At 37.1% G+C, this 262,492-nt stretch overlaps 1 protein-coding gene, 1 long non-coding RNA gene and 1 other non-coding gene across 5 annotated transcripts; 1 reads left to right on the top strand and 2 right to left on the bottom strand.

Annotated features, from left to right (window-relative positions):
- Positions 1-69,615: 69,615 nt before the first annotated feature.
- On the bottom strand, positions 69,616-240,774 carry Bank1 (B cell scaffold protein with ankyrin repeats 1). Of its 3 annotated transcripts, none has more exons than XM_070022344.1 (17): positions 240,610-240,774; positions 222,504-222,902; positions 203,728-203,879; positions 195,319-195,457; positions 188,332-188,471; positions 182,157-182,262; positions 177,195-177,391; positions 106,956-107,034; positions 102,723-103,031; positions 98,612-98,920; positions 86,941-87,009; positions 79,929-80,107; positions 76,608-76,671; positions 74,113-74,142; positions 72,929-72,981; positions 71,156-71,220; positions 69,616-70,911 (listed from the first exon to the last, which is right to left on the bottom strand). In XM_070022344.1, the coding sequence occupies exons 1-16, from the start codon at positions 240,662-240,664 to the stop codon at positions 71,161-71,163; spliced, it is 2,340 nt and encodes a 779-aa protein (XP_069878445.1). In that variant the 5' UTR covers positions 240,665-240,774; the 3' UTR covers positions 69,616-70,911; positions 71,156-71,160. The 3 variants fall into 3 exon arrangements, with proteins under 3 accessions (XP_069878445.1, XP_069878446.1, XP_069878447.1); XM_070022345.1 differs by having other exon boundaries at positions 98,612-98,917; XM_070022346.1 differs by having other exon boundaries at positions 222,820-222,902.
- LOC138826946 (uncharacterized) lies at positions 87,921-103,043 on the top strand. Its single transcript, XR_011371912.1, has 3 exons — positions 87,921-88,136; positions 101,202-101,280; positions 102,960-103,043. It is a non-coding gene; the product is annotated as an uncharacterized lncRNA (long non-coding RNA).
- On the bottom strand, positions 143,237-143,308 carry Trnaa-ugc (transfer RNA alanine (anticodon UGC)). Its single transcript has one exon. It is a non-coding gene; the product is annotated as a tRNA-Ala (tRNA).
- Positions 240,775-262,492: the final 21,718 nt, after the last annotated feature.

Below are 262,492 nucleotides of genomic sequence, written 5' to 3'. Positions count from 1 at the left end.
CTCATGGAGTTTCCTGCCCAGGCTGGCTTGGAACTGCATTCCTTAGTTCTCAGTTTCCTGAGTAGCTAGAATTATAGGCATGAGCCACCAGCTCCTGCTTAGTATGAGTAATTCTTGCTACTTTCTCTCCACGTGCTTGCTTCTTGTTATTCTGACCGTGTGCTTTGCTGTTGGTCATTTTCCTTAGAACAGACAACAGAGGTAATGAAGACTAAAAAGAAAATGGTCACTTAGTAGAGGCCATGGTTGAAGATAAAAGGTAGCAAATAGAAAGTTATGATTACATTTAAATGACTCGAGGTAATGTTTCAAATAGCTAACCCTTTTAGTCAAGGTATCTTTTTCCAATGCTTTCATTATACCAGCTAAATACAATATTTAGACTATAAATGGGCTACTGGGACAAACTAGAAATGATTTAACCAGATTCTATATTTGTATATATATATATATATATATATATATATATATATATATATGCCTTTTAAACTGTATTTATTTTTGGTGCAGATACTGGGGCTTGAACTCAGGGCCTTGTGTACTCTCAGCAGTTTCTGCCCAAGACTGGCACTCTACTAGTAGAGCCACTACTTCACTTCTGGCTTTTTAATAGCTAGTTGGACATAATAATTTCTTGGCTTTATGTACCTGGGATGACTTCAAACTAGGATTCTCAGATCTCAGCTTCCTGAGTAGCTAGGATTGCAGGCATGAACCACTGGTGCCAGACATATAGGTTATATATGTTAATTTTTCATCATTGAATTTTAAAGAATGCCTTTAAAGAAAGTTGCCATTTGTGGAGTACTCTAGAAGATCGCTATGATAGCACAGGCTGTAACATGTGGTCACCAAGGAATGGATGAGGAGGTATGAAGATGTGTGATTAAGATGGACATTTGTGGGTAAAGAGGAAAATAGAAACGATGCCGTTTACAAGAGAATCTCATAAGATGGATTGAAACTGGTAATGCTTTCTGCTCTCAAAAAGCAGAGGAAATTTATGAAATATGGCCCATGCTCAGCCAGCCCCCCAGACATGTGGTCATTGTAGACATTGTTAGGATAGAAAGGGTAGATTAGTGTCTGACTTCCAGAAAATACAGAGGCTCAAAGGGGCTGGCAAATGGCTTTAGAGGCAAAGTGAATAGAGTTTAGTGGGAGAATCTTAGTGTAGTAAGCAAAGTTGGGGAGAAGGGACCTGTCTTGAAGACCAAGTCAGTTCTCAGTGGATTTTCAGGGAAAAAGAAGGGCGATGTCACCTGGACCAATTGGAGAGCTGGGATGCATCAAGAAGGAGGAGGCCTGAAGAATACAATAGGAGTGAGGTTGGCTTTAAGGGCCTCTGCAAAGAACCTTGCTATCTCCTAGAGTCTTTCCCCATCGAAGCACGTAACCAGGGAGGGGCTAGAAACTACAAATAGGCAAACAGGGTGAGCAGAAGTCTAACCATTAACTAAGGATTGTAGTACTGTTTGATGTGGAATGAACGCTTTCTAAAACTGACTTGGCATTCTGCATTTAAAGTGACTGTAGGATTTCACGGTCTGGGAGTCCTGGGTCAGAACCATTCCTATGCCACTCCAAGCTTCTTCCAGGTATAGGGGAAAGGCAGCTGATCCCTATCCCCCAACACAAGCTTAAAGGTTAGTAAGGAATAAAATCAAAGGTGCTTTTATTCGCCCTCCGAGAGCTTCTTGTTTGTTTGTTTTTTTGCTTATTAATATTTATTTATTTGATTGATTCATGTTTGCAGTTCTGGAGATCAAATACAAGGACCTATAAATGTTAACCAAACACCAGTGGATCACACTGTGATCTCATATTAAAAAACAAACAAACATATAACTAACTGCCTTCTAATTGCAAAGTTTCAGGAAATTATTGTCAGTTCCTTTGGTCGTTGGGAGTGTAATTACTGTTTCAGAGGGTGGAAGGGACAAGTTGTAGGTGTAAGTCCTTAATAATGTAGCTCTATATTTATCATACTTTATACGAATAACAAGACTATTCATTTGACAACCGAGTGGTCTTACATGGAACGTTGGTCCCAGTGGTCACATGCTTCCATTCTCGAGAAGGTACAGCTGCGTACCTCTGAGTGTGCCTCCAGGGATGCTCCTCCCGCAAACCGCTTTCACGTTATCTCACATCTTTTAGGCTTTGCTTACATGGGAATCCCTACATGTTATTCCAGTTGAGAAGGGAAATCTGTCTAAGGAAGTGTATGTCCATCTATGCCAGAAATGCAGTTGCTCTCACAAACTAAGCATTTTTAATTTACACTCAAGGAAATGTTTTCATTTCACTAAGAACTGAAAATACAAACCAGGCCTGCTGGTGCCATCTGCAATCCCAGCTTCTTCACAGTCAAAGGCATGAGGACCATGAGTTCGAGGTCAGCCTGAGCAAAGTGAGTGAGAAGCTTATCTGAAAAAAAGAAGTAAAAACAAAAATGCTAGACCCGTAGCTCCAGTGGCTTCTATTCTCATGAGAATGTTACTGTGTCAATATGCCAATTACGCATGCACTTTAAAAAATTAGTATTCTCTCTGACCTTAAAGAATTGGTCTTGTTTTCAGAAGCAGGGCAAGCTGGAGCCATGAGGTCATGGGGATACAGGTGATCTGAGAGTGTGGATGCCCAGAGCCCCACGCAGGTGCAGCTGTGCACAGCTGGAGAGCTCTTTCTCCCATAGCACCCTGCAGTACCCTCTGCTGAGAAAACTCAACAGGGTGCTGCTAGTGGAGCGGCTGGGTGCTGGGAGGCATTTCAGTTCCTTCTGTCGAAGCTCCATCCAAAGGGTCAAGCTGAGTCTGGGAGAAGGTAAATTGATACAGAGTGCAGGGAGTTGAGAGATCCAAACTGCTTCCCACTGCATGTGTGTAGTTAGTTGTTTGGTGAATAGATGAACATACATCACCATATCTTAATAGGAACCGACCATTTGTTTCCTACTGTAACTGATCTGCAGTGCACGTCTTTTCTTGGAACAGGAGGTAATGATGTACGAATTGGGTGGGGAAAAGTAAGACAGGAAAGTGGGGAAGGTGGGTGGAGTTGGTACTATGTCAGAACACAGTGAAAGTTTATAGGGGATGGGAGGAAGACCTGGACTGTTTTGAGAGACTAGCTCAAAGGCAGACTTAAAATACCAGCAGGTAACAATAGTCTGGGTAGATACAATAGTCCAGTTATCTGTCTAGCAGCACTGCTTGAAGGCTTGACCATCACTTACCTTAAAATCCACTGGTTCTAGGTGGCAGAGGAGAGAGTGTTCCTCTGAGTGTTTACTGAATAAGCAGTTGGTGCCTTGTGAGAATTTCCTGTGGGTCACATTCCTTCACTCAAACTGTCCCTTACCTCAGTATAAGGTACGAAAGACGGCATGGATAGCGATGACCACAGAGCTGAGAGGCTCCTATTACTCCCCGCCCACACTTGTAAATAGATGTTTTCCCTCCGGGAGTCATTATATTTGTTAATTTTAAAGCTGTTACTCTTATAATTAGGTATGAGCTTGTTAATGAATTGGAAACATTGATTTTAGAAATCCAAGGAACCGTGGAGGAAGGTAGTTCATAGCAGCTCTCTCCTTTCTCTGTGTTTTCGCTTTGTTTCAATCAAAGTGTCTCAATTTCTGAAAAGCTAACCCTCAGAATTTCTTTGTGTGTGCACTTTTACAGACGACAGCACAACAGAACAATCACCAGCACCATGCTGGCAATCCCTTTGCGATTTAAGGCTAAAGAACATGCACAGTATGTTAGATTACTACTAGAGATGACATTGTATAAGGTGGGATTTGGTCTGCCCTGTAAATGTAGGGCCCAAGCTGGCAAAAGCCATTGCCCAACATGGCTGGAATAATGCACGTCAGGTAGCTTTTCCAGTTTCTCGTGACTTCTGTCTCCATTGTTACTAGCTTCAGTCTTCCTCTGTAAACTGATTGCTGCACACCACAAGGTTCAGGAAGGCTTTTTATTGTTAATATAGAGGGATTACAGTTACATAAGTCAGGTAATGAGTACATTTCTTTTGGGACAATGTCACCCCTTCCCTTGCTCTCTCCCAGTTTTTCCCTCCCATTCCCACCCACAAAGTTGTATAGTTCATTTTCAACATAGTGTCTAGTGCATACCGCTGCTTTATTTGTTCATCCTTTGTCCCTTTAGGAGGGCTTTTACATGAAGGCCAAAAGAGGGACAGCCAACAGTGTGGGCCACAATTTGTTCACAGAGCTTTCCAAAGAGCTGAAGCTCTTGTATATCTGTGTATATCACTACAGAGCTACTGGTGGTAGCACGCCCCCAAATAAGGACCATCTTTACTTATTCATCCTTATTCTCCATAAATGTCAGAGCAAGGAGAAGACACTGGAGTGGGAAGAGCTGCTGAACTGCCCCTGGGTTACGTCCCTGATATCCTTGGTCCTTCCTATTTATTTATTTTTTGTTAACTAGCTTTTTCCATTGTGGGAGTTATTCAGGTTATTTTGATGTTTCAGTTAATACTGTTTGGGGGATTTAGAGCATTTGCTTTGGGTTTCTGTTACTCGTAATTAATTTTGTTCTACACATCAGTTTAAAAATATTTATTTCAAGCATAATTTGTGGCTCTTGAATTCTATAGGGTGCCTCAGAGTATTTTGAGCTACATTTGTCAATGTCTAGAGGTAAATGGCTCTTTCTGAGGGACAATAGCAAAGCCATTCCTGTGGCGGTAAACAAAAGTCTTTCAGAATTTCTAGTTTCTTTTTTTTTTTTTTTAATTTAGTTCGGAGTATACAGGAACATTGTTCTTGTTTTAGTCTTTGCATTTAGTCTCTGAGTTTAGCAGAGTTAGCTCACTAGCGTTGGCTATAGGAAGGCTAACATTTGATGCTACTGAAATCCTTCAGAACGGAAGAGAGCATCAGTTTGTCATATATTTGTCATATAACCCACCTAGGTCTTAGAATAGTTAACGGCATTGGAATAATATTCTAAGTATAGAACCATATATTTTTTAATAGCAACAGTAGGATAACTGAGAGATAACTTATATACCTTGACAAGCCAAGTAAAATCAGACTTTTTAGATAATTCCAAGGAAGGTGTTTAAGGTAGGGTATAAATCTAGGCCATACTTGATATGCCATGTGTTCACAGAAAACTGCAGTTTATTGCCAACTCTCATTTGCTTGTCAAGTTATTACTTATTATTTTTATAGACACCTGGCTTTTAAAAAAAAAGCCCCATTTCCTGATATTTATACTTATCATCTAGGTTAGTATTGGAATAATTTCCATTTTCTTCTAAATGATGTTTTAACATGAATTGACCAACCTTCACATCTTTTTAAAATGAAGATAAGCAATTGCAAGAAGCCACTGTAGATGAGGAGGAAAAGAATTCTGGGCTTTTCTCCTGTGAATGGATGAATGAGTAAATGAATGAATGAATTGGGTCTATACAAATGTATATTTATTGTCTATAGATGCCGAGCCTGGAGCATGATAGGGTGGAACTGAATTCATCTCAGTAGTCTACTTAGTTCACTCAGCAGAATGCATGTTATAATCTCTATTACTGCTATACTTATCCATGTAGAAAAATACATAGATGAGGAAGATGTTTTCTGATACATTGGTAAGTGATAACTCTATGAGGCTATGAATCATTTTTAACTGTTTATTTTTTAAAATGTTGGCTTTTTTCTCAATTTCCTCTAATAAACATGCCTGTCAATGCATGGAGTAAGGAAATCTCTGGTTAGTGGGATTCTGAATCAATCATCCTTCAAAATTTGTTCTTTTTAATATCTTCCAGTTTTCCAATGGCATATATTATATAAAAAGCATATATCTAATAGATGTTTTTTAGGGGAAAGGAATAAAGTAAATAATTTAGAAGACTTAGGGTTTTAGGGGAAGCCAAGCGCTGGTGGCTCATGCCTATAATCCTAGTTACTCAGGAGGCCGAGATCTGAGGATCATGGTTCAAAAGCCCAGGCAGGAAAGTTCATGAGACTCTTCTCTTCGATAAAACTCTAGAAAATGGGAAGTGGCGCTGTGGCTCAAGTGGCAGAGCACTAGCCTTAAGCTGAAGAGCACAGGGCCAGCTCTCAGTCCCAGAGTTCAAGCCCCATGACTGACAAAAAAATGAAAAAGAAAGTTTTAGGGGAGCATTGTAACTGACCTGCTTAGTGTCTACTAGTTTTGCTATCTTCTTCTGAATTATCTGTTCATCAAGTTAGTAGTTTCTTTCTCTGGAACATTCTACCTTCAAATCCCCGCAATCCCAGTATTTTCACTAGTGATATGTTAGAAGTAAGCAAGTGATTGGTCCTGACCACTGAGAAAGATGGGCTGTGTGCTAGGGAATGACTTGAAAGTTGAGTAAGAAGAATGCATCATTTTCTTCCTTGTAACGCTCCATTTCCCTGTTGTTTTGAGATGCTGTTGCTACTGTTTTGGGTTGAGTTGAAAGACTAGCTTCAGTGGATGTTCCTTTTTATAATCTAAACAAATGGCTCAAAAAGCCAAGGAAATTTAGATCCACATTTTTCTGTTCTATGTTTATTTCTTTTCATTTCTATTCTTTTTTTTTTTGTCAGTTGTGAGGCCTGGGTGTTGCCCCTTAGCTCTGTCAGCTCAAGGCTAGTGCTCTACCACTTGAGCATCAGCCCCACTTCTGGCCTTTTCTACTTATGTGGTGCCTCATGCATGCAAGGCAAGCGCTCTACCACTGAGCCACCTTCCCAGCCCCTCATTTCTATTCTTTCTTCCTTTTTTGGGGGGACAATTTGCTCACTAGTTCTCCATGTTTAGCAACTAGTATAAATCAAGTTAGTTTCCCCCTAAAAGGAGAAAACTATTACTGATACCAATGTAGATTTATTTGCTTTGATCAATTCCCATGATTCATCAATTAGACACTTTTAGAAAATATAGTGATTTCATTTGTCAGGTTGAGGCTTTATTGTGAACTGTACCAGCCTCTGGATGAAGACACCTAAAACAAACCTTGGTCTGAAGGGAATAAGAGGCAATTATCAGTACCTTTTAAAAAAACAATAAATGAAAAGAAAGACTACTTATGTACCTGAAAACTTGTTTGCAATCCAACTTTGAAAGAAGAGACATGAAATGGCTTTGTTTTTGTCCTCTTTTTTCTTCCCAAGATTGTATTTAGAGGAACTGAAAACTAGATATGCAGAACGCAGGATTGTTTTCATTGAATTAATAACTTTAGTATAGTAAGTGAAATGTTCAAATTTTTATATTTTTAATAGATATTCCTGAGGATGGATTGTCAAAATTCCCTGTAGTCGGATAGTTTAGGTTTAGGTTTGGGGTCTCATGTTAGTTCAAGCATATGGAGTCTGCCTTGCATGCAGTAGGTACTTAATATTGGCAGTTGAATATCTGAATGCACAAAAAGCTTTGGACTGAATCTAAACACAACTTGCACAATTTTCCAGTGATCTTTAGCACTCAGTTTATTTAATGTAAGAATTAAATTTTGTAAAATGGTAAGTTAGTACTCCTACTAGTAGTTAGAAATTAGATGGTTATTATTTTTCCCAAATATGTAGTTTTGTTTCCTTGCCCTTGAGTAACTTTTAAATGCTTCTCTCTATTTTTGACCTCAAAATGGATTATCTCTGTGGGTCATCTGTAGAAAGTAGAATCTGTCACATTTATAAACGATCTTTTGAATGCCAACACAAATAGAAAGGAGAAAGTTAATCTAAAGTTAGGTGTTTTGAACTGTAGGGTGTACACCCCTGGAGCTGCTTGGTAAACACAGCTTCCCTGGCTCCATTCCAGGTTTTCTCTGCTGGAATATCTGAAGATTAATCCTGGGAATGTATGCTTTAACAATGCTCTCAGGGATTGCAAAGCAGGAGGTCTGAGAGTCTTGCTTTGATCTTTCCGATGATGCTCAGGATCTTTTCCTAGAAATCAATCTAGTCAGGAGAAAAATGTCATGGATTTCATTCCTGTGGAAGCCAATGATCTTACCCTCAATGTGGCTTGGCTGTACACTGTCCACCCTCCCCAGGGTGCCATTTTGCTTCTGTACTTTGGTGAAAGGAGAAAAGAGTAATTTCAACTAAGCTCTGCTTGACCAATATTAACCTACCACTCTTCCTGAAAAAAAAAACAGTTCTAAAACTTTATCACATAATCTTAGGTAGTTAGAAACCCTTCTGGGTCACACTGGCTGACTGGTCACCATCGTCTCCACAAATGGGTACACACACACACACACACACACACACGCACACACACACACACACACACACACACACAATGTGTGTGTCTTAAGGTATTTGCTCCTTACTTTATCCTAAGAGAATCAGGTGATTAAAGGGGTCAGAATGTGGTACCTGTTACCATGGAGACCAGAAGCTATTCAGCTCCTGGGCAGGTTGTTTTTGTTTTTTCTCCCTCCCTAACCAGTTGGCTTTCCCCCCCCTTTTGCTCCCCCCTTTCTTTTCCCTTTTTTTTTAAACAGCAAATAATTTTTATCAAGTGGAAATAAAACTCTTAAAGTCTTTCCCTTCAGTTCTAGTTTGTGTGAGAGAGAAAAGAGACTAAATCGCATTATTCTGAGTTGTAGAATTGAGAAAGTGCTGGGATTATCACGATGTTTGTTTTCTGGACATGCAGGCATTTTGCTTTAAGAATCTGTTAGTTCCTCTACAGTTATGAGGATGAAGACATAGAGTGTGTTCAGTGCACTTACCTGTTGGTATGGGAGAAAGAAATTGATATGTTGGTGATTTCAAAGTATTTGATACAGTTCTACTGACCCCTTTAAATACTGAATGATACCCAGTCTCTTTGGCTTTCCCAAGAATTATCTCACTTAACTCTACATCAAATAATGAGGTGGATTCAATGATGCCCAGTTTTATAGACAAGGGAACTGAAAGATACCATGTTTAAGTGGTTGCTCAGTGATGGAACTAGGAGTAGAACTAGGCAAGCTAATGTGGCACCTGCACTTGTGCTGTAACCACTGCTCCACAGATGCTGTTGCTTCTTCAACTGTGCACTGATCATAGTTAAATTCACATTCAACTCTGGTGGGCTATAAAGTCCCAAGGCAGAACCAATCATTATTTCATCAAGTTGTGAAGTATCATAAGACAGCTCACATCAGTGTGTCTATTCTGCCCAAATGCCTATAACACAGCCTCTAAACCAGCCTTGAATTCCAGAAGTGCCTGCGCTGTAGACTCTTTAAGAGTTCAGTCTCAACAGCTAACCTCCACTTGGAACACAATTACAGGCCTTGCTGTGCTTTGCTGTATAGTCTTTGCTTTTACTACATAATAACTGAGAACAAAAAGAGACAGGCAGAGGCCTGGGTCCCAATATCCCCTTCAAGAAACTACTTCCAATGACTTAACTTCCTCTCTCCAGGTCCTCCATCCTCCAGTACCATCTTCCAGTACTGACAAGGTTTGACACATGGGCATTTGGGGGACCTTCCAGAGCTAAACCATAGCAGAGAATGAGGGTTATGGTAGGCTCTGTGAAAGTGGAGTCACTCAAGCCTGGTTCTGATTGGGAGTTGTGTGAAGCATCCTTTAGGAAATGCCTTTGGGTTTCAAAGAAACCCAACATGATTTCACTATTTATGTGGTATACAGGGTAAGAGGTGGTTTAGTTTCACATCCATCAGAAAAGTGAACTCCCTATAAAAGCAACTCTAGATTTTTTTAAATATTTATCTTGACCTTTCTCCCAGGAATGCCTACTCTACCTTTATGCAGTGACATGCCTATACTATCCTTATGTTAGAGAAGCAGAAAATGGAAAACAGAGAATATTTGTGGATTATTCACACAAATAGAAGTGATGATAAAAATGGTAATAAAAGCACTTTTAGAGAAAATTCTTTTTTTTTTTTGTCGGTTATAGGGGCTGAACTCTGGGCCTGGGCGCTGTCCCTCAGCTCTTCAGCTCAAGGATAGCACTCTACCACTTGAGCCACAGCGCCACTCCCGGCTTTTTTCTTTTTGCTTATGCGGTGCTGAGGAATCGAACCCAGAGCCTCATGCATGTGAGGCAAGAACTTTACCACTGAGCCAACTTCCCAGACCCAAGAAAAACTCTTAATCTTGAAATAGGAGCGAGAACATTTCCTATGTTGTATCTTTCACATTCATAAACATCTCTATAAGAAATGTATTAGTAGAGAGAAAAATTGAGACATTGTTTAGTCATCTTTGCAATATCAAATAACTAGTGTTGTAGAAAGGCTTGGAAATCAGCTTCAGTTCCAAACCCTGTGGATTCAATCATTATGCCAGGTTACTTTATCTTAAAATTACCTTTATAATACTTTCCATTTGCTTTCAGCTAGTACTTGAAATTATAAAATCGGAAGAGGGGTTGTTTGATCACAATAACCATCATCTATTAACTTGTTATGTTCTTACTTGTGCCTTGTGTTGGAGATGGGGTCAGGAGAAATTTCTACTCTAGAAGTTGATGCTTGAGCACAGAAACATGCTCCAGGATTTCTGGCAAGGTCTGTGAGCTACATGTTTTATTTATATGTCAGGGATGTTATTTTATTGCTGAAACCTGATTTGTCTTGTAAGATTTACTCCAAATGCCACCACTTCTAAGAGGTTTTTTTCCTAGATAACTTCAAAAGAAAATTTCTTTCCTATGCTCATATTTACTCAATGTTTTATGTATTCAGTGAACTTTTTATACATGCTCTTGTTTCTTATAAGAGATTCTAGAAGGCAGGGTTTGTGTTGAATGTTTTTTTGCACTTGATAAAGAATGCCTTGCCTAAAGTTTTACATGTAGTAAGTGTTCCATAGATACTGGCTGAAAGTAGAGCAAATACATTCCTTGAACTTGATTATGATCCTTTTAACTTTTTGGCTTTGAATGGAGGAAATTCTCTTCTGAAATATTTATTCAAGGTACTATAGAAAACAAACACTTGAAAATGAAACATGGTAAGATGTAGCTCAGTGGCAGAGCACTTGCCTAACATACACAAGGCTGGGTTTGATCCCCAGCACAGCAAGGAAACAAACAGAAAGAAAAAAGTAGTAAAAAATGAACTGAGTAGATTAGGTTATTTTTATATTCTTCAATTTAAAAATGAGATTGTGCTAAAACTTGTATCAGTAACTTTTTTGATTTTTGATTATTGTTTTAATTTCAAACTAATGTATATTAGCAATATAAGGCAATTCAATTATGATATTTAATAGTAGATAAGTGCAAGTATTTGTTTAAAGTATAATGCCTAGTGCTGGTATTTTACTCATGTTGGAGTTACAGGCATGAGATACAGACTGTGCATCCAGAGATACTGTAAAGCATAGTATTGTATCACATTTTAAGAACTGAATTGTGGAGGGTGAAAAATAAACCCACAACCCAAAGAAAATTGTAATGATATAATGGAATTATTTAAATCATTTTTAGAAAAACAATAATCCAGCTCCATTTTATAGACCTCGAGACAAGAAGATTGTACGCATTGCCAGCCATCATAGAAGATGGACCTTCACAATGCCAGTGTGTTAGAATTGACAAAACAGAACAAAGCCAACTTCTGTCCCTTGGGCTATACTCAGAATGAATGTCTATTTGTTCATTCATGAATGTTTTTTCTTTACACACTGTCTTTCCTTTTTTTCTTTAAGGGAATTTGATTATTTCTATGGTGGCTGCATCTTTTCAGAATTGGCTAGTCAGTTCAATGTGCAAAAACATAATTGATTTCTGTTATTCAGATCTTTGAGCCATCGATCATTTCCTCTGTTAGTTGATCATTCCCTTGAAGTCTTCCTTTTGAAATGGAACTTAACATTCTTTTAAAAAATTATTAATACTTTTCTATTGTGAAAATACCATACAGAGGGGTTACATGAGCAAGGTAATGAGTACATTTCTTATCAAGCATTGTTGCCTCCTCCTTTGTTTCCCCTTACCATCCCTTCCCAACCTCCCCTCCCTCCCTGCCAAAGTTGTAAAGTTCGTTTTTTGACATAACATCTTGTACATCTCATTGTTGCAATGGGTCCACCTGTATCCCTATTTAAACATCTTGTCTTTTCCCTTTTCCTCCCCAACTTATACCAACATCAAATACAATGAAAACAGGGGTTATACCATGGGGGAGGGACATACAAAGAAACAAAGAAATCATCTTATAAATATGTTAGGAACAATAGCAAGAAAGAAAAACCATTTGAGTCCTTATTTCAGGTTCATTTTGCCTAACATCAACTTGTCTGACCATTTCTGCTGGTCTTAGACATATACTAGTTATTACAAATAAGGGAAACCATGAGACCTATGTTTCTCTGGGCCTGGCTTACTTCACTTAATATAGAAAGTGCATGCATTGGGAGAAGATCTTCACTAGCCATACAACGGACAAGGGTCTCATATCTAAAATATACCTGGAACTCAAAAAATTAAATCCCCCAACAACAAATCCTCAAAGAAACAACTGCCCAATAAATAAGTGGGCTAAAGACTTCAAGAGAAACTTCTCTGAAGAGGAAAGAAGGATGGCCAATAGACACATGCAGAAATGCTCAACCTCTCTAGCCATAAAAGAAATGCAAATCAAAACAACATTGAGATACCACCTCACCCCAGTTAGAATGGCTAGAATTAAGAACTCTAATAACATCAAATGCTGGAGAGGAGGTGGCTAAAAAGGAACCCTACTGCATTGTTGGTGGGAGTGTAAACTTGTTCAACCACTTTGGAAAGCAGTATGGAGGTTCCTCAAAAGACTACACATAGAGCTCCCCTATGACCCAGCAATCCCACTTTTGGGCATTTACCCAAATGATCACAAACAAGACCATACTAAAGCTACCAGCACAACTACGTTTATTGCAGCATTATTTACCATAGCTAAGATACGGAACCAACCTAGATGCCCCTCAGTAGATGAAATGGATCAAGAAAATGTGGTATATATACACAATGGAATTCTATGCCTCCCTCAGAAAGAATGACATTGCCCCATTTGTTAGGAAATGGAAAGACTTAACCTTCTTTGCACTACAAAATATAACACACTCTGGCTTATGGCTACTTACAACAACTACAGGTTGTCTGTAGAGCTAGAATGACATGGTCAGCTCAAGTTATCTTATATTGTAAGTCAAATGATTAGAGAGTTTCACATAATGCTATCATGTACTATTCTGTGGTTAAAATAGATACTAAGCAAAAGTACTTGTACTCAACATAGAAGACTGGTGGTTCCTCCAAGTTCCCACTGCTCTAAGATATCTTTTACATTTCAAATGCAAGGCTTCACTTTGTTGACCTATGCATTGATCATTCTCACTACTGAGCAGGCAGACACAGCCACAAAGGTGAACTACAACAGCCCAGTGTGCTGGGTCCTGAACTCTGAAGCACCAAGGAGGAGAGAAGAAGAAACATAGATCAAAATAACTGACAGAGCCTGCAGCAGAGCTGGGGAGGGAGACACAGTTTTATCAGCTTTCTGAGTAAGTATGTACAGCTTCAAGTGGTTTATTCAACATTACATGTTTTATACTTAAATTCTTGGGAAAGACTGTGGAAACAGATTAAAAAAATAGTTCAAAGAGACAAAGAGAAAGATTTTATGGGTCCAGTGTAAGCAAAAAAAGAATATGAAAGCAGTTGATTAGCATTTAATCCGCATTTACTTCCAAATCTGAAGTGTTCTTTGTTACAATAATAGCATGTGTTCTTATTTATCTTCCAGAACATTAAGAAGGCAAGTCATTCAAATTTTTGGAGAAGGTATTGATTTATTCCTTGTTGATTTTCTCCCTCTGCTCCTCCCTGCCTCTCTCTCTCTATTCTGTGGTAGATGACAGGGCTGGAAAGAGAAAGCAAGTCCAGTGATGAGCTTCTAGATTGTTCTGAATCTCTACTCAAAGTAAGAGGGTAGATAGCATCTGTTTCCCCTCAGTCTTGGTTTGCTGGGCATCTGAGAATTCCTTCATGTGGTCTGGGTTAGATCATATACGACACTGAGGATGAATAATGTGATTTTTTTTCAGCTCCACTGATTCTGATACTAGTCAGCAGAAGAAAGCAAACAGAGCCAGTGGGTGAGTTGTCTGTCAAGGTGACCAGCTCAAGTTACTCCATGTAAGGAGAGTGACTATATATTTGGCTAGTATGATTTACTGTCTGAACAAAACTGCCACTGCATCAAAATCAACCTGTTTTAAAATTCTGAAAATGAACTAAAGGCTCATACCAACTTGAGGAGTATTTATTCAACTAAAATTGTGTCAGAACAGTAACGTGGCTTATCCATACATGTTTCTCTGATTTCCCTATCCCAAGTTTGGCAATAATTCTAGAGAATTGTCACTACTTGGCATGTGTACTGGCTTGCTAAAAGGTTTCAGGTCCACCACACACAGAAGCAAGAAATATCACACCTTGAAGAATTTATTATTCTTTGTGGAGGCAAAGTCTATACTTCTGTGATGTGCTTTAATATACCTTTTGAAATTCCTTGATACATGCAGTATAAAGTACACACCTTCTTCATTTCAAATTTCTGAGATGTTGTATTCCTTAAGAAGAAAGAAGATTCACTTGCCCATGACTGAACAAGTCTAGAAATGTTCTGGATGCTTCTAGATGAGGAAATGACATTTGTGGATTTAAATTATACTTATTTCTAACTTTACCTAACCCTATCAATACTTACCTTAAAATAGTTTGAATAAGAGACTTAGAGTAATCAAGGCAGACAAGCATAAATCTACAATAATTTTTTGTGGACTTCTGCATGTACCAGATTATTATTATTATCCAGATGACTGGATAATTCCTCAACAGAGAAATAACATTTGGTTAAATGTGAGATACCAAAAAAGTTTTAATCACAGAGAAGACAGTCCTTTATTTACTTTTCAATTTGGTCTGCTATGAAAGTAGGTTGTGTAGGCTAGGAAGAGATTATTTCAGGGAAAACTTCCTGCTTAATTGACGCAATAGTTTTACACTGACCTGTTCAAGGTGTTCTTTGCTACTAGCATGTTTGTGTTCCTAGTTAGTGGTTCTTATCAAATGATTTTCCCCAACGCTATGCTACTGGGGATGTTTGTTTGAAATAAATATTGCAGAATCACTTTTCTTTGGTAGTCTTCAAATGTTTCGTACAAAGCTTTTCCTTATAATTTTTAAGTATATATACTTAAAGATAATTGCTAGAGGAGCTTGGCACATGAGAACCTCCCCTAGCAATCCTAATTTCCTTTTCAGAATATCGATGAGAAAACAATTTGTCCCCGATGATGAAATCTCACTATGTTTTGTCTCTTTTCCAAAGAGATCCATTAAAGGAGAGAAAGAAGATGCCTTCTGAAATAAAACACCACTTAAAAAACTTTTAGGAACAGGAATAGCAATAAATAAATAAAAGCAAAGTAGAGAATATTGTAATATTTAGGAAGGTGAATTTACAAGAACACTTAAAAGGAGAGAAATGACTTCTCTGGCACATCCATTAGGATTTCTTCTTTTTAGATACCTCGTGTATTAAGTAATATAGATCTAATGGGCTTTCAGAAAAAGCAGGAAGTATTATCTCTGCTCTTGGTTTATGCATCCCAGGAGCTGTCCTGCTCACTCAGCCTGGCCTGAAATATCCATATGTTCCTTGGGCTCTGACTTTTCATTTCAAGAGTATCTTTGGAAGGCCTGTTGGGACAAGCAGTTTTGTTATCATCAGAAAAACATATGACAACAATTTCCTAGATAGTTAAGTAAGAAAAAGTGAGGTAGGATTTCTGAAACAAGCTTTGTGTGTCTTCTCTCTGCCATCTTTTAAACCATCAGATGGTCATGGATGCCTAAGAATTTTGTTTTATAAGTCACATGGGGCTGATTTTCACTGGATTGGTAAATTCAGAACTGTTGATTTTGATGGCAAAATTAGCCGTGGGCAAAAGTTGATGTAAAACTGATGTTTCTTGATCACATGCTTTATCTGTTTCCCAGTGGCAGTGATGAAATTCTCCGAGCACAGAAAGAAGAGATATCTGTATTTTATGTTTTCTTTCTTTTCTTTCTTTTTTTTTTGTGTGTGGGGGGGTTCTGGTCGTGGGGCCTGAACTCTGGGCCTGGGGGCTATCCTTCAGCTCTTCAGCTCAAGGCTAGCGCTCTACCACTTGAGCCACAGCGCCACTTCTGGCCTTTTCTGCTTATGTGGTGCTGAGGAATTGAACCCAGGGTCTCATGCATGCAAGGCAAGCGCTCTACCACTGAGCCACCTTCCCAGCCCTGTATTTTATGTTTTCTTTGTCAGATGTAGAGCTGGCAGAGATTTTTCTCCTGTCGTGTAGGCTGCCTCTTCAGTCTAGTGACGATTTCCTTTGTTGTGAAGAAACCATTTTGTGACGTCATCCTATGTGTTGATCATTGCCCTTATTTGGTGAGCTATTTTGTTCAGGAAATTACTTCTTACATGTTCTAATATTTTCCTTATTCTTTCCAGTGGGAAATTTCAAAGTTCCAGGTCTTATGATCCTAGATCTGCTTTGAGCATCAGTATGTTGAAGTCTATTACTTCATTCTTAGTTTCTTCAGAGCTTTTTATCATGAAAGGATGCTGCCTTTTGTCAAAGAGTTTTTCTACCTCAATTGGGACGATCATAAGATTCTTGTGTTTGAGTCTGTTTATGTGCTCTTATGTTCATTGATTTATTTACATTGATCGGACATTGCATCTGTTCTATGTATTAAAAACAGAATCAGATGCCAAAAATTAAGAAGAAAGAATAGGAACAGACAAATACAATGGCCAGCACAGTCATGAAAAGTATTGGTTCAGATCTGACAATATGTAAAAAAAAAGATGAATTCCTATCATTTATTGAAAAGTTGGAGGAATAGCTTATCTCTGCTCTCTCCATGGCTGTACATCATTGCTGTTTTATACACATAAAGGATGTCTTTATTAAAGTTCACTTTTTGGACATGCTTATACAACTGTGGTGACAGAGATTAATTCATTTGAGGATGCTGAGAAGATAATAGTGCTATTTTACCTTCTGAACTCAGGGAATTTAGGTACTGGCCAAGTGGTTGTGTTCTACACTTCTAGCTAAGTACAATGATGGGAGGAGCTCTAGGCCAGTAATTTAGGGACTCTGCTTTGTCCCATTGCCTGAGAGCTACATCTGGAGGTTTAATAACTTTGATTTTGAATGTGTTTTTCTTCCTTAAGTGCTCCCACTTCCAATGGGAGTGACACCAGGAGCCTGTATCATCAGGCTGTGGAATACTGAGTACTCCATTTCGCTGCACACAGAGACATACAGAAAAAATATATGGCCTTTTTCTGGTAGGAGGTCAGAATGAATGGAGATAGCATGGGGGAAGGCAGCAATCAAGTAGCAGCACAAAAGAATGGTATCAAACCTAGAATTATATTAGAGTTTTGCCTTTTGTTGTAGTTTTGCATAAGCAGTATGAAGAAAAAAAAAGAGGACTCCGGCAATCCCACTTATTTATTACTTTCTTTTTGTATGTGTTCAGGTGTGGGTGGAGGTATGGGGCCATGAGTTCATATAATAAACAAATTTCTGTAAAGGAATACTTGATATGAGGAGCTCAGTGAATCATCAGGAAGTAAAATTGGTTTCTTTTTAATAAAATGTCAAATGTAGATGAAATTACCAAAGATGGAGTGTTATAAGAATTTAAAACCCTTTTCAAAATCAATCTTTAATAAAATACAGTCTAGATAATGAGTAATGACTTCACATTAAAAGCTATTTAACAAAGAGTCATCATGAAAAGTTGATAATAAGTTATTCCTTGATCGTCACACTCTTGGAATTCTACTTTACATAATTAAAATTTAGTGAGAACAAAGCAAAATAAAGAAGTATAAGATGGTATCTTTTGGCCTCAGTTTATACTTAATTGATTTATACTGGCAGAAATACATCCATGCCTATAATATTGAAATGGAACCACTGCTTATCCATTATGTATATTTGAAATTCTGGTTATAGTTTATTTTTTCAAAGGAAGGGTTTAACTATGCAATATAGCATAGTATCAAATTTAATAAAAAGCAAGGATCTCATTTTATACCTAAGCATATCTATGAATATATAGATTATATGTATACACATTATTATACACATAATTTTATACCTATACACATATTCATACATATATCCACATGCACATATAATAGTTGAGTTTAAAGCTTAAGGGGAGATTACACATATGATACATAGCAATCAAGGAAGTCAAGCAAGTGTGAAGCTCTGGGTTTAAATCAACAAGAAAACCTGAACCAAAAAAACAACCAACCAACCAAATATGAATTACTTATTTACTAACAAGGACAGCTTCTGTTACAAAATTGCATTTGTGTTTAATGCTTTTTACTTTCTGCCATTATCAAATATAGGATGACATTTCTAATTTGAGAGTAAGTTAGGTGAAAAATTATATTCTACTTGCTTTCTTTTCTTAGCATATGACTCAAATGAAGAAGGGACCCTTATAGAGGAGCAAGAGTTCTAAGAGAATACTATACATGGTATTTTCATGCTCATTTTATCTAATAGACATTATTAAAAAAGTCTTTCATCTGACAGATTAGGTCACAGCAAGCCAGAAAGTCTTTTTACAACATTTTTTTTCAGCTTGCTTTAACTATGCCATTTCCTTTCTTTCCTATAAATGGCATTGGTTCATAGACCTCCCATTACTTTCAAAGCTTTCCAGTGTCTAAATATACATCAAGACCTGAAAATGTGTCCTAGTAAGGAAAAATTTCTATAGTCTCATGCAAGAGAACTTCGGGGAAATCCTTCCAAAAGATTAACTATTAATTCTACTCCTGCCGCCACCACTGATTAGACAGGGAAATAATATGACTTAAAATGAACAAACTGCACAGAGCTCCACTAAGTGGCCAATTGTAGGATATAATAAAAGTTTCTCATCTTAAACCTTGGAATAAAGAATTAGTGAAAGAGGAGGTATTGTAGATACTCCAAGGCATAGTTGAGTCAGTCTTTAAATAATAAAAACATAAGATCATCTGCACAAAACCCATGAATTCTTACATTAATTCATTCAACTGGTAATCTTTTTTGTATATATTTTTTATTGTAAAGTTATGGTTCAGAGAGGTTACAATTATATGAATAAGGTAATGAGTATATTTCCTATTGTGCATTGTTACCTCCTCCTTTGTTTTCCCCTTACCATCCCTTCCCTCCCTACCTCTGATTCCTCCCTCCCCTACCTGAAGTTGTAAAGTTAATTTTCAACCTAGTGTTTTGTACATCTTATTGTTATAATGGGTCAATATGTACCCTTACTTAAGCATTTTGTTATTTTCCTTCCCCTCCCCAAGTTAGAAAAATGTATATACAAGATGCAGAACACCGAAATCAAAAACAGTGAAAACGGGGGTTATACCATGGGGGAAGAACATACAAAAGAAACAAAAAAAATCACACAGTACATTATAAATACATTAAAAACAACAGCAAAAAAGATAAAACTACTTGTGTTCCTATCTTGGGGTTCATTTCACTTAGCATCATCTTATATGATCATATGTACATAGCTTTTGACCTTTTCTGCTTGTCCCAGACATATAGTAGTTATTGCAAATAAGGGAAACATGGGATCTATGTTTCTTTGGACCTGGCTTACTTCACTTAATATAATATTTCCAAGTCTTTCCATTTCCTAACAAATGGGGCAATGTCATTCTTTCTGATGGAGGCATAGAATTCCATTATATATATGCCACATTTTCTTTTTTATTATTATTAATAAGTTTTTTATTGTGAAAATACCATACAGAGGGTTACATGAGCAAGGTAATGAGTACATTTATTATCAAGCATTGTTGCCTCCTCCTTTGTTTCCCCTTACCATCCGCCCCCTTACCAAAGTTGTATATGCCACGTTTTCTTGATCCATTAATCTACTGAGGGGCATCTGGGTTGGTTCCATATCTTAGCTATGGTAAATAATGCTGCAATACACATAGTTGTGCTGGTAGCTTTAGTATGGTATTGTTTGTGATTATTTGGGTAAATGCCCAAAAGTGGAATTGCTGGGACATAGGGGAGCTCTATGTGGTGTCTTTTGAGGAACCTCCATACTGCTTTCCAAAGTGGTTGAACAAGTTTACACTTCCACCAACAATGCAGTAAGGTTCCCTTATGTCCATATTCCCTCCAGCATCTGTTGTTTTTAGAGTTCTTGATTATAGCCATTCTAACTGGGGTGAGGTGGAATCTCCATGTTGTTTTGATTTGCATTTCTTTTATGGCTAGAGAAGTTGAGCATTTCTTCATGTGTCTATTGGCCATCCTTCTTTCCTCTTCAGAGAAGTTTCTCTTGAAGTCTTTAGCTCACTTATTTATTGGGCAGTTGTTTCTTTGAGGATTTGTTGTTGGGGGATTTAATTTTTTGAGTTCCAGGTATGTTTTAAATATGACACCATTGCATGGCTAGTGAAGATCTTCTCCCAATCCGTGGGCTCTCTATTGATTTTGCTAGCTATGTCCTTTGCCATGAAGAAGCTCTGCAGTTTCATGCAATCCCATTTGTCCAACGTTTCTTTGATTTGTTGTGTTTCTGGGTCTTTATTAAGAAAATTTAGGCCTGCCTGTGCCAAGGAGACCTAGGATTTCTTGTATTCCTTCCTGTAATGTTTTCAGAGTGTCTGCTTTGACTTGGAGGTCTTTGATCCACTTGGAGTTGATTCTGGTACAGGGTGATATAGAAGGCTCTAGCTTTAGTTTTCTACAGGTATTTCACCAATTTTGCCAGCACCATTTACTGAAGAGGCTGTCTTTCTTCCATTCTATTTTTTAGCTCTCTCATCAAAGATTAGGTGGCTATAGGTCTGTGGGTTCATTTCTGGTTCTTCAGTTCTATTCGATTGGTCCTCAGATCTATTCTTGTGCCAATACCAAGCTGTTTTGATTACTGTGGCTTCGTAGTAGAATTTGAAACTTGGTATTGATATTCCTCCAACACTTTTCTTTCTGCTAAGGATCGTCCTTGCTATTCAGGGTCTTTTATTGTTCCATATGAATTTTTGGGTTGCTTCTTCTATTTCATTGAAGAATGGGGTGGGGATATTGATAGGTATCACATTGAATTTGTAGATAGCCTTTGGCAGTATTGCCATTTTCACGATGTTAATCCTCCCAATCCAGGAGCATGGGAGGTTTTTCTACTTCCTTACTTCTGCTTTAATTTCCTTTTTTCAGGTTTTTAACGTTTTCATCATAGAGGTCCTTCATTTCTTAAGTTAACGCCTAGGTATTTTATTTTTTGTGGGGCTATTACAAAAGGAGTTGCTTTCTTGATTTCAGTCACGCTCTTCTCATTGTTGGCATACAGAAAAGCCATTGATTTTCATTTACTTATTTATTTTTGTCGTTCATGGGGCCTGAACTCTGGGCCTGGGCGCTGTCCCTCAGCTCTTCAGCTCAAGGCTAGCGCTCTGCCACTTGTGCACAGCACCACTTCCTGCTTTTTCTGCTTATGTGGTGCTGAGGAATCTAACCCAGGCCCTCACACATGCAAGGCAAGCACTCTACCACTGAGCCACTTTTCCAGTCCCGAAAAAGAAAATTGGAAAGAATAAAGAAAAAATTGGAAGACATAAAGTTAAGTTTTATGATTAAAAAAAGCCATTTGAAAATGAACTTTACGACTTGTGGAGGGGAGGGAGGGAGGAGTTGGGAAAGTGGGGAGGGAAGGAATGGTAGGGGAAAAACAAAAGAGGAGTTAATGATGCTCGATAGGAAATGTACTCATTACCTTACTCACATAACTGTAACTCCTCTGCACACTATTTTTACAATAAAAACCGTATTTAAAAATTTTTAAAAAGCCATTGATTTTTGAGGGTTAATTTTCTACCCTGCTACTTTGCCAAAGTTTCTGATCAGCTCGAGTAATGGAGTCCATGGGGTTCTTTAAATACAAGATCATGTCATCTGCAAAGAGGAACAGTTTTACTTCATTTTTCCCTATTTGGATCCCCTTTATGTTTGCGTCTTGTCTTATTTCTGTAGCTAGGCATTTTAATACTAAATTGAAGAGAATTGGAGAGAGTGGGTATCCTTGTCTCATTCCTGAGTTTAGAGGACATGACTTTAGCTTTTCACCATTAAATATAATACTGGCTGTAGGTTAGTCATATCTATCTTATTATCAACTGGTAATCTTGAGGCCCAAACTATTTGCCAGGAATTGCTTCTGAATAACTCTTTTACTACAGTGAAATATCTAATTTTCAAATGTTTAAAAACATTTGTATTCCTGGGTAAAATGCCAAATTAATGATTTTGCATCTTCCTTTATATAAAAATTGATTTTTTTTTGCCTTTTTTGCTTAACATTTTGCTTATGTATGTACATGAGTGAGACTGATTTATAATTTTCTTTCTCATATGTCACTTTATTTGGTATCAAGGATTTATGTTGGCTGTCAACTAAATTTGCAAATATCCTCTGTATTAGTCACCTACTACTGTGTAACAAATTACACAGAGATTTTTGTTTAAAACACAGTAACTTTCATGTTTTGAAACAAGATAATACATTAGTTGTTTTTTTAAGGGAGAGATTTCACTGTTCCATTTCCACAGGTGTTTACAATATACGTATATAGACAATATAAAATATCATTTCTTGTATCATTCTTCATTCCTCTCTTCTTCCTTTCCCAAAACAATTTCAACGCGTTTCATTGTTCCATTTACATAGCTGCAAACAATCTTCTTTGACTATATTCATTCTCTTTCATCTTCCTGGAAGGTCAATCCCTCCCTTCAGCACTCATCATCTGGTAGACCTTGTTTCTCTTCCTCCCATGTCCATATTGATTAACAGCTTTCATTGAGGCTCTTTATGTTGTTTTCCTATATAGTTGCAATGCACTTGAACCTAAAAAGTGATATATTCATTTACAGATTCTGTGGACCAAGATAGGTTTTCTAGATACTAGACTCTTAGAAGGTTGTAGTCTCCCCAAGTGTCTACTGGGCCCATTTCTTGGCTTACTACAAGATAATGGTGATAATGATAATAATGATACTCCTGCAAGATTCATATTCTTGATGAATGCTGGATCAAGGCTTCAGTTTCTCAAGAGCTCTGGGCACAAGGTCCTTCCCTGTCCTTACCATGTGATATTTTCCATAGGGCATCACATAAGACAGCTGCCTTCATCAAAATGAGTCAGGAGAGAGATAAGTAAGAGATTGTCAGCAAGAGGAAGCTGGCTGCCAAGTCAAAAGTCATAGTCTTGTAACTGTGTCTTGGAAGTGATAGCCAATCAGTTTTCTCTGTTGATGACTAGAAGTGAGTTCATTGGTCTAATCCAGACTCAAGGGGAAGTGATTGTCCATGGCCATGAATACCAGGAAGCAGGGATATTTGTCAAATTCCAGCTTTCTAACACACCCTCAATTTCCATTCTCTGGAAAAACGTATGCATGATTTGCATTATTTATTTCTCTTGCATTTCGGTACAAGAAAATTTTATTTTATTTTTTTAAATTGTGGCAAAAAATTGAATCTTATTTCTTTGTTAGTTGGATGGATTATATATATATATATATATATATATATATATATATATATTTCCTTTTGTCAGTGCTGACAAATGCTGCTTTTTGAGGATTTTATATATATATATATTTTTTTCCTTTTGTCAGTGCTGACAAATGCTGCTTTTTGAGGATTTTGACCATTCTATCCACTTTTGAGTTTATTAGCCTAAAGCTCCTTATGACAGTTACTTTGGCTATTGATTACAGAATCTGCAGGGATGATTATATCCATCTTCATTTCTGATTTTGGTTATTTGTGCTAGATAGACTGTACCTAAGTAGGCCAATTTTATTAAAATACTTCACATTCTGTAATAATTTAGCATTTAGAATTCATATATGGGTGTTCAACCTTTAGTATTATAAACAAACATGGTTCAATTTAGATGGCTAATATGTAGGGATGATCACTGGCCATTTTGTGTGTGTGTGTGTGTGTGTGTGTGTGTGTGTGAGAGAGAGAGAGAGAGAGAGAGAGAGAGAGAGAGAGAGAGAGAGAGGGAAAGAGAGAGAGAGAGAGAGGGAAAGAGATTGAGGGGCTTTAATTTAGGGCCTGGTGCTTTGACTTGGCTTTTTCACTCAAGGCTAGCACTCTACCACATAAGCCACACCTCTCCTTCAGCTTTTTGCTGGTTAGTTGGAGATAAGAGTCTCATGGATTTCCCTGCCCCCTCTGACTTTGAACCTTGATCCTCATATATCAGCCTCCCAAATAACAAGGTTTATAAGAGTCCAGTTATGATTTACTCCCGAGTTTCAAGTTACTTTACTGATATGAGAGATTTTTGTGCTGTTTCTTTTCTATGTAATATTACAACAAATTAGCGTTACTGATTTTAGCATAGTATTTATGCTAAATAGTCACATTATACAATATCTGATGAGATCTTTTGCTACTCTTTGATGATTGTTCAGAATAGGACACTCTAAATGAAACTTATTTAATTACAAGGAAAAAATCTTTTGGGGAAGGGGGAAAAGGTAATTTCTAATATATGCACATTTTGATATGTGTTATTGACAATAGGTAAAATTTCACTTTATTCAATTTAAAACCAGAAGGCATGCTATGCAAATGCTTAAGTTGGGTGGAACAGAGGCGTCTGAACATAATTCTGATTATCTGGAAAGCTCTTTAAGGATAGAGAGCTGAGCTGAGAATAAAAATGAAAGGGAGTAACACTGAAATTTCCTGGGTACAGCTCAGGGGTAGAGTGCATGCCTAGCATGTACAAAGTTCTCTCCCCAGCTATAAACAAAACAACATAAAAAATTCATTCACACAAAAGAAATTTTTAAAAATTCGAATGTGCTATTGTTTTTGACTCTCCCAAGACCTCTGACCAATTTACGTTAGTGATCTAATTTCCTGGAGCTTGACGGTGGCTGAAGGAAGAAGACATTTTAATGTGAGGGAAAGAAATAGCAAGAATAGATCAAGAAAAATATTTAGCTTTGCATCATGCCATCGTAAGATCTTACAGCAGGATCAGAGAGCTGCAACTTGGCCTTGAGACAGACTTTTCTCATTTCCTTGATGTCCTTCTCCAATATTCCCATACACATAGGTCAAGGATTCGGTTTATAGAGGACTCTGCCACATAGAGGAGATCGAGCGGCCTGTCATGAAGTCCTGGCTAGAAGCCAGAGGGTATTAGTATCCGCTCTTCCAATTCAAATGAGTTATTTCATCCCATTTTACAGTTGAGAAACCTGGGACCCAGAACCAGTTACTAATGCACCTGAGGTCACACAGCTAGTGAGCTACAGTGTGCTGTTGGGATATAATGGCTCCAGAGCAGGTGAGTTAGTGACAATGACAAAGAAGCTAAGGGAGGAAGGTAGCTTTGCATCCTGCGATCTATACAGAATGAGGAAATCATTCACCTCAGGCCCAGCCACAGCAGTGTCATCAGAAGAAAGTATGTCTAGGGTGGCCAGAAGACAGCTTACAGTAACTTCCTTGAGCTGCCTTCAGAGTTAAGGTGAGAAGCTAAACTGAGGGTACTAAGGCCACCAGAGCTCAGGGAATGCAAAGACGTTGTAGTGGTTCTGCAGAGATCCACGTCGGCAGCATACACGGTGACAAGGATCAGCTAATTAGGACTTAGTGTTGTCAAAGCCAGAGGAGACTAAAACCAAAGTCCCACATTCACACTAGCTGTGCAGCCTGCAGCAGGGCAGACAGCACCCAGGAGCCTGGGGTTGCCATGGAAACGTGGGAAAACAGCATGCATTACACAAAGACACTAGCTCTTTCCTTCTCTAGCGGAATCGGAAGACTTGTTCTCTCTCCCCATTCTCCCACACAATTCACCATGTGCCGTTGCAGGGCAGCAAGCAGAGCAGAGAAGCAGAATGGCCCAGGCACCAAGTAATACTGCATTTCCTCAGATGAAATCAGCACCATGGGGGTAGAGGAAGTTTCCCCTTAATTTTGGTTGGTTTTCTTGCTCACCAGTGTGGAGGGGACCAACAAAGATTAAGTCTGACACTGTAAAGAGCTTTCATTTTTCTCTTCAATCTGAGTTACAGTAGGGAGTTAAAGTTTATAAGGCTGCAGCAAAGAATGGCTAAGCAGCAGAAGAATAATGAACAGGGGAGAAAAAAAAAACACCCAAAAGATAGGTGGTTGTCAACTGTGTGGGTAATGGAAATGTAGATGCAAAAAAAAAAACAACCCTCAAAAAATTAAAGAGAGGAGATGGTAGGACTGAAGGAAGGCAGCAAGATAATCATAATCTTATTGGTGTTATCCTATTATACTAAAGCCTCATTTAACAAAGAGGAGTTTGCAAGGCATTTAATGTCAGTGAACCCTCACTGTTAGAGAAATGTATGTGGTTGTAGAAAACAAAAAGAACAACGAAACTGGGAGTAGAATGGAACAAAAAAGAAAATTATAGGGAGAGAATCACAATTTCTCTTAGTAGGCTGTTCCAGGGCCACCCACACCCTTATTTGTCAGACTGAGCTGTTTCTTTCCTCCTTATTGCCCTTCTGGGACTGGGCTGGAGCGGGTGGGTGGAGGCAGAGCACTTGATGGCTGCACCTGACTCCATGGCTCTCCCACTACCTGAGCCATTTTACCCTTCCCCGTCTCTGTTCACCATCTCACTCTGTCACTTGCTCTTGTTTGGGCAAACATTTCCTGATTGATTTTTGCCTCTTACTGTTTCCTTCTCCTCTGAAGCATCTTGGACATTTCCGCCATCTTCCACAAGCCTGGTTTTCATTGTGTTGACCTCCTGCACACAATGTAGAGCAAGTTTTTTCTAACGGGGCTTTGCCTATGACAGAATTGGGGAAAAAAATCTCCTCTCTGTCGTATTCAATATGCTTCATAATGAAATCACAGCCAACTCTTTTACCTAGGGTCCCAGTACTATTTTGGAGAAACTTTGTAATGAATCTAGGCTGGTTTTGCTCCTAGAATATGTATAGCTTTGATTATTCAACCATCACAGGCATTTGGATAATCAAGTGAATAGATGGAAGGAGAAAAGTCTCCATGTTTATAGCCATATAATAAGACTATTAAGTGGGATCGAGGAAGTTGTCAGAGGAGTTACTGAAGAGGCATCTAGAGCACCTACCTGAGCACAGTGTAGATCTGAAGCTCATCTGGAAGGCGGTGATCACAAGGGGCTGGATGATATCCTCATAGCCATAGAATCTAATTAATACAAACAGCACCGTTGGGTTGTGGGTAAAGAGCTGTACTCACCCTATCCATACTCTGATATTCTTAGCCACCATTTTCTTTCTTTACCAGCCCCTTTTCTCTGCCTCATTCGCTCTGTGTCTTTGTCTCTGACCTCTCGTTAGTGGTTTTGAAATGTAATTTATATATAACAAAATCTATTAACTTTAGGTTCATGGTTCGATGAGTTTAGTAAGTGACCTCACTCATGTTACTATCAGTACAATCACTACCCTCAAATTTCCCTCTTGCCTTTCTGAAGCAAATCTCTTGTTTGATTCCTTCCCTGCATGCATTACTTTGCCTTCCATACTTTCCCATAGATTTTCCTGTTCTGATATATATATATATATATATATATATATATATATATACACACACACACACACACACACACACACACACACACACACACACACACACACACAGAGCCACACCCTACTCCGTTATATTAGGTTTCTGTAACTTAGCATGGATCTGAGCTCAGAGAACATGCTCTGATGTGAGTCAACAGTGGCTAGGTCTGGGGCTGTGAAGCAGCAAGGCTTTGGTTTCATGCAAAAACATTGAATTTGATTATTTGGCACTGTTTGTGTGGCCACAAGCAATTTGAACAACTCTTTTGAGTATTTTAGAGATGAAAAGAGGCAAAAAATTAACTTTAGACATTTGTAATAAGGATTAGTAAATTATAAATATGTGATAGAGATTTTAGTAATTATTATATTATTACACAATATAATTATATAATATACAATAATAATAATTGTTATTATAATTATTATTAGGGCCAATAGTGGGGCTTGAACTCAGGGTGTCATGCCCTGCTCAGGTTGCTCTCTCAGGCTGGTGCTCTACCACTTGAGCCATACCATTACTACTCTGGCATTTTGCTAGTTAACTAGAATGAAGTCTCATGGACTTTTCTGCCCAAGCTTTGAACTGTAACTCTCCAGATTTCAGTCTCCTAAGTAGCTAATACTAGAGGTCTGAGCTACCAGTGCCTGCCAGAGATTGCTTGCACTACCCAATATCGGAGTTCTCTACAGCAACCTTATATTCCAATTTGACATGTGTTGTCCTGGTCTGATGATCAGTGGCATTATCTTGTGGTGTTTCAACAGTGCCTCAGTTAGGAAGATACATTTCATACTCCATTTCTTCCGTTTTTCCTCAGTCATGGAATCTCTGAATGCCAATTTTAACATGCAGTCCAAGAGAATAAAGACTGGTTTTATGTTGTAACTCCCTTGTGGCTAAGTGATCATTTAACTAAATTTCTGCTAATGAGTTGGAAAAGGAACTGAGGAAAATCTCAGGGGGCATCCTTATGGATAGGAGTAGACTTTTCTCCTTGTTTTCTTACTTTTGCTAGTTAGATTGGGGCCACAGTGACCAGAGCTGGTCATCTAAAATCAATGCAGATCTGACAATGGAATACATGCCCAGTGATCCAGAGAATCCTACTGAATTTTACTTGAGAGAAAAGAAGCTTGTTTTTATGATTATTTTTAAAACATTTAAAAAAATCATCCATAGTCATGCCTACTATAGTTAATATATTAATCCTTTCTTACTTTCTAGCTTTGAGCCTTGAAGTTCTAAACATGTCCCAGGCAATGTACCGCAAAAGAAAGCTCTGGCAGAAGATAATTTCCCCCTGTGCTCTCTGTGAAATATAAGCAAACTAATTAGCTTTTATCGTATTGCTGTACTTCAAGTAAAAGACATGTTTATGTTCTGTCTGCAAGGTAGAAGATTGGATTTTATGAACAGCCGAGGATCTGTCTGGCCTAATGAGTTTGTAAGTTGAAGACTTGGGAAACTTGGTTATAAAATAAGTTCTTCTCCTAGCTGCAGTGTCTCATTACCCAGCTCTTCACTTAGGTCTGTAGAGCAAAGATTGTTCAGGTATTCTAAGACATGGTCTGAGATCCTGTGATGTAGTAAAGGACCCGAACAAAGACATCTTTCTTAACCCTTAGAAGAAGCTTAGAAGGAATAGTGTTTCAATGGTTTTCATCTATTCCTTCACTGAAATAGGGAATGTTTATTTTATTCTATTTGGTTTTAAACTTTTCTTTTGTTGGTATTTGAATCCTCTCTCCGGCTCCTGGAATTTCTCAAGGTCAAAGAAATAACATAGGGGTTTAAACCATTAAAGGTTTAGATCAGTTTTCCGACTGTTGATTTGGAATAGTCCTGGCTTTGGTTGTGCTGTGTTCGATAATTTACTCAATTATGTGCTTACGCTGACCCTTGCACCAGGTCACCCTTCTGAGCAGTACTTCCTTTTCTCTCAGTCCACTCACTATAGGAATCCTCTTACATCCATCCACGATAGCTATATTCACAGGACTATGGTGCAAATCACTTAGGAATCCCCAAATCCCAAACCTTTGAGTGTTTGACAATGTCACTTGACCCTTAATCCAGGCCTTAGCCTATCTGATCTTTGTGTATTTGTTGCTTATTTTATTTTGTTGAAGACAGGATCTCCGTATGTAGTTCAGGCCTGGAACTCCCTAGGTACCCCAGTTTGTCCTTGAACTTGAGATCTTCCAGTCTCTGCCACGTGAGCCTGGAATTATGTCTTTCCTAATACTTAAATCATAACTTATTTACTGTCTTTTTAAATGGCTCTCACCTTTACTCAATGCTTCATGTGAGAGCTCTGTGTATAGGCATGCTCTGTGGAATAAAACCCTGCTCCCAGTAGACATGTAGCTGTGGGTGTTTGAGATTATCTGCACCCAAATGAATGAATGAACCATGTAAAACTTGTAGGATTCTGGAAGCATTTCTTTGAGATGTCTAATCCCTTTTCTTATCCTTACAATATATAGATTTTCTCTGTCCTACCCCCATAATCACAGTATTAATTTAATCAAATCCTAAAAAATTAAGCTTGCCATGGGTCAATGTGTGTCAGTAGAGACTCCAGGAGATGCCTGGAATGTCATTTTTTAATGTCTCTTTAAATGTTATTTCAGTGACCCTTTTCTGAATGTGTAGACTATTATTTGTGTATTATGTTTGACTTTTCCTCTTTTTTTAAAATTTTGAAATGTCTTCCTTGAGAAATCTCCTTTTACTTGGGACATGTTTGTCTTCTGTGTGCTTAATCTGAATCATCTGGATTCCTATCTTTCTTTTGTTCCTTTAATGTTTTCAAGCATCCAGTGGATTTTCTGCCCAATTTTGCCCGTTAATGGCTTTTGATTTCCTTATCTCAAAAGAATGTGGACTATTTTTGTGAGTACCTTATCTATTTTACTTTTTACTGCCAAATAACTAATGTTTTGGTTTGGGACAAGCTTCTTCATGTCTGTCTGATGCACCTGGTTAAGCTTAATGGCTCATAGACTTGAAACACCCATTTGTTGTCATTATCAGGATTTGGAGCAAAGCTCAAAGAATTAATATAAGGAAAAGATTAGGCCTTTGTAGCGGGGATCTTTCACAAAGGACACCCCAAAGCATCTTGTCTGCCATCTTTTACACATGTATTTTCTGTTTTATTTTCAATCTTTGGGGTTGACCAGACACTCACTTTTGTGGCCCATTTATTATCTTTCAGACATAGGACTATTTTCCTTCCTTCCTTGATATTTATCAAGGATATCAAAGGTTTCATGCTAAAGATCAATATGTTTATTTAGGTGTCATTGGTCCTTAGACTTTTGAAACTGGAAGGTATGTTAGAAATCATCTGTTTAAAGACTTGTTTCATTCCCGTTTGTTTTTTATTTCTTTTACTCTTTGCTACAAATGGAAGTTTCTTCTCCCCTGCAGTAGCCCAGTAATAACCGATCCCTGTTAGTTTGGCACAAGGTAAACTGTTTTGTAATTTATCAAAGTGTAATTCACAAGAGATAATACTAAGCAGAAAGAAAATCCCTAAGAGGATCATGGAAGTGATACATTAATTCAGAGATATTTTGCCAACAGGCTCATCTAAAGTTAGTGATAAGTCAAGTGTGGTTCGGTAATTTTGTAGGCACAGTGATTGAATCTCTAATTTGTACTTAATTACACAGGGAAAATTAATTGCTGTAAGTATTTAAGCATAGTAAAAATGCAATGAAAGAAACTTTCTCAATGGCCCATGTCTGGTACCTTAAAAATGGGTGCTTGTACTATCGTATACAGACAGGTTGTCACTCTTTATATAAAACATCAGCAGTATAAGAGGAAAACCAGAATTGTATAACAGAGATACAATGACCTCTTCTGCATTATAAGCATTCATTCATTTGTTCACTGATTCCTACATTCACTCAAATAATGTTCATGAGGATATCGAATTTATTGCCATTTCCCAGTCTAAAATAAGGATAAATTGATCAAGATGTGCTGTATTCATAAATTGCTTTGTTGAACGGCAACTACTTTGTACAACTACTTAAAGATAATAAATTGTTTTAAATGATCCAATTTCAAAGATGACAGAGACTAAATTGTCCATTTTCAAAGATGACAGAAGAAATCATGACCGAAGTGTTAAGCCAGCTGGCCATTTAGCCAGTAAACAGGAGTAGCCAGGGTTTACAGGTGTGAGCCTCTAGCATCTAGCCAATGGTAAGTCTTAGGAGCTTAAACTTTACTTCAGGATATAGGTATTCCAACTCCAGAATTTGAGATTAGTTTGCTTTCAGCTTCACCTTGCTCTTTCCTGAGCCATCTGTAGAGCCCATGATTGAGATAGGTCATGGAGCATTGAAAGACTTTTTCCAGGAGGTCTGTTTATGCTTTCTTTCCTACCTCCATCTCTTGCCTCCTGCCTTTGGATCTCACTTTATTGTCTGCTATGTTTGGTGTCAAATTAGTCTTGAAAATATTCCTGAGTGAAGGGTTATTAAGGTCTTCAGTATTATTAACTTTTAATCTCTTTTAACCTTGACCTATAACTTCAGGCCTAACAGTAATTTCCAAGCTTATTAAACTATTAAACCCTTCCCTAGAAAATAAATCTTGTTGGGCTAGTTGTTATAGCAACCAGAGTTTTGGAACACATCTTTCCTTCTACAAAGCCATTGTCTTTGGTCCAACCTCCTTCTGAAAGATTCTTATCCGATTCTTATCTGATTTATTAGTTATAATCCCATCTTTCTGCCAAGAATTTCCTTATTCCCTGCTCTTATTTGGATAGAGTTTTAATGTGAATGTAGGGAAAGTCTATAGTGTTAGATATAGGAAAACTATAGCTACCTAGATGCTCTGCAGAGAAATATGGGACAGCTTTTAATTCAGGAGAAAAATGAGAGTGTTGCCAACCAGGAAACAGAGTGAAGGTTCTATTAGGAGAGTTGTTGATGCCCTCCTCCTCCCTTTTAAATCTCAGTTGCAGCAGTAATTACAGCTAGGCAGCTTTTGATTTAAAGCAAAGCCCTAATTCAAACATTTCTTTTCTTTTGCCTTGAGAATCTGCAGGAGTTTATTTATTTATGTTGATACCTACTGCCGAAGATTTGGGTTTCTACAGAGCTTAATGAAATCTGCTTTTAAAACCTTAGAAAAACAAGGTAAAAGCAACCAGATGATTTTGTGTGTGAGAAGGCAGAAGAACGGCTCCACACTGGGATTTTTTAAATTCCACTAATCAGTACAATTAATGGGAGCATGATAAGTAGCTTTCAAATCTCTCCACTCCCTGTACCCACTTTGCATCCTCAGAAAGGCCCAGTTAGCTCATAACTTGGTTTTGTAGCAGTCCAAAATTAGTAATAATTTGAATCTTTTGGAGAAACATCTTTTATCTCAAAATATAAGATCATTGAATGATCTTATATGGTGGCTGTCTACAAGACATCTATAACTTAATGTTGATTAAAGGCGACAAGGGGATAATACGGACTTCACACTTCATTAGGTATTAGGAATTTCAAACATCATTTAAAACCATTTAGTTTACATGAAAACTGGCAATTCATCTCTTTTAAGAAAGCAGTAGTAATTTTCAAGCATAACTAAGTTTACAGTGACTTCCAGGGAGTTTTTTGTAGCCTGCTGCCCAGAATGTGATCTTGGGCAAATCATTTCCATCTATGTGTGCTAGAGTTGGACTGATGAGTGTAAGTTCTAGACTTTGTAGACACAGCATTGTAGGAGGAAGATGTCCAATGCAGTTGCCCTCTTGAAAATGGGAGCAGGATTAAAGACAACATTTGAGGAAGTTCAGTGAAACCAATCAGTTCCTATTCAGCTAGAGAGATAATGCCATATGTGGCTGGAAAATTAATGTGAGCAATCAGCTGATTTGATATTAGAAGATGGCCATTATGATTTGATGGTTTCTCAGAAAGGATGACATTCTCCAGGTACGAATATACAAACTTTGAAAAGAATGCTTTATGAAATCGATGCCCTATCTGCTACATTAAGAAGATGCCCAACAAGAAGACAGCTTTAAATAATAATTGGGTGAATTCAAAAGAAGCCTGTGACTTTTCAATCTGCATTTAAAACTTAAGTTGTCAGGCACTGGTGGTCATGTCTCTATTCCCAGCTCTTCAGGAGGCGTAGGTCTGGGAATCACTGTTGGAAGCCAGACAGGCAGATACATTTGAAACTCTTAATTCTTATTAACCAGCAAAAAACCTGGAAATGGAGGTATAGCTCAAGTGGTAGAACACCAACTGTGAGTGAATAAAAGCAAGAGTGTGTAGCCCTGATGTCAAGCTCCAATAGTGGTGCATGCACATACGCACACATGTACACACACATACACACGTGTACACACACACACACTTATTGGAACTGTGGACAGAGGATCAAATTATAGAGATGGCACAATTCGGATGGACTATTGAACATTTAATTCAACTACAGTTTTGATATTAATTAATTAATTACCAAGTTTATTATCAATGTATCCATGGACAGATTCAAATGCCAGCACTATTGAGCACTGTTCCGAGTGAAGAACTTTTGCTGTTTTGGGTTTCTAATATAAAGGAATGCTTCCATTCCACATTTACTTCCAAATCATTCTATGCATCATATTGTTACTGGCAAATATGATTTTCAGGACTCATGCTGGGTCTGTGATTGTAAAGTGTTGAATCTTTTTCTCACTGAGTGGTGGGGTCTTTATAAGTGCCTATGGTTGCAAGTTTTCAAGTGTCTCAAGTGGTTTTGATTCTTAAATTCAGTCTAGTCCCATAACACATATCTTCATTCAAACATCGATATTTCCACGTCCTTGGTTTCCTTTATGGTGCTGGGTTGGGAAGAAGGCTGAGGGAGTAGGGAAAGTCCCCTCCACTTGGTAGAACTTGCTGGTTAATCTGTGATGAACTCTGGTTAAGTTTTAGTGTTCTTGGGGTGGGGCGGGGGTGATGAATGACAGGAGCTCCCTCATGGGGGACAGATGTAAGCTTGGAGAGGATCCCATAGCATCTTCCTGTGCATCCTGTTTTGGGCACGGGGCATTTAATCCTGGCCAACCCGTCCACTTCCTTTCAGCTCTTGCCATTGCTCCTTTTCACTGTACCAGTTGGCCTCTGGGGTAAAGTATCACCATGACTTCTTTTTCAGAAATGAGGTGATGAAGCTGGCTGTTTCTCTCTCCGACTCCCCTTTCCTTTGCTTGATTTGGGGGGTAAACCAGAGAGTCCTACTGATTTTACAGGAGAGGAAGAAGTGTCTAGTTGTTCTGGGATGGCTCACACATGGTCTTTGCCACTTTAGCATGCATGAAGAAGAAGCTCATGGAAGAATGGTCACTCCCTGGATAACAGAACTCACAGGCCCCTGTGGCCTTTGTCTCTCAACCTTCTTGTCCTCTGTACCCAAATAATACTATTACTCGCATAGGAATAGATTAATGCACCCAAGCAATCCTTCCTTCTCCAAATTCTTTAAAGTTTGTTCTGTTTGTTTGCTTTCACAGACTTTCAAATTTTACGTGGCCTAACACATACTTGTGTTGGAAAGGCTGAGTTGAAAACTTCATTAATCATTTTCCATTTCCTAGAGAAAAGTGAAAGAAGAGAGTCACCAAGGTCTACCCTGTGCTGTTTTTCTTCCTCCCTACTGGCTTCTCAGCTTGCCCTCTGACTCTTGCCATGAAGAAATGGTTCCCAGCCAGTAACACCTTCCTGTCTCCTCAAGTAGAAAAGAGTTTCCTCTACTTGCTTTATACTGGATTCTGTTCTTGATTAGTACGAAACCAATAAGAGAAAGTATACAAGGATCCTTTTTTATGCATAATATAATGTAATAGAAATTATATACTTTATGTGTTTGACAGTGTGATATATAGTATGTTAACTTTGGATGTTGGATTTAGGTAGAACTGAGTCTTAAAAATTAATGATTATGTTAAGTCCTCTAGGTTTACCCATTTTGTTGCAAATGGTAAAATATTCTTATTTTTATAGAATACCATTCATACAGACTATCATTCTTTCCAATTTTAGTATATGTGTTGCCGAAGCGAACACCAGACTATCATTCTTTAATATTCTACTGTGTCTATGTCTATATTTTCTTTACTCATCTATTGATGAACATATCAGTTGATTTCCATACCTTAGCTATTCTGAAAGGCCAACAGTAAATAAGGATCTGCAGATATGTCCTTGATATGCTGATTTCATTTACTCTGAATACATAGTGGGTCAAGCCAGGCGCTGGTGGTTCATACCTGTAACTCTAGCTACTAAGGAGGCTGAGATATGAGGATCACAGTTCGAAGCCAGTCCAGGCAGGAAAGTCTGTGAGACTCTTATCTCCAATAAACTACACAAGGTGACCATCAACTGATTAATGAATGAAGATATATGTATATTATATTCATGTATATCCATATATAAGGTACATATCCACCATGGAATAATACACAGCCATAAAGAGATAAAATTGTATAATTTTCAATGGAAAGTGAATAAAGATGAAGACTTACAGAACCTAGACTTTAAAGAAATATATATATATACATATTTGTATACATATATATACACCAACAATTTTATATTTATACATAAATATATGATATAGATCTACACACAGATTTACATACAAATATTATATGTAATATAACATATGATATAACATATAACATTTCTATATAGAAAACATGATTATAATAAAAAGTTTACAAACTATCCTCTTTTAAATTTAGAAATAAATTTTTACTGATTTTAGGTAATTTTGTGTTTTAGAAGCAGAGGGGATAGTCTAATGGCATTCGTGAAAAATTAATTTCTGCTTTGTAACTTATCTGACTATTTTTGTTCAGTCATTTGTCATGACAAAACAGTGAATAAAGAAATTGAACTAATCGTTATTCAAATTCTTTTCCTAAGAAATATTTTCAGCTTTGGTGTCATTGTTGTAGCAGTGTTCCATGGACAATGTGAAGAGAGAGAGAGAGAGAGAGAGAGAGAGAGAGAGAGAGAGAGAGAGAGAGAGAGAGAGAGAGAGAGAGAGAGAGAGAGAAGAGAGGGAGGAGCTTAAAACCAAGTACACAAAGCTCATGCATATTTCTAGTGACCCCTTGACTTGAGACTACCTAGGCCTGTGGTGTTTTGCACACAGCTTTTCCTTAAGAAACGTCAAGTGGAGATTGCGTGCTTGCTCTTGGCTCTGTGGATCTGTAAGTGTTTTCCTGGAGACATGAGTGAGGCAGGGTTGGAGGTGAACAATTGTAGAGAGTTGTCTTGGAAAAACAGCCTCTCTTCTTCCTTCTAGGAGTATCTTCTCTGTAACGTGTCCTCCACTTCCTAGCATAGTACTTCTGGTAACAGCTGTGCAGGCGGCTGCGGGCAGGTGTGGTTGGTAATGGATGGAATTGGTTTGGAGCTATCTCAAAGATTTACTTTGGACTCTCTGATGTTTCAGGCTTTTGGTTTTGGCAAGCCGGTCCTTGGCCAGTTGTTGAATCATTAGTCTGCACTGTCCCCTGAGAGCCTTGAAGTGATTGATATGTCTCTGCTGCACTTCCCAGTGGGATAATTAAAGTCTCCACTCAGCTCTAGGTACCTGTTTTGGGGAAAAAGTAAAATAAAATGAAAACAACTGTGTCATTCCTGTTTCTGTCTATGAAAGAAAGGAACTGAAAAAAAATGTAACTGAAATAAGCTATTTCCTCTCTCATTTTCAGTCCCCAAAGTACAAAATTCTTTGTTGGCCAAACCAAATACTTAATTCTTATCAGGCTCACAAAGTAATCTCCTACGCTTTGTTTTTCCTTTTACAAGTGATTTTGTATACATGTTCACATTCTTTTCACAGTGTAGTAGCAAGGACAGGCATTATTATCCTCAGTTTACAGATAAATACCCTGAAACTCAGAAATATTTGGAGGTCACTGTGATAGTAATCTCCTGCCATATCAGGTCATCAGATCTCCTAACTGTACAAAAGAAATGTCTGAATATTGCACATCCCTCAGTATTATTCTTCCATGCAATTTCTATTTCTGCAGGTGAACTTGTAAGGAAGAAGAGTCGGTGAGATGGGTCATAACATCCCAGAATAGAAAGTTTATCTCCCAAGGTGGCACAGTCCACAACTATCAGTCTAACTTGCAAGGTTGGATGGAAAGTGGTAAACGCGATCTCAGAATCGATGAGAAATCTGTGAGCCTTTCTCCACTTGCCGACACAAATGGTTCCTTTTCAAAGGCAAAGTGCTTATTGTCTCCAATATAATGTGGCTCTTGGATGCCAGCCCATCCGCAAAGTAGAAACTCATCCTTGGCAAGCTGAACCCAGCGTGTCTCCCAGATGTGCTCAGTCAATGGGAAATGGTTTTGGAAAAACACAGCCCGGAGAACAATGCGTGGTTTAGAGCTTCTTTGACCAAAGTGAACTGTCAAGAGTTTCTCATAGGATATCTCTTTTCAGATAATCTATGATTTTGAACTTTTGTGCCTTAGAAATCTTTTGGCTTCATTCTTTGTTGTTGTTGTTGGTGGTGGTCATGGGGCTCAAACTCTGGGTGGGCCTGGGCGCTGTCCCTCAACTCTTCAGCTCAAGGCTAGCGCTCTACCACTTGAGCCACAGCGCCACTTCTGGCTTTTTCTGCTTCTGTGGGTGTTGAGGAATTGAACCCAGGGCCTCATGCATGCAAGGCAAGCGCTCTACCACTGAGCCACCTTTGCAGCCCCGGCCTTCATTCTTTAGTGTTGATCAAACCGAAAATTGAAAGTGTCTCCCTGTAAAGGTTTTTTGGTCGTCTTAATTTGTGGGAGCCATGTTTCATATCCCTCTGGTAGTGCTGGCTTCTTGGTTCTCATTCCATTTTAATTTTTTTCCTTTCTGATTTGAATATGATGACAAATCTCCAAAACTCATTAGTGTATTATTCTTCACTCATATGGGCAGCCAGGCTGTCAGGAGGAGGAGTGGGCGGGGATGGCAGGAGGCTGAATGATTGATCAATCACACACCAGAGTGGCAGAGTTTGGGTCTGTGGGGTGGGAGGTGGGGTGGGGGGGAGTTAGAGAGGAGGAGCTGTAGGCTGTGGAGCATTATCCTGCAGAAATGGATGGTAGGAGGTAGAAGGGATGGATTATTGTTGTTTTGTTCTTCCATTTGTTAGGCTGTTTCAGTTTGGAAAGTTTGATTTCGTGACTCTTTTATCATTGGAAAAACTTTTGAGCTTGGAAAAAAACCCAGAAAATTCTTAGCAGTCTGAGGGGATTGGCTCTCATGTAGATGCAGCCTGATTTTGTCTAAATTCAGGCTTTCTTCTTGATTAATGTTGCTTGGATATGTCAGCAGCATTAGAAAAGACAGGGAAAGTTCTGATAGACACTAGGATTTGTAGAGTGAATGTTATAGAGTTTAAATAGCTATTCCTACTAGTAGGTAATTGAGGTAGGACATGGAACACTGCGGAACGTTCTGAAAAGCTCTGTTTAGAGGGTGAACAAAGGCAAGGAAAGGCCCAAAGAATTGATGTTTAAGTTCAGACCAAAACAATGAGTAGGAATTGGGAATACTATGGAAGCATTTGGAAACAGAAGAGCAGTTCCAAGCAGAAATAAGAGCAAGCATAGAGACATAGACACAAAAGGTACAAGTAGTTCTATATGCTGGAGGCTGGGGCTGGAGAGAACAATGGAGTTCCATCAGGAAGGCCTTTCTCTCTCTCTCTCTCTCTCTCTCTCTCTCTCTCTCTCTCTCTCTCTCTCTCTCTCTGTTCTTTCTTCCTTCTTCTCTCCCTCCCTACCTCAATTCTTTCCTTCCTTCCTCCCTTCCTTTTCTTTCCTTCCTTCTTTTCTTTCTTTTTTCTTCTTTGTTTCGTTGTTTCTTTGTTTCTTTCTTTCTTTGTTTCTTTCTTTCTTTCTCTTTCTTTCTCTCTCCTTTCTCTCTCCTTTCTCTCTTTCTTTCTTTCTGTCTTTCTTTCTCTCTGTCTTTCTTTCTTTCTTTCTTTCTTTCTTTCTTTCTTTCTTTCTTTCTTTCTTTCTTTCTTTCTTTCTTTCTTTCTTTCTTTCTTTCTTTCTTTCTTTTTCCTTCCTTCCCTCCCTCCTTCCTTCCCTCCCTCTCTCCTTCCCTCCCTCTCTCCCTCCCTTTTCCCTCCCTCCCTCCCTCCCTTCCTCCCTCCCTTCCTTCCTTCCTTCCTTCCTTCCTTCCTTCCTTCCTTCCTTCCTTCCTTCCTTCCTTCCTTCCTTCCTTCCTTCCTTTACCAAGGCTTGAACTCAGGGCCTAGATACTGTTCTGCTCAAGACTAGCACTCTACCACTTGAGTAACAGCTCCACTTTTGGCTTTTTGGTGGTTAATTTGGAGATAAGACTGTCATGGACTTTCCTGCCTGGGCTGTCTTTGAGCTGTGATCCTCAGATCTGAGTCTACTGAATAGCTAGGATTACAGGTGTGAGTGACCGGCCCCTGGGCTAGGCAGGCCTTACTTTACTATCTCTGCCAAAGAGGATTTAGAGCAACCTTGACTTCAAGGAAGTTTTCTCTTTGTGTCTGCAATTTACAGTTTTCTGGCCCCTCACATTGGCACTTACTCAAATTGCCCAGGCAGAGGGCAACACTCCATCCTCCTTTTCTTTTGTTACCTTCGATCTATGGCTCTGACTTGTTCTACTCTTTGAAGTCACACTCTTTTCTGGGCTATTACCTTATTCATACAAGCACAATTGAAAGAGTGGTCCCTGAGAACCCTGATTTTCTAAGATTAGTGTTTCTTCAATCATGTCAGTGGTGATCTGGAATCTTCGCACTGCCTTCTTGGTCCCATCTTCTGTGCCTTTTTCTAACCCTGCGTTGTCGAATTGTGTATTTTATAGAAACTCAAGAAACATCAAGAAATAGAACCATGATGGATATCACTGAGCCAGATCAAGCTGTATTATATGGCTTAATTTGCATGAGGCCTGGTGGTTATTTAAATGAGTACAATTTTCTCCACAATGTTTATTTTTTAGCAGATGGGATCCACTTGTTTCATTATAATTTGTTTTCAAGGGGGGCAAGCTCAATTTTCTCTTGGGAAAAAATTCTGCAAGAAGGGAGAAGTTACAACTTTAAGCATGAACAGCATGTAGCTATAGGTAGGAATGATCAAGTTTACCCATGAGTGGAGAAAAAAGAAAACATTTTTTCCATGTTGACTGCTTGTGATGGTATTCTTTGCAAGACAGAGGATAGATTTTTCATAGATAATCCATTTATCCCCAGACAGTCCTAGGACTTCTGCCAGAGTTTTGTTCTACCACCAATTATTTATCTGCGTTTTTAAAAAAAAATCAGTTTTTACATTCTGCCAGGAAGGTGAAGTTGTTATTCCCATTTTCTGGATAGGGAAAAGGAAAGGAGAGAAATAACTTGGTTTAAATACCTTAGCAAGTTATTTAGCCCTTAAGGTTTCCAGCTTGTTGCTGGGCTTATTGAATTTTCTTATTGACTGAGTTGCACTGTCACTTTCTAAATTAGTACATGAAATTCCAAGAGGAGTGGCTTCAAGAGTATTAGTTCAATTATTTCTGACATCTATCACCCAATCTCAGGAAAGCCCTGTATTTGCATGTTCTGTTTTCTTTGGTCTTGTGGAGATTATCTTCTAAGGCTGGATGAGCACAGTATGCTTCTGACTAGACTTTCCTTATACTTACTGAAGAGAAACAAGTCCTGCTTTTCCTTTACTCCTATGCATTACAAAAACAAACTTGAAGCAGCCCTCAAAATCATATAGTTTGGTTCCCAATCTCTAAGTCCACTTCCTTGGTTTATTTTTTCAATAGGAAAAGTATACTATGGATCTTTTCATTTCCCATAATATGTAGAATCAACTTGTTTTCATGTTGTTATTTTATTTTTGTCCCTATGTATCCCAAGCTGATTTGAATCATACGATTCTCCTGATTCAACCTCCAGAGCGTTGAGATTATAAGATGTACCAATGTGTCTGTCCTGCTATTCAACTTGTCATTAAAAACAATAAAATATCCTCCTAGAATTTTGAATTGAACTGCAATGTCTTTAAAGATTAATTCAATTAATACAGCATTGTAGAAAAGAATAGTAAGTTATTTCATCTATACAGGAATAATTCCCATTTATTCAAGTGTTTTTTTAAATATATTTGATAAAAGCATTTACTTATAAAAGCATTTACTTTTTTCTTCATAAGGCTATACTTGTCTGGTTAATTTATCATTCTTGTATTTGAAAGTTACTTTGTTCTGATTTTGTTTCCTGTTTTATTATTGGTGATATAAAGAATTATTAACTTTTCTAATTTTAAAAGCTGATCTTGTACCTAATAACTTCGTTGATCAATCTTAATTACCTCTAGTAATTTTGGACTATTTGCTTGACTTTATAGGTGATCATGCCTGCAAAAAATGATAGCTTTGTCTCTGTCTGTCCAATGGTAATATTGTTACTGAAGGAAATCTAATAAGCCCAGTATCTTTTCTTAGGTTGATTAAAAAGAAAATCCACTGATTTTGGAAGCCACACTGCTGAATGCTATATCACTTATGGTAGCTGCCTCCCCAGAACTCAGTACCTAAGCTTGGAGTTTGTAACCAACCCCTGAACAAGATGATCTTTGCTGGTGATAGCTTCTGTCTTCCCTAGTTTGCTAACTTTCAAAGAAATCTTTTCCTTCACTTCAACAACCTGTCCTCAAATCACTGGCCTCTTTGAATAGTGAACAATGAACTTGGTTTCACAGTCATAATACTTTTCTTTTTCTTCAAGGCCAGTTTTCACCTGTCACAGTGATAGGAAACATTAATAATTTCTAATTTCAAAAAAACTTCTTGAAGGATTTTATGAGAGGTTTTTTTTTTGCAAGACTAATAAGGTTGAGAATATACTTCTAGTTTTTTTTGTGTTGTTTTCTCTTTTGCTTTGAGGTGTGGAGGACTGAATCCAGAACCTCTACCACTTTTTTCTTTGTTTTCCTTTGAAATCATGATAGCATTTAGATGAATTAAGCACATTGCACAGTTTTTCTTGCTTTGGAAATGGGATGATGCTACTGGTAGACTTTTTGTTGCTAAATTGTATTTCCAGATCATTTAAGAAATAGGCAATTGAAGGGGTTTCAGATGAACTATATTTGATACAACATTTTCCTTTTCTTAAATATAGATATGCCTAGGGAATACTTTATCTAAAAATGTTATAGCAATGTTGAAAAGTTCTTTGAATTTGTAGTTATCTTCTTCTTTTTTATTTTTTTATTTTTTGTGAACATTCTGTACAGAGGGGTTACAATTACATGGGCAAGATAATGAGTACATTTCTTATCAAGCATTGCAGCCTCCTCCTTTCTTCTTTTTCTTTCTTTTTTCTCCTGTCAGCCATGGCCGGGGCGTGGGTGCTCTTCCTGAGCTGTTTTGCCCGAGGCAAGCACTTTACCACTTTAAGCCACAGCACCACTTCCAGTTTTCTGGTGGTTAACTGGAGATAAGAGTTTCACAGTGACTTTTTTGCCTGGGCTGATCCTCATCTCAGCTTCCTGAATAGTGAGGATTATAGGCGTGAGCCACGAGCGCCTGGCTTTATATTTCTATTCCTATATAGACTCTCATTTGGTTGTAAAACTCAGTTGAAGTCTTACATTTTCCCTCTTTTCTTGCTTGTTGGAACAAGCTGGGGGCTGGGATAAAGACTTTCTACTCCTTTGTTTAACTTTCCCAAATGTCACCAGACAACTTGTTAATAAAGAAAAATTTAATGACAAGGCTGACATTGATAATGATGCACTGTATTCATAAATTAATATGTTGAATTGAAATGCCTTTGTTTTTTTATTTTCTCTTTGCCTTTATTATTTTTTTAATTATGAAAATACTGTACAGAGGGGTTACAATTACACAGGCAAGATAGTGAGTACATTTCTTATCAAGCATTGTTGCCTCCTCCTTTGTTTCCCCTCTCCATCCCCCCCATCCCCACACCCCCCTAACTCCCCCCACTCCCTACCCCTCACCCGCCAAAGTTGTAAAGCTCATTTTCGACATAACGTCTTATACATCTAATTGTTGTAATGGGTCCACCTGTAATCCTATTTAAACAGTTTTCTTATCAAGCACTGTTGCCTCCTCTTTTGTTTCCCCTTCCCATCCCTTCCCATCTCTCCCCTGCCCCTCCTCCTCCTCCCTCCCCACGCCAAAGTTGTAAAGTTCATTTTCGACATAACATCTTGTACATCTCATTGTTGTAATGGGTCCAACTGTATCCCTATTTAAGCAATTTGTTTTTTCCCTTCCTCTCCACAAATTATACCACCATCAAATACAGTGAAAACAGGGGTTATACCATGGGGGAGGGACATACAAAGCAACAAAAATATCTTATAAATATGCTAGAAACAACAGCAAGAAAGTAAAAACATTTGAGTCCTTATTTGGGGTTAATTTTGCTTAACATCAACTTATCTGACCATTTCTGCTTGTCTCAGACATATACTAGTTATTGCAAATAAGGAAAACCATGGGACCTATGTTTCTTTGGGCCTGGCTTACTTCACTTAATATAATTTTTTCCAAGTCTTTCCATTTCCTGACAAGTGGTGTGATGTCATTCTTTCTGATGGAGGCATAGGATTCCATTATATATATATATATATATATATATATATATATATATATATATATATATATATATATATATACCATTATATATAAGCATATATACACACACACATATGTATATATATATATATATATATATATATATATATATACCACATTTTCTTTTTTAAATTAAGATTTTTATTGTGAAAATAACTGTACAAAGGGGTTACAGTTACCTGCACATTTTCTTGATCCATTCATCTACTGAGGGGCATGTGGGTTGGTTCCATATCTTAGCTTTGCTAACTAATGCTGCGATAAACATAGTTTATAAACATGAAACTGCAGAGCTTCTGCATGGCAAAGGACATAACTAGCAAGATCAATAGAAAGCCTATGGATTGGGAGAAGATATTCACTAGCCATACAATGGACAAGGGTCTCATATCTAAAATATACCTGGAACTCAAAAATTTAAATCCCCCAACAACAAATCCTCAAACAACTGCCTGATAAATAAGTGGAATAAAGACTTCAAGAGAAACTTCTCTGAAGAGGAAAGAAGGATGGCCAATAGACACATGAAAAAATTCTCAACCTCTCTAGCCATAAAAGAAATGCAAATCAAAACAACATTGAGATACCACCTCACCCCAGTTAGAATGGCTGGAATCAAGAACTCTAATAACAACAGATGCTGGAGGGGATGTGGACAGAAGGGAACCTTACTGCATTGTTGGTGGGAGTGTAAACTTGTTCAACCACTTTGAAAAGCTGTATGGAGGTTCCTCAAAAGACTCCACATAGATCTCCCCTATGACCCAGCAGTCCCACTTTTGGGCATTTACCCGAATGATCACAAACAAGAGCATACTAAAGCTACCAGCACAACTATGTTTATTGCAGCATTATTTACCATAGCTAAGATATGGAACCAACCCAGATGCCCTTCAGTAGATGAATGGATCAAGAAAATGTGGTATATATACACAATGGAATTCTATGCCTCCATCAGAAAGAATGACATTGCCCCATTTGTTAGGAAATGAAACTCCTTTGTATCACTACTTAAAGGTAATAACTTTTAAACCAGGCTATGGTGACTTAATCCTAGCTACTCAGGAGGCTGAGATCTGAGGATCATGGTTCGAGGCCAGCTCAGGCAGAAAAGTCCCTGTGAGACTCTTATCTCCAATTAGCCATTCAAAAACTGGAATTAGTGCTGTGGCTCAAGTGGTGGAGCACTAGCCTTGCCCATAATGAGGCTCAGGGACAGTACTCAAGCCCTGAGTTTAGGCCTTACATCCAACAAACAAAGAAAAAAAAAAGAAAGTAACTTTTTTAAATTAAAAAAGAAAGAAAGAAAGAAAAATTAAGGTGATGAAAGGCTGAATCATGGTAAAGGAGAGGGTCACTCTGGTAAAGCCTGAGCGTTTGCAGAAGGAAAGGTCAGATGTGTGATATTTGCAGGACTCCGGGTGTGGGGAGCAGCGGGTTAAGGTAGGTCTCCCGAGGATTGACCTTGGGCAAATTTGTGATGTGGCTTAGGCTTGGCAGCTACGGCAAGGCCAGCGTTCTAATATGCCTGGTGGTAAGTTAACTACTGTTTGATGAGCAAGCTGTTTACTCAGGTGAGTGCACTGTGTTCTCCAATAAACCGATCTGCAGGAACTTCGTGAAGCCAACTGTGCCCTGTGAAAAGATGGTGTTTGAACCAAGAACAGAAGAAAACAAAGCTATATACACATCAAGTAAAAAAAAATCATGACAGGAAGAGGGAACAGCAGGTGAAAAGGTCTCAAGACAGAAGGAAAGAAATAGCAGAGTTCCAGGGTGGGAAAAGTCCATAGCAAAGCCAGAAATGAAAGACTTGAATCAGAGGAAGTCGGGAGGACTTTGGAGCGGACTGTTAGCACTCAGAAGCCTATTGGGAAATTCTCAGGAAAAGAGTTTTATGCTCTAAGCTGGATGTTAAAAAGATTGCAGTGAGAGTCTCACTGACTGCTATCCTAGCTACTCAGGAGGCTGAGGTCTGAGGATTGCAGTTCAAAGCTAGTCCAGTCGGGAAAGTCTGCAAGACGCTGATCTCTAACTGGCTATCAAAAATAAAGCCACAAGTGGAGCTGTGGTTCATGTGGTAGAGCACTAGCTTTGAGCTAAAAAGCTGAGGGACAGCAACCAAGCCGAGTTCAAGTCCCAGGGCCAACACACACACACACACACACACACACACACACACACACACACACACACACACACACACACACACACACACACACACACACACACACACACACACACACACACACACACACACACACACACACACACACACACAGAACTGATTTGGAGGAGTTTTCTTGTAAGTGGGAACCCAGAAGGGAAGAATCTAAAGGAAGCATCTAGAATATTCCTAGCTAATTCAGTTTGATAGAAGGTCTATTGAGTGATGGCAATTAACCTCTCCCATCACATAATTCTACCTGTTATTTCTTTACTGATTTTATCCACAATAGACTTGTACTTATATGTTTAATTACCCACCAAAAAGTCAGAATAGGTTGGGGTTCAAGTGGTAGAGCACCAGTCTTGAGTAAAAAAGCAAAAGGAAAGAGCAAGGTCCCCAGTTCAAGCTTCCATACCAGCATATACACAAAGAATGTTTGAAAAATGAGTCATTGTAGAGTGAAGTTCCCAGGCCTTAGGTGTCTGGGCATATCTTTATTTATATTTTATTTTAAAATTCATGTTTTAGTAGGAAATGCTCAAATAGCTCATCGTTTTTCAGTTTGGAAAAATATTACTTCATTGTCTTCTTGTTTTCAAAGTCTTGTTCCAAAATGCCATATCAATTTAATTATTGTTCTTTTTGAGGTGTTTGCTCTAGGAGATAGCCTAGGGAATTTTTGCTTGTTTGATGCTCTTGAAATTAATGTTTGTTATTGATTGATTGATGGATTGATTGATTGCAATCCAGGGGCTTGAACTCAATGCCTGAGCACTGTTCCTGAGCCTTTTTGTGTTCAAGGCTAGTGCTCTACTACTTGAGCCACAACACCATTTCAAGCTTTTTCTGAGTGGTTTATAGGAAGTAAGTCTCCGGGACTTTCCTGCCCAGGTTGGCTTTGAGTCTCAGTCCTCAAATCTCAGCCTCCTGAGTAGCTAGGATTACAGGCATGAGCTTATATATTTAGATGTGGATATTTTCTTATTGATTTTGTTGGAATCTCTATTTTAGATAGGGAAAAAAATACAAGATGTGGATTGGCTACATAATCATAATGGCAAATTCACTAACCTGCTCAAGTGACTTTTTGTTTGTCCGTCATGGGGTTGAACTCTGGGCCTGGGCGCTATGTCTCAGCTCTTCAGCTCAAGGCTGGCACTCTACCACTTGAGCCACAGTGACACTTGCAGTTTTCGGAGTGGTTTGGAGATAAGAGTCTCACAGATTTTCCTTCCTGGACTGGCCTTGAACTGTGATCCTCAGGTCTCAGCCTCCTGAGCAGCTAGGATGACAGGCATGAGCCACTGGCACCTGGCTTCAAGAGATTTTTTTTTTTAAAAAACTACCTATTTATCATGATGGAAATAATATTTTATATATTAGTAATATGCTTATAATTTGTTATTTCTGTATGTATTGCTTATTATTATTAATACTATTATTATCATTATTTCTGCAGTCCTGGAAGTTGGAACTCAGAGCCTCACACTTTTTAGGAAAATGCCTTCCTTGAGTGAGTCATCTCAATCCCTTGCTGTTTTTTAGTTATTTTCCAGATGAGGCCTCATGTGATCGCCCAGGCCTGATCAGAGACTAAAGCTGTTCTATCAATTGTTCTTATCCAGCTGGCAACACACGAAAATACCATCATGTCTGCCTTATTTTTGGGGGTAGAGTCTTGCTAATTTTTGTCTATGCTGGCTTAAAACTGTGAACATCCATCTCTGCCTCCTGCATAGCTGACATTCTGTAATATCAACCCTGTATCACCACATTGTTTCTTTAACCATTTTAACAACGTTATGAATAAATTTGATTGTTCCTTTATGTTTTAGGATATGAGTGAAGTGAAATTTAAAACAAGTGAAGCACTTTTCCAGATTATTTAGCTAATAAATGGTAGAGCTGAGACTTGATCTAAATCCAGGTTGTTTTAATGAAGCTCTTTCTCAAAAACTACTCTTCTGTCCTGCATGTCTAGTCAAATACATATTATGACACATTTGTTCACCTAATGAGTTCTTTGAGCATACATGCCTTAGTCTGATAATGAGTGGTTTAGAAACGAATTTTATTTCAATTAAAAATTGCATAATTATTTGCATTTCATTCAAATTACTTGAAGAATATTCTGACAATTTGGTGTAATTATGGTGATAACAATGTCTATTAGAGACTTAATAGCTGTCAAAGGAAATTGTTTAGAGGCACTATTTACTCATTCTTCTTTCCTGCAAACTATCATGCTATGGTTTCTGCTGAAACAGTTGTGTGATTAGTAAGATAAATGTAAGACCCACATTCAGAAGAAAGAATGCTAGCTAGGAGCCACAGAATTTCTAGTTTTTGTCCCTGTCAATAGAAGTGTGCATTTGTCATCCATACATCCAGTTAGTGATTTTTCCAATGTTGTTCCACAAAACCTGCTTCTGAAACCGAGTTAGGAAAGCAGACTGTCTTAGCAGAATCAAATAGATAAAATTATGTAAAATTGCTCAGGCAGTAGTGGGAAGAAGTTCAATCTATTTGAGATTCTGTGTCTTCCTAGATGCTTTCTCTGAGGTCAAATTCCACTCTGCATAAAATACATGTGATTTGGATTTCCAGCATGAGTGCTGGATAACATTAGTTATTTAATAGTCAGTAGCATTCTTTATTTCTTCTTAATGGATTCTTGATTCTCTCTCTCTCTCTCTCTCTCTCTCTCTCTCTCTCTCTCTCTCTCTCTATATATATATATATATATATATTACATATTATAGGATGATTAATGCAGACAACAAGAATTTTGGCCATTAGATGTTAAACTTGTGGATAAGGGAGCCATTTTTTTTCTGTACTCCATGTGATTCTTTCATTTGTGAAACTTCTTAGAATCTGAGACAGAATTTTAATGTATTAATAGCTGTTTCCTTATGAAAAGGGCTTCTTCTTGCTGGCATTTCCATAATATTGGCTTTTGTGAGTGAAGCTGTTGCATTTATACTTATTACACTGATATTAACTACTGATTATTGAGATGTGGTAGGAATCTAGAGCACATTTATTGCTCTTACAACAACGTGAATGGTTAGATATTGTCATTCTTGTGTTGCAGATGAGGAAACAAAAGCAAAATTTGCAGATTCCCTGAGCAATGCATATCAGAGCCAGGAGTTATGAAGGCTTTCCCTTCCATGACCACAGCCTTTCACCTTACTGCTCCATATGATCCAATATTACTTTTTGTTTCTAGTGCTGATGTGTTGCATCAATCGAATTTCCTTTGGTTTCTTTGATATCACGTTACTAGTGCTCTGGTTATGAGTAACTGAAGTGTTGAAATACCCCAACCTGTGTTTCTCGTTGCAAAACATCTTTAACATTCAGCATTTTCCTGTTCAATAACTTTGAATAAATTCAGACTAGTATGAATTTATTATTTGATTGGAGGTGTGAGTTGGAAGAAATTAGTTACAACCATAAAGATTATTTATTACTTTTGAATACCTTGTGTTCTTTTTCCTTGACATAGCTGAATCCAGCAAAGAAAGTTAAGCCTTTGATACTGTAGATCTCACTGATGGATTGGTAGAAGGTGGTGTATAGATTTGATGAATAGATTCAGGTAGGAGGCTGCCTTTCATCCAATGAGTCATCTGTGCATTTTCTCCCCTGGCATTACCTGGTGTCTATCCTAATTAGTTGTATAGACCAAAAGTTAATTCATAGCTGAATCAGCTAGTAACTGCCTAGCAGGAAGGTATTTACATTTAAATTAATTAAAGTGAAATAAAATTGCAAAAGTCATTTGCTTATCACACTTTCCTCATTCTCAGTGCTTAATAGCCACATGTGCCAAAGGATTGCTACACTAGACAGTACATTCAAGAAGTAAGTCCAAGAAGTATTTTTCTCATTGCATAAATTTCTGCCGGACATAAAGAAGACAGTTTGAATGGTTGTTGCACAGAGCATGCTAGGCAACATAGCCTGAGTTATAAAATAGTGGAGATCATGTGACTCTGTAATTCCCTCTCCTCTATTTGACAGGAAGGTACTCTGGCCTGCACATTAGAGTATCATAGGATGGCGATCATCTCTTGGAAGCTTAAGGAATATTTATTCAAGATCACAACCCTATATTGAAGAAAATTAGATGAGTTTGTAAGTTCTTGAACAGGGTAGGTATCTGAGCAGTGTAAGTGGAATAGCTATTTTCTTAGGAACCAGTTTGTTGCACTGTTTCAGTTCAGAAGACATGACAATTGTCTGGACTCCAAGGCCGGAAGCCACCTGTCAGCAGGAAAGAATAAGATGCCTGAGTTTAATAGCATTGTCAAGTTCCACTGACTGATTTGGAATGGGTGACTGGGAAGTCAGAGTGGATCACTGTGCTGTTTCTTGTGGAATGAGAATTTGAATTTTTCCCCCCACAGCAGTTAAACTTATTTTCTTTTCTATAGCTTGTTAGGAATAAAATTAGAGACAATGGGGAAATTGTTTAAGCAAGCTTCCATCTTTAGAATGAGAGAGATTCAGGAGGAGAATCATTTTACACCTATAAAAAATAAACCAATGTTTTGAGTGACAACAAAATTGGGTGCTGCTATGCCTTTTCATAATCTCATATATTTCTTAAGCATGTTGAATGGGTTACAGTAGAGGTTCAAATAGCAAGGTGAGTGATTACCCCCTCCCCTTTTTTGTGGTGGACAAACTTTGTGAGATCTGGATATAGAGTCACCAGCTGAGGCTGGAGAAGACAGTTGAACATTTAGTTTGCATTTCTCTTCGCTATGTTTAACTGCATTTATAGTAGCTGCATATAAATAGTAGCTGCATTAATAGTAGCTAACCTTTCACATTATTTTTTCGAAAAAAGCTAATGACCTGTGTTATGTAGATAACCTCAAATTAGAATGATTTTTTTTTGTTGTTGCTCTATGCATATTTGTATTAGCTAAATCACAGAATGGTTGTCTCAACCCACCTACCTCCTTGACCACCGCTGTGTCTGCTCACCTGTATCTCTAGACACAGCCTGGAGTTGGGTTTCCATATACAGTGGAGAGTGTCTTTTGTACCCAATCACCCTCCAGCATCTGGTCCTCATTTATCCTAGGCATGATTTTTTGATTATTATTTTAAAAAATCTATTTAACAAAATTTTATATGAACATGTACATGCCCTGATTTTTATGAGATAATAAAACAGGCCCTGCAGAGAGAGGACACATTTTTCTGATAAACAGGAATTATTTATACTCACTTCCAGTCCTCTAACATGATGATTCTATTTCTTCTTCTCATCATTAGCCCAATGTTGTTCTGTTGCCTGCCGGTTGTAGTCTTTGTACATTCACCTATCAGAAGATTGGTAGAAGGGGTAAAATTCTTAGAATAGTCCTTATACATGTCTGCCACCACTGAATTTAAATTTTAGCTTCTGTTGTTGTTGTTTGAGAGGGTGAGCTATTCTGTCTGTGCCACAGACTCAGAGCTACTTTGATCTGGACAAGCAGTTTTGATTTAGCTGGGACCTGTAGTTCCAGACTAGAACAAAATCGTCTGATCAATGTGAATTAGACAGGACTTCTAATCTCCATTGCTCAAACACAACAAACAGATGTGAGAGGAATAAGTGGTTGCAGATATGTTCTTAGAGTTGGACAATATAAGTTTTGCCAAGAAGTGTGGCCTGAGGCAGCCTGAGATAAGAAAAAAAAAGTTGCATTGTTCTGATATAATCTCCAGTAATCCTGAATTAACCGTCAAGACTGGGAAAACACTGGCTTTCCTTACTGTTGTAGTTTGCATCGTAAATGCTTCCCCTAAAAGCTAATGTGTTGAAGGCTTGGTGCCTAATGTAGAAATGTTCCCAGCGGAGGCATTTTGGAACTGATGGAATCAAAAGAATTCTGACCTCATGAATGGATGGATCTAGGGCTTCAGAGCTGAATAGGCTTCAGGGGAGGGTATTTTTTTTTTTTTTTTGTAAAAGCAAGCTCTCATTTTGCTTTCTGTCCACTATGAGGACAGCAACTCTTATTCTAGCACATGCTTCCGGCCGTGGTGTTTCCTTGTCCAAGGACCAGAATGATGGGGGTCAAGCTATCACGGACTAGGTCTCCTGAAACTGTGAGCCAATATAACATTTCCCTCCTTTCAAGTTTTTTAACCCCAATATTTTATCACACTTAGGTTATAGGCTGTTCCTACAAATGGCACTATAGAAGAAAAGTGTAACTCCAAGGTAACTAATCTGCCCAACTGTTCTTTTAAAGATCATTTGTGATGGCAGTTGTTTTTTAGGGAAGTATCTAATTTGCTTACTCTATATAGCTTTACACTCTAGGGAAAAGAAATAGTTTTGTACTATAGAATGATGGTTTAATCTTGAACTTATAGGAAGGAAATGCTCAGGTACTCATGATTAGATATATTAGAATAGTAGTCAGGTGTTTTATTGTATACTTTATCCTCCCACATTCCTTCCTGTATATGTCCTTGGTCTTTACTAACACAAAGATTTTTGTTGGAATTTTTCTTCCACTGGCTCATTGGATGAAAAAGAGAATCCAAACAAAAATCGGTACCATAACATTTTAGGGAAAGAACATGACTGCCCGGGCATTCTACTGTTGGTAGCAAATGTCTTGAGTTAGCATTGTTAGGACCCCAGACAAAAATCTGGAGATGTTTCCCTTTTTTTTAGAAGAAAATCGGAGCCTGTGAGATGGAAGGAGTTTGTCAGGCTTCAGATCTGTAAGAAAAAAAAATCTAAAGAAGAGCTCTAGATTTCAGAAGTCAATTTAAGAAAGCTTTGACTGCTTGCCTGGTTAAGTAGGTATCACAGCATGGAAAGGTGAGGCCTTTCTCCCCAGAATTCTGGCAGACCACAGTGCGTTCACCTCCATGGAGGCTACATTATTAAGATATCTGCATGCATCCTGAGTGTGTCAGCTGGGTCTGACTGGCAGGCGGCCCCAGAAAGCTTGGTTGGAAAGCTCGCCTTTGGAAGGAAACTGAAAGTGATTTTGACATGGCTGGAATATGTTGAACTCCACCAGGAACTTGGAGACCTGGGTTGGTGACTGCATTACCCTTTCATTTCTTCTGACAGGTATGCAGGATGCTGGCTACTTTCAGGATGACATTAACAACCTATTTTAGATCGAGGAGTTCTTTGGAACTCTTTTTTTAGAAAAATAAATTCAGCTGGATTAAAAATACATTTAAATCCATACATTCTGTCAGTGACAGAGTTCAAGGTTTATATGAACAGAGGCCTGGGTTAATGATACCAGCTCTGAAGTACAACATCAGCTGCTACAGAGAGTACAGATCTATAAACCATCTCACCCTCCTGCCAATAATTGGCAAAGCATATCACTCCTTCAAGCAACAAGAGGATTTTTAAGTGTTTTGGTATTTTTGGTGTTTTCTATAACACAGTAAAACTAATTTGTAAAAAAATTAAATAGAAAAAAATTGTTTCCTTATTGAAATATCCTTAGAGCTATGGTGACAGCTAAGGGGATTCTTTAGCGTCATTCTGAGCACGTCCCACTGGGTGGGAATCCATTCATGTTAAGTCCCTCCTTTTACTCTTGAGAGTGGCCTGCATATGTTTGTCTTAACTCATAGTAGTTAGTTTCTGTGTAGGCTGTCTATCTTTCCAACCTTGGGGCAGTGGTTTGTTCTGTGTACTGTGTTATTGATTTTCCAGTATGTTTGATTTTTTACATGTTTTGTCATCTTCCATGAAGGACTGAAAATAGAAGTCTCTGGTCTGGCTTTTGTCTGCACTCTCAGTTCATGGAACTGTACTTACTTCAGAACAGTAAGTGACCATGTTAGGTCAATATTTCTGTAGTTTTTACACAAAGGAGGACACACTAAAGCTACCAGCACAACCATCTTCATTGCAGCATTGTATACCATAGGTAAGATATGGAATCACCCAGATGCTTCTCAGAAAGTGTGGTATATATACACAATGGAATTCTATAGTTCCATCAGAAATAATGACATTGCCCCATTCATAAAGAAATGGAAAGATGTGGAAAAAATTATTTTAAGTGAAGTAAGTCAGACCCAAAGAAACATAGGTTGCATGGTTTCCCCCATTTGCAATAGTTAGAATGTGCCTATAAATCTACAAGTAAATCCAATGGATAATGAAAGACAAAACTTACTGGTAGACATAATAAATTCAACAGGACTCTCAACATCCTCACAGTGAGACCAAAGGAGGATATTCTTAGGAGAGGATCATAGGGGCTCAATAGCTATGTACATATGATCATATAAAATGATGTTTTTCAACAGACACCCTGAAAACATTGCAGGACAGAATAGAAGAAACCCTAGATCTCCTTAGCACAGGCCAAAATTTTCTTAATAGAGACCCAGAAACACAATAAATCAAAGAAAGGTTGGACAAATGGGATTGCATGAAATTGCAGAGCTTATGCATGGCAAAGGACATAGCTAGCAAGATCAATAGAAAGCCCATGGATTGGGAGAAGATCTTCACTAGCAATACAACAGACAAGGGTCTCATATCTAAAATATACCTGGAACTCAAAAAATTAAATCCTCCAACAGCAAATCCTCAAAGAAACAACTGCCCAATAAATAAGTGGGCTAAAGACTTAAAGAGAAACTTCTCTGAAGAGGAAAGAAGGATGGCCAATAGACACATGAAGAAATGCTCAACTTCTCTAGACATAAAAGAAATGCAAATCAAAACAACATAGAGATTCCACCTCACCCCAGTTAGAATGGCTAGAATCAAAAACTCTAATAGCAACAGATGCTGGAGGGGGTGTGGACAGAAGGGAACCATACTGCATTGTTGGTGGGAGTGTAAACTTGCTCAATCACTTTGGAAAGCAGTATGGAGGTTCCTCAAAAGACTCCACACAAAGCTCCCCTATGACCCAGCAATTCCACTTTTGGGTATTTACCCAAATGATCACAAATGAGACCATACTAAAGCTACCAGCACAACTATGTTTATTGAAGCATTATTTACCATAGCTAAGATATGGAACCAACCCAGTTGCCCCTCAGTAAATGAATGGATCAAGAAAATGTAGTAACCCCCCCCCCCAGACACACAGACACATAGACACACAGACACACACAGAGGGATTCTATGCCTCCATCAGAAAGAATGACATTGCCCCATTTGTTAAGAAATGGAAAGACTTGGAAAAAAATTATATTAAGTGAAGTAAGTAAGCCAGGCCAAAAGAAACATAGGTCCCATGGTTTCCCTTATTTACAATAACTAGTACATGTCTGGGACAAGCAGAAAAGGCCAAAAACTATGTACATATGACCAGATAAGATGATGTTAAGCAAAATGAACCACAAGATAGGGACACAAGTAGTTTTTTCTTTCTTGCTATTGTTTCTAATGTATTTATAAGGTACCATGTGATTTTTTTTTTATTGCTTTGAATGTTCCTCCTCCATGGTATAATCCCTGTTTTTCACTATATTTGATGTCGGTATAATTTGAGGAGGGGAAGGGAAAAAACAAAATGTTTAACTAGGGATACAAATTGACCATTGCAACAATGAGATGTACAAGACACTGTTGAACAACGAACTTTACAATTTAGGTGGAAGGCGGGGGGTGTAATTGTGGAAGTGGGAGGGAAGGGATGGTAGGGGAAAAACAAAGGAAGAGGCAACAATGCTTGATAAGAGATGTACTCATTACCTGCAACCCCTCTGTATAGTATTTTCACAATAAAAAACTTACAAAAAATAAAATGATGCTTTTTGAAATGAATCCCAAGAAATGAAAACAAGAGGCTTTTTAATTGTAGTCTTTGTGGTTTTTTTTCTGTTTTTTTTTTTTTGTCTTTGTTTTTATTTCTGTACCTTTTGTCCTGTATGTAAGTTTAGGTTTGGAGAAGAAAAGGGGAAGCTGGGAAATGGTAGGGCAAAGGGTGAACTTAGTAAGCAGTCATACTCACTAGACACTATGCTGAAAGTCAGCTACACACCTTAGGAGTTGGGAGGGAAAAACTGGAGAAAGTGAGGGAAGAGGTGACACTGTCCAAAAAGAAATGTACTTAATATTTGACTTATGTAACCCCTCTGTCTATCACCTTGACAACAAAAATGTAAAAAAATTCTGTAGTTTTTAACTTGGTGATATTATCTGTCACAATTTTGTTCCCTTGAATTGCAGCAAATCTTTCCAAAATAATCTAGATAAACACAAATTAAATGAGGAAGACTCTTTTATGGAATATAAGGAAATAGGAGCTATAAAGCCACAGGAAGAACTATAGGGGGTTCAAGGAGGCTCTTGAGCTTTCTTTCCCCTGCTCAAGGGACTAAGCAGATTTTGCATGTGTTCTGACAATACACTAAACTGTCTGTTTGGAGTCAAGTGATAGCTTGGTCCAGCAAAATATGACCAAGGATGAGGCAAAGTCAATATTATTAATACTGGGTACCTTAATCACTGAATGTCTGTGAAAAAGTAAGATTCAGAGAAAAAAGATGGGGGCTAGAAGAACCTTACACTGTGAGGGTAACTCCGCCTCACTCCATCTGACATTCATACTTCTCAACACATTCACAATAGAGTCACTGCGTTCATTAGCATTTGCTCTCGTTTCTTCTCTAAGAACTTAGCTTGGGCAGATTTTTGTCCAAACCAAAAAACCCATAGTATGAAAGCAGTTAAATAGTCATACTGAATAATTGGCAGACACTCTTTTTTGGCAGATCCAAGTTGTTTTTTTAGCTGATTCATTTGCTTTCAGAAACAGATGAAAAAATTAGTGGCCTCAGGTTTCTCCTTCAGTTTCAAAATGATATACAGAACAATTCCTAATTTTTCCATAGAGCCTATATGTTAGTAATTTGCAAATAAGACTCCTCAGTCACTGGTGATGTGTGCATTTAGTGTTGTGGAAACTGTTCACAACAGATATGTAAAGGCGTAGATGGATGTGTTAATAATACTAGGTTTAGAAATTACATCCAGCTCTTTTCCACTTGCTCCATAGTTTGTAGAATGTGAATCAGTGGAAAGCATTCACTAGAAGATTTGAAGCATGCTATACCAAAGACACCTGAAATAGTCCCTAAAGAATTTTATAATAGCTGTTTTAAAATAATTATATTTAATATTACAATGCTTGACATTATCTTTTCACCCATAATTTGTATATGAATGCATCAGTTGGAGACGAATTTGTTTACTAAACTTTCTGTTATAGTAACATAGTTTCTGGTGCTTAACTACTACTAACGATATGCCAATGGATATGTTTCTTAATTGATTGTTAATTAAAAAATTAATGGTTATGTTTTAAGTATTGATTTTAGTGCAATTAAAATATCATTAGTGCATTATTGTTATGATACAATTTGTAAGAATAAACTCTAACTTTGGTATTTGAACATCACAGATATTTGTTGAATGTTAGTATTAAAGTCTATTTCTTGTTCTGCTCTTTGGATAATTAGAAATGCATACACACAAAATCAGCAATGCTAAATGATTATTCCAATGTATAACTCTGATTAATATCTTTACATATGTTTTCTGTGTATTAATGTATTTTTCCATTAATAAGCCTAGCACCCAGGGCCTCATACTTGCAGCCCTATATGTATTTTTATGTAAAACTTTTTGAAGCACTTAACTTGGTTCGATATTTTCCTTTGTCTTAACTTTTTATTACATTTGAATTTCTTTTTTTTATTAGGTGTGATATCTATGAAATTGCATTTCATATCAAATTTCTGTCAATGTATTAATATATTTTATTGGCATTTTCCCTATTTCCTTTATATTTTAAAGATGTTAACTCTGCCACTTTTTAAGTAGTTTTGTTATCAAGAGTTTAAATTTTTATAGTAGATTCTACTTTTAATTTTTATATGCTCAATTAATGATGTTTCATCTTTTTTCTTTTTATTTTTTTGGTCGGTTGTGGGGCTTGAACTCTGAGCCTGGGTGCTGTCCCTGAGCTCTTCAGCTCAAGGCAAGCACAGAACCACTTCCAGGTTTCTGGTGACTAATTGGAGATAAGAGTCTCACAGACTTTCCTGCCCAGGCTGGCTTTGAGCCATGATCCTCAGATCTCAGCTTCCTGAATAGCTAGGATTACAGTTGTGAGCCACTGGTATCTGGTTCATCTTATTTCTCTTTTATAAATGAAAAGTTTTGCAGTATGGCTTTTAAAAGCCTTTTCCTTTTTGAGAATTCAAACTTTCAATTTGCATATTGTATCAGGTTCACTGTATTTGGAAGATTCTGAAAGTAGTTATGTACATAGTCGTTTGTACATAGTGTGAGGTGAGAATGGACTATTCTCTTAGGCTACTTTAAGAAAATTCTTGGACTGAGGTAGTTTATGAACAACACAGTTATTTCTTATACTTTTGGAGGTTGAGAAGTCCAAGGTTAAGACAGATTCAGTGTCTGATAAAGTCTTATTTTTGGCTCTTAGATATGTCCTCACTATATATCTATATCTATATCTATATCTATATCTATATATAGTCTCTTAGACTTAAGAGACCCCCCCATCTGATGTCTGATTTTTTTGTTGATCCTAGGGCTTGACCTCAAGGCGTAGGCACTGTCCCTTTGATTCTTTTGCTCAATGCTAACATTTCACCACTTGAGTCACACTTCTACTTCTAGTTTTGTGATGCTTAATTAGAGATAAGAGACTCATGGACTTTCCTGCCTGGCTACCTTTACTTTGAATTGTGATCCTCAGGTCTGAGCCTCCTGAGTAGTAGAAGTAGTAGTAGGATTACAGGTGTGTGCCACCAGTGCTTGACTTTCTTAGGCTTCTTTTCTAAGCACATCGATTCCATTCAAGATAGTTCTTATGACCTAATTGCCAATGGAGACCCTGCCCTCATTCTTAATATGATCACCTTGGTGAAGAGGCCTCAACACATATTTGACCAAGGATGGAGTAGGGTGGCACAAACATTTAGACTACAGCAACTGCTATTTGGATTGCAGCAATTTTCTCCTGTCTCATTCATTTTTGCACAAGTCAGATTTTTTTCTTTCTAGTGCTGGGGATTGAAATCAGGGTCTTGTGCATGCTAGGCAAACTCTTTACCAATGAGCTCCATCCCTAACTCTGTTAGATTTTGTGTTCCTACATTTGAGCCCTGAGACTATTAGCAACTACTTCATTAAGCCTCATCTTTTTATTTCTCTGTGCATGGCATGCATTCCCACATTCCTCAGTTTATTTAGGCTGTCTGTTTCTGTGCAGTACACGAGTTAAAGAAATTTGTCTGAGAATCGTGACTGGTAATTGCCCACAGCTCAGATTTTGCAAAGCATGTGCTAGTTCTGATATTTCCCCTCTAGTTACTTTGAAAAAACATTTCCCTCAAAATGTGTTGTACAGTGTGAAGTCTTATGTGCAGTGCTCCCTAACTGCCTATTTGGAAAGACATGAGCTAGGCAAGAGAGGAATATTAGGTGTCAGTGGGAAGAAGGTTGGTGGTTTTTTTAACCCACAGGCCCAGTTTTCTTCTCAAGAGGCGAACAGAATGTTTCAACTCTAATATAATCCCATCTGGAGGGAACAACTGAAGTATCACAGACTGGCTTGAGATCTGAGCACACCCCCAGGCCCACTTGCTGAAAAGGATGTTCAGCCTGCAGACACCTACAGAGTTTCATCTGCTGCTGAAAAATGGTGGATCACTAAACCTGAACAGCAAGGCAGAAATAAGTTACCCTGAAGTCACTCCTGGATGGTGAGTGCTTACTTTTGCATCAGGACTGAGTGCTTTACTCTAGAAGTGAAGAACTATGAAGAAGAATATGGAAGGTAATTTTTAACACTGGCATGACACCTTGCAATGGACTAAAATGCATATTATGAACAGTTTGGCATAAAGACATCCAGGAAATTATTATTATTTTTGTTAGTCGTGGGGCCTGAACTCTGGGCCTAGACGCTGTCCCTCAGCTCTTCAGCTCAAGGCTAGCACTCTACCACTTGAGCTACAGCACCACTTCTGGCTTTTTCTGCTTATATGATGCTGAGGAATCGAACCCAAGGCATCATACATGCAAAGCAAGCGCTCTACCACTGAGCCACCTTCCCAGCCTCAGGAAATTAATTTGAAGATGATATTTTGAACCCTTCTAAACATTTAAGTGCTTAGGATTTAATCTCATGTCCACTTGAACCAGGCCTTCCATACTTAGTTCCCAAATCAAATACAGAAACATTTATGTATGTAGATCCTTTGCTAAGGGTTGCCTACAGAGGTCAGGGTGCTTCCACAAAATGAAAATGCTGGAGTTTAAATAAATCGCTCCTAGCTGCAGGATGATTAGTGTCCTTAAAGTTGGCATTGGAAATTTTGAGCAGTGCTTGTGAAAAAGACAGATGGTAATTCTGTTTTGCAATGCGAAAATCATAAACTTAGTTACTGCTACTACCAGTGTTTATCTACATCGTTCCTCCCGTCGGCAAGCATTAAGTTTATGAAGCAGGAATCATACCTTTGGATTTCTCCACAACCTGAGGAAAACTGCTCGTCAAATAACTGTGTCATTTTAGTGCCTAGGGCCAATGTTTTCTGATGTAACAATTCTGTCAAGAGCAAGCTTGGAACTTGACGGCACAGGCATTGGAAAATTGCTAGTGGACATCTGCTCGATAGTGGGCTGCAAATGTGGGTTTGCTCCAACACTGGAATATTAAGAAAAATCTGGATTTATGGCTATTTCCATAAGAAGCAGCACTTGAGGAGTCCCTGTTCTGATTATGACCTCAGGCAGACACTGCCCTGGCTTCTTATTTGCTCACCTGGCATTAAAAATATACCATGTCTATTATTTAATACATGAGATTCTGCAGTGGAAAAGTTTGAGCATTTCTAGAACTCAGTAGCATTCACATAGCACTGCCATTGTGTTGATTGATGGATCAATTTAGGCAAACTTAGCTATTTATTTGAAATTCTTTCCCTGATGATATTAATGAAATGATAAAGCTGGAGAAATTGAATTGTTCTTTATTACATTACATGTAAAAGTAGGTCTTCATTTCACTTTCTTACCAAATCTCTAAATTGAGGCCATGTTTTCTCCGTTGAGTTTGCTAGTCTCCTTTTGGCACTCGGGTGGAATGGTACATATTTAAAGACTGGTATTTTGGAACTGTGCAAACCACATAAGTGTTTTCCTACTAGAAGTTATTTCTGTAGAGTTGCTTTCTTTACTTGCAAGTGGACTATAAATGTCATGAAGTTTATGCCCTATATAAATTGCTTTAATTATGTTGGGTTTATGTAACTTCTTTGTGGTTGTATGGGCATTTAGCATGCATATATTTTCGTCTTTAAACTCTAGAACTTGTTGAATGTCACAGAAAAGAAACACAGCCTCATGTAAATGAAAGTGTTTATTCCTACTGGTTTTGCTTATGTCTAGATCACCAAGATTGTTGTCTTTGCATGAGAATATTTCATTTTGGTAATTAACTGAGAAGGACAGACCAGTCTTCCCATCAAAGCAATCCCATATGGCAAGTGTAATTCTTAGACTTCCAGTTTACCAACACAGGAATTCTTCCTCTCCCTTCTTCTGTCCTACAGGGACAAACATTGCCCAGACACTGTGATAAATGTGCAGGATTCAGCCTAAATTCTTGAAGGAACATTTGTCATGGCCAATTCTAATTTAAGACCAAGAAATACTTTCAGCTGTTTTTATCCAGTTGCTAAATCGAATGACAATACCAGAAAGAAATTTTAAGAATTTTGAAATGACTGAGGAGCAAACGTGTAATGTCCCAGTAGAAAACTAAAATGCCAACATAATATCTGCTACCTTTTTTTCCTTTAAAATTCTGCAGTCCAAATTCACCTTTGTTGAATAAAATGTAACAAAAGCTGAAATCAGATGAAAAAAAATTACTATTGCTTTCTTTATTTGAGCTGATTGATAATCTGGTAAACTACAAGATGGGCAAATGTTATGGTAATCAGGTTTGTTATCACTGGGGCAGAATACAGAGAGAATAAATTAGGAAAGGAACTTTTCCAAGTTTCAGGGATTTCAGTCAATAGTCCTTGGCTCTGGTGATTTTTGATCCTTGGTGAAACAGAATGCCATGTTGGTGAGGTAGTATGGAGGAGGTAAGGTAGAATATCACAGCAGAATGATTATTTACCTTATGGCATTAAGGAAGCAGAGAATAACAGGAAGGGGTCAAGCCCAGGATACAGCCTTCAAAAGCACACCTTAAATGTCTCACTGCCTTCAACCATATCTCATCTTCCACAGTTACACCATGCCCCATTGATTCTTAAATCTATATGAGAGCAGATATTGTCACTTGAACATAAAGAAGAATATAGAGACAGGTGATTTAGCTCAGTGGTAGAGAACTTGCTTAGGATGTATGAGGCCCTAGAATTGATCCTATTGGTGTAATCCTAGATACTCAACAGGTCAAGATCTGAGGATTGTGGTTTGAAGCCAGCACAGGCAAGAAAGTCTGTGAGATTCTCTAATATCAACCACCAAAAAAGCCGGAAGTGGAACTGTAGCTCAAGTGATAGAGTGCTAGCCTTGAGCAAAGAAAGCTCAAAAATAGCACCTAGGCCCTGCATTCAAGTCCCAGGCTGGCACAAAACAAAACAAACAAAAAACAACAACAAATAAAAGAAGAATATAGACACTTTAAAGGCAAATGTTCAATTTATAGTCTGATATTGTGCCCTTTCTGTAACCACAAGAAGTAGAGGACGAAGATGTAAAAATTGTGTCGATTTCTTTTTTCTTTTTCTTTCTTTTCTTTTCTTTTTTTTTTGTAACACTAAGGTCATGGCCTGCTTGCTCTCTGGAGACATCACCCAGTGGTACTCACTGATTCTCAAGTAACTAGTTTTATTCCAGAAACAGTTTATTGCCACTGGTCAATTGTTTCTTCATCAAACCTGTAATGGCTCCTGCCCTTAAGAAAAATGTGATATCTAGTTTAAGGTGAATAATATAGATTAGAAGACCATATTGAGTTTCTTGTCCAGATTGGCACAGTCCAGAAGATGAGATTCTGCTTGAAGTGCTAACTGCAGGCATGCTTTTCTGTTCAGTCTTACAATCTAGGAAAGAAAATAGAGCTGAGTAAATGACATTGTGACTCAAGAGACTAATGGTGGCCATTTATTAGTATTCTACTCATTCATTTTCCCCTCTATATTCACTCTGTTTCAAAACCCAGAAAATTCAGTCACAGTTCTCATAAATAGTTCTCTATATAGTACCCGGTTTACTAAAGGTTATTCTTCTGCTACATGGGCTTCCGAAGTATAGCTTAAGTCATATTATTAGGTTACTAATAGTGAATGTCTAAACTTTTGAATAAGGAAATAGTTGTTCTGAACACAATCTAAAGAGAATAGTTTAGTGACAGTTTCTCTTAACTAATAAGAGAATAGTTTAATAAGTTAGTGAATAATGTTGATGCCTTAGCTACAGTAGAATTCTTCCTGAATTTATAAAGTTTCTATTTTTAGATTTTGGTGACAAAATTAGTTTAATGAAGCTTGTTTGACTTAATTAAATATCACTGGAAAACAATGTAGAATCTGGATGCCACAGGTAGAAAGTCAACAAGTAACATTTTGATATCTCTGTGGTAATACTAACATCAAAGTTCCCACTTAAAAAGTTCCCATTACTAAGCTATTATATACTTCATAGGTTAAAAAATCACTTCAAATTGACTGCAAACATTGGATTACTCTAATGAACATGGTACGCAATTGATCTGAAAGTTGGTCTGATGTCAGGATGAATGATTTATGGAGTTATTATTTTATGAAGCAGCCTAACTCAGAAGATAGCTGATAATATTTATTCATTTAATGAGCATTATCATCTTCTTTCATGAGAATGCTTGAAATAAGAACTGAGTAGCAGATAACTAGATTAGAAATTTTAGTTACCCAAAATGTCAATCAGACAAAGTTCTAACTAATTAAAACCTGAGTTAAATTTAAAATCTTGAGCTGACAATGTGTTGTCATAATTGTACTTAGGGAAACTGAAAGCACTCTAGCCATTGAATATACTATGGATTTAATATAGGGAATAAAGAGCTTATAAAAACCTTTTAGAGATCTAGAAATGGTTTAAGTTAATACTACAGTTGGTGGAACACAGAAATCAGGAGGCATCAGTATGAAATGCCACCACTGATACTATGACACTTGCCTCAAACCTAGGATGCTGGTGAGCAGACACTTGAATCTGAACCCCAACAGCCACAGACACCTAGGACTCTGCTTTGGTAAGCGCTCTCTGCTTCCTCCAGTCCATACCTGCCTGAGTCTATCTCACTACTGGGATGAACACAACCTCAGGAGGAACACAACCTCAATCTATTGCTGGGAGCCTAAAACTGTTGCCTTTACCGCCCAGCCCCTTGATTTCAAGAGGCTTCATAAAAGGTGATTAAAACACGTACTAAGTCCACGTACCAAAGACATATTCTTTTTTTGGACACCTATAATAACTTCCTTTCCTTTTTTTTTGGTGGTGGGGTGTGAAGATAAAATGATAGGAATCTTCTCTCAAACTACTTTATATTCACAGTCAACTTCATAAACTGCACGTTTAACTGTCAGAAACAAAGACAGTTTCTGATGGATGAAAAGACTTTGGACCCATCTCTAAAATTGATTTGTAAATACATTTCTAGTTTCTGTATTTAGCTCAAAGGGAAATATTATCAACAGGATTCTAAGTCCTCAGCGATGCTGACACCAGCTTCACCTAATTATCTATTGTATTTGAAGATGATAACTGATTGATGGTAGTGATGATGATGGGGTTAACTTAGGAATCATCAAGCTTTAACTGAGACTCAAGTGCATCATAAACATCACTTAGGCTTCATCATCACAGCTAGCCAATGAAGTTTTGCCTTTATTAGCTCTAATTTTACTCAGGAGGAAACAGATAGTTTAGGTCAATTGACTGGGTCCTTGTCACATAGATCAGCAAAACTTCTCTTCCACATTTTCCTTGTTAGTCAATGGTACATCATCACAAAACCAATAAAGTTGAGAAGTTAGGGCATTATCTACATTATTTTTTTCCTATGCCCACATCAAAACCATTAGGAACTCCTAGTGATTTTATTACCATGGTATAAAAATCTACCTTCTTTCCATCACTTCTATTATCACTCTTTTCAAAGCTGTCATTTCCTTTTTAATACTTCTTGGGGGGGAGGGATGTCAATAGAAATGCAATTCAAAGAAAGAATGGGAAGAATGAGTGAAAATTAGGTAAAAGGGGGATAAGAAAAATGTTTTAGGGCAGAAAAGAGAGCAAGCACAAAGGCTTTCATAGAAAGATACCAAGAAGACTTGAAAGCTTTGGCAGTGCCAGTGTAGAAGAAACCAAGTGACCAAAGAAAGGTAGAGAGGATAAGGGCAGACCATGGAGACCAATACTGAGGATTCCCTTGTTTCCAGAAATCGGTGGAAAACATAAACACATTATGGAACATATAGATTTGGATCACATGCTTACATATATGCCTTGAGCTTTGACTTGATTCAACCAGAAAGTGAGACCAGCTAAAGAATCACAGAGCATTTGCATCTCAAAGAGGCAACAATGCTCAATAGGAAATGTACTCATTACCTTGCTCATGTAACTAACCCCTCTGTACAGTAGTTTTACAATAAAAACATACAAAAAAGATTCTTTTTCTTGCAAACTATCCTCACTGACATTTATTTTAAGTGAAAATGTTTCAAAATATGTCTTATGTCACTACGATGACCATATACAGTATCTCAGTTTATCTTTAAGATAGTTCAAATTTATGCATGATTTCCATGTTCATCAACAGGTTCTACTTAATTAATCAAATGTCCTTTTGGATGATGTCCTTTTGGATTTACATTTAACACACGATTATTATCTTTGCATTAGCAGTAGGAATTGGGAGATGGAAAAATCTGACTTTGCTCACATGGACAGGACATAGTTGAGTTAAGGTTCAAATTAGGTTGGTCTTACTTCATAGCTGAAGCTCTGGAATATGGTATGCACTGTCCATTTGAGTACATGACATCATTTATTTATTCTCCTCTGTTTTTCAATGATGAGAACACTGAGAAAGTGATACACTAACAATTATAAAGTTCAGCTCTAGAGTGTTGAGAGTCTTTACCTTTTGCTATCTTTTATATGGTACCTCACTCGTAAAGATATACACCATAAAATGTCAGGTCAACTGCACCTGGCAGGTACAGCTAAAGAAAAAGCTACAGTAGGATGTCATAGTAGTTTGACTCTTACTTGGTGTGTACTAGATCAAGCTCACCATGCAGACCAGTCTACTAAAAATGTTCTCATTATGAAAGCAATTGGAAATGAAACTTCAGGCAGGCACAAGTTATTGAAATAAGGCCCTGAGAATTATAGCATGCAGAAATAACTCAGTGCACAAGTAAGATGTCAATGTGACTCACTAGGAGTAATTCTCACTAGGAAGTATTGAGAATGGTCTACATTTCCTTAAAATTATGGATTTTGTGGATAGAATGATATTGACTTGTAAAAATATGTGATACTTTTATTCACTTGAGGAGTTAATGATCCATTCAGTCATATGAACTCCAAAATAAGGACATTCACATAGACTCACAGGGGTTTCCACTTCTAAACTCTTATTTTAACAACACTGTTTTAATTGTTAATGTGTTTTCTTCACAGTCTAGAGCAGGATTTCTCAGCGCCAGCACTATGGGCATTTTGGAACAGATCCTCTCTTGTCTTGTGTATTGCAGGTGTATATTAGCATCCTGGCCTCTAGAAGTCAGGAGCAAATCCCTCACAGGACAATCAAAAATGTCTCTAGATATCTCAAAATCTCTAGCATAGAGAACCAGAAAATTATCCAAGTTATGAACTCATGAATCTGGACGCATCCTCTTTGTTAACTGGGTAGAAAATAAAATTCTTAAGAGTATTGGAGTAAATTTCAGAGCTGAGGATGAGGGTGATTCTGGAGTGCATGGTTGAGAACAGAGCTGACCTGATGGGAAGCGCTAGCACCTGGCTACATGCTTAGTAAGAAGGCTTTAGACCCCTCACCTAGTATTTCCTTCTCTGTCAGGGATCTTTCAGAAATTTCAAGTGTCCAATGTTTGTCCTTGGTTCTTTTCTTCTTTTGCTGCCCTTTGTCATGAAGAAGAACACCTCTTATGTGATTCAATTTAATGTATCTAATGTCAGCATTCTAATAAGCTCTTTATCATTCCAGAACTGAAAACACTACTTCTTCCTGGAGCATTCTTTCATTTGGATTATTTTTCCTTCTTTTACTCATTTCTTTATTTTTTCATCATATGACAGGTAGGAGGAGACTCCTTCTGACTTCATATTTCTAGCCTCCTCTATCCAACATTATAGGTCTGGCAAAACATAATGAGTCATAGCAGAGGAAGTTTATTAGAGAGGATCTTAGTTATTTCTAGGTTGCTTTTTAAATGTTTCTTCATGTTGACAAAGTAGGTAGTAGTAGCAGCAGCAGCAGCAGCAGCAGTAGTTCAAGGGCAGAGTGTCTAGGGAAAGATGTCACGGAATGAGTATGAGTATTTGGGTTTCAAAATCTTGATTTTTTGGGTTTGTACAGTAAAGATCTGAATAACATCCAGGTCTTATCTCTCACTTCCATCCTTAATTGAACCTCAAGGAAGAAGTGAAATAGTTGTGTTCTAATAGGCAAAGGTAATATTTCACTTATAATTAAACCTTACATTTTTATTAAGAGTAAAACTAAAATGAACCATGCAACTTGTGGGCTGGGACAGAAGGAGAAAACCAGGGAAAAGCAAAGGAAGAAGCAACACTGTCCAAGAAGAACTGTACTCATTACTGACTTAAGGAATTGCAACCCTTCTGTACAATTCCTTAATAATAATAAAAATACTATTTTTGTGTTAAAGTAGAACTAATGCTTTAATTGTCAGCTCTGGTCACAGGTCAATATGGAAGTTCTTGCTTTGGAAAGAATACATTCCTTTGGATTTTATAAATTTGGGAAACCATAGAAAAGTTTTTATGATTGCTTTTCCCAACTCTTGGTGAGACAGCCCACAGAAATGCGGGCTCCATGCATGGGAGGGCATACCATTTCTTGAAATGTGGTATTTAAAATTATGGATTGAATTGGCAAATACCATTATACAAAGCATTTTCTTTTACAATTTAATTTTATTGTCAGAGTGATGCACAAAGTATTTTCTTTTAGGACTTGATAATATTATTTTTGCAATATTATTTTTTACTGAATTTCTTTTAAACTTGAACTTATTTGAAATTGTTAATACATACATGAAACAGTAACCTACAGCAAACGTTTTGCATAATAAGTTCAATTAGATATTTGTCACTGATTAGAAACTAGAAAAAGTCACTTGTGTTTATTCTATCATGTAGTCCTGATTTAGTGAGATTAATCCATTTTTTATTCACCAAGATACGGAACCAACCCAGATGTCCCTCAGTAGATGAATGGATCAAGAAAATATGATGTATACACACACACACACACACACACACACACACATACACACACACACACACACACACACACACACACACACACACACACACACACACACACACACACACACCAGAATTCTATGCTTCCATCAGAAGCATGATACCACCCCATTTGTTTGGAAGTGGAAAGACTTGGAAAAAGTCATATTAAGTGAAGTAAGCCACACCCAAAGAGATATAGGTCCCATGGTTTCCCTCATTTGCAATAATTATTATACATCTATGATAATTTTATCAGATGAGCAGAAAAGCTCAAAAGCAATGTCCATATGATCATATAAGATGATGCTAAGTGAAATGAACACCAAGATATGGACACAGAGGTTTTTCTCTGTTGTTTTTAATGTACTATGTGATTTTTTGTTTCCTTTGTATGTTCTCCCCCCTATGGTATATTCCCTGTTATCATGGTACTTAATTTTGGCACCCTGCATCGTGTATATATATATATATATTTATCTAATTTGGGGAGGGGAAGGGGAATAACAAAACGCTGAAACAAGGACATAGGATGACCCATTGTAACGATGATTCTCACAAGACACTATGTTGGACATGAACTTTACAACTTTGCGGGGGGGGAGGAGTGAGGGAGGTGGGAGAGGGAAGGGACAGTAGGAGAAAAACAAAGCCTGACAAGAAGTGTACTCATTACCTTACTCATGTAACTGTAACCCCTCTATACAGCATCTTTATAATAAAATAAAAATTTAAAAGATGGTAATTAGAACATTCAGTGATTAATTCTCATTTATTTATTTTGAAAAGTCATAGAGAGTTTTAAAATTCTTTATTTGTATCATTCGTACATGGAAATCATAATATGACAAAACTGCATTGCATTCTAAGTTGGTAAATGGTTTCTAAGAAGCAGATTGTTGAAATTGCAATGCTTTTAATGAGCAAGTAAGGTTGTGCAAATGTATCATCATTCTAGTGAAAGAAATGAAGAGAGACTTTTAGGGATGGAGAAGGTCCCTGGGTGGGCTATAGGAGGGGTCATCTTCAATAGAAGGTAGAACAGGTATGATCAGTGATTTATGCAAGCCTGAAAATCTTATGGAGAAGCTCTTAACATGTATAATGAATATGTATAAGAAGAAGTATTGAGTACAGGGATGTGGCTTAGTGGTTGGATGGTTGACTATCATGTGTGAGGCCACGTGGTTGATTCCCCAGCATTAAAAATACCAACAAAAGAGAAAAAAAAGTTTTCTCAAAAGTACAATGTTCTCAGGGTTACAGGCGAAGAGACACTAAATAAAGGAAGGTTTCTGCAAGCATGATACAACAAGAATATATAAACCTCAGAATGTGAGAAAAGTTGACAGCAAACCTCTCATTTAAACGGCAAATAGATTCTAAGTAAGTTTATATTTTTATAGCTATTCTGAGAGGAGAAATGATCCAAAAAAGTTAATCCTTTAAGCAGGCTCTGTATCTGTAAGACACCACATTTCACTTCTTTGCCCTTGTTTTTGTTTAATATTCAAAATGAGTGGTTTCAGTGGCAAAGTGTGCTGTAAAATGCAAGGATTTTCAGTGACTGTTACTGGTCTTTGACTTAACATTGATAGACATTCTCAGTTGAAGCAGGTGTAATAAATCCATGTGCTAGTTTCTGCTTTCTTTCATTGTATAACTCTGTCTCTCAGAGAGCAAGCCATCCAAACACAAGCTTGCTTCTCCCGGAAAGCAAAATGTCTGCAGATCCTTGAGTTCCGTTATAATAATCTGCAAATGAGATCACAGGAAATGTTTTAGTGAATAATGGCTCATCCATTGAAATGTATTAGCTATGATAAAATCGCCCCTGTGCATTAATCTTTCCAAGAAACAATCACTGTTAGCTTGAAAAATACACATGTTTATTCTTTCAGAAGCCAATGAAATATTTAAGACTTTTGTGTCTTAGACAAATAATTCAAGTCTGTTGTAAGTCTGCTTTAGATTTTTTTAAAAAAGCCTAACATTTTACCTTATTTAATGATCTTTACTGCTGAGGAATCCAACTTCCTTTTCAACTTGGAGTCGAGCAGGAAGCTAAAAAATAAAAAAAATATTTCAGAGGTAGGATTTCTCTGTTTGAAAGCTGAACAAAGAAACATGACAAAGGCATAGGCGCTTTTCAGTTATGAAAAATCAGCTCTGTAAGGCAAATGGAAAGACACTCCTCCATCTTAAAAGGAAACAAAATTATTACAAAGTTCATGTAAATCCTCGTGTTCAAATTTTAATTCATTCATTCACTTTTCAAATTTGTCTGTTGGGTTTCTGAAATAGGATCTCACTTTGTAGGCCCGGCTGGCCTTCCTTCAGGGTCCCGTCTCCTTGGCTTCCCAATGGTATAGACATAAACTACTAAGTCAAGATCTAATTCTATGTTGATTTGGATGGAAAACAGCCTAAGCTGTGGAAATTGGTACTTTGTTCCTCTTATTCACAGTCCTGTCCCTAAAAAATTGCTATCATTCTGTAGTCCTACTGATTCTGCGGAAGATTCTTTGTTTGACAAAGACATTCATAAATACATGGATTTTGGTGAAACCCTCAAAGGTGTCCTCGGTCGGTAGCTCTGTAGTCCATGGGGGGTGGAGGCTATGGAATAATCTAGCAAGGGAAGTATTTCAACCGATTCTTTTTTTATATTTAATATATTTATTTAACAGCATTTAATGGGTATTCAATATACCCATTTAAAAGTAAGGCAAAGCAAAGCCTAGACTCCAAATTTTAAAGTCATTTTTTGAAATTACTTTATTGGGTGAGATAAATTGAAGTTAAATGTCTTCATGGCAGCAACTCTAAAATGTCTTCTTTTTTATATTTTTTTATTGTGAAAATACTGTACAGAGGGGTTACGGTTACATGAGCAAGGTAATGAGTACATTTCCTATGGAGCATTGTTGCCTCCTCCTTTGTTTTTCCCCTAATATCCCTTCCCTCCCACCTCCATAACTACCCTTTCTCCCTACCCCCCCCCCCCATCTCATTCCTCCCCACACTGCCTAAATTGGAAAGTTCAACTGATTCTTAAGGGTGAATAACCCTTATGATAAATTATGATTTACTTGAAACAAGATGGCTTGAAAAAGTGAGTAAAATTTTATAAAATGAAATTCATTTCATTTTGAAGCTTGCCAGGGACTTTGAATTCTGGATTTTAGCAATAAATCCAAGAGCTCCCATGACATTTGGTAGCTATGCAAATTTCTATGTGCATCACACATGCAGATAGTTGAGACAACATGTTTTTCACAAAGACGATTTTGTCATCAGGACATTAGGAGCATTTTCTTGAATCTGTCTTGGTTTTCAATTGTTGCTCACCTAGCTTACTGTTATTTTTAATCTTCTTGTAAGCATTTCTTTTCTGTTAAGTCTACAATATGGAGTAATGACCATTTGAATCAACAATACTTTGAGTCTTTATTTTTCCAAGTAGACTTTTAAGGACTATTCATTCTTATTCAAATAGGCTCACCAAATTCTTATTATTAAAACACGCAGTCATAAGTTTTCCAAGACTTACTTTATACACATTATCTACTCACACTTTTTCCCCTTTTATGTTCCTTCTTGATTTTTTTCTAAATAGTTAATTTCCTTAAATTATTGCTCATGGATTTTGCAAACAAACGCTCATCTAATCTATTTGGTTCACATTTGTTTTAAAGCACAGACAAGATAGGTTGTTCTTTTTCAACAGAAAAAATTCTTTCTTTGGAAAATTAAAAGAAACACAACTTACCTCATTGCTGAAGGGAATTCTGTATAACATATTTTCATTGTGGGCAGTGTTACCTAGAATAAGAATGGATTTTATTACTATCTCCTTTGTCATTCACACATAGAATGATTCATTTATTCAGCACTTTAAAATACAAATAATAAGGGTTAAAAAGAATTACTAAACAGATAAAAAAGTACTATTGGTACATATGCTATTCAAATGAATGGACAAAGGTAGGATGCTGAGAAGTCCCTTTAGTTTTGAAACTTTCTTTACTGCCCCTTTAAGTAAGAGCCAACACTTGACTAAATCTTCATCTTTTCAGCACTCACCTGGACTGGTTAGTTATGAAGCACATTCTCCTATACTCCTCTACTAACTGTTGGCCTATTCCTTTTCTGTCTTTTTTATTTTTTGTTTGTTTTTGTGGATGGTGGGTCTTGAACTCTGGGCCTGGGTGCTGCCCCTCAGCTCTTCAGTTCAAGGCTAGCACTCTACCACAGTGCCACTTCCAGTTTTCTGGTGGTTTCTTGGAGATAAGAGTCTCACAGACTTTCTTGCTCAGGCTGGCTTTGAACCACGATCCTCAGATCTCAGCCTTCTGAATAGCTAGGATTACAGGTGTGAGCCACCGGCACCTGGCTCCATTTTCTGTCTTAACAACAAGCTCCCTTCCCAGCCCCAGGGCTCATTTCTATTATGTGTCCATCTTATTGTACTCTGGTCTAAGTTGTAGTCAATTTCTTCTGGGTTATTCAACAGCTCTCTAGTGGGCCCGTAGACCTACTTTTCCCCAACACCTGGTTCATATTCCTTTCCAATCACATTCAAGTGAATCACTCAAGTGTTTTTCAAATTTCAATTGCTCTTTCATTATCAATTTTCATTATCAATTTTTATAGTAAGTCCCAGGGTACAGTTCTTATATTTTACATACATGAAAATAGGTATAGAGAGCGTCAGTCACAAACCAATGGTCACAGGTAAGTTATAAGGGTCAATAGGAGCTTTGGCCCTAATGCCTTAGGCATTGCTGCTCTCTGGCCACCTAATGCTGGTTTTACATCTCAAGTGGCCTTGCACATGAATACAAAATCTACATGAATTTTTACAAAAACCTATTGAGTTGATAATAATGTTGATACTGGCTTCTATAAATTTTGTGTTTATCTTAAGCCCTCCATTTAATACTGAACACTTACCACTTGGACGATGCACAATGCAGAGTTTATCTGGAAGATTAAAGCAAATCACATTTTTACTGAGCTTTGTTCAGTACTTATCCTAAATCCTTCCCTTTTTTTTTTTTTTTATCATTTATGTACTTTGTATCTTTGAGGGGACTTCAACATTTCACAGTCTTATCTAAAAATACGAACTCTAAATTTACTCATCCGCTATTACTTTTGTCTCTTCCAACAATGGCCAATAGGTATGATTTCAGAGATGTTTGACTGTTGTTAAAGCTTTCTATACCATATAGGTATTTATTTTGTTTGGAGTTATTCCTTTCTCTTTTGAAAGAAACTATTCAGCCTAAAATGTTAGTGGGAATACAAACTTGCATAACTACTATGGAAAGCAGTTTGGAAATTCCTAAAAAGAAAAATAAACATGGAACTACCCTATGATCCAGTAAAATCACTATTGAATAATTTCCAAAAGATTACAAACCAAAATACAAACCAAAATATGGTGTGGCCATATTAGAGCACTAACCACAGTAGCCAAATTATGGAACCAGCCTAGATACCCTATAATTGATGAATATCAGGAAAATGTGATATATAGATAGATATAGATATAGACATATAATCAATCAAAATTCATAATTAAACAGGAAGATTAATATTATGTGATTTGCAGGCAAATGAATGGATTTGGAGAAATAGGGTTGAGTGAAGTAAGCAAGTCACTGAAAGGCAAAGGGTACAGGTTCCCTCTCAAATGTAGATCTTAGACCTAAAATATAACATATATGTAAATACACACAAGGTTTTATGTGTTTATAAAGTATGACTAAAGTATGGTATTCACAGAAGTGAAATTTTACAAAATGAATGTAAGAAGTCTGAGGAGAGGGATGGGTCTGAACTGGATACATGTGAAGAGGAATGATGGCAAATACAGTCTCATACTCACTATGGGTGGGTGGATAGAGAACTAGGACACAAGAGTATTAGGAAAAGGGACAGGTAGGAGTCAGAAAAAACGGAAGGAGTCACTCTCTGCTCAAGATACATTTTAAACCTGAGTGGATATGTTAAATTATAACCCAGATACACTATTTAAAAATAATAATACAATTTTAAAAAGAATATTGATTTCAAATTCAAACAGAAATGGGTGATAGTTTCTCTGTGTTCTTATTTTTTCAGTTCCTCAAAATATACTTTATTATATGCACATCAGAAATAAGGTCCAACTGTGTTGAAAATGAGCTATATAACTTGCTGGGGATGGAGGTTGAGGGGAAAAAAACAGAGAAAACGAGAGAAGTGATACGGTCAGCAAGCAATGTACCCATTACCGACTTACATAACTGTAACTCCTTTGTATCCCAGCTTTACAATAAAAATAAATGGATAAAAAGAGCATAAGAGGCAAATAAACCACCCCAAAACAGTAGTGTAAAGATGGAAACAGTTAAAAAAAAGAAATAAGGTCTACTAGTAGAATTATTATATGAAATAATAGTATATAGTACAAGGTTTATAAATATAAGTTGCTACTACACATTTTTCATAGTACGATTAAATTTGTGCTTTTATCAATTATTGAGTTTTATACCCTTATTTGTTTCAGAAAGTGTATTTCTGCTGTTGGAAAACATTTCTAAGAGACTTTAAATAATTCTTTATGGGAAAGGAAATAACAGTTCAATAATATGAAGAGAAATAAATTTGTACATGGTAAACTTCCACATGCTTGATAAGAAATGGACTCACTACCTTGCGTATGTAACTAACTCCTCTGTACAGTATTTCAAAATAAAAAATTTATTAAAAGTAAAATACAAAATGTTTTCTTAATGGTGGCTGTTTTTTTTTTTTTAAATTTATCTGTGCAGGAATTGAGACTTGGGGAAAGAGTGGTCAGACAGCAGCAACATAATCTACTATCAATTTCAGAATGTGTGGATTGACCCCTTAATAATGTTGGGTTTGGGTTAACAACCACTATCTTCTCCACCACGGGAGTAACTGTTAATTATTGGTATGAGGAACCTGCTTGACCAGGAAGTATGTAAAGTCAAGCAAGCTGACCTGAGATCTGTAATTTAAAAGGATCCGCCTGTAAACAAGTTGGGAATTGGCTACCTGGAGAAAAGTCTCCTTTCTTAGAAAGGTATGACTCCTTAATTCTTCAATTCTCTAAATAATGCCTAATGAAACCCGGAGAATCATTTCACTTATCTTACACAAAAGTCAAAAGTAAGTAGTGAGCGTGGATAATGGGGCCATTATGGATTAGAGAATTCAGGTATTTCTTATGTTAATTCACAGCTCTCCAGATCTATGTAGTCTGTTCTGTTTTGCAGACAAGGAACCTGGGAACCAGCCTGTGGCTCTCTCCAAGGTCAGATGGTTTGCAAGATGAACTGTAGATTCAAATCCACTCCTGCTGGACTCCCCAGCCCCTGTATTTTGCACTTAATTACATTTCATTTCTGAGTGGTAGGCACATTTTTACTTACTGTACACATTTTCTTCTTCTGGTCTTTTCCCAATAATGCTATCTCGTAGTTGGCGTAGTTTTTCCTTAATTGGGATACAGAACACAGAACATAGGACCAGGACTCAGAAATCAATACTTAAACCTTTTTTTTTTTTGCATGCATCAACAGCAGTACTTCATACTATTTTGACATTTGTGAGATCTCAGTCATTCTTGGTGCTTTATATCTATTATCTTAGTCCTTTCAACTTTGCCTAGTAGATGTAAAATATCACTATCCTATTTTACATATACAGGAAATGAGCTTCATGGAGGAACTGCCAAAAATCAGATGGTTATGAGTAATAGAATCAGAATTGGAACCAGAATCTAATTCCTTTTGGGAGTTGTTTTGCCATCCTCACGTTTGTGTGTTTTCCCTTGATTCTTTGGTATCCTGATGGTTTGCTACTGCCTGATCCCATCTCTGACCTCTGAAGGACATATTCTTTCCTAAATTCAATTCTAACACTTAAGAGACTTGGGAACAAATGGTGTAGACGCAGAGTCCCCTTCTCAGAACACTAATGATCTTATAGTTTTCCAAATGGTGTAAATGTGGACATCTACAATGTTTTCAATCAAAAAATTAAAAAAAAAAAAAAAACCAACAACTAGCATCCAAGAAAACTCTTCGTACCAAGCAATCTAAGTTAACAGTGAATTGGGGACATCAGGTCAGTCCAGCGCCATCTTGGCCACATGGTGGATGGTAGAGTCTGGCATCTTGTCTTCATGGAGGCCCCCACCTCCCAGGTGATGGGTGTGACTGAACCCCTGCACGCAGGGGTAGGGACTTGGATGGTAGGTTACTAAACTTATCCGTCTAGTGCCTGGGACTCTAGTTCCCTGTGACCTTGCCCTCTGGCTTGACCCTATTTAGGCCTGGACCAGCTCAGGCACCAGTATGCCATGCCACGTGTCTCTGCGTTCGGGTCCTATGTCCTGGCTCTTCTACAGTCACTGTGGTGTCCCATTTCAGCTGTCCAGTGGAGCTGAACTGGTTTGTTGGTATTGTTTTTGTTTTCCTCTCAGGCCTTCATGGCTCAGTTTCCCAACAGTGTATTTGCTGTCTGCAGGTCTTTCTGACAATAGGCCCCCTGAGGCCGCTAGTACACTAATGAAGATTCCAAGATTGGGCCGCTCCAAATGTGGTTTCTCTATTTTCTTGTGACTGGATTTATATCTGATTTTTTAGGAGTAGTAGGTTTTCCTCCTGGTTTCCCTGGAAATGTACACATGGCTTTTATGTGGAGTCATTTCCCTTGCTTTGCAGGTCATCTTCTCTAAGTAAGGCCCTGTCCTTCAAGTATACCACGGAGTGAGTAGGAATGAGAGCAGGGAAGGGCCATTCTGCCTTCTTTAGTGCCAAAGGTTCTACATGGATCTGCATTAGTCTAGAAATGCTTTATTAGCTTTACATTTGTGCCACTTTCCCTAGGATACTTTCTCTGTCAATGATACTATAACTTCACAGATATCTTTGATAATTTCAGCCTCAGCATAAAGATGAACACTTCTACAACTATAGAGAAATATTAAAAAGCATACAAACTCGCGTTTGTGTGTGTGTGTGTGTGTGTGTGTGTGTGTGTTGAACAAACTGGGAAAATTATTATTTTTCCCTGTTTGGGCTTTTGTTCAGGTTTCTATATTAAGGACTACTGAATGATTCTTCTAATACTATCCAAACAGAATTTATTAAACTTTTGTCTCATACGAAAATTTGTCTTAAGTATCTATCAGTGAGCATTTTTAGGTTAGCATTCACCATATTCTTTATCTATGGACTTTAGCCAAGTCAGATAAGTCTTTTTTTGTAATGACTGTCACTTTGAATTCTTTCTAAACAACATTAAATGTAAATATGCAAACAAAATAAAAACAACCTAGGGTTTAATGGAACAACTAATGAAATTCTTTCTAGAAGCTGGATTTACTCAAAAAATCAAGTTGAAAACCTTATTATTTCTTATTATTTAAGGGTTTGTGGAGGATAAACTTTTGCTTTGACAAAAGCTATGAAATGTAACAGTGTGAAGATGATTTTCAGGTTTGCATCTAAGCACATTTTTTTCCATTCCAGAATAAGAGAAATGAAAAATGATGATTCTGGCAAAAGTAGAGAAACAGTGTTGTAATTCTAATCATGAGCAATGGACAGTTGCAAAATTCTACAATCAGCTTTTCTTTCTGGATTTTTTTTTTTGGCAAAGCACCTCCCTATACTTTGTATTGTAAAATCTGGACTAGGTCCAGGCACCAACCCACAACTAGAACTGCCCTTAGAGATGGTGGCTTCTGACTAAAGCATGATTTCAGATGTATTTGGAAAGTACCCTTGCCTACGCTATCTCTGGCCTGTGTGCTGTTGTTTGACATTTTATCATCGTGACTCATTTTTCTATTGTTTAAAAAGTGGTTTTTCTCAGCATTACCCTTCCAATAAAAATGATCTCTTGGGAAGGCAGCATATGAAGCTAATATTAATTATTTATATTTTGGCTCAAAAATGAGCTTATTACACAGTTTCAATCAAACAAATATCAAAAAGCTCTGTTCTGAGGTAATGAGACTTTCTGTAATATGAAGAAAAAAGTGGTTAAAATATTTCAGGAGTGGGAAGTCCTGTGAAGAAGACCGATGGTCCAGATATCCCTCATTGAAAAATGTCAATGGGTATATGAAATATAACGGTTGCATCCAACTCTTTCTCTGAATATAAATTATATTTATAAGATACAAGGTTATCTGAAACTTATATTCTTGACATTTCTTTATAAGCCTTGCCTATATATGTCTGTCTGTCTATCATCTATCTATCTGTCTGTCTGTCTGTCTGTCTGTCTGTCTACCAATCATCTATCTACCAGTGAATAAAGAGAAAGAAGAAAAAAAGAGAAAGAAGATAAAATTGATTAGGAGTATTGCTTGATTCAATGTTAATTATTTTTTTTGTTTCCATATATCTACTTTATATTATAAACTTCCGAATGCTGAACATATGTTAGTTTAAAGATGCTTCATCTTAATTTCAGCAATTGGACTGAAAAATCTTTACTGTATGAAGGACAGGTCTTATAAGCTAAGGAGGTATAAGCATTAATACACTGGACTTCAGGATTAAGTTCACATGAATAAAATGTTAGGTATAAAGTATGGGTATTACTTTCAAGTTTGTTGGTCACTTTCAGTATCTTTTTATGTAGTTACTTGAAAACAAGAGAACAGTTGACTATATTTTTTGTTTACAGTTCCACAAATGAGGAAATGTTCCAGAAGACACTGGAGTCAGTATTACCTGCTGAATCATTTCCAGTCCACTTTTATTCATCTGCCAGTGTTTAAATTTCTCCAGGGCTTCATCCACAGACATTTTGCCATTCTTGACTTTCTCCTGAAGGGAGATGAGTTCTTCCTGTCTAACAGTCAGACAGTCCCTTGAAATAGGAAAGGCTGGGCTCTCCATTTGAACTCTGTCTATAATATGAAGGGAGATGCTTTAAAAGGAAGTTAACATACAGAAATCTGAGATAGAGGATTAAAAAAGGTAAAAGATCAATGAAATAGTTTTCTTTTTTAATAAGTAGAACAAAAAAAGCCTTTCGATAAACTGTGAATAAAAAGAAAAAGATTAAGATTGAAAAGGAGACACTACAACTGATACCACAGAAATATAATATTAAAGAACACTAACAACCAATATAAACAACTTGGTGCCAGAAAACTGAGAAATACAGAAGAATCAGATAAATACTGGATACACATAAAACACCAAAATTGAGCCATAAACACATTGATATAGACCGAGTTGTCTTGATAAACACAAGAAACTAAAGCAAGAATAAGCAAGTGGGACTACATCAAATCAAGGGGTTTTTGCACCGCAAATAAACAGAATCAGAGACAACCTAAAGATTGAGAAAAAACTTGCAAACCATTCATGAAAAGTTAATATCTATCATATACACACAAGGAACCTTAAGAATGCAATAAAATAACCAGATAATCAAATTAAAAATAGTCAAAGGATATGAATGTAATTCCTTAGAATAAGGATTGCAAACCATGGCTAATGGATTACTTCAAATATGAAATAGAAGTAGTAGATTGGCTGACCGTGGACAAACTCGGTGTTACATTTATTAACGTGGTATTTAAAGACTTACTGGGCCCAAATACCTTTGGGGATGGCGAAATCTGGCACTAAATGGTAACTCAGTTGTCTGACAACAGGACTCATATGGGTCCACACTTTCTCATTTATATATTTCCTTTAACTCCAGCATACTTTCAAGAGAGTTAGGTAATAGAGCCATAGAACATACCTTAATGCACTGTCCAATCTAAATAGGCCCAGAGTGTGTATGCAATAATATGGTCCCACCCAAATGTATTTCAGTAAACCTTCCCTGGAGAAACTTATTCATTACTGAAAATTTTTCTTCAAGAGAGAACTGGGCTGTATGTGTCTAGATGCTATTAGCAAGGATTTGGGAAGTAGGGAGGGCATTGAAGTATACAGCCTTATGGATTCATTAGTAGACTTGGTATGGGTTACTCTGGACATAGGAGGTTTTTTCAAGTATTTGATAGCTGGCCTTATGTATTTGAAGGAGTCTTGAGTCTTGGGACTGTCCTGCAATGCCCAAATTTCAACTTCAGTTTTTTTTTTAAATTTTATTTTATTGTCAAGGTGATGTACAGAGGGGTTACAGTTACATACATAAGCTAATGAGTATATTTCTTGTCTAACATTGTTACTCACTCCCTCGTTTTTCTTCCACTTTCCTTCCCTTCCAACCTCATCCCCCAGTTGCTAAGTTCATTCCCTGCATATTGTCTTGTGAGTATCTCTGTTGCATTGGTTTTTCCTTTGTCCTTTGTCTCGTCATTTTGTTTCCCCCTTCCATTCCCTTCCCCAATTCAGATAAACATATATACAAGACAGAGGGTATCAAAATCAAATACAGTGGCAACAGGGAATAAACCAAAGGAAAAAAAATGAAAGAATAAAGAGATACTTTCACACAGTACATTAAAAACAGCAAGGAAGAAAATAAGCCAGACCCAAAGACACATGGATTCCATGGTTTCCTTCTTTTGTAATCATTAGTCTATGTCTAGGATAGTCACAGCAGAGGATCACAATAGCTCAATAGCTATGAACAGATGATCATATAAAATGATGCTAAGAGAAATGAGCTCTAAGATAAGTTCAGTTTTAAGAACTTGAACAACGCATCATGGAACCAGGATGCAGGAAGGTTATCTTTCCTGCAAGATTTACTACATGTACATACGAGTGCTCTAAGGCCCATCGTTCTGATTCCCATGGGGTCTTTCTTGACTGACTTCTTTTCTCTTCTGAATCTGTTCTTTAGCACTAACAAGGCATCAACAGAGTCTATTGTTCAAATCTTCCTTCAGTGATGACAGAGCAGGACAGCCCCAGGGAGAGCTGGAGAAGCCTATGTCAACCAGAGAGCTAATAGGTTCAATAGCAAAAAGTACAGATCACAATTGAGATCCTGCTTCCCGTGCCATGTGCTTTTTATTAAAAAATAGTTTTCAACTCTCAAGTTCAACTTACGAGATGCACCTTACAGATGCAGCCTATGTACTAGGGCTGCCAGAGTGGGGATGATTAGCACCACCATTCCACAGCCCCGCCATTGTGCTCTTACCTCATTCCCCTCATCCTACACTCTTGTACTCTTAGCTAGGACTCTAACTTGAACCACATCTCCACTTCTGGCTTTTGGTTGATTGATTGGAGATGAGAATTTCACTGGTTTGGTCTGCTCGGGCTCACATCTTAGCCTTCTGAGTAACTAAAATGACAGGTGGGAGCCACCAGAACCCACCTGGCTAAATGTACTTGCAGTGGGTGAGGTTTACACAGCTTTCTACCTTCTCTTACAGGGAGAGGACTACTTTGCTTCATGATTATTATTTTTTTTTAATCTCAATCACCTTTTAAATTGTTCAGATTAGGGCATATTCCTTCTATTACTTACTCTTTCTCATCCCCATCTACTTTCAGGAGTAGAAAGGTATTAACTCAGAGCCTCACATTTGCTGGGCAGATACACTACTGCAAAGCCATGCACACAGTTCTTTTATGCACCGATTATTTTTGAAATAGGACCTTTCTTTCTGTCCAGAGCATGCCGGAACCACCATCCTCCTACTTATTGCTTTATCTAGTAGATTGGATGTTATGGATATAGCACCATGTCCAGCTTCTTCATTTTCTTGTCTTAAATCATGCTTATGTTTATTCTATTTTTATACATGCATATAAAGTACTTTGATTTTATTTACTCACCATAGACTTAGAATCAAATTCAGTTTGCTCCATACTTTAGCAAACGAAATCTCCCATTTGTGTTTTCAGTATTAAGAATTTTGTGTTTCTCAAACTTTGCCTTCCTTTCTGCGAGTGGCCCCCTTGTGCGGTCTTCATACAGCACCATTTCAGGCAAGAACTCAGCTATTACTGATTTTTTTCCAGTATGACTTTTAACAAAATTTTTTTAAAACCCAAAAACTTTTGTGAAGCAATATGACAAATGGAAATATGTTATGCTGGGAAAAGGAGTGAACACTATTATTCTTTTATGGAGTATAAATGACCGCATTTTGACCATTTTCCTTCTTTTCTATTTAATATAGCCACTATTGGCAAAAACAGCCCGATGAAAATACCTCACACATGACTACTTTTTTTCCCCCATGTAAAACCAATACTACCCACATTTCCCTAGGTCTCTTGCTTAGAGATAATTTTATTATTTAACATTTATCAAACTGGACAGAACGAGACATGTAGAGAACACATAAAAACATGTTCCCTGACTGTATTTCCCCATGGGTATACACAATTCCCTCCACCACCATCCCCAAAGAATAGCCAAATAATGGCTTTTGTAGTCTGGTGGGAAGAATTGATGGACAGGGACTATTAAAGGATACAAACTAATAAGCCTACAAGGGTAACCTGATAGATTCACCAAGGAAAGGTACTTATTATATTCATTTAACGAATCTTTATTGTTACAAATAAATGTTCTTTCCTTTTCTTCTTGATGATATGACCCTCTTGATATATCTTTTATTTTCACACTTTAGATTGAATGACAGTTTGGAGAAATGTATGTCAAATACTAGAAACCGACAAGAAAAGAATGAAAATATCAAAAGCTACCTCTGGCCAATGACACATTTATATGCTTAAGCACAATTAGGCTTTTGAGCTTTTATATGAATCATGGTCTTAAATGCTGGCACAAAAATTCAAGCATAAATAATAAAAAAATTCAAGTATATTGTGTAAGTTATTTTTGAAATGTAATAGAGTTGGAGGTCAAATTTGACTAAAATATGGCTTCTTCTGGTTGGATTTTGTTCATTGTGTGTATTTTGAGATTATTGCTAATTAACAGTCTATTGGTTCTACTTTCACTTCATGTCTATGGCAGGGTTTAGACAATCAAGTTTAGGAATTTTACAATCTTTTTTTTTGTTGGTGTTCTAGTACTGGGATTTGAATTCAGGGCTTGGATGCTGTTTCTTAGCTTTTTCACCCAAGCATATTGCTTTATCACTTGAGCCACAGCTCCATTACTCTACTGTCTTTATGCTTGTTAATTGGAGAGAAGAGTCTCATATACTTTCTTTTCTGAATTGGCTTTAAACTTTGATCCTCAGATCTCAGCCTCCTGAGTAGCTAGGATTACAGGTGTGAGCTACTGGCACCCGGTTCATGCCTTACGATAAGTCTTATGTTCCTTCAGAGTTAGGAGCACTTAATATCAGCAGCTGGTTAGGATAAATGTAGTTCCCTTCCCCCATAGATATGACTTAGCCCTAATAGTGATAAGAACAACACATCCTTAATGAGGGTCATGATTTAACTGCATGTTAGGGAGGAGATTTGTAGATCTGACCTATGATCACAGGGAGGAAGTTATAAATGCTTGAACCAATCTGTATCTTATGCCATCTCTGAATAAGAGAAAATTTAGAAAAAACACGTCTGCTTCTGGTATGGATAGAAAAAGCCTCTCTGCACACACCGAAGAAATCATTTACTAGGTCTGACAAATTTGAGCAATCTGTACCCTAAAAGATTCTACGCTTTCTTGAGGTAGGAGAAGTTAGCTAGCTATTTCCAAGTCCTTGAAGGTACTCCTTCCTTCCTCTAGTGTTCTTTAACACGAACTTGTCACCTTCACTTAGTAACTTTTAACCATAACTTGTTTTCTTTTTTCAAAACTTTTGATAGATATTTTGTCATTTGGCAAGGATCAAATGAATGCAGGTATTCTGGTCTCTGGAAAAGACTCTTCCCCTATTATAGGCTTCATAGATTGGGCTATCAATCAGCTTCCCATGAGCATGGCTAACATAACCCAGGTTTCAAAACTGTGATCAACTCCAAATGCAGTGATGAAATCTGGTTTTTTGCCTTATCACCCTGAAGAAGCCATTCCTGGCTGTTCTTTGAGGCTCAGTGGTAGCAAGCAGTGTGGTAGGCACATTACTATCGCTGGCAGCGCTCTTTAGCATTACCTAATTTGGAAATCAACCTGGGAAAATTGATCTTAACACTGTATTTTGATGGAAAAAAATTTAATATCTGATCTGAGTACTTTTCCCTATGTATTTTTTTTCAGGATGTAAAAATTGAATTGAAGAATTCTGTTGAGTTTCCATGGAAATGGGGCCAATTAATTTTTCCTCCCCTTCTGTTCCTTAGGAAAATTCCTTGGCTTAGCCATAGTGTAGCTTCCTGGCAATCCCTAGACAATTTTGAATTTGAGGGCATCTGAAATGCTTATACTGTCAGTGGAAAAGTAGCTGGCTCGTACAATCTCTTTCCTTCCAGCATGAAGTAGAATTAAATAATTCAACATTTTTTAAGGGAACCTGTGTAGGTTCCTTGAGAAATTCTTGACAGACCAGAGGATTTCCCCAGGTGAAGACAGAGATTTCCCCGGAGGATGACCCATAGTAGTGTAGTCTGGTGGGTGTTAGAAGTTGGTGCATTCTTTATGTAGCCGATCCACAATGCCAAGAGCAAGGACCCTGGGCATGCACAGTGGCTGCTAGGAAATGATTTCCTGGCTTTATTCTAATGTCGCTTTCAACCATTTCCTGCTGCCAAAGTCCAGATATATATATTTTTGTGACTAGCACTATTTCTAAGGTAGATGTTACACGCTTGCTGATCATCAGAGCCAGCTTAACATTTCTTTCTATAGTTCCCACCTTTTATATCTTTTCATACTTGAGCAATAATTCAGTCCTGATTGTCAGAAATAAATAATAATAATAAACAGCCTGTTAGAGTTCTTCTTTAGAAAAGCAGACCCATGTTTCAGGGAGGCAGGATGGATTCCAACTCTGTGAGATGTCCCTGTGGCTTTACTTTCCAGCTCTGCCTGTGTGTGACACATAATTGCTCACAATATGTTGCTGCAAGTGCCAAAGGCAAGAGAATAGTAGAAAGAGGGTACAATCATTTGGTTGACATCATTGTAGAATATAGGAAAAAATATCCCCATGTTAAATCTCATCTACTAGAGAATTAGTCATCCACCTCTCCTACCAACGGATGCTTCTAGAAAGAGGCTTTCATCTGCAGATGTATCAAACTGTGCTCTCAGATTCATGTTACACAATTCATCTTGTTTGACCTTCCTGAAGCCCTGAAAACAACATTCACCCATCACCACAGCCACTGTGACAAGGCCACTTCCTGCCTTTGTGAATTGAAATACATTTTTATAATTGGTGTTGTGACAAATTATATGTGGGTAAGATACTAACTTCATTCTTAAATTGATCAAACTCTCAATTATTAACTTGTGACCTAGTCGTTTTTATCTAGTATTCCTAAGATTTCTCCCCACCTCTCTTTGGTCAATAGCACATGTAAATTTACTAGCCCAAGTCCTGGCATAGTAAACACTCAATAAATCATGTACGAAACAAAGGGATAAATTGCAGTTAGAGAACAAAATATCCCTTTTTTGTTTGGAAATTTTCTTTTTGGCCTTGGGTACACTTAAATTTTGGACTACTTCATATGTTTATTAGATTCATCTGTTTTTTTTCTCTCTTAAGGAAACATTCTTTTTCTTTTTTCTTTTTTTTAAATTGTTATTATAAGGTGATGTACAGAGAATTTACAGTTACATGAGGCACATAATGAACATAATTCTTTTTCATGTCTACCCTTCCCTCGCCTAATATTTCCTTAAATCTGACTTAAAAAGATTCAGAAGACTAGTTAATGTCAATACCTGGTTTCTTAGGAAGACCATGGAACTTGTCACTGTCATACTGTCTTCTGGCTGCCTTTTGTTGGAATACTGCAAGGAAAAAAATGGCATGTAATCTTTGTTAGATATAAATATCAAACAAACAAACATTGTGGAAGTTTCCATGAAGTTAACGTGTAGCATATGATTTTTCCTTAGCAACAATTTCTGAATTGGATGATTTTGGAGTAGGAGGATTGATAAATGTTCCATTTTCTCATGTGAGCAGCTTACCAGTCCTTTCAGAAAGCATTTTCTTTAGGCAGAGTAGTACAATGGTGATAGAATGGCTCATTAAGCAAGTTGAGTAGAGATAGAATTCCATTTTGATATCAGGTAATGATGAAAGCTGCATTTTGTTAAAAGTGATAAATGGAAAAAATTACAGGAAAAAGTTCCATTTGCACAGAAATTACTCAAGCTGACTTTCTGGGGCTAAGCAAGGATAATAACTGTTTCATCTTAAATAGATGAAAAGATGGTTGTATTTCACAGATATAATAATACAAAAAGCTACTTTATTCTTGCATCATGTCTCCAGACCTCAGACCTATTAAAGCTGCTTATTCAAATTACTTCACTATCCGAAGAGTGTTCTCATTTATTATCTTTCTCACAAAGTTCTGGGAGAGAAGTCAGCATTACTCACCCCATTTTGCAGATGAAAAATAAAATTGATTGTTTAATATTTATTGAGTACCCACAAAGTTCCCTATAGCTTCTGGCATTTGTTAATGAAAAAGCCCCAGAGTCTTTACTACTTTACTTTGGAAAATGAACATCCCAGAGTTACATTGATTTTTTTTTTATGGGCAGTCTGAATTATGGGGTTTGGGAATTGGAAGAGGTCTGGGAGATTTAGGCCAACCTCATCTGTTTATAGATGAGGAAGGTGGAAGTAACTAGCTTGTAAAATGGCTAAGTAATTTTGCAATGATCCCAGAGCTGTTGTTAGCAGAGAAGTGATTTAACCCTCCAGCCCTGAGCTTCAGTTGGTCCCTTCCTTCCTTACAACACTGTTGCATCTTGCTTTAGGTATGAGTTTTTCTTCAAGCAGAAGGAAGGAGACAAGCACCTGGAATCCTCCTTACTCAAGAAGGATCATGTTCAAAGACAGCCACATGTGCAGCAGGGAAAGAGGATTTCTCCTCCTGCAACTTTCTTTTCTTGCCAATAAGGTAAAAGTTTAGATGGAGTGATTCAAATGTCTCACTCAATTTATATTCTAAGATCTCTTATTTTCTCTAGTCATTCCAGGTCCCCTGGTGGAATAGATTTCTGAGTGACAACTAGGATGTTGTCTTTTGAAAGATTATTTGAAATGTGAAGTTTTAGACTAATAGGAGAACTAGAAAACATTAGAGCACAGATAATGCATTGAGATGATTCTGTCTTTGTATCTTTGAATAGTTGGAGGGTATAATTTATACACACTTAACCTCATCAGTGTTCAGAACATGATTCCAAGGAAATTATGACAAATGTCAATGTTGATGACCTTCTGCTTTGTGAAATCTTATTTTTCTCTTGCTTCTTGAAATTAGAATTTGAGACAAAAGGAACATGCATACATTATTTGTTCTTGTCACTGCCTTTAAACATAAAAAAATCCATAGAGAAAGGAAAACAAATGTTGAGGTTGCAAATAAATCCTATAAGATACAATTGTCCCAAATAATACCCTCATTTATTTTAAATATTGGTAAGATGACTTCTGTAAAAAGTTTCTCCAGAATAGAAATGACATTGAATGAGGGAAATTAGCATAGTATTAAATATTCAAAATGTTAAGCGACACAGAACTAGCAGAAGAGCAGAGGAGGGGAAGGTGAAACAGAACAAATTCCTTGCACAATTTGTCTTTGCAAGCTGCTTCTGCAAGAACATTCTTCATGTCAGTCTTACTTGTGATCTACTGCAAGAAGAAATGGCCTTCTTTAAGAGATCTGAGAAAGCTTTTTCTGGATTATTTTATAAGCTGCAAAGATGAATGCCAGTGTAATAGTGTTCTAGAAGATGTAGATAAGTCACCATCCCCTTGATAGTCCATGCCCAGGAGAGATGAAGAATGAAATGTTTGGAACTGTGTACCTCTAACTGGTGATTCTTTTTGGAACTAGAGATCTGAGATAAAGCAAAACATGCGTCTATCAAGATTGCATTCTGAGCCTTTGGGAAATGGTAGCCATATAGACAGATCTAGTGATAGCAGTGTGCCTTATTATATACTTGGCAACCTTTCATGAGATTGTGAACTACCTAAGCAAGTGCTGTACTAGGTTCTGAGGTAAAGTAACCAATGATGTAGTCACAGCTTCCACATCATCGTCCTGCTTGGTATATTGACTTAAATAAGAGTCGAATATCCCACTAGTGCCTATGGATGAAAGCAGATAGAGATGAGAGTTAATCTGAAAGAGGATTGGTCCAGGTTGATTCACTGTGGCTCTGTTCTTCCTGCTTGTACCCCCCAATCTATGTCTTATACCTACATTGCAAAAGATAGCTAGAAAAAGAGAAAATGAGGTTAGAAAATAAAAGCAGGACAAGTGAGCCCTTTGTCTAATCACAGATGCAGGGGACACAATGTTCCTATCCTGAAAGTCATCCTATTAGTGAATTGGAAACTCAGAGGGAAGGGGTAGCCTCTAAAAATTGCTCAAGAGAGATGGACACTCAGCTCACCTTTAAAATCACCATTCCACTGTGCCAGCATTAGTTAAAGGTTACATTTAAACACATTTATTAAATATAGGTCACCATATGTGAACAGGAACACTGAAGGTGTGGTATGGACTAGACAGACACAGAAGCTACCTCATACACAGTCACTTACTGCGTGTGTGTGGTCATGTACTGTGACATGTAAACAAGAGTAGTGGCATTTTATTGTCTGGAAATGAACAGCAATCAGTTCCCCTGGGGGCCAAGAAGTGGCCCTGAGATTGTCAGAGGCAGAAGAAGAAAGCACATATCTTCCTGGAGGAAATTTCCATCAATGACGGTATCCCCCAAATGCTTGTTTCCTGAGGAAAAAAGCATTAATTTTCTTTCCCATTCTTATCAGAGACATTGATTTAATAGACATGTGGCAAACAGAATTACTCTGCCCAAACAGGAAATCACACTATTTATTATTTTCTCTATGTTTAAGCAACTTTTTCTTTGTTGTTGAAATAGGAAACAACCGTTTTAATTTATATATATGCCATTTTTCATGCACATAAGAATATTTCTATTCTAGATCTATTTCTTATCCAGGAAGTTGCTACATTCCGAAGGAAAGCAGTTAATATGTAATTCTGTCTATTGATAGCTTGAGGCTATTGAGTTTATTAGCCAAACCTCTACTCAACTTTGGCCAGGTGGGTTTTCCTCTTGTTACCAGACAAGTAACATATATTAAGTACCAACTGTTTATATGGTAGTAATTTTCATTTTTGTTTTCATCCATTTGTATTCAATTTGTATAGACACTAGTAACATCTTCAGGAAAGGAGAAGAAAGAGTCACCAGGAAGGCAGGAACTTAAGGCTTACAAACAAAATACATATGTCACTCTGTTCTGAAACAACCACAATATACATATTATATCCTGTGGCTAAATGTCTTGAATAAGGTCACGAGGCACAAGGTGGACCCATGGCACCTGATCGAAGACTTCCTTTAATCCTTTTGTTTTTCAAAGACAAATGGTTTGGAAGGTTAGGGCATTGTAATACTGGGAACTATGATGAATTCACCTTTTGGTCTCATATTTCATGTTTGCCAAAAGGAACTTTCCTACTGTTTTTTCCCTTTGCAATCAGGAAATGGTCTTCTAAAAAGACCATGAGTCCATGATTTGTATTCTGACGTGTTTCATCAAAATATCTGCTTTCTGATTATGCTCACTTTGGACCACCATTACAAATGAAGTCTTAGCTGGGTAACAGTGGTTCACATCTGTAATCCTAGTTACTCAGGAAATTGAGACTGGAGGATTATGGCTTGCAGCCAGCTTGGGCAAAAAAGTCTATCAGACTTCATCCATCTCCAAAGAACCAGCAAAACTTTGGACTGGAGGTGTGACTCAAGTCAAGTGGGAGAGCACCAGTCATGTGCCAGCAAGCCAAATGAGAAAACAAGGCCTTGAGTTCGATACTTGATATTAGTTCACTTTCCCACCCCTCCCAAATCTAACTAATTAATTTTGGCAGACTCAACCCATAGGGAGCAGATTAAAACCTCCAAAAGAACAGAAGGATGCCATTTTTTTCTAGATTGTTGTCAGTACTAGTAGTTAGGAACTATTTTGAGAAAGTCGTGCAGTATGCATATAAACCCCAGGGTTTACCCATGGCAAGAAGAAGGCTATCTAGGGAGATGAGACAGGTATATCTCACCTCTTAGCCTATGGGTATGTTCTGTCACACGGTCTACCATCTCCTGAATATTCTGTTATGCTGGCTAATGGACATTTGTAATTTTATGAAAACCCGGTGAAGCAGGTGTTGACAACTTTTAAACAATAAATGAAAACTGACTGAACCAAGATCATATAGCTTTCCCAAAGCTGCACCACCTTCAGTGACACAGGCTTTAGTCAAATTCAGTTCCATCTGTCTTCACCATCCTTAGGAATGTCACTACATCCTGTGGTTCTCCTTGGCAGGAGATGCCTCTCAATGTACCAACTCCACAGAGCATCTTAGTTTTCTTAGAACTTAAACATACACACATTAAAAGACCGGGTAGAAAATACTGTGAATTCAAGAAATCTAAAATGAGAGAAAAAATAAAGAGAGCCTATGTTGGCTGCTTGATAAATACCTTCTCTAAAGAAGTCAAACACTGGCTTGGAAATAATCTAGGTAAGAGAATAAAAGAGGTACTAGTGGTATTTGAGTATGGGTAGGTTTCTTGTGTTTTTTTTTTTTTTTTTCTTTTTCAGGGAGAGGAGTTGATGGTACTGAGATATGAAACCAGGGCCTTTTGCATTTACTAGGCAAGTACTTTAACACTTGAGCAATGCCCCCTCCAATTTAGCTTTAGATATATTTTTGGAAGGGGTCTTGGACCCAATCCTCCTCCTACCACTTTCCAGTAGTGGTATGATGACACCTGTGCATAACTACACCCTTTTGTTGCTATTGTTGTTGAGATGAGATCTTGCTAACATTTTGCCCTGCCTGGTCTTGAAATGCTGTCTTCCTAATCTATGTCTCTGAAGTAGCTGAGATTACAGGTATGAGTCATAATGTCTGATGCAAAGCAGACAATTTTCAGAGTAGATAATTTTGAAATCCTGGCTTGTAGGTTCTAGGATGTCTAGTTGTATTCTTGACTTCTAACTTATAGATGTCACTAATATTTCCCTAATTGTGACAATCAAATTATCTCTAGATAGTACCATGTCTTTTCACAGTTATATCCCTACTACCTTGAGCTGCTGCTTTAGGACAATAAAATCACTCACTAAAGGAGTATTTTACAAGCCAGGTTCTGGTGGCTCATGCCTGTAATCCTAGCTACTCTGGAGGCTGAGATCTGAGGATTGTGATTTGAAGCCAGCTGGGCAGGAAAGTTGGTGAGACTCTTACCTCCAATTAACCACCAGAAAACCAGAAGTGGTGCTGTGGCTCAAGTGGTAGAGTGCTAGCCTTGAGCAAAAGGGACAGTGCTCAGACCCAGAGTTTAAGCCCCAGGACCAGAAAAAATAAGGTATTTTACAGAGTGTTTAGCAATACAAAACATTGAAGGAGAGGGACCAAATACACTATACAAATGAATGAAAAATCGAAGTGCCTGATAATATTTGTAATAATTTTTCTCACATAAGTCCTTTAACATTGATTTCTACCACAGTAGATCACTGCTTCTGCCCTACTTCAATATCCAGCCATTGAATCTTTAGAAGATGAAGCTGAATAAGTTTGTCATTATTTTGTCACCATTTCAATAGATGCTCTGACAGTCTTTCTGGGGCTGTATTCAGAGTGTCTGTGAAAGACCAGGGAATCACCATGTTCTGTGAGAAGGGCAGAAAGAAAATCAGCACGTGTGAGTTACACTAACAGTGTTCCCTTACAATGAAGAGTAAACTTGACACACAGAGTTTATGACGGCTTCTTTGCAGAATTGTGCCAGCATTGTATCTGGGAAAGGAGAGGCGAAGAGTCACCAGAGAAAGCAGGAACTTTAGGTTTACAAACACAAAATACATATGTCACTCTGTTCTGAAAGCATCTACGATATACATATTATGGCCTCTGGCTAAATGGCTTGAATAAGATCACCGAGGCAGAAGTTGGACCCATGGCACTTGATGTAAGAGCTCCTTTAATCCACTTGACTATGTTTCTTTACTAATGAGAGCAGAGCCTAGTCTATGCTGTCACATTTACAATGAAATGGATTAATTTTCTCAAGAGTGTCCACAAGGTCTTCCCTATTTTTTTTCTTCTTCTCCGTTTGTATTTCAATTGCATTGTGTGTGATCCATTTCAAGTCCAGGTGTATTGAGGGTGAAATTTATTTTTTCTGAGAGCAACTGAGTTGTACTTGACATTTTGGGGTCCCATACATGGAGTAGCTCGTCCAAAGGTCATGTACAACTTAGTTGCTTCGCAAAATGTCAAGGGCAACTCAGTAGCAATTGTAAATTAAAAGAGAAATTATATTTTACCCCCATCAGCCGCATGGACTCTGAGGAAGTATCTTTGTTCAATTAATTGTACGAGGGTGAAGTGGAAAATTGTTCACTGATGTTGAAAGATTTTCCCCAACAGGCATTCAGCTCTTTGCATGATTTATGGATATAATTTTACTATTCATCTATCTACACGATGACAAGTGCTTATTTTCTTTTCTTGAGTTGTCTTAAATCAAGAACTCTGTCACTAAAGAAGACTGTAAATCCATGTTAATTTAACTATAGTTGTGGTGCTTAATGAACTTGATCTTTTCCAGTACAACAGGGAGAGAGAATTGGAGAGAAAAGTGGAGCTGTGGCTCAAGTGGTAGAGCGCTAGCCTTGAGCTGAAGAGCTGAGGGGACAGTGCCCAGGGCCAGAGTTCAAGCCCCATGACTAACAGAAAACAAAAACAAAAAAACAAAAAAACCCCTCTTTAAACAAAAATGAATTCTTCTTATGACTGTCACTGTAAGATTATGTTTAATGCCACAGAACTGGGATAAAGAATCAGCTACCTATCTTTTTAATATAGTAGACCAACATGTGTTGGCTTTGCATTAATAAGTTCCATTTCTGTGGGGACTGGACCTTCTCTCTCATATATCATACTTCTCAAGAGCAGTTAGAAAAGTTAGTTATGGGCTGGGAAGTTTGCTCAGTGGTAGAGTACTTGCCTTGCATGCCTGAGGCCCTGGGTTCGATTCCTCAGCACCACATAAGCAGAAAAAAGCCAGAAGTGGTACTGTGGCTCTAATGGTAGGGCACTAGCCTTGAGCTGAAGAGCTGAGGGACAGCGCCCAGGCCCAGATTCAGTCCCCACAACCGGCAAAAAAAAAAAAAAAAAAAAAAAAGAAAAGAAAAAGAAAAAGAAAAGAAAAGAAAGAAAAAAATGAGCTATTAGGGTTTTGTTTTCTTCTGTGTGGGCTCTGTCCTTCAAATTAATGTGTGAAATGTTAAATGTTTGAAACTGGAGAAATGTAAATTATAGGTTGATGTATTCTTCTGCTCATCCTCCAGGGTGATACTGAAGTCTTGTTTTTAGCCCCATTGTGGTGGAATTTCTATTATTTGCTCCTCAGGAAATATTCATTATTTCCACTATGAATTCAGGACACTTAGCTTGGCACCTAAGAATACCAATGGGCAAAACCACATGAGGTTGGTCTCTTTCTTTACTGTTTATTTTTTTTTTGGGGGGGGGAGTTATTCCTGGAGTACTCTACTGTGTGATCTCATGCCTTCAGCTCATGCTGCTCTCCATTATTTTTTATGTAAGATCTTACTTTGTACCTGTGCTGGCTTGGGCCATAATCTGCTATTTATACTTCCTATCATAGCTGGAATGACAGGCATGCATCACCGTTCTCAGCTTTTTCTGTTGAAATGGTGACTTGAGAACTTTTACTTTTCCCCTAGAACTGAAATTCTCCCCATGTCGGCCTCCTCAGTAACTAGGATGACAGGTGTGAGCCACCACACCCAGCTCTCCACCAATGGTTTGTATGGGTTTGAGGAAGGAAATAACTACCAATGAATACTGATTAAACAAACCTATCCATGAGGGAAGCATTTGGTGTCATAGGCACAGGTCTGGAGGACAGACTGATACTGGATTCAAATCCCCCTTCTTCCTCTCACTGAAACTCACTGATCATCAGTTCTCTAACTCTAAAATGACACCATCAGTGCCAACCATCCAGGATTAGGAATGATGGCAAGAGCTGCCTGATAATAATAATGGTGAAGAGTGGTTTTAGTGAACTTGTCCTATTAGGGGACCCGTCTTCTATCTCCACTTCACCCTAGTTCTATTACCTATTTTCCTTAACTTCTTACCAAGCCAGAATTCAAGAAACACTCCCCCCCAGATACTTTTTCTATGTTAAAGTTAGTTTGTAGAGGTCATACTTTCTCTATATACTGAGAAGGGACAAATTAGAATTGTCACAAATTTAATGTAATGAGCAGATACTACACACTAGACACTGCAATGAGCATTTGCTATTGTGACCTCTTTTGAAAGCTATAAATCTATGAAGTAGATACTGTAACTCTTATCCACAGTTTCCTATTAGGAAATAACATCTCAGCTATATGAAGTTACTTTGCTTAGGTGATATCGGCTAGAATTTAATACAAATTTTTCTGAAAGCTGATATAGTTATGCTCTATTTCTGGCTCTCCTTTGCCCTGTTTCTTGCCAGTACTTTTTTTTTTTGAGTCTCTGAAATGGTAAACTAAGATTCTACACCCTATATTCTTCTTTCACCCTAATGAGGAATCCTTCTCTTTTGGCTATGTTATACCATGTATATGCCAACATCTTGCTACCATTCTGTGTTCTGGCAAGAATCTGGGCAAACTGGTCTTCTTCTAATTGAATGGATGGTTTTCTGGGAAATGGTGGCAATTCTATTTAATAGATCCTCCTGAGCTGTGGGATCAGTATGGAAAGATATGGCAAAAGACTTTAGTGTTGTGAAAAGCAAAGAACATCAGTAAAGAATTAGCCAATGTGGCTATTTCCCTCTAATGCCAAACAATAATCAATGGTGTAAAAGACAAAGGCCAGACCTTAGATCTCAGTGACAGAGAAAAGGAAGAGGCTTTTGGCTACTTCCTATAGTCTAAGTCTCGCTACCAATTGAGGGTGAGGAACAAATAACATACTTATTTTGTTTATTTAATTTCAAAAATAAAGTATTTTATCATTAGTTGCATTTCCAGTAAAACAAATAACATGAACAAATTAGATTGTCTAATTAAAAGAACAATATGTCTCATATGTGTTAATGCTAGGCTTAGGATGTATAGGTAAGATAAATAACTTAAAATGTTTTAGTACAAAGTCGAGAGTTTAAAGTTTACATATAATCACAGTATGTTATTTGGAGGGACAGTTGCAATACTAGAGTTAGAACCTGAGACCTTGTGGTTTCTAGGCAAGTGATCTATCACTTGAGTTACAACCTGGGTATCTGTTGCTTTAGTTTAGTTTTCAGATAAGGTCTTGAACTTTTTGCAGTGGTAGGAGAATAGGGAGGCTGGCCTTGAAGCACAATACATTCCTACCTCATGCATAGCTAGGATTGCAAGTATGCGGTAGCATGCCTAGAGAAGATAAATTGAACCATTGCCATGTAGAGATCCAAGTAATTAATGCACAGAAGGACTCTGTCATTGGTACTTAATACGTTTTTTATATAATTAAGAAATCAATGAGCACAGAGGAAAACTATTCCAATCCACTTAGATAACTTGGGGATTGGTTGAAAGTCTAACGTAGTCATTGTCTTAAATTCCTCTGAAGTTCTATGAAATGAGACAATCAAATATAGTAAGAGGTCATTCATCTCAGCAAAGGACAGAAGCGGTAAGACATGGGACCCAAGGCACTATAGATTACAGGAATGACACACTGGGCAGGAAACAGGAGGAATAAGATGAATCTGTTCCTTCTGAATGATGAAGTTTCCAGTCTTCTTACTCTTCATCTCAGAGTGCTGGAAACTAGATGTATAAGTATAGAATTACATGTGGATCAAATTCTAGAAAAATTGAGAAGAACGGGAGGCTAGGGCTACACACAGCTAGCATTTTGGAGGCTCGGGTTGACAAAGCTGGTTAGCTCCAGGCAGACTACCAGACAGCATACAACTAGCAAGCAGGCATTCCCTCGGGAATTTTGGAGCTTCATCCTCCACATGAAAGCCAAGAAAAGCCTAGGTGATGGGAGTGTCAAGCCTTACAGTCAGAACGAATGAATAACAACGAAGACAAACAACATAGGCAAGAGTGTAGAAGGAAAGCAAGGTCTAGACAAAACAAACTAAAAACAGAAACAAAAACGAAGGGAAACAGAAACAGTAATAAAGATTTTGAATTTTCCTTCTCTCCATCCTCCCCAAAGGGAAAATATGTTATAAAAACAAGCAAACACAAAGAAAAGAAAGAAATCTTGGAGGAATAAAACCCCAAAGATGAGACCTTCAGTAAGAAGATGGGAAGATAAAGCCCTAAGCAAAAATAACACAAGATGGGAATTGTGGCATCAAGAATCTCCTTGGGGAGGAGTACAGATGGTGGTGCATCGATTAAAAATAACTAGACCTAACAGAGTTTGCACATTGAATTATGCCTACTTTCTTTCTACAAGTATTTTGAATTTAGCAGCTTCATTTGAAGAGACTGAAGTCATGTGGTAATCTAGCAAGGGCCTAGGGATCCTGATGATAGATATCCTAGCATTTCTCATTAAAGATTGCTGCTTGGCTTTACAATCTACAGAAGAGTTGGCATTCACATTCTAGTTTTACAGAAATATTTACTTGTTTGCTATAATTTACCATCATCATAGTAGAATACTGTTGAGTAAATATGTTGTTCATTGATAAACAGAAAATATATGTACTATACTTTTATATATAAGTCTCTGAACACTTTCTGTTTTGAGAATATGATGGCTTCTCTTGAGCATTGTAAGCACAGAAGAGTGCTGTTTCGTTTAGGTTGATTCATGGTTCATATTTAAATAATCATGCTCAGCTTCCTTCTTGTAAAAGTATGGAATTCTTTCAAATAGATTTTAGATATGTATGCTATGGTTCATGTACCCCAGATAATTTTAAGAATTATTCTTCTTAATAAAAAACTTAAAACATATAACCCAATCCTTAATTTTTATTTCTTTATTCATCATGTTCTTAAAGTAAAAGTTCCAATGTCATTTGAAAAGATACTTTCAGTTTCTAGAGTTTTAGAGCCTCACCACATCATCTTGTTTCTCCCTCCACAAAAGAGCCAAAAAATAAGTATAATCTACAAAGAACAATAACATATTACCTTGAAGTAAGAGAGAGTGAACTAGGGGGTGGCATTTTCTAAAAAGAATGTGCTCATTATCTGACTTATGAAATGGTGACCCCTCTATACAGGACCTTTACAATAACAATAAAAATATTGACTTAAGAATGTTACCTTGAGCGATGTAAGGTGTTTTCTCTTCGCTAGGAAGGATATTTACAGGTCGGGGTGTGGGTGCAGGAGGTCTGTTCATAATGAAAGACCGACTCCCAGTTTTCTTTTTTATACTCATATGGGCCAATATCATGTCATATTCATTGTCATCAATCTCAGCAAATGTGTATGGATCTTCATCCTCTTCCTGCTCTTTTTCATCCTCTTCCTCTTCTTCTCCTTTGGGCTCATCCCTTGTGTCCTGTTTTACGTTCAATGGATCACTCCAAATTTCCCTTCTTTCCATTTGGTCTTCTACAATTTTCCCTGCTTATGAAATATTTAGATAGCACTTTTCATTTAACATGCAATATTCTTGGTGTCCATCTGTCACTTTTGTGAGTTCCCCAAAGTAACTTAATCAAACCTCCTAGGAAATAATATGAAGTCTTATTCTTGCCTACAGAAGACTAATTATAAACTACCCACAAAATTCCAAACAGAAAAATGAGCTGTATAATGTACTAACTTAATTTTCTATAGTTTACAATGGTCAATTTTGCTCAAAAAGACACTTTCAGGCATGGATTTCTTTGACAACATTAGTATTTTCCACATTATGCACATATTTAATATCAGGAAATTGAGCTATAAATCTAATCTAAACTTGAAGTGCATTGAAAATGTTGTTTTCAAGCATAATACTCTTAGACACTTTATTTATTCAAAATCATTTTAACTTTCATATTTCTTATGGTGTTGTTGCCCTAAGATTCAATTTCTTTTCAGATGACAGGTTGAATAGCCAAAGGTACCATTATTTGCTTTCCTAGCAGCTATTTTCTGGCTATGACAAACTGACCTTCAAAAAATGCCAATGAGGACTTCCAAGGACACTGAAAGTGAGGTTCATGATGTAAAAGACAGCATAAACATGGGCTTCAGGATTAATTCATTTGAAAAGGATAAAATTTCAGGCTTCACTATCTCTTGTGGCTTCACATGTAGTAAAATGTCTACATATTTTTATTATATATTTAGAATATATATAATAAAATATTTTAGTAGTTGTTTAGAAGACAAAATGTATGAAATGCTTTGAACAATGAGTGAGTTAGAAAGGTGGCTGATTGTCCATGAGAGAGATGTTTGTTTGTTTCTCATTTATATCCAACTTGACTTTATTTGACTAGTTAGATTCTAAACAAAGTACTCACTCTGTTTGCGGATGGGGATTTCAGTGGAAAACCTTATAAGCTAAGAGAAATACAAATAATAAGGCAGAAAAAAGAATATTCTTATAAGACAATTGAACAATTGGTTAACCTATGAGGAAAGGTACTCTTCCAATACTCTTTCAGTCACTTGAATCCAAGAAGCATTAGTTACGTTTGTACCTAGCATGAACTTCCAGATCAACATGACTTGCCTTCCCCCGATCCCCCATAGATCATGTGGCTTTGAGACTTTGACTTCGTGACTTCTGTTTCTCTGACAGCCTCCTGGGTGAAACTCGATTAAGTGTGTGGGAAATGCTTTTACAGTGCTTCATTTTTAGCAAAATGTGTCAACCACCTCACTTTTACGAGCCCATTTCCTGAGCTGCTAGCTCTCTCTCTGTTCCCACCCACCATTCTTCCCAACTCTTTCCAAAGTCGATGCTTGCACTAGAAATCACACATTTTACTTTTTATGTTCCAAAGTATCAGATTATACTTTTCATTGAACAGTAAAAATGAGCTATCTCATTTAAATTAAACGATTCAATTCTGTTAATTCCAGCTTTTGAAACAACAGAGGAAAGAATTAAGTAGAAAAGAGATGGATAGTAGAATTGCAGAGTAGTTCTTCCTAGAAGTGTTTTTTACCTTCTAATTACAAACCATATGGTCAGGTGTCTGAACCAAAGACTTAGTCTCAGTGAACTAAATTCTTTGTGTTATGATCACAAAGATCGTGTGAAAATGGAGAGATAATGTGTTCTTTTTATAAAGTTTTGAATATTCCATTGGGATCCATATTTGTTTCTCCAATAATTATGTCTATGTGTTGATCCTTGGGAATGCTACACCCAAGGAATTGGGTAGATGGCCTTTCTGTTTTCAGTAGTTGGGGACAGATAGGATTTACTCTGAAGGAGTAATTCCTGAAGCCACAACAAGTCCAAGTAAAAACCCATACAAAGTCCCTGGCAAAATGATTAGTGGCAGCTGCCAGTTTAAAGATGGACACGTTATTTTCCATTAGCAGCCCTATGTGTTGAAAACACCATATATAAAATGTAAAACTACTGTCCTTAAATACAAGCCACCAATCCTTCATTTTATCTCGTCTACTTGGTAGTTTTCAAGAGTCACATTTCTGGTCACAGGCACCTGGTGAGCACTAGGGAGAGATTAGTTCTCGACTACCTAAGCAACAAATGAAGTACAGAAATTTACACTAGGGAAATACAATTTGATTTAGCTACTATAAGAGAGTTTAACTTATAAATAGACTTCATTGCCTATTTTGATAATTGTGTAAAATTATTTCCACATGTAAAATTAGAAAAATGTATCCGCATTTTATTGTCTGTTTACTGCTAACCTATATTTCCTTTCCCACACAGATTTTTCTGTGCTCTCTTCATGGCTATCACTCAAGAGTCCACTAGAGCTCGACACATGACAATGAATGCCTGCTGATGAGTGAGTGAATCAGAACAGAATCCACTTGGTATTTCCCAATAAATAGTGTGCTTCAGCTCGAAATGAAGTGCAGAACTTCCGAACTCGTATATACAGAGGTTACTCTGATACACTTGAGCCTTCCCCATGATAAAGCCTTCAAGGACATCAATGTTAAATGACATGGCTTCAGAATTTCCCTCAGGAACAGTGTTTATGCACCTTATAGCTTTCTGGGACCCTGAAACTAAAATAGAGCAATAAGCTGTGCACTGATGATGGGTGTTTACATCTCTTATCATTTTTTTTGTAAGAACATTTGATGAATTTGTAAAGTAAGTGTGAAATAATGTTGAACAAAGTAGGAGGTAATTGGTGACATAAGACTGCAGCTGGAGCTGGGGGTTTCCAGGCTGCTGAATACTCCAAGCAGAGAAGTCCTACAAGGAAGCTGCTCTTCATGGTCCCCAAAAGGACTAAATAGCATGCTCCCAACTCCCTCTCTCCCTCACCCAATTGTGCATCTGGGAACATATGCTATGACAGCGAAGTTAACTGGTCTACCACTTTGGCAGGGATATCATGTTCCTAGACTTTGATCTCAGTGTACTCCATGATAAGCCCATTACCATTTTCCTATGGTTACTAAGTAAAAAGAATGCCTAAGATCCTTTGCAAATCATCTGTTAATCACTGTAAACCATTAGCTTTTTCTTTTTGCCAGCAGACTAAGAGGATCTCTGAAATATGATGCTGTTTACTACAGGATGCCTGACGTTTGTAGTGAGATTTTTGCTCCAGAAGGAAGGAAAAAACAAGGAGGGAGAAAGAGAGGGGGAAATGGAATGAGGAGGAAGTGGAGGAAAGAAACAAGGGAGAAATCAATGAAGGGTGAAAAGAAGGGAGAAATGAGTGAAGGGTGAAAAGAAGGCAAGAAGACAGGAAGGGTGAAAAATGGAAGGAAGGAAGGAAGGAAAGAAGGAAGGAAGGAAGGAAAGAAGGGAGGGAGAGATAGAAAGAAGAAAGAAGGATGGAAGGAAAGAAGGAAGGAAGGAAGCAAGGAAGAAAAGATGGAAGGAAAGAAGGAGATGGTAGGCTTTTCTTACTTCATTTTCTTAGACACTAGTTAATAAACAGTAAAATGTAAAATTACACTTGGTTTCGGAAGCTGATCATGTTTGCATAGATTTACTACTGCACTATATACTATGCAAGCCCATCAAATCCTGTTTTTTAAATTATATTTTTATCTTTAGTTGTTAAAAAGGGTTACCATTCACCACATTAGTTTGTAAGTACATTGCATCATGATTGATATCAACTTTTTCATTATTCCCTCCTATCTCTTCCAACCCAATCCCTCTTTCAATTGTCCCAGTTTCTTAACGCTACACATTGAATATTAGGACTGAGTTCTTCCCCACTTCCTGTTTTTGTTGTTGTTGTTTTGCATTTACACATACCCTGTATCTTGAAGTGAGGTCTTTCTAGTTGGGAGGCAGGAGATACAAGTCTTGGTGGGGGTAGAGGTGGTCTGCCACAGGTGAGTGGCTGTTGAGGATTGTTTTCTAGATTAATTCCAGGAATGAACACATATAAGTCATCATACTGGTTCTCAGAACTGTTGGTGTCAACCTCTGGTTGGCTGTGCTTTGCTTCTGCACTGGATTCATTCTCCTTCCCTTCCATTGCCCTTTCAGATGTCTCCGCTCCATTTGCAGTTGGCCTGTGTGTCTTCCTCTTTCCATGATGACATGCTGAGTACTGTGTGGCTATAAAAGATGAAGATTGTACAATTTCACTGCAGCACCCCCTCCATAGTTTATAGATGTTTAAAGAACTAGTAGTCCAGCTAATCCTGTTATGGCTCCATATGGTGGAAAACTGTCAACTATATAACTTTTACTGACTTTCTTTTTGAAAATTTAAAGCATTTATCCAATGAGCTTTATTATATTCTTGTTACAGCAGTAGATGACACACATGGATATAATGATATTTTGATTTGGTGGAGTTGTCATTGAGCAGATTCATATACTTGAAAGCATGATCTATTTTTATTCAAAAATATTATACTATGAATATTACTTAGCCAATTATTAATATTTTTGATGGGAAGGCATTCAAATTACAAGTACTAGGTAATTTTCAGAAACTTAGAACCTTCATGTATAAATGCATACTATTCTGAAATGTAATCAAATTCCCTCCACACAAAGAACCATGCTATGATTTATTCTTCATATTATATACAAAAGCCATTAGAACATGATAATTTGAAATTTGAAAATATTTATCCAATTTTCTTTAAAAGATTTTTTTTTCTAAAAGAAGGATAAAAAATTGTGCTAACTAGAATGCGCCTATAAATCTACAAGTAAACACATTACATGATAAAAGACAAATATATATTTGGATATGATAAATTACACAGAACTCTAGACATTCACACAATGAAGTCTAAGGAGGATATTCCTAGCAGACCACAAAAGCTCAATAGCTATGTGCATATGATCGTACAAAATGATGCTTACTGAAATGAACTCCAAGAAATGGAAACAAGAGGTTTCCTTTTGTTGCTGTTTTTGTTTCTGTATCTTTTGTCTTGTATGTAAATTTATCTGTTTGGGGAAGAGTAAGGAGGCGCACAGAAATGGTGGAACAATGTGTGAACTAAGCAGCAGTGATATTCACTAGATACTATGTTGAAAATGAACTATACAACTTGCTGGGGGCTGTTGAGAGGGAAAAACTGGGAGAAAATGAGGGAAGAGGTGGAACTGTTAAAAAGAAATGTACATATTCATTGTTTGACTTATGTGACTGTAACTCCTTTGTAAATTACCTTTACAAGAACAATTAAAAAATAAGTGAATATATTTTTTTAAAAATCAAGGTGATTTTTTTTGTTGGTTGGTATGTCCCTCCCCCACGGTATAACCCCTGTTTTCACTGTATTTGATATTGATATAATTTGGGGAGGGGAAGGAAAAAACAAATTGTTTAAATAGGGATACAGATTGACCCATTGCAACAATGAGATGTACAAGATGCTATGTTGAAAAATGAACTTTATAATTTAGGTGGGGGGGTGGTGTTGGGTGGGGGGTATGCAGCTGAGGAGGTGGGAGGGAAGGGATGGTAGAGGAAAAGCAAAGGAAGAAGCAACAATGCTGGATAAGAAATGTACTTATTACCTTTCTCATGTAACTGTAACCTCTCTATACAGTATGGTCACAATAAAAGACTTAATTAAAAAATCAAGGTAAACTTTTGGATCTTTCAAGCCAACTTTGGGACCTCTATAATGGAATGTGTGAACTGTTACTTTCAATGCAAAAACAGGCATTGTTTAAAATACTTGTTTAAGTAAAACATCATTTAAAAAGCCAAATAGCAGAGTAGAGAGAAAAGGAATTTTTAAAGTGAATGATTACATTATAGAAAACTTTGAGCCATAGGAGAAAAATTAGGCATAGGAAAAAAAACATACTAATGCTAGTAATATGCATTATTATATAGTATTTTCTTTTCTCTCTCTTTTTCCTTTAATGTGAGAAAAACGATACAGCTTTCAGTACCAGATGTGAACAAAGAGTATTTATAAGAAGCTGCTTTTCAAATGATCTCTCCAGACAGATTTCATTCATTTTTCCTTTCCTCCCACCAGAACACTGAGCCTTAAACAATGTAGTCCCAAGAAACATTTGACCGAGATGATGAAATGACTAGAAAGAAATTGTTGCTTGGGCAAGTAAAGGCACTTCACTATTTCTGTCGGGAAAATCAGTCATCAACTCAGAATTACATTCATGCTACCGTAAATTACTCACAGCCACACTTTGGTTTATACATCCACTATTGCTTGACACTAATGAGCTAACGACGTCTCCCTGGTACATGTCAAATGTACCTAACCTGGAATGCAACTCTGGAAAACTGGATTTTATCAGCTCATGCTTTGAAGCCAGTGAGAATCTGCTGACTTCTTCACTGGGTCTCCCATGCAAGGCTGAAGACTGTAACTTTATAAATATGAGAGTTCTCAATTTCAAACTGTAGGCAAGAGAATTAACTTTTTGAATAACTGAGATATGTTCTCTTATTATACAAAGTTCTTCTGGGGATTAAGTATCATGACAGATATATGGTAAGTATCATTTTGGGCCTTTATTATTACCTTCTATCATTTTTTAATTTAATTGTCAAGGTGATGTACAGAGGGGTTACAGTTACTTACATGTTCAACAAGAAATGTAATCATTACCTTTATTATCATTATAATGTTAAAATTTGTAAGCTTAAAAGTTGTTGTGAATTTAATATTTAGCTCATGCGCATTCACATGAACGTGTGTGTGTGTGTGTGTGTGTGTGTGTGTGTGTGTGTGTGTGTTGCAATGTTTGAAGGAGTTGATTGTGCCGAAGTATGGATTATACAAAGTAGACATGAGAACCTATTAGATGATTTAAAGAATAGTGATTACTTCTTTCATGATAGAATTTCAACTACTATCATAGATTTTCTTAATAGCTGTTTACTACTGGCATTTTGGACTGAGGAACTGTCTGGTATATTGTAGAATGTTTAGTAGCATTCTTAGCATCTCTATTAAATAAATACCAGTAGTGACCCTCTCTCCCCAAGTCATGATGACAGAAAATAATTGTTCACTAACAAGTTGGCAATGAACAGGCTTCTACTGAGAACAACTGTACCCCGGGAATAAACCACTGAGAGCTAAATAGCAACAAAAGGGGTGCGAAATGGAGGAAGGCTAGCATATGCAGAAGGCAGCGTGGACAGTATTATATAACAGATTGAATATGGCATGGAGGAGAAAGTAAAAAGGATAAAGGAGGCTAGATTAATTATCTAACTGCCTTGACAAAGAAATACAGGAATTTTCACCTGCTGAGACTAAAAATCAGAAAGTAGAGAAGTTGGTAGTGGTAGAGCTATGTGCATATGAACATATAGAATGATGTTTATTGAAATGAATTCCAAGAAATGGAAACAAGAGGTTTTTTTATTATTTGGGGTTTTCTGTTTTTCTTCCCTTTTGTTGTTTTTGATTTCTCTACCTTTTGTCTTGTAAGTTTAGAAATGTACTCATTATCTGACTGATGTAACTGAACTCCTCTAGATGTCATCTTTACAATAACAGTTAAAAAAACAGAAATATAGGGTATGCAATATCTATCAGAAATGCTGCTTGAAGATGTTGAACAGACCATTGTATGCTAATGAAGCCTAATGAATGCTGAATATGTTGTCAGACATTAGAATATATAATACATAGAACCGGGAGGTCTTTAAAGCTTTTATCTGCCCTTCTTGCTTCATTGCTTTGAAAAGTAAGGATTAGAACAAATGTGATTGTATTTTCATAAAACACACTTGAAATATAGTCATCAAGTAGAAAAAATATCAGTGTTGCCGCCATACAATTTTAGGGTAGGAAAACATGTGTTTGGTTATTATTAAATCCTGAACATATCAAAAGTATTTCAATTATCAATTGTAAAAGTATTTCTACCATGGTAGAAATTAAGTCATTCAGTTAATTATTTTTTTACATTCTTTAGTCATACTTCTGTAGTTGTATATTCATAGATTTCTAATTACACATATATTTTGAGTTATATTCCATAATAGTAAAGCTACATATAAATGTAACATATAGGAACACTTACAGGGTGAATATGTAGTGAATGAGATAAAATCGTCCTTATAGTCATTTTCTTGCTCATTATTACTATAAGCTTCTTGGATCTGTGAAAAATGAATATAACTTTCATTAGTGTGCATTAAAGTTCCTAAATCTTAATTTGATACCTGGAGAGATTAAAAACATAGTTTTAAAGTTTTATCAAATGTTTTACCTCTATTTTATGACAGATGTTGTCTACAATTCATTAATGGTACACAGTGAAATGACTACAAGTGAGAAATGGAACAACTATAATAAACAATAAGTCTATTTAAAAATGAAAGAAAATCATCATGAAACTGAGGTGCAGTAAACAATTTTGAAATAAAATGGAATACTACTGTTCCTTGCAGAAATTATGATCTTTAGTTCCTTTTAACAATTCTGTAGCTTTTACTAATTCAAAAAGTATTCTTAATCATATCAAGAATTTTAATACAGTGAAAGACAATGAAATTATATGGTTGTTTTCTGTTTTTGAGAGAAAGAAAGAAACCAACCTTAACTAATTTTTGTGTTTTTTGAAATCAGTTCTATTTTATGAATATATTTATACATATATGTATGATCCTCAGATCTCAGCCTCTTAAGTAGGCAGGAATACAGAGGTGAGTCATTACCACACAGCTACAAAAGCACTTTTATATGATATGCCTAGGATATCACTAATACATCACACTGCAATACCCTAAGTATTTTATTTCTTATTCCAATTTTACATTTAAGTTCTGGAATTTACTTCCATTCTGGATATTGCTATCATAGAAGAACAATATGTTGGAAATGATCTCTACAACCTGGGAGGGGAATGGGGGAAGGGAAAGGAGGAGAAAAATGAGGGAAGGGGTAACAAGTTCGACATGTATTGGCATGCATTATGGATATGGATATGCATATGTTTTCATTTCCTATTCTTCTGACATGAACAATAACACATCCGTTTGTGATTCAAAATTAAAGTTAATAAGTGTTTGTACAGTCAATACAAAATACCACCGCATCAAAATACCTTAATCATTATACTGTATTAAATATTCAATAAAATCAAATTCCCGAATATGTGTCCAGTTGGAGGAAACCTAAATAGACGCCAATGAATTGAGTAACTCATGTTTCCAATCCCACAGACCAAAGTTAGTGAAGAGAGTCAGGTATATACATTTCTGTTGAATATGTCAAGAGCCCATTGCTTCCTTACTTTTTCTTCTGAGGCTTTCATTATTTCAGTGAGGGTCAAAGAGAAACACATGGGAAACAAACAGGCCGAACAACCGAAGGATAGCTTTGTCATCCTCACTGGGTTGGGCTGTTTGATTGATCTAAAATCAGAGGGGCAAGTGGTTCTTGAAATCTATGTCAGAAGCAATCATAAAATACCACTTACAGACCTAGCAATTTCCTACAAAAATTATACCCTCCTGTTGTTAGATAATAAATGTTATTTGACAAATGAAACCAAAGACAAACCTTTTCAGTTGTTATCAGTATCGGCAAATATGTGTTATTTGACAAATTTAACAGACACATCTCTAGATGTCTATCCCCATCTATTCCCAGTAGGGGGTTTATGTGGTTGAGATAATCCCAGACATCCGATGTAGACTTAGAAGAGTTGGTTCTTATTGATTAACATACTGAAAACATGAAAGATTGATCAGTAGAAAAGGTAGACTGTGCCTTCAATGCAGACAGAGTAGGTGAGTATTATTTTTAACCTCAAAACTTCAATTTGAAAGCAGGTTGAATTTAAAAGTTATTCCTGTGGGGAAAAGTTGCAATAGGTAAAAGTATACAAATACACTTTCATTTTTTGTACCAGTATCAGGCCTTGAACTCAGCTAATCTTTAGGTTTTGTTTCCTCAAGGCTAGCACTCTACCACTTACGCCACAACACCATTTCCAGCTCTTTGCTCATTAATTGGAGATAAGAGTTTGAAAGATTTTACTGCCTAGACTGGCTTTGAATCATGATCCTCAGATCTCAGCCTCTTGGGCAGCTAGGAATATAGAGGTGAGTTATTGCCACACAGCTACAAAAGCACTTTCATATGATATGTCTAGGATATCACTAATACATCACACTGCAATACCCTAAGTATTTCATTTCCTATTACAATTTTACATCTAAGTTCTGGAATTTACTTCCATTCTGGATATTGCTATCATAGAAGAACAATATGTTGGAAATGATCCGTACAACTTGGGAAGGGAATTGGGGGAGGGAAAGGAGGAGAAAAATTGAGGGAGGGGGTAACAAGTTTGACAAGAAATGTTCTCACTACTTTACAAATTTAACTGTAACCCCTCTGTACATCACCTGGACAAAAAATTATATTTAAATAAAGAAAAGTGTCTCATTAAAAAAGAAAGAAAAAAGCCCCTGCGCAATACACAATGATTTTCTTATTAAAAGTCACCATTTTCACCAATCTCACTAGTCAGACTCCATTCAGATCGGTTATCAGATGACTGATGTTACTCCATTGACCTCTACTGAGGACATTGGAATACATACCTATTTAATGAACATAATTGCAGATCAAGCCATGCATATAAGGCACCAAAATAAATTAAACGTTATGGTAGAATTATTTGACAAGTGGACAATAGGACACACTTGTACAAAGCAAAATTGCAGTGCATTTAAGGTAACAAATAAAAGGGAAAGCTTTTCTAGCAGAAGAAACAACATTGTTGTTAAAGAAATGTGTTTCCCACACTTGAATATAAAATAAAAATAGAAGAGAATCAATAAGAACAATAAGTCCACTTTGGAGGGAAAAAAACCATCATATTGTGAAATCTGAAAGTTTTAAACTTGTAATGATGAAATAAACTTCATTTTGTGGGGTCCATAGGTGAGCTGCCCTGGGTACTGCTATTTATATTTTATAAATTTTGTACAGTGAACCTCATAGTATGTCACTCGGCCTCTAGTAGCAGATTACTCTTTAAAATTTCAGATGATCTGCCAATTGGATTTTAGGCACTGGTGAAAATAATTCCTAATCTCCATGATTGTAGCCTAAATGAAACCAGGACTGATCCAGTAGAAATATCTATTATCTAATATATATTTTATTATTTATTTATGTATTTATTGCAGGTCAAGGGGCCTGAACTCTGGGCCTGGGTGCTGTCCTTCAGCTCTTCAGCTCAAGTCTAGCGCTCTACCACTTGAGCCACAGTGCCACTTCCAGTTTTGTCTGCCTGTGTGGTGCTGAGGAATCGAACCCAGGGCCTCATACATGCAAGGCAAGCACTCTACCACTCTACCACTCAAGCACTCCCAGACCCTATAATATCTATTTTAACCTGGAGGCAACACCATGAATGTGGATACTTGTCGGAAGCTTAAATAAGTTTGTCTGGTGTTTTCACCCTTCAGCTTGAGTATCGTATGCTTTTGAGAAGCATTGGTCTGGTTTAAATAGTCATTATTTCCAAAAGATAAAGCCATGACGTTGATGCAAAGGATGGCTTCCCAATAGAATATGTATTACATTTAAAACTTTAAGTAAGAACAAAATTCATATGAAAATAGATGGAAGATTTAATATTACTCATTTTGTCTGAAACTGAGTGAAGCTCTGTAGAAAGCAGCAAAACTTATCACCTCCAAAGTTAACACTGGGGAAAAAAATGTGTCATCTGGTTTTCTAATGTTGCCATTCTCATTTAGTCCAGTTACTCAAACATTTTATTACTTTTTATGGATTATATAATTAAAACAGCAAGATAAAGATCAACTTATCTCATCTGTGATTTTCATTTATTAACATCCATGCTAAGTAATGAATAACAAGTAAATAGTACATCCTGTGTTGGTGATATTTTGAAGTTTTATTAAAATTTATGCCTTGCTAGTGTATTAAATTTAACAAAATAAAGCCATATCAACTCAACTTAGGCAAAGTTCACTTTCGAAGGAATTATATTAATGGCAAAAAGGTTGCTTGTATTTTCTTATTTTAGATTGCTTATTTAGAACCTACTAAATATCAGAAACCAGATTAGGCAATGGAACAAGAAAGAACAAGAAGGAATAAGTTGAGCCAGGCATGGTGACACATACATGTAATCCCAGATATTTGGGAAGATGGTGGTATGAGGCTGTCCTAAGCAACAAGCTAATGAGATTTTATTTCAGCAACATAGACTTGGTGGTGCATGTTTATAATCCCAACGACTTAGGAGTTGGAGGCAGGAAGATTGTGATAAGAAGCCAGTCCAGAGAAATCTTGCAAACAAATGAAAGCAAAACAAAAATAAAGTTCTGGGAGTATGGGTCAGCTGATACAATCATTGCCTATGAGGAGCAACTCCCAGAATTCAAACTCCAGTTATCACCACCACCACCACCAAAACACCTCCCCTCAAAAAACAAAAAACAAAAGAAGACCCAATAAATTAAATTTTTCTGAGAAAACTCAGACAGATACATTTTTATCATGCTTATGATAGATGTAACAATTTTATCAAATACAACTTACTATATAATACACACTGTTCTATAGAAACATTTCTTATATAAACATTTAGTTCTCAAAACAACTTTAGGTTTTGTATTATTATCGTCATTAAAATAGTAGAGAAACTGGCATTATAGGATCATTTGTCTCTTTTTTTTCTTTGTGGTGGTACTGGGATTTGAACTCAGATTTTCATGCTCGTTAGGCAAAGGCAAGCGCTTTCTTTCTTGAGCCATGCCTCTCATTCCACAGCTAGTTTTTATATTGGAGACTCCAAACAATAAGGAAAACAAGTAAAGAAGTATGTAAAGTAAGAGCATGCCAAGTCACCTAAGAATACTACAAAATAGGTTGTAAATATAGGAGATGTTGTTCACAAATGTTTTCAAGAAACTCACAAGCTTCAGAGTGGTGGCACTTGAGAGACCACAGGAAGATGAGGAAACATTCAAAAGCAGAAACGGAAGCACCCTACGTAATAAATAACTTAATGAAACAACATAAATGTCATAATAAAAATCATTACAGTGATGTAGAGATGTAGTGATGGAGGTGGAATTGGGAGCCAATAAGTTATCTAGCTTGCCACGAGGGCAGGGGCAACAGGTATTTGTGTATGTGACACAGGAAAACCCCAGTTGTACAATCCACCTGTCTACCTGGCATTTCCTTTTGTTCAGGTCAGGAGGCAGCAGAGTCAGGCTGTCTATAGTGCACATGAAGTAAACACTATATTGGCTCTACAGTTTCAGAGGAAATAGAAAGTCCCCTCTCAACGCTCAAAGAAGAAATGGACAAAAGCAATGACAGCAAAAATGACTACAGGCCTCCCTGCTCATTTCCCAACACTGTCTCTGCTTGCCAACGAAAGGAAGGAAGGAAGGGACAAAGGAAGGAAGGAAAGAAGGAAAGATGGATAGAAAGAAAAAGAAAAATGGATAAATAGATGGATGGATAGATATTTGGAAACGTACACGATAACTATGATTTTACAGTTGGTTTGGATACAAAGATAGTGAAAGTCTCTCACAAATGTTTATTGTGTTCTGAGGTAAAATTGGGTAAATGGAGATATGTCATGGTTACTTTAGATGCAGTCTTTAAAAAGAAGCTAAAATATTATGAATGTGAACAGTAGTATTGTTTGATAACTTAATGGGCTGTGTCTCTTTGGTAACACAGAACTAAAACATGCCTGGCTTTTCTACCTTAAACAAATCATTCAATTATGTTTTACTCTGCTTACATCTTCCTTATCATTTTGTGGATAGAATAAAAATTTTAAAAATAAAATTCTGTCCATTCTAAGAATATTTGTCTAAAGGTTGCAACAAGAGCATCAAAATTAAATTTTTGGTGTGGTTCCTAATTTTCTTATAGAAAAATAGAAGCAGATAGTCTTTTTTCCTTTTAATCATTTACTTGTGGTCATTCAGATGAAGTAATTATGCTGTAATCAGAGTATAATACAAAACTCCTTTTGTAGACAAATATCGTATGTAGCTTACAACTCTGACCCCTCTGTCTTACTGGCAAAGAGAGATCCAAAGTCCATAATTTGAGAAGATCTTAATTTCAATTCTGTGTTTAAAAAGCAATGAAATGAATGGTTTTCAAAGTGATTTCATGTATCCTCCCTGAAAGACATGCTGGAGTATACTACACAGAAAGATAGTAAGAGAAAGTAATATCCACTGTTGTCCATTTGTGCCAGATCACAAAACATAAAGCAGACAATCACATTCAGGACAGCCCAGTGCTTTGGACTTCACATGCAGTGGATCAAGCAGATCCAGTGCTCTTTTGAATAGCACCTGATGCTTTCTTCCGGTCAAGCCTCTCTCTGGTAGACAGATGATTCTAATTGTGATACAATAAAAGCTAATGGACAATGGAAAGTGAAACTCTTCAGTGAAGAAATTATGTTTGACTGGCTCACACTCCTACTCTACAAATAAACATTTAAAAACTGATGTAGCTGGTAAAATTAATTTGAAAATTCATTTCTCTGACTAATAATGATAGACTGAAGAATGTGAATAAGTGAGAAAAACATGGACTTAATTCAAGAAAATCTACAATTCAGTGATGTAGTTCAAAGTGAAGGATAATTGCTATGACCTTAGAGACATTAAAAGATAATTCTGAATACTACTGATAATATTAGAAAACCTATATTTTCTTATTTATTTAATAACAACTGAATTTTCTAGAAATTACTCAGAAGAAACATTCTCATTACATAGGCTTGCCTTATTTATTGTAGTTGGAATAAAAAGTAAAAATCTGCATATTCTAAGTAGAATAGATCAAAATTAATTTTAAATTGTGGTTCCTAATTCCTTTGTTTCCCTTGCCCTCATTACCACAGATACTTTACTTCTTATTTTCTAACTATTTGGCCATTGAAAGCTACTCCAGGTTTTTAGCACAGATTTGTCTTAGAACACACAACCTTCCCACCACCATGTGAGAGTTTCTATAACAATTCTCAGCTCTTACAGCCCTAAGTCTGTTTATGGGTCACTTAGTAGAACCATTTTTCGATCTGAGCTTGTTTCTTCTAATTGTCCCTATTGATCAAATAAAAGAAATCCAGATATACATTTCTCCTTTATCAAACACATAGCACTTTGTGATCCAGTTGTTAGGCATTCCAAAATACTTTCACATTAAAAAAATACTGTTTAGGAGGTGCTTAGTGGAAAGGTGATGAAACTCAGAGGTGATAAGGACACTTGTAATATTTGAATATATGAAGATAGCATTATGAAAATTCTTCCAAACACTCTTTGGAAAGTGGAGAAGAGGGATGGGAAGAATGGAAATATTGTGGTGGAGGCGAAATTGTTCAAATTACACTGCGTGCATTCATGGAAGTATCACCATGAAACACCTCACACTACAAATGGATGCTACTTCAAAAATAAAATAATAATAAAAAAGGAACACACACAAACGAAAGGTGAGTACAGTAAGTTAATAAATATTTATTGCTATCCAATAATGAGAACCAAATGTAATGAGTCAGGTGACTGCTGTATGACAATGTTGTCAATCATAGATGCACTAGCTAAAAAGAATTACAGCAGGTGTGAGAAATTAAATAGACCACCTATTATAGAAAAATTACATATTATAGAAAGATCAGAAAAATGAATTAAAAATTTTGACACTATACCACAGCAATCTAGTTATTTGTGAATAGGTAAGGAAATCCATTTTACATCTAACATCTATGTCTCGTGTTTTAAAACCCATGAAACAAAGCACTTAAGGTTTCCAATCACTTAAATTTTCCATGCTGGTAAGAAAATTGGGGTTATTGTGTCTCAGGAGGCTGAAACCAAAGATCATTTCAAGATAGGAAACAGTATCAGAGGAGTGGGAGTTTCTTTGCCCTGACTCTATTAAGTCCATGGGCAAAGCTTATACATTACCTATTCCCAGGACCTACCCAATTAAATTAGATTCATTAGAATAGGACTCCGCTCCTGGTACTTATTAATGGTTCTGCTGGCCATTTTCCAGGGCATTCAGGAGAATGAGGGGAGTGATTACAAGATTTGGAGTCAGATGACTTCAAAGTGACTCTGAACTATTGATATAAACAAGTCACCTAATTTTTTCTCAGAACTGATTTTCATCTGTAAACCCTGCCTCCTTCTTGGGCTTCTTTCAAAGATTAGGCAAGGCATTTCTCAGCATGGCTTAGGTTCTGCCACTGTGATGGATGGGGAGGTGTCACTTCACATGCAGACGCAGTTGCACAGTAGTTCTTACACTTACAATGGCTGGTTGCACAGCAGTGTGTGGAAAAGACAACACATACACGCAACCATGGCTGATTCAGGTTAAGCTCTGCAGAGTATATTTCTGCCATTTGTCAGAATGTGATGGCAAATGAAACCATTTGAAGCCTGTTTGGGTATCTTGGAAATGAGACCACAGGACACTCACATGCAGATTTCACTATGCCATGACTTCAGACTTTTCTTATAGACGTTGTGTGCTTTAAGAACTACAGCAGTGTAGTTAAGAGCGTGAACTCTGGAGCCCCCATCTTCAAGTTTCAATCCTGACTCCAGCATCTATGGGATCTGTGACATTGCCAAACAAACACTTAGCTTTGCTACTCACCAGTTTGCTCATCTGTAAAATGGGAGCATGAATAGTACCCACTTCAAAAGAATATCTGATGAGTAAATACATTAATAGGGACTTTATACATATGTTAGGGAATATACAAATGCATATATGTTTTTGAATTTAGACTATCTTTGGCACATTGTAAAATTCTTAATATATGTCTTCTGTCGTGATAATTAATAGTGATTGTAATACTGAACTATTATACTAATCTTTCAACTGAGCATCTGTATTTTCTATCTGTGGAAAAATCAAAAATTGAGCTAACCAGTCCTGTCCATTCTTCTTAGCTGTCCCTCATATCATGCATACCAGAACTAATGTGAAAATATTTATTTTTCAAAAGAAAGGTTCATATCTTTCTTGCTTCTCTGTCACTTCCCAGATGTTTTAGAACTAATCATTCAAACTGAATCACTACTTCTTAAATGTAGTCTGGAAAATCATGTCCTGATGATGATTAACCAGTAGTATCTTTGTCTTTCATTTAAATTTTTTAAGTTATCTATCATATGGTTATCTGCTATCACAGATCAATGTTGATATCTCAAGAAAAATTGAATCATAAATGTATTGCCATTTTGAAGCTCCTTGAAATAACTTTTTTGAGCCTTCATAAAAATATTTTATGACATTTTGCATATAGAGTTGTTTAATTTTCTCCAGGATAGTGTTAAGTATTACATTATAATGTTTGATATTATTCCTTTGGCATCTATAACCAAAACTGGAGACTTAGAAAAAAACCCACACTGTATTTCACAGAGATTGTAAAATTCAAGAAATTACTGGTCATTTCTTTCCAGTAGATATTAGGTAGCATTGCGTTGCATGATAGCATTAGGGACCAACTTGGATTTTCTACTTAGCATTCAGCAGAAGGTGTTTACAACTAAAACAGTGGAGGTACTTGTCATAAGGGTTCATTTAAACGTATCTCATCTCTGACAAAAGGCACATACTAACCTTTTATTACTTTTTGTGCTTGCAGGGCTTTAATTTTTCTCAAGCCAAACAAGGTCTTTTCTCATCATTTTTACTTGACCCCTACCATGCCAAAAGGTATTTGTGAGTAAAAGCTCCCATATTTCCTGAAATCAATGCTATTATGAGCTACTGAAAATACCTCAAGGCAAAGCAGGCAACTTATTAACTGTGGCTTTATGAGGCTTCACGAATTCCATCTAGTGGAAGGCAAATAAAATCCTTACATCTGGCCCTGCTTTTGTCTTAATACTTTACAGCTGCCATCCAAAAAATTACCTTTCCTGAAGCTTTTAGCAATGGCTGGTCAATGAAAGAGAAAACCTATTTTTCCATGGACTTGGATGCCCAAGTGTTAGAAGCTTCCATGGCATTCTTTCTCTGCTCTGTGTCACTTGTCACCTATGGAAACCAGTACTATGAACTATCCTTTGAGCTGGCTGAACTAAAATCACCTGGAGCAAAGATTAGCCTCCCCTATTGAGGTCTGCCCAAATTGCAAGTTTGTGAACAAAATCCATTACTTTGTTGTTTCAGTCCCCTGAGTTTTATGATGGCTTTTTACACAACAGTGTGTGGAGAGCACCGCACATACATGCGACCATGATTGATCTGAGCTAAGCACTAGAGAGTGTATTTCTTCCATTTGTCAGGGAGACGGAAGATGAAGCAATCTGAAGCTGACTTGTGTTGAAAATGAGACTCCAATGCTACCTCATAGGTACCAACAGCTTCAGTGTGTCCCATTTTACTAGGACCCTACCTTTGCATGGCCATGCCATATTAAGCCTGAGATAGTATCAATCCTGGGTATTATCTGGGCCTTTCTTTGCATTTGACATTTAAGTCTGTCCAGTGAGACACTGATGTTGAGGACTACTGTGGACCGAAGTTGATGATGTCTAACTTCAATCAGCCCATTTGATTAAGCCTTTCTCCGTGTGGATGGGGTGTGTACGTATGTGGGCATGTGAGTGTTTGTGTTAATATTGTCTATCACATAGGGTATGATAGCAACAATAAGGTTTCACAATAACAATTTGCTATCATTTGAGTGTGTCCTCTGTGGTTAGCTGTGGTATGTACCTTTCACACATTTTTTCATACTCAAAACGAACCAGTTTCTTTGCTCTACTAAGACTACTTCTTTTTTGTTTTGTCCAGAGCAACAAATACATTGCAAAGAGATTAAGTAACCTGCTCACTGTCGTGCATTAATGATTCAAGAGTAATTTGTAGATGAGGCCTTCTGCTACCGGACTCAGGTGTCTTAACCTCTCTGTAGTGTGTGAAATGTGTGAAAGACACAAAGTGCTCAAAATAGGTAAGTGAACAAGACATGAGATCAGGATTGCACATACGCAGGAGCTGAAGTGTGACAGAAAATGAAATGAGAGCCCTCTGGAAAGCCTCGGTGCTGTCACTCTGTCCATTATGTGGTGTGAAGTCAACAAAATGAGAAGAGTTGGGAGACAGGCCATCTCTCCACTCGGCAGTCACTGCGCTCTGCAGAGATGATTGGAGAAAAGAAATAAAGCAAAGGCTACTGTCTTCATTTGAGTGTCCCTGGGGATCATTCAAACAACATGTAGAAACTTCTGGATTTTGTTGCCAGAGATTCTGGGCTGCGTCCAGATTGTGGTAAGCTGTCACTTAATCTCATTTCCAGTTGAATGCTGCCCCATTTTGATTCGTACTCGGTTCTCTTTCACCTTTACAGGTCCTGTCTTTGATCTACTCTGGCTACACTCTTCTCTTGAGGACGGTTATTTTTAAAACAACAACAACAACTCCTGAAGTCGTCCAGTGGCACTAGAGTCAGACGATGATCCTCTGAGGTTGACTGCCTGTCATCCTGATCCTGTCTGATCTCTGATTCTTGCTTCTAGCTATAGTTTCTAGAAACCTCTTCTCCCATCTTACACCACCTCTGTATTACTGGGTACTTTGAGAGAAGTGACAAACAACAAATAAACAAACAAAAAACAAAAAACCCACCTCTAAATACACCAGGTTCAAAAAACCACCTTGGGTTATCTCCAAAGACTTTTCAGCACATATTATCTTAAGCTTGTGTAAATTTTACTTTGCTCATGCCTGGGAAAGGGATATGTTGCTCTTAATCAAAGAGACTTCAGTGTTGATCCTTAATATTCTAGAAATCAGCCACATGGTCTTTGTTTTTGCTGCATGCCTTTTTTTTTACTTTGTCAGTCATGGGGCTTGAACTCTGGGCTTGGGCGCCCTCCTTGCTCTCTTCAGCTCAAGGCGAGTGTTCTACGGCTTAAGCTACAGCGCCACTTACGGTTTTCTAGTGGTTTACTGGAGATAAGAGTCTCACGGACTTTCCTGCCCAGGCTGGCTTTGAACCGCAATCCTCAGATCTCAGCCTCCTGAGTAGCTAAGATTACAGGCGTGATCCACCAGTGTCCGGCCGTGCCTTTATTTATTTATTTGTTTGTTTGTTTGTTTATAATAGTTTTTCGTGGGCTTTGCAGTAGATCCCACAGTTCTGGTTCTTGTCTTTTCTGTTACAGCACAGACTGTAATTGTTCACCTTGACAGTGGAGAATTTGAAGGGTTTAGTTTGACACTAAGCAAAACGTCTAACTGCCTTTGCCCTCAAAAGCAAACACAGTGCAGGTCGCTTTTAGGCAGCACCTCTGGTCGGTTTGCTCTATGGTTTATGGGATCCTATACCACAGTCCATTTGTACAAGGCCCAAAACACACACAAGACACGGTGCTGATCGTTTGTAACAATGTCTTTCCTTGGTAAAACCCTCAAATTCTCACCCATCAAATCTAGTTGTTTTTTCTTCCTAAATAGCTTAGAACTCATCAACTTTCTTTTCTTGCTAAAATATGGAGAATCTGGAGGGATCCTCATAAGTTACCTCAGTTATCTGTTTCCCTAATCCACACATTATTTTCCAGACTAATGAATATTTATATCATCATTCTACCATTTTACTTAAGACCTATCAATGCATCCTCAACACCTTCAATAGGATAAAACAGAAAACACTCAAAAGTTTATACATAGGGTGCTTTGGCTTAACTAGAAAAGTCTAGATTCCCAAGTATATATATTTAATTTATATTTATATATTAACTTAAATTATAATTACACTTATTTAATTTATGATTTATATTTACATTTATTTAATCTATACTACTTAATCTTTTTTAATTTTTATTTTTTTATTGTGAAAATACTGTACAGAGGGGTGACAATTACATGGGCAAGGTAATGAGTACATTTCTTATCAAGCATTGTAGCCTCCTCCTTTGTTTCCGCTTCCCATCCCTTCCCATCCTCCCCCCTTGCCCCCCACCCAATCCTCTCTGCTCCCCCCCACACACCAAAGTTGTAAAGTTCGTTTTCGACATAATGACTTGTATTTCTCATTGTTGCAATGGGTCCACCTGTATCCCTATTTACTTACATTTATATATTGTTTAATTTAATTTATATTAATTTAATATATATTTATTTAAAAATGTTTAATTTATATTTACATTGTGATTCCCAAATGTATTTATTTCCTCTTTTTTACTTTCAAAATGTAAATGTTTTAGAGAGCACTTGATTATCACCCAGTTTCTGGCATATTTCATTGTTTGGCCTCTCGAGGCTTATTTTTATTATATTTCTGACCCTTATCATTTATGAATAAGCGAAAATACTAATGTTTCTTTTGTTTTGGGGGACTTCACAAATTCTGTTCCATTTATGTAGATGGCTTTTACTGCCCTTTTTTTAAAAATTTAATTTAATTTTATTTGTGAACATACTGTAACAGAGGAGTTACAATTACATGGGCAGGATAATGCATACATTTCTTACCAAGCATTGCAGCCTCCTCCTTTGTTTACCCTTCACATCCCTTCCCAGCCTCCCCCCTCCCCCCCAATCCCAATCCTTTTCCTTCCCCCCCCTTCCCCCCCCCCGCACCGACGTTGTAAAGCTCGTTTTGGACATGACAACTTGTACTTCTCATTGTTGCAACAGGTCCACTGCCCTTTGTCCCACTGGCTCCTACTTATTCTTTAGGCAAACCAGGAGACTTCAAAATCCTTTTTCTTCTTTTGACAAGGCTGAAGAGCTCTAAAGAAGCATTTGTATATGATTTTGTGCTCTTCTGAAATTTTAATACAATGTATTCAAGGTATCTTGCATTAACTTTATTAACTTAAAAGACTTAGCCAGGTGCGGTGGCTCACACCTGTAAACCTAGCTACTCAGGAGGCTGAGATCTGAGGATCGAGGTTCAAAGCCAGCCTGGGCAGGAAAGTCCATGAGACTCTTATCTCCAATAAACCACTAGAAAACTGGAAGTAGCACTGTGGCTCAAGGGGTAGAGCGCTCGTCTTGAGCTGAAGAGCTGAGGGATAGAGCCCAAGCCCAGAGTTCAAGCCCCACGACCACCACCACCAACAAAAAAAGACTTTATCCTGGCAGTTCTTGCCTATGAATATCCCATGTAGGAAGCAGAGAAATCCAAGGTATTTTCATTCATATAGTTATTCTGAGTCAGCAAATGCAGTAAGGATATTGTGGGAAACAGTCCTGTTCTATTTGCCAGTGGTAGACACAGTTAATCTATTTTGAGCCTCATTTTGGTTATGAAGAACTTTTAGTGATGATTCAGATAAATTCTTGGAAGGTTGTGGTTTAAAACAAAATTGTATGAACTTCATGAAATATGTGGTTTAGTAAAACATCAAGAGCCTACACATTTTGTAGAAAGACATTTTTGCCATCAGATAAATACATATATCAAAATAGGAAGTTCTGCTTCTGTATCTCAAGAGAATCTCCTCTGAAATAGATCATGTTGCTGAGAAAACTAGGACTAGAAAAAACGATCACAAACTGATAAAGATCCCAACACTCACAGAAGCCCTATGGGCAATAGGTATTGCTGAAACACAATAGCACAAAACAAGGCTTTTTATGCCATCACTTCTGTTTAGATGGTTCTGGTGATCTCAGCAAAATAAAGCCAGAAAAAGAAATAAACTATCTGTATTCATAACAATCTTAACAGTTAGTGTTGACTATAAAATTGATGTGATATTCACAAGTCATTGATAAAATATTAGAAAGTGAAAAAATTAAATATATCAGTTACATACAATCAAAACCTTGAGTATTTAGGAAGAAATGAAACAAACCATGTACCGAACAAGTGGTGAATTCACAACTCTTTATTGAAAGATACTGTAAAATATCTAAAGATGTTTGAAAGGTGTTTTAAAAGAGTATGTGTGTCTGGGTGCACATGCACGTGTGTGTGTGTGTGTGTGTGTGTGTGTGTGTGTGTGTGTGTGTGTGTGTGTGTGTGTATCTGCATGCGCATATGAGTATATGCATTCATCAGTCCTGTGTGCAGTACATGGGCGCTGTCCCTGAGCTTTTGTGCTCAAGGCTAGCATTCTGCCACTTGCAACACAACTCCACTTTCAGCTTCCTAGTGGTTAATTAGAATAAGACTCTCACAGGATTTCTTGCTTGGGCTGGCTTCAAACCGTAATTCTCAGATCTCAGTCTCCTGAGTAGCTAGGATTACAGGCGTATACCACCTGAAGGCTTAAAAGATGTTTCAAAGACAGTTTAAAGATACTATAAAATATTTAAATAAATAACATCCTTGCTGTGTGCTGGTGATTCACTTCAGTAACCCTAGCTATTCAGGAGGTGGAGATTTGGAGTGCAAGGCTAGGCCAGGTCATAGGTTCATGAGACCTCCATCTCAACCAATAGCTAAGTGTGGCGTGGTACCACACCAATCTTCCTAGAGCTGGGGAGACTCAATGGGAGGATGACAGTTCCACCCCAGCAGGTGGGCAAATTTCAAGACTCCATGTCAACAGAAAAAGCTGAGCATAGTAGCATATACCTATCTTCCCAGAAACAGTGAGAAGCTTAAAATAGGAGGAATGTGATCTAGGCCATTTTGAGCAAAAAGTAAGCCTCTATCTCAACATTAACCAGAGCAAAAAGGGCTAGAGGCATGGCTCAGGTTGTAGAGCTTGTGCTTGGCAAACATAAAACCCTCCTTCAAACCCTATTACTGTCAAAAGAATGAATGACAAAATAAATAATGTAGACATTCATATATATATATATATATATATATATATATATTATTATTATTAAGTACACTCAAGGCCCTCGGTTTTATTTTTAACCCATACTTTACTGATGCCTTTTTGAGATTTTTAAGCTGCAGTTCCTCTCTCTTATAATAGACTGTTCCACTTCAGGTTAGTACTGTGGTCAGGGATGTCATTTTGTGGTCAGAAGTGTTTGTAGTAGGTTAATTAAATGACTTTCCAATGACCCTCACATCTGAGTATGCAGGACTCATGCATGCTACCTTATTTGGCAACAGGAACATTATAGATGTGATTAACTTAAGAGCCCTGAGACAGGGAGCTTATTGTGGATTATCTGGACAGTGCTTATGATCTCCAAGCTATTCAAAGACAGAAGCAGAGGCTGGGAAAGCCTACACTTTGGAGATGGAGAATGGAGCTCTGAGCCAAGAAATGGAAGAGTGAGTGCAAGCAGCTTCTAAAAACTGGAAAAGGCAAAGAAACAGATTCTCTTTTCAAGTCTCTAGAAGATAAAAATAAAATAAAATAAAATAAAACACTAAGCATTGCTCACATCTTTTTTTTTTTTTTTTGCTGGTCCTGGGTCTTGAACTCAGGGCCTGGCCACTATCCCTAGGCTTCTTTTACTCAACTAATGCTCTATCACTTGAGCCACAGCACCACTTCTGGCTTTTTCTGTTCATGTCATACGGAGGGATTGAACCCAGGGCTTCATACATGCTAGGCAAGCACTCTACCACTAAGCCACATTCCCAACCCTGTTCACATCTTTTTAAATGTAACTTTATGGAAGCATAATTGATCCCTAAAAATTAGACTCACTTAACACATATACATATTCTGATGAGTTTGAACATATGTACTCAACCAGAAACCATCAGAACAGCCATATCACTAAACATATCCACCACCTTCAAAAATATTCTTGTGGGATGTCTTTCTTCATGTAAATTAAAGAACACACACCATATTGTTGACTATAGATAGTATGTTGTAAAGCAGGTTTCATCTTGGCATTTCTCAAGAGAAGAAATACCAATAGATGACAAGTATTTTAAAGGGTCTCATCTCCACCAATCATCAGGGGAATGTAGATCAACATCACAACAGCTATCGTTATTGTACATTTTTAAACGTGTGCATGAGTCAAAATGGAGGACACTGGATCTTTGTGTACAATTGGGAAGGTAGAATAGTACAGACAAAATGGAAAACAGTATAGAGGTTCCCCCAAAAAAATTAAACAGAAAAAACCATTAGATGGCTCAGAAATATTAGTGCTGAATATAGATCCAAAGGAATTTCAGTAAATATCTAGAAGCAATATCTAAACTCTCATGTTCTCTATAGCATTTTTCATTTTAGACAATATATAGAAATCATACATACAATGGGATCTGAGTCAGTCTTTGAAAAGAAGGAAATGCTTTCCGCAATGCCACTTGTGATGACATGGAAGACTCCAAAGGACATTTCGTTAAGTGATGTGTTGTTGATATTTGATTCCTCAACTGAATCCATAAGGATTACTTTTTAAATTGCAAAATGATTTTGTAATACCTGTTTCTTCTAGTTCCATTCTCAGTTTGGGAACCAAATGAATTTTAAAACAGCAGAAGAAATGTACTTCTATGAATGAGAAATATACAATTTGCTGGCGAAATCATAAAACAGCAGAGGAACAAAGATGTATAGCTTCTCTGCTGGTGTTTTTCTTCATCTGCAAAATGAGAGGTTGCATTAACTACTCTCTAAGGCCCCATCAGCTCTGACTTTCTGTTCTCCTGGATCAACTATCATGACTTTGTATAACACTTTGTAGCTTGAAGCCTTTTACATTTTTAAATGATGTAGCACACTTAAAATAGTAGATTCTATAAATTAATTAGGAAAACAAATACTTGCCAGCATCAGACACATGGCAAAAATTCTCACAAAGTAGAGCAGGAGGAATACGATACAAGCCTGTCCACAGCAGAGGTTTGACTGGGAGAATCTGAATTTGGTCAGACATCCTTCATATACTTCTCTCCCATTAGGCCAAGGTGATACACTGAAAGGTCCATGACTCAATAACTTCTCTGTTGTCAACTTATAATCCAACATGAGCTTTAACATATTAAAGCTTATGGAGACCTTGATCTAAACTTCTCCCAGCCTAATGAGATGAAGGTCATGCTCAAGGTCACAAACACAGGAATTCATAGAACAGCTAGCTAAAGATGACCTAATATGGTCAGCACTAACTTGTTATTAAGGCAAAGTAAATCAGGAGAAACCAAGCAAAAATAACAATAATAGGAAACATTTAAACTGCAAGTTATTGGTAGATCTTTAAAAAAAACAAAAACAAAAACAGAATTCAGAAGGCATCTCACCAAAAGCTTCATTGTGTTGTGCCAGCTTTTTAATTTGCCAGAAAGAAAAGAATAGTCCCTGTAATCAAACATCCTTCCTGAGCTGGGCTACCATAAATTAAGAGTCTCTTTTATCTATTAGAATATCAGTGGCTACCATTTTCTAAGTCAGAGATAATAAAATACCATACCATAAAAATGCACTATCAGCAAGTACTTCTTTATTGGCAAGTAATTATTAATGCTGCAACAACAAATATGCTTGGTCAGCTTTGGCAGTGCAGTTTAAAAGCTCGCCCTTAAAGTCTCTAAACCCTCATGTTCTAATTTACCACTTGAAATGCCTTGGCTTCATTACCCTCTTTCTATCACTTTCTGGAGTGACAGAATTCTAGAATAAGAAAACTAGAAGGAGCTAGACACCAGCAGTTTATGCCTGTAATTCTACCCACTCAGGAGGTTAGATCTAATAATCAATATTCAAAGCCAGCCTGGGCAGGAAAGTACTTGAGACTCTTATCTCCAATTAACCACCAGAAGGTGGAAGTGGAGCTACGGCTTAAGTGGTAGAGTGGGTAGCCTTGAGCAAAAGAAAACTCAGAGACAACATCCAGGCCCAGAGTCCAAGCTCTATGCCCAGCACAGAAAGAAAGAGAGAAAGAAAGAGAGAAAGAAAGAGAGAAAGAAAGAGAGAAAGAGAGAGAGAAAGAGAGAGAGAAAGAGAGAGAGAAAGAAAGAAAAGAGAAAAAGAAAAGAGAAAGAAAGAAGAGAGAAAGAACGAAGAGAGAAAGAATGAAGAGAGGAAGAGAGAGAGAGAAAAAAGAAAGTGAGAGAGAGAAAGAAAGAAGGAAGGAAGAAAAGGAAGGAAGGAAGGAACAAAAGGGAGAAAGGAACAAAAGGAAGGAAGGAAGAGAGGGAAAGAAAGAAAATAAAGAAAACTAGAAATGTTTTGTAAGGCAATAACTTAGAGAATAAAATAAATTGTCCAAAAGAAATCACAGTTGCCTACTGTTGATGAAAGCCTAACAAAATACTATTAGAAAACTGTATCTTTCCCCCCTACGTGTTTTTAGGGTTCCTGTCTGTTCAATTTAGCAAATTAATTCTTTTGAGGAAAAAAACCACATTTCCTCATTCTTTTAAAACCAATACACTACAAACATGTATATTTGTAACCACTTAGTTGGGCAGGTTTCTCACAGAAATCAGTGGCTAATAGATCTAAAATACTGTGATCTAAAAAGATAAAATAATAGTGTAAAGACTATCAGAACTGACTGGACCACTAAGAGCACTCTATATTAGCTGCCTGGGGCCTAAACAATCGTTCTTCATAGGGTTTTGAACCTGTATCTCTATACCAATTTGGGTTGCCTGTTGGATGATGGGTGAGACTCCAGGTTTAGCCCTAGAAGTCTTGAAAGCTAGGAGATTGCTTGAATTTTGGAAAACAAGTTGTTTTTCTCTATTAGAGTAGAGTTGTTTTTGCAAAGACAAGAGTTTTCCAGGAAAATCATAAGACTGTATTTTGACATAAAATCATAAACATACACTTGCATCTTAAGTAACCTTTGCTTCCATAAACATTTGATACTTAGTAGCTCTCCTTGCATGTGTTTTGGATGTTTTCTTTACTTGAAATTTAAATGTTTCTCCTGACATAGGTGGGGAAGTGTGATGTTCAGTGAGGTATTCATCCTCAGAAGAGATGTAAAGAAGAAACCAAGAATCTGAGTAACACTACCAAGCTGTTCTAGTACAGTTTCTATGAATTACTGCGCCTGTGCATCTGCCTAAATTCCAAGTCTATAAAACATAAAAGACTCATAAGATAGAGCTACACCAATTCTGAACTTGAACGTATGCAATCTATAACATTTTTGGTTGAACAAAAAGAAAGGTTATGCCCATATTTTTGGTTGAGAGAATTTACTAAGGCTCTTCTTTTTTCATGTAGAGACAGATACAGATATCAATGTGTCTCTACATCTCTATATATTGAGATACAGATATCAATGTCAATGTATAGAGCCCTTTGCATGTGAGCACCAATATTTACTTCCAAAATTTTTGTGTCGCTTGGGGCTTTTAAAGTCACTACTATTTGCTGTTTCTTTCCACTATTACACTAATTGGGGAATAAACTTAGTTTAGTAAAATATAGCTTGTGATTAGAATAATAAAAACGTAAGTTCGATCCCTAGCCATCCAATAGCCATATACAATTTTTAACAATCCTCCAATGGCCATTTTCTTGAGATCATTTTAAAATAGAGTAGATTAGAACTACAGAGGTACTGTGTGAGAAACAAACATAGCAGAAATGAAAGAAACCAATTTATCCATCCATAAAAATAAAAAGAAATATTTTAGGACAGTGTGCATAGTCATGATCATTGCTGATAGTGTATGTGTCCTGCAAACCATTCATATTTTAACTTGCAAATCAACACTATTGTAAGACCTGTTGCAATGAAATCTAGATTAGATTGCATAGGAGAAGCCAATGAGAAGAGCTCTCACGTTCACAGACTAAAGACAGTACTAAGAGAATGGGCTTTGTGGTCCAAGATTCAAGTCTCAGCTATTTGGATTCAGTCCATCAGTAATGGTGATTATATTATTTTAGCATTATATTATTTACATAGCATTTCTAGTAATGATTAATACTCCCAGCATAGCACCTCACATTAAGTGTTCAATATATAGAAGCTATTACTAGAAACTGAATTTAGGTAACTTCATCAAACACTTCTGCATGCCGAGCACAGGTCACAAAACTTTACATGATTACCTTCCGTACCCTCACCAGAACAATCTGGCTTCAATGTCGTAATTATTATGATTTCATGCATGATAAAAGGGAAGCAAAGACAAATTCAATAATTTGTCTTTGGCATTCTTAAATGTTTCCAGATAGATTTCATCCTGTAATCAAGGACTTCATGACTATGATTAGAGGCGTGACATAAAGTGGATAAAGAATGAGGCCAGCACTGGGACATGGGATGTTTGGAATGAGATGTTCTTGTCTGCATGTAAGCCATTTCTGTAGTACTGTAATACTGTTCTCCTAAGAGTAAAAGTTGTGTGGAAAAACACATTTCATCTTTCTTAGGTCACAAAAGTGTAAAAGAAATTCCTTTTCTGGAAAGTTGGCAAATGTCAATCCTTCTTGTGAGGACTACAATGGCAGAAAGTGTTAATAAATGTGAAAATTAAAGGATCTCTGGGAACTTATGGAGGAAAGATGACATCTATAGAGCAGTCACAAAACACCATATAAATGTGTTAGAAACAATCGCATGAAAGAAAAAAAAACATTTGAATACATATCTTAGGGTTCATTTCCCTAACATCACCTTATCTGACCTTTTCTGCTTGACTCAGACATATACTAGTTATTGCAAATAAGGGAAACCATGGGACCTATGTTTCTTTGGGCCTGGCTTACTTCACTTATAATAATTTTTTCCACATCTTTCCATTTCCCAACAAATGGGGCAATATCATTCTTTCTGATGGAGGCATAGAATTCCATTGTGTATATATACCACATTTTCTTGATCCATTCATCTACTGAGGGGCATCTGGGTTGGTTCCATATCTTAGCTATGGTAAATAATGCTGCAATAAACATAGTTGCGCTGGTAGCTTTAGTGTGGTCTTGTTTGTGTACATTTGGGTAAATGCCCAAAAGTGGGATTGCTGGATCATAGGGGAGATAATGGAACCAACCCAGATGCCCCTCAGTAGATGAATGGATCAAGAAAATGTGGTATATATACACAATGGAATTCTATGCCTCCATCAGAAAGAATGACATTTCCCCATTTGTTAGGAAATGGAAAGGTTTGGAAAAAAATATATTAAGTGAAGTAAGCCAGGCCCAAAGAAGCATAGGTCCCATGGTTTCCCTTATTTGCAATATCTAGTATAGGGTATGAGTCAAGCGGAAAAGGTCAGATAATGTGATGTTAGGAAAATGAACCCTTAAATATGTATTTTAATGTTTTCGTTTCTTTCATGCATGTGTTTCTAACGCATTTATAAGATTATTTCTTTGTTGCTTTGTATGTCCCTCCCCCACAGGGTAACCCCACTATATTTGATGTCAGTATAACATGTGGAGGAGATGGGGACAAACAAGTCGTTTAAGGATTCAGGTGGACCTGTTGCAACAATGAGAAGTACAAAATGTCATGTCAAAACCAACTTTACAATGTCGGTGTGGGGGGGGAGGGGGGTATAATTGGGTGGGGGAGCGGGGAGGCTGGGAAGGGAGGTGAAGGGTAAACAAAGGAGGAGGCTGCAATGCTTGGTAAGAAATGTATGCATTATCCTGCCCATGTAATTGTAGCCCCTCTGTACAGTATGTTCTCAAATAAAATAAAATAAAATTTAAAAAAATTTAAAAAAAAGTGCTGCAATAAACATAGTTGTGCTGGTAGCATTTATAAGATTATTTCTTTGTTGCTTTGTATGTCCCTCCCCCACAGTATAACCCCTGCTTTCACTGTATTTGATGTCAGTATAATCTGTGGAGGGGAAGGGGAAAACAAATCGTTTAAATAGGGATACAGGTGGACCCACTGTAACAATGAGATGTACAAGTTGTCATGTCTAAAACGAACTTTACAACTTTGGTGGGGGGGAAATGGGTGGGGGGGTTGGGGAGGATGGGAAGGGATGGGAAGGGGAAACAAAGGAGGAGGCTACAATGCTTGATAAGAAATGTACTCATTATCTTGCCCATGTAATTGTAACCCCTCTGTACAGTATTTTCACAATAAAAAAAAACAAAAAAACCCCAAAACCCCACCATATATTGTAAAGCACTTAGGACATCAAAATAGAAATAATTCTTCTCCCTCTCCTCTTCCTCCTCCTTCATTTTTTTCTTCTTCCTTCCTCTTCTTCTTCCTCTTCCTCCTTCTTGTTTGAGGTACTCTCTTATCAACTTTGTTTCTGTTTCACTGATTCGATTTTCACCTCTTATCCATGTCTCTCAGAAGCTCACCTTAGTCTACTTATTTATTTTTTGCCTTCTCATCATCCTGCCTAACATCATCCTGCCCCTACTAAACTGAAATAGGACAGCCTTCTGCAACTTGATGGACACCCCTAATGTAAATTGTCAGGCATATACATGAGATAGAATTAGGACAGGCTTGAAGCCTCATTTTGCCAAGGAAAGCTGTGAATGGCCTATCATTCACCCAATCACCTTATGATTTCAAACTCAAATAGCCAGAGCTGTTTCACTGTACCTAATGGATATGTAGAAATGTAGTCTTCCCAGTAGTTGTTCAATAGCAATTAGATCAAGGACAGAGCAAGAGATAATTTACACCCAATTATAAATGTGGTCGTTGATGTGTAGATCCTTAGGCTGGGTTAATAGTACCATCACCAGTCTGTCCTTGTGAGAATTGGGAATGTGAATATTATCTAATGTTAAGGTTTCCATATCTACTTTTATTTTAATATATTTTCTTATTTATTGTTAAAGTGATGAACAGGGGGTTAGAGTTATATAAGTAAGGTCATGAATACATTTCTTTCTGAAGACTGTTAAATCTCCCTCATTTTCTCCTGCTTTCCCCTCTCCACTCCCCTCTCCCTCAAGTGGTAAAGTTCATTTCCAACGTAATGTCTAGTGAATATCATTTTTACATCAGTTATTCCTTTATCCTGTTGTTCCTGTGATTCCCTTTCCCTTCTGTGGAAGACAAAGGACACAGAAAACTGAAAGAGAGAGAGGGAGGGAGGGAAGGAGGGGGGGAGAGAGAGAGAGAGAGAGAGAGAGAGAGAGAGAGAGAGAGAGAGAGAGAGAGAGAGAGAGAGAGGGAGAGGGAGAGAAATAACTGCAAACAGTACATAATAAAAACCTCTTGTTTCCAAATCTTGGAGTTTGTTTTGATACACTTCATTATATATGATTCTATGCACTTAGTGATTAGGCTATTGTGATCCCCTGCTAAGAATATCATAGAAATATTCTAGTTATTACAAACAAGGGAAACCATACAACCTACATGTCTTCTGATGTTTTTCTGTCACATCACCATTCTATTCTGTAACAAGCACACAATGTACTTTTGGAATTTAGCTCCATAGCTCAGGACTTCAGAACATTTGTTTCTTCAGTTTTTGGTTCTTTATTCCAGCACATGCTGTTAGCACTCTCATAATCCTACCTCATTAATAGTCTGGATGAGTAAAAACCAAACTCATGTTAGGTTTCTTTTTGGTTATGCAATCCGACTACAAATTCACTTCTATTCTAAGACTCAACTCCCTTACCTGTAAACTGTGGTGTGTGTGGGAGGCGGGGGGGGGGGGGGGGACTTAACTCACCTGGAAACTGGGAGGATTAAGCTGGATATTCAGTGTGACACTATTGTGTAAAGCACCAAGAATGAAGTGAATATAATTCATTATCATTCACTCAAAATGCTAAAACAAAGCTCCCAAATGGTAAGACTTTTTGTATCTAAATTGTATCTAAATTGTATCTAAATTGTATCTAAATTGTAATAATAAGAAATGATTTGCTGAAGTGGAATTATTGATAGGAAGAGAACTTTTGTAATGAAATCCACTCATTAGTTTTACTAATCAGCTAGACTGAACCTTAGTTTCCAGCCTTTCCTGCGATAACTGTCTAATGTGGCATCTAACACCTTAGTCCACCTCCCACGTCTTGCTCAGACTACTGAGCACAACAGTGGTCCAGACGCTGTGGTCCCTGTAGGCATTTGCCTCATCACTGCAAAGCACGTGGTTTTCCTCTTGTCAGACTGCATTCTGGCCTGCAGTTGGCCCAAGAGGTATTAATTGCCCATTTTCTGAGAGGTGTGAGATCACTGCTCTGGCCTCTGTGAACCTTGGATCAAGCTCAGTCACTCTCAACTTATCCAAGTATAAAATCTGAACCCTTCACTTCACGCTGCCAAATGGATATTGCATTCTAAGTGGTTCCGCTTTCAAGGTACTTTCCCTAAATTATTCAGGAATTGAAGACTGGGTTGAAAACAAGTGTAGGTTATTTCAGTAGAAAAAGAAAACCAAGGAAAAGAGATATTTAACTAGAAGCAATTTACAATAAAGCTCCATGCTTGCCCAGCATGTAGTTTTCTTCATTTTAATTTTGTTTTGTTAATGAGGAGATATGATTCCAATTTTATTCTGAGAGTTTAAAGTTCCAGAATAGAGCAGAATAAAATTTTATCTCTTTACTATATACCTACTGTTGGAATTAGAGATTACTTACAACTTAGTGCAAAGGTGGTGTACATAGTACCCAGTAAAACTAGAATTTTTTTCTGGTTCTGGAGCTTGAACTCGGGTCCTGGGCCCTGTCTTTGAGCCTCTCTGTGCTCAAGGCTAGCACTTTACCACTTGAGCCACAGCACCAATTCCGGCTTTTTCTGTTTATATGGTACTGAGGAATTGAACCCAGGGTTTCATGCATGCTAGGCAAGCACTCTACCACTAAGCCACATTCCCAGCCCACAGTAAAACTAGAATTTTAAGAAGGAACTGAATATATTCTGATGCCAAATGACTTATGGAATGTTTAGACCATATACATACAGACTTTTCTGTAACATGGAGTCGATTATTAAGATTGAATACTATTCTGAAAAATAATACTGAAATCCACTAGGTTGATTGGAAGTTCTCGATTTCTTTTAAATTTCATTTCCTATTCAAAAAGAGGAAAATAAGAGATAGAGAAGGAGAAAGTGAGAGCAAGGATGAGGGAGAACAGAGAGGGGAACAGGGAGAGGAGACAGAATGAGAAAGAGAAGGAGGGAGAGAGAGAGAGAGAGAGAGAGAGAGAGAGAGGGAGAGAGAGAGAGAGAGAGAGAGAGAGAGAGAGAGAGAAAGAGAGAGAGAGAGAGAGAAAGAGAGAGAGAGAGAGAGAGAGAGAGAGAGAGAGAGAGAGAGAGAGAGAGAGAGAGAATGTAAAACAATTAAAAGTAACACTTAGAACAGGGTGCCAGTGGCTCACACCCATAATCCTAGCTGCTTAGGAAGCTGAGATCTGAGGATCATGGTTCAAAGCCAACCTAAGGCAGCAAAGTCTGTGAGATTCTTATCTCCTGTCAACCAGCAAAAATGAGAGAAGTGGAGCTGTGGCAGAAGTAATAGAGAGCTAGCCTTCAGCAAAAAAGCTCAGGGACAGTGTCCAGGCCCTGAGACTGCACACACACTAAAAATAAAACCCTATTATCGTATGGAGTCTGGCAAAGATGATACTGCTCTACTGACCAGTTTATATTAACAGTAATAAGATTTAGTGATAACATCATGCCTCTTGGTTTGCTGAACTAAAAGAGGTTCATCCTTTTCTCGGCATTCTGACCAGAAATGTAATCTGAATTTAATCATGAGGAGAAAAAATAATATAAGCCCAAGTGGATCAAACTGAGAATATAACTGCATTTTCAAAAATGTCAATCATAAAAAACAGAAAAAAAAATCTCAGGTTCGAGACAATGCAGAAGACATGACCACTAAATGTGCTCTGGCTAAGGATGGCTCTTGACCCAGCAAATATTTCTTAGCAGGAACTGACAAAATTATCTTAAGCTATTTAGATTCATTAACTATACTTTATCAATGTTACCCTCCTGGCTTTTGAAATGGTAATGTTGTTATATCAGATGTTTACTCTTTGGAAATCAAGGTAAATTTAAATTTAGAAGATAAACTTTTGACTTTAAAAAACAAACAAGGAAAAAACACTTTTGCAATACATATGGCACTGTAGACAGAGGTAAACTCTTACAAATCTGGAGGACTTCTTAAAGTGATCATGGAAAGGACTGATAATGCAATTTCTCGAATTAATAATTCAACAATTCAAGAAAACAATGAACCAAAACACTATGGAGTGGAGCATTGGCAGAAGTTGTCAGTTACTTTGAAAGCATAGGAAAAAATGGTTAATCTCATAAGAAAAATAAAGTACTATGTTTTTTCTCCAGCAAAAATGGAAAAACTCTTAACATTTAGCAATTCACAACAAGGAAATCAAGCACTGTCCTCCACTGGTTTACAAAGATACAAACATGTTCACTATTTACAGAGATCAGTTTGGCATTACTTATTAAATTGTAAACATATGCATAAGTGATTTACTGTTATTTCATATATACATAATCTACAAATTGGAAATCCCTCAAAAGGGGCAATCAAATCATCAAATTATATACTCTCTTTCCATATATGTATATTTCCATACACATATGATAAATATGCATATAGAAATGTGTATGGAAATACACATGGAGAGATACGTGACTTTGTTTTAGTAGCCTAAAAGAACAGTGTTCTCTCAATTATTATCTGAAAACCCTTTTTTAAAAAATGATGAAAATTGAGTATGAAAAGGAAATATTTTTTACGTTTTGTGATTTATTTATGTATGCATTTATTTTTCTGTTTTTCTGCTTTTGTCGCTGTTATAGATTTCTGTACTTTTGTCTTGTATGTAAGTTTACCTGGTTTGGGGAAGGTAAGAGAAAGCACAGAAATGGTGGGACAATGTTGAACTAATTCTCATCAGTGATACTTACTAGACACTGTACAATTCATGGGGAAGGGGGTTGGGATGGAAAAACTGGGAGAAAACAAGTGAAGAGGTGAAGCTGTTCAAAAAGAAATATATAAGTTGTTATGTCGAAAAAGAACTTTACAACTTTGGTGGGGTGGGCAGGGAGGATTGGGAGGGCGGGGCAGGGGGGGGAGGATGGGAAGGGATGGGAAGGGGAAACAAAGGAGGGGGCTACAATGCTTGATAAGAAATGTACTCATTATCTTGCCCATGTAATTGTAACCCCTCTGTACAGTATTTTCACAATAAAAATAAATAAATAAAAGAAATGTACTCATTACATGACTTATGTAACTGCAACCCCTCTGTATACTGCTTTTACACTAAAAATAAACACTCAAAAAAGAATTAAAATATTTTAAAAATATGTTAACTTATTTTTCTTGGAAAGCTTAAACTTTCTATTTTATTTTTTTATTTTATGAAGTTGCCTATGGTCTCTCAAAAAACAGGTGCATTGTAGCCACACTGAAAAGGAAATATTTAATAGCTGGATGAGTCATCTGAAACATCTTGGTAAAAGCCAGGTATTTTCTTATTCAAAATATAATTGGTTATTTTACTGTTCTTTTCTTTGCTGGATTATACCCATATAATATACCCATAATTTTTTTTTTTTTTTTAGTCAGTCGTGGGGCTTGAACTCTGGGCTTGGGTGCTGTCCCTGCACTCTTCAGCTCAAGGCAAGTGCTCTACCGCTTGAGCCACCACACCACTTCCGGTTTTCCAGGGGTTTTTATTGGAAATAAGAGTCTCACGGACTTTCCTGCCCCGGCTGGCTTTGAACTGTGATCCTCAGATCTCACCCGCCTGAAGATTACAGGCATGAGCCACTGGCGCCTGGCTTCCATAAAATCATTTATACAAATTAATTTTATGTGGTAAAAATCCAATACTGTGCCATTTTAATGATTACACAGTTCTTTTTGTTTTTGTTTTCAAGAAAGATTTGCTGTAGTGGGATGCAACAATGCTACCAGTCTTTAAAAAATAGAAATTTACATTTCTCTCACTTCGTAAATGTGTTTTTGTTTTACATGTTCATTTTAAAAATAATCTTTAGGGAGTTACCATTTAACAAAGCAGTTTATGAATACAATATGTATTGATCAATGTCACCCCTTTCAACATTCTCATCCATCCCTCCTCTACCAACTCTTTCCTTATTCTTAATTTTATAGGATACATATATTAATTTTTTACTTCATTCTCTCCTTCTCCTCTTCATTTGTCCATGCCTTTCGTTTTGACCCCAACCACCCCTTTTGAAAACCTGCTTCCTGGTGTTTTAGATTGCTGAACTTTGACTTTAAACATGTTTTTAATTTTATTACTTCTTTTCTTCCTTGTATTTCACAAGTATATTGGATCTCTATTTTATGAAAGCAATTGTGGACTTCCATTTTCATTACTGTTTCTAGTGCATATCCTACATTTTTAGAGATTTTGTCAAAAAGATAATAAGATACAAAAGCACATATTATTCCAGAGTCTATTTTCAGCCAGTCAGTCAGCCAAATTGACATTAACTAATTTTTTGGTTACAAAAACTAAGCTTTAAAAGATACATCATTGATTAGAAAAGAACAGTGACAAATGTTACCTCATCTCAGTTTTTGATACTTAGTGATATCAGTCAAGCATAACAAATTTGGTTACCCAAGGAAAGTTATTGCACCCCAAGTTTATATATCAATGAGGAAGTCATTTCAAATAAAACATTTAAAATAAGGAGAGTAAACATGAAGTAATACTCCATTGTGCTTAAGTCATTTTCCTTTTTTTAAGTTAGAAATAAAATAAACTGTCATTTCAAGTGATGGTCTCAAATATCTACATTTTTTCCAGCCTATTTCAAAAGTAAAACCAAGAAGATTTTTTTTAAACAACTTTGAAAAGTTCTATAGATCTGGAAATATTTGATCAGGAGCTAAATGTCTCCACTAAGAGTACTTTGAGAATTCAATGTTGGAAGAAAAATGGAAGAAAGGACTATTGTTATAAGACAGCAGGATGATAATATCTATTGTTTATTTAGTACTTGTTACATTACAGGAACATAATCTATATTATGGTAATTCAACAATTAATGAGAATTCATACTTTGCCATTTTACCCCACATAATCTATATTATGGTAATTAAACAATGAGAATTCATACTTTTCCATCTCATCCCTGTTCTCCATCGTATTCTCAGGTCTTAGTTCCTTATCTGTGAAAAGACTAGGTGAAATTTTATGGTCCTAGGATAGCTGCTTTAAATTGCTGTAATTCTAAAATTAAAGGCCGCTATTTTCTGATCTGAAATTACAAAACTGAATAAATCGATCCTGAGTTCCACTGTCCTACTTTTGCTCAGAACTGTCTATTTTTTTATCATAACTTTCAAAAATATTTTAGAAGTGTTACTTTAAAACTGACTTTTAATACATCATATTCCTCACTGAGATTTGTTTTAAATCAAGAAAGACATAGATAATTTGGGGGTGTTCATTCTCATCAGTATGCACATTAGTGTATTCTATTTTTAAAATAGCAATTCTTATAATAGTGCTATCATTGTTCTCTGAGAACAATGGATAAATAATAGAAGTGACTTTTTATTTGTCAAGGATAAGAGTTTTGGCTGGAATGACCAGGGGTCTGACTCAGTACGGTAACTCATGTGATCACATTAATGTAAGGTCAGGAAATACCTGAAAGAAAGAAATGAGGGGAGTTCAGCTGCTTCCTGTGTCTGGAAATATGTGGAGTCTTATGAACTGCCAGCGCTTCTCAATGTGTTATAATAACCAATAGGGTGGAGAATGAACCACAGAAAAGCCCTGATTTTATAAGCAGCAATGGACTTTAGGACTAAAGGAATGTAAAAGGTACAAATAGTAACACTGAACGACCCAATGACAAGACTCTTTGGTGGCTACTTTGTGTCGCAAGGGTTGTTAAAAAGTATTTGGATGGTTCCCTTTTAAAGCAGAACCATCTTCCCGAAGGCAAGACTATTCGTTCATTTTGGCTTGGCTACTGGTTTTGCTTTGCCTAGATGCGAGGGGAGCACAAGAGCCAGGGGCTCTTTCCCATCACTGAGTAAAGTGGGAACATAGGAGATAGGGCTGAGTCTACCGGCTTGGTGACTGGGCAAGGCTCAACTGCATTTGGTGTGGCTTTAGGCCAGGGCTGAGAGTTCCACTCTGCTCTCAGTGCACCTGGCCAATTCTGACTCCAACACTGTTTCCGATGCTTTCTCCTTCCTTGACTACCTGCAACAGTCTTGTTTTCTTTTGTGCATGATCATGCTGGGACTGGAACTCAGAGCCTGCAAGTCTGGTTAGACTTCTTCACTCAAGCCAGGCTGGTTTCTAACCTCAGTCTTCAGATCTCTGCTTCCTGAGTAGCTAGGATTAAAGGCATGAGCCATCGGGGCCTGGTAATTCTTGATCAAAGCATAAAATCCTGATTATTTTCACAATACTGAGGTAATTTTACTCTCTTATTCATAATGGTTAGTTTTGTATAATAGAAATATCATGTCCAGTAAAATATTGCTACCTTGCACATTCCAGTGTCCAATTCTCAATTGACATATAAAGCCATTGATAATACTGTCTTTTTTTAATTTGCACCTATGAAAAAGTCCTGTTTTGACTAAATTTACAGATAGTTTGTTTTATTAACACCATCCCCATGGATAGCTTTTCTAAAGCTACAATACTGAGGGGAGCTCAGTGAAATTCCATGAGATTCCTCCAAAGCCTGTGGAATTCTCTGTACGATCGAGGTAAATTTAGAATTGACAATTCAAATGCATTGTCTCATTGGCATGTGAAAAGAATAAACCTGGGAACTTTGTTCCCCAAACTTTCCATTTCGTATATATTCATACTAAAAGCAGAAAATTGCCAAATCACAGTTTCTTCTGGCTAGAAAATTGAAGGAAATGTTCAGATGGCAAACCCATAGATACTAAGTTGAATATTCATTAAAACCACCAGAAGAAAAGATTTCGACTATCTTTTGTACATTCTTTTTTCCACATTCTTTACTGACATCAATCCAAATATGGGATAGTTCGATATTTTCCCAGTTCACTGAAACATCTGAGATTTAGAAGATTAGTTTAGAAAATGGAGAAACTGAACCCTTTCTTCCAGCATCTTGTATTATTACTATTGATTTTCCCTGTGGCATGGAAGTATAGATCCAGAAACAGCCATGCTGCATTTGCAATGCTGAGAAGAGGCAGCCAAGAGCAATATCTCGAATGCACTGTTTATGACTGTAGATGATTTAAGACAGTTGGACAAACCGTGAACCCGAGTTGTTCTAAATTCTGGGAGTGCTAGTTTATGTACATATCAGGTGCTGAAAATTATTCATTGAATACATTAATGTCTATGCAGATTCTTGCTTTGTTTAGAGAGAATATATTATGCCAAAAGGTTTTTGGGGAAACATCTTATGGGAAAAAGATTTAAGAGGAAAAAAATGCCATACATACATGAGGAAGAGAATTGGCAGAAAAGGAAATCATAGAAGTTCTTAAATATCATTAGTAATCAAAGTTTTGCTGGTTTCATACTTAGGCCATTTATTTATTCATTCATTTGTGCAGAGAGTGATCAATCATTTGTTGGGTCCAAGACTTGTACTCATTACTAAGGATGAAGGACACCAAGGGAAAAAGGTCATATAGCCCATCAGATGGACTGAGAAATAGAGGATGGAAATAGTTATAGATAATTTGGAGTGCTATTGACAGCCTGTGATAAAAGCACATTTAATGTATTGACCTGTTTAGTTATTAAAATAATCCTCTAAAGTAGGTATCTGCTGTTAGCATTGTCATTTTACACACAAGGAAACTGAGACACAGACAACTGCACCTGGTAAATAAGTAGCCAGAGACAAAGAAGGGGAACAAAATATGTCTTCCTGCATATCGTCTGCTCCAGCCATTATGGTCTAGTCTTTCTACTGAACTGTAGTCAAAGGAAACACAGGAAAATGCATGCTTTCGGATGGGAATAACTTAGTCTATACCTTAAGGAGAAACTCATTTTGACATAGAATTTTATTATCCCTGCTATATTTTTCGTAGAAAATTAGCAAAAAAATGGATGTGGATGTGTGGTTCAAATGGTAGCACTCCAACCTTGAGCCAAATGGCCAAGCAAAATCTCAATGCCTTGAGTTCAGGTCCTAGTACCACCACATACAAAAAGAAAAAAAGAAAAAAAAATTCACATACACAGAATTCTACCCACAATTTTGCTGCATGGGGAGGGCACCTCTAACCTTTCCTTATTACCTAGGTGAAGCATGATTGTTTACAGCCTATCCATGGTAATAAGAAAGGCCTGTTTTTCCAGACTTTATCTACCTTTGTATGCACAGAACAAATTAAATCTGGACTTCAAACTTAGCAAGAGGGACTATTTCTTTATTTCTTTATTTTTTTATTTCATGTCGGTCATGGAGCCTGAACTCTGGGCCTGGGCGCTGTCACTCAGCTCTTCAGCTCAAGGCTAGCACTCTACCACTTGAGCCATAGCACCACTTCTGGTTTTTCTGCATATGTGGTGCTGAGGAATTGAACCCAGGGCCTCATGCACACGAGGCAAGCACTCTACCATCGAGCCAACTTCCCAGCCCTGAATTTCTTATTCAAATGATTATTTTCACTAATGAAATGCTGTTAGGGGGCTGGGATGGTGGCTCAGTGGTAGAGTGCTTGCCTTGCATGCCTGAGACCCTGGGTTCGATTCCTCAGCACCACATAAGCAAAAAGAAAAAAAAAGCCAGAAGTGGCGCTGTGGCTCAAGTGGTAGAACGCTAGCCTTGAGCTGAAGAGCTGAGGGACAGCGCCCAGGCCATAGTTCAGTCCCCACGACCGGACCCAAAAAAAAATTTAAAAAAAAAAAAGAAATGCTGTTAGGAGGAAAAGTTTAAGAAATTTCCATATGTTTTATAGTATTTTCAATGAAATACAATGCAATGTATTGTTATAAAAATAGCCAGCTTTTAGTAATGAAATTCAATGTCATTTAGTTCACATAACAGTTATCAAGATACCTCTGTGCATTGATCAAATATATGTGAAAGTTCAGCTAAATCAACCTGCAACTTATTATGCCAAATTTTAAATTAATTCATAATTCGTTTTCCAGGAATTTTCATTACACAAAGATATAATTTCTCTAACATTAGGAAGTGATGTGCTACAAAGTCCATATATCTGTCAGATGCCTTCACTTTGTAGTTTCTCAATGACATCTGCATCTCCATTTCTTCAAGGTCAAGTTTAGAGGGCAGGTTACAGGACTCTGCTCTGCCACTGTTCTCTATATTTTGATCTGTGTCCCACAGGAAGGAGAAGGTACATCCAGTCTTATCAAATACAAGAAGCCCCAAGGTATACCTCAGTACACTGAGAACAGTTTGATAGAGACAGCTCTCTTTCTAATGAGCTCAGCTCTCAGACATTATCTCAACAGCTGCTTGCCTTGTCTGCTTTCAGAATCTTGGGACAGAAGTGTGGGAAAGAGGGACGAGTTCTCACCAAGGCTGAATTACCCCCATCACCTTTGAGTCTGCTCTCAAGAAAATTTCAGCATCGCCACACTTTGGAACTGAGATGACAAGTTGAAATTCCCCATCTTTGTCTCCCACCTAAAGGATTTTCTAACATCCGCTGAATAATGGGAAGGGAAAGTTCTTACTACTTTTTTTTCCCTCCAGAATTCCTTTTCATTTCCATTTCACATGTGAACTGGTCTCATTTTCTTCTGCAGGGCTGAGGAAATTTGCTTCCTCAAAGAAGACCCCTTCTCATCTCCTTCCTACTAACTTATTCTCATGGTGGAAAGCCATCCTAGCAAGGTCCTTCCTGTGCACACTGTAGATCAGATACCTGTTAAGCTCAAAGCTCTCTTCAGTCCCCTGGATACTCTAAAATTGATCTGGGAGACCGTATTGTGATCACACATGTAAAGAAAACAAATTTTCAACACAATTCTATTTCTCCCAGGAATTCTTCTAGGCAGATAAATATCTATCCCAAACCTTGTTTGGAGGGGGTTCACAATGCCATTCCAGCAGACATTTTGTAATGTTCTCTACATTTTGTGCCTGGATTGAACCAAAAGGTTTTCATCCTATGGTTGTTTAAGTTTGTTTTTGTTTTGTTTTTTTAAATGCCCTCCAGCAGAATCATGGCATTCCCCCATATACGTATTGCAACATTTGTCAGGTATCTTTCTACCTCTGAAGGTTAAGTCAAATTATTTCTTGCTAGTGTTTGGAGTTGTTGTACATACCCTTGTAACAGAATACCAAATGTGTTATTGACATCTCCACAGTCTTCCCCTTTGTGCAAGCCTTTCTTTTATCAACTTCAGACCTTGCACTGACAAGAAATCGTTATTTCACTCGGTGTGCATGCCTTTCTTTTCCTCTGTCAGGAACCCAAATGCTTATCCTTGCTTACTAGAGCATTCCTTTCCTTTGATATCAAGCCACAGCCAGCTTTCTTTCATTTCTTGCTTTCTCCAGTGTCCCAACTCTGTAGTTGGTTCCTTACAATCTGTTTTCTGCACTCAAATTTAATCTTGAATCATCTTACAAGTCCTTTGTTTCCACACATGGTTCCATTTTTAACGTCACTCATCCCATATGCACGCACACACACACATATATAAGCATATGCATGCACACACACACATATATAACCATACACACACTATCATATATATACTCACACGATGTGTATAGAAAAGTATTCTACATATATGTATATATGTGTATATATAGTGTATATGTGTGAGACTAAAACTTCCAAAGTAAAAACATCTTTTTCAGTAAAATAGCAGTGAAAATCAGATAGAGATCTTGTAACTCTATGAACTTGAATATGGTTTCTACTAAATGTCCCTTGTTTATTTTCTCTGAATACCTCCTCTACATCCTTTACCAACCACACTCCTTTCTCTCTGCCTCTCAAGTGTTCCACAGTCACCACAAATAGCCATTTCCTTAGTGACAAAATAGATTGTGCTGTGAGTATCTGGAGCCATAAACCTGGGTAAGATTCCTGGCTGTAAGTTGTTCAATAACCTCTGTAACTTCTTTCAACATTTTTGTCTCAGTTTCCTCATCTATAACAGGAGAAGGAAGATAGTGTCAGAATCATACAACGGCTAAAATAATACATTATTTAATTCCTGTGAAGTTGTTAAACTAGTGTTAAGCACATTGTAACTACATGGTAAATTTATGACACCTTCCATGGCAGCATTTCACTTTCATTCATTTTTTTTTCTTTTTGTAAAAGTAAATTTTAAGTACTGGTACAAAGGTGTTACCATTCAGCAAAGCAGTTTATGAACACAGGGCATCTTTATCAATTACACCCCTTTCATCATTTTCTCCCATCCCTCCCAACCCCATCCTTTCCTCAATTTTCCTAATTTTCTAGGACATACATTGAATTTTATGACTGCATTCCCCCCTTTTGCTTGTCATTCACAACTCCTTCCCCTTATAAGAAACTGGAGATGCTGGGGATTGAACCTAGGGCCTCATACATGCAAAGCATGCGCTCTACCACTGAGCTATATCCCTGATGGTTTTCTCCTTAACAGCAAGCCTAGTACATTAAATACATTGAGTGCTCTACTAATGCTAAAGAATTAGACTAACCTAAGCATAAAGCACCTAGTTCATGTAAGGCACTTGGCAAATATTTCTTTTCCTTGCAACCAGTTTTAATAACTTTTCTGCAGGATGAGTGAACACTGATATCCTAATTTGGAGAAAATTTCATACAGAAAAGCTGGGTGCACTCAGGAGTCCCATGGACTGTAAACCACGTGTCCCCAGTGTTCGCTTCAGCTACACTCCTGCTAGAGCACAGTCTGGGTCTTAAGTCCACAATGCTCAAATATTTAATCTTCACCCATGATGTTTCTAGTATATTTGGACATGAGAGCCAAAGAATGAGGAGGGCAGTAGCTGGGGGTTCACTGCACCTGAGAACAATCTGAGAGTCAAAGGTTATAATTTATTTGTAAAACAAAGACTAATTAAATGTCTTTCAATTAAAAGAAAGACACAGCCCTCATACACAAATGGAAAACAATTAGCTTTTCTTCTTCTCCATCTATTTAGAAGGAAGCTTGGGAAAATGCAACGAACTGCATTAACCTTTCTCTATTATGTCTAATGCCATCAGAGTCCATCATTTATTATCACTATTGATAATAGTGCACTTGTGGTCCAATGATTACTCTTCTAGATAACAAATTCTGGCTTTATTTCCTGGCATTTGAAACATGTCTACTTTTAGATAGACATACATTTCATTTATTTTTAAAATAAATGAAAATCAAGCATTTGTTTAAAAAGCTTTTATACTCTTGAAGTATGTTTTATGAATGGATCATGAAAATGTGGTCTACATATACAATGGAATTTTACTCATGCTTTAGAATGAGTGATATTGTACTATTTGTGAGGAAATGGAAAGATGGAAAAATTACGTTAAGTGAAGTAAGTCAGGCCCAGAAAGACAAAGGATCTATATTTTCTCTTATATGGGGAAATTAGATTTAGCTTATGAACTCATAAATAAATACTTTGGTTGGTATAGAAGGGTATGCAAATATATTAGCTGAAAGATGGCAGATGCCATCTCAAATAGTGTGATTCCTTAGAACGGCAAAATTAAAGTTCTACAAAACAAAACACCAAGAAGCAAGTACTCAAAATGGCCAGAGTGGGGTCCAGGGGAAAGGGATAGAGATATGAAGAGGAGAAAGTGGGGGGAGGGGAATGAAGAAAAGAATCCAATATATATCCTAAAAATTTAAGAAGAGTGAGGGAAAGGGTATTAGGGGAGGGATGGGTGAGAATATTAAAGGGGTGACATTGGTTGAGGTAAATTATATTCATAAACTGCTTTGTTAAACGGCAACTCCTTTGTACAACTCCTTAAAAAGGAGGGCACAAAGAAGACAAAGATTGTTAGAAAAGGGGAAAGTTGTATCTTCAGGAAATCATTACAGGTTCTGTATTTGCAGCTTTCTTAGCATAGCTGAGTAAAAAATACATTTGCTTCTCTGTTGGTATTTTATAACTTTTTAGGAAGTATGAATTTCTTGTTATGCTAATGAAAGAGCATGTGGGCTAGGAAAACAAATTCATGGTAGGAACACTTTTTGGTAAAGCAAACCTCACAGTATCACAGTATTTCGTACTGATAACTCCACGTGGGTCAATCTAGGCTTCCATTCCTAATGTGAGCAGATGGTGACTGGAGACAATAGTATTTCCAAGTCATCCTGAATAACATAAGGTTCTGGATTACTTCAAAGGGTATTCATCAGCATGCTTCAGACTAATTAAAACAAATAAAAACAATCGCAGCAAATGACAAGAATGACTGGAACGGACATGACACGTTGGCAAATAATCAGAAAGCTCAGTGGTGTTCTGTCACCAGGTCTACCCCAGCGGGTGTCCAAATGACTCTAGGACCCATGGGTCCTGCAGAGAAGTCCAACAGCAATACGGCATCACAGGAACCACTTGGCGGGATGTGCAGATCATGGACCATGACGTTGTGCCTTCACAGGTTTTGGCTTTGGCCCCATAGAAAAAATAAGCCAAATGTTTTCCATGTGTTAACGAGGAGGCTGTTTTCAATGAAGAAGGATAGGTTGGCACCAATAAAACTAGTCTGACTGAGGACCTCTTTAGATCTCAAAAATAAAAGCCCTCTATTCTGGTGGTATAGTACCCTTCAATTAAGAACACTGGGGCGTCTCCACCACCTGAGGCTCACAGCACTGCTTGTTACATTTGCTTTCCTGGAAACCCAGTAGTTTGTAAAGTTGGTTGTCCTCTTTATTGAACGTGGAAACGTTACAGTGGAGAAACACAAATGGGATTGGATTTCGCCTGGGTTTCAAAGAGCCATCATTTCAGGTTGAAAAGACATCCCTTTTCTGTTTTTGAGTGAAAATACAGAATAAATATGTAGATGATATTCAAATAACACACATAGGAATAGGTTCGTATTTTGAGTATCTTTTCCTTCATTAGGATACTTGCCCTGCATTAAATTTAACATAATTCTCACTTCAAATAGAAAAAAAATTAGTTGACTTTCTACATTCCTTAGGAAGAGGAAATAAATGTTCTAGTAAAGAAGTAATTTAATGTGGAACCTGCATGAAAAATGATATCCTGTTATAGCTCTTAATATAAATGGATTTTGTAAGTTTCATAATTGAACTCCAAGGTACATACTAGTTAAAACTGCAATATAAAATAACATTATGTACTTATAAAATAGAAAATTAAATGATAAAATAAATGGACACATTTTCCCCAAAGTAGAACATTCTAACAGTAAGAAGAGAAAGCAATTAAGATTTTTCTAAATTTCATTGTTTCTACAGAACCATGTGATGATGCATTTTTTTGAAAAGGTATTTCATGGAAGAAATTGAACAGTATTGTTTATAAGTACCTAGGGAGTCCCTCCCCAGTTTTCTGTTGATGTTGACATCTAATTACTTACATAGTGATGGATGACTAGCCAATATTCAGCTCATCTAGGATTAATGGGAGAGCAATGGCATAAATAGAAAAGAGAACACCCTAAGAGTTTAGTGCTTTTTTTTTTTTTTTTGTCATAGGGCTTGAACTCTAGGCCTGGGTGCTGTCCCTCAGCTCTTCAGCTCAAGGCTAGTGCTCTACCACTTGAGCCATAGCTCCACTTCTGGTTTTCTGGTGGTTTATTGGAGATAAGAGTCTCATGGCCTTTCCTACCCCAGCTGGCTTTGAACCTTGATCCTCCGATCTCAGCCTCCTGAGTAGATAGGATTATAGATAAGAGCCACCAGCGCCTGGCTAGTTTAGTGCTCTTTAGGCAAGACAAGCTGGTTGGGTCAGGAAAGAACACAGGACAAGAGAACCACATACACTGGTAGAAAAATCTGTGTAACCTAATAGGGCAGAAGAGAGTGAACCATGTCATGTACCCTGGAAAGATCCTTAGAGGATATCTGAGCCATCAAGATTGACAAGGAAGTTATTGGTAACATTTATAACATTTGGGAGAACAATGTAGGAGAATGTGTCACAGAGTAGACAGGTTAGATTGCGAGAAAGTAGGTGGTAGCCTTCCAATCATATATTTGACTTCTCTCTCCACTTTGTTACCTTTCTAATTATTTCTTCTAACAGGAATCGAGAAATGAGTTGAAATGAAGAGAATAAAATAGTAATAACAGTAAAATTATTCCTGGTGACTAAATTTACATAAGCAGGCACTCGTGGGCCAACCTATAAAATTTTCCAATTGTTCAGTAGACACTTTTCAATTTAACACTTAGCAGGGCAATTTGCTTCTCATTCTTAAGGGACTCAGTTGGATAGAGCTGAGTAGTGGAGGGTAAGGAAATGGACAACAGTATTTTAAATAAGCATAGCAGGGACTGTATTTACTCTCTTTAGTAAGGAACATAAATGAATTAATGATTCACATTCTTCTAATCAGTTTGCAAACTTCATTTCTTGATTCACCTAAAGCAAGCTATCTTTAAAAAGAACCATGAATTTGCTTTAGACTTCACAATGAACTACTTAAAAAAAAAAACAGTTGTTTGATGCTACATATCATGTGATCACAAGAAATCAAGAAAACACCAGAAGTAGAGCTATGCCTTAACTCGTAGAGTATAACCCTTGAATGAAAAAGCCAAGTGACAGTGTGAAATGAAGCCCTGAGGTCAAACCCCAGTACCTACACCAAAAAAGAAAAAAAAATGAGAATTTTATTGTGACTGATTATTTTCTGTCCACATAAAGACAACTGTCACTGCTATTATTTTATTATACATGTGTTTCTTCCTAATCAAAACTTCATCAGAAAATTTATGTTGATGATTCAAATGCTGAATATGATTTTTATGCATAAATGAAAGTTTGTACTTTCATCTTTGGGTATGTTTCACTCAGACTTTCTATTTGCATTTACTGGCCAAAATTATTTGGCCACAATTATCTTTTTTAAAAAATATCTTTAAGTAGCTAGACAAGGGGGTTTCAATTCAACATGTCAGTATATTAATTCAATGCATTTCTTCCATTGTTCTTTGCCATCCCTCCCCTTAAGTTATCTAGTTCCATTTTTTCACATTTGTACATGGTATAGTATGACTGTATTCTCCTACCCTTCCTTCCTGCCCCTCCTCCCTTGACCTCAACCCCCTTCTGATAAAAGCGTATTCATTTTTTAAGTGTAAGTTGGTTTGTCAAAGGAGTTATGCCGTCAGAATCCTTCACTGTGCATTTCATACTTTAGTCAATTTTTGTGAATATATGCACATGGCCAATAACTTTTTTCATATAATCCTAAAAAGTGATCAATAAAACTAGAGAAAATAATCTTTAGAAGGAATATAATTATATCTTCTTCACCTGTTTTCACTCTGCCCAATATTAACTTTCTTTTTCTTTAGTCAAAAAGAAATAAGAAATAACAAAAAATCATTAGTGAGCCGGGCACCGGTGGCTCACGCCTGTAATCCTAGCTACTCAGGAGGCTGAGATCTGAGGATCGTGGTTCAAAGCCAGCCCGGGAAGGAAAGTCCGTGAAACTATTATCTCCAATAAACCACTCGAAAACTGGAAGTGGTGCTGTGGCTCCAGCGGTAGAGCGCTTGCCTTGAGCTGAAGAATGCAAGGACAGTACCTAAGCCCAGAGTTCAAGCCCCATGACAACCCCCCCAAAAAAATCATTAGTGACATCTAGGTAATTCTTTCCATCTAGTAGATAAAGACACTGAGTCTCTCAATGCTCAACTGAGTAGTAGGGGAAGAAGTTAGGCTAAAATTTTTCTCTGTCTTCCAAGTCCTTGTTTTTGGCATATATGATTAGCCAAACAGTTATTAGCATGTTGTTGGTTTAATGCCATGTAAACATTGCTAACTATCCATGAAGTTTGGGCATGGTTGAACAAAGCCAGACAGAGCAATAAAGAAAAGCTTAGAATCCAGATGAGAAAGGCAAATTGAGCCATCTCCATTTTCCTTTATTACTGGTAGGAAAAAAAAAATCTTCCTCTGCTTGACCGCTATTCATGTCTCTATTGTGTCTTGTCTCAACCTGCAGCCTCCTTAGATCTTACTGCTTCTCCCTTTCCCACTAAATAATCATCTGCACAATTGCCACAAACTGGACTTGTGGATTGAAACCCCATGTCAGTATAGGACTCAGTGTAAGTTCCAGCATTCTCAATCAGAAGACAAAAAGTTCTAGGTGAATATCAGTTTTGACTGTTCAGGTCCTTCTGTATTTTCTTATTATCCATTTGATTATTATTGTTATATTATCGTATCCTTGGGTAGAAAATAAGATCATTACCAGAGGAATCATGGTAACCCAATGTTTCCATCCACTTCTTTACAGCACAGTTTAGTACTGTGCATCCAGAGGCTGCCTCAATGGTAAATGAATCCAGGTTGCTTAGTTAAGACCATGTTGATCACCAATAAAAATGCTGTATGATTTTCTTTTACAGGCGGAATAATGAATGAGAATTAGAGAGGTTCACCTGCTGGATCTGCTTGTAATAGTTCATCCCAACCTCAAGCTCATCATCCAAAAAGTGAAGGAGGATGCTTATTCATATCCAAGTTACCTCTCTACTCTGTTCTGTGTCAGAATTCTCAGTCTGAGGTTTGAGTTGGAGAAGGAAATGAGGACACTTTTTGTAACCAAACAAGACTGAGGGTTCCCATGGGAAGAAGGATATTGACTCTTAAATCTTCCGCAATTTGTTTTTCAAAATTGCACATCATTTAGCCACCTATGTTTCTTGTTGTCTACATGTTTCTTGTTGTCTATTTGTTCATGGTGGACACGTTTCTGCACCACCTTGATCACAGAAAACATGGGAAGAGGGACAATTCTCATTTCCCTTCTGGGACAGAGGACCACATTTGATTAGCCAATGAGATGGCCTTTCCATTGATGGAAATTCTTGCCAACAACCAGGAAATATTGGACAGGCACCAGATGATATTTTAGTCATCATTTTTAATGGTTATTGTCCCTATTCAGTACAGTATTGTCCCTATTCAGGCCAGTTTTGCCTTGGCATTGTGGGCAGTTTGGTGATATGCTTGATTTCCCTCCCCCCCCCAAATTCTCAAGATGGCCTATCTTAATTTTGCTTGTCTGTACAAAGCTGAACACCAGACATCTATTCTCTAGGATTCAGGATAATAGCATGAACATCTCTAGTTGGACATAAGGTTTCCTTATGTCCAGTATCTGCATAGTATCTGCCTTCCACTTTCTGTGACCTGGTTATGAATCCGTACTGAAAAACTGGTTTTAAGAAACAGTTTGTGAGTTTTATACATCCAAGTGAAATTACCAACACAGAAAACTTCCCCACAATCCTCTCGAAGATACTTGATTGTGTGACTTGTTGGATAGTGAAGAGTCAATGTTTCCCCAAATACCTGCACTGCCATTCAGTCTACCAGCAGAGTTTTGGAATGCAGCCATTGTTCTATGTAGACAGCCCAAGCACTTGCTACCTGGAGGTTGATGCCGAGCTGAGCATGTGCATAGGATGGATGTCAACATCGTGGGTTACCTGCACAAGTGCTTGAGATCCTGCTATCATCCTCAAACCCACACTCAGCTCATTAGAACTCAGGGTGCAGCATGGTGGTCCTAGTGGAATGACCACTGTCAGGTGGGGAAAAGTAGTTCTTCGAGGAAATGATGAAGTTTGTCTTTGAATAGAATAGCAATGCTGTGAAATTCTAGAGAAAAAAATAGCACCAGATGGGCCAGCCTGGCAGAGAATTCCCAGAAACAGCAAGAAATATTTTAAGGGAAAAGTATTGGGACAGTCTGCAAAAGGAGAAAATAAAAAAGGCAATACATGTTTTGTAACATGACTTAGTATTTTTGTCCATTTCCTGCTGCTGTAACAGAATGCCACAGGCTGGGTAATTTATAAACAATAGACATTTATTCAACCCACAAATGTGAGGACTGGCAAGTGCAAGAGTCCAGTGATAGAATCTAGAGATTTGCATGATACCATAGCACAGGGCAGCAAGCAAGCATGCACATGACAGTAAATTGGGTGGATCTCACCCTTTTGATCTGGGACTTACCCCTGCAATGATGTCATTAATATATGCATCAGGGATCAGCCCTTGTGGCCCAATCACCTCTTAAATATCCTAACTATTAATCCTGTAATAGTGGCAATTAAACTTCACCATGAGTTTGGAGGGGACATTCAAATCATGACATCGAGTTAAAAGGTTATGGATTTTCTAATGTCAGACTCATTTTAAATTCCAACTATTCAGTTTACTAGCATATCTTGGGAAAGTATTGAGCCACTTGGAGTCTCAATTTTTTTTTATTTTTGTTGATCATGGGACCTGAACTCTGGGCCTGGGTACTCTTCAGCTCTTCAGCTCAAGGCTAGCACTCTACCACTTAAGTCCACAGCACCACTTCTGGCTTTTTCTGCTTATGTGGTGCTGAGGAATCAAGCCCAGGGCCTCATGTGTATAAAGCAAGCACTCTACCACTGAGCCACCTTCCTAGCCCCCTTAATTTTTAAAAGTCTAAAAAAATGTGTTTTGCTTCTAGAATTATGTGGAAGGATTCACTTAGTCAAGCAACTAGCCTGATGCCCAGCACATGCCAGGCAATAAGTCAACAGTCAAGTATAAACAAACACTGACACCTAGGCAATAAATATAAAGACAGATTTCATGGATACAGAGGAGAGAAAGAATTGTTTTCCAAGTTAGTGTTCCCACTTAGGCTTGCCAAAAAAGGATCTACATGCAGAATTAAAATAATAAATTGAAAAGAAGTTATTCTCATTCTAAAGAGAAAATGTAAACTTTCAGGATTTCCACATAATCTTGAAAGGCTCAGAAGGTGGAAGGAAAGTGTCCCACTACTCCTTTCTATTCCAGGGTGAGTTCTGCCAGACACTCCTGCTCCTGTGTAAGCTCCTCCAAGCCAATGAGTCATGGTTGACTCACAGACCAAAACTCAAGGAAGAAAAGGCTGTGCATTGCACAAGGAGTTATTCAGAGACAGGACAGTGTTTGTTAGGTGCTAGGTAATCAAAGGTGTGCAGCTTATTTCTTAGAAGAACAAAGTTTGTTTAAATGCAGGATCCAGGATCTAGGGCTTATACAGAGATACTGCTATTCCAATAGAGTAACCCACCCAGATGATGCCATCTCAAAAGATTGACTATGGACTGAAGGAGAGAAAATGTGAACAGGGGTGATCAATGAAGCTGTATTACCTCACTTATAAAAAGGTACAGTGTTGAGATGTAGCTTAGATTAGTTTATCAAAGTCATGCTCCCTTTGAGCAAAATATATCTTAAGATACACAGAGTCACACACACACGTACACATACCCCAAAAGATTTGCCCAACCTACCCAAAGTTGATGATTTCTAAGATTTCTGAGGAAGTGGAGATCATTGATGTCAGACTTCTACTCTCAGTTTTTGAACTATAATTTTTAAAAATAACAAAAAATAGAAGATAAGATAGTTTTACAATTTCCCAAATAAGTTAAAAAAATTTGAGCAGACACAGGATGAGAGGCTGTTTCTACAAAAAATACAAGTATACATTTTACTAATTTGGGGAGGGGAAGGGAAATAAAATGCTGAAACAAGGATGTAGGCTGGCTCATTGTAACAATTAGATGTACAAGACAGTATGTTGAAAATGAACTTTACAACTTTGGGGGTGGGGAGGAATTGGAGAAGTAGGGAGGGAAGGGATGGTAAAGGAAAAACAAAGGAGGGGTAACAATGCTCCATAGGAAATGTACTCATTGCCTTATTCATGTAACTGTTACCCCTCTGCACACTATTTTTACAATAAAAGTATATATTAAAAATATAGGCCCAGCTATGATGTGAAGTGCAGTCATTTAGTCTCATCTTCTACAACTGAGGGATCCTTTGCTTGAACACTTCAGTGACATTGATGTATTTGACTTCTTGTTTTGAATTTTACATTCTGTTTTATTTTTTTAAATAGGAAATTGTATTTTAAGTGGCATTTTTTAATTCCATAGAATTATTCTGGAAATGCTTATTTTCAATATTTTCTTTGGTTTGACAAAGAGTACTCACTGTACAAATATTGTGCTCAGTATTTTACACTAATTATTTTATGTAATCTTCACCACAAGCTATGAGTCTTGTGTTATTTTGTTCATTTTACAGGTGAGTTCTTTACCTGAAGTAGCACCTTTGGTTGATTGATAGCACTGGGATATAAACAGAGACATGTAATCATAAAGCCATTATGAAACTGTTTCCTAGTTTATTTCTCTTTACAAACTCTTAAAATGTCACATTTAAGGGGGGACATTTTATAACTGAAAAATGTCAATGGTCTTATATAACTTTAACGAAAGGAAAGACCAGGCCAGAGATAATTTTCTCCTGAACAAGACACTGAGCTTCAAATTCCTGTTACATAAGTGTTCTGCATTATCTTTCAAAAGATGTCTGTGGTAGAATAATACACAGAGCACATTGTCTTATTTCATAGGATGGAATAACAGCCTAAGTGGTCAAATGCATGGTATGAAAGCGAAGAAACACAATGGCTCTAGTTGTGGGAAGGAATTATGGATTTAAAGAGAGGCACCTAAATTGCAGGAGGAAATGCAAATCAAGTTTGTGTCAGCAACCCTGAGAAACAAGGAGAGATCAAGGCTGAGACCTGACAAATTTCCTGTTCTTTTTTTTTTTCTTGATCTAAATCCAAAGCGAGTTTTTGAACAACATATCTGAATGTGAGATGCACCAGCAAATACAATGGCCCTGCCAGAAAGATATGTATTCCTGTATAAACTATATTATATCTCTTTGTAATGATTTCATTGCTGTTGCTGGCTGCTCATTTGCTCTAATAGACTCTCCCTTGCTGCATCATTACCTGTGCATGGAATAACTCATCACTCATCCTCTCCACACTAACACCTGCCATTGTACCTTTTACCAGCTGTAAATGAGGACTAAACATTGTATGCCCACACAGATAAAATAGTAACATAATCTTTTCTTAAGAAAAAAAATCAGTTTTATGTTTGTGCCTACCTATCATTGACTCATTGACCTTTATATTTCTGTTTGGTTTTACAAAATGCATATTGCTATTTGTAATAAATAAATAAATAAATGAAAAAGATTCATCTGGCACCCCAAATGGCTCTCTTCCAGCAGCGAGAGAGTCAATGTGTGTGTGGTATTAAAGAAATTACTCCTAAGGCCAGGGGCTGGAGCTCACACCTGTAACCCTAGCTGCTCAGGAGTCTGAGTTCTGTGGATTGTGGCCCAATGACAGCCCAGGCAGAAAAGTCTGTGAGACTTATCTCCATGTAACCACTAGAAAATAGGAAGTGGTGCTGTACTAGCCTTGGGCAGAAAAGCTCCAGGACAGCACCTAGGCCCTGAGTTCAAGCCCCATGACTGACAGAAAAAAAAGTTGCTATTCTATTTCAAACAAAGGCATGTGATCTGCAATACTTCTATTTGGAAACTGATTTTGTATTTGGTAAACTGGGATGACAATGAGTTTGGGAAAATTCATGGGTTTTCATTTCTATGTACTTGTCTTTCCTGTTATATTGCCGGCCACCAGGCACCCTTAATCTTTTCACCTCAGTAGATGGCTTTTTTTTTTTGACAGAATCTTGCCACAAACTCCTTCAGATACAATGAGGTTGATCCAGGGTTTGGGTGGCTTGTTTGTCTTGTTGTGTGTGCCAGTTGGAAAAGCAAGACCCTACCAAGGAACACCAAGTTCACCAGAATTCAAAAGCTCCTCCACCACTTACCTTGGGTAAAGTTCCATAAGAAGCCATGTTGTGACTGGAACTGCATGGCCCCAAAGGAAAGCCGAAGCTCTAATTCCTGGTACCTGTCCATGTGACTTTATGTAGACCTGGGATCATTGCAGACATGTGTAAAGAAAACATCCTACTGTATGAGAATGTGCTTGAAGTGCATTGACTTTTCAGAAGGCCTTTTGAAAAGAGAGACAACAGGGAGGCAGCATGGGACCACTGAGACTGTAGAGCTGGGAACCAAGAATGCAAAGCACCGCAGGAGACCACTAGAAATAGTGGCAACAGAGAACTTGCTCTCCTTCAGATCCTTCAGCAAGAACAAACCCTGCTGACACCCTGTCTTCAGATTTTTAGCCTCCTGGACTAGGAGAGAACAAATGTCTGCCATCTAAATCTACATTCTTTGTGGTAATTTGTTATGAATTCCATAGGAAACAAATGCAGAATACAGGAGGTACAAGAAAACATTGGATTCAATATATGTACTATCTTCAACATTCATGTGGCATTTCAAACAGCAATAAAGTATAATCTCATGATCTTATGGAAGGTTATTTATGTGATCACTGAGCTTATGAGATTTCCAAGGGAGCAACTATAACATTGTTTTGGAAAAATCACAACTAAGAAATTCATATGCAGCTGGAACTATCAGGCACATAGGTAGCCACAGAGAGGAGAGACGGCTGCAGAAGAAAAGCAAATCGATGGCATACTTGGTACATTTGACTTTAGAATCTTTGGTTAGTTTCGCTACATTGATCCCAAAGCAAGTAGGAACGCCTACTAACAAGGCTGCTGTTGAATTTTAAGTACTCTAATCATTTGCTTTACAAATCGAATCAGTCTGTTGTCTTAACTTGCTGATACCATATTGTGATCTTGATATTGGCTGAGCAAGGACAAACATGTCTTAATTGGGGATGGTTTTTTTTATTGCTTACTGCTTCAAGATTAAGTGTTCTGCATAATGCCTTACCTATAAATATGACAAGAGAGGGGGAAAGACAGATGGGAACATTTCAGTCTCTACTTCCTGATTATTTATGCTACCTTTGTTGTCGGCTGAATCACATCAAGTTTATGGATGAGGGAGCACTGTTGTATTACCCCCAGGGTTGTTGAGTACAGCAAAGCTTTGGGTGATATACCTTGTTAAATCTCATTTCCATCATCAGAGCCTTGGTTTAAGAATTAACCTTGACTCACCTCCAACCTTGCCACTCTACCTGTTTAAATAGGTGTAGAGTGCCCTCTGTTGGTGCAAATACTTGTAAAATCCCTCTCCATTACTCTCACTAAACTGAAGCGTAATGGTTTGGGTTCTTTTGCAGTATGTTATTTAATTTATTTAAACAAGCTAACATGTAAACATTCTGGATTAAAATTTATAAAATGTATGGCCAAGTCTCTTAGCATGAATGAAAAGAGTCATCAAACCCTTGAAATTTGACCTTACCATTTCTTAGCTGCGAATAAGTTTACCAAAAGCTCTCATTCTTCTTTTGCTAACTTCAGCCTCTTAAATTTTTCTGTAACTGAGGCTGGGAACTCATGTACTTGCAAATATTCACTGTATTGCTATTATGTGCTAATGTTTCAGGTCAAATTTCTGTCTTTAATGAGCTTACAATATAACGGATAGTTTATCAAGTTATAATTGCATTTACTCAATCTTCATTATTTTTTGTTATTTTATTTTCATTGTTTCATTGTTATTTTATGATGATCATGATGATGATGATCATAACTTTTCTATAGGACTATTAAAAATAAATGCCCTGATATAATTTTATTTCTTATTAAGAACAGAGAATCCATTCATGTTATGAGATAGCTCTTGTTCTTGGGAAACTTAACTAATGAGAAGAGAATAGAGAATGTTCTTTTTAAGACTTGATTCTTATATTATTACTCTTTAAACTCCACTTACTCCTCTGGCCGTGTGTGTGTGTGTGTGTGTGTGTGTGTGTGTGTGTGTGTGTGTGTGTGTGTGTGTGTGTGTGTGTAGTCTCCTGTCATATATCAAGTATTTAATGTTGTTGAAGTCACTTGAGTTGACATCTGTGTATCTAACTCCTTGGACCCGTGACCTCTCTTCTTTACCTGTTCTGTTGGTCACCTCCATGTGCAGCGGAACTCAGTTCAGAGGGGTTGGCATTTGTGAGCATTTGGATAATATTCTTACTAACAATTCTTATCCTTCTCATAATCACACAACACATCCTATCATCCAAGGTTGTCTATTTTATTAATATTTGCATCCTTATAGTAGGTGACACTATCTACTAACTACTTAATACTTAATAAGCATTTATTGCATGGAAAGATTTCAATTTTTAATTGACATACAATCTTAAATGTTTAGAAGTTACATCTTGTTATTATGCTATTTTCCCTTATTCATTCTCAGCATTTTATCTTGTATGTCTGCATTGAATTAATACCAAGAATGACTTTAGATTAACACTAATTCTAAATGATGATACAATCATGCTAGTCTCTTAAGGAAGCCTTTGCAGGAGACAGAGCTTGATTCTTCTCTGAACAGTTGCAAAACTTATTTCTTAAATCACATTTTCACAATTCCTTTTCTCTGGCCTATTTACTTTCCATGAGAGAGTGATGCTAAGCTGTGCTGATGGTTATTTCTCTCATTTATGTAATTTTCTCGGTTTCAAATTTGAGTTCAATCTTTAGACACCTACAGAGAAATTTGCGCCTCTCCGGCTCTCTCTGAGAAAAGTTTGTGTTCAAGACGCTCACATTATTAGAGATGTTTTCTACTTTGGTGATGAAAACGTCTGTCTGACAGACAGGACTTTCTACATTCATTAAAAGCAGGCTCTGAGACTGTGGGATGAGAGACATTTTATGGGATGACTTTGGATGAGGCAGCTGCAGAATCAATTAAGGTTGAATAGAGTCCTTGGCTGCTGATTTTAGTAATAGCAGAAAAAAAGAAAATGCTGAGTCTGGTAGTCACCCAGATGTTGGAGCCCTGCTGACTAGCACATCAGTGTTCATTCTTCTGCTCCCTGTGTGGTTCTGGGGCTTACCTCCTGATATAAATAACCATTGTTCTCACTCTCTCCCAGTCTCAAGACTGGAGGGACTTAAAATAACACATTAAAAACATCTTCTACTCTTCCTTTCATGGCTAAGGCATCTCTGTTATCTCACACACATGGACCATGAGGAAGGTTGGTAATAATAATAAAAAACCAAAAAGAAGGGAACTAAACAGCTCAAAAGAAACATTGGAGAATTAAGAGTTATACCAACTCAATGATTTGTTGAATAAAATTGGACAATGGAGTAAATGTTTCATTGGATAAGATTTAAATTCCTTAACTCTTATTAGAACACACACACACACACACACACACACACACACACACACACACACACACACACACACACACACACACACACACACACCATGTCGGGTATGATGGCACATGCCTAGCCTTAATGCCATGATCCTAGTATTCAGAAAATAGAAGCAGGAAGCTTGCAAATTCTAGGCCATCCAGGGCTACATAGTGATAAAAACAAATGAGCAAAAATAATGCATAAGTATGTTTGTAAAAGAGTTGTTCAGCAAGCATAGCAACATTTTGATCAGTGTCAGCTGCACACACAATGGTGGTCCTGCGTGATTCTATCCCCTAGTGACATTGTAGCCATCTTAATTTGTGCATGTATGCCCTCAGATATTCACCCAATGATAGAATATGTCACATTGTTAAGTGATGCATGGGAGTGGAGAGAGAGAGAGAGGAGTGTGTGTGTGTATAGATTGTGACACTTAACCAGTTGAAAGATGACTGATTAGGGCACTACCACCTGAACAAAGAATGTAGTCTTCTAGGACCAAGACTTTCACATTCATTTAAATTCACTTGCTTCTTCTTTATCCTTTTGCAGATTTCCACAACTGCTGAGATGACTCAGATAAGAAAGGAATGGTCTAAAAATGTTGAGATACCAGCAAAACTGTGGTGACCTCAGTCAAATGTCTTCTCAGTGGAGAAAACATGTATCTTTCCTTGCTTTGTCAGGAAGGATCAAGAAACAATGCTAGTGCAGAAGAAATGAACAGGCCTGTCACCTAAGATCTTGAATTCTAATATCATTTTCCAGTAAATGGAAGCAGAACTTTTTGAGAAATAGTTATTTTTAAAACAGGAGCAGGAAGTATATAAGATGAATATACAAAATATGGTGCTAGAGAAGTATAATTATTCAAACTTTTCCCCAATCACAAGGAAAAAAGAACAAATGAAAACCATTTTTCAATAGCTAAACCTGGAAGGATTTGAGCAATGGAATAGCTATGGTATATAAGCCAGAGAATAAAATAAACATCCATAAATTCATACTGGTATAAGCAAATTACTGCATAGCTAAATAAATAAACAGGAGTGGGAGGGATAGCCAAACTGCTTGTGTAAAATATTTCCATATTTTCACTCCTTATCCTCAAAACAGTGGTGCCTAAAAGTCCACACAAGTGAGCGAAACACAGTAACTTCCCTCCAAAGAATACGGTTTCATGGGAGAGAATACAGAGAAGAAATCTGACCATTGCTACTTCAACCTGGTGATCAAGGGTCGCAGGAGCAGTGGTCATGCTGGATGCAGCACTGATGGGATGATGGGGAGGGGAGAGAACGGGTTGGGAATGGGCTCCATCCATATGCTCTTTTATTCTCAACCCCATTCTCCAATCTAATGGGAAGCAAAGCAATCTACAACTCCCTCTGGGCGAACATTCTACAAAATATTCCTTCATTCTACAGAGTCAACCAAGACAAAGAGAGAGTGAAGAACTCTCACATACCAGAGTTGCTTAAGGACACAAGACAACTAAGTGCTATATAATATTCTGGATAGAATCATGGAATGGAAAACGAACATTAGTTACAAAGTAACTAATCACCATTGGTTCATTACTGAATCAAATATACTGTAATAATATAAGATGTTAGCAAATAAAAGAATGGGGAAAAAATGGACAAAAGTGCCTGGTAGCTATGTACTATACTTGCAATTATTTAAATAAAAAATGTTCTAAAATGTTTTGTTAAATAAAATCTTAACACAATGATTTTTTCCAGATTTTTTTTCCACTTGGAAAAGAGAAGTAAAAAGTCCCTGCTATTAAAAAATTAAATACATAGAGTATTCATATTTATCTAATTCTAATATTCTAATAATTCTAATACTCTAATTACATTTACCTCTCTGAAGAGAAAAGTAAACATCTTAGAATCACATCTAGGGAAGGGAAGCATAAAAGGGTAAACATATCTGTTAAGAACAATCATTAAAAATATTGATGACAGTGAGTTGACAACAGATACTTTGGTACTTTGGTTGGTAGACCCATCCATGGTGCTCAAGTTAATGCTATCATGCAGAGAATATTTGTGTAGCGTTAGCTCACCAGGTTTTCCATGCACTGCACAACATCTCTCAGGTTTCTTTGTCGTGACACTGGTTTAGGTCATGATTTATAGGAGGACCTTCCCTCCTGTAGCCCCAGAAGCTGAGGTTTGCTGGTGGTGTGTCAAAATGTGGAGCTTCTATCTGCTAGGGTTGCTGAGTTCAGGCAAGCTCTGAATGGGACGACAGGCTTGTAAAGAACCCATTGAGGAAGAAAGATGATTCAGACAAGCTAGGAAGAAAATGAAATAGACCCAAAAACATTGAAAGAATGAGGAGAGCAGTAGAAGATGAAGATTTCCTTGGTGAACAGTTCAGAAAAGGCCACATCTTAGTAGAGAAGCTGGTAACATTGTAGCAGTTGCTTGAGTGCTTGACTGAGGAAAGAAGAAAACAACAGCTTTGCAACCCAGGTCATATCATTATTGCTGCAGGTAAGGAGAGGAAGATGTTGGCTGTTGTTTAGATTAATTGGGAGACTGAGTATAGGGTGGTACACAAATCATAATTTTTATAAAAACAGGAGGATGAGCAGAGGATACATTCATGACCTGCATGCAAGATCATTAGTCATTATCATTACAACTAATGGATTTTATGGACTGAGATTCCCCAGGAGCTAGCTGCCATTCAGGTAATCATAGCTGATGTATATGATGTCAGATTTTTTTCTTGGTAATTAACCTTCATATGGATGTAGTGAGAGATTTGGATTTTTTCCCCCCATAACTCATAGATTCCTTAGAGGCCTCCCAAAACTAATTACTTGAGAAGAAGATGATAGGTCCTATCAATTACAATGTTACATATAAATAAGATTTCTTATGGCATTTGATGATAAATTGGGTAACTGTGTTGAATTCAAGGAATATTTCCCTACCTCTAACTTTTCAAACGGCCTAAGCAATTTTCAAAACTAAAACAAATACCTTCTGCACAAACTAGATTATGGTCTTGGGTTAAGTTGTTAATGGTTTCCCTCTACTCAACTAATGGGGAGTCCCCATTGTCTACTAATGAGGCAAATATGTTTTTCAGAAAATTAATGCCTACTGAAAGACTTACATTTCACTTTACATCCGCAATGGAATTTTCTGACACAGTTGTTTTCCTAATTAGTCAATCAGGAGAACTTTCTTTGTAACTTTTTCATTGCACTCGTTTAGAACCACAATGTGGGTGGTTCAATTTGACTACAATTAATATAGTATATCAGTTTTCTTCAATCAGTTTTCTTCAATCTTGGATTTTGAATTCAGTGAAACTAAAAAATGGTCCTTGTCCTTATGGTACTTATATTCTGGGATTGACATGGTTGGAGTAAATGCTCACATGTGTGTGTGTGTGTGTGTGTGTGTGCGTGCGCGCTCGCGTGCACACACACACACACACAAATCATAACACACATTCCAGAAAGTGATAAACAGAATAACAAAACATTTTTTAAAAAGTTGAACAAGATAAAGGGAAATTGGAAGGCCAATCATGCATTAGCACTGTGATGAAACATTCAGAGTGGGTTATTAAAATCTTCATTAGCAGCTTAAGGGTATGACAAACCTCTTTAAAAAGTTGAGTGTTCAGAAACGAAGAGCGTGAGACTGCATCCTACTAGTTTGTAATGGCTCTTCAAATCTCTTTTCACTCCTAAGTGTATTAGATATTTGAGTAGATGGACTTGTATGTGATCCACCAAATGGCTATAGAGGAAAATAGATAATTGGGAGAAGGGGAAATGATGGCCAGAATCATTGGAGGAGAAACTTTCCATCCCTCTTTTAATGAAAGAACAATATAAACACTGTAAGTCTCTATCTCGTACTCTTATGGCTCTCCACTTGCCTTGTAGGTTTACACAGTGAGCAGGCTGCTAAGTGGCATCTAGGCCCTAAGCAAGGATCACAGTATTTCTGATAGCTATACCAAGCCCTACTCTTTTCAGCAGCAAACTTGAATGCACAAAAAGACTCATATTAGTTTACGCAAGCCAGTAATAACTAAAAGGGACCCTAACTCCTGAATGACAAAATTTTGGAGAGTATGTTAAGTGGTCCATCTTTATAGCAATGTCAGTTGGCTGGCCTTTCAGATGATTTCTGAATAGAGCGAGTAACTGCCTTGACCACCTTCCACTAGACTTGGAGTCAAGATTCTCACTCTTCAGTGTATATCTACCTCTTATTTCTGCATATTTGATGCTACTTCTTTAATTCTTATATTTTCAGTCAGTTGCCCCTGTCCCTATACTGGCTTAACACTCTTGTTGGCAGTCATGACTGTAATATTATGCATGCTCAATTGGATTTATAATCCATACAGATGAAAATTTGGTAAAGAAGTGAAGATTAGTGTCTTGGGAAACTCTCTTCTTTCTTATGCTCTTAGTAAGAAAGAGTAACCAATTGCACCATAAGTAGTGGAGGAAGGCAAAAACATTTTTCAGGGCACACGTTCCATAGGATATCATGATACATTCACAATGTAAGTCATTAGGAACACACACACACACACACACACACACACACACACACACACACACACACACACACACACACACACACACACACACACACACACACACACAGCAACCGCAGACAGCCTGGCATCAGCACCTTTCTCAGATCTTTTTTTATTTCATTTGCTTAGCTGTATGTTTAGGACTATCTGGTAAGTTTTATCCATTCACATATTCTGTCTCCCTCTGCGTATTTGAATTCTACTTAGAAAGAATGCCTTGTGTTCTATTTTCTATAGCATAGATGCATATTTTCCCTAAAGGATGTGTGATCTTATGTTATTTCTTCTCTGAGAAATGTACAAATGTTACAAGAAAATGAGACATCTCATTAAATTGGGAACGAGACATTTTGTGGATGGCACCTAATGCATCAGCTATAATTTCATCTGCAGTTTTACTTTTAGAAACTATTGCAGCTGTGTTCAGTTAATGATGGTGATAGCTATGTTGAGCAAAATTGAAGTCCCTCATTTTCTGATGCAAATTATTAAGAAGCACAAACACATATTCACACACACAAACTTTAAGAAAATGTAATCACAACCAAAAAAGTAACTTTTTAAAAGCCCATAGAAAAGCCCAAACCAGAACCCAATGTTGAAGTTGACGAATGGAATTTTATGAGCACCCACAAACACATATATTCTTATGCACACACATATAAAGATATTATTGTAATACTTCTTAATAAATGTACTTTCCAGAAGAGTCAGGAAACTGAAGAGAATATGCAAAAAGGTTTACTGAAGTTCTGACATACACAGCTGAAACCAGTGGTTTATATTAAGGAAGAACACATTGGTATTTTGGACAGGCCTGTGTTCTCAGGTGGCTTATCTCCCATATAGCATCCACATACTGGCAATCAAAAGCCTTCTTCAGATATTAAAACAGTCCTCGTTAGTTTCCCAATGATTCCCTAGGAGATACCTAAAGATCTGGAATATAATTTTCTTGTAAAGAAAACATTAAAATATTTTTTCATGCTACTTTCCTAGAACAATGTGAGATGAGGATTCCTGAATTGCTCTAGATTTTGTCCTGCTTCTCCTTCATCTCTCTGTTTCTCTCTTTCAGCCTTCTGGCACTCTGAATCATCCTCCTTTCATCTGTAACATGCTAACCCTCTCTCCAAGTGATGGCTCAACTGTAACAGTATGGTCAACCTAGCATTCAGAGTGATTATGGCCATAGAAAATGATGCTGACATTCCACTCAGTGGTTTTGCATGTACGTCAGATTAGAATGTCAAGGAAAGAACAAAAAAGCAAGGAGCTTGCTTGTGCAGCATTTATTAAATTTAGACCACACTGGCTGTTTTGTCCTGATAAAAACTCCATTCTCTTTCGCTATGCGAAAGTTGGAAAAAATATTCTAATCATTAAAAGATTCATAAATTGATTTCATAAAGCCAGTAGGGTGTTGTTACTTATGGATTACTATCATTTGGAGGCCATTAAATGGCTTCACAGTTCAATGACTACCCAACTTGCAGGGCTCATTTTCCTACAGGGTCTACAAAGTCGCTGTTCCTCAGAGGCTAATAGAGAAAGTAGAATGAGGGATTGGACATCAAGCTCCTGACCTAGCCTAGCATATAACAGACTCTCAACAAGTTTTCATGCCCAACTACCTCACCCTTACAGGGCAATTGAATTATGCTGTAGGCTTGTGTAGCAACGTGGCCAACACTGCAGTAATGAACCAGATTGCTAGGATAATTGGCATGTTCTCCTCCGCATGCAAGATTGATAGGTTCAATATAAGTCTATGAAGTTACCCATTCTTGTAATAGAGCGTTCTCATTAAGGAAATGGATTAATTGGCTTACTGACATTTTACCGAGAGGCAGATTTGAATAAGTGGACTCGGCAGTTCTGAGGAAAGAAAATTAAACAGGAATAAAAGGAGAAATGTGCTTGCTTAGGCTGAAACCTCAGCCACAGGATCAAAGCAAGAATCTCAGCTTCAAATTTGTCAAATGAGAATGGACATTAGTGTCTGACAGATAAACTGCTGTCTTGCTCCTGACAGAGCTCTTTCTCGCAAAGGCTTCCAGCTCTTGTCTCTTCCTCTATTTAGTTTTCAAGGAGTCCAAACTCCATCTTAGGAAATGTGTATCTGAAGTAGAACCATGCCTCCCTTCTGTTTCTATAAGCAAGTTCATGAGACTGATTTGAGAGAAACTAGAGGAAAATATCCAACAGAATTCTCCCTAAAGTATCATGTTTCCTTTCAAATATTCCTTAATCTCTCTCATTTCCCACTGAATGGCTGCTCTGGCCATAGCTAGATAGGCTTATTATGATTAATTTTAAGAAAATGCACATAAAAATGCAAATATAGCTATACACACATTGCTAAATCCAAAAGCGGATGGTCTGTCTTATTATTAAGTATTTGTAAATATTTGTTCTCATTAGCATTTGCCACAGTTGATCACTATGCTGGCTCCTTCATGAATTTTTCATTTTTCACTTGGTTTCCAAGTCAGCAGCTGTCCTTAATCTCTTCCTATCTAAAAGGCTGCTCTAGGAATTACCTTTACTGCCTCAACTCCAGAACTTTAAGATAAAAAGTGTATTTTTTCAGCTTTCACATGTACAAATTTATACAGCTGCTGGAAACACTCCATGAGACCCGCTCTTCACAGCATCTCCATCATTTCAATAAATGCCATTACCTGATGATAGTTTCTATCAGCATCCTTGGAGATGTCAGCAATGACTAACAAAGCCAAGATATATCCCTAAACCCTCTCAACTCTATGGTAACTGAACATGGAAACTCTGTTTTACTGCTATTAATCTTAATCTAAGACACCACCAGTTTATTATCAGTCTTCTAGATTATTGGTGTGGTCTCCAATTAGGCCTTATTTTCCCCATCTTTGCCCAATACAATCAGTTTCAAAACATCTGATCTCCAGTTCAGTTTAAGTCAGAACATGGCATGCTTCTCCTCACAATTTTCTAATGGCTTTCCCTCTGTAAAATCCCAGATGCTTCCCATTGTTTTTAGAGTGCTACAGGTACTGTAACAGGCTATTTTCTTTAACTTTAGCCACTATATTTTCCTTTCACTTACTCTAGCTTTGGTGGTTTATGTGCTTGCCCTTTTGTTTTTCTGCAGCTATGGGGATTGAACTAAGGATCTCACACTTGCTAGGTAGGTGCTCTACCACTTCAGCCTTACCGCTAGTCTTTTTTTTATATTGCCTATTTTTGAGGTAGGGTGTCACTTTATTCCTGAGATAGCCCATGCTTTGACCCTTCTACTTGTTCTTTTCTGTGTTACGGGGGATGCTAAGTGCATGCCACTTTGAGTAGACATATTGTGCTCCCAAACTGGGATAACAGTCATGCATCACCATGCCCAGTCATTGGATGGAGTCTTGCAAACTTCTCTGTGCCCAGGCTGGATTCCAACCCCAATACTCTATTCTCCATCTCCATTCTCTGCTTCTTAAGTAACTGGGATTATTGGCTTGAACCACTTCACCTGGCTACCTATTCTTTCTTAGACACTCATGCATTCTACCTTAAGAACTTTGGACTTGCTGTTTTGTGTTATTAGAACCCCTCCCAACATCTGCATGATTTTATGCTTTGTAGTTTTTAGACTGACATTGAAAAGACCTCTTTCTCTGACTCCTAACTTCAAAATTCCTCTGCTCCCTTTTCTTACACAGCACTCTATACAAGATGGCAGTTTTCATTTCTAGTGTTGAAAAATGCATTCAAGATCACACAGCATACACCACAAAATTAAGAAAAGGGAAGAAGTAGGTTGAAGGGGGGTGAGAATGGCAAAGAGGCATTGGATTGATAAACTGCTTTATTAATTGGCACCTCCTTTGTACAACTATTAAAAATAATAAAAATAAATAAGAAACAATGTGCAGGTTATTAAAAAACAATTTGGTACCTAATAGGCACTCAGTAAATATTTTTTGGACAAATCAGTGAATGTATTGTCGGAACTAAATTTATTGGCTAAACTAATTTATTGGTTAAATTGAAAGTAGGGAGACTTGGTCTTCATATTCAAGTAAGAAGTGATTAATTTATTTAAAACAAGCCCAGATTTTTAGCATTTTCTGGTATTATTTTCTTTTTATATTATGTTTTTGTATATGTGTCACAAGGAAAGTGTTGCTATACATAAAGAGATGGAAAAATCATTTTGCGCAGGCTCAAATGTATGCTGTTCGATGAAGATTAATTTCTGTTTTTAATATGCAATTTTTAAATGATACACAGACAGATACTAGAGAGATTTAACATAGGAACCATGCACTAATAGCAGTAGGAACGTGTCTATTCAGTCTTCCTTGTGTTATGTGAAATGCCCCTTTTCTGTCCTTGTGCATTAGGAATAACTGAAATTAAAGAGAAGGATTTCCAAGACACACATTGTCCCAATGAAATTTTAATGATTTGCTAATGCCCGCTTTCCTCCTGAAAGGTTAATGCCACTGTGTTCGTTTCTGAGGTGCCCTCTCTGAAGCTGTGAAGTCAACACTGATTGCCGTAATGACCATCAGTGACTACATTTACACCCTGAAATTGCATTGTCTTTCCATGATTGGCACACAGGTGACAGCTCCAGCCCATCAGCGCCACACAAGCTAATTAGGAAGAAACCAGAAAAAAAGAGACAAGTTTAGAAGGATTTTTAGAAGTTAGAAGTCTAAGAAGGAGAAAAATGTGGGGCTCCAAGAAGGCTTCAAGGATTACTGTAGGCAGGAATCAATTGTCACCCCTGAGTAAAGTATAACTTGCAAAAATATACAAATTATAATGCTGAGATTATTCACAATGCATCTAAGCACAATTAACTTTATGACTTCAAGTGGAGTGAGGGGGTGGGGAGTAAGGGAGGGATAATGGAGAACTTTGAAAGGGATAATATTGATCATGACCCACTGTATTCCTAAATGTTGTTTTGAATGGTGACTTCTTTCTACAACTACTAAAAAAATAAGAAAAATATATTAAAAAATACAATCCTGAAGATGACCAAGATCTAAGCAAATACATTAAAGACGATGGATGAATCACCTCTTTAGAATGAGATGTTGTTTCCACCTTAAAAAAAATTTACTCAATGATGTGTTAATGGTCTGGATTGAAAAAGACCTGCAAGTCTACGGCCATACCACCCTGAACGCGCCCGATCTCGTCTGAAAAACACCTGCAAGTACATGTATACCATCCCACTGTTAGTTTCACGAATGACTTTGTTACTTGCTGGTATTTAATTAATTTTAATGTGGTAATATAAGTCCCCACCTTCTGAGCCAATCAATAGGTGATCAGAACCTCTCTTGTACCACAGCCATATTCTCGGCAGCTATGGCATCTGACATGGTGATCTGATGGAGGTGTGACAAATTCTTCCAAAATAACATTTGCCATGGATGGCCAAGGCTGTCACCCAGCTGTCTGGTACATCCTGTACCACGGGGAGAGGAAGGAAATGGCTTAAAACTGCACACTGAGGAGCCTGCGCCAAGACCACAGAACATTTTCCCCAAAGTGAGCATAAATGGGTATTTAAGTAAATATTTCAAGGTAAAAACCTCAATCTGAAATGTAATTATATCTCTTGAAGATAAACATTTCCTCTGCCCGGGTTATTATAATGAAATGTGGGATCTTAGCATTTGGTTGTGGCTTAAGCAAAGTGTCAAAGTGATTTCTTTTTAAAATGTTTTTAAACAAATTAATTTAGAAATACAGGTTACTCAACAGTATGACAGTGTATATTCTTTTAAAAAATTAGATAGTACTTCTGATTAAAAAATGTGTATACACATACACACACATATATTCCTAAATCATGGAGAAAAATCTATTAAAAAGTTGGGAACCTGAAACAGATACGGTATGGGTATTAGAAAGCCTTTGCTTTGGTGCATGTAGGGACTAGTTTTGTTTGTGGAGATTTAAACAGGCAATGCAACATTATGGGCTTTTGCAGGTGTGTGTGTGTGTGTGTGTGTGTGTGTGTGTGTGTGTGTGTGTGTCTGTCTGTCTGTCTGTCTGTCTGTCTGTCTTCTATCTGTGTCTGTGTCTGTGTGTGCATTAGCGTGTGTGAGTGTCAGTACTGGACACTGTCCCTTAGCTTTTTTGCTCAAGGCTAGCACTACTACCACTTGAGCCACAGCTCCACTTTCCATTTGTGGAGCTCCTGAGTAGCTAGGGTTGGAGGTGTAGCCATCAGTGGCAGGCTGTGTTTACATGTTTGAGCTGAGAAAAACATGAAAGTCCTTGAGATATTTCCTGGTCTTGTTTTCCCCAGTGATGCTCATGTCCCTTGCCCCCCAGGGACCTGCACCGCGGTGGAGATAAGCTATATATTGCCCTACTCCATATGACGTCTTTTTCTCTTTTTCGTCCTCTGTGGAAGCAGAGTTGTGAATACCAAATCAGGGAACCTTTTTAAAGGACTCTATCTTCTGCATAGGTAAAGGCAGCCTATATAGACGGTGTTAGCCATTCTAGAAACTGTGAAAATATGAATCATTTATTATATACCAACACATTGGGAAAACAACAGCTGTGACATTTGTGCCTGGTTTGTATTGAGAATTACAAATGAGATTTTTTTTTTTTGCTTGACTCCATGAAACCAAACTAACACTGTTACAGAGAATGTGAGATTGTTTTAAAGTATTTCACACACTGGGCTTAAAGTCTATGAGAAATGTTTTTCCTAGCAGTCAGTCTCATCATGTACAACCTAAAAACAATTTCCCTCTCATTTCTTCTCACTTCTCTCTTCTCCTCTCTCCTGTTTTCCTCTCCTTAGCCAGTCCATCTCTCTTCTGAGAGAAAAAAATTCTTTCTATGGAGCCCATCCTCTTACGGCTGCTTCTGAGTGCTGGGATTGTGGTCATGGGACACTACTACTGCTTTCTGAATTACTATCTGATCTTGCAGCTAATGAAATAAATGTTGAATAAAAATGACCATTACATTTTCTCTGATTTCAATGGAGCTGTTTCACATATGAGGCACTAACCTGTGTGCACATATGTAAAGAAATAATTGGAAAATAAAGTGTTTTTCACAGTTAATGGAGTAAATAGAAAGACTATAGATATCTAGATTTAAAAGTGCCCCCCCATAGCCATACACTGGAGGCTTTTGCCTGTAATCCTAGCTATTTAGAGGTTGAGATCTGAGAACCAAGGTTCAAGGCAATGGCAATCTTGGGCAGACCAGTCCATGAGATGCTTATCACTAACTCAGCAGCAAGAAGCCAGAAGTGGAGGTGCATGTGGTACAGCACTCTCCTTAAGTGAAAAAAGGCAAGCAAGAGTTTGAGGCCCTGAATTTAAGCTTTTGTTCTGACACACACAATAAAATAAAATTATAATAAATAAATAAGTAAATAATCAAAATATTGTCTACTACTCTGGGTTCTATAAACATTGCTTGATGGATATTGTACTAAAGTTCTGTGATAAACGTTAAAAGCTTGTGAAATAGCTACACAATTCTCCCTAGGTCACTATGGTAAACCAGCAGATGGATCACACACATTCTATGAATAACTCAATTATCAGATGAGGATTTGCGGGGCTAAGAAGTCAGTGCTGACCTGTATTCTGTGGTCTTCCTATGACTTCTCTTGAAGTCCTTCACACCCAGATGTGCTATTCTCATTTCCCTGTTAAATTCTTCTTACTGAGAATTCTCTTTTAAGATTTATCTTCGGAGTCACACACATTCTACATAGTCTCAATTGTTCTATTGATGTCACTGCCTTCCATGTTAGGGTTTTCTAAAGATTATGAAGAAATTTTGGACACATTTTGTTTATCTGTCTCATCTCTGCTGGGCCCCCCCGCTATGAGCACTTGACAAGAACAAGTTCAATCCTGATGAGACTTGCTACTGCCTGAGACTTGTTACTGCTTGGCTGGCTGAGTACTTAGTTACCACCCGGCTTCAGCCTTATGTATTCATGATGTAGGGACAGAGATTTTTCTTTCTTCCTTTTATATTGAAATAGTGCCTTCCTGTTGAATGCAAACAAGGTTATAGTCAGAAATTGAATCCACTTGCTTCTCTATAAAACCCTACAACTTACTTTTTACTTCTCAGGAAAGTCTTCTAACCTCTGCCAGAAAAGACTAGATGCTGCTCCATTAGACATCCTCTCCTCCTAGGTATCATGATACCATGATACCTAGCATGATACCTAAGATAATAATCACTTGTGTAATTGCATCAAGGGTGGAAATGTCTTGCACACCTGTTACTACAAGTTGGTCACTTAAAAAAAAACAGTAAAATAGTTCAAATATACCTAAAAATACAATGTAAGTGCATTTCTCAATTTAATACCTTTCATGCCTCTCGGGATAGTTTTAATTTTCTTCTTTGGCATATTTGTTACAAAAGTGAAGATAGTTAAATAATATCTAAGAATATGATGTGAGCACTTTTCTCAACTTAATGTAAGCCATTTCATGCCTCTAGGGATAGTGTTGATTTTCTTTTCTTTTGTTTTTTTTGGTTCCTTAGCTCTATTTAATGTTTATGATCACATTTTCCCATATATTGTAAAATGAAATTGATTCATAAATATATTTTTTGTATTACACAATGCAAATTCAGGAGTTTAGTACTGAAATATGTAAATGGTATTCTAGTTCAAGAAGAGCTGAGATATACAGTAGTTTTAAACATCACTACGTAGAAGCCAGTTGGATTTAGATGAGCAATCCAGTTTTCCCTGATCCATCCATGCCCCAGGAAAAGGATAGATTTTAAAGTTTAATTTCCTAACCTGAAAAATGGAAGTAAAAATGCATAATTCACACAGAATAAGAATCTAATGTGAAAGTGCCTACTTGCAGTTGAGATCTAAAGTCCATACAATTAATAGTATACCCAAAAGAAGCTAAGGAGAATGCATTGTGACATTTTTGTGAACCTTTTATATTTTGATGGCTTCCCCATTAATTTAATGTAATGATAAAAACCATTTTGAAAAGAGCACTTAATTTCTGTAAAGATTTTTATGAAGTTGTTTTTTTTAGGAAGTTGAGCTTAAACATTCCAACCTGGATAGGTCTGAAGATTCTTGGGGTACAGGAAAGGGTACATAGAAAATTTGACAGAGGAAAAAAATACTTTTAAAGCAGTATAGCAAGGGCATCAAAACTGAGTTTAAAAACATGGAGAACAGAAAATTTTCTGTAATAGCCTCAATGGGGGCATTTAATGGGATGTTAGAAAGAGATTGGTTAGAAGATTCAGAAGCAAGCCTGAGACCGAACTATGATGCATTCAGTCAAGAGCTGCCCTGTGCCTGAGTAAGGCACAGTGTCTTCACTTCTAAGCACACACCAATATCGAGCACAAGTCAGAATTCTACAATTTATTGCAATCCGGTGTATTCAAAATTCTGAAGTTCACAGTGGGATTGTGTGCCTATGCATTCTCTAAAATCAAACTTTCAATGATAAAAATATATATGGAATATAATTATTCTATTTGTAGTACGAAAGCTAGTTAAAGATTCTCTTAGGAAAGTGATATCGAATAAATCCTTCAATGGAACATTTGCTTTCTTCCCCATCAAAGTGTAAACTCAAGCTGAGCATCTTTGTCGCAGTTCATGGTAAAGAAGAGGGGAGGTTGTTTCCCTGTTTGGGGAAGAACAAGAACATAAACCAAGCAGGGCATGCTTAAAATCAGTTACATAACACTGACATATGCTGAACTGAATGGAACCATCTACTTGAGAGCAACTGTTATTACATAAATTACCGAGTAATGCTAAGAATGAGAGAAATAAAGGGCGAAGAACAGCGCAAGTTCACTGTTCACTAAACACAAAGCCCAGGATGTGAGTAAAAGATTCTCTCTGAGATCTTTCAACTAGACACTAGAGAATAAGAGAATGTCTCTGTTTCTGTCTCTATCTGTCTCTCTGTATCTGCCTTTCTCTGATATCTGTCTAACTATGCCTCTCTTATTTTCCCTATCCCTGCCTCTCCTTTTCTCTATCATCTCACACACACACACACACACACACACACACACACACACACTACACACACACACACACACACACACACACACACTACACACACACACACACACACACACACACACACACACACAGAGTTCAGGTGACTATCCATAGGGGCAAGGAGAATGTAGGCACAGGTAAGGGCAACACAATGTCACAAGAATTTCATTAGAAATGAAGCCATTTAAATGATTTCCATCAGCAGTCGCAGTGGAAGTACACAGGAATCTACCTGTCCTCTTCATTTTTCTGGAAGAATATTTACAATTAAAACTTTATTAACATTTGTACCAAATAGTAGGAGTGAATGTTGTTCTGGATGAAAGTTTTCTGAAGGTTCTTTCTAAGGTAACTAAATACCTGTTACTTCCCCAGTTCCATAACTAGTCCACAGAGAACATATTTTCCTGTCCACTTGCATTTCATTTTGTTAGCAATTTTAAATGGATGGAAATGGATTGGATGGCAAACTTGAATTAATACAAGGAAACTAATAGACTATTTGTACGTTTGTTTGAAACAAATAATACTGTCTGTTGCACGTTTTATCTGAAGTATCAAAGTACTTCTTACTCTGGCACAAGTTCCAGTTAGCTTTCAATTTTTAATGTGTTTTTAATTTAAGAATACATTTTTAAGGCCCCAGGTTAATAATCCGCATCATTCTTTACTATGTGAAATAGCCTGGGATGTCTTCAATTATTTCATTAAATAAATTGTGGTTCATATCCAAATTTTAACACAAAATCTTGTCTTTTGTCTACCTTTCCTATTAATTCTCAAAGAAGACAATGTCCAGAAACTGAAAAATGACTAAACACTTGATTCTATAGATTACAAAAGGTGTGGATTATCATCCAATAAGAATATGAGCTCATGAAAGAATTATAGGTGTGAAATAAATAACTTTATTAAACCACAAAAGCTATTCACAATGAAAAGGTTCTGTTCATTAATTCTGTATAAATTACTTACTTATCAAAGGAAAAACATGACAAAGCAATGTGATTTGCTTTATGTGATAAATGTGATTTGAGACTTCTTCTACATACTTAACACTAACATGGGTGCCAATAGGCTTATTAATTGATAATGTACAAATTATAGTGGACTTTTTCTTTTCATTCCCTTGACCATATCAGCATATTGTAATTCCCTGAGAGTCCTCAAATGCACAAGAGGAGAAGAAAGAATTGAACAAACCAGAAAATCAGTCAGGAGCAATTTTCCTGAAAGTAGATATTTCTTCAAAAGCAAAACAAAATAACAACAAAAAACAAGCAAACCAAAAGAGGAATAATTCTTTGGTAGACTGTAAACTTCAAATCCAAAATATACCCATTTTATTCACATCTTCTGAAAGTGTGATTGTAACACTAAAACTGTTATTTCAGAAAAAAATAGTTTAGTGACATGAGATCACATAGTTTCTCCCTACTAGATTTAGGCATACCCTTCAAAAGACATCCATGGTTTAGCATAGACATTGCCAACATGTCAATATGCCAAAAAATAGGGCTATTAGATTTATGTTGAATAAGACTGATAATCAGAAAAATAATTCAGATGGTAGATAAGTCACCAAGAAATATTTTCCAATGTGGATCACATCCTCGTATATATATGATCATTTCTTTAACCACACATTTGCTAAAAAGACATTTGATAACTTGCAACAGTATTAGACCTAAAATTATCCACTGTCCATTAAAGTGCAGATTTTCAGATCTGCTGCCTCATAAAGCTGCCAGTCACTTCCTCACTAACAGCAAAACAAGCACAGATTAATATTTGCAAATTAGAAGGACAATGACTACTGTAAACACGCTGGCAAACTGCATCGGCTTGTGATCAAGTGGAACTTTGTAGAGTTAGAATAGAGATACTCTAAGAGAAAGAACACTTACCTGGAGTCAGTGAAGGTAGTTAATTTCATCAGGTCAGTTTTGTTATACATGCCCAGCACATGTAAGCGAATAATGATTCCACACATCCATCCATCTTCATCTCCTACCCTCATACTTTCATTGCTCTTGTCATTGTTGTGTGGCATTGTGCTATTTATGGGGGACAAGCCCTTTGCATGGAGCTGTACCTGTCAAAAATCTACATCTTTCCTGGAGAGAAGGAGGGTAGATGCATACACTCTGGGATTTACCTTAGAAAGTAATGGTTGGAAACCACGGAAAATTTTAACCTGAATACATCAGTGGCCAAAAATTAGAGGACAAAGTTGCAAGGGTTGGAAACAAGAATACTGAAAATGACAGAATAATGAGCCTGCCTTTTTTTTTTGCACATTTATTACCCATGGCTTTGATCATGTGCCATCAGTCAATCAAAAGGTATTTCAAAAGGAAAGTATTAAATTTCCATGCATGTATGGAACTATAACTCAGTGAATTCTGGAAGCTCTCATTCTGTACTGTATTCTTGTCAGATGTGTTTAAACTGTATTGTGACTTGCTGAGTGGCTCATTGACTCCAATTTTTGGTGAAAATATGCCTCCCAGAAAGCAAATGGTATGCCCAAAGCACAAGTGATTTTGCTTAAAGGAAGTGACATGGTAAATATTTTTAGTGTTGCCCAAAAGGTATCATGTCTGTATTGGAAGCTGAGCTGTCTTGAGGGAAAAATGTATTGAGTGTATGCAGTACAGCCCTGAACACTAGACACCTAGAGCATTTGTGATTATTTTCCTCGTGGTGATCTCCTTGGAACCACATACCTGTGCATACAAATCCACTGTGTTAATGGGAAAATACTCAAGGCTGATTTGACTCATTGATGCATCTGAGAGAGATGTCATGTTTCTCAGTTGGGGATCTGACATACTGGATAATGATCAAGATGGATGTGTTCATGAGGCAAAACAGAAAGACCAGATTAATGTCAGCATCTGAAAATCTCTATTTAAAATCCTTCTAGGAATAAAAAGACTGCTCACTTTTAAATTGAAGTTCCTAGGCTAAACAATTAATACCTCATTGTTTTTATGACAAGACTACATGTTCAGTTGTTTTATTTTTTCACTGTTATTGTTGTTGTTCTGGTCCAGTTATTTGAACACAGGGCCCGAGCGCTGTTGCTGAGCTTTATTTGCCCTAGATTAGCACTCTAACACATGAGCCACAGTTCTATTTCTAACTTTTGGGTGATTAATTGGAAATAAAGAGTCTCACAGACTTTCTTGCCTGAGCTGGCTTTGAACTGTGATCTTCAGACTCCTGACTAGTTGGGATTATAGGCTTGAGCTACCAGTGCCTGGCCTCTTATGCATTCATTTTAAATCTGGGAAAAAGCTATTCTTTTTTTTGTTGTTGTTGTTGGTGGTGGTGGTGGTCATGGGGGCTGAACTCTGGGCCTGGGCGCTGTCCCTCAGCTCTTCAGCTCAAGTCTAGCACACTACCACTTGAGCCACAGCAACACTTCCAGCTTTTTTCTGCTTATATGATGCTGAGGAATCGAACTCAGGGCCTCATGCATTCGAGGCAAGCACTCTACCACTGAGTCAACATCCCAGCCCGGAAAAAAAAGTTATACTAATTCAAGAAAGGGGAAGTTACATGTCCTCCTGATAAAGATTTTGCTATTTTTTTATAAATAGAAAAAGGTTCATTAGTTGTCCTTTTATTCTATGGAAATTACAAATACCAAGGATACTAGAATGACATAGTCTGCTAATCAAAATAAATGTTAAAATAACCAGAAGCTTCTTATTAGTACTTGAATATTCTATTTTAATGGTTTAATAGGAATAAAATTATATCTGTTCTGATAATCCAAAGATAGATCTTGAAATGTTCATCAGCATAATCATTGTCCTATTTTACTTTACTAAGGGCCATCAGAAGTATAACATATAATTCACTATCCAGATAAAAATGTGTGTTCTTTGTTACAAACAGAAACGAAGAGCTTTTCTAAATTTGACTACAGGAACACAAACTGTGTTTTATTTACTAAGATAGTATCCTCGCCTTCTAGAATCATCTTTGATTACATTCTTGAAATGCTAACATCCCTCCATGAGCATTTGGAAATTTGAGCTTTTCAAAGAAATATTACAGAACTGAGAGTAAAGGAAGCACCTAAGAGAAACAAATTTAAGCCACCTAAAATTTTGATTGCATAAATGGCACAAAATTTTTGAATGATCAAAATATATTCCCTTTTAACCTAATTCTTACCATTTTTGTACCTAATAATCATATAAGGTCTTAAAAATAATAATAATAGGTTCATTACATTCTCATCATCAAATATATATAAAAGCCAAAGAGACCAGACTGGTTTCAAAACCAGATGTTTAGAGGCAAGAATCAGAATCAGTTTGTGGTAATACCAGAACAAGTTTATGAATCTTAAAATATGCTTCTTGCGGGCGATGTATGACTGGAGATCAACACAGCTATTATTGCTAGACAGTGCATTATGAACTGCGCAATAGTATCACTTTCAAAAAGGCAATTTATATGTTCATATCATACACACATACAGGTTTGGGGGTATAATTTAAAAATGACTTACTGCAAAATCTTCAAAGATTTTCTTGAGTTCTTTGTGACCATGCCTTTCAGCGATATGTGCTGGATCGAAACCATCGGTGTTTTTTATCTGAGATGCCCATCTTGCTCCTGGACATTGAAGCAAATGAGTAGCCAGGTTCCTTAAACCAAATTTGGCTCCACAGTGGAGAAGAGTTGGAAGTTCTTTGACATGAGTATCTGAAAGCATAGGATGTCATAATATATATGTAGATATATATATATATATATATATATATATATATATATATATAATATTTGCCATCATATAGAAAAGCCAAACATTTTTTTTTTGGGGGGGGGTCCGGTCATGGGGCCTGAACTCTGGGCCTGGGCGCTGTCCCTAAGCTCTTCAGGTCAAGGCTAGCGCTCTACCACTTGAGCCACAGTGCCGCTTCCAGCTTTTTTCTTTTTTGCTTATGTGGTGCTGAGGAATTGAACCCAGGGCCTCATGCATGCAAGGTAAGCGCTCTACCACTGAGCCACCTTCCCAGCCCAAACCAAACATATTCTACTCCTACTAGTAAGTTGCTGAGGCATAAATAGGACAGCTCATCATATAATAAATGAATATGGCTACTAAAAGTTCGCTAAGTGCTAAATTGATTTCTCTTTGTTTTTTTATCTTTAGTGAGTTCTTGTCTTCTTCCATCAAGGCTAAATACACTCATGATTCTTTCTCCCTTTGAATGATTGGCAGTTTCTGAAATTTATTTTATTTTATTTCTTTGTGCTCAATTTGCTGCTTGATTTTTTTTTAAAGGAATTGATTTTGGAGATCACCTTGTATGTTCCTATTACAGTAGAAACAATAGTATCTTGTCATTATGTACATCTTGATACAGAGAGTTACTGTCAATCATAGTTCATATTATATTTAGTTCTTTCCTTGAACTCACAGATTCTAATTTATAAACATTTTATAATTTTATCCATTACAGAAAATTAATAGATTTCTTAAAAAGATAGAAACCCTTTTAAAATGTGATTAGTCTCCAGTGTGAATCTGTTTCATTTTAGGGCAATTTTCATTTAATTAATCAAGATTCTTTATACCTGTTTTTATTGTTAACGTGTACATAGGAAAGCCATAATTCATACCATGCTATAGCACATTCTCAGTTTTTACTTTTTGCTGGCCAAATTTTTCAAATAATAAGTACAGGAGAGCAGAATAATTGTCTGTGGGGCCTTTTCTTAATGCAGGTTCGATTTTATGGCTTTGATAAATAAAAGTAGACACATGAGTTGGCAGATACAAAGGAAATTGCGTCACACACTTGTCTGTAAACGTTCCAGGGTAATCGTTATAAAAGATGGCTAATGATCAATTGACATAATCAAACCAAAACTTTCAAAAGATTGACCTAGCTTACGAGAATGATAAAATAGTAATATGCCCAGGTTTGAAGTTTAAGAATTAAATAAAAATTTAACAGTGAGATGATGATAAGACTGATAGTTCTCACAAATTACTCTCTAGAATATTAAAGATGTATTCACTCAGAATAGGATGACCAGTTGATCACTTTAGGACAGAAAAATAAAGCACACAATAAATAGAAGATTAAAAGTCAGGAGATCTGAATTTAAACATCAGTTCAGTCACCAGAGCTGTGGCTCTTAAGAATATTCCTTCACTTTGCTGGGTTTCAATTATTTTTTCAGTTATAAAAAATAGTATTGAGCTAGATTCCATGCCACTGAGGGTTAATGTTCACAAAAGGAAGTGGTCACTGGATATTTATCAAATTAATTAATCAAATTCCAATGAAGAAATAAAAATTTGGAATCCCAAATTTTGGAACTCCGAAGAAGAAATAAAATTTGGAATCTGATAAAATGTCAGTATTTCTGTATGTCTATTAAATACCGCAACACTGGGTTAATGAAACTTGTCAATCAAAATGAAAGTGCATCAGTACCTAAACAACTTGCAACTCATCTTAATTACCTATTTATTTAGTAAAAGGCTGCAAGTGAATTCTTATTACTCCAACTATCTCTGAAATACTTAAGAGAAAAATTAAAAGTTATATCTACTTTGTTTTTCACTCACTAATTGATCCAAGAAACTTTATATGTATTCTTTCTTTTCAGATGTAACAAATTTGTTGAGTGCTACAAACTCCTGTAAGGACTAATGATAAATCTGTGGACTAGACACAATTTCTTCGTAAAAGGCTTAAAAAATATGTATTATTTTTTGGTTTGTTTGTAATAAAATCTTCTTGATGTTGATCTTATTCATAATTTTCTTTTGAAAGAGCTAAATGGCTTAATTTTTCCATACTTATTATCTTTAAGAAGTTGTACAAAGGAGTTGACATTTAACAAAGCAGATTATGAATACAATACATCTTGCTCAATGTCACCTTAAAGGGGTGAACTGTTCATTTCCTCAATTTCCTCATTGTTGTGAAACTACAATATAGCCTGTTAGGTGTTAAGGAAGGAGTATCCACAAGTAATTAAAATAATATGATTGCTAAATAAAATTTTGGATGTCAATAAAACTATAAGATAAATAGAAATAAATCTAACATAGCATTTGAAGTTAGTTACCTCTCATTAGCAATTATTGTACAAATTTTACTAAAATACAGTTATTTTGCTTTTAAGTGAATGGAATTGAAATGGAGGTTGAAATTAAACTAAATATTTTATGTACAAAAAGATTAAGCAAATGTAAGAAAAACTATAAGATTTGGCAAAGCTAACTGGTAGATCTAAGATAATTTCTATTCATTTTTTTATTTTTCTGCATGTTAAGATTATTTGAGTACATAGAAAGACAAAAACTAGGAGCTAGGAAGGTGGCTCAGTGGTAGAGTGCTTGCCTCACATGCATGAGACCCTGGGTTCAATTCCTCAGCACCAACCACATAACCAGAAAAAGCCAGAAGTGGTGCTGTAGCTCAAATGGTAGAGTGCTAGCCTTGAGCTGAAGAGCTGAGCCCAGGCCTCGAGTTCAAGCCCCATGACTGACACACACACAAAAAAAGACCAATGGAAGTTTTAGTTACCCAATGGTCTATTTTCTGACTAAGACATTCCAAGTCCAAGAGAAATCTGAGAGCTACAGTACCTTTACATATGCATTAAGTATGTGTTCTATGCTCCACATTTATCGTTAATTAGAAAATCAAATTCTGAATTAATTCTTTCGCATGTCACTGGTGACCATATGCTCTGTTCTTTCAGATTTAAATATTGCTAATGATTGCAAATCAGCTTATGCTTTGACATACTGTCTAGAGATGGTCATGGTCTTCACTAAACCACTTCTTCCTCCAGGGTGAAGAGTAGTACTTCGGAGCGAAAATAACGTAGTTTCTCTTTTCCTAAAAGAACCTCCAGTAACAGTGCTTGCATGGCTCTAGCTTCTTCAAAAACAACCTCAACTCTATTTTCTGGCCATGGCAAGGGATCCTTTCCATTTTCCAGGCCTTAAACGGTCTCTAAAGAGAAGTTAAAATTCCAGGCCGTGCACCGGTGGCTCACGCCTGTAATCTTAGCTACTCATGAGGCTGAGGGTCTGAGGATCGCGGACCAAAGCCAGCCCAGGCAGGAAAATCCATGAAACTCTTATCTCCAATTAACCACCAGAAAACTGGAAGTGGTGCTGTGGCTCAAGTGGTAGAGCACTCACCTTGAGCTGAAGAGCTGAGGGACAGCACCCAGGCCCAGAGTTCAAGCCCCATGACTGACAGAAAAAAAAAGAGAAAAGAAAGAAAAAAGAAAAAGAAAATTCTTGGATCTGAGATTTATGAGACCACAGAAGAAGATTTGAACTAGCGGAGTTGAAGTTACAGAGGGACTCAAGCAACTGTGTGGACTGAGTGTTCTTATGACACATGTCATTCATACTTTGCCATGATGACCCAAACCACACGTGTTCATGTATAAAAGTGATAAGGATGTTTGCTGACACACTTTTATATTCTTTATCCCAATATCTTACCCATTGGTGACAATCTATCTTTCATGATCCTTTGTATTAATACCACAGCCCCCAATGATTCACATATTAGAAAGTCAATAAATTATTAAAATTATTTAAAAGACCTACATTACACTAACATACCAAAATTCATTCCTAAACTTTATAGGGAGAGAAACTTTTTCCTATGAAAAATTATTGTTCATGGAAAAATAGGACTTTAAAACAAATAATAGAGAGACCATGAAAACAGTTCTATTTTTCCTTATATACTTCCTGTTTAATCTCTACCCATCTCCAACTCTGTGTGCCTAGAGTAAAAATCAAATGAAGAGGATTATTTACAAACAGGAGAGAAAGTGACTAAAATACAATACTGGTAAAATACTATCTTATCTATTTAAAATGAAGCAACAGAGAACTAAACCTAGAACTATCTACAACAAATTAAGAAGAAGGGATGATGGAGTAATAACAAGTTAAGTATATTTGAAATCCAGGCATGTAGGCAACTTTACAACAAAAATTTTAGAGCTTGTGTTAAGGTAATTCAACCCAATCACTGAGACACGAGTATATAGATTTTAAAGATCAGATATTATTAGCTAACATTGATGAAGACTAAAGACCCAAAGAAGTAACTAAAACATGATCTCATCATATTTGTGTCTAATTTTTGTAGTCTTATTTTGTGTTTCAAGTAAAAATTAGAACTAGGTACACAGAAACAAGGCTTCTGGATAGATTATCTCATTATATTGAACTTTCAATTCTTGGTTTATATATATGTGTGTGTGTGTGTATAAATATATCTACATATATAAAACTACTATATAAGAAATTATAGTTATTCACATTTTGGGGGAACCATAATTTTAAGAATTTACCAAATGGAGTTTGGACAATTATACTGACTACATTCTAGGCTGTAGCATTTACTAGAGAGTCACATCAAGTTGAATATGATACAATGAATAATAAGTGCAATTGATGAATACTCACATTCTTCTTTAGAGTAAATTTCAGTTGGAAGAGATTGAAACTCATAATATGGTATCTCATGTTTGAATATGGCTGCAAGAATGCCATCCAGGTCTTCCATGTTACTCTGTTTTTATACACAAAGAAAATTCTTCATTAGTTTAGGTATAGAAGCATCTTAGGTCAAGGGAAGAATAAATGCTTAGTAATTATTAGTAACACTGATACCTTTCTGGAAAAGAAATAATACACACTAAATACTTACCTAAGAGCCCATTATTTAGATTATCAAAAACTTGATATAAGAAATAAAAGTAGTTGCTTTCAAATGTGTAATGGTAACTTTATTTGATACCTAAAATTTGTTAGGTACCAAATAACATTAATAACATTACAACAGCCCAAATGAAAGCACTGAAGTTTTTCAATAATAAAGTATGGTAAAATACACACTGTACTTTCATAAATGAAATTATAAGATGTATCTGGTTCTTCAACTTAAGGGTCAGAAACATGATTGTCCAAACAGATTATATTACTTCTGTGTCTAAATGAGTAGACCTTCCTCTTAGCCTTTTCTTCCCATAAATACAGCATTACTATACAGTAGTTGTTTCCCTAATCTGAGCCATTTGGTAGTGTAACACATAAATCAAGTGTTTTATTCCCAGTGAAATAGCTTGTTACAAAAAAAAGCATTTGAGTTACAATAGAAGGTTCATTCATAAATTAGAAACAGCAATTTAGGGTTCTCAAATACATATCTACTTTATTCTTTATTTTGTTATTAATTCCATACCTGTTAAAATTACGGAGCCCACCAAATTGCGTGGTGACTCCTAGAAGACATAAATAAATATATTTTTGCTCCAGGGATTCCCAAAGGGTTATTGATGACTTGGAGTTTGTTTCTATCAGAAATAGATTCTCTGATTTTTCTCTAATTATCATAGCAGTAACAATGATCTTAATGAAACGACTTTAACTATATTTGACCTGTGCTTTGTTTTTATGGATTGTTTTGAAATGTTTCTTATGACAGGGAGCTGAGCCCTCTAGAGACCTAGTTACTAAAAACAGAGCCTTACTTATTTATTCATTTATTATGGTTTTTAAAAACCTATTAGTGCTCTGCCATCTGAGCCACACCCCAGTCCTTTTGTTTTGGGGTTTTCTTCTGTTCTTTTCTTCTCCTTTTGTGCCATTCTTAGTGCTTGAACTCAGGGAATGGGCACTGTCCCTGAGCTTTTATGCTTACAGCTAGTGCTCTACCACCTGAGCCACAACTCCACTTCCTGCTTTTTGCTGGTTAATGGAGTTTCATTTCTGGGCTGGCTTTGAGATGTAATCCTGAGTAGCTGGGATTATAAGCATAAATCACTAAAGCCCAGCTTGTTTTAGTTTGTTTTTCAGGAAAGAGTCATGCTTTTGAGCAGGACCAGCCTCTGACCACAATCCTTTTGCAGCTGCCTCTTGATGATTTGGGGTTACAGGCATGCATCACTATGCCTGGTCAGAACCTCCTCTCAACTGAGGTCAGTTAAAGAGTGTTCACATTGACATCCTCTGAAAGGGTGAGCAAAGTATATAGGTTTTATTGTTTTAAAGAATGTTCCTTCTATTCCTATTTTCTCCAGAGCTTTTTAACATGAATGAATGTTGTATCTTGTCAAAAGCCTTTTCTGCATCAATGGAGATAATCATGAGGTTCTTGACCTTGAATTTGTTGTTGGTACCTTGATTTACTCCAACTGTAATTCACTTCACAATATTAAACACTTTGCAGGCAGCAAATCAAAGATTGAATCAAACAAAACATCTAACTTGAAGATGAGAATAGCATTTCAATATCTCTAATGTAAAATATGTAATTTGATCATTACAACACAGACAACTGTTTTTGTTTTTTTATATTTTATATTTATATTTTTTAAACTTTGTTTCATTGTTATTACAAATGTGAAGTACAGAGGAGTTACAGTTTTATGTTGGTAATAAGTACTTTTCTTTTTGGACAATGTCACCCCTTACCTTGTTCTCTCCCAGTTTTTCCCTCACATCCCTACCCATAAGTAACTTTTTTAAATTAATAGATAATATAACTTGGAAGAACTATTTGATATATTTCAAGAACTATTTGATTTCTTTTCTTTCTTCTCTGAAACTATTTTAATGAATAGCATATTAATACTTCGATTAATAATTGCAATATTGTTTAATCATTTTGACCTAATTTTGCTCTGTACTGTATATAATTGTTCCCATTGAAAATTAATTTTATTGTTATCCCAAGAGACTTCTGTAAACACATGGAAGTATCAAAGGTTTTAATCATCTCGGTTGCACAGGAATTACTAGTATTTCTAACTGCACTACTTGAATTCTAATTATTATTCCACACTGAGCTTTGGGATGATACATCTGTCTTATATTCTTTAAGTGATGCTTTGGAAATTGTACCTTCATAAAGCTTTGTTTTGGGAATTTTATCTTTATCCCAAAACATGAAATTATGTAGGAAGTGATTAGATCATTAAGATAGTTGAGGTAAAGTATTCTAAAACCTAATAGCCATCATTAAAAACAAAATAATATCCAGTTTGTCATTAACATTTTTTGTTCAAATTCACAGGACAGCCATATTTGCTTTATGCTCAATAGCTTTTAAATGATAATAGAACATCTCTTATGATATGCTATAAGAATACTGCAAATAAAATACATAAATTTCTCATGATCAAGTTTTTCTTCAAGTTTGTACTATGTTTTGTTATTATATGCATAAGAGACTTTAAATGATTATTAAAAAGGATCTTGTTCCTAATTTGGGATTGCTGAGTTCAGATTTACAATTAAAACTTGCTGGAAAACAGTATAGTTTTGTTTGTTGTTATTGTTGTTTTTCTTGTGTGTTGTGCATGTACCGGGGCTTGAACTCAGGCCTTAGGTGCTGTCCTTTAACTTTTATCACTCAAAGTTGGTGGTATACCACTTGAGCCACACTTCTGGCTTTTTGGTGGTTCATTGGAGCTAAGAGCCTCACGGGCTTTTCTGACTAGCCTGGGCGCAGTGATTCTTCATATCTAGGATTGGAGGAATGAGCTATCAACACCCAGCTTAGCATATAGTTTTTATAATGAATCATTTCAGCTAAGTAGGAAGGACATTGCAAGCACTCATAACTTCAAGTATTGTAGCTATGTGTTTCTACAAACACGCAGAATTAAGGTAAATGAAATGGCAATATAAGTAGTATTGAATAAAGGTAGACCAGTTGCAAAATATCCAAAGTTTCCATTTAGTGACAGAGCAGGTCATAGAACAAACATTTATTCTTGTATTTTGTGTTCTGAAGTGGACTTTGACAATGCAAGAGTAAAGTCAAACGCAAATGCTAATATCATGTAATATAAACAGAAAAATAAATGGATGTCCACAAGGAAGATCATAGTGTGGACTGGGACACCTCCATGAGATCAAGCAACCCTAACATTCATCAAGACAATGTCTGCTTTTCACTGTATAATAAGTTTACAGATAAGCTGGACACTAGTGGTTGATGTCTGTAATCCTAGCTACACAGGAGGCTGAGGTCTGGGGATCACGGTTCAAAACAACAACAACAAACCAGCCTGGGCAGGAAAATCTGTGAGACTCATCGCCAATTAACTATGAAAAACATTCCAAAGTAGAGCTGTGGCTCAAGTGGTAGAGAACTAAAGCTCAGGACGGTGTCCACGACCTGAGTTCAAGCCCCAGAACTGCCAGATAACTTGTGGTGGTTCCAGATGTCAGTAGATTTAGACGATAGCTTGTAGAATAATTCAAGTTCACCTAGGCAATGAACTGATGTGGTTCTCCCCTTCTTCCCAGCCTGTGATGGATGACTTGGTCTCGTCTTATAGCTGTGCTGGGGTTTGTTTGTTTTGATTTCCCTTAACACTTCTAGGACCATGATGACAACAGTAAAACTTGTAGATCTATCTTAAATGACATACATTATATCTAATCTCTAACTTTTCTCCTTTCCTCCGCTTGGTGCTGGGTTTTCCATAATTCTACCTGTCATTACTCAGACCTCAAGCTTCCAATAACTCTATGCTGATGGTAAAACCCTCAAGTGTGGGTTGGCCATAATGCCTTCCAAGGCCTCCAGAGCTGGGTGGGAAGACGAAAATCCCTTCTAGAATGCAGCCCAGCTCTTCCTCGCTTCTCATTTCAAATGATGAAAATACGCCCGTTAACTGAAATCTATGCAGACAATTTTCATCTACCAAAAGCTGAACAAGAAATTATGACCTCCATTTTATTGCATTTTGAAGCTTTGTCCAGGATTCATGCATTCAATTTGAGTTTCATTATATATAAAGATTCCCACAAGAGAAAAATTTAACACAAAAAATTTATTTGGGGAATATTTTACTTCTGCACTGACTGAATACTATAATGATACAGCACAATATATTTATTAATGGAATTTTAAAGTAGAAGACATGGTAGAGCTGTCAAAAGAAAATGAAGCAATCTGTAATTTGGGCTATTCCTTTTTGTATTTGGTTCATTTTTACAATGTAGATATTTGTCTTTTGTCCTTAGAATTCTCCAGTTTGACCAAATGGATTTTACTCACTGTCCATTTCTAATACATCATCTTTGTTTTTCTTTTTTTGGGGGGGGGTTTGATCATGGGGCCTGAACTCTGGGCCTGGGCGCTGTCTTTCAGCTCTTCAGCTCAAGGCTAACGCTCTACCACTTGAGCCATGGCACCACTTCCAGCTTTTTTCTTTTTGCTTATGTGATGCTGAGGAATCGAACACAGGGCCTCAGGCATGCCAGGCAAGCGCTCTACCACTGAGCCACCTTCCCAGCCCATCTTTGTTTTTCTTTTTGCTTTAAATATATTGTTCATAAAAGACAACCCTAAGGTAAAAATGTATCACAATAGTCCAGGAACGTTGATGGCTATAATCCTAGCTACTCAGGAGGCAAAGAAAATATCACATGAAATAAATAACAAGCCTCCAACTCCAAATTAGTTTAAATATATTAGGTTCATGAAAAACTAATCTCCCTGTCATAAATTTGTTCCAAATCTTGTGGAGCGTTTTATGGTAACTGAAAAATCAGTCTTTTCCTTTCCTTCCTCCTACCTTCTTTTCTCCCTTCCTTCCTCACTCCATTCTTTTTCCTTCCTTCCTTCCCTCCTTCCTTGCTAATATCTTTCTAACTGAGCAATTAAAATTATAATTATAATTATTGAGTCAAAACCATGGAGGAGTGGCTCAAGTGCTATGGTTGCAGCTTTCAGTGAGGGAGCGAAGTAAAGCCTTGAGTTCAAGTTCCAGTACTGGCTCAGAATCAAAGAAAAAAATTATGCTACTTTATGAAGTTGATGGAATACATAAATTCCATTTTAAGCAAGTTATTTTCCCCTCAACACTGGGTCAATAGCAATAAAACAGAATTCAGAAGTGAAGATAATAGCTTATAATTCTCCAAGATGTAACAAGTACTTGCTAAAATCAGGACATTTTCATGAAAAAGTACCAAACAGGCTCTTCCAGATCAGAAATGCTTCACAAAGCCACTGTTAAGGAGCAAGACTTGGTCACATGAGAGGAGCAAATAGAACTTGGCTGGCCCCTTTGCATATCTCTCATGAAATTTCAGTCTTTCTAGAATTCCTAAAACATACTGCTCACAATATCAGCACTGATCATTGAAGTAAGGAAAAATAAACATACGCTGAGCTTGGAAATATACCCACGGAAACAATTGCTAGATAAATACCACATGCTTCTGTTAGATCATATTTTGTGTGCCTGACTTCTGAACCTCAAAGCATCAGAAAGATGACCTGATTTTTGTTGTTGTTGTTCTGTGGTATACATATCTATGTTAAGATGAAATTCATTTGCAACAGGTCTTGCTGATTCCTCCCTCCTCTGTGAGGACTCTGTAATAGCTTTAAAATGAACCCATCCTGACAGCCATGTTGTGACAGACAAGCTGTTTCCTGCTGATATCATCAGCGGTGACTTTATCTAGGCAAATCAGTTTGCTTGCTTAGATGTTGGCTTTTTCCTTCCCTATTGATTACTAGTAATTTGTCCTTATTCAATTAGCAGAAATTCACTTATCTAGCCAGAGCTCTTTAGCTTATATTATAGTTAACTTTACAGAAAGATCAACTTACCTGGCACGAACTGTCCCCTAAACTGGCCATGGACAATGGGCATTCCTTAGTCTTTGCTGTTGTATAGTATTTAATTTCTGTTGTGGCCTTTATGTTCCCGTCACAATAGACTTTGACAATGACTGAGCCAGCTGGAAAATCTTATAAAACACAAACAGGAGTGGGAAGCTGAGTATAGAATGCACATAGAACTTTAGAGAATACAAAGAAATCTTTTAAGAATTCATAACCTATTTAATAATTCATAGCATTTCAAATGTTTTGGATTTGGGTGATCTTAATAAGTTAGAAACTACAAAATAGACTATAAAAATTTGAATGTAATTTATAAAGTTAAAAAATAAAAATCATGTTAAAAGTATAATAGAAGTAAAGTATGAAATCCTTCTGCATTAAAATATCTTTTTCTCTAGTGGTCTATAATAATCTTTACATGATCTAGAGTTTAGAAAAGTGCAGCTATATATTGAAAGTTGGGTATTTGTTTCAATCCTATGAAATAAATAGTTTGAAAAACTAGAGCTGACTGAAATCCTCAAACTTGTATTCAATTGGTTAGAATAGAAAGCTGAGGGAAAGTAGAGTTCAATGCTCTAAATCTTAAGAATGCTGTAAGCCAAGTACCTGTGAGTCATATCTGAAATGTTAGCTACTCAGGAGGCTAAGATCCAAAGATGTCTGTTCAAAGCTACCCCTGACAGAAGAGTCTAAGAGACACTCATTGCCAATTAATGGATAAAAATGCTGGAACTGGAGATGTGGCTCAAGTGGTAGATCATCGACCATTATTGAATAAGCAAGCTAGCATAAGGCCTTGAGTTCTAGCCTAGATACTGGCCAAAACAAGACGAAACAAAAAACATATATACTACATATATTTATCTCAAACCTTTCTGTAAGCAAATTGTTCAAAGTGAAAACTGTATTGTGAATTCTGCTATCACATACCAACAGAGTTCAAAGCTATATAAAAATTGGGGCTTTTTATCAAAGAATAACAACATACACTCATTTCAATAAAACATTTATGTAATGGTACAACAAAAGGAAACAAAATGTTGATCTGTAGGACAAAACTTAAAGTTTTCACTTTTCTGGTGGTACACTCCTGTAATACTAGCACTTTTAAAGTGAACATAGGTATATCAGTGTCCCAGGCCTACCCAGGAAGACGAAAAAATGTTATACTCCATCTGAAACAAACAAAAATAAACAGTGTGGCTCAAGTACCAAGCTAGAGTCCATAAAATCAAGCCACAGTTTGAAGAAGTATCTTGGAGACTCAAGAACGGAAAAATACTCTGTCACAAAGATCCACTTTTTTTTTTTTTCTGTAAAACTGTTACTCAAACATCTGGATATGGAGTAAATCCAACTAAAGCTTCAGCTTTAGTATTGCTTTATCTCATGAAAAAGTGACTGGACTGCTAATAACTTTGTTCACGGAAATTTACAAACAAAATCCATCTCGTTTAACTAGACCAAGGAGCTAAAATAACCACCTCCTAAATTAATCTTAATTAATAATATTTTCCCCAGTGTCAGGGCTTGTTCCCCGGGTTCACATTTACCTGACTTGCACTCAACCACTTAAGCCAGGCTTCCAGCCAGCCTTTCAGGAGTAATTGGAGATGGAGTCTCACTGACTTTTCTATGCTCACTGGCTTTGAACCACAATCCTCCATGCCTCAGTATTCTGAGTGGCTAAGATTACTGGCATGAACCACCAATACCTGGCATTCTTCCATATCCTTAACTTCTAACTCGTATTATAAAAAAGAAGTATGTGGAAAAGTAAAATACTTATCCACCCAAAAGAGTATTGTCCAATGGAGAATGAAAGAGAGACATAAATGAAACCTCAAAGTTGTGAACGCTACGTCATGAGCTAAAGCTGTATTCACGTGGAACTCAGGGCCTGGATTCTCTGGAGCCATATAATTGACTTCAGAAAGGTGGGAGGGAATGGGGGAGGGTGGCGTGCACCCATGCTTCTACTGGGACTTGAACTTAGGGCTGAGTTCTGTCCTTTAGATATTGTTGCTCAAGGATTGGGCTATACCACTTGAGACACACCTCTACTTCTGCCTTTTTTTTTTTTTGGTTAACTGGAGATAACAGTCTCACAGGTTTCTCCCTGGTCTGCCTTTGAATCATGATCCTCAGTTCTCAGCCACCTGAGTAGCTTGGACTACAGGTGTAAGCCACTGGTGCCTGGAAAATATGATTTTTAAAATAAACTTTTTATTTTATTGTGGTAAGTCCAAAAGCGAGTTTGAAGGAAAAATAGTTATGTTGTTTCTTATAAAAAATATTAGCAGTTTTATCATAGGGAGTTAACCTTCTGAAAGAGTCAAGCCATGAATCATAAGAGACATATGGTGAAAAGATTGGCTTGGCAATTTTGGCATAAAATATTTAAACTATTCTAATTTCTTTAGGATCTAGTACAAAAATGAACCAATTAATTTCTCAAATATTGAGTCACTAATTGAACTGAATCTTTACCAAAGAATCTACAAATACTGATGTTTTTAGAGAAATTCTCCCAAAGAAATGTCCTTTGAAGCATTTGCTTTGTGTATTTTCATATTTGCTGAGGGGTTTAAGAAAAGCAAAGCTTAATTACTTTTCTCACTAATAAAAGAGGACGTCGAAGGAGCCATTGGGTTGGGATGTCCTTGAACTTCTGGAATGTAATTCTACTTTTACATGGGATCACCATGACTGTAAGTCATAGCTTTTCAGTAAAAGTAAAATCCAATTAAAGTCGAAAATAAATATAGCAAAATTAAAAGAAAAGCAATGACAAAGAAATCCTGCTTAAATTTCAAATCTCAAATGGGAAAGATGGTATCTCAAGATGATAACTATGTCCTTTCTTTCTAACTTGTGCTATTTATGTCCTTTCTCCTTTCCCCATAATATAACTGTTCTGTTCTTGCAGATGAGGTACAGACAGAAGTAATTGGTGGAAAATATCATCTAAAAATATTTATGACAAGTAAAAACATTTCACTAATTTCACGAAAGAAGATATTTCACAAATTCAGTCAGTTAATAGATTTCTTTGCTATGTGTGTTTGCAGTCTGAGAACATGAGTCTCCTTTTCTGTTTTGGTTGCTGTTGTTTTTGGTGACAAAATCACCAAACTCTCCATCCTTCTGTCAGCCTCCCCGTGTCTGGGATTACAGGCATGTGCCACCCTACCCAGCAACATGATTCTGTTTACAATTAAATGTATATAGGTTCAAACTTGTAGTCATGCCTAAAAATGATACGTAGAATCATAAATTGATATCAGAAATCTATTTTTCCATGGTTGCTGCTATCCTAAACAGGTTCATCATAAAATTTGGCATATCCCAAAGTATATTTCATGTTTTTTTTCATGGAGTTTGAAGTTAAACTTACATTAAACCAGAGTGTAATTTCTTAATTAATAAAGTTCTGTGTTTTGTTGATTCATTATGAATTTCTTTTAACTTTTAATTGGCTGCTTCCCTGCTGTGTTGTTTGTTCTCTGGCTGTGCTGAAAGTATCAGAGGAATTACTCCCTTCCAGCTAGAAATTAATATTTCTCGTTGAAGACTTCATATATGTTTTTATTGGCTTAGTAATAAAGGGAAGTAGAATAGCTTGAAATTTCCTTAGCCTCAGGTCCTGGCTAGAGACAAGCCTTTGGATGTCATTAGGAGGTATGCCTCCTAGAAAATGAAATAAATACAGTGTATAAAGTTCATGAGCTGAGAGAAAGAGGATATGATAAAACTAAACAGTATTTTCTTAAGTGGAAATCTCAGGTGAAGACACAGAAGTAAGGCAGAAGAGAGAGAGGGCACCTAGAAAGAAAGCATTTTAGGGTTTCCTCTCTAGTCTGGTCAGCCTGATTGTACTTGAATATTTTTCATGCTTTGTTTCCAGTTTGAAATATCTAGCATTGGTGTAATTTTTTATGGAAAAATCAAACATAATGAGTCAATTCCTTCAATATAAAAAGGTCAAAAGCTATGTACGTATGACCAGATAAGATGATGTTAAGCAAAATGAGCCCCAAGATAGGGACACAAGTGGTTTTTTTTCCCTTCTTGCTATTGTTTCTAACGTATTTATAACGTACCATGTGATTCTTTTGTTTCTTTGTATGTTCCTCCCCCACAGGATAACCCCTGTTTTCACTGTATTTGATGTCGGTGCCCTGCATCTTGTATATACACTTCTCTAATTTGGGGAGGTGAGGGGAAAAAATAAAATGCTTAAATAGGGATACAGGTTGACCCATTGTAACAATGAGATGTCCAAGACACTATGTTGAACTTTACAATTTAGGTGGGGGGGGTATAGTTGTAGAGATGGGAGCGAAGGGATGTTAGGGAAAAAACAAAGGAGGAGGCAACAATGCTTGATAAGAAATATGCTCATTACCTTGCTCATGTAACTCTAACCCCTCTGTACAGTATTTTTTACAATAAAAAAGTATAAAAATAAAAAAGATAATTCAAGTCATCAGGTAATGTCTGTTTTCTTTGCCTTATAAGTTTTTCTCTTTGATTTTAGTTTGCTATATTTTGAATACAGTATACAGAAATTATTTTTAACTGTTTATCTTGCTATGAGCTATAGCAAAAATGAATCTGTGTTTTAATGTCTATCATTAATATTTGGATATTTCTTGGACTTTGTATTTTCATCCTTCCTGTATTCCAATCACATGCTGTTATGCTTTTTGAAATTGTCCCACATTTTACAAGTGTCCTGTCCTTTTCATACAAAGAAATGCATATTCTTTTTGCATCTGGGTTTGGGAGATTTTTATTGGCCTATCTTCAAATCCAGTAGTTCTTTTCTTACCTATGTCCAATCTACCGAGATTCCTTTCCATTTCTGATGCACTTAAGCTTGTAATGTTATCACACCCAGGCTTTGCAGATATTTTAGCTACAATCTACTATTACTCTAAGAAAATAAGGCTACACCAGTGTAACCACGAGGTCACCATGAGACGTGAAGATGGGAGGCAATCTGAAGATGTGGAATTCTATCTCAGTGTTTAGTATCTCTTGGCTGTGATGCCACAAGAATTGCTGCTGAGGTATTGATGCACCTATCCCACCCCCCTGCCCACCCTAAGTGGGTCAGGAAGGCAAAGGGAGAGGAGGCCCTTCCCCCTGGAATGAAACTGTCCTAAGGATTTTTCCCAGATCTTTCCTATGGGGAATATACTGAGAGTATTCCGTCTGGATTACCATTGCTGATCCAGACAGAGGCCCCAGAGACTTTTTTCCCATTTCCACTGTGTGAACCTTCTGTGATTCCTAAAAGGAAATCTTCCAGAAACTCTGGGGGCTTCTTAACACTTCCATCCCAGGAATATCATACATGCAATCCACTTGTGGCTTTTTTTTTCTGTTGTTGAGTTTTTTGGATCACACATCTTCTGGATTAATTTCCTATGGGATGCATAGTTTGCAGATAGTTTCTCTCTTTTGTAGGGTGTCTATTCACTCTGTTGACCATTTCTCTTTGCTGCGCAATACCTTTATAGCTTACTATAATCCCACTAAGTTTTTGCCCTTCTGTGTTTGGGGGATCTTACTCAAGAAACCTTTGTCTAGTAGTGTTTGCAACTTTCTTCTAGAAACTTTGTGGTACCAAGAACATTGACATGTTTTATTCTTTGTACTACCCATTAGGAACGCTGAACTAAATATTTTAAGTAATGTGAATAATTTTATTTGACATCTTTATCCGTTACTTGAGAAATATTACTTTTAAGTAATTCTTAATTTGCAATATTGGTTTTTCTGTAGTGATTTATTCTAACTAACTTTAGTTTAAACTAGCTGGAACTAGTGGGAAATTATTATTCATTAAATCATTTTAAGAATGTGACATGAGAAGGGAAACTACAGGCGAGGGAGAAGGGAAAAGAGAAAGTGATTTCTCCCATCCCATTTCTGCATATGCTTGTCCATGACAGAAAGCAGTGTCTGCAATGTTTTTATGTCTTTGAATAGCATGCCTTCTCTTTTTATAATCCAACTGTAGCCTAAGCTATACAAGGAAATTGCTAGAGAGAACATGTGCTCTGTGTAACACAAACAAAGGTCTGTAAAGGCTCTTTTGACAGGGCATTTATAATACCTTAAAAAATAAATGAGAACTCAGGCTATCTTTAATATGTTCTCCAATTCTGAATACTCGTATATTTTACATTTTCAAATTCAAAGAAAGATTGATTGAATGTCTTTTTACTTCAAAACATTTTATGAACCTCAAATTTATGAGGTTTTGTAAGGTAATATCATTCTTTGATTATAAAAGGATACTATAAGAAAACAAGTAATCCTAAATTTTATTATAATCAGTTTTAGAATTTGATACCTTGAATTTTTTTTGTACTATTATTGTAGCACATGTACTGGAATTTAGCATCTAATACAATTGGTCACATTGTAAGAAATTGATAGTTAAATGATGAGCTTCACAAATGAAATAAGGAACTTACAGAAAAATCATATGTAGAAATGGCACTATGATTAGAATAATGAAAGAGTTATTTCTTTCAGAAGGCTTGAGGGGGGAAAAGGGAAGGATAACAGAAAGGTCTTTAACTGAAATTCTAGTTTAAACTTGCAGATCCTAATGTTAAAATAAAGGAAATAAATTTAATTCCGTATTTGATGGCTAATGTGTAGTAAAGTACTCGCTACAGACATTTTCAAACTCATGATGCTACTCACTGCCATTTCACTACAGAGTATTCAGACTAGTTTTCTATAACTAAAACAAGTTAGTTTTGTATAATTTACACTTTTGAAAATCTGGATTAATAATAACAAAGTTGAGCGTGTGAAAATTCACACAGGAAACACCTGCAGAACAATATTAGTTTCTGTTAGGAAGTGAAACCATTTATCATAAAGTTAATGAAAGGAACCTGCCCGAATGATGTTTTACACTTATTAACGCATAAAAATCCTTACCCAAAGCTTTCATACTCCAAACTTTCTTATTCCAACGTGTTGGCTGTTTTATAATGCGCTTATAATTTGATATAAATTCAATCTCCAGAGTTTCACCAATTACTTCGTCTCTCAGCAGAATGAATATCTCACCAGGATTCTGTAAGGTAAAAATGCAACCCATGAAGCATTGAAAAAACAAAGCTCAGGGCTGGGAAGGTGGCTCAGTGGTAGAGCGCTTGCCTTGCATGCTCGAGGCCCTGGGTTCGATTCCTCAGCACCACATAAGCAAAAAGAAAAAAGCCGGAAGTGGAACTGTGGCTCAAGTGGTAGAGCGCTAGCCTTGAGCTGAAGAGCTGAGGGACAGCGCCCAGGCCCAGAGTTCAGGCCCCACAACCGGACCCAAAAAAAAAAAAAAAAAAAAAAAAAAAAAAAAAAAAAAAAAAAACAAAGCTCAGTCAAAGAACTCTTTCCACCTCCTAATGATTAAGTTGATACCCTGTTGTTAAATATTATTTGTATTCCAACCATAATCAGAAATGGAATATTTAAATATGATTTTCGCTAAATTTTAAACGTTAATCTAGTGTCTATCAAATGTTTTTTTTTCTTCTCCAAAACCACGTTTTACAAGTGAAAAAGCAGAGAGAAAGTAGTTCCTCCTCTTCCTTTTCCTGTATGGGCCTCGTTATCCTAGAATGAACATTTTTTTCCCAGATCATCAGAACACCAGAATTAAACCATTACGTTTCCTCAAATCGTAGCTTTCACTTTCATAGACTTTAATTTCTTTGTGTTTGGTTTCTTTGAGAAGACTTAATGAGGTTAAGATCTCGCATATTTCAAATATAATAAAATTTTGAAATGTCAAATAGTTTTATATTTTATGTAATAGGCATTCTCTCATCATTTATATATGAGTCCTTGCAAAGGTTTTTAAACTGACTAAACGTTATAATTCTAAAAGTTTCAAGATTTAATTCAGTTGAAAAAGTCAAATCTATGTACACAAAGTAAAAGAACAACTGAAGACCTCATTTGGGCAGGGACAAAAAGGTAACTAACAGAAAAGAAAACAGGAGAGATAAGAAGATTAGAATAATATACAGAAAAGAAAGAATAAGTGTTTATCCAGTGTCAGTTTTATAGGAATTATGGTAAGAACTTTTTCTATAAATACATTTCCTTTAATCTGCACTGAAAAACACACCCACTCCCCCACCCACACCCACACCCACACACACCCAACACACTCCAACATACACTCGAATGCCCCAAACCAAAATGGAGGAAGTTGTTACTTTTATTTTTTTAGCAGTAGGGTAATTAACATTTAGAATTACAATCTGACAGAGTGCTTACAACTACCTAGCTTCAGATCTACACTATTCTTTACATCATGCTATTCAAGTTTTTTTAGGGGGGAAAAGACATTTTTACAATTACCTTTGATCTGAGAGAGATTACCTCTCAAAGGTGTCTTCCAGTCATGCTAAGTTTTAGGCTCACACTAAATAAACAGGAACCTGATTTATATGCTCTCATAAAATCAAGTGCATCAAAGTCATTGTTTGAAATTCTCCTTTTTAAATGTTATCTCTTTACACACAAATCACACCCCAATAAAACTCAAATCTTAATGGTTTGTACCCAAGTGTTTCTACAAATAATAAATCAAAGTTACCACAACTTTTTAGCTGACACACAAATCTACCAATGTTCTAAACCCTCAATATTTGTCAAACACACACCAAACATCCTATTTCAAAGTAAATGCTTGCATTCTATAATAATAGAATGGGCCCCTGGCCACACATAGTTTTGGAAGGTGAGAACTTTAGGCTGTCTATGCCTTGTACCTGCAGCTTCCTTTTCTCAGGACCTCCTTTCTAGCCCAGATCTTCTGAGCTTTGTAGTTTCTCTGCCATCTCATTTTGAATAGCTAGCTGCCATAGTATGACTTCCCACTTCTCTTTGGACTAGATTCCTTCCGAATCTCCCCTTCAAAGTTCTTTAGAGTTCTTTTCCACGCTTACCTCATTTATTATTTAACTTTGACTTAGCTCTCTCCAAAGTCGGTAAGCACAGGTGTTCTTTCCACATGTTTTATTCACAACCAGCTCATTTTTATTCATGAGTGTTAAACATGGGCTACTTTTTATGCAGCAGATTCCCTCCTTAATAGAGGACAGGACTCCACCTTTCAACCATTTCCAGAGAAAAGTTCTAGACAAAAGACAAGCCCACTGGCCACCTCAAATGACACATTTCTAAGTTTCCACTTATACACAGGGCTGGCTTTATGGCCTATGACCTACATAGTCACACAGGACTCGTGTTTAGAAAGTTCTGCCCTGTCCCTGTCTAAACTTGCTAAACTATTTGAACAGTAAGACTTGATTATTATTTTGCACTGCCAAGTAGGTAGATGGTTCTGTTTTTACATAATGTTGCTATTCGATTATTTGTTTTGTTGTTGCCAGTCATAGGGCTTGAACTCTGGGCTGGGCACTGCTCCTGAACTTCTTTTGCTCAAGGCTAGCACTCACAACTTGAGCCACAGCACCACTTCAGGCTCTTTCTGTGTATGCGGTACTGAGAAGTCAAGCCCAGGGCTTCATGCATGCTAGGCAAGCACTCTACCACTAAGACACCTTCCCAGACCAATGTTGTTATTTTATTAAGTTCTTTTTCTCTCTCCCTACCTGTCCATGTTTAGGCTCTTCATCCAAGTCCAACTCAGGTTCCCCGGTTCTATGTAACTTCAAATTAAGAGCCTTCATCAAACTGTTACTAATTCCCTTTACTTTGTTGGTTCTACTTATCTGTGCCTTGCCTTCCCAAATAGATTTTTTTTAATATCCTGAAGATGCTGATATTTTCTTCTTCTATGGTGACACCTTGTATGGATTATTCACGTAAGAGATACTGTGTCTATATATCCTATATCTCTTCCCTGCAGGAAGCCCCCAGCCCTATGAGGGAAGACTTGTTTTTAATTATTAGGCTAAATTTAACTCAAGGCAAAAGTATTAGGCCATTCAAATAGTCATGCATTCCATTTTATATTAGCTGTGAAGCTATATTTTATTTCCCACAGTCTTTTTGACTTCTCTGTGTCTCATATTTGGGTCTAAAAATTCAGAAAGAATGAGTTACAATTATTATCATTTCCAAACACAGAAATATATCACATTGGTCATGGACCTGGAGATTTAAACAAAAAGGCTAAAGTTTGGTGTAATATAATATGCAAAGTGGGAAATGTCAGTTCTGTCAGGATTGCTGTCTTAAGGCCTAATGAGAACAGAAGTGGTAGGGGATTTGGATCCAGTGGATGGCGTTAGTTTACTTATGACTTTACTTATGACTTAGTTTACTTATGACCAAGTTCATTTTTTCATATATTCATGACTACTTTAACAGGCACTGGATTCACAAGCATGGGTGCATTGGACTTAGCAAGCCAGGTTCCAATAGTTTATTTTGGTCTATCCCATGACAGCAAAGCAAGAGTTTGGCTATCATTTTGGTTACAAATTTGGCTGCCAATTCATAATTTTAGAATCACTTGGAAAGCTTTGCTCAGGATACAATGGACTGTTTATATCCGAACTTCTGGAGGTATGAAAACAGTCGCTATGGCTCTTTTAAAAAAATTGCCCTTAACTATCAAAATACCATTGTAACGATGAGATGTACAAGACACTATGCTGAAAACAAACTTTACAACTTCGGTGGGCAGAGGGGAGGGGAGAGTTGGGGAGGTGGGGAGGGAAGAGATGGTAGGGGAAAAACAAAGGAGGGGGTAACAATGCTCAATAGGAAATGTACTCATTACCTTACTCATGAAACTGTAACCCCTCTGTATAGTATCTTTACAAGAAAAATATATAAAAAATTGTCCTTGTCTCTAATCGTGCCCAACTACTTTGAGAACTACCTTATTAGAGGAGGGAGGGAAGTCTTGGCCTCCATCATCCTCATTCCAAATAGACAGCACATTACATTATAGGTATTACTATATACCTTTTACTGTATTTACTGTAATTTCAATGAAATCACAGGTTCAGGCTTTAAATTCAGGTTAGATACCTGATGGTTTGAGGTTAGAAGAAATCAAGTAGTGCTGATAACTTGTGTACATTATTTTAAACTGAATGCAGAGATTGGAAGGTAAGAAGATAATTCCTGAAATTCTTATGGTCCTTAAGAGGCACATCCTTTTAAGTATTCACAAGACACTCTAAATTTGTTGATTATACAATAATGGTCTGTGACATGACTGATGAAATTAAGGCCTTAACTAGGGGAAATGCCATGGTCATAGGTTCAACTACAAAAAGGAATTTAACAAAATTAGTATATACCCATTCTAGTAAAACCACCTCAAAGGCCTGATGCTTACACTAAATTTGTTTAAGAACTCAACAGGTGATTGCATTATTTTTTTTAAATATTTCAGTCTTATCATTAATATAGCCACAATGGAAGACTGAATTAAACATAAAAATAAATAAGTTGACTATATTAAAGGATGCCAAAGACTTTGGGGGAAGAAAAAGCTGAGATTGCAGTGGATAATAAACATCTGTCTACACATACAACCCAAGATAAAGAAATAAGCTCATTCTTAGATGTGATAAGGTAGCATTCTTCCCTAGCATGCAGAGGCCCTGGACACTTAAAGCAAGTAAACAAACAAATAAATACATTGATGTATTTGTAAATACACGTGGTAATGCTTGCTTGGAATGCCAGTACTGTAGAGGTTGAATGAAGGAGATTGTGAGTCCAGGGCCAGCCAGGACTCTGTAGTGGTATCTATCTCCAAATACAGTAAGGAGGAGTAGGAGAAGGAGAAGGAGGAGAACAGGAGGAAGAGAAGAAGGAAAAGAAGGAGGGGGAAAAGGAGGAGAAGAGAAAGAAGGGGAGAAAAAGAAGGAAGAAAAAAAAGAAGGGGAAGGAGGAAGAGGAAGAGGAAGAAAATAGGAGGAGGAGAAGGAGGAGAAAGGGGAAGTACATGCTTAAGAACAATTAAGAGTAAGCTCTTAATTGTTCTTAAGCATGTACTATTGCAGAGGAAATACAGAAGCCATTTCCAAATCTGTGATGGGGCTAGAAATTGGGGAAATTCCAGAGAGCAAATTTATAATACTGCCAAGAAGTGTGCCTGCCATAGGAAACATTTGAAGAACATCTGCCCCACCAACTGTGGGTAAAATTGATTTTAAAACAAAGATACACTTCTCTAATTGGGGGAGGGGAAGGGAGAAAACAAAATGCTTAAATAGGGATACAGGTTGACCCATTGTAACAATGAGATACACAAGACACTATGTGGAAAAATGAACTTTACAATTTAGGCAGGGGTGGGGGGAGTGTAGTTGCGGAGGTGGGAAGAAGGGATGGTAGGGCAAAACAAAGGAGGAGGTAACGATGCTTGATAGGAAAGGTACTCATTACCTTGCTCACGTAACTGTAACCCCTCTGTACAGTAATTTACAATAAAAAATGTATTAAAAAGAATGACTAAAATCACCCTTAAGGTCTAGCAAGTGATTGACTATCGGACCTCAGACAATTGCAGCTCAGTCTCTTAGGAGGACTGACAGCTTGACACCATTGTTGTGTGGGGTTGATTTACTATTCTGAGACAACTTGTCTGCATCTATGAAACCATGACTGATCTGATGGATATAAGAAAGGAGATGCTACCAAATAATAGAACCAGTTCAGTTCTAGTTTAGGTATTTGTCTGATGGGAGAATGAATTTTCCCAGTTATATAAAGTCGCATGAACATTCTTTGACTATTGGATCCATTGAGCAGACATACAGTTCATCATCTGTTACCCTATAGCACAAAATCAAAAGGAATACTAGTAAAACAAATGTCCTGGCTAATGGACAAAGAGCTTGTGATCAATACTACACTAGACCCACATGTGCCAAATCTAGAGAAAGTTAATGTGAAGAAGCCACCTTAAGAAGTAAATTTGAGTTGAAAATTCATGTAGGTATTTCTCAAAGAGACACTATAATAACTTACATAAATAGAGAACTGGAAGCCTGTCTTCATTAGTACATGGAAAGAACATTGAGAGGAAAAAATTTTATGATGTTTTAACATGGCACAAGATTTTTAAGTTGTAAGAAATAGAAACTCTGTTGGAAGGGAAGGCCACTGGGAAAGAGTACAAGGCAAAGACACAATAATCCCCAGCTCTAGGGTTACAGCAAGGATACCCACTAACTCACTTTATAATGTATCAACGCTGCTGGGGCAGAAATGGAGGGGGTGAGGAGGAGACCTGCTCTGCTCTGGGAGGCAGGTCCCCACACCCAGCAACTATACAGCAGAGCAAGGGAGAGAGTCTAAGAGAAAAGCCAGAGGGAATCAAAGTCATTCCCTACTCAGATGAGGAATGAAGATGATACCTTACCCCCTACTAAGTCGTCATGCTCAAGTCAGCATGCTGAAAATGTAGGACTACAAAGAGAAATTAGTAAGTTGGAAAGATGCATGCTTCAAATCAGATGTTCAGACTAACAGGAACAGAAATTAAAAGTTGTGCTGGGAAGTTTTGATTATCCCTTCCTAGGAGAGGACTCAGGAGACTTAAGTAGTCTCTGTTCACTTACCCATTGGAAGACTTTCTCAGAAATGAGTTCAAGTTCTAAGGCAATGGGGTGAAGTAAACAGGCAAGGTCCATGGAAGTCTGAAATGTAGTTTTCACACAGAGGGACACAAATGCTCTTTTCTGTGTTGTTTGGCAATCATATGGCTTCAGATATGTTCTAAGATCAAATTACTGAGAGAGCAAGGTTTTGCCTGAAATATCTACCTTGCATTCAAAGAATAAGGTTTTTTTTTTTTTTTTTAAATCTGTAGGCTCTTTCAACTTTTAGGAATTTTTTAAAAGCGTGATACCCAAATGAGATTTAATACTGAAATCACTTAACTTTAGGAAGCCTTAAAGAATTATATCCATATCATTATGTAGCCATTTACATAAAATAAAGGACAGAGAGCCCTCATTTTGGGACCTTGATTTCTTTGTGTGAAGGGTTTTATAGTGCTCAAATTTTACTGTCATGGAGTCTTTTTAAAGCAGCTATTTAGACTTATTACATAACTCTTAGGAGCTATTTTTAGTTTCAGAGTTATTATTTTTTCTCTCTGCTTTGATTTCAACTACTGAAGAGCAGTTTCCATTTATTTTAGTATAGTTCTTTTCTGCTTCTCACCTTATTTTCTGACTCCATCGATGCCACCAGCTTTGGTTCCTCTTCTCCCTTAAGTCCCCAGGCTTTTAAATATGTCATGCCTTTTCTTTGTCTGATCATCCGTGTCCCTTTCCTCCCACTGTGTAATTCAAGCTCTTGGGGTTTCTGAGGGTATGTTTAATTAGTGTGTGTGCTTCTCACCCTGGAACCCACGTTGCTTACTTTAGAAATGCTTCTGCTCTGGCATGTGGATCCGTTGGAGATGAGGAAATTAAACTTTGCCCAACTCCATAGAATGTTCAGCTTCATTCACCACATGGCCAGAGCACCCACATCCATCAGCTAGCATCAAATGCACACACCTGCTTCTAAGATGAACGCCTTCATGTATCTGCCATCAGGCTCCTATACCTTTGGCTGTTTCCACTCAAGGGCTGTGCTGACAAATGCTCAGCATCTTTTTGTTTGTCAGAAGATTACCCAGCCAGAGTCAGGTCAAGCTCTACCAGCCGATTATTTTACTGGGTCATTACAAGGAAGGTTTAGGAGAAAGAGATGTCAAGAATGATATGTTTTTGTATAGTCACTTTAGAAAGAAATCTTCCAAACTTTACTCTTATCCCCTGAAGGACAAGGTCTCTAATTCTTAGGATGTTTCTACCCTAATGATGTTAATCTTCAATATATGCTTACAATTGAAAAATTGGTGGACATGAAAATAAGTATTTTTAAAAGTTCTCTTCAGTGATATAGTTCTCTTTTGGAAAAAAAAAGAAAATTCTTAATCTATTTAATATGAAGTTAACTTTCTTTTAGGTAGCTTAATGTAGCATGTATATACTATCTGTTTTGTAAAATGTCAAATAACAAAATTTCAAATGATACCTTGCAAAATGGATATTATATAGAGATATATAGCATGTGTATAAAATATACAGATATAGCTGTATAGATACATATATGATATATGATATCTGGTTTGAAAAGTGTCAAATAATATTTGATAAGCTTAATTTTTTATATCATTTTCAATATTCAGTTAGTCAATAATTATGGACTAAATGCCTATTAATTGCCAAGTATTGATCTAGATCCTGGAGACAAAGCCATAAACAAAATATACCAAGTTCTAGGCATGCTTTAAGATGTTTTAATACTAGAACAGCATGGCAACTTAGACAACAGGCTGTCAATACCAACCTCACATGGGATTTCATTAGGAAGCACCAGTGCCAGAGGACCGGAACTTGTTGAAACCTCTGAATCTTTTCTTTCCTTTCTCTCATGGTTTTCCCCAGAATGTTGCACTCTTAGGTGTGCTTGAGTGTTGACCTCAAGGTAGCCTTCGGATTCTAGAAAAATGCAAATACAGGATAGAATGCATTATTTCCTCTACAATTATAAAGGCTACTGATAATAGATAGATTTGAGTACAAATGGAACAATATGAACTAAGTGTAGGACAGCTGAAATAAGTGAATACATATTGGTGATTAAAATTTAGTAATTCAAATAAGGTTTCAGTTTAACTAGTATTGTAACGTTGATAACTCAAATACAACAATTATATAAAAAAGTTCTGTGGTGACTTAAATGTTTTCAAACTACTCCAGTCATCATTTATGAAACAATAAGTCTGTACAGAATAAAACAATATTTTTTCTAAGCCAGGGTGATTATAAAGAAAAGTTATTTTAGTATAAATCTAATTAATTAAGTTAGAGCAATTGTTACCTTTTACATATATTTCAAGTTTTTGAAAACATAACTGTGGAACTGTCATTAAATGCCATAGGAATACTATTTGAATTGTTTATAAAAACACTAATGTATTCTATAAAAGTATTCTATATGAAATAAGTTGGATTCATTTGTCATAGTATTACCGGGATATAACTATAGAGTATCTGGTTGCGTTGTTTGGCATTTAGTAATTTAGCATTTAGCCAGTAAAATGTTTTCCTCTATTAAAAATGTACTAGGTAATGTTTTCTTAATGTTTTTTTATTGCAAAAAAATAGAGTAGGGTTACAGTTACATAAGTAAGGTAATGAGTACATTTCCTATCGAGCATTGTTAGCTCCAAAAAATGTACAAGGTAATGAACACATCTTAGTTATTATTCCATGTCTGAAAACCCAAAGTGTTACATTAGGGAACAAAAACAATGTGGGTGAAATCTGGGTTGGCAGAACAAGGATTGAGCATGGTGGCACACAACTTTAATCTCAGTGACAAGGGATGCATAGATTGAGGATCTATTGTGGCCAGTACCATGTAAAAACAGGAGACTCTATCTGAAAGGTTTCTAGAACAAAAAAGAGCTGGGGGTATAGCTCAAAATGGGTGAGAGGCTTTGTGTTCTAACTCCACTGTCACAACACAAAACCAAAACAAAGCACTAAGAAAATCACAATCACAATTTCTTAAGCTACCTAGAAGTATCCCTCAAATCCCCAAATAACAGAATTATAGTATAAGAAATGGACTAGGACAATTAGAAACTGGCCTGGTAAGATGTAAGACCAGGAGCCATCCTTGTACCTATAAAGAGAAACTGTTGCTACCTTACGGACCATCAACACCTTTACAAAGCACAACCCAATATTCCAGCTACAAGGAACACTATTACAGTGTCAAGCTTCTGTGGCCAACTTTGCTTCAAGAAGCCTTGTTCCAGTCACAACTACTCCTGCCTAAACCACACACATACTCAGTCCCCAGATGACCTTATCTGCAGCAGCTCCACAGGTGCCAATACCTGGCTGTTCAAACCTTGAAATAGTAGACCTCAATTAGGTCAGGCAGAAGAAGAGAATCCCCTCTAGAGACCCAGCAAAAAGCTTATGATTGACAGAAATGTAGCTGTGTTTGTGCAAGACCTGCGATTGTTACTTACGTGAGGCCTATGATTGGGGGAACTGGAAGCCATGCTGTGACTGGTAGAATTACAACTTGAACAAAGGGGTACAGTGGCCCTCTTATAGCTATATAAGGAGACTGACTCACTATTAGTATAAAAGCCTCAATGAGCTACTTTTGCTTGAGCACCTAGAGCAATAAATCTCTAGTCTTGAAAGCTTTGGAGAACCATACGCCTCTACTTCTAAAGGCTTATATAAGCTGGCTTTGAAAGCCTAGCTTATGAGTATCAGGAACTGAGGGCCACCAGCACTAAGGGAATCTTTTCCTTCTTAAATGTGCAATTTTTATACAGATAGAGCAAAAGAACACCCATCCAGCTCTTTGCAACACTTCCTGACAACAAACAATATAGAGTGAGTCCTTGTTTCCCTTGAACCCTCCTTCAAATCACAGAACCCCAAGCTAAAATCCTAAAGTATTTTCTAATACTCTTTTGCTGAGACATTCCATTGGATTCCACTGTGTGAATTATCTTCATTGCAGCAAACAAACAAAGATCCAAATAGTTCAACAACTGTAGATATGTCCATGTGGTCCTTGTCTAACCCACCAGTATAGCGAGAGAAGGAAGAAGAAGAATCAAAAGTAATATAGCTAGGCAGGTTGATTGGGGTTCATCCAAACAAGGACATTTCCAGTTCCATATAGATAAGCCTATTAGAAAACAAAATAATAGGGGATGTTTGCTTGATAGAGCTTTCTGCAGTAACTTTTTTATATTGTTCTCCAAAAAATATGTTTCTATGTTTAAAAAAAGTTGAAGAATTAAAGCAAAAAAGGATTTTGGAGTTCCATATGTCTCCCAGAACTTGTCTTGTTTGAAAAGAAATGAAAATCAGCTTCTGTGTCTCTAACAATTTAAAACTCTCTCATGACCAGCCTCATTCCGTCTATGTCTCGGCCTGGCTCTGACTCTCTTCTCTTTTCCATAAATGAGTCCAGAGCAAGATCCCATACAAAAGTGACTTCATCATTTTGTGGACCGACGAAAGAATTAAGCAATTGATTCTGTTTAGTATTCCTTCAAGAGGAGTAAGTCATTCCACTATAGCAGTATTGAAGATTTTCTGCTAATTTGTCTGTAATATTAGGTTTGAAAAAGCTATTTTATTTACCCTGGGGACATAATAATGGTTGTACAAAATGTATGAATGTTTAGTGAGGCACCATTTATAACACAGAAAATTGGAAGCAATCTCAGCAATAAAGGAACAAATAAAGAATCTGCTAATAAAAGTTCCATCAGAGAATATTTAACAATAAGGAACAAATTCATAATATAAGTGAAAAAAATTCTAGTTAAAAAGCTGTCAATTCAGTGAGTTCCTGCTTTAATAAGTATGCATGCACACAACTCTATGGTAGAAATTCAGGCTGTATTCTTGAATGAATAAGAGCATGCTACCACATATTTACCAGCTTTTAAGAACATTATTTCAGCTTCTGAATTATGGATAATTTGTGAAATATGTATAGAATATTAATAGTACCTGATGATATGGAATAGATAACATACATTCTAATTTTTCTACAATGAAAATTTACTTATTTTGCAGAGTAACATGCATAGTTATTTCAAGTGTAGGCATGAATGAGACTATAGACTAAATACATGTGTCAATTGCCCTCTGCAACATACAAATGAAAACTTATAATGCAATCATTTAAAAATAAAAGCATGAATCCCTATGGGCATTCCAGGTCCAAAGTATAATAACTATCCTAGTCCTAGAAATAGGTTACTATGATGAACTAGCAGGAAACTGACATAGGAGAGGAAGGTGCAGAAGGGTATGTGCTTTAGGTGAGTGTTGGACTCCACACATGCAGGTTACTTCCCTATCTGTGTTCTCAGTGTGCAGTCAGTAGTTAAAGATGGGGAGAGGGGCGTGCCATGATCTTCCCAGTTCTGACACTGCTGACTTTCCACATCTAGTTTGCGTTACAAATATTGAGCTTTGTGGGTTACAACACAAAAACAGTCCAGAAACCATTGTGTGTGGACAGCAGGTGAAACAAACCACACTCACACAACTCTATTATGGCAAAGTGATCTAAGCAATTCCAAATGATACTATTGGAAAGAATATGTACTCATCCAATTTAAACTGAATATATTAGGAAAATCTAACAGGTTTCCTAAGACAAGAAAATTTTGTGCCAGTTTTTTAACCAACCAATTACACTGTAAACCCTAGTAGAAACAGCAAAATATTATTAAATCGCAAAGTAACAGAAAATAAAATTTATGAATTAAAGGAAACTGTGACACATTGAGCTTTGAAAGTTTCCTTTTTGCCTTCTAAAACAGAGCCTTTTTACTATACCCTGCTTTTTTCCATCTGTATTTTATGTTTATTGTTTGACAATCGATTAAATCCACATTAAAGTAGAGTTAGAGTTTTTGATAGTTGACAAACTAGGTGAGTATTAAAAAGGAGAATCTTACTTGGATGACATTTTAGTGGTTTTATATGAAAAGAAGAAACAATAACTTAAACTCTAACAATGGTTCACAAGGAAACACAAGTTTTGATTACAAATGATTTGGGTGCAGGCAGAGAAAAGTGCTTCATTCTAGAAGAAAGTTACCTACTGTTAAAACAAGAACAACAGCAACAGCAAGAAAACAAAACAAAACAAAACAAAAAAACCACGCAAGTCTCTTTGAGAAAAGTTTAAGAACAATAAGCCTTGTGGGAGATAAATAAGTTCTTCTTTGGATTCTTCTGAGTATGGATGATCTTTAATTTAGGATTTTCAACTTAAGATTTTTCAATTTTTTAATAGTACGATAGTAATACACATTCAATCAAAGACTATTTTGAATTTTGATCTTTTCCCGGGCTAACCATATTCCATGCTATAGTCTCTTGGATGCTGGGCAGGGCAGAAAGTCCCAGCTCACCACAAGTCACAGTCAGCCACAGGACCACTTAACATCTTTTAAATACACTGTGTTTTGGATACATGTATATTCATGACTGTATTATAAATTAGGCTTTATAAGGCCCAACTATAGGCTAATGTAAGATATTAGACTAGACTAAGTTATGATGATCAGTAGATTAGGTGAATTCAATGCGTCTTCAATTGATGATAATATTTACTCATACATAACCAACTCATCATCTAAAAAGGAAAAAAAATTAAGTAGGCAATAATCATGATTTATACACAAATATCAGGAATACTAAGTACAGCTAATAATTATTGAACATTTATTATATGCCAAATACTATTCTTGTTGATTCCTATGGATTAGTGCACTTAAAAATCTAGCAACTCTGTGAAGTAGGTAATAAATAATATCCTTGTTATGCAGATTAATCCATTTGTCCTTTGAACAAATGTTTGCTGTGTTCCAGGTGTTTTTTGTTTGTTTGTTTGTTTGTTGTTGTTTGCCGGTTGTGGGGCTTGAATTCAGGGCCTGGGTACTGAGTCTTACGGGGACTTTTCTGCCTGGGCTGGCCTCGAACGCCAGTCCTCAGATCTCAGCCTCCTGAGTAACTAGGATGACAGGCATGAGCCACTGGTGCCCAGCTTGTTCCAGGTGATCTCTGGAATCAGGAGACCCAGTGAGGCAGAGTTCAGAGAAAGTTGGTGACTACACTATATGGCTCTGAACCCTCGGTTCTAACCATGCATTCAACAATCCATTTATCACAAGAACAATCCGATTGAATCAAAGGCACAAACATTTCAGAGCTGTTAAAAACAACATATGGCCCAAACCTCCAGAGAAAATGTCTAAGGCATTCATTATTGCTGTAGCACAAGATTATACCCTATTTGACATTAAATGGATGCTCTAGTTAAGATTGCTAATTTACATATAAATGACAGTTTATATGGAAGTGAGTATGTTTATCAGGTCTTGTTGAGCGCTGAATTATCTCACCAGAATGCTTTATTTTACAAAGAATCCCCAGAGGGGATTGGTTTATAAGTTGTTGGAGGGAGTAACTCTCACTGCTAGAGAAAGTGACTTTTTATAATGACAAATATAGAATTGCTATCAATAAAAATGATCTCAAGTTCTTCTAACAGTGGTTGGATCACTGAAATTCACTAATAAGTGCTGAAAAATAAGTTTTTCAAAATCTGAGAATAAAAGAATATTGCAATCATGTACAAACAATGGAAGAGAACTACCCTACTCTCTTGAGTAAGTACTAGCGCCATTTGAGAACTAAAGTTGGCAAAGAAGTTGGTCTTCAGAATCAAATGGATTTTCCTATACTCCTCCCCTCTTCTGGACCATGGGCCCTGTGAATATACACAGTCACCATATTCGATTTGCAAATATGAAAATGGAAATAGGTAACTTGAGTAAATGCGTAGGTTTAGGAGAGATGAGGGAGAATGATCAAGAAACATTGTACTCATAAAATGACATGTTGAATTAGAACCCTTTGTACAACTACTTGAAGTTATTTTTTAATTAAACAATAATGTAATACATCTTGGGGGGAGGGTCTTGGTTCTACCATCTGTCAAATAAAGATGTTTGAGAAGATATTATTTCAGAACACTTTTTACTCCAGTCTCTAATTACAAGATTTTTTTTTTCTTTTTTCTTTTTTGTACATCATGGGGCTTGAACTCTGAAGCCCGGTGCTGTCCCTCAGCTCTTCAGCTCAAGGCAAGCAAGCACTCTACCATTTGAGCCACAGTGTCACTTCTGGTTTTCTGGTGGTTAACTGGAGATACAAGTCTCATGGACTTTTCTGCCTGGACTGGTTTTGAACTACAATCTTCAGATCTCAACCTCCTGAGTAGCTAGGATTAAAGGCGTGAGCCACCAGGGCTCAGCCACAAGATTTTTTTTAACAAATCTTCATATAACTTTATGACTTCTATTTTTCAAAATAGTTTATCTGTCTATAGTTCATCTCTGAAACAAATTTTTTTTTATTTTTCCCTACATTAGTGCATTGTGCAGACCCATATAATTAAGGTTATATTACCATATGAGTCTCTGCTTCCATATGTTGATGTTTTGTTTCATTATTTTGAACTGTGTGTTCCAAACTGAAATCTTTTATTAGAAGGCAGTGTTGATTTGGTTGAGATTTTCATTTTCTCATAGAACAGTTGTTGATATGCTACTCCTGAGCCAAAGGCAAATTTTGACATCCTGGCCTATCATTTCAGATGTATTTTAAATGTTACAAAAATCGCTGCCATATTTTGTTGAAATATAGTATCATATTTGCCATCTCTGCTTTGCTTTTTCCTCTAACATAAATCATTCTTCTGCTTTGAGATGATTCTATACACATATTTGGCAACTGCTCTCAACTGCCATAGAGCTTATATTCTACATCATAAGGATTTCTCTGTGAAGGAAATGTGCCAACTATCAACACTGATTGCCTCTAGTTATTGTTATGCTGGTTGACATTCTTCCTACTTCTTCCATATTCTCTGAATTCAAATAGTTGTTAAAACATAAGAATGTGTTATGTTTTATAACTAGAAAGACATAAAAAGCATTGCATTTGGGGCTCAACAATTGTCTATTATTGAAAGTTGGAGTCCTCTTTGTTGAGATAAATATATTATAAAGTGAAATATTAGAGCCAGATGTCAGTGGCTCATACCTGTAAACCCAGCCACTCATGAGAGTGAGTTCCCGGGATCCCAGTAGGAAGCCAGCCCAGGCAGGAGAGTCTGTGAGACTCTTACCAACAATTAGCTACCAAAAAGCCAGAAATGGAACTGTGGCTCAAACTGGTAGAGCACAAAAACTCAGGGACAGCCCCAAACTCTGAGTTCAAGCCCCGGGACCAGCACTTAAAGTAAACACATAAATATTAGAAATTATATAGTTCTCCATGTACTTAGAGGAAAGGTAGACAAAATGCAACTCTATGACTTGTTTTTCCTTTGGAAGAGTAGGAAATGAAAACATACTAGACATGAGCTACTCTTGCTCATAGTCCAACTGCCACCAAGTTTTAAAGAACTTGGAAAGTTGAAAAATTACTCTGTCTGCTGTTAGTCATTAGGATTGATGGAGCAATGGCTGAGAAAAATCCTCTTGCTTAAGAAGTTTCTAGATGAGGGAAAGGAATGATAGAGCATTTGTTAGGGAATCAGCTGATATACAAGCAGAGTTGAAAAATAGATCCTCTCCATTTCCATAATGTTAGTGAAGTTGAATTCCTGCCAAAGTACTTGAGTAAAAAAGAAATGCTAAGTAAGTTAAGCTTCCTCATATGGATAGCCATTAAAGAGACAGATGAACACTACTTGTGTCCCTACATATACATTTTATAACATTAGGATACTATTAACAGTAAAAAAAATTACAAGTACAGATGAGTTTAAGGATTAATACTGAATTTCATCTCTCTCAACATTTCAATTCCAAGGAATAGTTTTTTAAAAAACCATAATCATTAAAAATGAGTGAGTGCTGTTCCTGGGAAAACATTTAATGTCTTCTCTGATGTTATGCAATTTGTTACTGAGAGTTTTTAAAAAATGATCAGTTTTCCCTATATATAGGAATACTGAGGTCCCAATAAAAGTTATTTGAAATAGCTCCTGACAATTCAAGATTAAAAATGTATGTCCAATCTGGACACCAGTGGCTCACACCTATAATTCTAGCTGCTCAGGAGGGTGAGATGTGAGTGTCCAAGTTTGGAACCACCTAGGCACACAAGACTAGAAGATTTTTATCTCCAAATAACCAGCAAAAAGCCAGAAGTGGAGCCGTGGCTCAAGTACTAAAGCACCAGCCTTGAGCAAAATGCTAATGGGCAATGCTTAGGGCAGTGCTAATGGGCAGTTCAAGCTGTCCTACTAGCACACACACACACATGCGTGCGCGCACATGCACACACACATATACACACACGAAATATATAGAAGGATGTCTGAAGGTCATATGCAAAGTGCTATGGCATTTTTATGAGGAATATTGGCACTCTCAGGTTCTATAACCTTAGGGATCCTGGAACAGACTCCTGTAGCTACCAAGGGAGGCCTGGCCCCATTTCTTCCTCCCAATACCAGAAGAGCCCGAAGATGGTGCTATGAATGTAGTGGGTCTCCATTCCTCCATGTGAAATTCAGACATGAAGAGAGGAAAACCAGGCCTTGGACAAAGATAAAGAGAAAGTCATCTCAGAGGAGGTAGGATTTTCAAATAGCGATGATCAAGTTGAAGCTAGCTAAAAAGTGCTTGAAAGCATAAGGATCCTGAGTTCCATGAACATGGAAGTGAGTGAAATTTGAGTTCGCAATTCTAATGTGGAGAGAAGTTACCTAGAGTAATGTAGAGAACACTATTGCCAGTGCTGTTTAAAAAAACCCTCATTTTTATTTTATCCGCAATAAACAAATCAGAATTCTATCCCTATGCCTGGGAACCAATAAATTTCTACTAAGGATTTTGGTGTTTGGATTGCATTCTTTTCTTTTTTTAATTTAATTTAATTTTATTTGTGAACATACTGTACAGAGGGGTTACAATTGCATGGGCAGGATAATGCATACATTTCTTACCAAGCACTGCAGCCTCCTCCTTTGTTTACCCTTCACATCACTTCCCAGCCTCCCCCCTCCCCCCCAATCCCCATCCTTCTCCTTCCCCCCTTCCCCCCCCCCCCCGCACCGACATTGTAAAGCTCATTTTGGACATGACAACTTGTACTTCTCATTGTTGCAACAGGTCCACCTGTATCCTTAAACAACTGGTTTTTCCCCATCTCCTCAACAAGTTATACTGACATCAAATATAGTGAAAGCAGGGGTTATACTATGGGGGAGGGACATACAAAGCAACAAAGAGATAATCTTATAGATGCATTAGAAACACATGCATGAAAGAAAAAACCATTAAAATATATATCTAAGGGTTCATTTTCCTGACATCACATTATCTGACCTTTTCTGCTTGACTCATACATATACTAGATATTGCAAATAAGGGAAACCATGGGACCTATGTTTCTTTGGGCCTGCTTACTTCACTTAATATAATTTTTTCCAAGTTTTTCCATTTCCTAACAAATGGGGCAATGCCATTCTTTCTGATGGAGGCATAGAATTCCATTGTGTATATATACCACATTTTCTTGATCCATTCATCTACTGAGGGGCATCTGGGTTGGTTCCATATCTTAGCTATGGTAAATAATGCTGCAATAAACATAGTTGTGCTGGTAGGTTTAGTGTGGTCTTGTTTGTAAACATTTGGGTAAATGCCCAAAAGTGGGATTGCTGGGTCATAGGGGAGTTCTATGTGAAGTTTTTTGAGGAACCTCCATACTGCTTTCCAAAGTGGTTGAACAAGTTTACATTCCCACCAACAATGAAGTAAGGTTCCTTTCTGTCCACATCCCCTCCAGCATCTGTTGTTGTTAGAGTTCTTGATTTTTGCCATTCTAACTGGGGTGAGGTGATATCTCAATGTTGTTTTGATTTGCATTTCTTTTATGGCTAGGGATGTTGAACATTTCTTCATGTGTCTATTGGCCATCCTTCTTTCTTCTTCAGAGAAGTTTCTCTTTAAGTCTTTCGCCCACTTATTTATTGGGCAGTTGTTTCTTTGCAGATTTGTTGTTGGGAGGTTTAATTTTTTGAGTTCCAAGTATATTTTAGATATGAGACCCTTGTCCGTTGTATGGCTAGTAAAGATCTTCTCCCAATCCGTAGGCTTTCTATTGATCTTGCTAGCTATGTCATTTGCCCTACAGAAGCTCTGCAACTTTATGCAATCCCATTTGTCCAACCTTTCTTTGATTTGTTGTGTTTCCGGGTCTCTATTCAGAAAATTTCGGCCTGAGCCAAGGAGACCTAGGGTTTCTCCTATTCCATCCTGTAATGTTTTCAGAGTGTCTGCTTTGAGTTCAAGGTCTTTGATCCATTTGGAGTTGATTCTGGTGCAGGGTGATATATAAGGATCTACCTTTAGTTTTCTACATGTAGTTAACCAATTTTGCCAGCACCATTTACTGAAGAGGCTGTCTTTCTTCCATTCTATTGTTTTAGCTCCCTTATCGAAGATTAGATGGCTATAGCTCTGTAGGTTCATTTCTGGGTTTTTAATTCTATTCCATTGGTCCTGAGGTCTGTTCTTATGCCAATACCAAGCTGTTTTGATTACTATGGCTTTATAGTAGAGTTTGAAATTTGGTATTGATATTCCTCCAGCAGTATTCTTTCCGTTGAGGAGCGTTTTTGCTATTCGGGGTCTTTTATTGTTCCATATGAATTTTTGGATTGCCTCTTCTATTTCCTTGAAGAATGAGGTTGGAATTTTGATAGGTATTTCATTGAATTTGTAGATAGCCTTGGGAAGTATTGCCATTTTCACGATGTTAATCTTTCCAATCCAGGAGCATGGGAGGTTTTGCCATTTTTTAATGGATTGCATTCTCAGTTGTGCAAGAATAATCCTCTCTTCACCCCATGGCATGTGTAAAATGGAACAAAATAAAACAAAAATAAGGAAACATACATTTTAGAAGACACATATGAAAAAAAATTCTTCAAAAGAAGTTGAAATTTTGTGCCATAAATTGAAGGTCAGACTTGAAATCTTAGTGTTTATGGTTTCAAAACTAATTTGGTCTATTTTATTAAATTATGCAAACCAGAGAAGGTCTTGGGGGACAAAATAAAGCCCTTGTGAAAAGTATCACATACCTGAACTCACATTCATAATTCAAACTTTCTGAGTGCTACACTTTTCAAACAATCCATCATTTTAATTGGAATTCTGAAGTTATAATGAACTATTAGTTTCTGAGAGAAAGAAAAAGAAAAGCAGATATTCAATCCTTGAATGTTAAGGTTGGCAGCTAATAATTTTTCAAACTTTAATAAATTCCACAAGTATAAAAACAGCTCTATTGGCCTTTGTCCTACATATACTAAGTCATCATTATACTTTTATGGTTAGAACTGGTTAATTATTATCTAAATTAGTGAACAATCAATGTAAGGGCTTTGAATCCTACCGCTAATATAAAAAGTCTTTCATTTAATATTTGATTCTGAGAGGTCTTATCTTCTGCTTTAGGTATTTTCATTTTGTTCTGTGGGCAGATATAGAGCTTCTTAACCTCATGTGTGTTTTAGAGAAGATAGGAAAGACACTGGCCACCATCTGAGAGATTCTCGCGGTAAACTGAAAGGACAGATGAAGACTTAGGTTAATAGATGGAAAATATAGATGCCTTTCTAAAGAAAATAAGTTAATTGAATTAGGAGAAGAGAAGGACTCTGGGCTATTCCTGGACCAATAAGAGGAGTATTGATGCCTTTCATGAAAACATAGAACTCATAAATATGGGGCCAAGGCATGAAGAAACAGTGATTTAGTCAATCAGAATGTAGAAATAAACACTATGAAATCTCAGGGAGGATTAAAATACTGATTGGTGGAGGATTAAAATACTGATTGGTGGGGTTCATGGGATTAATACAATTTTTGCAACAAACTGAGATAGAACAGCTGAATTATGGTACAAAAGTAATGGAAAATACAACAAACAGCTGTCACCTCAACACACATATACTATGGAATATGATCCACTTATTTAGGCTTCCCATTTTACTGAGGATAACAGGCATGTACCACCATCACCAGCTTGAGTCGTAGACTTGCAGACTTATTTGCCCAGACTGGCCTGGAACTGATACTCCTGATGTTATAACCTCATAAGTAGCTATTGTGACCAGCATGCATCAATCTATTGGTGTTGCATGTACTCAGGGCCACATGTTCTAGCCCAGCCTGGGGCTATATATGAGTTCCAAAGCAATCTTGACTACAATAGTGATATCCAACAACAAAAAAGGGTCAAAGGTAGGAATGAAAGAGATCCTCTTTCTTTGTCTTTCAACCCTGCATATCCAATTTGTATCTGTGACCTATTTGTGTTTTCTTATCATACTAGCATCTTTAAAAATGTGTTCTTCATGATCAATCTTGGTTTTAATTTCTTAATTCAGACAGACCTTGTCCATGTCTGTCCTATGCCATTGTAGCATCTCACCATCCCACATGGTAGCCACTATCTTAGCGCCACAACACCAGAGTGATCATCTAAAGCATTTGTCTGCTTATCTCTTATTCTCACTGAAGAGCTTTGAAACCAGTTCTTTCCTCTTGGAGTCAGTCTGGATTCCTACTAAAAGAACCTATATATGTAGATATAGTGGAGTATTATCAACAAAAAAAAGGAAAGTAGATAGAGCTGGCGATAATCATATCAAGTGGAATAACCCAAAAAAAATATACAAAGAAAGTACATCTATAGTTGAATCATCCAAAGGTAGAGCTATTCTCACAATAAAATATTTTGTTGAGTATGATATTTGTTTATGTTGTCATAGTCTCCAAAGATTGAGTAATTTAGTATGCAAATGAGAAAAAATGATTGAGCCTTTCTAGTGTAATTTTTAATTATCCTATGTTTGAAAATGACATGATTAGACAATGCTCAAAGTTTTCCTTCTGATCTGGTAAACAATTATGGAATAATTGAAGTGACTAGAAATGTTCTAATCAATGTTTCAAGTGGCTGGAAAAAAATCATTTATTGTATGATAGTTTCGTGAAGTATATTCACCTTCTGCTCACTGCCATTGACTGGAGATTTAATGAAACTTGAAAGGGATTCACTGTTGTCATTCATTTATTCTATTAACAATCTAGGCATTTATAAAAGTAGCTGCCATGCTAGCATGGTTATACTTCCATTTTCTAATATGGCATCTCCTACTCTAACCCTTTCATAACTCAGAAGACAGAATGTTAGAAGAAAGATCATGCATGAAGCCAATTGTAAGCCTTAGATTTTATGCCACAATTTTCTCCCAGACACAACAGATCAAGAGTCAGTGTACAGAATAAGGGAGTTAGTGTACAACCTGTCCCAGAGTATTTTCATTGAGACATAGAAGATTATGTAGAATAAGATCTGCCACAAGGTAACTCAAGATGGTAATTTGCAGTGGAACCCTAATACGATGGTTGCAATTTAATTAATGTGCCATGCTGAAATTATTCTTAACTTGCTGTTATTACACACATAAATCAGGAAGTCTTCTTACACTTTAAGTCTTTCTACTGAAAAATTAATCTATTTTTGACATGCATCTGAACTCAGCTTACCTAAGGCAGTGTCATGTTTGTCAACAAAATATGAAAACTAATTAAATTACAACTTTTCTGCAATAAAATGAGCCTACTTATTATCTTTGTTAACTCACAAATGTAGGGGGGAAAGTAAAACATGGTCATTATGAAGTGCTTACATCTCACTGTTTATAAGCAATCCTTTTCTCACATGAGCACAAGGAGAATGTCTTTTTTCATCGGATTTTTTTTTTTTTTTTGGTTAGTCATGGGGCTTGAACTCTGGGCTTGGGCGCTGTCCTTATGCTCTTCAGCTCAAGGCAAGCGCTCCACCGCTTGAGCCACAACACCACTTCTGGATTTCTAGTGGTTTATTGGAGATAAGAATCTCATGGACTTTCCTGCCCAGGCTGGCTTTGAACCGTGATGCTCAGATCTCAGCCTCCTGAGTAGCTAGGATTACAGACTTGAGCCACTGATGCCAGGCTCATTGGAATTTTTTAAACTCATTGTTACTCGCAGCAGTTTAGAATCAGCTAAGAACTTTTTTTTTCAGCAGCTAACCACAGTACCTCACACCTATTGTCTTAGCCTCCATCTCAGAAGACTGAGATCCAGAAGACTGCAATTTGAAGTCAGCCCAGGTACAAAAGTCCATGAGCTCCATCTCCAGTTAACCCACAAAAAAGCTAGTCTGGAGGAGTGGCTGAGGTGGTAGAATACCATTTATTAGCAAGCAAAATGCTGAGTGAAGCCTGGGGTTCAAGCCTTGACACTGGCATACAAACTTACTAAACATTCCTTTCAAAACAAATGGCTACAAATTCTACACTATCCAATCACTAAACCTTTTTTTTAGGTGTTTTCTTTCAGAAGTGGACTAAGATCATGAAAATAAAGCCTAGGAAGATAAAACAAAGAGTGAAAACAGTATTGTCATTGGCTTAAAGACTCATAAAAGACCTGTCTCAATGGTAACCTGTGACTTTGATTAGCCAAAAGTTCTAATTTCAAGTCCATGATCACAATTTCTTTCTCAGTTTTAAAGTATCTCATAAGCTATTGTAGGAAGATAACACCAACTCAGCACTAGCTGTTTCATATCAAACCTGACCTGGTAAGAACTACATTGGGTCACGCAAGAATGAGTTTAAAGAGAAAGAAAGTTTCACAGAGGCCCAAATAGGAAGTCAGCATCCATTCATGCTGTTCTGGGAGCAGTTGAAGCCCATACTTTGCTCTCATGTAAACTACAATTCTTGTAGTTCAGGGAAGCAGGGACCCCAATACCCAGTGCACCGGTGCCAGTGGGATCCTGAGCAGAGAGGTCTTCCTGTAAGCCAGAGACACTCAAACATGCAAAGAGAATACTTTCCCCAGTGGTGACTGTGGGTGGCATGAAAAAGTAGGACAATTTCTGTCTTTAATTAAGAGTATCAATGATGCCAAGAGTATCAATGATGCCAAATGGAAACTCAGTTTCCTGAGGTGAGGGACAGACCTAGTTTCTTTAGCAAATGCACTGAAATCAGAATTTCTGTAGCTAATGGTTGTCATTCATTGATTACAATCAAAAACACTAAAACAAACAAATACTCAGAGGATCAGGACAAAAATTAATTGAATATTCAATGTACTTATGTGAAAATGAACCAGGTAAATTGAGGTGGGGTTGAGAGCACTAGGAGAGAATGAGAAAGGTAATATTGACCAAGATACATTACATTCAGGAACTACATTGAAATGAAAACTCTTTGTATAACTACTTAAAGATAATAAAAATATAATTTAACAGAAATTCAAAAGGTTATTCTTTGAGAACACAAGCCAAATTGATAAACTTCTGAAATTAATCAGGTATTTAAAAAACCATGCACAATGGCTCACAACTATAATTACATTTATGCAGGAGATAGAGATCAGGAGGATCATGGTTCAAATCTAGCCTGTGTAAAAAACTCTAGTACAAGCTCATCTCAGCAACAAAGCCCCATATATATATATATATATATATATATATATATATATATATATTTACATATATGACAATATTTCATACATGGCATATTATAAATAATTTAAAAGGCATATTATAAATAATTGTATGCCAAGATATTTGAATACAAGTGATATTAACAAATTCACACAAAGTTAAGAAAGTTGAGTCAAATAAAAAATGTGAAGGGCTCCAACACTTTCAGATATAGTCAACTGGAACATTTCAGCACAGGTAATTCACAGTGGAAAAATAATTCAGTATCCAACCTCACATAGCACATCAGATTAATTCCAGATGGATGGCGTCAGAGAAGCCCAGAGGCCTCTCTGAACCGTTCTGAGCAGAGCCAGGCAACTGGGACTCTCCCAGGCACACAGCTCAGTGAGATAGAAAAGAAGAAAAGCTATAGAGATTGTTGAGGTGCTGGTTTTTGGATCAATCAAAGGGAGACTCTATTTTTCAGCTGTTTCTTTTAGATTAAATAAACTAGTCAACTACCATCCTGAGTGTGCCTAATATAAAAACAAAATTTACAAGGTAAGTGTCTCCATTAATAAATAGCATCCCCCCCCATCATTAGACATTGAAGAAAATACAAGAATATCAACCACAGAGAGAGCTGTAGGTGTAGGAAGCAGAGAACAAACCTGATTGATCCAGAAGCAAAAAGTGGCCATTGGGGCACCAAGAGGAAGGAGAAGGGAGCTGGGATCATGTCAACATTGTAGCTAAGGGGAGAAGCTTTTCCCTCAATGGGAGGATACAGTCCAAGATAATGAAATCAACCATCTAGTTGATTTTCTGAAACTTTGCAACCAGACTAATACATTACACATTCAATTCTATAGAAGGGCTAGAACAAAGAACCCAAAATAAATATAAATACACAGAGAGCTGGAAACTCTTATTGGATTTGTATTATTCCCAATTTGCCAATAATGGAGATAAAAGATTTAGGTTTTCTTAATTCCTTAACAGGACATTAAATACTCAGATGAAATATAAATTCCTAGTTAACTTTTTTAATATTAAAAAACTTTGCTCTAGAGCCTTGATTAATTATAAAACATCACTTTCATTAAGTACAGAATTCTCTCTGGTTTGTCTTTGTCTGTGTGAATATATTAAACATTTAATTATTTGCACAATGTTCCTGGCCTTCTTATGATTCTCTTTATCATGGCGTGTCTCTGCATAGAGGGCTCTTTTCTACTTTGTGTAATATCTCTGTGGGATGAGGATGGAAGAAAAGAGAGAAAAAATGGAATTCTGTATCCTTTGTCCTATTTTACCCATCTATACCACTCTCCAGTTTGAAAAACCAGACTTTTGTCTTCAATGTGAATGGTAAGATGAAACAAAAATAACATCACTCTGCTTAAGTGGCTTATTAAAATAAGTTTTTATGGAATTGACTCTAACAATTATGATCCACTTTGTCAAGGGACATAGGTACTTAACAAAAGTTATATGATGGATGGTTTAGACATTGCCTGTAGGCTTACATTCTGCTTGGATTCTGGGACCACAGACATCTGCGTCGTATTTGACCTCCCTTTCCTCACCCATAGTGGTCACTTGCTCCATTGGGTCCATTTCAGTCTTCCTAAAAAGTCACAGTGCAAAACCTGATGTGGGGAAAATGATAGCAAATAGTGTTTTCCAGAAATCACTATGCTGCATACAAAGTCTCTAATTTTTTTGCCAGTCCTGGGGCTTGAACTCAGAGTCTAGGCACTGTCTCTGAGCTTCTTTTGTTCAAGGCTAGCACTCTACCACTTGAGCCACAGCACCAATTCTGGCTTTTTTTGTTTATGTGGTACTGAGGAATGGAACCCAGGGCTTCATGCATGCTAGGTAAGCACTCTACCACTCAGCCACATTCCCAGCTCCAAGTCTGTATATTTTTTTTCAACCAAGTCTGTATATTTTTTTCAACTATTAATTATAAAAAAGGAATCTCACTTGAAGATATTATACCCTGAAAGCTGTTCATTATAAATCAGAGCAACTAGAACAAATGTATTTCTATATAATGAAGGCTACGTCTTCAGTCCTTTACCTTTAGATTATTATTGTTTTAAGCAGAGTTTGTGCTTTGTACCAGGGCAGCTTCAAACCATGGCTCTCCAGCCTCCTGAATATCTGGGATTATAGGCATTAATCCTCTTAGACCATTCCTGGCCAAACAACAAACTGTTAATGTCTGGTATGTCAGTATAAAACAATATAATAACCCCTTTCTTTCCCTCTAGGGAATGAAACCACAGCTGGAAGGCTGGGGGTTGAAGTTAACACGTAGGTTTTAAAAATGGGGGGAGCAGATGACTGCTCCACCCCTCCCCCCACAACAACAGCAGAGCTGTGGTGGCAGTAGCTCTGACAATGTCAGCTTCTGGTCCATTACATAGATCGGTAGATTATTGATGAATGAGACCTTCTATCTTTTAGATAATGACTCTATGTTTAACAGATTTACTGTTTCAAATGAATAAAACCAACCATATTTCACTCCATGATAACAGGTGTTACACAATTGACAGCACAACAAGGCTCTAAAATTAATTCTAATCTAGACCTTCAAACTTTGAACTTCTATTGATTGGTAACAGCGTGGAGACAGATAATTCCAACTCAAACATCACCAAGGACATAAGAACAGTTTCCAGAATCCATTTGACATCACATCACCTTGTTCTGCCATGTTCTCCCTAAGAAAATTATTTATAAACCATTATCAAACAACTGATAAGCCTTGATTATATCAACGCTAAAAAAAGTAAGTTTCATGGAAAGTACAACATGAAGGAAAATACACTTGGCATCTATGCTTTCCTTTTTATTCTCCTATCAGCTGTTTATTGGTTTGAAAGGAACTTTAAAACTTAAAAATATTAAAACATATGAACAAATAAAAATGAAACCGAGAAGATGTGGCAACACTACCTCTGAATATGATTTGCTTGATTACAGAGATGATGTCATCGGGTTCCTGCTCAGTTGACATTTCCCATCTGCTCTGGGAAATATGTAATAATTTGTACAGCTGATTTGAGCTCTCTACCCCACAAAGCAAAGTCACCACACTTTCTGGTGAATGAAGCACTTTTTCCAGAAACTGACATTTCTTTGGAGTTAGGTCTTTAAGCAGGCGATTTGATATTATCAAAAGTTTACATTTGTAAGAATTTAAACTTAGCAATTCCCGAGGCCTAAGAGAAAAAGTCTCTAAGGGATACAGTAGGATTGCTTCTTGTTTTACCACATGTAGAAATATTTCCCTCAGGTAGAAAGCCCATTCCTCCACATCGTCTTCATGTATCACTAAGATGTCTTTTGTTGTTTCTAGAAAAAAAGAGAGAGAGAAATAAGCCTGTATTTGACATGCCAACAGCAGGCAGTGTTATTACTTCTCTAAAATTTTAATATGCCTTTGAAGCAATATATGAATTTGCTTATACCAGAGACCAATAATAGCAACTATTTGATCCTTGTCATAATCAGAAAAGATAAAAAGTCATCATTAAGATATAATATAGTTCAAGCTGTATGTGTCTCCTCTGTATACAGTATAAAATGTAAATTTACTATGGTATATAGAAGCAAATTAACTCAATTAAGGAAAGTAGCATAAGGAAGTTTCCAAATGTCAGCTGACAGAGTTCTAGCAGACACAGCCAGATATAGCTGGTGGATGGAGCATTTTTGGAAAGAGGCTCATAGGAAGTAAGTAAAACAATTACAATATTATCACATATACAGAAACCTGAGAAAATTGTGCTAATAACTGAAGTCTGATGATTCAGATACATTTTAATTAAAGATAGCGATATTACAGCATTTTGCACATAACATTTAAAATTTGAGTGCACATTACTCGAGACAAAAAAAAAACAAAAGGAAACCAAAAGTTATATAAGAAAGTGGATTGGTACATTATTTGGATCCCTACTATAAATGTATACGTATCATAATACTGTAAAGACAAATGACTATTTTAACTGCGAAGAGAATATGCTAAATGAACTGAGGAATCTAAGTCTTGCCTAATGTGAGTAAAGATGGAAGACAGCAGCATTTAAATGTAAATCCAGAATTAACAGTACTGATTTATCATGACATGAGGCAGTATATCATACCTGTAAATGTATATATCGAAATACATTTAAATTAAAACGTGGATAGATAATAAATAGTAGTATTAATATGCAACAGAACAAAAAAGATAATTTTGGAAGAACGTTGGTCCTGCATAGTGTGTGTGCGTGCGCATATATGTGTGTGTGTGTGTGCACGTGTGTGTGTGCACGCACATGTGTGTGTGTGTGTGTGTGTGTGTGCTGGGTCTTGAACCCAAGGCCTTTGCACTCGCACTTGCTTCTCATTTTCAAGGCTGGTGCTCTTCCAACTGAGCTCTCTTGCACCTTCAGAATTGTGGTTCTTATGGTTCTCACCATGAGAACTGCTGAGTATCTTATAGACAGTTATCATTGTTCTCTATGGAAAAAAATGTAATGGTATTCACAATTGAAATAACAGAACAATAGCCAGCCAATAATTATTAGCAGAACTAGTCCACCAGTGTGAGAATGCAGTATGCAAGACAAGAAGTAGAGAGAAGCTAATGATGTGTGTATCAACGCACAGAGCAGGCAATGGGTAATGACAAGTCAGTGTTACTTAGGGCTCTCTTGTTCCTATGAAAAATCAACTGTCTGACATTATGTATGTGATCCATGGCAGGCTGGAGAACCTGTGATAAGCCATTGTTCAGTGGCTAAAACCATCCTCAATCTCACTATTAGCTAAACAATCTCCAGCACCTCTGGGCTGTTGGGGGGTCACAGGCTACAGACACCCCTTCAGCCTTAGAGATATCCTGGGACAACAAAGCAGAAGGAAGAAGCAATGGCTTGGCGAGGTACCTGACCACAAAGCTGTAGCTAGGGATCCGTGGAGACAATGGCTGAGCATAACAGCACCTCTTACACACATAGAAAGATTATACATAGAAAGATGATGCAAGAAACACTTGCTACTTTTCCACTATGGTTAAGTTTCTCCACTATCTTTTTTTTCTTTTTGTCGGTTGTGGGGCTTGAACTGGGCCTGGGCTGTCCCTGAGCTCTTCAGCTCAAGGCTACCGCTCTACCACCTGAGCCACAGTTCCACTTTCGGTTTTCTGAATGGTTTATTGGAGATAGGAGTCTCACAGACTTTCCTGCCCGGGCTGGCTTTGAACTGGGATCGTCAGATCTCAGCCTCCTGAGTAGCTAGGATTACAGATGTGAGCCACTGGAGCCCGGCTTCTCCACTATCATTTACAATGTTCTACCATTTTAACCCTTTTAGAAAACACCCAATGTTCTTTCTCTGTTGTGGCAGTAGGAATAGCATTACCAAGATGGATATAAAGCCAATTGACATAAGAAGTCATGAACTGGGTGGGTATAATTCTATCCAGATTAATGTTTATGTTTTCACTATTGTCTTCATTAGGACTATAACTTCTTTGTGTGATTTTCTAGTTCCTTTTCTTCTGCACTTTAGCAGTTAGGAAAAAATGTAATATTGAAAATAGGCATCATTTTTCCTTTTTTTCCCATATGCAATCTTTTCCCATTATGCACAATCAAGATTTGGGTTTGAGATGAGATCTCATTAAAAAAAAAAACCAACAAAAAAAAAAAAACATCTGCTATGTGAAGCTGTGCTTATGGAATGGGGGACAGATTTTAACTCATGTTTCGCATCAGTCTTATTCTTTTGATAGTATGTAGGCTATTTTCTGCATAAAAGCAAAAAAGAGGGATGTAAATGAATAAAAAAATTTCCTCAAAGTTCTAAAATTTCATTATACAGTTTTGTAAGATAAATAAGGTTACCTAGGTTTGGGAGTAGCCTCACCAATCATCTCCACCCTCATAAGAATGACGAGCTGCCCGATTGGCAAGACTACTTGTGTCTCCCTTACCTCAGACAGCATAAGCAATGTTATAGCTAGTAGCCACCATTTTGAGTCTTTAACTCCCATTTCCTATGCAGGGAGCAAGGAAATGTTTCCCTCTCTCCTTGCTTTAACTCCTTTATACTAAAATAAATTCTTGCTAAAGCTGTCACCTTGTGACATTCCCTTTTTGTGAGACACTCTGAAATGCTTTTCGTAAGTGGCTCACCTGCGATTTTTCATGGAAGCTGGCAAGCTGAGGAAAACCATCCAATCCCCAGAGATAGCATTAGCATACATGTATGTCATGTATGCAGATCAAACTAAACTTGCCTCCTCTGTCACTGTCTGTTACCCCCAAATAAAACAAAACAAAGCCCCCACATTTCTGATTTATACCACCAACAAAGACATGAAGGATGTAACTGTGGTTATTTATTTGCAATGGTAGGGATTGAACCTTAGGCCTTGTGCATGCTATACAAGTGCTCTTCCACTGAGCTACATTTCCAGCATGATTTGTTTCTAACTCTGTTTAATGCACAAGTTTGGCAAGTACAAAGCTATAGGGCCTTGTTAAATAACTGTTGTTTTTCATAAACATAGTCACAGATTGCTATTTATTGCCATTTACACATGACAGTCATTACTGGAGCAAACCAACCAGCCTAAAGAAGCTATACACAGACACTGCTCAAGCAATCACTTCATGATTACAATGAATAAAGAGAATAAGAAGCAGTGTGCTGAGATAGCAGTAACACATGACTGACTTAATTCATGCTGTGTTCCCTATCATAATAAAAATCTGTAGAAATACTGACCACATTGATTTTTATACCCTAATGGTACCATGAGTCACTTCCTATAGTGGTATAAAGTAGGTTAGGATGAAATTAAGTATTCTTGCTCACAAGAAAAGAGCAAATACCCTAGATGACATAATGGATACACTTATGCCAGAGTGTAGAGGTAGATCATGTTGAAATTTGGAGGCCTGCACTATTGGTGAACATTGAAGAAATCAAGGAGCGTGAGCGCAGCAAACATCCTTGTATATGAAGAGATGAATTGCTGGATGTCTCACTTCATGGCCTCTCTGCATTTCCTATGAAGCATGCACACTGGGGCACTCTGACTCATTTATCAGGCAACCAGATAATCTCAGTTTTGGGGTAAGACCCAGAGTAGGAAGCGTTCTGCTTTACAGTCAGACTGAAGTACAAACATCTCTGTCACTGTAGCTTTATAATTATTCTAATTAGAGGTTTGTTTTTTTATATTTATTTTATTTTATTTGTGAACATACTGTACAGAGGGGTTACAATTACATGGGCAGGATAATGCATACATTTCTTACCAAGCATTGCAGCCTCCTCCTTTGTTTACCCTTCACCTCCCTAAGCAGCTCTCAATTAAGAATTCTGAAACACATAACTTCTAAGAGTTTAGAGAAAGATCACACTTCATTTTTCCAATGATGTTTCTTTTCAAAGAATTAACTTTTGAGTTACTTTGAGAACAGATTGAGATGTTTCATGTTTATGTAATCTAGCTGGCCAATGGTGAAATCAATGTTCTAAAACCTACCAGGTTATTAATTTGGTTATGGGCAACTAGATTCTATTAGCAAAAAGTCAGGCCAGCATAGATGGGTCAAGGAATTACCGGGAGTGTGGGGTTTACACATTCATGATATTAAATCTTATTGCTCCATTACTTCTTCCTCAATATACATCTGTTATCTTATGGTGAATTACCTAACCTGTTAATAGAAAAAGAGGCAAGACACTAGTTTCTGGATGAGTCTGAAAACATCCAAGCTCAGTTCAAAGTGGTTGACAACCATATTATGAATTATTCATGGCTGTCACCGAAAAGAGAGTCGTAGAGGAAAACCTTCTAATTGACAGAAGTTTATGCAATTTGCTGAAATGTTTGTTTTCATTTGAAGAAAATATGGCCTATGGAATATGGTCTATATGGAACAAAAGAAAAAGTAAGAGGGGGAAATAACATGCATATTTCATTTCAGAATTAACTATACAAACAAGTTAGTAAGCATGAAAAATGCTAAGAAACATGAGCCTTCCCTTTACATTCTCCATATAATGATTTCCTTATGTTCTTTGGGGCTTAAGTAAAGACAAATTAGATTTGAACTTGTGTGTTTCCCAGTTTCCCTTTGTGAGTAACTGGGCCTGTGGGACAAGCCTTTGGTCACACTGGTAACTAACAAACGCTTAATGAAAATTAACTAGAGTTACAACTGCAAATGCCACAGGATCAGAGATTGATACGTTTTATGTGGTTGAGGGAAAATTTAACTTGGAAATGTTTTGTCCTGTGGTTAAGTGCATTCTGCAATCCTCCTGCAATCAAAATGTAAATGTCAAAGAAAAATGTACAATTACAGAAAAGTTAGGGTATTTTGAAGACATACAATAGAGATATTGTTCTTAACTTAGTATGCCAGTAGATTAAATTTACTAAGCATATTGGTTTGTAAGAAATAGAAAATTTTGAAACTCTTTATAAGATATACTAATGAGACACATTTTATTTAAGTAGACTGAGCCTCAATACTTTTACTATAAAAATAATGCTGACAAAAATTAATAAGACATATAAAATTTGAAAAAAACTCATGTTCACATCTACCATGTAATCTCCCTACTAAAGAAACTATTAAGCTTTATTAGTGTTTAATACAAACATTACTCAACTCTACAAATTTATGCAGTTAGAATTTGATATAAAATTATCATATCAGCCATTCAAAATTTTAGTACATATCTGATATGATAAGCAAGTCTTATTTAAATGTTTCAGTAGATATTAATTAGGATAATTTAAAAACTCAAAATCATCATTGGGAAATTACTACTGGCATATTTTCACTAAGTCTGAAATATGTTTAAAGTTCTTGGGAACCAGGCTGAGTGTAGTGGTATACACTTGTACTTCCAGCTACTCGGGAAGAAAAGGTAGAAGACTGATTGGAGATAAGCCTGAGGGGAAAAAAACGTACTAAAACCCTGTCTCAGAAAGCAAGCTAAACATTATGGCAATTGCCTATAATAACAGCTACTTGGAAGACAGGGGAGAAGCAGAGTTCAGAATACGCTGCTAATCAGTTTCTCAATTATTTTTCTGTGTGTGTGTGTGTGTGTGTGTGTGTGTGTGTGTGTGTGTGTGTGTATGCGCGCACGCACGCGCGTGCACGCCCACACGTGTGTGGTGCCTGCATGTGCAGTCTTTGATCTTTTTTTGCTCAAGACTAGCACTAGTGATCTATCACTTGAGCAACAACTGCACTTCCAGCATTTTTCTGGTTAACAGGAACTAAGACTCTCATGGACTTTTCTGCCCTGTCTGGCTTTGAACCTCAGTCCTCAGCTCTCAGCCTCCTGAGTTGCTAGGATTACAGGGATGAGCCACCAGCACTAGGCCCTAAGGTTTCTTTTGAGATCTTAAAAAACAACACAACTCAGTTTAAGTCATGGATTTGGCATTACCCTCTTAAATGATCCGACCCTCAAGTTTACAGCCCAATGTGGAGATTATAAAATATCTTGGGAACAGCTGTTCAGTTAGAAACAGGAGCTACAGTGGTGGTAGAGCACTTGCCTAGCAAGTACAACGTCCTGAGCTCAAAACCCAGTATTGCTACAAAAAAAAGAAAAAAGAAAAGGAAAACATATGATTAAAACCTGCTCATTTGACACAGCAAAGCCAGGAAGTAGCAGCAGCCTGCTATTTGCCTTCTCTGTAACCATTCTTTACCCAAGGGAAATAGCAGACCTAGCAAAACATGTCTATTCCCCAGAGGGTCCCCAAGGGTTGGTGCTCATGGAAAATGCACAATTAACACAACAAGCCAATAGCACCAGGTCACTCACTCTAGAATGATCCTCAATTTTGTGAGAGCACTTGATAGCAGCTACTTTGCTACCATTCTAACTCCATTCTCTTCTCAAAATATGGTCAAGGGCTTACTTGCTTTAGATCTATTTTTGGAAATTTGATTTTTGTTTCTTTAAATCTTTAGTTGTGCAAAGGAGATGCCATTCACTGAAACATTTTATGAAAACAGTGTGTCTTGATCAGTGTCACCACTCTGAATATTCTCAATGTTCCTTCCCAACTCATCTCAGGTTTGAAAATAACTGCAGGTTTTTGTTGTTATTGTTATTATTTTTATGCATATTACTCTTAGCAGTTGATGATAATGGCCATAGTTATTAATTGCTCAAATTTTGCTGATTGGAAAAAAAGAAAATGAAGAGTTTAGCCTTTCTAATGAGACAAAAGGAACCAAAATAACTTACAGGATTATATATTAAGAAACTGGCTGCATATGTTTTACTTAATTTACCAAAATAATTCATTTAAACTCGGTCTTAATTCACCAAAGTGATTTTGTCAAATGAGAGTCAGTTCACCATTTACAAACAAAAACATACCATACCATATCTGGAACTACATATCTAAACATAAAACTGTAATTTTGAAGTGAATATTTTATTTATCAAAAGCTATAAAAAGTAATAGAGATGGTGATCTAAGGGAAGAGATTTTATAGCACAATTAATATGTGATTAAGTAAGAACAACTTAATGGCATTCTAGGTCATATTATAAAGATGCTTTTTTACTATTATAATTTCCCATATTTCAAGTATCACATAACTTGGGCGCTAACCTGATTACCAAAACTATGGTTGAAAAAAATTAACAACTTTTTGCCTTTGGCTGATATTTTATACTTGAAAACGAATCTTTTCTGAAATGAAATAATGACATATCAAAATTCTTGAGTGTTCTGTTTTATTTAATATTTAACATTTGGGAGTACATAATATAATAAGATCAATTTATACTTTTATATGAATTTCACATGAAAAATGAATTTAGAATCTGAAGAATCAGGAAGGAAATATTATAGTTCATAATTTTTTCCTATAAAAATATCTATGATTTTGTCTATCAAAAACTTGTATAGCACCATAGAAAAGCTTTACAGAGAAAGGTTTTCTAAGCATATGTAAAAATAAATATTCTTAAATAAACTTAGTAATGATATATTCCTTATCAAATCTGTTTACTTACATTTAAGAGTAGTGTAGAGAAATAGGGTCCTGAATACTTTCCCACATGTATGAAGAAATGTTTTAGATTTTTATATATTAAATATACATTGAATATATATTTAAAGTTAAATATAAATATCTGGAATTTAGATTTTATTTATTTAGTTATTTATTTAATGCCAGTACTGGGGCTTGAATTGAGGGCCTGGGTCCTGTCCCTTAGTTTGTCACTCAAGCCTAGAGTTCTACCATTTGAGTGATAGCTCCACTTCTGGCTTTTTTGGTTTTTATGTGCTTTTATGTGCTTTGCTTTTGTGTGTTTTTATGGTTTGGCATTTTAAAATCTGACAATGTATCATGAATTAATGTGTAACCTCCATTGAAAATCACAAACCATAAACAAACTGCAAGCTCTTTTATATGTATTTGCACAAACTCATACAATTCCAGACAAATATTAGTACTTATTTCTGTGTAGAGGAGTATGGCATATTCTATTTTTTAATAATATTCATTATTCCTAGAAGGTTCTTTAATGTGCTTAGGTTACTTTAAAAAGAAAATAACCTCAAGTTTTATACCATATGTTTCCATACATGACAAGCCAGCTCTAGTCCAATTGAAATTTTATGATTAGGAGAAAACAGTCTGAAAGTAATTTCCTATCAAGGATAACAATCATTCACATTCTCAGATATTACAATAAAGTAAGATAATAAAACTTGAAAATCTGGAATAATACTTACCAGTTTAAACCAGTTGTCTCAAAATATCTTTGTCTTTGAAGGGATGGGTAGAATAGGGTTTTATGTAACAGAAACATAATGTCTAGCTCTAAGACTAGTAGAAGTTTCGCCAAACAGTCTCAGAAATTCCTGAGTTCATCATTAAAAGCCCTTTCTCCTTGACTCAGTGACTTCCTGTCCTCTGAGCTTCACTTTCTTTATTGGAACAAATGGAGACACTAATCCATAATTTCTAGAGATAAAATATAAACCAATATGTTTCATGAATAGCTGTCACCCATAGGCATTAATCTAAATAGGAATAATGATGTTGATCATGACAATAATAATTATACTAAGGCTACTAAAATTGAGAACATGCCTACTGCATAGCAAAGATTGCTTGAGTGTTTTGCAGCCATGAATGTCTTTTAACTTTGGAACAACCCTGTGTTCCTATCCCATTTAGCACTCATGGCTCACATGATGTTTTAAGTAGACTGAGGTTCTAAGGATGTTGGATGGTTAGCATCCTTCCATGTACTCTTCCTCTGAGCTCCAACATGCTTTGAAGTCTCTATTCATTGTCTATTGCTTCTGTGAAAACTTAAAAATGAGACTGGAGTTGTAGCTCAGTGATCAAGCACCTGTCCAAGTCCCTGCTCCACAAGGAAAGAAACCAGGAGTTTCATTTACATGCCTACATCTAATATTCTTTCATCAAATTCATCCAGGTTTTATTACTCCTATTAACCCTCCTGCCTCTCCCTCTTGTTTTAAGTAGTTTTCAGTGTGTTTCATTATTCTATTTTCAGATCTAAGTGTATCATATTCACCTCCATTCACCAACTTTTTTCTCCTTTCCCTCTTCTACCTCCCATTGGTGTTTCCCCTACCACATTAGTCTAGTCTGGAGATTCATAGACTAAGTCTCACTGGGCTAAAATCAAGAAACTTGGCAGGGCTGATTTCCTTCCTGAGCCTTTAGGGAAGAATGCATTTCATTACATTTTCCACTTTCTAGAGGACACTCGCAGTTGGTGGCTCATGGTCTCTATCCTTCCATATTCAAGCCAGAGACATGGGCCCACGTCCTTCTCAAGACATCATTTTCCTGCCTTCTCCCTCCTCTTCTTCCTTCTGAGGACATGATTGTTACATTGTACCCATCCAGACAATCTCTGAAGGTCTTTCTATCTCAAATTCATCTGATGAACTATCTTCATTCCAACTGTAACCTTAATTCCCCTTAGCTATGTAACCTGACACATTCACATCTCAAAGATTAGGATAGAGATATATTGTGGGTATTTGGATGTCAATCAATTATCTGACCACTTATTTTAATTATAGTTCCTTCTATCCCTTTTCTAAGGTTTTCTGAAGTACAGCAGATGTATGCTCGGTATGCTTTCTGCTTCTCTTTACGCAGTGTTTTCAGGTTAACTCCCTTTAAGTGGCTTACATGATCATTGTTTAGAGTTCTCACTTAGTTACAACAAATGATACACTAGAAGAATTTGTTGAGACAATTAATAGAAGTTTGAAAATTCCTTTGGGGATGCTAAACATTAGGTAAAGGCATTCTAAGTTATTGCTAACTTCTACCATCTATTTTAATCACATCTGTATTGTAGGTTTGAAGATGTTACATACCAGAGCAACCAACTTCAAAGACAATTCTTTGTTCTGTCGGTATTTCACTTCCTCCAAGGATTTTGAAATAGTGAAACTTTCTAAGTTTTTTTAAATAGTTACCATTTAGAGACTATGCCTGTTATTTCTTACAAAAATATTTCTTTGAGGTTCATTTCGCCTAACATCAACTTATCTGACCGATAATATACTAATAACTAGTGCTATCTTTATATTACATATTTTTCTAACACAGCCACTACTTTTCTTATTAGAAAAGCAGAAATGTTGTTGAGACAGATAGAGGAGGATGATAGATGTGACATTGATCAAGATGCCCTGAACTCATTAATGAACATGATGAACTGAAACCCCGTTTGTACAACTATTTATTCAAGATACTAATTTATTTAAAAGCAAGAAAAACAAGTGTTCACTAAAGAGGAATAAGTTCCCAAGAAGGGTGTGGATACATATGTGTATCAAAATGAAATTAGTTTACTTCCGAACCATTACAGTAGTGAACAGGCCTAGGATTTGAGTTCAGGTCTTTCTGTATTCAAAAATCTTCCTCTACTATTAACTAGTTATTTAGCCTGAAGCAAACAATTAATCTCTCTATGCTTAGATTTCCCACTATAACAGCTAGATAGCACCACCTATGAAGTTAGTTCCTATCAGAACTAACTAACTAAGGAATATAAAGGACTTGAGCATTTATCATAGTGCCTGACACCTCCAAGAGCTAAATGAAAATTCATTTCAACCTCTGGAAAGTGAAATCTTCTTTGGGAGCACAGGATTTGCCAGCAGATGGAGGACAAGCGCCTGCAGCCCAGTGAAGGTCATCAGGGAAGGAGAAAGCCTGTCTCTTTAGTGTACTGCTGCCCTATGTCTACAAGGATGATTTCACAGCTTGGAACTCCAGCACTATCCAAGAGAGAGTGAGCAACTATCCCAGGAGCTGATCCTAAGTGATAACTTTTTTCAACACCGTTTTGTTTTCAGACTGTATAGTTGTGTGATCACTTTTCATTATGGCAAGTAACTCATTTATAATAGTGGTAGTAAAAGCTCCTGCAAGATATATTAAATTTAAAGGGGAATAAAGGAGTTAAACACATTTTTCTTATCTTAAATAAGCAAACAAATATACTAGCCAAAATTTGGTCTTTGGGGAAGGACTAAAACTTGATATATATATATATATATATATATCAGGGGACTGTATTTATGACTGCCTTCCGAAATGAGTGTTGGTGTTCTGGAAGGTAATGATGCTGGTGGAAAATACAAGGCTGTAGACTATGTCTCCTTAAAGAATTCAAAGAAATGGGAAAAATTTTAAACTACTTTTTAAAAAATGCTGTTTGAACAGAGTTACACTTTTGAAATGAGAAACTTTTCTTTACCCATTAACTATTTTCCCCGTGGACAACAAAGAATTTTACACTTAATGCCATATAATTTGATTTGTAGCAGAACATAGATTTTTATCCAGTTAGGTTTGTAGTAAAGCTGAGATATATATGCTTGGGGAAACATTGTGTTCAATATAGTGATAGGAAACATGAATCAGGAGAACATGAGAAGGCATTTACAAGATGTTCTTAGTCCTGATTGCATATTCACATGACACAAATATGTATAAAATGAGCCATGTAAACACATATTGGCTATTAAAAATGAGTTGAATATTAGACCTTGTGAAAGCAGCAATATCTTCCATCTGCGAGGTTATATTTACTCACTATGATGTTCCTATAAAACCTGTATATTAAGTATTTCAGATATAAAGAAATTCGCTTTTCAACATGACACTGTAGCTCAAGTGGTAGAGCACTAGCCTTAAGCAAAAGAGCTCAAGGACAGTGCCCAGGCTCTGAGTTCAAGCCCCACGACCAACCAAAAATAAAGAAATTAGATTTTAGAATAGCTAAGTCATTTTCTCAGTTATAAGGTGTAGATATATATGTACATATATGCACATATGTGATATATATATGTCACATATATATGCACATATATGTGATATATATATCACATATAAATGTAGGAATCAATATAATTAGCCCACAAATGGAAACATACACTGGAGTTTTAGTTGTCTTTTAAAAACAATTTAGTCATATTTTTAAAATCTAGAAAAGACATGAGAGACTAGATTAATTTCATTTTTGTGATACAAATAATAATTGTGATATATTTGAAACTGTACTTTGATAAGCTTATTTTAAAAGCCTTCAAAAGGGCATTTGGTGTTTTATTTAACAGCTTTTACAGTTTAATATTAACTAATAAAAGCTGACATTTTCTCCCTCGTAATTTCAATACAGAACACAGAGTTTTCAATGAGTGGTTAATGGATTTAATTTGGTAATGAAATTTTACATGGAAAGACATTTTTCGCGATACAGTTTCCAACTTTGTCATTTGATTTAAATGAAGTTACTATGTTGCTTTTGTGATCCAGCACCTTTTAGAGAGAGATTTGTCTACCCCTATTAAGCCAATAAAAGATTTAATAGCATATCAAAGGTAATTTCCCCTAATTAATATATTAACATAATGCACTTCCAGTGGAACAGAATGACTTTTCTTTTTAAATTGGGATAACTGGAGTTGGCTTAGGACCCAGAAATTCTTGGTCTTGACCTCAACGTGTTTCTGGTGTCAGCAGCTGGTTAAGAGCCTTTCTGGTTTGCTTACTTCATGTTATTAGTGGAGCTAGTTAGATTCCATATGTGGGCTAGTTGGGAAAGCTGTTACCATGAGCCGAACTTAGAGACTGTCCCCAACTCTCACATCAATTGTATTAAAACCTTAAATTCCCTGCATATTTTAATTATTAGTCCCTTGTCAATTTACAAAGATCTTACAAATTCTGTAGCCTGTCTTTTCAGACTAGTGACTACATCCTTTGCTTTGCAGATATCTATCTATCTATCTATCTATCTATCTATCTATCTATCTATCTATCTAACATATATATGTATATATATGTACACACATGCACACACATGCACACACACACACACACACACACACACACACACACATATATATTTATTTATTTATAATCACAGCACTTCGGCCACTTGGGCCACAGATTTTCCTATGATTTAATTGGAGATAAGAGTCTCACAGACTTTCCTGCCTGGGCTGAATTTGAACCACAATCCTCAACTTTCAGCCTTCTGACTAGCTAGGATTATAAGCGTGAGCCACTGGAGCGTGGCTTGCAGAAGGCTTTAACTGGATGCCAATCCTCACTCTTATTTGCTGAGCTGCTGGTTTTCTATTTAGAAAATGACTGTGGATGCCAATAAATTCTAGTATTTTCCCTGTTCTTTTTTTTTTTTTTTACAGTAGTTTCAAAATTTAAGGCCTTGTACAAAGATCCCCTTGAATTGATATTAGTGAAGGGTGAGAGGGAAGGGATTCATTTTCAGTCTTTCATGTGTGGGTATCTAGGTTTTTTTAGCACCATGTATTGAAAAGGCTATTATATCCAACACATATCTTGGGCTCCCTAATAAAAAAAAAATCAAATGTGGAGGGGTGAGAAGGAAAAACTGGGAGAGAACGAGAGAAGAGGTAACACTGTTCAAAAAGAAATGTACTTATCGGGCTGGGAAGGTAGCTCAGTGGTAGAGTGCTTGCCTTGCATGCATGAGGCCCTGGGTTTGGTTCCTCAGTACCACATAACCAAAAAGAAAAAAGCCGGAAGTGGCACTGTGACTCAAGTGGTAGAGCGCTAGCCTTGAGCTGAAGAGCTAAGGGACAGCACCCAGGCCCAGAGGTCAGACCCCACGATCAGACCCCCAAAAAAAAAAAAAAAAAAGAAATGTACTTATCACCTGACTTTTGTAGCTGCACCTACTTTGTACATGTCCTTTACAATAAAAATTTTTTTAAATAAAAATTTGATAGCTATAGAGTGGAAGATTCATTTCTGGGTCTTTTAATCTGTTCTATTGGTCTCTGAGTCTGTTTCTGTGCCAGAATCATGATGAGTTTTGTTGTTGTTGTTGCTGTTTGTTTTTCTGTGCTGACAGTGGAGTTTGAACTTAAGACATCACACATTCACTTGATTGTCAAAGCTTTTTGCTGGTTAATTTGAGATATGAGTCTCAATGGACTGTTAGCTGAGATCCTCAGATCTCAACTCTTGAGTAACCAGGACTATAGGCATTAGCCACCAGTGTCCAACTACCATATTGTTTTTGCTACTATGATTTTGTACTATACCCTGAACTCTGGAATTATAATACTTCCAGTATTATATTTTACTCAAGATTACTTTGGCCATTTGGGGGAGGGTCTTATATTTTATATTAATTTAAGGGCTGATTTTCTAATTGTGTAAAGAATGACACTGAGATGTTTTATAAGTATAACCTTGCATTTGTGGATTCCTTTTCTTCTCTTCTCCAAACTACCAAGCCATACACTTTCCCCAAGAATATAACAATACCTTTATATAGAAAGCCAGATTTCCTAATATTTGGTAATGAGACAGTGCTATTGCTGCATTTTTTGTTGTTTCCTAAACCAATATGAGGCATCTTTTCAATAAAATGTTTATCTCTTGTCTGTCAATATGATACTATGGAGCAATGACTTAAGAATCAAAATAGTAACTAATCTGTATGAAGCAATGGCTACTTGCTATGGCATCTGGAAAAGGCTTTCAGCTTTCTGTGTTCATCTCTCAGCAACTTTCAGATGAAGGTTCCTATTCCCTCAAAATTTTGCTTTTTAATAACCACCTGAGATAGTGTAAGATTTAGTAATTCAGCGGCAGTTATAGAGTAGCTAACTGATGATGCTGAGACTGGATCTAATGCTGGCTATATAGAGTCTGCCGTGAATAGAGAGGGATCATTCATTATAACATGCCACCGCAGAAAATGTCTCTCTGTTCCCAAGTATAACATCAAATGGGTTGATGTCTAAGCTTGAAATCTTTAGTGATGTCACCTCAGTGGTCCATATGAAAGCTCTCTTTCACTAAGATCCCAGGGGAAATGACCTAACCAGCAACTTTCCCAGGCTCATCTAAAGAAAGCCAGTGTTGCCAGCCACTAAGGATATCTCCTTCGGAAGGAAAAAGATAAATTGGACGTGTTGAATGTTGTAGGTGGAGCACAAATTTTGAGGACTTCAAATCAGAACAGCCTTAGACAATATTGTTTCTCATAAGCTATGTACAGGCATTCAACAAATGGCAAGACAGCATACATGCTTGTTCTACTCTGTCATGCCTTCTATTTTTAAGTGAATCCTTAACTTTCATCAGAAGCACAAGATAATAACTGAAACTATACAAAGGTATAGGATAGGGAATAATCTAGACTTGGATAAATAACTCCAAATGAAGTTAGACGCTAAAACTCAAAAAATTCCCAACATTATTAGTTCTTTTGTGAAATGTAAGAAGATATTCTCTTGGATGTTGGTAGACAGCATTCAGTTAAATAAAAGATACAAGATAAAATCTAAAAGAATTTTCACTCACTGTGACAATTGACTTTGTAAAGATATTCGGATGCTGACTGGGCCACTAAAGGACAAATTAGATGCTTAAGAGTTAACAAAGGGACATAAATATAAATATATCACTGCAAGTCAGTCATCAATGCTGGAACCATAGCATCTTCCTGGACATGCAACCATGTTTATCACTTCATATTTACCACTCTGCAAGTGTTAGAAGTTAAAAAGTTGCTGGTGAGTTGGTGAATGGGTTACCTTCAAATACATACTGCATATGGAATCATGAGAAAATGAGTCTGTTTTCTTTTCTTTAAAATTAGTTGAATTAAATGACCCCCTAGGTGTCATATGAAACCAAAGTTCATTCTGAGTAGAAAGAGTCTCCATGTTTTTCATAAAAAAGGAATAGGAACAAGATATGTTTGATGACTTTTTCATATCACTAAGTTAGGAATAGGTTTAATGTTCAAAGATAAGTTATTACAAGAAAAGTTAAATTACTCAGCCAAATAAGGAGTTACCAAATGCCAATACTCTATTGGAAAGAATCAAAGAATCAATAAAGGAGTAAGAATAATGAGTTGAATGTAATGATAAAATACGGAGCAGTATAGTATAATACAATAAGTCAAATTAAACAGTAAGTTACATTTTTCTATTGTTATTTACAAGAGAAACTGCCCTCAAAGTTTTACTTGAGTATTAAGTCAAATAAAAACCACTTCCAGGCTGAAGACTCAAAATTGAATAAAACTGTACTCTACTGTGTGTAGCTCAAATTGCTCAACTGAATATACAAAACAGACAATCAACAGCTCAGGCTTCATTGTGGTCCATTTGACCCATAGGAAGCCAAGAAAGCCATAGGAAGTTCAATGTTTCAGAAGTGGTGCTGTGGCTCAAGTGGTAAAGCGCTTGCCTTGAGCTGAAGAGCTCAGGGACAGGACCCAGGCCCAGAGTTCAAGCCCCATGATTGACCAAAAAAAAAAAAAGAGGTTCTGTATTTAAAAGTCCTCTCATTCAGACAACATGGGCTCATGGTCTTTGTTGTCATTTTCTATTGTCACAAAAATATTACCCATTTAAAAAATTTTTAGTAGTAGTCTACTTTATTTTTTTTAAGGCACCAGCCAAAAAAGTAGCAAAAGCAAAAATCAAAACAAAGTTGTTTATAAAAATGCTAGTAAGCCATGAGCAATTTAATTCTGTGCTGTAAATTAAGCAAATTCTGTTCAGAATATATTTTCTTCCTGCATGTCTCACCAGGAACACATTCTAATGAAGTGTTTGCTTTTTCAAAGCTGTATTCTGTTTATATTCATTATATAATTCACACGTGCATTTTGCAAATACCTCAAAGTACAACTGTCCCTGTGAGAATGTAAATCCATCTACAGAGTCATAAGAATGGAGGGGTTTCCTGAGTAGCCCATGGAGGGGCTTTGGGTATAGCCCCTGCATGAGAGAGCAAACACAAGCCACTCTGGCAATCTTGGCAGGTAAATGGCAAAGCAGCAAATGGGAAGTTTCATTCTCTTTACACAACTTTAAAATGCCATATAGCTTTAAGACACATTGCACTGAACTCAAACTAACAGGGTGACTTGAAACTCCTTTGTAAAGCTACTTAAGAATAAAAAGAGCCGGGCTCCAGTTGCTCACGCCTGTGAGTCTAGCTAATCAAGAGGCTGAGATCTGAGGATCTTAGTTGGAAGCCAGCCCGGGTAGGGAAGTCTGTGAGACTTTTAGCTCCAATTAACCACCAGAGAGCCAGATGTGGCACTGTGTTTCAAAGTGGTAGAGCGCTAGCTTTGAGCAAAAGAGCTGAAGGACAGCACCCAGGCCCTGAGTTCAAGCCCCAGGCCCGGCAAAATTTTAAAAAATAAATATACATTGCAAAGTGATTGTGGATAGGACAGGACCCTCTTCCAAGTTCTGGAAAGTTCCCAATCAGAAGTTGCTGAGTGCCTGGTGGACTAGAGCCTGGACTCACACAGCCTTGGCCCAGAGGACACCACCCCTCCAACCTCCCCTCTGACCTCCTTGACCTTGACGATTCCAGGATAATGGTTACCTAAAGGGCACTGAATTTCCACAAGGCCCCAGAGGTGTCTCCTTCCTCCCTCCAGCCCCTCCAGACACACGACCACCCACCTGGGGGTGCTGAGCCACAGGGGGACAGGTCCAGGCCACCTTCTGCAGGCAGCATTGCAGGTCGCTGAAGTCCAAGGATAGGCCTCCCCAAATCTACTTGTCCCCTCCAGGTCACAGAGATTTGCAGCAAGCTCTTCTCGGTGCTCCTGCCACTCTTCAGCCTGCTTTCCATCCACGGAGTGGGGTGGGGGAGGGGGGGGAGGGAGCTGTGGCCAAGATCTGCAGCTCTGCGGAAGCTTGCAACCCCAGGCTCAGGCCGCAAGGTCAGGCCTAGGTTTGGTGGGGCGCCCTGAGGAAGTGAAACTCTTCAAGGGCTGCTTCCTGCATGCTTTCCAAAAAGCAACCGTGGTTTCTCATAAAGCTCTGGGGCCCTATGTCTTGTCTCACATTTTCAACTCTGGTAATTTTAGGCTACCTCGGTCACATAGGTTTCTCCCACTTCCGGTAGGAAATAAATAGGTATTTTCAGGAAAGGGAGAGTACTAGAAACCAGAAGAGACACACACAGAGAAATAAAGATACAAAGTGTGTTAATGTTTCATTTTACCCAAATTTCATATAGATAGAGAGCAAGAGAGAGATCGTAGATCTATCTATAGTATCTAAAGATAGATAGATAGATAGATAGATAGATAGATAGATAGATAGATAGATAGATAGATAGATAGATAGATAGATAGATAGATGGATGGATGGATGTTAGGTCCAAATGACCATGGGTCCTTATCTTGAGGCCCCCAAACAGTCCCTTGACTCACTAACACCCAACCTTTGCCTCTTCCAAACCAGATAAACTCAGGCATCAGGCACCAGACCAAAAGTGACTCCCAGTTTGGGCCTTAAGCAGATATCTAGGCTCAGCTCCCTCTCTATCTCCAACTGTGATCTTGTTTACCACCTCTTGTGCCACCTCTAAACCACCCCCACTAGAGAGTTGTAGCATTCTTTCAGACCTACTATCAGTACTTTAGATTGTAAACAAGGCATCTCCAAGCACTGACTAGGGGCTCTCCCTTCCAGATGTTTTTGTTTTTGTTTTCTAATAAACCTGTGCTCGGGTTGAACTCTTTATCTACCTTCACTTTTTTCCTCTTGCAAAGTTAACAATTGGTAGAATAACAATTGAAATATCCTGGTCCTGTTTTACCCAGACATTATCTTGTGGAAGTTATCTAAGGGATATAGCTGTGCTGACTTCCAAGTAACCTTTGCAATATTTCTCATGCGTTTCTTGTGAAAGAATTACAAAGGCTCATTCAGCAAATGGTTCCCTCTATTAGGAATACTGTATAAATATTTTTAAAATGTACACATTCTCCACATTAGTGGACATACTCGTAAACCTTTATAAAATAATGTAGAGAGCTTGGGGTTATTAATTTTAAATTAGTTTTTCTTAATCTGAAATAATGGAGCAAAATATTTTACCTACTTCATAAAAGACAATTGTATTGACAAGTCAGTTATCTTCGGTGTGTGCTCATTATTCAGACTTTAATGTGATGAAGAAGAGACAGAGTTTGGATTACAGGATAGATATTAACTTTTGGTCAAGCATGTTTAGAAATTCAATTCTTGGGAAAGCCTAAGTCTTCTTAAATGAAACCATTTGGGGTAAATGAATTAATAACATCTCATGTAATTAATTTCTTAGTGTATATATTCTCAGCATTGGCCACTTTGACCAAGATAAAACTTCAGTTTATGATCTCCAATCAAAAGTCCCAGTCTTCAAAGGCATTGATGGACGTAGACAAAATTTGTTAGGCGTCTTCAGAGCCTGGGTCCCATGGCTCATGCCTATATGATCTAACTACTGAGGAGATGGATATCTAAGGATTGTGGTTTGAAACAAGCCAAAGTGGGTAAATCTGGGAGAGTCTTATTTCCAAGTAACAAGTAAAAGGACAGAAGTGGAGGAGGGCTTCCAGCCCCAGTATTTGCACAAAAGAAAAGAGAAGAAATGAAGAGGGGAGGAAAGGGTAGGGAAGGAGAGGGGAAGAGAGAGGAGAGGGAAAGGGAAGAAAAGGGATTTTCAGAAGGCAAATTGTATGTGTCTCATTTATGGAACTACCTTCCTAAATGCAGGGCAGTCAGAAGCTGCAAGTGCCTGCCAACTCTGCAGCTTATTATTTGACCTACTGGTGCAATTATTCACATTTCCATATCTCATCTAAATGAGAAAAGTGGAAAAGTTACACTTAAGCCTTGGTCAGTTATATGATATTAGAATACTGGCTCCTAGAATACACATATAAAAGAGATGTACAATACATAGATGGTTTTAACTATTTGTGACAATATGATCCTCATAAATGGGGGGAAATTTAAGTAAAAAATGTGTTTGAAACTGTGGGCAGATTTTTAAAAACTAGTTACTAAGTTTTAAATTTTGAGTTAGAAAATCTTTTTTTTAATCTTCCATTTAGAGTCTGAAGAGTATTCCATCTTTAATTTGTTTTGAGCATGGAAAAATACCAATTCCATTCAAAAGGAATAACATGATCAGTAGCCCATTGCCTTACTCCTAGTTTTCTTTTATTACTATTGCTACGAATCAGTAGTCTGGTTTGTTTTTATTGTTTTTTATAAGTCCATGTGCCAATAACGATGTAAGAGTTCCACAATATTACAGCCATTTGGCTCCTAAATCAAGGTAGCTTTAACCACATTTTACAAATGAGGAATCTGGATTTTAGAAGTTTGACGTGATAAAACTGGAATTCAGACATAAAACTGGCTCCAAAATCTACTCTTCTTTTTGTTGTTGTCCTTCTTTTCTAAGGTTACCTAAGGCCACTGCTAAAGATTGCATTACAGCAAGGTTATAATACACACCTACAGTCATTTCCTCTTGGCCACTGATGATAAGTTCTAACATTTCCAGTGGAAACCACAAAAAGAGCTAAACCTTAAATGTTCACTTTTCCCAAATGCCTACATATGTGATAAAGTATGCTTCATAAACTAGGCATGATAAAATATTAACAAATAATACTAAAATAGAACTATAATAAATGATTATAGTAATAGTTATGTGACTGTAGTGTGCGCATGGACGCTCGGTCTCTGGTGGAATTTTCCACTGGATATTTTTGGACTTGTAGCTAGTCATAGGTAACTAAAACCATGGATAAGGAAAGATTATTGTATTGAAAAACTCATTTTGTTTTCTCACTTTCCCACAGAGCTAGAATTTTTTTTTTTTTGTCGATTGTGGGGGCTGAACTCTGGGCCTGGGTGCTGTCTCTTAGCTCTTCACCTCAAGGCTAGTGCTCTACCACTTGAGCCATAGTGCCACTTCTGGCCTTTTTCTGCTTATGTGGTACTGAGGAATCGAACCCAGGGCCTCATGCATGGGAGGCAAGCACTCTACCATTGAGCCAACTTCCCAGCCCTAGAACTAGAATCTTATGCAACTAAATATCAATATGATTAAAAAGTGCATGAGCAACACTAAATTCATTGTGACCGACACTATTTGGTTGAGGATGAAGAAAAAATTACACAGACATACATACATACACCGAAAGAGAGATTGAGAGCTAGAGAGAAGAATGGTGATGAGATGATGATGATGATGATGATGATGATGATGATGATGATGAAGAAGAAGAAGAAGAAGAAGAAGAAGAAGAAGAAGAAGAAGAAGAAGAAGAAGAAGAAGAAGAAGAAGAAGAAGAAGAAGAAGAAGAAGAAGAAAATAATGAACTGAATCTTGGCTGTATTCTAACTTTGATTTTTGTATTTATGCAAATATATTTGATGAAAGGTTTCACTCATTTTACTCTTATTTTTTTCAGTGTCAAGGAAACTTTAATAAAAGTTTTCTCCCTTTCCCCTTACTCCTCTGCTGAGGAATTGTTGAAACACTGTGTGAAATGTTGGGTTATCTCTTGGTTCACATTTATTCTCAGGAACGAGGCACTTAGTAATTCTCACAGTGAGAGACTTTTCCAGTCAAATGCCACCAGCAGTGTGCAATTGCAAGACTCTGGTTTTACCTCTGCTAGAGAAATAACAAAAAATGCTAGCCACAGTTGGTTTCTTGTTTCTTGATATATCAGGCTCTTGGAACCATTGACTTCTTTCCCCTTCCATTCTGTTTTCTAGCAGTGTATGGAGAGCCTCAATATGATTAGCCCACTCTGCAGAGATGATAAGAGCTTCATGCTGACTCTACCTACCAATAATTGGACAGCTTGAGTTGTTCTCAGTTGCCCTGCTGCTGTTGCTATGGCTGATTCCCTGTGCACTCAGCAAGATGGATGCTTTTGTTCATGTAATAAGCTTTATTTCTGCTTTTGGGTTCTAGATACATTTAAAACAAAGAGCTGGGTTCCTCCTAAAATAACAACCTATTATGAATCTAACCTAATCTGAGGATTAGATTGGAGGATTTTCTTCTAGATGAACATGGTTGATTTTTCAATGTGAAATTATACTCTTCCCATCAGATGTTAAATTTTTGATTTGCTGGTTCAAAACTAGACCAAATACCAGGAAAGCCTGAAGAAAAAAAAAGTCTACACTGCCAGAACCTAGGAAGCTAAGCAGGAGAACCATGAATTCAAGGCCAGTCTGAGATACATAGTGAATTTTGATCATCCTGAGATCCAAAGCAGGACCTGTGTGTGTGTGTGTGTGTGTGTGTGTGTGTGTGTGTGTGTGTGTGTGTGTGTGTGTGTGTGTGTGTGTGTGTGTGTGTGTGTGTGTGTGTGTGTGTGTGTGTGTGTACCAGTTTGGGGGCTTGAACTCAGCACCTGGGTGGCTGCTGTCCCTGACCATTTTTGTTCAATGCTAGCTTTCTATCATATAAACCACAGCCCCACTTCTGTCTTTTTTTTTTGTGGTTAATTGGAAAAGTCTCACAGACTTTCCTTCCCCAGGCTGGCTTTGAACCTCTATTCTCAGATCTCATCCTCCTGAGTAGCTAGGAATACAAGTGTGAGCCATCAGCACCCAGGGCGATAGTCTTTTGTTCTATCTCAAAAACAAAATAAACAAACAGTGGTTTAGGCAGTGCATCACTGGAGTATTAGTATAAGGCATATGACTGCATTTTTATTTAAATCTAGAAGAAACATGAACAAATGGCTGACTGCTTCCATTTTAAATTTGATTATAGAATTATTATAGCGCCAGAGTGAAAGAATTCCTTAATCATTTGGGAGTGGTTCAATTCAAGTAACGCTTTCTCTTAATTTTGTCGTAGATATATAAGATGTGTACTATAAATACTGGAAAGCCAGTATTTCAATAAAGTTTGTAAAAATATTCTAATAATTTCAAGTGACAATATTTTTCTACTACTCATTTTAAAACTAAAGATTTCTTGAATTTCCTTTTATTGTTATTAAGATCTTAAAATTATTAACCATACTGGACAGGCAGACTTTCTGTTTTCATGGATGTACCTGGAACATTTAGAGCTATAACTTGCCCAATTAGGGTTAAATACATGGAGAATGGATGAGGTAATTTCAGTTGTAGGTAGATTAAGACCTGCTTTAATTGTTCCCCACCTCTCAGAATTCCTCACCACATTATCCCCTCAGGTTTCAGTTTTGTACTTGCTCCAGACTTAAATTACCTTCTCTAAGGTAACTGTAGAGCTTCATTAGAGAAATAATAATAATAATAATAATAATAACAATTCCACATGGCTACTGCTTGAAAGATATATGTAATTGGAGAATTTGGCAAATTCCTTTCTGTATTAAAACAATTGGGTGAAGTGTTACATTTGAAATTCTAGTGAACACAATTTGAGTTCAATGCTTATAGACTTGTTAAAACTTTGCTTACCATGCACCATGCTTGGCTAATATTATTAGTCTTCACTGGAAAGGGACACAAGTTAGGGCAATCATTTTTTTTAAATCTTCCTTCTTCCTTGATATAGTTTTTGTTTCTACCTCCAAAGTGACACATGGAATATCTACTTATCTTCAATAAGAGTCTTTTGACACTAAGAAAAGGTTTGTAGAAAAGTTTGGTCTGGGCCATTTAATTGCTATCACCGCTCAGGATGCAGGACATGTACATAGAGAATTGTGTTTCAGCAGAGCTATTTTCTTTACATGATAACATCTTAATGTGTTTTCCATTGAAAACTAACTTCAAATAAAATACGATGAATTTTTCTGTCTGAATATATAATGTATGAATCACTCTTTGAAAGAGATATATAAATAATAGATCATCTCTCAGATATTGCTATCATGTATTATTAATTAAAAAAATAAAGATCAGATCTACACTGAAAAATACATCATGGCATCAGCGTTTCAATGTATCTTCACAGGGGGGATTAAATTTTATGAGCCATAAAGTTGCCTTTATCACATTCACTACAGTTCAAAGCCTTTGAATTTTCCATTACTTTTCTTCAGTAGTACACGTGTGTTTTTAAAGACTGGTCCAAGAACATTCTCTTTCTGGTAACATTCTTGGAATAAACCTGACCTGAACTGAACCGCAGTATTTAGGGTATAGAATATCAAGGAAAAGGATGAGGTTGGGAGCGATAGGGAGACTGACGAAAGGGTGATACCGTCATGATGCATTGTACTTGTACACTGAAAGGTTGAGTGGTAACCCCTTTGTACAACAATTTAAAGATAATAATAACTATAATCTTAAAAGACACATGAAAAGGATGAAAACCATGCAAGCTCTTTACATCTTCTTCCAGGAAACATAAATATTTTTTCCCAAGGTCTGCAGGAGCGTTTTATGAAACCTTCTGAAATCGTCTGAAAATGATCATCAGCAGTCATAGTGTACTTTGCCACTGAATGAAATAATTTGCCTACTACCTGCAGGGAAAGGTCATCCTTGACCCCTCGAAGCTGCTTGATCTTAGATCAGCTCATCACCTCCATCCCTGAGTATGAGGGTCACTCTATCCATGGGTTTCCTTTGCCAAGAAACTGTAGATAGGTATCCTCCAGGAACTCGTCTATCTCTATAGCTTCTCACTCTAATTCTTTCATCTTAGCTCTGACCTCTTCCCTTCGTTTCTTTTCTTGTTTTTTTGCCTGATTTCCTTGGAAATGAATTTTTACCTCAGTTCCCCTTTATCCTGCATGGGAAAGGCATGGATTGATCACATTACAGCTATGTCCTATTACAGAGGCCTACTTCTCTTCCCCTGATTCCAAATCAGTGCTCATCTTCTTATGCCCTTTAACAAATAACATACAAAATCCAGCACAACCAGACTGAATAATTCTGTAATTGGGTTGTTGCATGAAGTCTACTGAAAAATATATTCAATTTTTTGAAAATGTCTAGCTATCTGCTTAGCTGTATATTTGAAATTGTAAGTAAAATAATACTTACCAACAGATGCTTTATAAAATAAGATTAAAATTAATTATGATCTTTACTATCTCAGCCTCTAGCATAGCCTGGATGACAGGTGTATCACACTCCGGTAGTGGTTGAGCCGGGTGGGGGAGGGAGGTGTCTCACAAACTTTTTGTTCAGACTACCCTTGCGCCATGATCTTTCCACTCTCAGCCTGCTGAGTAGCTAGGATTCCTGGTGTGAGCCACTATGCGAGACTTCACATTGCATTTTTAATGGTAGAGCTCTCTTATGATCTAATTCCTGTGTGCTATAAAGGAAAACACTACTTTGTGCTTTAGCAGAAGAAAGAAAGGAATTGATATTAAGCTAAATGATAGCAATGATGAGACATGTCTGCAGAGGCATGGTGAAGAGTTACATGACCAATTCTGTGATCATGCAGGGAGTGACTTCTAGAATATTTGACGGCAGAGAAAAAGCAACTCCGAGAGAATGTGGAGAAGGCAAATGGGAACAAATTTTCAAAATAGCAAGACACAAGTGCCTTATTACATCTGCGATTGTACAGGGAAAATCCGCCTGCAGATCAATGCACAGAGCTAGGAAATTGTTTGAAGGTGTAATCACAGAATTAAGGTAGAAACCCTTCTGGTGAGACTATCTTTAAACAAAACATCAATAAAATGGAACCATTTTCTTAATACTGAATCACTGGAGTATAGATAAAGAGAAACTTCAGTGCCCACTAATAAAGGTTAAAGCTGGAGAATAAGTAGTGAGTAATTATTTTAAAACCATATAAGCAAAAATAACAGAACCATCCAACACCTAAGAAAACAAGCTAAAAAAAAGGAATATATTTTTGAAGTACATGTGCTGACTTCAGAATAAATCCTAATATTTTCTAAAAGGCAAGGGATAATATACAGAAAGCAATTCTTGTTTTAGTCATCTGGTATGTGTCACTGACATTTATTTTTATTTAGTGAACTACCTTTCTGGTGTGGATAAATTACACTGAAATGTCATTTATGTTTTCATTTATAATTCGTGATCCCTTGCACGTATTTTTCTCTCTCTCCAAAATTCTTGTATCTTTCACTGATGCTTTCCCACTATGCAATATTGTCAGGAATCTGACCATTCCAGTTAGGGAAGAAAACCTATTATTTCCACCAGCCTTGTCATCCAAAGTCTCAAACAGAGTCATTTATCAAAATTAATTTTGTTTTTAATTTAAAGAACTCATTTTATAATTAGATTTCTTTTGCTAGGACTGATGTCATATTGAAAATTAAATAGATGGGAAAGAAGCCCAATCAGTAATTGCAAGGAAAATAAGCAGCAAAGTAAACTGGCAGGAAAGAGCCAGATCCATCGCTGTATATCCTGTGGTCAGAACAGAAGCAAAGGTACATATGGAATAGCTAAGGTGCGTCTTCTCTCTCCCTCTCCACTTCCCCTTGCCCCTTCCCAAGAATATTGTGCCACAGGCCTGACTCTCTCTGTGACTCCATGTTCTACCGGGAAGCCTGGTTCCACTCCCAGTTGAGATGGAGCCCCAACTTTCCCAGCATCCCCTCCCCATCAGACTCCTGCCTCCAGAACTGGACAGTTGTGACAGTCTTGACCATCTTGAATGTTGACATTTGTCCCTAAGGTGCCCTGACATAGAGAAGATTTTCCTAGGCAAAATGCTGAGTGATCAATGGAGGGGTCTTCCTTCTCTCTCAGCAGCCACACTGAGCTGCCCAGCTCTCCTGAAAGGCCCTGTTCATCCTGCTAAGTGGATACCCCCTTGTGTGTCCAAGATGACAGGTGCCGGGATAGGGTTGGTGATAGTGACCAATGGCAGCCAATTTGTGTCCAGGCCATTTCTACAAACAAACAGACATGCAAATTTCCTGCGGGCCTACTTTTACCAACCATGTCCACACTGACTCTGGGAAGGCTTAACAAAATTTCAAGAAAATTCAGCATGGCAGAATAGACATCTACGTCTCTCTTCAAATTCTGCATTGTGTTTTCACACAGAACATAAAAGATGAGTGAACACAGGCTTGGGCTCAGGTCTCCCTAGAGTTCCACATGATGCTATGTAAGAACAGAAAGGCAAACTTGACAGTTCAACAGTTTTATTCAAGAAGAAACCCTGGGAAGGTCAACCAAGTCTCCTTCAGCCTGGCACACCCTCCTTATAACTAGGGTCCCTTTTAATCGGGGAGAAAAAGAGAAGGCAGGAAGGGCGGATGGAAGCGGGAAGATGGAAGCAGGGTGGGAAGAGCAATCGTATCTTGAATGGAAGGTTTCACGATTTCATCAGTATCTGTGTCTTCCAGGGGTGTGAATGCCAGACATGGCCTTGGTCTCAGGCTCTCTTCGAATACCTCTGAGTATGTTTGTGCAGGGGAAGGGGAGGGGAGATGATTCAGCGGTCAGCAGCAAGGATAGTTTTAGGATCTGGCTGTCAGGGGGAAGGTGAGTGCTTTCAGTTGAAGAACTTTTCCATCACTTTACATTTCATGGTCTTCATCCTTCCCCAGAAGGGGACAGCGACACCAGGCCGTAGATGAGATCCTGAAGCTTTTCTAAGCCACCCAGTCAATCTAACAGAGCATTCCCCCAATGACTAGATTCTATCCACTTTCTCACCTTTCACCACCTCCTGTAAAACCAATGGCCCATGAGTGTCTTCCCTACAGGACCTACCGATTTGCTCTTTGGGGGCTTGTCTGCAGGTAGACAGTTCTAAAGGTTATAGAGTACAGCGTGTGCAATTGAAAAATGATTAAAACAGAAAAAAAAAACAAGATGAAAACCAATAGTGTACAAATAACACCAAACTGAAAAATTAAAAAGAATGAGGAAAAGGAAAATGGCTATTTTCCCAGAGGAAGGAAAGAACAAGTCTACTGCTGGGGCTGGGGCTTGAAAGCCTTACAAGGTACTTCTAAGGGAAGGTGCAGGCTTACTCTACCACTAAAGCAACCAGAAGCTACGCTGCCCAGGCTTGGAATGTGTCAGGATAGACTGCATCTGCTAGAGTGGGTTTCTTCTCCATGGGTAGTGAAGGGTCAGCTGAGGTGGCCAAAGCCTGGTAAAGATCCCCGGCAGCAGGGATGCATGCTACCTCTTTTGCTGCCACAGCTGGAGTTTGTTCTGCCTTAGCTGACCTGAAGAGAGCCAGCTGGAGAAGCACAGCGGCTGAAAGGCCTGCTTCCTCCTCTGCTTCTGCCACAGCTGGGAACGGCTCTGGCTCTGCTATTGGGAGCAGAGGCAGCTGGAGATTCACAGCAGCTGGAAGATGTGTTGGATTTTTTTTTTTTACTGGTGCCAACAGCTGGAGGTTAATCTGTTTCAGCTGATGTGGGCTGGGCCAGCTGCAAATCTCCACTGCAGTAAGAATATATGCTGGCTCATCTGCTCAGAGCCAGCTGGTGATCCAGAGATGCAGGACACTATTATGTTTCTTCTGAGGCTGTAGCTGCACAGGCGGCACAGACTCTAGCTGTCCCAACCAAGGGGGAGAATAAGGTTGTTATTAGCTGTAGCATTGCGATGATCACTGATGGGTCCTACACCTTGAGCTCAGGAGAAGCTGCTGTGTGCAGACCCAAATCTTGGGATAGAAGTACAAGCATCTGCTGAGTGCAAGTAGCTCATACTTGTAATGCTAGCTACTCTGGAAGTTGAGACCTGAGGATCTCAGTTCAAAGTCAGCCCAGGCATAAAAGTCCCCATGAGACTCTTATCTCTAATGAACCATCAGAAACCTGGAAGTGGAGCTCTGGCTCAAAGAGCGCTAGCCTTGAGCAAAAACGTCCAGGGGCAGTGCCCAGGCCCTGAGTTCAAGCCCCACAACCGACCAAAACAAAAAAAAAGGAAGAAAGAAATATATTCAATCTTTGTTGATGGAGGCTGCTCTAGAAGATACGGTGACTTTGAAGTTTCAGAAGGAGATGGGTTCTCCACTCTTGAACACCTTTCCTTGAGCTTTTCCAAAGCTGCCAAAGAACCCTCAGTCTCTGTCCCAACAACCATCACCTTCACACCTTGTGTCCCATCAGTGATTCACAGTCAAGCAGCTGGCAGGCTCTGGAGTCTCCTCCCCGTGAAGCCCAACCCCCACCCTTCCTCAAAGGCCGTCAGGCATCTACCCAAGGCCACTTCAACTTCTTCCTCACTGGATTCTGGATCCCCAGGAGAAGGTAGACTTGGAATGTCAAGTTGGATCAAGGCAATGTTGAACATCGCAAGGGTCATCAGCCGACCCAGGCTGGCCAGGTTCATGGCCTGGCAAAAATCCCCAGGACAATTTCCATCCACATTCTCAGGACAGAGTAGAAGGTGCTCTAGGCAGAGGGACGGGTGGACAGCTGAGCCAGGGGATGCCCTCTCCTTGTCCAGCCCTCCTAGCATCTCCCACAGGGAATGATCCCACTCAAAGACTTCCCAGTCATGTATGGTTGAGCATGGTAGCAGACACGTGAAGCCCTTGGGAGGAGCGCATACCCTGCCAAGGTCCTGATGGAGGACGATGCAAGGAAAACCTTCATGGGAGGGGAGGAGGGGAGCGTGGATTCCCACCGGGGTGGGCTCTAAGCCCCCAGCCTCCTCTCTACTCCCTGTGTGCCCATGATCCTGCCCACAGCTCCATTTTTCTCTGCCTACATGTGGAAGTCCTAGGCATCCTTGTGTAGTAGAAATCACAAGAAGCGTGGGTCAGGTATTTGCTCAGTCGAACCCTGCTCTGGGGAGGAACCTCTTCATTTGCAGCGCGCTCATATCTTTGCTTTTTTTCATCCTCCTCGCAACCAGAACGGAAGAGATCAGGAGGGTGTCACCTCTAATGTTCTATTATCCGGCCAGGATGGCTGTCAGATGGGCATGGAAATCCCAGGGGGATAGGAGGCTCCCAGACGTCTCAGTGGCCCTGCATTTCTCCATTAAGCTCACAGCTGATGCTCTACCACTTAAGACATGCCTCCAGTCTATCTCTTTTGCTGACTAATTGGAGAAATGAGAATGTCACAGACTTTTCTGCCCAGGCTGGCTTTGAACCATGATCATCAAATCTCAGCCTTATGAGTAGCTAAGGTTATAGATAGGAACCACCAGCACCCAGCAGCTCTCCTGCCTGAAAACAACTTCAACAGGTTTTTTTATCATTCTGATAAATGAATAGCAATATTGCCAAAGGAAATGTGGGCACTTGCTGCCATGAAAACGAAAATAATACTATGTGGCTTGGGATTCCATCCTTGGGGAATAGCGAGCATTTAAAAACATGAATAAGCAATATAGAAATTATTGGAAACATTGGTATAATCAGGCTTTATGAAGTTATCATCCCAAAGAGTATTTATCTTGTACATATACCACCTGCTGTCAGTAAAGTATGGAAGGAAATATAGGCTGCCTCTGATATGTAATGGAATCGATTTTGGTTTTTAGACCAGAAGGACTTATTTGATCTAGGATTAAAGGGACACTCAAAGGGTTTGGTCTTTTCAATTTTTAACTGTGGCTGTCTCTTAAATTTGTTCCTACAAGCTACTTTAAAATAAAAGGCTGGCCTTTCAGTGTCTGAAATTCAATGTTGAAATCTTCTTTTTTCTACATTTATATATAATTACTTATTGTATTTTTCCTTTATTTCTAAATTGAAGTAGAATGTTTAAATTTCCAGTGATGTATACCAACTTAACAAGTAAAAGTATTAATTGTAACTATTAGCTGCACATGTGGGAAGTTTTATATATTTTTCTTTTCCCTTGGATTTGGAAAGGATAGGAAATTCTTCCAGAAAGGAACTAGAGTGTACTATATTAGTCAGGGCTTATTGTAAAATACTTTCAACATTCAAGTCTACTCCCTTAGATTTAAATATATTTAATCAAGAAAGTAACGAATCTGATCCTTTCTCAAATAGAAAGGAGATTGTTTTATAAACCTTTAATGCAGGTCCATTCCACCGCTTATCATTAATAATTGATTAAGGAGGGGATTAGGGCAAATAAATGGAGAGAGGAAGGGTAGAGTAATATCATTTTTTCAACATACATATGTAAAAATGCAATCATGCGGCTGAGGACATGGGTGGGGTAGAAATTTAGTTATATTCCTGAAATAAATGCAATTTGCTCTTGATTTTTGATCTTTTTAATGTACTGCTCAATTTAGCATTCAGTGTTTTACTGAGAAGTTTTGTGTATTACTTCAATGAAATTATTGCCTACAATTATCTTCCTTCCTTTCTCCCTTCCTTCCTTCCTTCCTTCCTTCTTTCTTTCTTAGCCTATAATTTTCTTCCTTCCTTCCTTGCTCCCTTCCTTCCTTCCTTCCTTCCCTCTTAGCCTACAATTCTCTTCCTTCCATCCATCCATCCTTCCTTCCTTCCTTTCTTTTTTTGTCTGTGCTTTTATTTAGTGTGGATACCACCATAATATTGGTTTCACAGATTGAGTTTGGACATTTTGCCTTCAATTGTATTCTGTGGAATAGTTTGAAAAGCATTGATGTTAGATCTTTTTTAGAGTTCCGATAGAATTCAGCAGAGAATTTGTCCTGGACTTTCCTTTGCTGAGATTTTGTAAAATTTCTATTCCAATCCCAATGCTCATTATAAATCTGTTTAGGTCTTGCTTCGATTTTGGTAGGTCATGTGTATCCTTTTCTTCTAGATTTTCCAGTTAACTGGAACAAAAATTTTCAGAATAACTCCTAATGACTTGCTGGATTTAGGTGGTAAAACTATTGTAATATCATCCTATTCATCTCTAGTTTTGTTATTTTCTGTTAAAGGATGTTAAGCCAGTCTCACAAAGAGAAGTATCACAAGTTTTCTCTTATATGTTCAATCTAGGGAAGGAAAAGGGACAGAAAATTAATAGCTCACTAATGGGAGTGTAGAAGGAAAAGGAAGATAAGAAAGAATAACAGCAGACATGGATATGACCAATATGGATCTGTGGAAATACCTTAGTGAAATTGCTTTGAATAATGAATATATTCTACTAAAACACAAAAAAATGGGGGAAAAAACAGAAGAATTTTTTTCAGAATGTAATAAACTATACGATTTTCCTGTTCAAAATTTTTCTGAACTTAATGTTTACAGTTATTAAAAGAATCTTCTTCTTTCCTTCCTTCCTTCCTTCCATCCATCCTTCCTTCCTTCCTTCCTTCCTTCCTTCCTTCCTTCTTTCTTTCTCTCTTTCTTTTTTCTTTGTCAATTGTGGGTCTTGAACTCTGGGCCTGGGCACTGTCCCACTAGCTCAGGGCTAGTGCTCTACCCCTTAATCCAGAGTGCCACTTTCAGTTTTCTGGTGGTTAATTGGAGCTAAGAGTCTCACAGACATTCTTGCCCTGGCTGGCTTAGAACTGCAACCCTCAGATCTCAGCCTCCTGAGTAGCTAGGATTTACAAGCGTAAGCCACTGGCACCCAGCAAGAATCTTTTTAAATGCATTAATGCTAGTGACAGTGTGCCAGAATTAGAAAATTCCTTTCTGCTAATTTTCAAGACCAATCATTTATGGGACTCTATCAAGCCCTGTGTTTTATGTTTTCCTCAGATAGTACAAGACAAAATTTTCTTTTGTTATTTCTGCTTTTTAGAATGCAGTTGTCTTAAAAAAGAATAAACCATAGCAGCCTAATATAACATAAACACAACCAGAAGTCCAAAGGGAAAGGTAACTGCAAGATTCATTAACATAATGACTCCACAGTTGCGCTGATGACCTCCCTGCTCTCCAACTTCAACTGAACTGATTGTTCATGGTTGCAAGACGGCTGCTTCAGTCTGAGGCATCCACTTAGTGCAGAGTAATTCCTCAAGGCCAGAAGGCAGTAAATATTGTCCTTCGTCTCTCTCCTCTTTTCCCTCTCCTTTTTCTTTCTTCTCCTCTTCCTTCTTCTCCCCCCGCCTACCCCAGTCTGTCTGTCTGTATCTCTTTCTCTTCATTTATTGTAGTGTTGGAGATTGGACTCAGTTCCTTGTGCTTGTTAAATAAATACTCTGTCACTTGAATCCCCTCTCCATCCTTTTGTTTACAGTTGTTTATGTGTTTGTTTTATGCTTTTGCAAGATGCTACATTCTGACTCTTTAGTAGCTGGAATTACAAGCATGAGCCACCACACCTGACCCTTCCTTAGTCCTTATTTATGAGCAAAGATTCTCCCAAAAGCCAGATTTCTGTTTACATTTCACTGGGTAGAACTTCATTCCTAAATAGTCACCTGAAAAGAGAAGAAGGATAACAATGAAGTTGCTGTGGTTGTTAGACCCAGGCGGAGCCACACCATGGCCAGCAGTCCATATCCCTGCTCCCAAGGGGAACATTTAGTTCCATTACACAAACAAAACGGCTTGGTGTGAAAGGAAGATGGGCCCAAAAGGTGCAAAGGGTGACATTCTCTACAATGCAGAAGGTGGAAAATGAGAACTTCAAGATTACTTATAGGGAGGTGTTTTCCATTAAGAATCCTGCTCTTAGATTTGCTCAGTTTGGCCCCAGAATTTAAGGTTCTCCAGCTGTGGCTATTTGAAAAAAATCTAATGTTAGATGATGGAAAGGAAACTTTTATTAACTATTGCATCAACACCTTTATTTTTAAAGTTAGACTTTCAAGTTTCTGATTTTTCTTACATATATATATATATATATATTCTCATTCATGTTCCAAATGTCACTGAAAAAAAATCAGTCCAACTTTTCAGGGGCTGATTTAAAAAAGATTTCTGAATTATTTACAGCAAAACCAAAACAGACCAGGCATGGTAGCTCAGGCTTGTAAATCCTGTTACTTGAGATAGTGTGTTGGAGATCAGGAGATCACTGTTCAAGATCAACCCAGACAAAAGAAAGGTCTTGAGCGTCCATCTGAACCAATGACTGGCACAGTAGCAGATTTCTGTCACCCCAGTGACACAGAAAAATGCAGTAGAATAATTACTGGCCTGGCCATGAAATAGGAGCCTACCTAGAAAATGATCAATGCAAAATGATGTTGGAGGTGTGGCTCAAGTGGTAGAGCATCTGCTTAGTTAGCCCAAGACCTGAGTTCAATCTCTACTAAGAGTAAAAACTTAACTGTAGATTTAGGGTTATTCACACAAACATGGATCTAGTGAGTGAAAGGTAGAGCCAAGAGGCTACTAACAGCATTGATATCAAGAAGAACTGTTAGCTCAGGTTCTTTAAACAAAAGCAATCATGTCCTCATTTTCATAAATTTCCAGGTACTTTTCTGTAAGAGCACCTTACACCATGCAGCTGATAAATAAAAACAATTAATAAGTGACAAAGTTGGGTGTAGCAGTACACACCTGTAGTCACAGCTACTTAGGAGGTAGAGGTAAGATGGATGTGATATAAGGCTGGATCCAAGAAAAAAACACAAAAAACATTATTTGTAAAATAACTCAATCAAAACAGGACTTAAACCAATGTTCACATAATAGAGTACCTTCCTAGTAAGCATGAGGCCCTGAGCTCAAAGCCAGGTACCACCAAATAATAAATAAGGAAATAAATAAGAATGCATCCCCTGCTGATGTATGTTGAGGTCTGCTAGGAATGAATCTACCTGACTAGACCCAGAATGTAATTAATTACAAATAATACTTAGTTGTGAGTTATCATATAAAATCCAATAAGTAATGTTTCCTGAGTATTTATAATTTATAGAAAAGATCCCTAGAGAGATAGAAGGATGTATAGTTTTCCATTCTCTGCAAAGATCAATTTCCACATGTTTATTTTCACAATAGTTTTCTGAGGTGGACATTATGATTACATTTTTTTTTCAAATGAACAACTGGAGAATAGAGGGAAATTAAATAGCCTGGGTCAAAATGTTAGTAAGCAACAGAAATAGAAAAATACCATAACTGAGACTTTTTTCATTTAATTATCTCAAGGTCTGGTTCACAAATAGTTTTTCTTGATTCACAATGCAGGATATAATATTGTTCAAATCTAATTCTAGGGCTGCTTTATAGAGATCTTATTTTCTATGAGATAAACACATTGATAATGCCTTAACCATATGATCAAACTAAAAGTATTTTAGAAATTTTATGTTTTTAAGGTGATCTGGACATCTTTAAAGGTCTTTCCATATAAAATTACACTCTTGAAAAGTATATACTACTGATAGACAATAAATAGGTATGTGCAGGGGTAAGAGTCAAAAGGAGAATTTCTTCTTTTAGAAACGGCAAGGGAATTGCTTGGAACTATCTCACAGTTTAACAGTTGTAAGCTGAAGTGTATACACCTGTGTGAAAGCATACAGAATGTCTAATGTTTTGTGCAGATAATACTGTTGCTATGTATGCTGGCATATCAGTACATGTGGTGAATAGTTGATCAGGGACTCACAGCTTTTATCTTCTCAAAGAGTTAGAAGACAAGAGTTCAGCCAGATGCTGGTGGCTCATGTCTATGATTTTATCTATTCAGGAGTCTGAGTTCTGAGAATCATGACTCAGAACCAGGCTGTGCAGAAAAATCAGTGAGATTCCTAGCTCCAATTAACAAGCAAAGTGCCAGAACTAGAGGTGTAGCACAACTAGTAAAGAACCAGTTACAAATGGCAAAAAAAAAAACTAGCAAAGATGCAAGCTCTGAGTTCAACACCCAGAACAGGTATACACACAAAAGATACACAGGTTAAAGGACAGTAAGAAAGAGAAAAGTTTGGAATGAATATGCTATCAAGAGAAAAAATTGAAAGTAATTATACAGACTCTTTAAAAACTCCTTGGCTAATGCCCTCATTTGTATCCACAGCACCACATAAAACAAAAACAAAAAATAAATCCTTGATTGACAGGAATATACTTGAAGAGGACAGATAGGATCTAGGGACTATCAGGAAAGGATCATCTAGAAGACTGAAAGCACTAAGCAAAGATAATTATTCTTTTCTTCTATGAGAGAGATGAGCCTGGGAATTTGTGTGCAATTAAGGTACTTCTTGTAAGCATTCTTCAGAGGAAAACTGAAAATCAAGTATCTCTATAACATATCATCCCCAATTTCTAAAACATAAACTTACAATTTTGAAAAATGTGAATAAAATAAAAGAACGAGACTGAGAAGGTAAAAACAATCCAGAACTCAGCATGGAAGAACGTGATGTCTTAAAGGTCAGACTAGGCTGCACCATAAGGCAGTCTCAAATAAATAAATGAATACCTTCATACATAAGAAATAAAACAATCCAGAGACAACGAGGTCTTGGAATTAACATCCATCATATATCGAGGACAATATTATCAACTCCAAAAGAGCAAGGAGGAAATGTCAGCAGATGATCTCAACTAGAGAAAGAATTACATGTAAATTCAAGAACTATGAATTACAGAACTGAAATTTAAAAAAATACAGTGGGTGACTTTTTGGAAAATTAAAAGAGACATAAGAAGTCATTAGGAGAATCATAATCAGAAGAAAATATACAATCTGAAGAACTGAGAGACAATGTAGTAAAGCCTAAATGAGCACAATTTCAACGATTTCAGCGTGCTTTGGGGAAAGGTAAGTGCACACAGATTGTGCCTGGTTGGAATTTCAGGAAAAAAAGATGAGCGAGTAAATGACATAGAAAAATACTGAAAAATAATGTCTCAAATTCCCCAGAGTTAGCCAAAGGAAATGGAACCTTAAACACCAAAAAACAAATGAATTCCGAGATGACTAAATAAAACAGGTAATCATTTAAGTGTCATAATCAAAGTGCAGAAAAAAACAGATAAAAATCATTTTGACAGTATGTAGCAAATCATGACACAATAAAGAAACAGGAACATTAGTAAAGGTGAACTATTTCAAAGGAGGGAAAATCATTTGAAGTCATCATGTAGTTTAAAAACTACCATTGAAAATGATGGCAAAGGAGTTATTTTAGATGAAAACCGCAAGATTGATGGCCATTTTATCTTTTTTATTTAAAAAATGATAAAGAAAATTCCTCATATGCTGCAAAAAAAAATACAAAATGGAATTTTCGTTGATAGGGAAAAAGAAAAAAGGACCAGATTAGAGAACTACCCTGTTTTTCTTCCTATTGTTCATTAAAAATCATGAGGGAAGACAGTCATAATGCACACTGTACATATATGAAGATAAAGTCAGCTAACCAGCGTGTGGGAGGGGTTGGGAGATATGAGGAGAAGAATAATAGAAGAGTGACACTGATGAAGAATCCCTGTATTCATAAATTAATCCACTGGAACGAAACTCCTTTGTGCAACAATATAGAGATATAATGAAAACACTAAATTAAAAAACTCAAAGATTTTGGCCTTGAATTTTGTTTCTAAAACACAACTGTGTCTTTTAAGTTGTGTCTTTTAAAACACAAAAGTGGAAGATATAGGAGAATCATCCAAAAGACAGAGATACAGGGAATTCTGTTATGCAAAGTACCGTTTTTACTTCTAGTAAAAAAAAAAAAGTGGCAAACATAGAAACTTACAATAAACTGAGCCATGTAGCATTTAAATAAGAAAAGTAAAATAGATTAATAAGACAAGAGAACTCCAAGATAGTCCTACACTTAGAGGGCTAACTGTTATGGAAAAAGAAAAAAAAAGAAAACTCATTTCTTTTTTTTTTTTTAATTGTATTTTATTTTATTTGAGAACATACTGTACAGGGGGGCTACAATTACATGGGCAGGATAATGCATACAAAGAAAACTCATTTCAATAAGTATTATTGGTAGAACTGGACACCCTTATATATAAAAAGTGAACTTTAATATAAGCCTTACAACTAATTATACAAATAATTTGCAATGGGTTGTTTATGCAAACTTAAAACTAACCTATAAACTTCATAGAAGACAAAAAAAACTGAAAATGTATTAGTAACACAGGGGAAGGCAAAAGTACATTGAAAGAGATATTATCATGAAAGAAAAGACAAATTTCATCAAAATTAAATTTTCTGTCAGTCAAAAGACATCATTAATAAAAAAGCCTATATCTCAATAATCAAAAAGAAATGAGCACAATTAAAAGTATGAGAATATTTGAGCAAAAGCATATCACAAAATCATGTCATCAAGTCAGTGAAACTTAGAGAGAAAAAGCACTCAGTACTCAGGAGATAAATGCAAATAAAGCCCAAGGAAGCAATAATACACATTTACTAGAGTGGTTAAACTTAAAGATCTACTGCAGATATTAATGATGCTATATAATGGTTGGAACCTTCACGTGTTGCTTTGAGGGTTAAATGGAACAACTTCTTTGGGAAGTTTTAACAGCTCCTGTTTATTGTCTATCCTGGGACTGTCCATTCCACTGCTAGGTAGTAACAGAAGGGAAATGAATGCATATGTTCATAAAAAGAGTTGTATGAGAACACTCACAATAGTTTTATTCATCGAAGCTTGAACCTAGATGCAGCTAAATGCCTACTGTCATGCCAGACAAATTGTGTCACATTCTTATTGTAGAACATTAATTTAAATAAAATTGCTGAAACATGTAGCAAGGTGAACGAATGTGGAAGAAACCATACTATATTCATTCTTTCATTTGGATAATGAGATACCAAGTCCACAAAAGTTCAGCTTTGGAGACAAAAAAAAAGGGCAGGAACAAAATGTTCTTAACCATGTAAGCCTGTGCTGTCAAAACACATAGTTACTGGTCTTCCTAATATTCACTGTTCACATAATTTGTCTGTCCAGTTTTATAAAGTTGGGCATCTCGGTGAGGTAAGGTTTTTAGATGATCATTCAAAAGAACAACCCTTGCTTGTTACAACCATTGTTAGAACATCTCACATTTAATATGAGATCATCTAGATTGGTGAGGTTTATTTTGACAATGTCACATGGGGAAGAACAAGAAACTATCCCTCAGTGTCCTACATAATGGACGTTCACGTGTGAACGTGTGTCCTTTAACTGCTGTGAAAGAAACGCAGGATGAGTCATGTGAGGAGAATAATCTTTTCACTCTTTCGAATATCTCCAAGTGCTAACCCCAGTATGTAGACTGCAATTGTTCCTTCTACTCCTTTATTTCTCAGAATCCGCCAACAAATGACTAAAACTTAACTGCTCTCACCTCTCCATCCACTGAAGTGTATTTACCAAGCTATTCCTTAGAGTAATGCAAGGAAGGAACCGGTTCAAAAATAATTCTGTACAGTTCTTGTCCCTGTATCTATTTTAAGTGTACCATCGAGGATCAAGCTTATGGCTTCTAACAATGTCCTCCTTATGAAAGAAGCTCAGGAGAAATCTTTGTCTGCCCTGAGAGGTAAGAACAAATGTTCAATGTTGCTCCTGAGTAAACGCTGCTTTGTAAAACTAACAAGAGCTCTTTTTATATGTACACTTTAGGAAGTTAAGAGTTTAATTTTCAGTAGCATGTGAGCCCTTAAACTTTTTGTTGTATGTAGTCTTTGTCTTTTTCCAGACTGGTGATTTGGTTTTATTTGGCTAATTCTCCATGCAGTTACTATATACACTCTTCTGATTATATTTTATGCATTATTTTAAAGTCTACATTTTTTTGTGAAAGTTGGTGGTA

Source organism: Dipodomys merriami, unplaced genomic scaffold, assembly GCF_024711535.1.
Source record: "Dipodomys merriami isolate MVZ:Mamm:240054 unplaced genomic scaffold, mDipMer1.0.p SCAF_15, whole genome shotgun sequence".
NCBI lineage: Eukaryota > Metazoa > Chordata > Mammalia > Rodentia > Heteromyidae > Dipodomys > Dipodomys merriami.
The sequence above is the reverse complement of the archived record's forward strand: the minus strand, read 5'-3'. Positions and strand labels throughout refer to the sequence as shown.

Excerpts from the sequence above, each read along its gene's own strand:
- Bank1 (XM_070022344.1), bottom strand. The coding sequence starts at position 240,664 with ATGCTGCCTGCAGAAGGTGGCCTGGACCTGTCCCCCTGTGGCTCAGCA. Across the intron at positions 182,263-188,331 it reads TAGGGGACAGTTCGTGCCAG|AGTAACATGGAAGACCTGGA; the intron begins GTAAGTTGATCT and ends GTATAAAAACAG. Across the intron at positions 71,221-72,928 it reads GAATTCCCTTCAGCAATGAG|CTTCCTGCTCGACTCCAAGT; the intron begins GTAAGTTGTGTT and ends TTTATTTTTTAG.